Below are 270048 nucleotides of genomic sequence, written 5' to 3' on the forward strand. Positions count from 1 at the left end.
GACCTCGTGTTATCATGAATGAAAAGTTTTATTGAGTAATGCAATTGCTTCAGGAATAACACGTGCTGTGCAGTTAGACAATCAGAATAACGTATTACAGTGAAACATACATCTAATGTAATTATTGTTAAATATAACATAAAACGATAACACTCCATGACAGGACTACAGTACAAATAAATGCAAGAACATTACGGACAGAGAAATACACAAATAAACATAACAATAGGAGATTTTGATATGCTAATAGTTATAGGTACAAAGCTTATAATTTAATACACCATACGTGCGTTTCATCTACATAAGACTCACCAGCGACGCCAAGATCAAAATAGTTAAGAAAGCCAAACAAGTACAAAGTTGAAGAGCAATGATGACCCAAATTTAAAAAATTGCGCAAATACGGTTATGGTTATTTATACCGTGGATTAAAAAATCCTTAGTATTTTTTTTCTTAAAATGTCCTGTACTAAGTAATACCTTAGTCATTTTTTTCTTAAAATGTCCTGTACCAAGTCAGGAAAATGACCATTGTTATATTACAGTTCGTTTCTGTGTGTGTTACATTTTAATACTGTGTTTCTGTTGTGCCGTAGTTCCCTTATATATGATGAGTTTCCCTCAGTTTTAGTTTGTAACCCGGATTTGTTTTTTCTCAATCGATTCATAAATTTTGAACAGCAGTATACTACTGTTGCCTTTATCTTTCAATCAGTTTAATTGAGGTCTGGATCTGGCATGTCCGTAACTGCTAGTAGTCTGTTGTTATTTATGTATTATTGTCATTTTTGTCGAGCCTTCGACTTTAGTCGAAAAAGCGAGACTAAGCGATCCTACATTCCGTCGTCGTCGGCGGCGTCCACAAATATTCACTCTGTGGTTAAAGTTTTTTTGATAACTTTCTTAAACCATATTGGACAGAAGCTTGTTCATGATCATAAGATAGTATCCAGAAGTAAATTTTGTGAAAATAAAATTCCATTTTTTCCGTATTTTACTTATAAATGGACTTAGTTTTTCTGCGGGGAAACATTTCACACACTCTGTGGTTAAAGCTTTTAAAATTTAAATTACTTTCTTAAACTATCCTAGATTTCTACCAAACTTGGACAAAAGCTTATTTATGATCATAAGATATTATCCAGAAGTTAATTTTGTGAAAATAAAATTCCATTTTTTCCGTATTTTACCTATAAATGCACTTAGTTTTTCTGCGGGAAAACATTACATCACTCTGTGGTTGTAGGTTTTTAAAATTTTAATAACTTTCTTAAACTATCCATGGTTTGTACCAAACTTGGACAGAAGCTTGTTTATGATCATAAGATAGTATCCAGAAGTAAATTTTGTAAAATGACAAATCCATTTATTCCATATTTTACTTTAATTGGACTTTTTTCTGCCAGGAAACAACACATTCACTCTGTGATTAAATTTTAAAAAATTTCGATAACTTTCTTTTACTATTTTTTATTTGTACCAAACTAAGACAGAAGCTTGTTTGTGATCAAAAGCTAGTATCTAGAAGGAAATTTTGTTAATATTTTGTACCTGTTTATCTGTATTTTACTTATAGATGGACTTAGTTTTTCTTCCAGTTAACATTACATCCAGTCTGCTGTTAAAGTTTTTAAAACATTTATTAGATTCATAAACTATCCAGGATTTTTTACCAAACTTGGACAGAAGCTTCCGACAATCCAAACATGGTATCAAGCGGAATATTTTTATTGATTTTTTCCCTCATTTTTGTTGATCCTGCAATTTACAGCAAAAGTAGGCGAGACACTGGGTTCCGCGGAACCCTTACAAATTTTTTTATTTTCTATTGCTTCATATTCTGACATCGGACTCGGACTTCTCTTGAACTGAGTTTTACTGTGCGTATTGTTGTACGTTTGTTTTTTCAACATTGGCTAGAGGTATAGGGGAGGGTTGAGATCTCAAAAAACTAGTTTAACCCTACCGCGGGTCGGGTTGTTGTCGCTTTGACACATTCCCCATTTCCATTCTCAATTTTAAATGTAATTATTATACAATATTGCTACTTGTATATATGATAGACGAATTTGTTAACTGTCATGTTGTGGTAGTTTATAAAGTTACTGGTATTAAACTGCTAAATCCAGTTGACGTATTTCTCACACCCCAGCTCTATTGTTATACTGCTTAGTTTCTATTTCTGAAACAAGTGTAAATTGAATTGATCAATTGTTTCGAATAACAATGAATTTTGGCCCAGGGTGTGACGAGCGAGGTTTCTGAAAACCCCTGCTTCTACATCCAGTCAACATAGTCCATTGTTATTCATAACAATAGAAACTGTTTTTTTTTTAAATAGCATGAGCATAAGAAATTACTAATAGTTTTCACCACAAGTTGTTTCTAGATATAAAAAAAACCAACAACACTGTAGGAAATTTCAATAGCGAAAAAATTATTAAGTATCTACTTTGAATAAGAAAAAATCTTTTTAATTCTACTTTGCTTGCAGATAAAAATTTTGAACCCAGTCATATGTCTCTATTCTAAAGCATTACTCTTGTTAAAAAGGGGGAATTCAAACTCCCGGACCACCCCCACCCCCTAAGGAGTTATTGTCCTTAATAGTCAATTTTGAACAATTTTCATAAAATTTGTAAATTTTTACTAACATTTTCCACTGAAACTACTAGGCCAAGTTCATTATGTGATATAGATACAATGGATAAGCGTTGATTCTTGAAAAAGAAACCATGAGCCCGCAGGGCGAATGGTTTGTTTTTCATGAATCAACGCTTATCCATTGTATCTATCACTTAAACTATTGTGATAATATCTTTTGAAAAATAACGCCTATTCTTAATAAGAAGGTATTGTGAGTGAGTTGAAATAACCATGTAATCGTGTCAAACGATCTATTACAATAAATTAGATATCACAATTAAATGGTTAAAAAAATACAAATATATTATAACACAACACGTCTGCCCTGAAAGATCTTCATATCATCAGGCATCCGAATGTTATCTGTTTTTACAAAATAAGACATATTCGAACTTATTTCTATTTTAATTGATCTTAATGGAAATGGCGAATGTGTCAAAGGGACAACAACCCGACAAAAACATTATATATAGTGCATATAATAAGTATGTTTCCGAAATTTCTAGCAATAAGCCTAATTCAAGACATATCACGATTTTCTAGCATAGGAATTTGCGAATTAAAATTTGTAAAATTATATAGTAAAACAGATGAAATCATATAATATTAATTTATAAAACAAAAATGGACCAATATTATGCAATCCAGTTTTGTTTTGTTTGAAACATATGGAATAGCCAACCATTATCCGATAATAAACGACCAAAACGCTTTTTTTACACAAATTATCCACAATAACATTCAAAACAAGAACAAAAACTGGACATCTAGACTATAAGAACAACAAAGAGAATTCAGGGATTCGAACCTAAACAGACAAGTCCTTAGCTTTAACTCATTTATCGTAACTACGAAACCTCGTGGCTACCAACTCATACTATACGATTACCTATTGTGTATATATAAAGGTAGAAGCCATGTGTGTCCGTTGTACCGATGTATATCATATATTCATTTATATATATAAAATATACTTTTAAATCGTAACCGATTGGTAGCCCAGAGGTTTCGTCGATATGTTAATGTCAGTAACAAGTTACACAATGTATGGACGGGTTCGATTCCCGGTGAAGGCATATAGAAATTACAAAAATTAAAGGTAAGTTTTTAAAAATAATTCCATTAGTGAACAGAAATCAGGAAATTAGTCAATTCAAACTTAATGATATTAGGCACACAAAGGAAACAATAGAATGTAATCTGGTGAGTCCATTTCAGCGACGGATTTAGGAAGCGTTGATTCTAGAAAAAGAATCCACTGTAAAGGAATAGGCTGATATCACCACAATGGTTTAAAGATAGAGATAATTGTATGCAGCAAGAATGTTCAGTAAAGTAAGATGTACAAACACATCACTATCACCAAAACACATTTTTGTCATGAATCCATCTGCTTCCTTTGTTTAATAATCACATAGACCAAGGTGAGCGACACACTCAGGCTCTTTAGAGCCTCTAGTTTTAAGGGGCCAGCTGAAGGACGCCTACGGGTGTGGGAGTTTCTCGCTACATTGAAGACCCATTGGTGGCCTTCGGCTGTTGTCTGCTCTATGGTCGGGTTGTTGTCGCTTTGACAAATTCCCCATTTCCTTTCTCAATTTTATTGTTATAAATCATGTAAAAATTTATTCTTAATCCTGAATAATAGATATATTTTCACCAACATTATATACATATATGGAGTTATTTTCCTTCTGATCGATAGGTCATATTTTGAAGTAAAAACCCGAACGATACCATGTTTTAATGAAATTTTCTCCAAGGCATAAAATAATGACCTGTGTGAGGTCATTATTTTCCTTGATAAAGATGCAAACTATAATTTACTTCAAAGTTATATTCGTCTGATATTTTTTATTACCGATTTGGGATTTTGTTTTTTAATCAATCTATGATAGGTGTAAAAAAAAATCGTCATTGTCCGCATTTTAATTTTAGAAACAAATAATGTGAAGTTTTGTATATTTATCACTTCAATACAGAGACAATATCATTGTGTGAGATGAATTTTAATGTAACACTTTTTTTCAAAGCCCGATTTAACATATTCGTGTGTAAGATTTTGAAAATCTTACTCATTCACACTGAAAAGGAAATCATACTGTGACCTACATGTATTGATACATGTATCACGATTTGGTGCTCCCTTCGAGTCAGTTATTATTTTTATTTACATTTATGTATATCTTTTACTCTATAAAATGATAACTAAATCAATATTATTATATTCTTTGGAATAACAACCACGTACCTCAAAATGGGGTCGTAATAAAGGGGGAAAACAATAAACAAAAAATGTATTGCTATTCAAAAGAAAATCATTCTGAATATTTCATTCGATTCAATTAAAATTGGTTGAAAAAAATAATCACTTTTCCGCGATAGAAATATCATTTCAAATAGAAAAAAAACTTAACAACCCTTCCCCATTTTCAATAAACTAAGTTGGTACAATAAATTACTTACGAAGTGTCTTGTATTTTCATATTAACCGTTATCGGATGGTAATAATTCATACTTCATGCAGTTACAGTAAGATTTGTATTGTGTAAAAAGTAAAAACACAAAAATACTGAACTCCGAGGAAAATTCAAAAAGGAAAATCAAAAATGGATAATAACTCCTAATTTTAACGGTTTATATCTAGATTAACTAGTGAGTTTCATTTCCAATTCTAAATGAGCCGTTGGGCGCATTATTCACAATAAGGTAATCACAAGAGTGCACACGCTGAAATGTCTCGCTTTCTTTACTTATCATTGGTATTATGTTGTTAGAACATACTCACTCCTTTTCGTCCAATGAAAAGTCAGTTTTTCCCCCTCTACTTTTCATAGTACATGGTTTTCCATCCACTATTAAATGCTATACATGAATGACTTTTCATTGTCAGTTAATTATGAAAGTGAACTCTTAATAACTGCACTAAAGAAGTGTACAATCCACTGAGGCATTTTCCATGGGAAAAGAGCCTACTGGTTAAAGATGAAAGAGCAGGGATAAAAACAAAACATTTTGAATTTTGCAAATTTTTATGCATTTTCTAACGGTACACATATATAGAATAAACAAAAACAATTTGGGAAAGGATGTAGGTAAACTAATACTTATTTAATTTATATACCTGACATTTGAGGTATTTTTTTTTCTTTCAAGAAAACAATGCCAGTCTGCTGATATATAGAGCAAAGAATGTTTTTCGGAGAAACACAAAAACATGTTAATTTATCTTTTTTTTTTATTTTTATTCAACAACAAATTGCACTTTCTGCTGTAAACATTTATCAATAAAAAGTAAGCATTTAATGTTGAATGGTCTGAATTTAAATATTTATACAGAGAGTTTTATATTTATAAAAAAAAGTCAAATTTCAAAAAGGGGATGTATGTAACATTGTGTTGCTTTTTGAGATAAAACATTCTCAAGCTATATAAGTATTAAACTTTACCTTAAGCAGAAGAAAAACAATTTATCCAGTCGGTTCTCACAAACTATGTCCGAGCTTTTTCATTCCATTTATTGAAATTATGATTACCTATGTTTTACATTTAGTTCATTCATGTCATTATAAAAAGTGAACTCTTATTTAGGTTTGAATATTACAATGGGAAAGGATAATTTTGTAAGGTCACTCGAAAGTGTGAATATGTTCTAAATTGGTCAGACAATATTTGGTCATGTTTTATGAAGATTTAAGCCCTCGGCTTCGCCTTCGCCTTGGGCTTAAATCTTCATAAAACATGACCAAGCATTGTCTAACCTATAAATAGTCCTAAATATATTTAGCTTTATTACAACTGTCACATAAACTTAACATTAACCAAAAAAACTTAACATTGCCCAATAAACCATGAAAAAAATATCAAGGTGAGATGAGCCATGCCAGGTAGGCATGTGCACCGAATAATCCTTCCATACAACAAATACAGTTGATCTATTGCTTATAGTTTAAGAAAAACAGACCAAAACACAAAAACTTAACACTGAACAATGAACAATGAACCGTTAAAATGAGGGCAAGGTCTAATAAAACCTGCGCGACTGATATATAGATTATAAAATATTCCCATACACCAAATATAGTTGACCTATTGCATATAGTGTTAGAAAAAAGACCAAAACTCAAAATCTTAACATTGACCACTGAACCATGAAAATGAGGTCAAGGGGTTCGTGTTGTTTATTCTTTAGTTTTCTATGTTGTGTCATGTGTACTATTGTTTTTCTGTTTGTCTTATTCATTTTTAGCCATGGCTTTGTCAGTTTGTTTTAGATTTATGAGTTTGACTGTCCCTTTGGTATCTTTCGTCCCTCTTTTAGACGACACCTGTCAGTTGGACATGTACACCTTACAGTGCTTCCATACACAGAATATACTAGACCTAATGCTTATAGTATCTGAGATATGGACTTTACCACCAAAACTTAACCTTGTTCACTTAATCATGAAATGAGATCGAGGTCAAGCGAAAAAACTGTCTGACGGGGATGAGGACATTGCAAGGTACGCACATACCACATATAGTTATCAAATTATTTACATTACAAAAAATCTTAACTTTTTTTCAAGTAGTCACTGAACCAAGGAAATTGGACATGTGACTGACGGAAACTTCGTAAGATGAGGCATCCATATCAAGCTATGAAGCATCCAGGTCTTCCACCTTCTAAAAGATAAAGCTTTTTAGAAGTTAGCTAACGCCGCCGTAGCCGCCGCCGGATCACTATCCCTATGTCGAGCTTCCTCAACAAAAGTTGCAGGCTCGACAAAAACCAACAGGATATACTCATTTGTCATAATATATGTAATATAGCTAAATAAACAGTTACAGATATTAAACCTTCCAGTACAAATTTATATATCACTGTGTTCATTAACTTTTGTAAAGAAACACAGAAGCATCATGCTGTTAGTATTGTTGTCGCATGAAAATGCAGATGTTGTGTTATTCAAATTTGCTGTTACAAGATTTATAAAAGTTATTCTTAATTAAGGGATATATATCTCCCTCCGACAAAGCTTTCTTACTTGGGTTTGGATATACATTTTGACATTCGTGTTTTCTAAGCTCTTCATTTTTCAATACGTTTTTGGTTATCAAACAGTTTGGCATCACTGTAAAGACATAAGTTGTAGAAATGCACATCTGGTTCCGAAAATTTGGTACATAATATACTTTCTTCCTCAGGTTCGATACTTTTGGTGGTATGTTAATCTTTAAAAGTATCATCGGGCCCATTAGTCAGTAATTCGGTACTGGCATGAAAATCTGGATATTGCGTCATTGAAACTTGGTGTTTCAAATATTTTGGCATCGAGCGACATTAATTGTCGTATGTACAAATTGTTACCATCAATAGGATTATAACTATCACAACATAAACTTATTTCATATTTAGAATAACTATGAAAACGCTCTATCATGTATTTATCAAAAACACGTTAAAATTAACCTTCTAAATGATTTATCATAACAGAACTAACTTCATACTTTTTCTTCCGTACTGTTGGGATCAATGTCAGAAATGTTACAATTTGGATAGTACCAAATCCTAACATTCCACTTCAATCAAAATGCATAAACTATATGCCATTGGACGTTCATGAGGAATAATAAAATCTTAAAATTACCCATTATGTGCGTTCTACTTCTAAGCTTTACAATAGAGAAACTAATTTGGTTGGAATCTGCTCTTATAACCACTTATTGGTAAAAGATATAAAAAAAAATGATTCCGCATAGGAAATGATCTTTCCCAGTTTAGATTGTATATATTTATGTCTTTTATCTTTTAAATATCGTGTTGATGCGATATCTTAGGTAATCTCTCAAAATAGTTAATAAATTTTCTTTACCATCGATACCTTGAATTCATAGACAGGGTAAAGCGCATTTGTTGACCGATTCTAACATTTTGTTTTGTTTTGATTGGGATGCTATATGATTGACCATGTTGACAATTACTCCATCTTTCATTTCTTTTACTTTTTAAGAAAGCTTCATTTGACTAAATATGCCTCCCTTTCATTTATAGTGAACACTCCAGTTTTTTATATGGTACACCTATCTCCCAAACACTAATAGTTATCAAAGGTACCAGGATTATAATTTAGTACGCCAGACGCGCGTTTCGTCTGCATAAGACTCATCAGTGACGCTCATATCAAAATATTTATAAAGCCAAACAAGTACAAAGTTATAGAGTATTGAGAATCCAAAATTCCAAAAAGTTGTGCCGATTACGACTAAGGTAATCTATGCCTGGGATAAGAAAATCCTTATTTTTTTCCCCAACACTAAATAACAGTTATGATCCCTAGTAGGAGAAAGAAAAACAATTATTTGACTTTGACTACAAAGGTTAAAGTTACACACAAGTTATAATGATACTATACATTACGTCTTATATTATTGATGTACCTCCATAGCTTATATCATCAATAAAGAACAAAATATAAAACATAAATAGCCAAGATAGCTTTGTCTTGTAAAGAACAAGAACAAAAAATCATCAAAAATAGAATGTTATTATCCTCCTCAGTTGTATAAACACAAAGTTGTACTGCTGTTGACTTCTATTCTATGGATATATACCATATGTTAATCAATTACAAAGGAGGGGCGAAAGATAACAGATGGACAATCCAACTCATATATCGAAAATAAACTGACAACGTCATGGCTAAAAAATAAAAAGACAAATAGACAAATAATGGTACAAAAAACACAACATATAAAACTATAGACTAAGCAAAGGGAGATAACTCTCCAAAAATGAGGTTTTTTTTCAGTTTTTGGTTGATTTTCTTAAAATTCATGTAAAATATGAAACTTTGATGGAGGTATAAGTTCGTATTTGACTACTAGTATATTATACATAAAGGTTGGCTAAAAATGCACAAAACCGATGTGTTATGGGTATTTTTATTCCTCATATTTTTTCAATTAAGAAATTGCAAATTTGTGGCTTTATAACCATTTTGAAAAAATAATGTGAATAATTGGTATTGTTTATATCTGTAAATTATATTTGTTCAGGATCTACATTGTATAAAGAAACTTTCAACCACAAAAAGAAGAATATATATGCTTAATTAGTTTTATTCAATTTGAGATTCTTTACCTTCACATGCTGAACAATCTAATAAATGGTCAACTAATGAATTACGAAATATAGGCTGTACCTTGATACAAGATATGAAAACACCTTTAGAGTTGTTTGTTATACTCTAAAGACGGCTAAAATATCAAGAATCAATACATTCTGTTTAATAGATGCGGTAAGGTTATAATTTTGTATCAATTTTTATTGATATTTCTGCCTTTTTTGCAGAGTTATCTCTCATATCAATGCAAATCTCCATAGGAATTTTAAAATCATGATTTTTAGTTTTCCACAAGTAAGATTTTATGGGACTTTTTTCTGTGTATATTTGGGCTATAATGCTAAAGATTAAAACTTAAAAAACTTCTGTTGCAATTACTTCAAGGTATGGGGCAAATTTAAACTAGATTGACTGGACTATAAAGCTTACAATGGGGGAATAGACAAAACATTTATTGAAAGTTTTGTCAAATAGGAAGACCCTGTGTATTAACATGCCATTTGTAAAAATGCAAACCTAAACAAAGTTTGTCCATAGCTAGACATGCTTTTTAGATGCCAGATTATTTTATACATCTATATATTATAAATGTCAGATCATTATGGCATTGATTTGAAAATTAAAGTAGAATCTGCTTGCCCAATCTTAAAACTACAGTAGGTGGGGGCAAACAAATCAGTGTAAATGAACATAGTTTAAATGCAGTTGTTGGTTCATAGTTATGAGGTAATGGACAACAGACATGTGCTAGAGATGACCTCAATTAAACAACATACCAGTAGATTAAAATCACTGATGGCAATATGAAAAGACCATTAGGTCCACTTGGGCTTATAATCCTCAATAGGGATTTTGAAATTTTGCAGGTATGATTTTGACTTATGATCATGAGGCATCTGAACACAAGAAATAGATAATCAAGCATTTATAACCAGAAAGTTTTATACAATGAGTTATTGCCAATGCTGCATTAGGCAATACAATAAATCTAGCTAATAACCTTTTAAACCGATATGAAAAGAAATACAAGAATATACAGAACAGAAAACATTTATTTGATATAATTTTGACTTTAACAATTGTATATTAAATCTGGAACAAGGTCTATACAAATGTAAAACATAGAACATAAACCCACTTTTATATATTGACTAGGGCATGTAGGGTTTACAGTATTTTATATATACAGGATATATTGACTAGGGTTTACAGTATAAAATTTATGATATTGAAGTCTGAAACAAACAGACACAAAAAGTACCCTTCAGTATAAGGTTCATTACCAGTTTTTAATGAAAAGAACCAGTTTTACTTGTAGGTACTATAGTATTGTTGGGCTATTATATTGACGAATTATAAATACCGAATGTGTAATTAAGCCTTGTATCAACATCATTGGTGATCTGATGGATAAAATTTGTTGCAGAGTTGTTCCTAATTCAGACATACTTACTAGATAATGTATATGTGAATTTTCAAACCAGTCCTTTTATATTCAAGTTACAACCTACACATCTGTTTGAAATAAATTAGTTTCTATTATAAAGGAATATGTCAATGCAGACTTGTATAAATATCTGTCTCAATGTACTTTTTTAACACAACTTATTTATAAAAATATCTTCTAGCATATACAGTAAACCTGAAATAATTTACTTTTGTATACTAGCAATAGGACCTTTACATCTACATTTCAACTCTGATACAGACCAAATCTTGTTAAAACAGTTAACAGTAGTTACACAATAAAACATGAAATTTATTACAATAAAACATGAAATTTATTACAATAAAACATGAAAATCTCTTCCCGATTCCCCCTCCCCCCAAAAAACAAATGGAAATTAATCAATGCTGTTTAGATATCACATCTTCATGATAACATTTACAACATTAAGACATCAACACTTTGATAACATAAAACAACAATGGAGCGTTAAATTGAATGAAGCAATTTTATATCACAGGAGCTTCAATCTCAGGCTGGTCATTTTCAAAAATAAAACTTTGGTCAAATTTCAACTGTAACAATACAATACCAGCCATTCTGTAAAAATCAGACTAAACTGGCCACCTGCCAAAATAACCAAAACACTTAATGGTCAGATACTAGGAACTAGTTCGTGTTTTTATAAATGACCACATTTAGAATGTAAAACATCTTACTATCATTATTGTAGAAAAGGGGGCTGTTCAATCTTTGGCTATGTCAATTATCTTTTCAGTTAAGCCCTTAGAAGGGGCTGTTAAATTCTTGGTCTTTTCAATTACCTTTTCAGTTAAGGACTTAGAATAGTGTTGTTAAATTGTTTGCTTTTTCAATATTTTATTCTATTAAGGCCTTGGAAGGGAACCGTTATTTTTTTTACGTTTTCAATTATTTTTTCAGTTAAGGCATTAATGCTTGCAACTTCAGTTACAATACTTGACCCTACCATACCATCAATTAATCAATCAATCAGAATAAGCATTCGTAATTTTGAGGATATGGTCAGTTAAGAAATATGAGATATTTGCATTCTATATCTTGAACATACAATATATTTCAATCCTTTTGATTCATAAAGGTTTGAAAGTTTGTTTTTAATATGGAAATTAAGCCTTCTTTTAGGGATATTTTATGAAATTTGTGTAACTCACATTTATTATATATACAAAGGTACCTCTTAAAAGCTCTTTCATATTATGAATTGTTTCAAAGGCCTACAGCATTGTACAAGTAAAAAGAAATTAATGTGTTTTGATTTTTCTAAGATATCTTTGATCTGTTTTGTCAAGAAAGCATAATTTTATTGTTCAGTGTATTACCAATTACCATATCAAATGTTGTTTAAAGAATATAAAGTATCAAATAAGAATAAGAAATAATAGCATTTATCTTCTGCAGCATGAAGTTAATGGCATAAGAAAAATTGACTGGTTAAATACAATGAAATCAAAGTATTCAGTATATAAAAAAAACATAAAGTCATATTTATACCCTTTCATCAATAGTCATGCTACTGGAATAAATTCCTGCATAATTTGCCAAAAAAAATAATAATTCAGCATAGAGATAAATAATAAGATAAAAAATATCCAACAGATATATTATTCCAGCGAAAAAGGGCTGATGGCCATTTACATTTACATTTTGAGCTTTAGCTTTTTTCAACATAAAATACTGAAGTAATATCAAAACATATAAATACATCTTGTATTTTTTTTGACAAAGGAAAATTGAAATTATTCTAAAAACATTTGATTGCAAAATAATAATAAAGTCATTGTAAAAAAATTAACATGAAGAATAAATAAATTCTAGCGATGAAAATTCGAACTCTAAAAAGGTTTAAAATTGATAAAGTTATACTTTGAACTCTCATTTTATCAATTTTCTAAGTTTTTTTATTAGTATTCCAAAGAAAATAGAATGCAACTTTTCTAATTAATTACATTGTAGTAAAAGTATAAATTTAAAATATTATGTAAAATAAATACTGATCATAAAACAAGACCTCCTCTGTGGGTGGTTGACTGAATAAAGTGTAATTTAAATAAAAATTGAAATTGAATCACCACTCACATCTTTTACATAATTATAAATAAACTTACTTACATGACTAATACTTTGAGAAAAAAAATAGATTTGTAAAATCAAAGACTGCTGTAGTGACTAGTCAAGTATTTTTAAACTAATAAAAATTATCAAATAACATATTAAAAAAAATATGTATTTGTACTCAAATCTAAATCATGATTTTTCTGAAACTTTGACAAAAAATTATTTGTACCAAAATTAAAATGAATTATATAAACTTTGATTATAATAATAATTACTGACAATAGCTAACAAAGTACAAAAAGCCTTGTATATTCTGTTCCTGTTTAGTTACTCTTTCCAAAACAAGCCAAGAGGATCAAGAAGAGGTAGACTATATCAATATACAGCTGTAAGGCTCCATACACGTACTCCTCGGGAGATAGCTCATGTTTCTTACCACCTACCACCATCTGGGTGTCGTACACAAGGAACTGCAAAAATGACAAATTAAATAATAAGTAAAAGTGTGGTACATAGCTCTAGGGGGAAAGATGGTTTTTGATTTCCCGGGTTTTCAGTAAGATTTTTTACCCCAAAATTGCCCATCTTGTATATTATGAGTCAACAGTTTTCTCATGAGTAAAATATAAAAATTTCAAGTGGCCCACGTCTAGATTAAGGGGCCATTAGCTGCTGAGCCCCTGCTATTCACATCTCTGTGACAACATCAGTCCTTTATAATTAAAATCTTACCAGACTGAAAACCAGAGCAGCAAGGGCACCATAGACACAGTCCAATATCTGAAATTAATTAAAACATTTAAAAATATTACCCCTGGCGATTTTTTTTTTTCATTCAATCAAAACAAATTGAGATGCTTTTATAAAGAACCCTACATATATTATTCCAGACAAATGTTGTGCAAACTGGCCTTATTACAAAGAGATAATGAATGTATTGATTAAATCGAGAAAAAAAACAATACTTTTTTTTACACCACTGTGCTAGGTTAGAGAGAGGGTTGAGTGCTCACAAACATGTTTAACCCTGCCAAATTTTTTATGTGCCTGTAGTTCATGTAGTTCAGTGATTGTTTTGGTTCATGTCTGTCATATTTCTTCTGGTAAATTATTTTGTTGTAAATAAGACCATTATTTTTCTCAATTGAAACAGGTTTTCTTTCATTTTATAGACAAATATACTGTAAGCCTTTTTTCATTGATGAAGGTCACACAGTTAACTGTTATTGCTTACATACACTTCATTTGAACTTAGGTGGATAGTTGTCTCATTGGCAATCATACCACATTTCCTTACCAGATAAACAGAATATTGCTAATATGGCCTTTGAAGAGAGTGTTCAAAAGACTTTTCAAAGATTTGTAATATATCAAACATGAACAATAATAAAATAGACTTACCCTCAATGAAAAAACATCGGCTGGGAAAATAAAATAAAAGATCAAGCAGGACCATCCAAAAAAGAACAGTACCATCACCAAGGCAAACAATAGACCACTGCACAAAGTGAAGTCAATCTAAAAAACAAAATAAAATTAGCTACATATTACAAAACAACATTAAGAAGTGTATTCCTAATATGGCCAAATGTATGCTGTTATCTGCTTGTTGATGGGGAATCGTTTGTTTGACATATTCCCCATTTTCATTCTCAATTTTATTCATTGTTCACCAGGTAAAAAAATGTCATTTTGATATTTATTTCCAAATTTAACATAATTAGAATTATAATTTAGACATAAATTATGAATATTTCAATATACAGCTTTTAACAGAATACATGTAAAACAAATGCATATTAATCATTTATTTTTCCTTCAGTATGGACCACCATTTATTTCTTTTAAGAAAACCACCCAAAACTCCCTCCTCCCCATGAAAATCACATTCCCTCCACATAGTAGGTAGATCTTACTTTGTTTGTTTACCAATAATGCTGGTTACAATTTCATTCTATCCATTATTGCAATCAAGATAATATAAAAGAAATGCTCATACAAAAATCATAATGAAAGGGCAATAACTCCAATAAGAAATCCACTGACAAATAAGATAAGATAGGGAGAAAATTTATTGTACATCTTGACTTTCAGACACCCCCCCCATGTCAGAATCTTAATAGAAGCTTAATAGAAGTTCCATAATTGCCTAGTCTACAATTTTTGTATGGATTAAGGAGATAACAGTGTCAGACCCAGGGGATTGGAACCCTCCCCCTCTTTTTTTGACAAAATCAATGCCTTTGAATTGGGACATATAGTTGGAAACACCCCACCCCCTCTCCATTTGAAAATAGCTGGATCTGCCCTGGGATAAAGATCTGGTTTGGATGTTGTTGAGTATGTTGATTAAATCACCTTAATATTTCAGAAATGAAATAATGTGAAAGTGCCAAGGCGCTCACATTTTAGATTTGCAAAAGATTACACTTTGTTCTTCTATTTTACCACTTGTTCTGAACAACCTTAACCATATCTTACCTTAGTCTGGATGGCAAACAAAGATAACGACAGACAAACAAGGCAAGTAACTCCAGCTGCCACAAATACACTGGTTGTGTCATAAAAACTACAATAAATAATACAATTAATAACACACATGATGATAAGTAGTGGTACTTTTAATGGTCAGCAGTACAAATTAAAAGTATATACTGCTAAATTGACAAGTTTAATCATAAATCAGAAGTAGTAATTAATTACTAGCAAATACATTCCACATTTAAATTTACACCTCATAAATTTTACAATGCATATGATATGTACCCTTCTTTGACTTTTCAAAGCTTCTTGTACTGATCATATAAAAAAAAAATGTGTAATAATTGATTAATTCTTGCAAAGGAGATGCATTGATCATTGTTTTGATGGGGATGTGTATTTAATGCATCACTTTGCATAAAACATTAAAGGTACATGTATTTTTTAGATTTAAAAAAAACATCCTTGCAAACTTGAGGGATGTGTTCAGGCATTGTAACAGGTTTCAGGTTGAAATTTTTCATCTAAATATTGAACAATTTAAACTAGAGGCTCTAAAGAGCCTGTGTCGCTCACCTTGGTCTATGTGAATATTAAACAATGGACACAGATGGATTCATGACAAAATTGTGTTTTGGTGATGGTGATGTGTTTGTAGATCTTACTTTACTAAACATTCTTGCTGCTTACAATTATCTCTATCTATAACAGTACTTTCTGTGGAAAATGTTATTGAAAATCTTCAAATTTTAAGAAAATTGTTAAAAATTGACTATGAAGGGCAATAACTCCTTAGTGGGTCAATTGACTATTTTGGTCATACTGACTTATTTTTAGTTCTTACTTTGCTGTACATTATTGCCGTTTACAGGTTCTTACTTTGCTGTACATTATTGCTGTTTACAGTTTATCTCTATCTATAATAATATTCAAGATAATAACAAAAAAACAGCAAAATGTCCTCAAAATTGCCAATTCAGGGGCAGCAACCTAACAACCGATTATCCAATTCATCTGAAAATTCCAGGGTAGATAGATCATGACCTGATCAACAATTTTACTTCCTCTCAGATTTGCTCTAAATGCTTTGGTTTTTGAGTTATAAGCCAAAAACTGCATTTTACCCCCATGTTCTATTTTTAGCCATGGTGCCCATCTTGGTTTGTTGGCCGAGTTACCGGACACATTTTTTTAACTAGATACCCCAATATGATTATGGCTAAGTTTGGTTAAATTTGGCCCAGTAGTTTCAGAGGAGAAGATTTTTCTAAAAGATTACTAAGATTTACGAAAATGGTTAAAAATTGACTATAAAGGGCAATAACTCCTAAAGTGGTCAACTGACCATTTTGGTCATGTTGACTTATTTGTAGATCTTACTTTGCTGAACATTATTGCTGTTTACAGTTTATCTCTATCTATAATAATATTCAAGATAATAACCAAAAACAGCAAAATTTCTTTAAAATTACCATTTCAGGGGCAACCCAACAACGGAATGTCCGATTCATCTGAAAATTTCAGGGCAGATAGATCTTGACCTGATGAACAATTTTTTCCCCCATGTCAGATTTGCTCTAAATGCTTTGGTTTTTGAGTTATAAGCCAAAAACTGCATTTTACCCCTATGTTCTATTTTTAGCCATGGCGGCCATCTTGGTTGGTTGGGCGGGGCATCGGACACATTTTTTTAATTAGATACCCCAATGATGATTATGGCCAAGTTTGGTTAAATTTGGCCCCGTAGTTTCAGAGAAGAAGATTTTTCTAAAAGATTACTAAGATTTACGAAAAAATGGTTAAAAATTGACTATAAAGGGCAATAACTCCTAAAGTAGTCAACTGACCATTTTGGTCATGTTGACTTATTTGTAGATCTTACTTTGCTTAACATTATTGCTGTTTACAGTTTATCTCTATCTATAATAATATTCAAGATAATAACCAAAAACAGCCAAATTTCCTTAAAATTACCATTTCAGGGGCAGCAACCCAACAACGAAATATCCGATTCATCTGAAAATTTCAGGGCAGATAGATCTTGACCTGATGAACATTAATACCTCATGTCAGATTTGCTCTAAATGCTTTGGTTTTTGAGTTATAAGCCAAAAACTGAATTTTACCCCTATGTTCTATTTTTAGCCATGGCGGCCATCTAGGTTGGTTGGCCGGGTCACCGGACACATTTTTTAAACTAGATACCCCAATGATGATTGTGGCCAAGTTTGGTTAAATTTGGCCCAGTAGTTTCAGAGGAGAAGATTTTTGTAAAAGTTAACGCAGGACGACGAAGACGACGGACGACAACGGACGCCGGACGCCAATTGATGAGAAAAGCTCACTTGGCCTTTCGGCCAGGTGAGCTAAAAAATAAGCAACTACAAGGAATGTAAAACCTTAAATAATCAGACACATATTAGTAAAATTCAATATTTCAACTTAAGGGGCTACTGGGTATAAATCATTTTTTTTAAATATAGGATTTCACTATGTTTTTCTATGAATAAACCTTATCCTATACTTAATAGAACAATAAAATAAAAATATGGGGTCACCGTTCATTTAAGCTCACAATCTGCCTTCGAAAGAAGCATGCATTTTTGGGAAGTTACTTTTTTTCTGTTAAACTAATAGGATAAAAAATCGTTATATCGAAATGAAAAAAGAACTAAATTTCAGAAATCGCTTAAATTTTACAAGAGTTAAGTTTAAGTGTGGCTTATTTGAAAATAATAATGAAAATATAGGTCACCGATGAGTTAAAAAAGATATTTCAATTTCAATGCCAAAATATGACATATTTTCACTAAAGGGAGATAATTTGGACCTTTTTCAGTGATATAAACATTTTAAAAGTCATCTTGGGCCTACACAAATTGATTTTTTTGGTTGACTTGTGTACCATATCAAAAAGTAACAACTAATAATGTAATAAATAAAATTTGTAATGAAAAACAAAATGTTCAAATTTTTACTGTTTTTTTTTGTACCTGCGAGCCTCCTCAAGGTTGTACATAACACTATAGGGAGATAACGCTGAGTGCTTAAATATAGTTCTTTTAATATTCAAGGGAATTTTATGCTTCTCAACGATCAAAATAAGTGTTTGTCAGACTACTATATATCCATTGAAATATTCCAATGAAGTGTGAGGTTCAAATTTTTTGAAATGTTTGTTTTTTTGTCATAGTACCAAAGTAAATATTTTGTCAAAATTTTATGAAAATTAAACTACCCAAATCAGTTTTAGTCAAGGTGTTTGGTACCACTTTAACATTGACAACTGAAAATAGATATCAAATATTTGTGTGATTATAAGATGCCCTACCTGCTGATTGTTCCAACCATGTAAGAAAACGCCAGTGTCTGAAAAAAAACAAACTTTAAGAATGTCATTCCATAAAATAATACTGTGGATTTATTGTTTTTCAAAGATTATTAAGAGAAACCTAGTTTTGTGGTTTATTGTGGGTAAAATCAAACCGCAAAATTTAAATGTTCAGCAAAATACATATTTTCTATAGATTAAATTTAGATGTCTACTAAACTAAGAAATCTAGTATCCATAAATATGTTAATTCTAGTACATGTATCCACAAAATGTTAATTCTAGTACATGTATCCACAAAATCGTCAATTCTAGTACATGCATCCACAAAATGGTAATTCTAGTACATGTATCCACAAAATCTTTAATTCTAGTACATGTATCCACAAAATGTTAATTCTAGTACATGTATCCATAAAATCGTCAGTTCTAGTACATGTATCCATAAAATCATCAATTCAAGTACATGCATGATTGCATCCACAAAATGTTAATTCTAGTACATGTATCCACAAAATCTTTAATTCTAGTACATGTATCCACAAAATTGTCAATTCTAGTACATGCATCCACAAAATGTTAATTCTAGTACATGTATCCACAAAATCGTCAATTCTAGTACATGTATCCACAAAATCGTCAATTCTAGTACATGTATCCACAAAATCTTTAATTCTAGTACATGTATCCACAAAACCTTTAATTCTAGTACATGTATCCACAAAATCGTCAATTCTAGGACATGCATCCACAAAATGTTAATTCTAGTACATGTACATGTATCCACAAAATCTTTAATTCTAGTACATGTATCCACAAAATCGTCAATTCTAGTACATGTATCCACAAAATGTTAATTCTAGTACATGTATCCACCAAATCGTTAATTCTAGTACATGAATCCACAAAATCAATTCTAGTACATGTATCCACAAAATCGTCAATTCTAGTACATGTATCCACAAAATCATCAGTTCTAGTACATGTATCCACAAAATCGTCAATTCATGAAAAGTATACAGAACTATAATGTTATCAAAATTGATGATAAATTTATATTTCATCAAAAAAATTGTCTTTATAATAAAATCTTTTTTAGGAATTGGTGGTAGGTGGTTTCTATCCTATGTTAAGGAGTGAGAAACAAACTGTAATTTCAGAGATTTGTATGTCCATTTATTATATATAGTGATTGTCAAACATTGGATAAAAATATGAAATTTCTTATTTTGATTTCAGGAAATGTCAGTCTGCACCAAAAACTTTTTCAACTACTAGTCAGAAGACCAATATCCTGACATTTTTTTTATTGGTCCAAACAAAAATGCAAAAACTTACTAGTCCGAATGAAATTTTACTAGTCTGGGGCATCGGACTAGTGGCTAACCGTGCAGACTGAAATGTTGCACACAAATAAAGATTTCAAAATTTAAAATGCATTTTTTTTTTTTTTGTAAAACATATTGGCTATCATAACATATCTCCTTTTTTTTTTTTTAAATGTTTACAATAATTTATCACAACATTACAATTTCTAAAGAATAAGATTAATTATCTCGAAATAATTTTTAAAAGTTTTCTTGCATTTTCTTTTGTGGTCCAATAGAAGTGTACACATGACATCATCAACTAGTATAACACATCTGCAAAACTTTGAACATATGTTATAAATATAAATAATTTATACTTACAAAAACTGCCAAGCAAATAAAGTTTCCTGGATACTTTCGTCTGACTGATGGGATACATACTAGTACTATGTAAGTCACAAGGAATGTAGCACTGTAATTAATGATAAACCATTTTACCACTGTTTAGGAAGTAAATAAGCAAGAAATAATTTCATTCAAAGTACACAATAACAATGCAATGAAACATGAGCACTGATGAGCTCTTGAACAGATTAATATGTTATCTTTATGACCAAGAACTTGGACTTTTTTTAAATGAGTTTTACCGTGCGTATTGCTGTGTGTTTCTTTATTCTATATTGGCTAGATGTAAAGGAGAAGGGTTTTGATTATACATAACAGGTTTTACCCCTATCATATTTTTGCGTCTGTCCCAAGTCAGGAGACTCTTGCCTTTGTAAGTCTTGTATGTATTTTTAATTTTAGTTCATTTATATAGTATGATGTCCATGTTCACTGAACTAGAACACAATTTTATTAAGAGGCCAGCAGATGACCACCACTGGGTATTGGATTTTCTTGCTGCGTTAAAGACACGTTGGGACAGCTGTTATCTGCTCTTTGGTTGGTCTGTTGTTTCTATGAAATATTCCTTATTTTCATTCTCAATTTTAAATAATCAGGTCACCAACAATAATCCTCTGGTCCATGATGTTGTAGTCCCAGGTTGATACAGGTGTGATATTGAGAAAGCCCTATACTTTTATCTATATATGCAGGTGCGATAAAATATTATCTATATACTTACTATGATACCCAATAAAACCAAGATCCTGTTGTCTGTATAAAGGTTTGGATTGGTTTACTGAAAGGAAAAACAAATAATTATTGGTTGTTGTTAAACTTGAGAAAAATGTAAATATTCTGGACAGAAATGATCCACTTGTATTTTGTGTCGCCAGCTATTTGTGAAATTGGATTTTGTGTGATTTGTCTCCTTTTATTAGTACTTTGATTCAACTATTGTTTTAACTTGACAACATTCCAACAACAACTTTTTGTTTGACCCCAATTTGGCAAAATTCATAAATCATTGCAAACAATTTCTATTTTGCAAACCATGCATCATACTCGCATGTATATACAAATTCGGCAGTAGGCTCATTTGAAATATTTAAATAAAAACTACAGTGAAGGATAAAGGTAATCCAGGAACGCATTTACTTCCATGCCCAGGGTGTGTTCTTTTATTTTGTTTAATCATTTCCCCTTATTTTTCATTCTCTTACATGAGACAAAATTACATAAACTGTAGTTTTCAAAATTCTCAAGCTAAAAAGAAAAGAACCGGAGGGCATAGTATGACTTTGTTGTTCTTAATATTGAATGGCAGCACAGGGAATCACCTCTGTGGGGTTCAACTTAGGGGGTTTATTTATTTCCAAAATTTTTTTTTTACTTATTATATTTAAGAATTGAATGCTTCTTTTTGTAAATTTATTGGGGTGTAAAAGCATTGACCGAAGTACATTTTGTATGAAGCGCGGAAGCGCTTCATTCTAAAAATGTGCGCATGGGCAACGCTTTTACAACCCTATAAAGTTGCAAAAAGAAGCATTCAATACTTATAATTACATTTTTTTAGCTATGATCATGAAAATACGAATTTTATATATTTTTTTATTTAATTCACCTGTGCACTTTATTGTTGGACCACGTGTTATCATGAATGAAAAGTTGTATTGAGCAATGCAACTGCTTACGGAATAATACCTGATGTGCAGTTAGCCAATCAGAATAAAGTATTATAATGAAACATACATCTAATGTAATTATTTTTGTATGCATAACATGCAAAAGATTTGTTGTGTTTAGGTTAAACTTGTCAGTGTCAGGGAATAGGAATAAGAAAACTATTTGTTTTCATGCTGCACAACTTGAGTATGTCTATGAATTTTATATATTGATTAAATTTGTCTTCATAACTTTTATTGACAATTATTATTCACTAAAGCAATTGATTTATTTGACTACATATACAAGTATATATGCATATATACAATCTTAGTTTAATATTTTAGTACTATGGCAGTTACTATAGGGGCTCTTAATTGCAGGGGACTGTTGGAAGAAGTAAAACGCAGAGATATTTTTGATAGATGTAATAAAAAATATGATATAACTATTTTATGTGATACACATTGTACGAAAGAAAGAGAAAATAAATGGAGAAATGAATGGGGATATCAAGCCTATTTTTGCTATACTTCTAAATAATAAATTCAAAGTCATTGTTCATAAAGAATACAAACATAAAGAGGGAAACTATATTTAATTTTGGATATGACCATTCATGAGTATCGAATAACTTTAGCTGGTATATATGGCCCAAATAATGATAATCCTGGTTTTTCTCAGAACTCAAATATTCAAAATTCGTCAATCATTATGGCAAAGACTGGAATGTAGTTCAAGATTATGAAATTGATACACTTAATTATAAAACAAAAAATAATGTCAAAGCGCATACTAAACTGATAGAAATAAAGAATTCCTTAGACTTGGTGGATGTTTGGAGAGCAAATAACCCAGACAAGAAAAGATATACATGGAGAGGCCCAGAACATAAACAAAGAAAAAGAGGCTACAATGGAAAATTTATTGAAAACCAACTGAAAAGAGCAGACAACTTAAATAGAAAAGAGCTATTACAGAGAAAAAATAAAAAAAACATCAGAACGCATACCTCTTGTTGTAACCTTTACTGATTTACTACCTGATATTCATGACATTGTGAAAAAAAGAATTAATATTTTACATAACTGTAACTTGATGAAAGAAATATTTCCAGAACCACCACTGATAGCTTATCGAAGAGACAGAAACTTAGCAGACATAATTGTACATGGAAAACTAAATAAGATCACCAAAAAAAGTACCAACTACAGCAGCAACAAAACATGTAAAGAAGAATGTGAAGTTTGCGATATAGAAAGAAATGAAGAAAAAATTATACTCGGAGATAAAACATTCAACCTCAAAAAGAACATTCATGGATGTCAACTGGTAAACCTTATTTATGGACTTCACTGTGAAAAATGTAACAATTATGTCTATGTTGGAGAAACAGAAAGATCACTCAACGAAAGAATAAAAGAGCATCTTGCAGATATCAGACATGATAGAGATACAGCTGTGGTGGAACATTTTAACCAAGAGGATCATTGTAAAGAGGACATCACAGTTCAGGTTTTGCAACAAATTTATGATAAATCCGCAAATTACAGGAGATATATTGAGGCACAATGGATGCAAAAACTAAATACAATTAGACCATTTGGAGTTAATGTTAAAAAGGAATGACTTTAATTGATTAAAACTTATATAATTTAACTTTAATTCAAACAAAAGTATTGTGACGTCATGTTATTGTGACGTTAAAGTATTATGACGTCATGACGTTTCCAAGGACATTTATCTATAACATCTTTTCAATGATTGAAAAGAAAATACAAATGCAATGTCAGCCATGTAGTTGAGAGGAAAAATAAAGAAATGAAGAAGGCCAATGGCCGAAACGTCTTGAAAAATTGGTTTATTTATACAAATATAAACAAAGTCATTTAGACTATTTTTTTATATCCACTGATTTTGAATTCTTAGTAAATAAATCTGATATAGATATTAGCTATCGTTCTGACCATTCTCCTGTTTCTCTCAGTTTAAAATTTTATAACCAAGAAAGGGGAAGGGGTACTTGGAAATTCAATGATAGCTTACTACATGATACTTATTATGTGGCTGAGATTAAAAAGTGTATATCAGACACTGTTAACCTATCATATACAAATACTGGGGAAGAAACAGAATTATCTGTAAACCCCCATATATATATATATATAAAATGTACAATAAGAGGGAAAACTATCTCTTATACTTGATATCTAAAAAAAAAAAAATCAAAGGGAAGAATCTGAACTTAAACAACAATTAAACATTTCACAAAATAGATATGACCTACACCCAGATCAGGAACTAAAAACTGAAATTCAAAGCATAGAGGAGAGTTTAAAAACACTAAGAGAAAAAAAAATGGAATAATTGCAAGAGCAAAAGCAAAATGGGAAGCAGAAGGAGAAAAAGGTACAAACTACTTTTGTAATTTAGAAAAAAGATATTATAATGAAAAAAATATTCCTCAACGAAAATGGAGATGAAATCTTTGATCCATTCAAAATATTGGAAGAACAGAGAAAATTTTATCAAAATTTATACTCATCTAAGAATGCATTTTGTAAAACGGAACATGAAAATATGTTTTTCAATAAAAATAACTCTTTTCTCAATTGTTTATCGGAAGAACAAATGTTAGAAGCTGAGAGAAAATTATCAACTCAAGAATGTCTGAATGACTTAAAAAACATAAAAAATAATAAATCACCAGGGGTATACAGCAGAGTTTTATAAATTTTTCTGGAATGACCTTAAGTTCTATTTACTTAATTCCTTTAATTATAGCTTTGAAGAAGGCTCTTTATCAATTTCGCAAAGACGAGGCATTTTTACATGCATCCCAAAAGAAGGGAAATTTAAGTTTTATTTAAAAAACTGGCGACCTATCACCCTTTAAATGTTGATATGAAAATATGTTCCTCATCCTTCGCAAATAGAATTAAGCCTTTGCTCAAACATATTATTAGTGAAACACAGTTAGGATTTATAAAAGGTAGATACATTTGGAATGTACAAGACTTATTTTTGACTTAATAGAAAGAACTTAAGAAGAAAATATACCTGGACTTCTACTCCTTTTAGACTTTGAAAAAGCATTTGATACTCTTGAATGGACATCTATAAATAAAGCACTTGAATTCTTAGGTTTTGGTCCTGATTTCTGTAATTGGGTAAAATCTTTATATTTTAATATCGAAAGTTGTATCATAAATAATGGTCATTGCTCTAGTTTCTTTAATATAGAAAGAGGGGTCCGTCAAGGGGATCCTTTATCCCCTTATCTTTGTATATTGGCTTTGGAACTTATAAGTGCAGCAATGAAAAACAACCCAGTTATTAATGGTATTAAAATAGATAACTCTGAATATTTGATTAGTCAGTATGCAGATGACTCAACCTTAACTTTGGATGATGATGAAAAATCGGTAGAACTATCTCTATATATTTTAGAACCAGGTGCTCCGCAGGGCGCAGCTTTATACGACCGCAGAGGTCGAACCCTGAACATTTGGGGCAAGTATGGACAAAACATTCAAGCATGATACAGCTCTGAAGTTGGATTGTGATCAAATTTTTGACATTACATGGTTTTTTTTTACACAAAACAAATGCCAAAATTTTACAAATCAATTAAAGATTTCTTCTTCAAACTTTTTAAATCTAAAATTAAATAGTTGACACAGCATAGGTTTCTGACACAGAATGAATGTGGTCTAATGAACTTAAAAGGTTTTTTTTGCCTTTGAGCAATTCACTATGCTGTAGAATATTAATCCTCTCAAAAAAATGTTTGAAGAAATTTTCTTTTTATTTATGAAATCTGAAATGAGAAAACTTTAACCCCCCCCCTTTTTTTCACATCCCCATTTCCCTTTTTCAAAACTGATATCAATTCAAATTTCTAATGGAGATTGCAACAATAACTACTCATTTAAATACATCATAAAATATTAAGATGTAAAAAAACTGCTTGTTATCACTGAATGGTAAAGATTATTTAAATTTATCAGTTGGTAGTAAAAAGTGTATATACATTGTATATTGTATATAACAAAGATTTAAGTTGATTCTGGACAAAGAAAGATAACTCCAATTAAAAAAAATTCTTGCTATTGCACAATATTGTGCAATAGGATATTTCTTGCTTACTATTCTGGACAAAGAAAGATAACTCTAATTAATTTTGCTATTTCACAATATTTTGCAATTAGATATTTCTTGCCATTGCACAATACTGTGCAATTGAAAAGACTTGCTATTGCACAATACTTAATATAATAATTTTAGATCCTGATTTGGACCAACTTGAAAACTGGGCCCATAATCAAAAATCTAAGTACATGTTTAGATTCAGCATATCAAAGAGGCCCAAGAATTCAATTTTTGTTAAAATCAAACTTAGTTTAATTTTGGACCCTTTGGACTTTAATGTAGAATTTGAAATTTGAAAACAGGACCAAAAATGAAGAATCTACATACACAGTTAGATTTGGCATATCAAAGAACCCCAAGGATTCAATTTTTGATGAAATCAAACAAAGTTTAATTTTGGACCCTTTGGACCTTAATGTAGACCAATTTGAAAACTGGACCAAAAAACTTCAATAATCAAGAATCTAAGTACATTTTTAGATTCAACATATCAAAGAACCCAACCGATTCATTTTTTGTCAAAATCAAACTAAGTTTAATTTTGGACCCTTTGGACCTTAATGTAGACCAATTTGAAAACGGGACCAAAAGTTGAGAATCTACATATACAGTTAGATTCGGCATATCAAAGAACCCCAATTATTCAATTTTGATGAAATCAAACAAAGTTTAATTTTGGACCCTTTGGGCCCCTTTTTCCTAAACTATTGGGACCAAAACTCCCAAAATCAATACCAACCTTCCTTTTATGGTCATAAGCCTTGTGTTTAAATTTCATAGATTTGTATTTACTTATACTAACGTTATGGTGCGAAAACCAAGAAAAATGCTTATTTGGGTCCCTTTTTGGCCCCTAATTCCTAAACTGTTGGGTCCTAAACTCCCACAATCAATACCAACCTTCCTTTTGTGGTCATAAACATTGTGTTTAAATTTCATAGATTTCTATTTACTTAAACTAAAGTTATTGTGCAAAAACCAAGAAAAATGCTTATTTGGGCCCTTTATTGGCCCCTTATTCCTAAACTATTGAAACCAAAACTCCCAAAATCAATCCCAATCTTTCTTTTGTGGTCATAAACCTTGTGTCAAAATTTCATAGATTTCTATTAACTTAAACTAAAGTTATGGTGCGAAAACCAAGAAAATGCTTATTTGGGCCCTTTTTGGCCCCTAATTCCTAAAATGTTGGGACCAAAACTCCCAAAATCAATACCAACCTTCCTTTTATGGTCATAAACCTTGTGTTAAAATTTCATAGATTTCTATTCACTTTTACTAAAGTTAGAGTGCGAAAACTAAAAGTATTCGGACGACGACGACGACGACGACAACGCCGACGCCAACGTGATAGCAATATATGACGAAAATTTTTTCAAAATTTGCGGTCGTATAAAAATTCTCTGAGTGTTCTGGTTTACGAGCAAACTTAGAAAAAACTGAAGCAATTTGGATTGGGTCAAAAGGCATTCAAAGGAAATATTTCACCAAGGAGAAAAGATTAAACTGGAATCAGATAGGGAAATTTAAACTCTTAGGTATAAACTATGATCTTTTTGCTGTCAACAAGACTGCCTATAATTTCAAAGAGAAAATTGAAAAGATAAAGGCATTATTAAATTCTTGGATTTACCAAGATCTTACATACCTAGGAAAAATAACAGTCATAAAGTCTTTAGCATTGCATTTGCCAATTCTCATTCAGTCACTTAAAATATTGCCAAATCCCTCTTTTGAAAATTGAAAATATTTTTTTTAAGTTTCTATGGAATGGCAAACCAGATAAAATCAAAAGAAATGTACTAATTGGATCATATGATACTGGTGGACTAAAGATGCCTCATATTGAATCCTTCTGTTATTCACTAAAAATGACATGGATCTATAAATTATTAGACCCTTTCAATCTTTCTCCTTGGAAAATTCTTTTTAATGACAAGTATAGAAAATATGTTGCAGATAAAATATGGATGATGAATAAGGATAGTATTGAACAAATGTCAATATATTTTAATAGATTTTGGAAGGACATCCTTCTAAATTGGGCTAAACTGAGGAATGCTACCTATGACCATAATGATTTTATGGGCCAACCTATTTGGTTTAATACACTTTTAAAAATTGATAATAAAACTATTTTTTATGAAAAATGGTGTGAGGAAGGATTATTTTTTGTCAATGATTTACTGAATGAGAACAATGAATTTCTTTCTTTTAATCAATTTAAAGAAACATATGATATCGATACAAATTTTCTTCAATTCTTTGATATATATCATATGATCCCAAGTAGTTGGAAGGACCAGATCAAAAACTGTGAAAAGAAAATCAACATTACTTGCGATAATTTAGACTTTTTGAAAACATGCCCATATTTTTATAAATTATTTTTGTCTACTTATCATAAAAAACCCATAAAATCACAAAATAAATGGAAAGAAATTTTGCATATGGAAATAGCTCACTGGGATCTTTTCTATATGCATCCTTTCAAGTGTTCTTTGAGTAATAAAATGATCATTTTTTCAATACAAAATTCTGCAAAGAACTTTGAGCACAAATAATCTGCTATATAAGTGTAAACTTAAAGAAACACACCTATGCAGTTTTTGCAATGAGACAAAAGAAACAATAGAACATATTTTTTGGGAATGTTACATTGTCAAAAACTTTTGGCTTCAACTAGTTGATACACTATATTCAAATCGCAATTATGAGCTTCTGATATCAAAACAAAACATCCTCTTAGGATCAGATATTATAGATATCTCAGGAAATTTTTTCACTGTTCTCATGAAGTACTATATTTATTCTTGTAGATTGAACTCACTGGTACCTTGTGTTAAGATTGCACTGAAGAAATTGAAAAATGATTACATTATTGAAAAACTATCTTCCACTTTTCACAGTTCTCCTGCAATAGGTGAAAAAATAGAAAAAAATGGGAACCATTTCAACAACTAATTATATGATACAAGAAAGATAACTCATATTTGACTGAAAATAATTGTGTAACACAACTGGATGCACATCACAATTGGACAGTGGTTAGTGTGCATCCTTTAGGTATTAGATATATATATATATGTATGTAAGAATTAAATATGTGTTACTATGTTATGATAATATATAGGAGTTAAAATACTGGTTGGTTTTTTTTTATCTGATTTCCAGATATTGTTAGGAGAGAAAATAACAACAAAATATAAATGTATGTCACTATATATACATGTATATATATTTATATTATGAGTACATGTATAAATATAATATTGTATGAAATGAAGAAATACAAAATAAAGAATTATAAAAAAAATTATTGGAATAATATAAATGCATGTGAAATGATACCATTCATTTTACATCTTGTAAGTCGATATCTTGTTCTACAAAACATTTGCATCAAATTCATTACAAATTAAGTTAAGAAGATTTTTGCTTTTGTATAAACATTAGGTGTGATCGTATATGTCAAGTGTAAGACTGTCACTTGATATAGCTAGATATTGAATCATAATGTGGAAATTTTACATTATACATGTATAAGCTTGAAGTCATTTTGACAATACAAGCCAACGGTCACAATAAATCGTACAATTTTTTGTTGTAGAAGATGTATTAAATAGTTGTTAAGGCACTGTTGTGCAAAATGTCAAAAAATTATTTTGAGTGGTCACAGTAGCTACGACATGTCCATGATGGTTCATCAACAGAAAATAAAATGTAATTGTACTGTCGTGGGTTTGTCGTAAGTCGGTCGTGCGATAGTCTTACGACAATCACGTTGTTTTGGGCTATTTTTTCAGGTTTTCATGTCATGGGATATGTGTGTTACTGTTGTATCAATGTCATACGACTGTAGCACAACAGTTGTGGGTCACTCGCACGTTTGACTCCGAACTACTAATATATAAAGAAGGCCTGATTTATTGGGTTAGTGATGCAAGGGGCAACTCTCAGTAAAAGCTGTTGAAACATGCCAGGCTCTATCTGCATATCACTGGTAGATTCCCGCTTCAACTCTTGCATCAGTGTACTATACTGCCAAAACATCAGACGCCGTTGGATCCATGGCCTAACCCACCAACAGCAGGCGTTTCGCTGGTTCCTTTGCTGTTCACGGACTCAAATCAATGCAAACAGGACAATATTGTGCTCTTGTTGGAGTCTGACAAGGTGCCTATATAGCAGGGCCATGGGTAATCATTCTGGCGGAATAACCATACTCGTTAAACGGCAGAGTGTAAGTTTTCCCATTCATCCATTACTGAATTGTATTCTTCTAAATTAAATGAAAATATGTTGCACGACAAACATACCACTGTCGTTCGACAGACAATCAATGTTGGTATTCGTGAGACAATCGTGCGACTGTATCACGACGAATCACGAGTGTCTAGCGACAGTTGTGAGATTGTCTTTTGACCGTGGTGCGACAGTCATACGAATATTATTTTATTAAAATGATCTATGTTGGTACCCACAACAATGTGTTTATCGCACGAACTGTCATACGAAGATCACAGATGACCTGCGATTTGACAAAATTTCATGTCATGGAGCTGCATAGATGTGTCGTGGAGTCATTGTGACCAGGGCTACAATGTCTACAATTAAAATTGTAATACATTCACTGTTTGTGTTTTTATAGTAATAGCACTGTTGAAGATATCCATGATAATCATATCAACTGCCTCTGTTCCATACACTCTACTGGAAACATATTATAAAAAGTTTGTTTTAAAACTAAGAACCCTGTGACGGCCCTACATGCCAATGGCGTACAAGGGCAGTAAGTAAGTAAATACACCATAAAAGTTGAAAATTTCACAATGCTTTGATTTCAATGAATGCTATTGAATAAAATTACTTACACAAGAGAAAACAGACAAACAAAGCCAAAGGTCACTAGTAACTGAACCATCAGTATAAGGTACACCTACAATTTAAAAAAAAATGTTCATATTAAAAAACAAATGATTTTTTGTCGAGCCTTCGACTTTAGTCGAAAAAGCTAGACTAAGCGATCCTACATTCAGTCGTCGTCGGCGTCGTCGTCGTCGGCGTCGTCGTCGGCGGCGGCGGCGGCGTCCACAAATATTCACTCTGTGGTTAAAGTTTTTGAAATTTTAATAACTTTCTTAAACTATACTGAATTTCTACCAAACTTGGGCAGAAGCTTGTTTATGATCATAAGAAAGTATCCAGAAGTAAATTTTGTAAAAATAAAATTCCATTTTTTCCGTATTTTACTTATAAATGGACTTAGTTTTTCTGCGAGGAAACATTACATTCACTCTGTGGTTAAAGTTTTTAAAATTTTAATAACTTTCATAAACTATCCTTGATTTGTACCAAACTTGGACAGAAGCTTGTTTATGATCATAAGATAGTATCAAGAAGAAAATTTTGCAAAAATAAATTTCCACTTTTCCGTATTTTACTTATAAATGAACTTAGTTTTTCTGCGAGGAAACATTACATTCACTCTGTGGTTAAAGTTTTTAAAATTTTAATAACTTTCAAAGACTATCCTTGATTTGTACCAAACTTGGACAGAAGCTTGTTTATGATCATAAGATATTATTCAGAAGTAAATTTTGTGAAAAAAAAATTCACTTTTTCTGTATGTTACTTATAAATGGACTTAGTTTTTCTTCCAGTTAACATTACATACAGTCTGCAGTTAAAAGTTTATAAAACATTTATTAGATTCATAAACTATCCTGGATTTTTTACCAAACTTGGAAGCTTCTTTCAATCAAAAGACAGTACTGAGAGGGAAATTTTTATTGATGTTTTTCCTCATTTTTGTTGAGTCTGCGATTAACAGCAAAAGTAGGCGAGACACTGGGTTCCGCGGAACCCTTACAAATTTTTAACTGTATTGCCTTAAACACATGTACCACACTAGCGCATTGTACATGAACATTCTATATTTATTCTTTTTTTATGTATACATTTTGTTTGTACCTATTTTATTTTGTATAAATCTGGAAATCCCATCATAGAATTACAAATAATCATTCTTCTCCTGTAGGTTGAGACATGCATGGTTTTTTTTTATAGGAAGAATACAGATTCCATTCAATTTTGGTCTAGATCCAATAGATCTGTGTTGAGCTTTATTTAGCTGAGAAAAAAAATACAAATGAACAAACTCAGTCAAACGATATTGATGTTTTTGATACAATAAGTAAATCAAACACTAACTGTTGTGTTTTGTGTACTATTTATTGTTTTTCTTTTGCTTTTTTCTACATGGCGCTGTCACTTTTTTTACATATGAGTTTGAATGTTCCTATGGTATCATTCACTTCTATTTAACAGGTTTCAGTGCTATTACAAATTTATTTTGCTTAAAAACCTAATCTTTTAATGTACGCAACAATGTAACAATGGTTAGAAATACAAATTTGTCTATGTTTCTGAATTTCTTTACTTATAAATGAGTAGAGAGGTAGAGAGAAAAGCATCTAACCACTTACCTTTCTGATGAACGCATTTCTCACAGCCTTGTCACTGAAAGAACTACCAAACGGACTTTCTACAAAATTTGGCTCATAATTACTGTCAGCTGTTCGATCTGTAAAATAAGTAAGGTTAAAAGTATTGCATGCATTTCTGGTTGACAAATTTGCTAAAGACGCATGTACTTTTTATCAATCAAAGTGCTTGTGAGCACTGAAGGGCACAGATTGCTTTCATTCTATAACTTTTGGATTTTTTAAATAAAGCATTGAATTATAGACATTCTGCAGTGCAAGTTAAATTTTTCAGATGGAGTTGTCTTACTTTGTTCATGATTGTACATTTGTAGTTGAACCCATTTTCATAACAGATTCATTCACCATACATTTCTTATATCATTTTTAATATAAAAAAAAGTATGATTATTCAAATACTCATCATATTGTAACTTAAATATCAAAGTACAAAACATATCATCAATAAATTGCATGATTTTTACTAGATAGGATCTAAATAATAATCACCTTATTGCAACATTTTGTTTGAAGTATCAGAGGTACTGATCAACCTTTGAAGATACATGTATAGATAGACATCTAGTCAGTACCATAGGGTTTTGATTGCAGTTCATGCAATCTTAACCCAAAAACTAAGGTTCTATCAAGTTCATTTTCTAATCTTCCATACAAAATTAAATGTATATCAACATATCATACACAACCAGATGCTCCGCAGGGTGCAGCTTTATACAACCGCAGAGGTCAAAGCCCTGAACGGTTGGGGCAAGTATGGACACAACATTCAAGCTGGATTCAGCTCTGAATTTGGATTGTGATTAAATAGTTGACACAGCATAGGTTTCTGACACAGAATGAATGTGGTCTAATGAACTTAAAAATTTTTTTTTGCTTTTGAGCAATTCACAATGCTGTTGAATATTAATCCTCTCAACAAAAAAAATGTTTGCAGAAATTTTCTTTTTATTTCTGAAATCTGAAATGAGTAAAATTGAAACCCCCCCCCCCCCCAATTTTTTTTTTCACCTCCCCCTTTCCCTTATTCCAAAACTGATCTCAATTCAAATTTCTAATAGAGTTTGCAACAATAACTACTCATTTAAATACATTATAAAATATTAAAATATTAAATGTCATAAAGTGAATTAAGTCATCGACATGGTTAAAATTAAAATAAATTAATAGTAACTTCTAAAAATATAAAAGGGGAATGTGTCCAAAAGGACCCAGATGATGCCCCCGCTAGCATATAACATTATAAAGGGACATAACTTAAGAACTGTAAAAGTGAAGCTGTCAAAAATTGAACTTGAACTGAGTTTAGAGCATAATAATAACATTTCATTAAATTTAGTTGAGACAAACTTAAGTTAAGAGAACAGAAACGAAAAAATTCTTCATTTTTTCACTTGTAAAGGGCATAACCCTAGAATGGTAATCAAAGTGCTTGTAATCACTAAATGGTAAAGACTGTTTTATTTTATTAGTTGGTAGTAAAAGTGAAAATTGCATTGTATATTGTATATAGCATTGATTTAAGTTGATTCAACTACTATTCTAGACAAAGAAAGAAAACTCCAATTTTCAAAGAATATTTCATAAAACATTGGTTTTAGGTGATTCAACAATCATTCTGGACAACGAAAGATAACTCCAATTTATTGTCTTGAAACTACAAAGATGCTTGTTTTTGGCCCCTTTTTGCTAGACTGTTTGCCCCATAATCCTTAAAATGTATCCCAACTTTCTACTTATGGTATTAAACATTGTGGTACAATTTCAGAACAACTGAAATATTTATACACAACTTATTGTCCCGACACTTGATAAATACTTGTTTTTGGCCCTTTGGGCCCCTAATTCCTAAACCTCAGGGAACATAACCCCAAAAATCAATCTCATTCGTCCTTTTGTGGTTATAAACATTGTGTTAAAATTCTATTGATTTCTATTTACTTATACTAAAGTTATTATCCTGAAACCATCTGTCTTTGGACCACACTGACGCTGATGAAGAAGACAGCGCCACCAACGACATCATACCAATATACGACAGCAAAAATTTTGCGGTTGTATAAAAACTATACATTGTCATATATGTTGTACCCAAACTTTTGTAGTTTTTATGTTTGTTGTTCACAATTTGTAATTTTAAAACAAAATCTATTACATGTATACCAATTTTTGTGGATTTTGTAAGTAAAGATAAAACAATGAATATGATGTTCAAATGTACACACCTTTTCTTAAAGCAATTTTAGCAAATAAAATATCCAGGAAAATATAAGTTTTCCTCAATCCAAGAAAATTGGTATCCATGGAGATAAATGTATCCACATTGTTTCTTTATGTTGTATAAATAATACTTACTTTTAGGTACATGTACGTTGGTTGGAGGAGGATTATATGACTTCTGTGGAGGAGGGTCTACTGCTGAAGCGTATGTTGGAGGTGGTGCTGCTGGTGTACTGTACTGTGTATTGTAATTGGACCCCAATGGGTATGGTGTCTGATTTGGTTGCTGGTTATAGGCCATTATAAAATATATCTTCTATCTACAAATAAAAATAGTACAATGTAATTAGACCTTAATGTCTTCAATTGAACAAAAAAGTACTTTTCACCTATAAAAGACTTTAGAAAGAGTAAATTGCTTAAATTCACCGTCACAAAATAACATGGATTTGTTATACGAATGTAACTGTATCAACTAGGAAGTTCCAAAAATTTGTTAAGAGAAGACATGAGTGCCTTTGAATGATATATAGTCACATAGAAATATTTTTAATTATTTTTTAATTAAAGAAAGAAAGGCTGTTATAATTCAACATGTTCAAAATATCAACTTAGATTTGTTTGGTAAAACAATATGAATAGTAAACTGAACATTACTAGAATACAAACAAGACAAAGAAATGTTGATGCCTACATTAGAAAACTTTAATAATATAATATTATAAATAGACAAGATTAGGAACAAATTTTGGAAAACATTGTTAAACAAGATTTATTTTAATCTGCTACATGTAACCAAGTCCCTGCTCTTGCTGCCTCTTAAGCTTTTTGGATGTCAGGAAATAGGGCAGCTGAACAATTGTCTGTGGCGTCTCATTGTGTCTTTTGAGTGGGTCTTATCCCCCACCCCCCAAATAAAAAAATGAGGACCCCTTTTGACATCTTTGATGTATCTTCATATTATGCCACACCCTAATAACAGTATATAGGAGACCCATTATAGAAAAAAGATCACAAATAATCTTCATTGTATTAATTGAAAGAGATGTAGTTGCTTGAATCAAATATATGGATATATGTGTCTCTCTGACAGCAGGAGGCTGCTTATGAGTTATGTTGTAATTTGTAAAACGTAAACACAAATATATAATTGACCTTTGTTCATGCTGTACAATTTACTTAACAATCAGTATTTTTAAAATGTTTTATACGGACTATGGTCTTTTTCACAGCTGTGACTAGTCTCAGTTCACAGGTAACACCTCAGTCTGCCTCATAATAATTATTTGGACTACCAAAACGTCATGATTACATTTAATAACAGCAAAATGTCATATACAAATCATTCTCTAGATTTATAAAATCTTACGGTATAAGCAATTCTAAATTGTTTCTCCTGTCAATGTTTGTTGTGAGGCGCGGTTCCAAAAACCAGGAAGTCAAATATAGATTAGGGGATCACATGAAAGGGGAGCGGAATATTACGCAAGTGTCGTCTATTTTTGGAAATTCCTAAATAAGGGCTGCCTAAATTAAAGAGGTATTTTTCTGATCGTGAAACCAAAGTTTGTATACGGTAAGATTTCAATCAATAGTTTAGGGGAAGTGCATCGTCTGCTCATATGATGTCTCTGTAGAGCGAAACAGGACAGGAGTTTTGAGTTAAAAAAAAATGGCAGGCTGAGCAATTTGGCAAAATAAAGGTCTGATGACAATTTGCGTAAAAAAAAAGTCAGGAAAAACTTATTAAAAAAAATGCAGAACCGAATAGAATGGAAAAAAGGCAGGACAGAGATTACAACTAAACTTGAAAATGCAGTGCAAAATATTTGTCATCCTAGCCCTCCCCCTTAAAAACCAAATGATAACGCAAGCTCACTGAATTCCAGAGAGCCAACTTACTAGAGGTATAAACATCCAAAAGCCAAATACTAACCCAACTTACTATATAGAAGAACTAAATGAGACGGCATAAAAGAAGATATGGAAATTGTTTTATATTAAAATTAAAAAAGAAAACCTGAACAAAAAGACAGATATCAATATACTCATGTCCACAGCCAAGATGGCCACCAGCAGGTGACTTCTTTTAACAAAGGACCCTATGGACAATACAAACAGATGTCTTCTTTTAGTGAATCCTGAATGGACTGAAACCAAACATGGAATATATGTTCCTTATAAGGTGTTGACCAATTGTTGTTACTTTGAAGTCGATCAATCATTAAGATGGTCACTAGATAGGGACTTAGTTTAACAAAGAACTGTATGGAAAATAAATTTAAAATGTCTTCTTTGAGAGGACCACAAAAAAGAATGAAACAAGCATTTTCATATGTGAGTAATGCATGACAATACATAGTCTTCTACCGGTTGAAAAATCGTTTTATTGGAACAAAATTCTAACTTGATCTATAGCTTGTCATGGTGTTAACTATATAACAAATATCAAGTCAACATTTTCAAGCATGACTAATTATTACAGTGATTTTTCTAAGTGAAAGGACCATAACTCTGCACAAAATCATCAGACCGGTTATCAAATCAATATCTTCAACCATGTAGAAAAAAACGTGTGGAAAACTGATTTACCGGACAGACAGACAGACAGACAGATTGCGTCAGTAGGGGAATACATACACTTGTCTTCTATTAGAGAACCACTGAATGGAATAAAGCCACTCATGACATGATTGTTACTTATGAGGTGCTGACTTAGTGTTGTTACTTTGAAGTCGATCCATCATCCATGTTAGCCACTGGTTAGGGACTTTGTTTAACATATGGCACTATGGACAGTACATACAAATGTCTTCTATTAGAGAACCACTGAATGGAATAAAACTAAATACGACAAGAATGTTTATAATGAGGTGCTGACCAAGTGTTGTTACTATGAATACGATTCATCATCCAAAATGGCCACCGGTTAGGGACTTCGTTTGACATAGCGGACGTACTATGGACAATACATACAAATATCTTCTTTAGAGAACCACTGAATGGAATGAAACCAAACATGGCATGAATGTTCCTCATGAGTGTTGACCATGTGTTATTACTTTAAAACCGATCCATCATCCAAGATGGCCACAAGTAAGGGACTCAGTTTAACACTTCAGAATAAATCTCGAAGATAGAGATGGTCCAAAGGATAGCTGCTCGGTATGCCTGCAACAGGTATCATAACACTAGCAGTGTATCAAGCATGCGCAATACACTCAACTGGCCACAATTAACAAAACGCAGACTACGTGAACGCAAATCATCTAGTTGCTATACCATCTAGCACAATTATCATCCCATCAGACTCAAGAACAAGAAAACATCATTCTCACACCTTCAGACATATTTATACATCCAAAGACTAGTACAGATTTTCATTTTTCCCATACATGAAGCATTTGAATCTTTAACCAACTACAGTTGCAAATACACAGACAGTCTACTCTTCAGAGAGCAGCTTGCATATATATTCTGTTCTCTCCACTCTCATTTAAGTAGCTTCATCTCCTGTACATATTTTTAACCACTACACCTGTTCTCTGCATCGTTTTTGTATATAACTAAAATATTAACAAGTTTTGAATAAATAGGCCAAGAATGCACCAGTTATTAATCATCTTTAATCAGATGGAAAATAGGAAAACTTTAAGAAGAACAACAAAAAACCCTATTGATAATACATGCAAATGTCTTTTTTTAGAGAACCACTGAATGGAATGAAACCAAACATGGCATGAATGTTCCTTAGGAGATGCTGACCAAGTGTTGTTACTTTGAATATGATCCATCATCCAAGATGGCTACCAGTAGGGGACTCTGTTTGACATAGGACCCTATGGACAATTAATACAAATGTTTCTTTTAGAGAAATGCTGAATGGAATGAAACCAAACATGGCATGAATGTTCCTTATGAGGTGTTGACCAAATGTTGTGACTTTGAAGACGATTTCATTGAGCCGCAACTCCTCTAAAGTCGGAAATATTTGATATGAAATATAAACAGTGTTTTGTGCTTCCTAAATTTGTCTAACAATCTTTTTTCATAGAAAACGCTTATTTCAAAATAAGAAAACCATTAATAACTATCTGTGTCTTATACACTTTTGAGAATGCTCAGGTGAGGTACTGCTGCTAGCCTGGAATCCTGGCTCACTGCTCAGAGAAGTGAAAGATTGGGTTGAGATGTCAGGCTAACTACCTGCAAAATCCAAAATCTTAGGGTATTGAATATGTTTATTTTCCAACTGAGATGAATGTTGTCTTTTGCAATTATGTTCCTCATTTTCATCCCTTTAAAGAAAAAGAATTAAATGCATTTTCCATGTTCAAATTCTTACTGTGTCCACCTTATTACTGTGTTCACACACTTTTATGTTAACAAATAGCCCATTGTACTGAGATTTCACGTGCAACTTCTTGTATTATAATTTCTCCTGCTTTTGATTAAATAACGGGGCCAATATTAAACTAAATTTGGCCTCAATCATTAATAGGGTATCTGTTACCATTTAAATCTATTTTTACATGATTTCCAAAACCAAAGTAGACTCTTTGGAACCTTGTGATTGTAAACTTGGTAGTATATTGCAAATGTTGAATTAAAATGGCAATACTTAAACATGTAAACTATGCAAAACATTTAAATTCAATGAATAATGACTGAAGACAAGGTCCCAATAACCTGCATGTATGGAAATGCCATTGTTTATAAAACTGCATATCAATTACAATTGCCTTATCATAAACTAACCTAAACAGTCTTAACATGTTTACTGGCATACCAATGAACTATGCAAAGTTTTCATGAAAGTCCATGAACAATGATGAGGGGGTGTGACTATATTATCTCTTTGAAATTTTGACTTGCAAATGCTAAATACAACTGCTGACCAATTATTATTGACAAAACATTGCTGGCTATTAGCAAACTCAGCAAATATTTGAAGTTAATAGACTATGACTTAGGGGCAAGAGCCAAATAATCTACATGGAAATGAGTATACCAATGCTAATAATTCTGCATACCCAATTAGTCTTCATAATAGACTTCTGAAAATAAAGGCCTGGAGCTCAATTTACAGCCAAATTTTGTAGATTTTGTTCCCCTGATTTTTACAGGCCTTATAGAAATTTAACAAGCAAGGCGGCTGTGCCTGTGGTTAAGTGTGAAGACTGCCTAATCTTGTATTATTTTAATTTTAGTTTCTTGTGTACAATTTGGAAATTAGTATGGCGTTCATTATCACTGGACTAGTATATATTTGTTTAGGAGCCAGCTGAAGGACGCCTCCGGGTGCAGGAATTTCTCGCTACATTGAAGACCTGTTGGTGACCCTCTGCTGTTGTTTTTTATTTGGTCGGGTTGTTGTCTCTTTGACACATTCCCCATTTCCATTCTCAATTTTATGCCTAATATCATTGACCATATGGGTACAGATGCGCATTAGTTTTCCCATAGGCCGTAATGGTAACGTTTTCTTCTGTTGCTCAGTCCATATCGTTAACTTGGATATGTGTGATGGCTCGTTTCGAAGCTGAGACATTTTGACATATGTGGTTAAATTTTCGGGGTACGAAGTGAGATTACTTTTTCCGTAAATTGGTAAACCCCGAGTATCCTTTTGTGATGCGGCTCCTCATGGTAAATAATCCCATTTTTAACACAAAAAGTTCTTTGAAAATTTAATACTTTGAACACATTTAATAGCTCCATAGATTTTACACATTTATTCTGTGTTCCCCTACTTTCTAAATTAACTCAAATGGTTAAGCTCAGTCACTTGTTTATCATAGAAAAGTGTCAAATATCACTACACAGAGAATTTTTGTTTACACGTGACTTTTGAGTTCCTCATTTCAAGGCGCATTAGGGATCTTGTCCCATATAATACTGACCTAATCCCAAACTAGAAGAATTACATGTAAAGTTAGTAAAAGTTACAAAGCCAATATGTTATTCAATTATTTGATTGATTTCTTTATACACATAAAATGATATTGTTACTAAACATTGAAGAACAGCTTTATAAAGCATTAATGATTATGTGTATAAATCAACCCAATTCAGTACATTTAAATATTTTTTAGAATGGTGGGCACTGTTGGACATTTTTCCCAGTGACCGTTCCATTCCAACATTGTGAAAGTGTATCCTGTGATATATACAAATGCCAACCAGTTGCTTCGCAGGGCGCAGCATTATACGACCGCAGAGGTTGAACCCTGAACGGTTGGGGCAAGTATGGACACAACATTCAAGCTGGATTCAGCTCTAAATTTGGATTGTGATTAAATAGTTAACACACCATAGGTTTCTGACACAGAATGAATGTGGTCTAATGAACTAAAACAAAAAATTTTGCCTTTGAGCAATTCACTATGCTGTTGAATATTAATCCTTTCAAAAAAATGTTTGAAGAAATTTTCTTTTTATTTATGAAATCTGAAATGAAAAAAATTGACCCCCCAATTTTTTTTTCACATCCCCCTTTCCCTTATTTCAAAACTGATCTCAATTCAAATTTCTAATGAAGTTTGCAACAATAACTACTCATTTAAATACATCATAAAATATTACAAGAGTGCACACGCTGAAATGTCTCGCCTTCTATACTAATCATTGATATTATGTTGATAGTCCTAAGTAAAAAGCTAAGCTTTATAACAACTGTACCATAAACTTAACATTAACCAAGATAACTAAACAAAGACCAATGAACCTTGAAAATGAATTCAAGGTCAGATGAACCATGCCAGGCAGACATGTACAGCTAACAATGCTTCTATACAACATATATAGTTGACCTATTACTTATAGTTTAAGAAAAATAGACCAAAACACAAAAACTTAACACTGTGCAATGAACCGTGAAAATGAGGTCACGGTCAAATAAAACCTGCGCGACTGACATAAAGATCATTAAATATTTCCATACACCAAATATAGTTGACCTATGGCATATAGTATTAGATAAAAAGACCAAAACTCAAAAACTTAACTTTGACCACTGAACCATGAAAATGAGGTCAAGGTCACATGACATCTGCCCGCTAGACATGTACACCTTACAATCATTCCATACAACAAATATAGTAGACCTATTGCATATAGTATGAGAACAACAGACCAAAACACAAAAACTTAACTATAACCACTGAACCATGAAAATGAGGTCAAGGTCAGATGACACCTGCCAGTTGGACATGTACACCTTACAGTCCTTCCATACACCGAATATACTAGCCCTATTGCTTATAGTATCTGAGATATGGACTTGACCACCAAAACTTAACCTTGTTCACTGATCCATGAAATGAGGTCGAGGTCAAGTGAAAACTGTCTGACAGACATTAGGACCTTGCAAGGTACGCACATATCAAATATAGTTATCCTATTACTTATAATAAGAGAGAATTCAACATTACAAAATATTTGAACTTTTTTTTCAAGTGGTCACTGAACCATGAAAATGAGGTCAAGGACATTGGACATGTGACTGATGGAAACTTCGTAACATGAGGCATCTATATACAAAGTATGAAGCATCCAGGTCTTCCACCTTCTAAAATATAAAGCTTTTAAGAAGTTAGCTAACGCCGCCGCCGTAGCCACCGCCGGATCACTATCCCTATGTCGAGCTTTCTGCAACAAAAGTTGCAGGCTCGACAAAAATGTAAAAAAAGTGCTTGTTATTACTGAATGGTAAAGATTGTTTTAATCTATCAGTTGGTTGTAAAAGTGAATATACATTGTATATTGTATAAAACAAGAGTGCACACGCTGAAATGTCTCGCCTTCTATACTAATCATTGATATTATGTAGATAGTCCTAAGTATAAAGCTTTATTACAACTGTCTCATAAACTTAACATTAACCAAGATAACTAAACAAACACCAATGAACCATGAAAATGAGGTCAAGGTCAGATGAACCATGCCAGGCAGACATGTACAGCTAACAATGCTTCTATACAACATATATAGTTGACCTATTACCTATAGTTTAAGAAAAATAGACCAAAACACAAAATCTTAACACTGTGCAATGAACCTTAAAAATGAGGTCAGGGTCAAAAGAAACCTGCGCTACTGACATAAAGATCATAAAATATATTCATACACCAAATATAGTTGACCTATGGCATATAGTATTAGATAAAAAGACCAAAACTCAAAAACTTAACTTTGACCACTGAACCATGTAAATGAGGTCAAGGTCACATGACATCTGCCCGCTAGACATGTACACCTTACAATCATTCCATATAATAAATATAGTAGACCTATTGCATATAGTATGAATAAAACAGACCAAAACACAAAAATTTAACTATAACCACTGAACCATGAAAATGAGGTCAAGGTCACATGACATCTGCCCGCTAGACATGTACACCTTACAATCATTCCATACAACAAATATAGTAGACCTATTGCATATAGTATGAGAAAAACAGACCAAAACACAAACATTTAACTATAACCACTGAACCATGAAAATGAGGTCAAGGTCAGATGACACCTGCCAGTTGGACATGTACACCTTACAGTCCTTCCACACACCAAATATACTAGCCCTATTGCTTATAGTATCTGAGATATGGACTTGACCACCAAAACTTAACCTTGTTCACTGATCCATAAAATGAGGTCGAGGTCAAGTGAAAACTGTCTGACAGACATGAGTACCTTGCAAGGTACGCACATATCAAATATAGTTATCCTATTACTTATAATAACAGAGAATTCAACATTACAAAAAATTTGAACTTTTTTTTCAAGTGGTCACTGAACCATGAAAATGAGGTCAAGGACATTGGACATGTGACTGACGGAAACTTCGTAACATGAGGCATCTTTATACAAAGTATGAAGCATCCAGGTCTTCCACCTTCTAAAATATAAAGCTTTAAAGAAGTTAGCTAACACCGCCGCCGCCGCCGCCGGATCACTATCCCTATGTCGAGCTTTCTGCAACAAAAGTTGCAGGCTCGACAACAATGATTTAAGTTGATTCAACTACTATTCTGGACAAAGAAAGATAACTCCATGGAATTTCTTGCTATTGCACAATATTGTGCAATTAGATATTTCTTGCTATTGTGCAATACTGTGCAATTGAAGATTTCTTGCTATTGCACAATACTGTGCAATTGAAGATTTCTTGCTATTGCACAATACTGTGCAATTGAAGATTTCTTGCTATTGCTGAATACTGTGCAATTGAAAATTTCTTGCTATTGCACAATACTTAATATAATAATTTTGGATCCTGATTTGGACCAACTTGAAAACTGGGCCCATAATCAAAAATCTAAGTACATGTTTAGATTCAGCATATCAAAGAGGCCCAAGAATTCAATTTTTGTTAAAATCAAACTTAGTTTAATTTTGGACCCTTTGGACTTTAATGTAGACCAATTTTAAAACAGGACCAACAATTAAGAATCTACATACACAGTTAGATTTGGCATATCAAAGAACCCCAATTATTCAATTTTTGATGAAATCAAACAAAGTTTAATTTTGGACCCCCATTTGGACCAACTTGAAAACTGGGCCAATAATCAAAAATCTAAGTACATTTTTAGATTCAGCATATCAAAGAACCCCAAGGATTCAATTTTTGTTAAAATCAAACTAAGTTTAATTTTGGACCCTTTGGACCTTAATGTAGACCAATTTGAAAACGGGACCAAAAATTTAGAATCTACATACACAGTTAGATTCGGCATATCAAAGAACCCCAATTATTCAATTTTTGATGAAATCAAACAAAGTTTAATTTTGGACCCTTTGGGCCCTTTATTCCTAAACTGTTGGGACCAAAACTCCCAAAATCAATACCAACCTTCCTTTTATGGTCATAAACCTTGTGTTTAAATTTCATACATTTCTATTTACTTATACTAAAGTTATGGTGCGAAAACCAAGAAAAATGCTTATTTGGGTCCCTTTTTGGCCCCTAATTCCTAAACTGTTGGGACCTCAACTCCCAAAATCAATACCAACCTTCCTTTTGTGGTCATAAACATTGTGTTTAAATTTCATTGATTTCTATTTACTTAAACTAAAGTTATTGTGCGAAAACCAAGAATACTGCTTATTTAGGCCCTTTTTTGGCCCCTTATTCCTAAACTGTTGGAACCAAAACTCCCAAAATCACTCCCAACCTTTCTTTTGTGGTCATAAACTTTGTGTCAAAATTTCATAGATTTCTATTAACTTAAACTAAAGTTATAGTGCGAAAACCAAGAAAATGCTTATTTGGGCCCCTTTTGGCCCCTAATTCCTAAAATGTTGGGACCAAAACTCCCAAAATCAATCCCAACCTTCCTTTTGTGGTCATAAACCTTGTGTTAAAATTTCATAGATTTCTATTCAGTTTTACTAAAGTTAGAGTGCGAAAACTAAAAGTATTCGGACGACGACGACGACGCCAACGTGATAGCAATATACGACGAAAATTTTTTCAAATTTTGCGGTCGTATAAAAATTAATTAATGTATACTAGTACATCTTTTGTACTTTAGATTATGTCCATCAGATTGTCCTCATGAAATACTATAAAGTTATGTATGTGACATGTCTTTTATTCATTTTTTTTTCAACAATAAATTATATAACAACAGATACATAAACAAATTACACATCAGTTCATTTTTTCTTAGATTTTCCTTTACTTTTTGTCTTTTTTTCTGGCTCTGCATATTTTGCCTCTAGATCAGCAAAGAAACTGTTCATTTGTTTTGCTCGTGACTGCTGATTAGAATGAATGAGAGATTTTAATGCTTCGTCTTCCTCTCCAAGTCCTAACTTTTTAGCCTCTTCATCAGCTTCATCTGCCTCCTCATCAGCCTACAAAATGGTAAAATGTCTCTTTAAAATGATTTCTTGTTTCGTTGGTTAGAAGTTTTGCAGACCATAGAAAACCCTCACGAGTTGTCAAGGTCCTTAAATCAAAGAGCTGAAAGCTCTGAAAAACGCCACTGTCTCTAATATTGGGATATTTTTTATGCAAGTCTTGATTTTCACATACCCTAATTTATTTAGTTTAACATTGCAACATGTCTCGTAAGCATAAAATAGATATTCCTATATGTGTGTGTGTGAAGTGAAGATGACAACTACCTGTTTTTTTAGTACAAATGAATAGGTCAAGACTACCTGAATGATCTACAGTATCCATTGACTACTGGCTGTTTTTTTGTACAAATAAATACCGTAGAAAGGCTTGTTAAGTTCGCGCTGGTACTTATGTTAGTTTGAAATCCCCTTTTCCCCACAAAATTTTAGGTAAAAAAATTTTTTGTTTCTGTAAGAAAAGGTCTAACAGGTCAGGAATAACCACCAATTGTTGGATTATACCTCAATTAACGTATAATCCACCAATTGAGGTATATTGGTATGGACCAATTGACGTACATGTACAAAGTTTTTTTGTAATAAAATGATAGTAAGAGATAGGAGCATCATTTCGCAACTTACAACCTATTTTATGACCATTGTTGAGTCCTCCTAAAGTTTCAGTTTTGTCAAAGCCTGTTGCATCTCTTGAGAATGAATGTATACAATAATTCTTTTGTTGAAGCATCTGTACTATTGACCATAATTGACTTTTAATAATGAAAGTCAGGTATTAACAGAGAGCTCCATTCACCTGTGGAGTTGTACTCATAATCACACGAGTCGATGTCTGCAGACAGTATTGATGTCCATTGGCATTGACAGGTGATTAGTGGTTAATTTGCCAATCAGGAATTGACAAGATAACAATAGAATAAACTGCAAATACAATTATTGATTAAATGAAATATGTTAAGTCACTATATATATACTAAACTAGGAATGTTTGACATGTTTTCATACCATACTATGGTTTTAAGAAAACAATGCTCCATTTTGGTTGAATAATTTGATTTGAAAAACAAAGAATCTATACATCAATTGGTCTATACCATTATATGTCAATTGGTGGATTATACTTCAATTGAGGTATAATCCCCCAATTGGTGGTTATTCCTGACCTGTCTAATGAAACTCCAGTAATTTCAAATCCCATGCGATCGTTGGTTTGCGGTATTTTCTTGGGAAAACCTGTTTTCCATATCAAACATTTGTCAAACAGAAGCTAAAACTGCTTGTAAATGATTCTAGAACGCTTAATGATTGTTAAAATAAGCATGATAAGTTAAATTCACTTAAAAAAACAATTTTAAATTTTTTTAAAATTAACCGGTGAGAGTTGAAATCCGTACATGACAGATATCACTATAATACGACTTTGAAAGTAAAACAGTTCCATCCTTTTGAAAAACAGTCTTTAATAAACCTATCACATTAATGTTTGAAGGGTCTTAAGCTAATACAAACCATATTAGGCAGTATGAAACACCAAAACGGAATGAACAATAACCGATTACGTTTTGTAGTTTACAAATTCTAAGCTGGTTTACGGTTGTCTATTAACTATGTTTGTATCGTTTCAATCAAGCAGATACATGTACCAGTTTATTTCAACCAATGCATTGAAAAGAAACTGAGAATTTGTAATGAAAGGTTTAGTTTTTATATTTATCAGTATTAATTTGATATTGAATAGAAATAACTTATTAATATAGACGAGTTAAAATTATTAGTTTGAAAAACAATGAGATCTCCCTCTACAATATCAATAACAAAGATGGTGGAATGTAAACAAAACACTGTGCTGCGAAATTGAACTTGTTCTCTTATTTCTTGCTTATTGTAATCTATAGTCCGCACCCCCCTTTGGAAGGTCCAATTTTGGAAAATAAAACCGCGAACTATACAAGTCTTTCTATGGACAAGTCAAGATTTTTTGTTTGTAAATAAAATAAAGTATGTAAACTGGTTCGCGTCCGACTACAACACTTTGTTCGAATGTACATGTAGCATAATACAAGCAGATTCCAGTTAGTATGTCAAATAGTAAATATGAAACTGAGTGCAGTAGGCGGAAATATAATCGACTTCCGGTTCTGGTCAATGGTATCGGAAACATGCCACTGAAAGTGTCATTTTCCAAAAAACCTTTTTCATCATAATAGGTAAGTGTTCAATGCATTATTCAGCAGTTTTAATGTTATACATGATACATGTATTAAGTTTACTAAGAAGTACAATATGAAAGATTTGAAATGTAAATTGCCTCTAAATTTTATTGGTTTTAAGCTTTTAAAAAAATTGTCCCACCATGCTTTGCAACAGAACTATCAGAATGAAACTCCAGTAATTTCAAATCCCATGCGATCGTTTGTTTGCGGTATTTTCTTGGGAAAACCTGTTTTCCATATCAAACATTTGTCAAACAGAAGCTAAAACTGCTTGTAAATGATTCTAGAACGCTTAATGATTGTTAAAATAAGCATGATAAGTTAAATTCACTTAAAAAAACAATTTTAAATTTTTGAATATGTTTAAACAGCAAGAATTTAAAACATGTGTAAATTGCAAAAGAAAAAATTAACCGGTGAGAGTTGAAATCCGTACATGACAGATATCACTATAATACGACTTTGAAAGTAAAACAGTTCCATCCTTTTGAAAAACACTCTTTAATAAACCTATCACATTAATGTTTGAAGGGTCTTAAGCTAATACAAACCATATTAGGCAGTATGAAACACCAAAACGGAATGAACAATAACCGATTACGTTTTGTAGTTTACAAATTCTAAGCTGGTTTACGGTTGTCTATTAACTATGTTTGTATCGTTTCAATCAAGCAGATACATGTACCAGTTTATTTCAACCAATGCATTGAAAAGAAACTGAGAATTTGTAATGAAAGGTTTAGTTTTTATATTTATCAGTATTAATTTGATATTGAATAGAAATAACTTATTAATATAGACGAGTTAAAATTATTAGTTTGAAAAACAATGAGATCTCCCTCTACAATATCAATAACAAAGATGGTGGAATGTAAACAAAACACTGTGCTGCGAAATTGAACTTGTTCTCTTATTTCTTGCTTATTGTAATCTATAGTCCGCACCCCCCTTTGGAAGGTCCAATTTTGGAAAATAAAACCGCGAACTATACAAGTCTTTCTATGGACAAGTCAAGATTTTTTGTTTGTAAATAAAATAAAGTATGTAAACTGGTTCGCGTCCGACTACAACACTTTGTTCGAATGTACATGTAGCATAATACAAGCAGATTCCAGTTAGTATGTCAAATAGTAAATATGAAACTGAGTGCAGTAGGCGGAAATATAATCGGCTTCCGGTTCTGGTCAATGGTATCGGAAACATGCCACTGAAAGTGTCATTTTCCAAAAAACCTTTTTCATCATAATAGGTAAGTGTTCAATGCATTATTCAGCAGTTTTAATGTTATACATGATACATGTATTAAGTTTACTAAGAAGTACAATATGAAAGATTTGAAATGTAAATTGCCTCTAAATTTTATTGGTTTTAAGCTTTTAAAAAAATTGTCCCACCATGCTTTGCAACAGAACTATCAGAATGACTTGTCAGCCATTGACTTTGTTTGTTTACTTTAGTTGTGCCCTTCTTAAAAGGAATTGACAAAAAGTCATAGCATCACCATATTCTGAGAGAAAAAAATCATAATTTGTACAGGTCTGAATTAGGACTAGTCTAGAAAGGGGACTAGGCATATTTTGGCGTTAATATTGAGTCACTGATAAGGTCTTTGCGTCGGAACTAAACACATTTTTTCTAAAAACAGTTGTTGGCATGACACGGGTTATGTTCTTCTCATATATATGTTATGATGGTATGATACTAAACCCCTTACGGGAAGGATTGTGCCTGATGTTCATATGATGAAATCATAATCTTTCAGTCAGTTTAATTGAAGTCTGGAGCTGGCATGTCAGTTAACTCCTATTAGTCTGTTGTTATTTATGTATTATTGTCATTTTGTTTATTTTCTTTGGTTACATCTTCTGACATCAGACTCGGACTTCTCTTGAACTGAATTTTAATGTGCGTATTGTTATGCTTTTACTTTTCTACACTGGTTAGAGGTATAGGGGGAGGGTTGAGATCTCACAAACATGTTTAACCCCGCCGCATTTTTTGCGCCTGTCCCAAGTCAGGAGCCTCTGGCCTTTGTTAGTCTTGTATTATTTAAATTTTAGTTTCTTATGTACAATTTGGAAATTATCACTGAACTAGTATATATTTGTTTAGGGGCCAGCTGAAGGACACCTCCGGGTGCGGGAATTTCTCGCTACATTGAAGACCTGTTGGTGACCTTCTGCTGTTGTGTTTTTTTTATTTTGGTCGGGTTGTTGTCTCTTTGACACATTCCCCATTTCCATTCTCAATTTTATGAATAGACAAAGAAATGACAACATTAAACAAAGAACCAATAAAAAAAAATAAAAGACAGTTCGATAAAATAAAAAGTACTTTTAAATGAATTTCATAATTGTTTAAATAAAAGCTAATAAATATATAAGGGAAAATAACTATTGTGTGGAAATTTCCCTGTTTACAGTATATTTTTTATACATGTAGACATGTTTTGTCTTTGCCCATACCTTTCTTTTTCACTTTGTCTATTTTTGTCTTAGTTATGCCCGTACCTTTCGTTTCCTCTCAGCTATTTTTGTCTTAGTAATGCTTCTTGTAAAGCCTTTATACTCTGTAATTTCCTTTTTCTTGATTAAATCTTTGAGGATTTGTATAAACCTTGGTTCATCTTCTGCAGTACAACACATCACTCCATCCATAATCATGCCCATATCACCTTCATATTCACAGTATAAATCTTTTAAGTCAGATAACTCTTCATCAGAGCCTGAAATTTAATTATAAAAAATATAAATGTAGATAACACTAAATATATGTATGAGAAGCTACATGTACATGTACATCCAACTGTTATTGACATTACTATTTAACAGCTATAGCTAGCACTAAATTAAAGTAATATATGCAAATATATAATAAAAGAAAGAAAATTGTATGTTTGTTAAAATGTCATTCTATTTATAAACAGGTTCATGATCACAGGCAAACTGTAGAGAAAAAAGGCATTTTCAATGCTACAAATGTAATCTTGAGGTGTTGGGTTGCTGTTTCATTACCATATGCCAAACAGTTACAATAATCATACTTTACCTTTATATTTTTCTTCAAATTCTTTAATATCCTGTGGTGTTACTTGGTGAAACAGAATTCTCCAGTAATCATACCAATCCTTGTCTTGTGTCAAAACATCATCTTCATCATCAACTTCACCTAAATGTACAATTCCTTATTTGTAATAAAATTGAGAATAACAATTTTAACTTACAGACTATCTTGATATGGGGAATTTATATATACATGTACAAGTAATTAGACATAGTTGTTAACATTTTGTACCTCACCTGTTTCATCATATACTGCTCTTTTGTCTTTATCTGACAGAATACAGTATATCTTTCCAAGGACCTGGAATTTCTCTGTGGCTGTCTTCTTTCCATCTCCATGGACTCTGTCAGGATGTACTTTCAGAGACAGCTTGTGGTAGCCTCTTTTTACTACAATGAAAGCAACAGACATCAAAATATTGTGTTCATTCATGTAAAATAAAAGTAAAATGATGAACCAAGAAATGTTCAAAGCTGTAGAAATTACTAGTTTCTTGACATACATGCCACTACGTAAGTACCTTTGGAAACAAACATTATTTCTTGTTTATCTTGCATACATGTACATTGTGTAATGACAATCACGAAAAAGCTTGATGAACTTTAAAAGTACATGCGATCACCTTTATCCGGTAAATTACTTCATAAACATGATAAAGGCTTGCATTATTGACAAAATGTATGCTGAATTTAGTGTTAGAATGTAATACCAACTATGCAAGGGCTGTATAGCCAGTCAAGGTTGTTATAAACTTCCATTTGTTAGAATTTAATAATTTGCTTTAATTTATTAATAACTCATATACATCATGTACATGTAAGTTGTAACATGTACATGATGTATAATGAAAAATATATATTTTATCTAAATTGAATTTAATAAAATATAGAATTCAATATGATAAAATTGTTAGCAATTATTTTACATAATTAACAATTGTTTATAAGATAATTACAAGAGTATTTGGTTTATTTGTATAAGTATAGTAATTATTTTTAACTGGTTGTTAATTGATTTCACAACTATTCCTATAATCTGCTTGGCTTCATTTAATCTCACTTTGATCTTCAATACATTGTATCTAATTTTGCTTAAAATTCATTTTTCATTATCATGATTATAGACCTTAAAATATAAGCAACAATACAACTACAATACTGGCATATCAGTAATGTACCAGTATTGTTGTTTTTTTTATAAAAAAGTTACAATACTGGTACAAAATTTTTATACCAGTATTGTCCACAATACTGGTATACCAGTATTGCGATCACCAACTACAGGAGATCCGGTCTAAAGCCAGTATAGGCAAATAATAACATCTTCCAAAACTCAACCTGTTAGACTACCTTTATATTTCCTGGTCTTAAACAGTAATATTCCTTCTTTAAAAAAATTAAGGCATGTACATACCTGCCAACTTTCACGATTTAGGCGTGTACTACACGATTTTGACCCTTTGTCACGATTGCACGATCGTGTTCCTGAAAAACCCTCTAAAACACGATTTGGTGAAAATCTACACGAAAAATATTGTTGTTCCCGATTTTGAACTGTGTCCAATGGAGGAAATCGTGTTCAGCCAATCAAATTGTGTGTTTCTCATGATCAAATTAATCAGCCAATCAAAAACGTTTTCTCTCAAGATTGTTTTAACATGCTAGATATTGAACTTGTGTTGTATTCCTCTGTTTGTTGGTCAGAATTGTGAAAACCAGGGGTTTATCTGGGTATTTTGGGAAAAAGGACCCTGGCCAGTTTAGGGAATTTTTTAACGCGGTTTTCAATGAAATTGGGAAAAACAACCAATATACCAGATGTTAGTTTTAGTGTGATTAGTTCATAAAATTATTTTTTGTTGGTGAAAATAAAGTAAGGACTACACCTTCTTTGTTTTTTAAATATAACAACATGGCATTTCAGTTTATTTGAGTATCAAAATAATGAGTTCCAACTTCTTAAAGGATTGTTACATTTTTTTGATTTTGACATGAAAATTTGTGAAATAAAATATTTTAAGTTCTGTATAAAATATATCCTGTTTCTATTTTCTTTTTTATATATCTTTTAGTTTTCAATTTTAGTGTTGCTATGATAGCTGTCACATGTTTGGTTCTTTTCATTTTTTATTTACTGTATTTGATTGACAAACCCGGATTTATATACTTGTCCGTTTTCGGATTTGACCTGGTTTTAGTTTATTCCCACACTTCCTGTTTAGTTATTTATGGCAGCCATTGTTTGTCAATGTTGTTTTCATTCAATATGTTTCAACTTGGATTTACACATTACTTGTTGGCGATTTTTTTACATAAAGCTAGCGGTTGAATAAAATAAACATCTCTGTCATGAATAATAAAGATTAAAATGAATTTTGTGATCATTTGGGAATTTTGCTGCCAAAATTGGGAAAAATGTAGGGTTTTTGCCGTTGGGAATGGGTCCGAATACCGGACCCTGTGGAATGCTAGAAAAATCCATGAAAACATGAACATGGCAAATGATTTTTCAACTGCAAGGAGGTTCTTACACAGAATAAGAATAAAAGCATGGCTGATTGACAAACTTCAATGATGCAGTACTACCATGAATATAATAAATAGTAGTTTATTCACTAATTTATTGACATTACATGTACACTTGCTGTAACATAATTTTATTTATGTATTCAATCATTTAAATATAATGTACTATTCATTATTTTTCACATGGACCCCCCACCCCCACCCACATCAACATGAGGAATCCCTTAAATGAGGGACTACCCTTAGTCAAGGGGTCACTCTTGTAAAAAATAAAATAGAAAAATGTAGATTTATTAACTTAAAAATGGGAAATTCTGACATTATATTTGGAACAGCTTTTCTAAATGAAGAGTCCTATTATTTTGAATAATTAAGAAGATATAAGGCCAAGATCATATCAAAGTTCTTGGACATGTGTTGACCATATAATACCAGATAGATCATAAGATGTATAGTTCTTTGGGAAAAGTTTCTTCAAATAATATGAATGTGTGCTCATTTGTACTTAAAAAGTGGTTTTTAATGTCCAAACATTGAGGGGTGATCCCTATGTGTTGTTCCCAACCTGATAAAGGTCCTTCTTTGTGTATAATTTTAAATTGGAAAAGTCAACAACTATTTAGTATCCTTACACATGAAAATAATTCCTGGTCTTACAGCTACATGTTCATATTTTCTGCTGATATAATAACTAGAATCATGCAAATAAACTTAAGAAAAAGGGATGTAAGTCCATCTTACAAATCATGCAATTTATATGACACTTTTTCTAGACTACAAAACAGCACGCGCAAAATAGTTGTCGCAAAGAATTTTAACCTTTGAAATTGTTGTGGCGCGCTAAAACCCCCATGGGCATTTTCAAAAGTTGGCAGGTATGCATGTATATTTGTTAAGAAAAACCAGAAATAGTGTGGCCGAATTGACTACGCCTTTGGACTACGGCCTAAACCGAAGGTGGGGAGAGAGCAAAATGTGATTGATTAAGGTAGCACTCCACAGTTAGGTGTGTAGTTTCGCATTTTGGCCCCTGTGGATTTTTCAAATATGAGAGCTAGTGTGCAATAAAATTCATTTTTGGATAGCTGAGTATTAAAATAGCCTTTGTATTGGGTTTATATGAACATCAAGATTATGTAATGTATGTAATATAGGCTGTTTTCTGTATGACAGTCCGTATTTGCATGTCCCTACCATACATTGGTCCGGCAATTATTGTAATGTTTTTTTCCAACTTTTTATCGCACGAACTTTGTGATTGGATTTTACGAAAAAATGAGGCGAAAGACACCCATTTTTTATTTGATCATTAGAAAGATTTATGAAAAGAGTTTCTAAAAAGGTATCACTCAAAGGCATTGAAATTCTAGTTTGATCCAAATTTTGGGGGGATATGTGACATGTCCACCCCCCTTTTTGCAATATTTTATGGTAAATAAATGCAGAATGTTGCCATGGATACACATAAAAGGAATTAATTTTCACTCTTTTAACTTTTGAAAATCAAATCTATGGAATATACTGATTACATACATATGCACATGTACAACACAAACAGTTAGGTTAATGTATTAGAAATCCAGGAATAGGAGATGATAAAACATTTTGTGGCTCATTTTTAATTTTATTTTCTAACTGTGGAGTGCTACCTAAATAGGGAATCACTTTATCATGAACGGAGGGGCCCCTTCTTAGACAGTCATTGGGGCTCCGCTTATGAAAATTTCTGGATCCGCAACTGTATACGACTTGGCAAAACGTCTCGAAATCACAGAAATAATCAGAACTGGGCGAATTAAGAGATAACCTTACCTTCACTAGGAGATGCACTTTTGGGGAGTGAAAGAACTTTGTACAGATCTTTAGTTTTGAACAGTTTCTTGCAAGACTCTATTAGTCCTGGCATTGTCAACCTTATTCGCAAAACCTTTTGTTTATTATGACGAAATTTGGCGCGTCAATTTAACGAAGAAAATCGCATTAAAGGGAAATAATCGAAAGGAAGGAAAGTCTAAAACATGGAATGTGAAAATGCGTAAGTGTGAAAATGATATATTTTCTGTCATATATCGATAACAACTCAAACTGGAATTTTTTTAAATGAGATAAATTTTTTAAACACTGTCAAAACAACGATTAATTTTCAAATGCCGTTATCTTACCGAAACATTAGATAGGAAGCACAGTTCTATATTATATATATGTTTTATGTTTTGCTTTATATGCTTTAATTGTGCTTATTAATTGCTGTACTTGATAACATTATTTATTTTGCATGATGTGTTTTATGTATTGTGCTTGTCATATATTTATGTCGGATAAAAGCTCTACAGAGCTTATGTTGTATTGATATAAGATATAAGATATAAGATTTTATTGATATAAAAATCCAAAATCTGGATTGTCATCAACACATACACAAAGTGTCACAAAGAACAAACAAACAGTAATCATTACAATCAATTATATGTACATAAAATGGTAATATATATTTTCTTTCTTATCTATCTATTTGACTGAGGAGGTACAGTTTCACATCATAGTTATACAATTTATATACTAAATAACGTAGAATAGCTTAAGTTAGTGAACGTCTGAACTTGTACATCTCACTAATACCTTTTATGCAACTTTTACTGACATCATAATCGTTACTTCGAAAAATGAGGTGAAATTTTTCTATGTCTGAAAGATTATTGAAAGATGGTAAAATATCTGAAATATTCTGAAAAATTTAATTCTCAACTCATTGAGTTTGGTACATTTTATGGTGAAGTGTATTGTTATATAATGTATAACCGACTTTAAATAAATCGTTTATGCTTTTAGTTAGGTAGTGGCTATTTTGACGGAACCGGCAAAATTATGAAAATAGCAAATTAGCCGGTTCTGATTAAAATATCTAAAATCAAGCCGGCAAAATAGCCTATTTCTATAGAATTTTACTGGCACCAACAATATAGTGAAATCGTTGCAGGTGCTGGAAAATAGAAAATATATTATTTTGCTGGCATTAGGTAAGCGGAAGCAAAGTTAAAAACTATTTTGTTTAGCCATATGCAATTCAACAATAACAAAAAAGGGCTAAATTTGAACATTTTTGAATTTTGAAGCTATGTGATTGACTTTTTTTTTATATTGTAGATGGTATTTTAAATTTATGATGCAATGTGATTTTAACTAATCTGAAATTTTATTCTTATGCATAGTACATGTAGCACGAGACTGTCTGATTTTATAAATAATTCCAACTACACGTTTTGATATTCTATTGCAACAATTGATGCTCTATATTTTTGTTCTCACGATTTTTTTCCTAGTTATCAATTCTACATAATTATTTACACTTTGATTGATAAAGGTTTTTAAACGATCATATGTGCCTAAAATAATGTTACGGCTGTTTGTATTTTACTACTGGTATATCGGAAGTAAATATTAGTTTTTTTTTTATGTTGACAGTGCACAATTTCATAGTTTTTTTGTAAGTTAAATTTCACTCGTAATAAAGAATTAACAAATTCGCTATATTGCTAGTGCCGGTAATATAGCCATTTCTATTGATATATGCTATTTTGCCGGCTTGAATTCAGTCCCATATCTTAATACGGCAAAATAGCCACTGCCTAGTTTTAACTTGTATTGAGACGTCAACAGAATTGTTTACTTTGAATTGGGACTATTGTACTAATGTCAAAATTTTATGTCCAGGCTTTGAACTTTTAACGTTCATAAAAAGTAGATCTAATATGAAAGTAAGTTTCGATCATATGAGTATCAGATGTCAAAGATGTCTCTGTTGTCTGTATATAACATCTGAGACATATATACAATAGTCAATCGGAACAACTCGGCCTTTCGGTTGCACGAAGAAGTACTGCGTAGCGAGAATGGCCGTGTAGTTACGATTGATACAATAGTATTATATGTCTCTAATGGCATAATAAAATAGACATTCTCCTATTTAATATTTTAATAATGATCTTTCAATACATCTGTTCTTAGAATATTCCAAAAATTAACACTGAGAAATTACTGCCGTTTTTCTGATTAAAAATATTTCATACTCAAGACCGAAAAGAATGTAAAGTTCTGCATTCAACGCTGAAAAGGATCACTAAAGCCGTCAAACTTTAGAAGTAAACTCAGTAAGAACTAAATAGAACATATCCTGAAAACTGCAAAACCAACAGACACAAAATTATTTAAAAAAAAATCTTCCGTCCGTGTCACTGAAATATCATGATTGCAAATTTCGTTGCATTTAAAAAAAACAAGATAGCTAGAACCGTTTGATTCACATCATGAGTATTACGCAAAATTCCACGAACAAATTTTTAATTACTTTAATCAATTCCCCACCTCCCAGTACGCACATATGGTAAAGACACGTAATAATCGTACCCAATCCAACGCAAATCAACGACCTCTGATATTTTGTGGTTAGTAAATTAATTTGTTTACTAAAAACTTGAGGAATAAACATAAAAATTATAAAAAAATGATGAATTTTAAAACACCATCTTCATCTTATTTTTGTTTTGATTCATTTTTTTCCAATAGTAAAAAAACATCACCAGAAATTTCAGATAAGTTAATCATGTGGTTACTTATCTAATTTGTTTATCAATCAAATAAGGATAAACTACATACTAGTATAAGAAAAACGATTTTGATTATGGAATATTTATGAATACAATCTTCAGCTGATAGATACGTGTAAGTTACTATTTGAATTTTACTCACTTTTATGACTCCACCATAACTTTACCCTTGACCGTTCTTTTTACGTTCGTCCGTCCCATTTTTGTTTCCGCACTCTAACTAAAGATTTACTGATTCCAATCTTATAAAATTCATATAAAGTGATCAGAACAGAGTTCAAATTTGGCAAGTGAGTCACTAACCTTTTTACAGTTATGCCCCTTTTCAATATTGCAAAGCTTAAGCTTGGCATTCGTATCCTCAGACACTCTAATTTTATTTTTATCTAATACAGCATAGAAACAAGGTTTGGACCTTGCATTAATCACAGCTAAAGGAACTTTTGTCTATAGACAAACGTAAAATAAGACCTGTTTGATAAGACGCCAAATTTCCGTACAGTTTGGATATCATAACATCAATGTGGGTCTCTTAACTATTAACATTTCAAATGTAGAAAGAAAAAAAGCTTTTACCACAGTATGTTTTTAGATTTTGCATCATTACAAACTTCAGAATTTGTTTTTTAAATGACGATAATTATTACAAAACTTTTAAAAATGAAGGACCAAGATGTGATATGTATGGTTGCCAATTAGACAACCGTCCAATAGAGACAAAATGACGTGCATGTTCGGAAATGTATATAGGGGCGTGTATATAGGGCCATGTATATGGCCGTCAACAATGAGCAAACCCATACTGTAAAGAAAGCGTTTAAATACCTCGGTATGACATTTAATATTGAATAGTTTAAAGCAGAAAGGCAATGGTCATATTTCTGGTAGAAACAATAACATAAACAGTTGTGGCAGACAGCAACCAACATAACCAACAACAACTAAATAACTATCTCCTGAATTTGGAAATGAGACACATACAGAATAAGGCGGGGTTAAACATACCTGTTGGCGCTCGAATCTCACCTATTCTGGGACAGTTGTGTACCAGTACTACATAAAAACAAACTGTATGGGCAGGTAGCAAAGGATTTGGTTCTGAATTTTACCCAATCGATAGAAAGCACAACAACGTGTTTAGAAAAACAAAGGACTTTGTCATATCTATAATAGAAAAAAAAAACCAAAAAAAACAGATTATTTCAGATTTCATATTGAAAAATATATAAATAGAAGAGTATTTTTTTTAAGTCTTGATATAAATAGAATATGTTTGTGTCATATCTCTAAGTTAATAAAGACAATATGTAAAAAAAATCTGCGTGTATTATATCCTGTTGTGATAATGTAATATGCAATATTATTGTTAATCATTCCTTTCTATTATATTGACAAATATGATTTATAAAGCTTCCACATAAAATAACTAAGTAAAAAGAAGCCTATTTGCTGTAAAACTCCTGTGTTTTAAGGGGAAAGAAGTGTACTGACTGACTTTAGAAATGCAACATATATTGTTGCATAAAAATGTTGCATCTCCATACTTTCGAAACTGAGCAATGAAAATCTAAATCGGCAATAATTAAGAATATTGCAGACAGGAATACGTGTTTCCAGACTCATGTCTTACTGTACTAGCTAGACGGGATTTGTTAATGACAACATACGAACAAACTATAAAAATCAGTTAAAAAAGGCTTAACTCATCATATGGATACAAATAGAAATACATGTAACAAAACACAGAGTGAACTTGTACATCCTAACAACACAAACGACAATAAGCACAGTTCTGAGAGTACCCTCAGTTACTGACAGCTAGTTCAAATCAAATAACATTAAACAAAAATCATGCATCTAAGACTAAATAATCAATCAGTACACATCCAATGAATTTAATGTTAAGATAAAGTCAGTGAAAAACATGACCTTGTGTAGACTATTGCGAAAAGATATTGCAAAAAGAAGTCTTCTAACAATTAACCTTAACAGAATAAACTATCGAGGATCAGATAACTTTACTTGGTATATATACGGTATTGGTGTTTTATGGATAAGAATGTCCTTTTAGTCAATTTTAATAGATACTCAAAATGTTCCAAAATCAATCAACTTTCAAGTCTGTGCCATATTTCGTTATCTCAATTTGTTGAAATTTTGCTTTGCCAAAATTTATTTAAAGAAAGGAATTTAGTGGAAACTGAATTGCAACCTCTATATATATATGTGTGTGTGTTGGGGTTATAATTCTCGATTCTAACACATTTAAACTTTACTTTGTTTGACAGAGCGAATAATTTTTCTAACAGAAATTGGTGACCACACAGCTATGTGATAGATCGAAAGTAAGACCCAATCCTTTCTACCGTTTGAGAGTAGATTCAAGTATACTCCAGCCTCGTAAAGTAATCATTGCAGGCGATATGATGTGTGGTTCAGTGGCGGATTCAGAGGGGGCGTAGAGGGCGTACGCCCCCCCCCACCCCCACCCCCTTTGCTGGCACTTTTTTTTTTTTTTTTGTAAAATGATTAATAATCAGCCTAGACTTCGTGAATATTGCCGTGTATTTAATTTTTATGTAACAATTCTTCACTTATAACAACCACTGGGTTCCTGACTTAGAACTGGTGCAAAATGAATGCAGCAGTTTGAACTTTTTTATCTGGCATCAACCTTAACTCTAACATGAGACAGTGGTAAAATAAAAATATTTTTCGCTCGTATTCACTGTAATATATTATTGATTATGTTAAATTTATGTGATTCGCTACGGTGGAGTTGACAAGTACGTCGAAAAAAAAACGTCACTCAGTCATTTTGAAATTCAAATTACAGTAACACATTGCTTAGGCTAAGGATGACAATTAAACATGACGCTTTCAAAGCTACAAAGTATTGAGGAAGGACGTTAACTTCTTTTTCACGATTCCACCCAACAGAAAGTTATACCCTAATACACTCTAAAAAAAACGGGCGTAATTATTTTAATGGGGGGAGAGGGTTGCATGTGAATGCCATATCTGACCGGAAGGTCTGTTCAGTCGAACTGATATACTGTATATGTTTTTCAAGGCCCGACTGCAACCGGCCTGCTGAGTGTGGCCTATATGACTCCATGTGTCGACCGTTATTCACAACTTCATTTTCTTTTCGATTCATTCGTAGCCTTTGGTTGATTTGACCCCTCGCTTCCCTTGTTAGGTGAAACATTTCAACCAAACATTTCAATGGATAAACATTTCTTGTTTGTTTTTCTTCGTGTCGGTTATACTGTAAATTTCATTGAATAGCCGTATATCTTGTTCACAGCAAGAAATCTGCAAAGTAATGCTAACTAACAATACAACAAACGGGAATTTTCCGTGTCCATTTTTTACTGACAAATCCCACATCAAATATATTGAATAGTACATAGCTTTGGATCCATTCAATCATTTTATAATAGATGTAGAGAATACGGTACCAATAATGTCCATCCCCTACACTTTAACTAAAATGCATTTTACACTTATTTTATGTTTTTTTAGCCAAAAAAAAGGTCCAAAATATTTTTCCCCTCGCTCCGCTCGGCGAAATTTGTTACTTCGCCCCCCCTTTCCAAAATCCTGGATCCGCCCCTGTGGTTATTCATGATATATAATACGCTACATCGTTACAATTGTCTGGAAAATGTTGGCACACTGCTTTTTTTGTCCTTAAGAATTACCCAGAATTAGAGAAATAAACAAGAACAACTTACACAAACTATTTTGAATCGAATTTACAATGCTCATAATGCATCAGATGAGAATATAATCTTCTGAATTAAAAAAAGGAAAATATTTCCAACGGTGGTTATACTACTCAAATCTTGCTAACAAGCGAGACGAGTAGAAACATATTAACATTGTGGTACAAAGAGAAATAGCGACATCGTCAATGTCATTAAATTTACAACGAGACATGACGACTTAGTCAAAATCACATCTAGCAAATTTACACGACATGACGAACAAGTAACAATCATCGTTCGCAAAAAAAAACAATGGGACTTGACGCCTAAGTCATACTGATAACAGCACGCACGTCCACTACGAGACATGGCGACTAAGTCAGAACCACAGCGTTTGACAGAAATGAAATGTTACTAATTTTGAAATTCAGGACACATAAAAAATATTTTATCTTCTGTTAATGGAAATAAATTAACATATTATTCAAAATGCAGAAAAACAACCAAATAATCGTCACCACGAAACTAAGGTGCATAGAAAGAGTCCTCGATTTTGTATCTGTTTTTTTCCCCCAAAAAAAAATGAAATAACATGCCTCAAAATTAAAAGGAAATTAAAAGAGAAATTTTAAAAGACATTTTGGTCTAAAATCTGCTGATATAAAAGCATTCTGTCCTACACTCCACTGGTGGTAAGCGGATGGTCGTAACTTAAAGTTAAGTTACGACCATCCGAAGATGGGAGACAACTCTAGGGATAAATTTTTCTTTTCCGATTTTCGTGCAGTAAAAAAATGTTTCAGTAAAACCGCTTGTCTCATACATACTAATCGTCAGTACGTTGGTATTGAAACAAATTTTGATACATAAAAACATTCCAATTTTCGTAAAATGATCATTCAATAATTCGAGCATGATGGTCGTAACTAAAAAAACAAAATTGTTCAGGATGGTCGTAACTTAAAATTGTGATGGTCGTAACTCTTTATTAAATAGGACCTAATAAGACAAGTCAAGAGTTTTAAACGTGTCTTTTGTTATATGAATATATTATATGATATATTTGTGAAGTTGATTTCACTAAATGATAAAAACTAAAAGAGGTGAAGAGAGGGATACCTGTAAAGTGCGAAAGGAAAGAAAATTGGAACGAATCGAAAAAAAAACCAATACAAAATGAAATGACCAGTCACTGTTACTTAAAATATAATATATAAAATCAACCATGAGGCAACTAATTATAAGCTGTTAAGTTTAATAACAATATAAATTTCTCAAAAGTGGAGAATTCATTTTAACACACAGCTCTCGTTATGATCATTCTTAGTTACGAATTAAGAAAAGGCGCTTTTCACAAATTTGACATCACATGAAATAACAGTATCCTGATTTATTTTCTTTATATTTTGCATGTATTGAAAAGATAAACTTTTTAAAAACTAGTATGTACCTACTAGGTGGAATTAAAACTTAAGCTATTGAATATAGTTAGAGAGTATGGTAAGAGATCCCTTTAGAACTAAAGTTGGAGTAAAACAGGGAGACAATTTGAGTCCAAATTTGTTTAAAATTTTTATAAATGAAGTTCCTTATTGTGTTAAAAGTTCCCCTGATCCAGCTGTTGTTTATCCACGACCAGCCTATTCTTTACTATAAATATGCTGATGATCTTGCCATTTTTTCAACCCGCAAAAGGACTTCAAAGTAAACTTGATGGATTAAGATCGGTGTTTGAAAATTAATCCCAATAAAACCAAGGTGCTTGTATCTAACAAGACAGGCAGACATATCAAACATGATTTTTATTTTAATAACAGACTTATTGATTGTGCTCAACATTGTAAATATTAAGGAATAACATTTAGTGCATCTGGATTTTTTTCCTTCGCTCAGAGAGAATTGTATAATAAGGCGTTAAAAGCCTACCATAAGCTACGCAAGGACTTTCTGTCACTGAATCCAAGTTTAAAAAACAGCCTTCATGTTTTTGAGCATATAATAAAACCTATTCTCTTATATAGTACTAAAATTTGGGGATATTTCAACCCTTTCAAAAAAAAATCTATGACTACAAATGTAGATCAGGCCTATCCTAAGATTCTTTCAGAAAGACTACGCATTGAATTTTGTAAACAATTACTTGGTGTTACCAAAAGAGAAACACATTTTGCCAATCTTTCTTAACTTTGTAGATTCACTCTGTATTTTGTCATTGCAAAGTCTATGATCAGATACTGGCACAGGCTTGACAATTTGGGATCATCTTTCCACTACTAGAAGAGGCATATTTAGAGTCAAAATTACTACACGAGTTAAAAAAAATTCCTTCACAGTATGGATCTTTAAACTTCTTTATAAAGAATATTAAAGGGGTTAGCAATTTACATTGTTTACTATATGCTGATGATAATGTATTGTTTTTGAATTTCAGCAAAAGGACTTCAGCAAACAGTATTCATACATAGCTTGTAGCCAGGATACTATTTAAAAGATAGATCTTTATGCTTCAACTCAGCGTGCTGGTCTATTAAATCTGAGTACATTCATACAATATAAACATATAACATAAACATTATTTTCAACCTGCATATGTATGTGATAGTTGCCGCAGTACATTTAGTTCTACCTTGTAATATTATCTTAGCTACAAGGCTGGCTATAAACTACTAATATTTTATCTTACCCTTAAATTCAAAGCGTGTATCATTGTAAAATATATACCTGCATATATGTATGTAATATTTGCCGCAGTACATTTAGTTCTACCTTGTAATATTATCCTGGCTACAAGCCTGTCTACAAACTACTGGTATTTGATCTTACTCTTAAATTCAACGCTTGTAACATTGTAAAATATCTCAACCTTATTCATACTTTCTAGGTTAACACAATGTTCATTACGACACCATGGATTAAGTTTTTATTATGAACCAATACTTAGAATAATTATCAATGTTATACCGCAAGATCGTCATGCAATCGATAAAAAAATAAAGACAACACGATAAAAACACCAGGCATTTGTGGATTTTCATTAATCATAATTCACCAAAAGCCGAATATTTGAAAGCCAATGGTTTACAAGAACTGAAATAGCTGATTAAAAATTAAAGAAGATTGTTCAAAATTGTACGTTCAATAATTTCATCTGCCGACATGTTTGCAGGAAATAAAAAGTCGTAAATAAATAAAAATCTGAATGCAAATATTCAACAATTTTATGCCTTAACGTACAATAAAAATATATTAATACTCAACCCTAACATACTATTTGGCTTAATGCGAGTTGATTAGTTTTCTCTTTTTCTCCTAAATGATGGTCGTTTGGAACATATAAAAAATGTATGATTGATAATTCTTTAACTTAATTTCTGCATACCATTATCAGAGTAACAAATGAAATAATATTTTTTGTAGTAAACTTTATATAACAACTGAGTTTATTAACATGGTTATGCATGTGCACAGTACTTTTAAAATAGCTTGATAAAAGTTCGTCTAAATACTTGAGTTACGGTCATCTTTTAAAGTTACGACCATCTTGTATCGGTTACGACCATCATCCAAAATACTATACTTGACATTACGACCATCACAAGTTAAAGTTACGACCATCATGCTCGAATTTTTGAAGGACTATTTTACGAAAATTGGAATGATTTTATGTGTCAAATTTGGTTACAATAACAACACACTCACGATATGTGTTTATGAGACAAGCGGTTTGACTCAAATGAACCTTTTACTGCACGAAAATCGGAAAAGAAAAACTTATCCCTAGAGTTGTCTCCCATATTCAGATGGTTTTAGTTACGACCATCCGCTTACCACCAGTGACACTCTAGATATCGCTGTCTATATAAAAACGAAAACAACAACAACAAATAAAGTCAACAACTATATAAATACATTATTTGATATTTCTGTTCACTGCAATAAGATATTTCAGACTTTAAAAGGTTTGTTTTGGTATTTCTCATAAAAAAGTGAACTACATAGTAAACAAACAAATTATATAAACTGTATCATATAATTATATACATATCAAATGCATATGATATTCTGATGCTCAAGGCAAACATACATTATAAAGAAGGTTGTTGTTTTAGATCATCTTTTATTGATATTGAAAATTCATCAGTATTTTTTTTGTTTTTGGGGAGAGGGGCTGATATGGTATACATTAAATTTTCAAACATCAAAAGCCTACTCAATTAGGGTTCAATATAGGAGTAACTTCACAGTAAGCTGGTTACCGATTATAATCACTGATCATTACATCTGATACCATGTTTACATGTATATACGTTTAAGTTCAATCTAAATAGTACATTATTGTCACAACATTTAATTCCACATCTGTTTATATAGATATCTGTTTTCCATCACAAGTTGAGGTTATAACCTTTCTCTTTCTTTATTTGAATATTGCCATGTAGACTCCCAAGAACTCACGTTTGGTTTTAGGCTCAGTTTTCGTATTGTTTAATACGTCTTACGAGTGGAGATATTTATTGTATATAACCTTGTCATTATGTTAACATATATGACTAAATAAGGCAGATCAGTGTGTAATCAGCTACTGTTATCAGGTTTAGATAAAAATTCCTATGACAGTACTGGTCAATTTTATCAAAGGTTATACACATATCATGGTTGATAGGAACGGAGTATCTACAGGGCTGGATTGTCGTCAGGTACGTTTGTACGTTTAATGATATCGGGTATGATGTTTGTTAATTAGCATTTTTTTAAAATAAGAGGTAAGAGAATTATTTTTAGAGGTTTCTATTTTATATTGACATCAGTTTTTTATTCAGTTTAACTTTTCATTCATTGATTATTCAGCTAACAATGAAGTAAGGGAAGAATGAGCTTTCGCTCTAAATTTGCAACAGGTACTAATGTTTTATCTAAAGACTAGACATTATATTTAATGTTGGTCTTTCGGGATGGTCCTTTGATTTCGGTATTTTTGTTTACGAGCAAACGATAAACTAAAACCTCTGTCGTATTCTCTTCTTGTTGATGTTTTAAGTGTTTACCCTTTCGGTTTTGAATAGTATTATTTCAACTCGTTACATTTTGTTTTTTTTCCAAAGTAATGCAGTGATTTTCATACATGTATTCTATGTGGGGAAAAATCCCGCCAAAAAAAGGGTAGCACTATGTGTAACATAACAACAGGCACTAACTGTAGTTACTTCTGATAACACAACGGAAGCAAAGAATGCGCAAGAGATATTTTCAAACAGGAAACCAATCAGGAAAACAGAAAGGTAATTACACACAAATACATTTCCAATGTCTTATAGTTTTGATAGATATTACAAAGTCTAATTACAAAGACATATCAACTGTACTCTATACGTTTTAAATGGTTTTTTTTCTGGTTCAATTGTTCTTTATCTCAAAAGACGTTTGAATTTACCTTTTCACTTTGTGGGTGCGAGTGCTGCCTCGTAGCGTCATTAGCCTGCTCTTTTTCCAAATTTAAGGGCATACGATACAGTTTTGATCCCGTATTCACATTTTGATCAAAATTTCCATATAGACTATTTTTTACCTGATTAAATCAAATATGTAATAAAAAATATACCTTCATGTTCTACTTTTTGAGTAAAATGAGGTGGAAATTTTGTATACTTGCTCAAAATTCGGATTTGTGGCTGTATTTTCCTTTTTGAAAGAAAGACACAACTTTTTTGTTTTTAAAGATAAACACAAATTATTTTTTGTTAAATAATTTGTAATTTCTGTATTTTTATAAGTATCCTAAAACTTTACACATTTTTTATTCAGAAATAACTCATATTTATCAAATGTTCATGAATGTAGAAGAAAAATATCATTTCTTGTTGTATATTTATCAAAATTTTTAAAAAAAATGCACTATTTACGTTTTCATGAACATTGGCACACATTATCTTCTCACGTAATCAAACCAAATGGCATTTTAAAAAAGAGGGGTCCATGAACTCGTTTTCAAGTTAAATAACTTAACGTAAAGGTTGAATGATAAAAATCAGTCGAAAACTGAATCTTTTCTTGATAAGTCATGTAGTTTGACGTCGCTAATATTTACGTTAGCAACGTCATTATCTCCCCTGTAACTGTCGTATGCCCTTAACACGGGCCTACCATTTATCGTCCCCTTCCGAGGTCATCGTTTCTCAAGACCATACTCGCAAATGGTGTCAAGTGAGAGCCGAAAATTAAAGGTTTTGGTTTATTCCATTTCAATGTATTGAAGTAATTAGATAAAGGCAATCAGAAAATTTAGAAACACCGTTCATTGTCTCAGTAACCATTGTTAACAGTTATATGATGAACCAAACAGAGACATATAAATGTCTCTGGATTGAACCTATTGGGGTTTTTCAGTGAAAACATTTTTATTCATTACCCTTCTGGAGAAAAAAAAAGTTTTAAAAATTTGGATTCATACAATTAATATAAGTAAGACCAAGCTGCCCCCCAAAAAACATAAAGAACAAACACGATCATGAGTGTAAAAATAAGAAGATACGATGTAATTACCAACGAAACTATCCGCCAGAGTTTTGACCTGCCTGGTTCTATTGTCTATTGTTAGATAAAGACTGCAATAATTTCATGAATAATTTTGTAATTTGGGAAATTGGTTTGTGCCCAGCCTGACGTTTTACTTATAATGTAACTGACAAACATTTCGATAAGTAGATTGATTTTAAAGTCTTGTGAAACTTGATCCATGTAGAAGTTGTAATGGGTTTGACTAGGTTTTAGAAACTGCGTGCACTTTTTGATCGGTTCTCGATCTTAAGTGATAAGCCATTTGAATATTTCAGTTGCTTATTATGTAGCGCTGTCCCAGGTATTGGGAGGGTGGTGCACACACCGACAAAAACATTTAACACGCCTCATTCTCCAAGGTTATCATTATCAAAAAAGAGCTCGTTGAGCGTTCGAGTTTTTTCGACTTGACTATATATTTTTTTCTAGTATTTATATACCATCTTTAGTTGAAATGCCTAATAAAAGAATTTCAGTGTAAAACTATGTTTGTTGGAATGTAACTGTTTAAAGGTAAAATAACCCTCTTGTTTACTTTTTTACCTGTTACGAATAGATAATAGAGATTTCCGTTTAACAGAGAAGAATATTCATTTGAATATGTATTTTTCTGAATAAACTATTAGCTTTTTTTCTTTTTTTTAATTCATTAAGTTTAAATATATTTTATTGCAAAAATAGCTGAAGGGATTGAACACACCATCCCAATGAAAACACAAACTAATTAATAACAATGACGTCAACATTGTAGTAATGTATGTTCTACCAAAACAAAAGCAAGACACAAAGAATAAGAAAAAGGTTCAATAAAAAAGTTAAACCAAGTACAAACTTTGTTATCTTTCTATAAAATTTCAGTAAACATTTCATCTGATTACCTTATATCTATACATCAAGGAATGGTATATTTAGATATACAATTTCTTGGTATATAAGAATAGATAAGGCAAAATACATTTGTATTGACCTTTGGCAGGTATGATATTTCAAAGAAAAAAATGTTCGAAGATTAAACACTATTAACAAAATTAATTGTTCTCACTTTCACACATGCATGAAGATATTGTTTTCGAAATTTTCTACCATCAAGTTTTGCACATTAATTGAAATGATGTAATAAAACGGAAACACATCGACGCATAAATATAACGAAAAGACATGTACTGGGCAACTTATAGACCGGTTTTTATGGAAATTGTTTATTGTTTTTTTTTTCAAACTGTCATTTTCTGAAGGAATACTATAATTAGCATCATGTTAAGCACGATAGTTCCATCATAAGATGGAGAGAAAAAAACACTCTTTATTTACACAGTATTAATAGGAAACATAATTCCAATGTCATTTTGATGTGGGTATCATTGGGGTCTAAGCGTGAAGCGGGATTGCCGATTTTTTGTAAGCGTGACACGTGAAAGTCAAATTATTGTGTCGGGGAAAACGGGAAATGAAGTCTAGCGGGACCCGGGAAATGACTTAAAAATTTGAATTGCTTACGTACATAGTGTAAGCGGGATACGGGAATCGAACAAAACAGTAAGCGGGATCCGGGATCGGAACCCCAATGAGACCCCTTTGATCCCTCACAATACTAATTATATTTTTCTCCAACACTCTGCATTTCGCAAACATTAAATAAATTCCAAAGAGATATCATTGCCATTGCATATCACACTTTACACAGTTAGAACCTTGAAATCTTCACTTAATGTTGTCAGCTTTAAACTTCTCAAATCACCAAAAGAAAATGAATTCCAAAGAAAAGTCATTGACTTAGAACAGTAAAAACCTATAGATCTTTACTTATTTTTTAAAGCTCAAATAACCAAAAGAAATTCGTTTTATGTAAGGTACTGGTTTCAACTGGACTGATCACTGCAGAAAAAAAAAAGCATTTAAAGAATTATTCAATCCGGTTATTTGATTTGTTGTGAATTCAACAACGTACATCCCAGTACTGCTTTAATCCAGTATTCATTCATATCCTATGTAAACTGAGATTTATGATGCTGGTTAAATACTTTCAAGTGTTAAATTCTTCCCTTTTTAACCTTTGTTCATTGACAGATAACTCCAAAACAGTAACTGTGAATTATAAATGAGAAACTAGGTATCACTTGTATTGTATGAAACTGTATAACATGTAAAGTAAAGTATTTAGTTACCCGTGTGATACCTGCTACGATACCAGAAAAAACTAATCTGAAAGGAAAATTAGCATATTTATATTTTAAATATTTATTTTTTAACTTGTTTACTAACTATTATGTTTTATTAAGTTTAAAGGGGTATGAACATACTGGGGCGTCTTATAGTAAACCAATAGTCGATCGAGAAAGTTTAAATTGTTTCATCATAGATCAAGGACTGTATGTTAACATTTGAATCAAAAGCTTGAAGTTAAATAATTGGAATAATTTGGGAGCCTTATACTGATTGATTAATAAATAAATGTATGTATTTATTTATTTATAAGTTCATTTAATTTATTTATTTTTTTTTTTTTTTTATTCATTTATTCATCTATTCAATAATTTATTTATTCATTTATCTATCTCTCTATTTATTAATTGTTTATGTAATATTTCTATGTATGAGAGTATGCAAATATAAAATCATAAATAAAAAAAAAGAACAGACATTTTACTTTACCGTAGAACACATGCATACATTTTCCCTCAAATCACACCGAAAAGACCAAAGTACTGCGCTATACAAGATCCTTCCCAAATACTTGTAGGGTCTCAGATTATACAAAAGGGCGAGTACTTCCTGTCCTACTAATGACGTGCGCCACTTTGCCAAAGTTAATATCAGATAAGTTATAGTCAGTGCTAAGGGTTCACCATGTAAAAATTAATTATAAAGTTTAAAAAAAAATAACAACAATTTCCTGTAACTTTCTTTTGAACCTTTATATATTTATTATCTTTTCGACTAAAAGCTCCGAAAGCTAAATCGTCTGTGTGTATCAAGGGATGGGGACATTAAAAGTCAAAGCAATTCCTTAAAAACAGAAAATAGATAGATATAAATAGGCACCTGCACCAAGGCCAAAAAGAAAACCAACCAAAAGTAATGAAACATTACACAGTCAACTATATATTAAAAACTAGATAACTCTCATGTTGAAACATCGCATTTTTTCTGGCTAACACTTGCGCTTGACCATGCTTAAGGAATTAATTGGCCACTTGATTTCAATATGTCAAATTGCTGAACATTTGTTTAGTAGTTTGTTGTTTTCTAAGGTCAGCAATATAAACTGCATATAATCATCAACTGATATGTATTGTGGTAAACGCATTTGAAATAATTTACACATGTATGTGGCACTAATAATATAAAACAACTTTAACCGTCGTCCGTCTTTATGTAGACCAAAATTTTAACTGTTTTCATTTTTTTTTTATATCAGTTAATAAAAAATGAAAGAATATTTCATATTAACACATGTGTTTAATTAAAAAGTAAAATCTCAATAAAACTGAACTCCGAGGAAAATTCAAAACAAAAAGTCCTTAATCAAATGGCAAAATAAAAAGCTTAAACTCATCAAACGAATGGATAACAACTGTCATATTCCTGACTTGGTGCAGGCATTTTTTATGTTAAAAATGGTGGATTAATTAGATATAAGAAGATATGGTATGAGTGTCAATGAGAAAACTTTCCATCCAAGTCACAATTTATGAAAGTTAATCATTAAAGGTCAAAGTACGGTCTTCAACATGGAGCCTTTGCTCACACCGAACAGCAAGCTAAACCTCTCACTTGTATCACAACGATGTGTGAACTAAACAAACCTACATAATAGGCCAAAATGTCAAAAATAAGGGTACAGCAGTCCATATTGTGATATAATCTTAATCATTATAATAAAAATAACAAATACTTAGCAAAGAAGCACAAAAAGCCATATAGACAAAGCACATTAGCAAACATGAAAGATATAAATAAAAAAAAAAATATCATAGCCAAAATGATACGTAGACTTCACACGAGTCTAATCTTAGAAAATCGGAATAAATGGTTCAAATCTTACCTTGAGGGGTTATTTATTCTAGACGACCTACTTCACTTGAAATGACAATAATGTCAAGGTCTAATATCAGAATATTATTCTGTTTCTGGAATACATGTATTTGCATTAAAATGTTTACTGTAATCGGTGGTTAAAAATGAATATTATGCATAAAATAGAAATGACATTTATATATACATGTTTAAAATCAAATTTGAATTTGAAATAAACAGTTACACGCGGGTAACTCTATACATTGTAGTACAAACAGCATACATTATTTTTCGTTCCGTATTGTTCATTTTCATTTTTTGAAGGTCACATTCTTTGGCTCCTTCTTCTGCTGTGGATCTCACTTAACTGTCATATTCCTGACTTGTTACAGTCTATACACACTATTACTACGCTGAGCTTTTCCCGAGTTGGTTAAAAAAAACGACGTATCGTGTGTGGAAATGAAAATAATGCGGTATAAAATTTCGTGCGTCCGAAACGTTTTGCCTGATCTACCTTAAGATCACTCAAAGATAACTTTTAGCTTTATTAGTAAAGGGGAAAACAAATAACCAAATGCCTTTAAAAAATTCTATAAAAATTGTTATGCAAAATAATTTTACATTATTTACATCCTTTAACATTATATCAATAAAACAATTACATTTTCAAGTCCAATTCAAAACAGTTTTTCATTACATGTCAAAATAATCAAAGTAAGGCTTCATTTCATATTCTATAACTATCAGTTGCATTATGCAGCGACGTATATTTCATTTTTTTTTCTGATTTTGATAAAAGGTTTAATGTCTAAGGGATTTGGCAAATTAAACCTTTTTCTATTTAATATCTTATTATATTGAAACAATAGTTCACCGCCTCTTTTCTTTTTTTTTTTTTTTTTTTTTTTAATCTAATCAATCCCCTCAATAAAGGCGACAGTAGTTTACCGCTGTTCAAAAGTAATAAATCGACTGAGAGAAAACCAATACGGACTACAAACTAAAACCGAGAGAAATACATCAACTATAAGAGGAAAATAACGAAACAACAGAACACTAAGTGCAAAAAATGATTTAAAACTTATAAATTGACATCATTATGATAACACTTTGTTTACAAATCATTTCAGTACAGAAGTCCTAACTACTTTTTAAAATCTCAAAACTGGACAAACATCTCAATATTAAACCGATTAGGACTGCATTCGGTACATAGTTAAGTCATGAAAGTGTGCAACATGCATTGTATTTCTTAAATAAATTGTAGCACATGGTATTAGTTAACAAGCGTACATGTAGTTGTATCTCCTTCTTATGAGCATACCAAAATGGGGGAAAAAAAGAAAAAAAAGTAAACCATTCCTTCGGAGATTTGACTAGGTTCAATTACATGTTGACATCATTTTCATGGTAGTTTGATCAAAATGTACTGTGTGGTCCTTATTGTAAAAAAAAACATATTTAGTATACATTATTCAATTATAAATTACGTAACACCAATGATATGTTGTTCATTTAATATCACAGTGACGTAAAAGCTAATGTAAAAAATTTAGAATGAAATGTAATACACTCAACAACATACAAATACTGTAGAGTGTGGAGGTTAAAAGTATGATATGTTCGCTAATATAAACAAACACGTCTGTTCAGCCATAACTTTTAATAACAACTCAAAGAGTCCACGACGACGTCACTGAAGTCGCCAATAGTAATGTACAAATAAGGAACGTCGTTATCCCGCGATAATCTCGACATACCGGGGGCCGCAAAAAGTGCAAATAATCTTAAATTTCACATTAACTGTCCATATTTGAAAATAAATCAAATAAAAAAAGTCTCTATCTCGATGAATTAACTAAATTGAATTACGTTAAATAAAGTACTTGTTCACATAAATGAAAAATTTGAATTAACTTCGAAAGTCCTTTTTAAAATTGTTAAAGTTCTAATTTTCGTCATCATTTTCGTCTACATTGGTTATCCACTTTCGTATCCTCTCCCGGGCTTTGATGCTCGCCTTTCGTTTCGGTCTAGTACTTCTTTGGTAGTTTAGGATCTTGACTAAGTTTCTTTAAAACGTTTTCTGTTCTTCTTCTTGTAACTGTATATTTTGATGGTAGTTCGTCATGTTGCTGTTTCCATGGTAATTTTTCAAAGTATTTATTACCTCTGAGTTCAATTGAAGTGTCTTGGTATGTTTCCAAAAAAACCGTATCGTCTTCATCCGTTTCTTTCGGGTTAATACCAATCGATTCCAATCTCCAAAATGTTTCTATATCATGCTCCTCCGTTTTATGAGAAACAAGAATATTAAAAATGCTAGTACCCATCAACGAATTATAATTCTTGTCGCTTACTGGACTGGAAAGTACGAAACATAACTTTGACCTCACGGCAGTTGGACCATTTCCCCGTATGACTTCATCCTCGACTGAGTCCCAGTAGTAGTCAGATCCGATCAATAACGATATTTCGAAAGACTCTACCGGATGTTCTAACTTTAGTCCCCGTAAATAATTCAGTCCTCTTTTGATGTGGCGAATATTGTTCTGCAAAGGTATGGCAATCATTGGTACTATTAGAACGTGTATCGATATTTTCTGTCCTGCATCTGTTTCTACGAACACTGTTGATTTATCCAAGTGTCTTACGTTTTTGTTTCTATCTCCAACTGATGACAACTGTAGAATTTCAGTTCCCTCTGTATGTAAATTTAGTTTTCTTGCTAAATCTTCGGTCACAAATGATCTCTGTGCTCCCTCGTCAAAAATTATATGGGTATCTCTATATATGTTGTCTGACCATACAGGTGCTACTACAGTTTTTAAAAAAACATGTGTACGTACCTCGATTGACGATGAAGATAAAATTGAAGTGTCCTCTTCCTTCTGATTCGTGTCATTTACCAAATGTACAGATGTCTGATTGTCCATTGTTACCATGAAAATTCATATGCTGTTGGCTGTAATTTGTATTTTGCACGCTTTGTCTTTTCCTGTTATTATCGTGGATCTTATTGTTGAATTGGCGTACAGTACACAGACTTGTGTGGTGTCTTTTGTTGAAATTTCGGCATAAGTGTCTTGACTTACATTCATTTATACGATGTGTTCCAAGGCAGTTGAAACACAATTTCTCCCATTTTACAATGTTCATTCGTGATGCTGGATCAGATACGTTCGCACAATGCGCTGGTGCGTGTACATCGTGGCAAAATAAACAAGGTTTAGTGTCTATATTTGGCGTACATTTCTTGTATTTAGAGCTTGATTTTGACGGTGTTTTGTTGATTTAGTCCTAGTAAAGAAGGATGACGTACTTGGTATATTGTTGGAAGTTTCAGTGTCTTATCCCGCGTCAATTATATTTATTTCATTAAAAATACTTTTCCGGTGTTATATAACCATTCTTCCCCCGTGCCAGTTTTTCCCCCGGGGGAAAGACTGGCATGAGCCAATCTTTCCCCTTGGAAATTTTGTATCCTTGCCATTCTTCCCCCGCGGAAATTTGGCGATACGTATATATATAGTCACTTTTCCCCAATGCCAATCTTTCCGCCATAGTATAGATTTCACTTTATTTATACAAGTCTGAAAATTAAACCCAACAGAGTTATAATTATATTTTTACGCTGTCAAATATTTTTTGTCAATTTACATTAACACAAGTCTGTCTATACATGTTCATCATTCTGTCTATGTGTCAACTAGTTTGTTTTTATTTCCACAAATCTTTTATAATAGTCTGCCTACATTCGCAACAGTCTGAATATGTTTCACAAGTCTGTCTTTGGTCCACTAGTCCGTCTACATATTCACCAGTCCGTCTTTGTGTCTACTATTCTGTCTACATGTTTACCAGTCGGTCTCCGTGTTCAATAGTCTATCTACATGTTTACCAGTCAGTTTACGTATCCATTAATCTGCCTACTATACCAGAGAGTGTATGTGCCCACCAGCCTGTCTATACATGTCTACCAGTCGGTCTATATGTCGATTATATTATATTGTGTCAATGTGTCCATCGTCTGTCTACATATTCATCAGTCCGTCTGTAAATGCATTTTGTTGTGTTATTTTGTCTGATATTCCAAATCTTCATTATGCTGACATTTACATGCATTCTTTTGACCGGAAAACTTACTATAGGTGTATACTCCTTACTAATACCCCTATGCTTTGAAATGCAAAAAAAGTGTTCGTTGTGATTTATCATAAGCCAAGAAACATTTTTAATATGTATTGCCACAACAAGTTACTTTGCAGTCACAAGTTTAGTTTTTCTGACAGCAGGCTAGTATGACAAGTAAAACTTAAAAATAAGATAGTCTTATCTATCTCGGGTTGAAAAAACATACTAAATATACATGGTTTTGCAGTTAATGTCTGTCTCTGCATGCTTTTTTTATATGAAATGTAGCAATGTCTCATACAAAACAAATCGTAAGTAGTCATTTCGTTATTAAACAACAACCAGTCTTGGAGAACATGATTGTTATTAGTTGTAATTGGTTTTGAAATAGCTTTCAGTAACCGAGTGTACTCTTATTCTGGTGCTAAGTGATTATTGTGCACCATACCAACATTTTTAGTGAAGCCAATTGCAACTGATCTTTAACATTTTTTTTTATGGTGCGCGCTGTCCAAGGCTGGATTAATTTGGGTGGGGGTGATTGTTTAAAGCCGCCACCTTCTGCATGTGCCATTCCGAAGCCAGGATCATGAAGTACAATTATGTTTTGGTTAGTATTGGTTAATTATTAATTTAATACCAAACAGACAACAATAAAATATAAAAATGTATATATATAACACATGTATATTAATACAATGAAGGTTTCGTACCGCTAAAATAATTTAAAAAAAATGTTAGTATTTTCTTTTTAGATAAAAATTTGGAACTGACGTCGGCAACGTTATAATTCAAGGGGGAAACATTAGCTTCTCGTGCTATTAAGGGGGGAAATTGGCTTGATCCTGGTTTTCCCCCCATAACATTGAGGGGGAAAAGTAGGATCATGCCAATTCTTCTGGGGGGAATAAGTAGATCGATCCAGTTTTTCCCCCCGGAAAAATTGGCATGGGGGAAGAATAGCTATAGGACACCGGAGGTCTCGTAATAACCAGTTTTCTGTTCCATGTTCACGGGTAAGGTTTTTTTTTTTAATTTCTCCCGGTAATTTATTCAAAATAATTGGTACAAGTAATGTTCCATACGAATCTTGTGACTTGCCTAAAGATTCCAGCCCTCTGACGTAAGTTTCCATTTGATCATAGAATTGTCTCAAACTGACAAGATGGTTTCGTGATGATGGAATTCTTATAATGCTTGTATGTATGCTTGCGTGATTTTGTGTGTTTGTCCGAATATTTCCTTCAATGAAATAATGGCGTCTGCGTAGTTTGCGTTAGTAAGTTCAAAACCTGCTATGGTGCGTTATGCTTCATTCTGTAATTGTGCTTTGAGGTAATTAAATTTCTGGACATCAGTCAATGAAGGGTTCAAATGTATGGCGCATTCATACGAATCCCAGAAAGTTTGCCAGTCTAATATATTCCCTGTGAATATCAGAAGTGCGAGTTTTCGTAAGTAGTGATTCTGACTGCTTGTGGATATATACGAATTTATATTAGTACTCACTGTGTTACTAGCTTGAGAGAACGGATTTTGGGACGACTGCGTGCATGAGTTTTCTGTGAGGTTTGCTGAGACGAACGGTTGAGGGTTAACATTAAATATTTGCGATGAAGTTTCACTCTGACGTGTCTGTGATGTGGTATGAGTATCTTGAACAAAATTTCTGATGTGTCTGATTTTGGTTTCTAACCTAATACAATACTCATCTGAGTCTAGAATTTCACTTTCAATATCTTCTTATTCCGCTATGTTGAGTATCTGCTCGTTCAAGTTGTTCAGTATCTTTTGCTTCTAAAGAAGGTTTTCAAATGTTGCGGTCAATTCTTCTGGATCGAAATCTGTATCTTGCTTCGCTGCATCTATCTTCCGTATAAGTTTTGTGACAGTACTTCTGCTCCCGGATCGTATCGATTTGAGCTTTTTTAGATCCATTGGTCACGGTACCATAAATGTGGAGGTTAAAAGTATGATATTTTTGCTAATATAAACAAACACGTCTGTTCAGACATAACTTTTAATAACAACTCAAAAAGTCCACGACGACGTTATTGGAGTCGCCAACGTCGCCAATGGTAACGTACAAATAAGGAATGTCGTTATCCCGTGATAATCTCGACAAGAGTTCCAATTTTCAAACCTTTAATTGAATCTGTAATATTTAATGGTGGGATTATAAGACAGTTTATGCGAAATTAAAAATGTGATGCCTTTCCGGTGTTTTGTGCTTTTATGATATAAAGAGTTACTCAATTTGTGATGAAACCAACGACAGAGAAGCACTACAATGTCTCAATGCTCCTCAAATTCGTACTTTATTTGGCCTTTTTTATTCGAGCGTCACTGATGAGTCTTTTGTAGACGAAACGTGCGTCTGGCGTAAATACAAAATGTAATCCTAGTACCTATGATGAGTTTATTTAGATAAAGACAAGTGCATAATAATCATAGAACAGTACGCAAATTGTTAGCAAAAGAATCCAAGTAAGACATGGAATCAAATGAGCAGTAACATGCTTCTGAAAATGTCTTTTGTAGTGCATTTCGATGTAAAATATTGGCTGTATAGTTTACACTAGTAAGAAAGTTTTCCTCCTGCTTTTAGACAATAATTTGTCCAATGGAAGCGGATAAGTGTAAAGGTTTTCGGAAGACAAAAATGGATTTGAATAACTATTATTGTTTACTTAATTTTTTTTTTACATTAGTAGGTTTTCAATCGAATTAAAAATGACTTTTTTATTCCAGGTGCATAATAATTATAACAGCTAAAACAGACATGTAACAAAGAAAACAATGTCGGTTGCTTTTTCGTTGTTGTTTTGTGTGACTGTAGTGGCATCACAAACACTGACAGGTAATTATAACAGTTTCTGTATACAGATCAATATCTAGAGTTCTATAAATTACCAGAAAGTATTCATTTTAAGTTATGATTTCAGTGGCTTAATAATTATCTTTTACCCCTATTATCATCGTTTTTCCCCTTTGAATAGCGTTCATTATTAGAGTTAGGATTAAATGTTAAATAGATGCCTTTTGTGATTCTTAGTTAAATATTTGTTTGTTTTTGTGCTAATTGAGATTATGACACAGTGATGACTGCTCTACCCATATTTTGACAATTTTACTCATTTTGTCTGTTTTGTTCACGAATCGTTGTAAATATAATGGAACTTGATGCGACTTTCATACAAGTGAGAGGTTTAGCGCTATAAAACGAGGTTCAATCTACCATTTTCTACATTCAAAAATACCTGTACCAAGTCAGGAATACGACAGTTGTTGTCCATTCGTTTGATGTGGTTTATAATTTGATTTTGCCATTTGATTAGGGACTTTCAGTTTTGAATTTTATTCGGAGTTCAGTATTTTTGTGATTTTACTTTTTGTTTTATACATACATTCTGAAGAGACAAAGGCATGGATCACAATGATCACAAGGATGTTATAAACTCAATCGATTTGAGGACAATCATTTTCTCAGGAGGTTATGCTTTTAAATATCAGACAAATGTAGGATCTTTTCAGTTTTGTATACTTCATATTTTTAGCTAAACCCAATATGGATTTTATGTTTCCAATTGTTATTAATTTACGAATGGGTAGAATATTTAAGTCAATTTTTAAAGATACTATAAGGAATTTGTTAACCTTTTTTTGATAAAAAGGTTTTTAATTTATTTGCTTTATTTCTTCCGATCCATTGTTTTAAGCATAAAGAAAAAAAGTAGAACAAAATACTGAACTCCAATTCATATTCGAAAAGGAACATTGCCAATAAAACTAACACAATCAATCACTTTCAATCAACAGAACAAGTAAAATTCCATGTTTTGAATCTATTTGTTTTAATTCTTCCAATCCATTCTTATCAGAATGGAAAAAAGGTTTAACAAAAACCAAACAAAACAAACACCCTCAAATGCAAATTCAAAAAGGGGAAGTTCATAAAAACTGATAAAATCAAACGCTATCAATCAACAAAAGCTAAACAAAGCAAATGCCATATTCTATATAATTCTTAAATTGCCATAAAATCGTCATTTATAATTGTTGGACACCAAAGGCTACTTTGGTCATCTCTTTTCGAAGTTAAAACAGTCGCTATATTCTTCCTGTTTTACTTACATATACATATGATTTGTATAGATATCTGAATTACGAATGCATGTAGCAGACCAGGATCTACATACTCTTCCAAAAACACACCACCATCCATTTCCCCTATTGTATTAAACCAGTTTCATAATCAGACTTGTACATTCTTAAATCTTCTCCCCTGAGACAAACACCTTTTTATTTGGATGTAATGCTGTAGAATTTATCTGTGTTGGAGCTTCATATTCTTTTATTTTATCAAATCTATAAAAATCAAAAATATATTTCATATTTTTTTTGGTTACATCTTCTGATATCACACTCGGACTTCTCTTGAACTGAATTTTAATGTGCGTATTGTTATGCGTTTACTTTTCTAAATTGGCTAGAGGTATAGGGGGAGGGTTGAGATCTCACAAACATGTTTATCCTCGCCGCATTTTTGCGCCTGTCCCAAGTCAGGAGCCTCTGGCCTTTGTTAGTCTTGTATTATTTTAATTTTAGTTTCTTGTGTACAATTTGGAAATTAGTATGGCGTTCATTATCACTGAACTAGTATATATTTGTTTAGGGGCCAGTTGAAGGACGCCTCCGGGTGCGGGAATTTCTCGCTACATTGAAGAACTGTTGGTGACCTTCTGCTGTTGTTTTTTTCTATAGTCGGGTTGTTGTCTCTTTGGCACATTCCCCATTTTCATTCTCAATTTTATTTTTTACAGAGCTTGTCTTTAGTGCCGTGTGGAGGCAGTAGAGTGCCTCCCTGTGCTTCAGGTTTATGCTCTTATAATATACTAGATTATGGAGTGTGTGTCCGAGCGAGAACTGCTCTAGTTCATTACTTTAGGAATATTTATCAAAAAGTAGTATTTCAATATTCAGCCCCATTCTACTATTTAGTCAGCCATCAGTCTTACCCTGATATACCCTATCTTTTTCGGGTAATTAATACTGATAGCGTTTGACATTTTTAGCCGAACAGATTTATCTATTTTACATAACTTAAATTATTGTATGCTGGTTCATATTCTGGACGTCAGTCTTTGCTCCTTTATAATATAATTCACTAACAAAAAACAATTATGAAGCTTAGAAATGGAAAAATATTAAATACTAAACTTGTTCAAAGGGTATCTACACGTCTCAATCTTCAAAATCGGTTATCTAAAAATACTACCATCGCTAACATTTTTAACAATAAAAATCGTGGTTACCCTTTTATCGATAAGTGTCATGCCAAAAAATGACATGTCCCCGTCTTTCCACCAACAATACGGTTAGGTCCACGTTTAATGGTCGCACATTTTCTTTGAATTTTGAAACTGATATAACTTGAAAAACAAACAGTATTATTTATTTACTCACATGAAACAAACCGGGACGTGGTATTCAGTACGTAGGAGAAACTGGACGATATTTATCTAAACGCACTCAAGAACATCTGTATCGTTTTAAAAGACCCAATAAATTCAAAAGTATCATTTACCAACACCTTAAGAAGCACAACCATCCTTTTAAATATTTAGCAGTTCAACCTTTAGAAGTAGTAAATAAGCAGCCTGGTGAATCTCATTCAAAGTTTGTACGATCACGGAAAATAATTGAATTAAATTGGATTAAAAAATTACAGACAGTCTACCCTCTCGGTCTTAATGATAATATCATGGGAATTGGTAATATATCTAGAACCGATTCCGTTAACATTTTGGATATAGTTTCTAAAACTGTTTGTAAAAACCGTTCTCACGGTCGTAGGACAAATCGCAATCAAAAAAAATTTCGGACCAATCATACCAATATTTCGGATCTAATTTCTATTTCAAAAAACAACGGCAGACATTATCTGTTAACAAAACTCTGTTCATTACCGGTTAATAAGTTAAATAAACTTTTGGAGGATTGCAACACAATTTCATATAGCAGTCCTAAGTACGAAATTGTTCCAATTATTATGGCATATTGTTATTCTAAACTATTTCCCAAAATTGATCGCCCTGAAGATCATAAAAAACATTTTATTAAAATAAAGTATGTCAGTAAAGGGTTTGATTTTGTAAATATTGCCGGTATATTTGACGACCATTCTGTTAAAGAACAAATTCCTGGATATTTTGACAATACTGAGCTACCTCTTATTTGTTATATTTACAAGAAATCTACCCGGAAATTCGTGTTTAATTATAGTCAACTGTGTAAAGATGTTAATATCAGTGAAAATACACCTACTTCATGTAATTGTAGTACCTCCGAATATATTTATGGTCCCATTTCCCATGTTATAACAGGAGATCTTAACATCGTTCAAGACCGAGAGTTAAAAACGTTCCTCAGTAAAGGACCTAAATATCGTCCCCCGTCAATTATTAATTGGAATGAGTGTCGTAATATCATCCACGACTCACTCCATACTTACTGTATGAAATGGATAAAACGGAAAAAAGCTGACAAAAAAATCTTTGGACTCTTTTTTTAATTCAGTAATGAAGATAGTTGATATACGTATTCAACATTTTAAAGAACATTTTACTATTAACAATAACCACAAAAAACCTATTTCTCGTATCAAACATAAACTAAAAGAACTAGCCAAGAAATTTGTTTTTGTCCCGGCCGATAAAGCTGCTAATAATATTATTATTGTTTGACGTAAATTTTACATTGAGGTTCTGAAAAAAGAAATAACCAATTCACCAACATTCCAACTGACTCCATTTTCAGAAAACGACATCTGTAACAAACATAAACTTTTAGCTACCGCTTTACAAGCAGAGTCAAATACAATGAAAGTCCCAACTATGTACTGGCTTCCGAAGCTACACAAAACACCTTACAACTATAGATTTATTTCGTCTTCAAGCCATTGTTCCACTACTAAATTGTCTATTCTTCTGACCAGCACACTTGGTACAATTAAAAACCTGATAATAAGTTGTTCAAATAAGCCCTTCGAAAATAGTGGAATTAATTACTTTTGGAGTGTCAAGAACTCGTTGAAAGTACTTGATAAATTGCATGCTTATATTGGTGATTTTAAATCTGTTCAAAGTTTTGATTTTTCTACCCTGTATACCACATTGCCTCACATTCTCATTAAGAAAAAATTCACACACCTAATTAAATGGGCATTTAAAAAGTCAGAATGTGAATATATATGTTCAAACTCTTTTAGGTCATTTTTTAGTAGCAATAAACAAAACTATGTCAATTGGACATGCTTTGATACTATATATGCCTTTGAATTTTTACTAGATAACATTTTTGTTCGCTTTGGGGATTCCGTATATCGTCAGATTATCGGAATTCCAATGGGGACTAACTGTGCACCACTTATTGCGGACCTGTTTTTGTATTGCTATGAGTTACAATTTATGACAAAAATAAGCAAAGACCCATCGAAACAACATCTGATAAACAAATTTAATAATACTTTTAGATATCTGGATGATATTTTGGCTTTCAATAATGACGACTTCAGTATGTATATTAAAGAAATTTATCCTGTTGAACTTACTTTAAATAAAGCTAATACTAACAATGACCACTGCCCTTTCCTCGATCTTGATATCTATATCACTAACGGAAAGCTGAATACTAAAATTTATGATAAAAGAAATGATTTTTCATTTCCTATCGTTAATTATCCATTTTTAGATGGTGACGTTCCCTTGTCACCATCTTACGGTGTTTATATATCTCAACTTGTACGATTCGCTCGTGTATGTAACAATGTTTTAGATTTTAACGAGAGAAATTTATGTATTACTGAAAAAATTATTACACCAGGGTTTTCGATATCACAAACTAGTCAAAACATTTACTAAATTGTATCATCGGTATAAGGACATCATTCGTAAATATAGCTCAACATGCAGACTTCTTATACGTTCAGGTATTTCACATCTAATTTTTTATGGAAAGATTCTTTATAAAGCACAAAGGTGTCAGTATTCACCTCAAAAACTAACAAAACCTTTGAATAGACTTATTAAGAAGGGATATAGTTACGATACAGTAGTCAGGTCATTAAAGATTGCATATTTTGGCGTTAATATTGATTCACTTATAGGATCTTTGCATCGAAATTAAACACATTCATTCAAAAACCAGTTGTTGGCATGATACGGGTTATGTTCTTCTCATATATGTTATGATGGTATGATACTAAACCCCTAACGAGAAGGACTGTGCCTGATGTTCATATGATGAAATCATAATCTTTCAGTCAGTTTAATTGAAGTCTGGAGCTGGCATATCAGTTAACTGCTAGTAGTCTGTTGTTATTTAGGTATTATTGTCATTTTGTTTATTTTCTTTGGTTACATCTTCTGACATCAGACTCGGACTTCTCTTGAACTGAATTTTAATGTGCGTATTGTTATGCGTTTACTTTTCTACATTGGCTAGAGGTATAGGGGGAGGGTTGAGATCTCACAAACATGTTTAACCCCGCCGCATTTTTGCGCCTGTCCCAAGTCAGGAGCCTCTGGCCTTTGTTAGTCTTGTATTATTTTAATTTTAGTTTCTTGTGTACAATTTGAAAATTAGTATGGCGTTCATTATCACTGAACTAGTATATATTTGTTTAGGGGCCAGTTGAAGGACGCCTCCGGGTGCGGGAATTTCTCGCTACATTGAAGACCTGTTGGTGACCTTCTGCTGTTGTTTTTTTCTATGGTCGGGTTGTTGTCTCTTTGGCACATTCCCTATTTCCATTCTCAATTTTATTCAATATGACAAAAGTTCTAATCATAATTATAACCTTAGTTGTTTATATTTAGAAACTCTTCATTAATACTGTTTTAATCTGCTATCAAATATAGAGAGTGTTTTGATTAATTCATTGTTTATTTCAGAATGTCCACTAGAATGGATTCTTTTCAACAACAATTGTTATCTATTCAAATTCTATCCACAACTGTCTTACGAAGTTGCCGACAAGACATGCTTGGTAAGTAAAGCGAACAATTAATCACCAATGTACATTATCGACTTAACAATATAGGGAACGAACATCCAGTTAACTAATGGTTGCATTATAGGAATGAAATACCACAATTCTAAACAATCCTGACAATTTTCGAATTTTTACATAACATTAATCGTCACAATATGTATTTACCACTATCATGATCTGCCTACGCTCCCTTAGCACACGATATTACTCTAACAGGGTACGCGTTTTATTCGCATTAATCTACCTAGCTATTTAAATCAATACTTAGTCTAACTGTCATAATCGAGAAAAGAACAGTTCACACGACATTTCTGGTATCTAATATGGCGAACACTAGTAGCTAATGAGTTTATACACAAATATCGTCTGCAAATTCATGATTTCGACCTTATGATTCACGAAGTGTCCATTTCAGTTGTTCTTCCTCTTAACTCTGTTGTAAAGAGTTTTCTGTTAGAAGCATTTTCATGTAAATGAAATACGCGTAGTATGAATGTGCACGTACGTAACGTTATGAAGGAGATATCTAAACGTCTAACGATGGAGCCAAGAGTATGTTATTGGTCAGAAATAGAAAGTTGAAATCACCGAGTTGTAACACAGGCACTTGCATCATAATTGATTTCCGTATGTATACCTTAATATAACAATCTATACAGCTATAATCCGTCTTAAATAGTAGATAAGCATAACGTGTTCGGGCTTTTTTTGTGCTTCCGTCCGTCTATCCAGTAGTTGGTTGTTGTTGTTTTGTTTTTGTGTTTATTGTAGGTAAAAGGTTTGGTTTACGGAAGTTTGTTGTTACATTAATAGGAAACTTTGTATACTAGTTGCTTGTTATGTGTTGTTTTGTATTACTTTGTTACTATATTATTACTATGTTCCATTCCAGGCTAAAGGTGCCGGGTTAGTAAGTGTAAACAACGACGACGAAAACAATTTTGTAACATCAAATATAAATCAGTATAATATTCAGGTGTAAGTAAATAGATAATAAATATGATTGTTTTCGATCTTCAAATCTCGAAGATCTATTAAAAGGAGAGAGATATCCGATGACGGGTTAAACGTTTCCTGGCGTTGTTTGCATCACCCATTATACTAATTTCAACTCAATCAACATGCCACGATCAGGAAAATGGCAAAATCTGATAAATTGCCAATCAGACGAATTTGGTATGTAAGATCTAAAACCACGAAAAACATGTTACACTATAATATCAGGCATGTGCAACCTGTGAAGCAGGGCCTTTGATACCTTTTGTTTGGACAACTCTCAATTGAACAATCGTGTTGCATGGATGACTTAAGTACTTTTATAATCACATGTAATTGTTTGTCGTATAAAAGAGGGACGAAAGATACCATAGGGACAGTCAAACTCATAAATCGAAAATAAACTGACAACGCCATGACTAAAAATGAAAAGGACAATCAGACAAACAATAGTACACATGACACAACATAGAAAACTAAAGAATAAACAACACGAACCCTGAGGGGTGATCTCGGGTGCTCCGGAAGGGATAGCAGATCCTGCTCCACATGTGACACCCGTCGTGTTGTTTATGAGATAACAAATCCGGTAAATAGTCTAATTTGGTATGTCACATTCATGAAAGGGAAGGGGATTGTAGTTACGACTTCAGAAACATATCCGATATCATTTGGGAAACCATAACGGTCAACCAACTCGTGATGGCGTCCGTAAAATTTATGATTTAAAGTATAAAAGTATAAAAGTATAAAAAATCTGATAGTAAATTTAGTAAAAATATTTTACTATTGAAAAACATTGACTAAAATTTAAAAGGAAACAATGCTGTTAGCGTATTCATCAAGGTACATGGATATGGTTCTACATTATATGTCTTTATACATATCAGTTTCTTCAGAATAACAAAATTCGAGACATTATGAGTAAATACTTAATTTAAGAGAAATTATTTTAGACGATCAGTATGGTATACAAGCGGATCTTATTTTGATAAGAAGTTAATATGGGAAGGCGATGGAACAGCAGGGAATGACGACGATAGATATTGGATCAGCCTAGACAACAAACTGTCTACATACCAGGGTATGCGGATTGCATACAAATACTTTCTCTTAGGTTGGTTCTTCATCTTTTATGTAAAATATCAGTTCTTGCCTTTAACATACAAACTCATAAACTCGTTACTGCCTTAAAAATGTTTTCTTCATTCCGTCATTCAACCTCATTAAAATTAGTTTGCTGCACTTGCTTAATATGTTTTTACAATTATTGACACAAAACCTCCCGAGGAGCAGGTATGTAAAGTTCCTATTTTATAAGATTGATCCCTTCTTCTTGCCTTAATTGATAACCCGTAGAAGTGACAAAACACGTTGACATTAAATTTAAATCATGTTTATATTTTCTACCCTAGGCGAAAATACCGAACTCCGAGGAAATTTTAAAACGGAAAGTCCTTAATCTAATGGCAAAATCAAAAGCACGAAAACATCATACGAATGGATAATAACTTTCATATTCCTGACTTGCTTATGTAGAAAATGGTGGATTTAATCTGACCTTAAAACTAGACAAACCCCTCACATGTAGATCAGTCGCATACAAGTACATTATATTGACATCAATGTGTAAACAAAATAGACAAAATGTCAAAAATAGTGGAACAGAAGTCAGGTTATTATCTTAATTACTGTAAAAACAAACACAAATGTCAACAACAATAAATAAGAAAGCATATTGACAAGACACATATACAATAAGAATGTTCTTTAAATATCATATCATTCAAATAAGGAAAGGGTTGATAAACTTTTACAGGAAAATTTTATTATACAAATAGGTCTAAATAGTTTGTCATATATAAAAGAAATATGACAGCAATTTGTCATAAACATTTTGAGTTAGACATTTATGTACCTTTTATTTTAACAATCCGACTTATAAAAATTGAAAGAAGACTTGTTGTAATCAGAGAAAACCATTTTCTATTCAAATAAATTTCCTTTTTCAGGATCAACTTCTTCATACAAATGGTCTAGAGTGACCGAAGATACACTGGCTAGTTATATATGTGAAATACCTCTCGTCGAAGTCTCACGAATCATTGAAACTGGACGAGATTTTAGTAAGATACCTATGAAATATTTAATAATTGAAATGTTTTATTGATTGTATATATTTTATTTTGTTGGTGCTTTATGTCTAGAGAAATCGCATGTTAAAGGATAACAGATGAAATCAGCATTTTTTTGGTTTATTGTAAGATCATAAAATATAAATATATTTAAAAAAAACCCTGATATTTAATATATTGACTAAGAAGAAAATACCTGTCTTTGAAAATAGAAAAAGATAAACAAATGTAAGTGCACTTGTCGAAGTCCTTGAATTTCTTAACTGAATTCGGAGGGTTTTGGTAATTGTCATAAATCATATTCTGATATTGATCATCAAAAATTAGTAAATTTTAATGGCATCTAATCATTTAGAATGTGTGAATACTTTAAATTTAGTATAAACGCTTAAATAGTATGCTGGAGTAGAAATGTAGAAAAATGCACTATGTATCAATTGGATTCTGACGAACCTATTACACAATACCTTATAAAACATTAACGGTACCAATTTTACTGCACCATATGCACATTTCGACTATACATGTTTCTCCAGAAATGTACGAGGCTAATATTGGAAAACAAACAGAACTTATAGCCAAATCTTGACAATAGTAACAGATTATAATATACGAATATTAATTATTGACAATTATTTTGTATCCTAGTCTTCTTTTTACAAGGAAATAACCAAAACTAGTTATGTTATGATTATACGTTTATAAGTTAGTTATTCACCATAATGTGTTCATAACTTCTTGACGTCGCCTTTTACTTTCTTATTTGACCAATAGACATGCTTAGTGCAGAAAATTATAGATCAATTAACATTTTTAAATGTGGTTTTGGCGATGACGGCTTGATTAAATGAATAAATAATTTTATACATTTATTTTGTTCGATGAAAATTGTTATTTTAAAATTATGCTATTCCACCTATAAGTAAACCGGTTCTTACATTGTAAATGATTTTGTTGTATTTTTAGCGTATGGTTCATCGATATCAGACAATGAAAATGCACCAAAGGGTCCTGCAATGAAGATACAACCACAAAACCTAGTAGTCACATCACATTCTATCGAGCCAAACTTAGAATGTGCAGCTGTAGGAGTCCCACAGCCTCATTACACGTGGTACCGATTAGAAAACACAGCTAAAACAGTTATTACAGCATCGAGAAATTATGTTATAACCAATGGCAAATTGACTTTCTTAAATGTTTCATCAGAAGTTGCCTATAGTGGCAATTACCATTGTAAAGCCGAAAACCAGTTTGGATCAATTTTGAGTAATGTTGCTAGGATAACACATGGATGTAAGTTTTACAAAATATAAAAAATAGCATATCGTATTCTATTAAATATTGCATGGATAGAGCTATCAGCAATAAACCGCAAATGATTCAATGCACCTGATTAAATCGAGTTTACCTTTTTTGGAGGAATCTGTTAGATTTATTTCAATGTTTGTTTGAACTTTTAAATCAGCTCTCCTTGTATGTCTGTGATCTATGTTTACAAAGTTTTGGCTACTGGATCCTAATTTATTTACATGTTTACCAATGTCTACTTGGATTGGTGGCTCAATTCTGTCAATGAAATGGACAGCGTTAACGGTTAAGTTAGCTATGCAACCAGGATCAACCTTGCATGCTCTTCAATATATGCCTGTAAAGTCAGGAATCTTACAGGTGTTTACCATTTGTTCCATTAGTTGATAAAATGGAGCTCTTGATTTTGTCTGGATTTAAGGATTTCCACCTTTTTAATTTACTTTGGTATTTTTGTTTATTTTTTTGTTTATTTGTTCCCCCCGCTAAATTCATGTTCCTACTCCGTCAGGCAAAATTGACCTTAGCTAAATTTAGAAACATTCGTTAGCTCTTACTTTTTTACCTTAGCTGAATTTAGATACATTCTTTAGCTCTTACTTTTTCTACGTTTATACATCATTGCCTTTCCATGCTTTATATTTGGCGTTCGAAGCTAAATCTACACTCGTACGAAATTTTTAAGTATCATTTTGATTTGAAAGAATATTTATATATTATATGTAAGAAAACGTCCCTTCTGTGTATTTTCTACAGCGAGGTTACCAATAACATCCAGCAAGAAACAAACAAGATAAAATAAATATTATTCGCTGTAAAATTTCAACATTGTATATAAAAATATAACTTCTCTGAGACAGGTGGTAGATTTAAGACGTCACTACGAGCTCAACATACTATCGGTACGCCAAAACAAATGGAATGCATAAATTTCAAGCTATTAACTATGAATGATATGACGGGGCGGGTTATTTCACCCAGGGATAAAACCAATTATAAGTGTGTCTGATTGGTATTTAAGGTAAGTCATGTGGTTGATATCGAATTCGAGATGTCTGTTATATGAACATATGAATGAAATTTGGTTAAGTCATGAAACCTTCTGTAACACAAATTGCCGTTATCAGTGATGATTTAAACTTTATAACTAATGATAAACCATTTGTTTTCAGTTTTAAACGAGTTTTCAAACGTGGTACCCGGAAGATTTAATGTATCTTTATACAAAGGGACATATCTGAACTGTAACCATCCTACGTATAAACCAGGTACGTATATCCAGTTGAAATTGAATACTAGAAATGTTACTCTTTTTATATAGAAGGTTTCAAATGTATAGATTGGCATATTTGAATTGTTTATATCCGTTCCTATTGCTATTAATAGTTTATAATAGGACTTAGTTACATCAGTTTAAAATACTAGTAATCGAATTTTTTATACTTATTTATAACAACGTATAGAAAGGAGTGTCGTGATGTTATGATTCTTTAAATTAAAGAGAAATAACATGCTACTACAGTTGTTAAATATAATCGAAGTACTCTTTATGTGTTTAACTAATTTTACCCCATTTTTTCATATGCATTACCCTATGCATGACATATCCAAGTACAATAAAAGTCTGGCTTACAATTTAGTCGAAAACATTTGACTTGAACATAATGTTATTTGTGGTCTTAAAAAGTAAAATCACAAAAATACTGAACTTAGAGGAAATCAATTCGGAAAGTCCATAATCACATGGCAAAATCAAATAACAAAACGCATCAAAAACGAATGGACAAGAACTGTGTGAAATGTGTGAAGTGTTTGAGCGGACCTTTAAAATATTCGAGACAGTATCAAATCAGACACTTACTTTAAGATGTATAACAATCTAAAAGTTTATCAGGTAGTGCCGATCAGCTAGTAGAAAACTGGAAGTGCAATTTGATTATACCTTTTGGTTTTCAAGAGCCGAAATGACTTCAAGTCAACTCTACAACGCCAATGCTTATGTGTTTGTTTGAATATGACAGTTGTTATCCATTCGGTTGATTTGTTTGAGCTTAATTTGCCACTTGAAAAGGGACTTTCTGTTTTGAATTTTCCTCGATGTTCGCTATTTTTGTGATTTTACTTTCTTAATGCATAGTAGTTTAAGTTAAAAGTAATGCAACAGGTCTGATCAGTATGAATGCGTTATGACTCCATCTGAAATATCAGCATAACATTTGACAAAATGAAGTATTGAAAAAAAATGATATTCAATATTCGGACAACGAAGTTTCCCACTATTATTGAAACTGGTTGCTTTTAAATAAAAGCAACAGTAGTATACCGCTGTTCAAAAGTCATAAACGGGTTGCAAACTAAAACCGGGAGAAACACATCAACTATATGAGAAAATCAAGAAAACAACAGAAAAACTGAACTGCGTCAAAAACATACGCGAACATACTGCGATAACATTGCTATTAAACAATTTGGAACACACAGATGTCTTCTGGTATGTGGATGTGCAATTCTAAAATAGCTTTATAACTATAGTGTCAAATTACTTCCTTGTACCCCAAGAACTGGGGTTGAACTATTCATTTTATTGTTTTTACATTGAACTTATCTGCTTTAATTTACAGCGGCTAATTACCAGTGGCAGAAAGGTGACGAATTTCTACAGACATCACTTAATCAGTATTACTTCTTATCAAGTGATGGCAATTTATATTTCTCTGAAGTTCAGGCTCAGGATAGTGGTAACTACCACTGCCTGGTTACATTAACGTCACTTCCGGATGAAAAGATGTGGACTTCACAGCCACCTAGTGTTACTAGTAAAGGAATATACCTAGAGGTCACTGGTCAAAGTATGTGTGTTAAATAAATTTTAAACTGTTTCTTTACAATCGTGATTTAAAAACAAAATTCGGTAGTATTTTTTACCTACGGACTCATTTTGTCTATTATTTGCATTTCTAATTTCAAAGTTGAACTTGTCAAGACGTAAACATCTTGGACAGAAAGAAGAATTTGCTCTATTAACAATAAGGTTTATGGATAAATAAAGACATTTGTAAATGTCTGCTGATATAATCTTCAAACTAATGGGAGTAGTTTACAATCACTAATTTTTTTCTTGGATTTATACTGGTTCAATATTTGAAACAGTATCTTTTTTTCAAAGAACTTTTTTGCTTTTAGCGATCAAAAAAATGTTTTTGTTATCAAGGTTCGCTTTTCATTTTTGGGACTTTTTGTCAGATTTTCGTAATCCTCTATTTTTTTTCCATTTCAATGCCTTAAATAATTTTGCCTTTACTCCCATTTTTCTTTTTATAAATCTTTAACATGTATTATTATAAGCTATCTGTAAAATTAAAAACGTTAAAATGTTATTTTTGAATGATTAATACAAGTATCTCAAAAACAAGCACACGGAATTATATTTATTTTCGCTCTTTTGTTTCCTATCAATTTATACTAGTGCTATGAAAAGATTATTATTTTTGAGTAGCTATCTTCCTTAACAGCACTTAAAGTCTGAGTTCGTTTATTATGTTTTAGCTGCCGCTGACTTTCCCCCTGAGATACAGGATAGTTTCCCTAGAGTTTATCCAGTAACACCAATGAGAGGATTCGAGATACGACTAGAATGTTTGGCTTATGGCAGGTAAAAAAATCACAAAAGTACTCCAAAGAAATTTCGAAAACAAACCAAATGGCAAAATCAAAAGCTCAAACACATCAAACGAATGGATAACAACTGTTATTTTGGTATAGAAATGTTCTTATGAAGAAAATTTTGGATGGAACCTGGTTTTATAGATAGCTAAACCTCTCACTTGTATGACATCATAAATACATCAAGATCTCGAACAAAACAGACAAAATTCAATTCAATAAAATAATTTGATTCATTTGTGAAATAATAATATTTACTGTACATACACATGTATCCACGTTTATGTGTCTTGAATACAACCGGTATTATCAGATCTTACTATAACTCGTTGTTTTCATTGTAAAAGTCTTATATTTTATCAATTGACAATATTGATTCGGTAAATTCACAAAATATTTTTCTTATTCTTTTTCAGAATGCCTCTTGAATATTCCTGGTCCAGAGATAGGAAGCCCATTCCAGGTAAAGCTAGATATGAAGACTTAAATCGTATCCTTGTGATAGAGAACGCGCAGTTTGAAGATGAAGGAACTTATATCTGTAGCGTCAGCTCCACCAAGGGATTGGACGAAAAAAAATTCACCTTTGCCCTTTCAGGTAACGATTTAACTATAACATCCTGATTTATATTTACAAACAATTTAAAGCAACATTATCGATGTTCAAATCTTGTTAATCTGTTTCAAGTATGTACAAAAAATACAATAGAAACTGAGGGTATGGTATTGTATGGTATGAACTTCCACGGAGTAAACACAACTGTAAAGTTAAGAAACAGTCTGTTTTTCTTTATTGGTTTTTCACTGTACGACATGATAATGAAGAAGTTTAAAACTCAATGTGTCGACATGATAATGAAGAAGTTAAAAACTCAATGTGTCGACATGATAATGAACAATTATGAACACTTCTGACATGTAATGGTGGCGTTTACATGATAATCTAGAAATTTATAAATCTTTCCATGGACGCTTTAAGAGTCTCACCGCTACGTCTTCATGTATGCACTCCCCAAACTGTGTATCCATTATAATAGTGAGATACTCCCAGATTTTCTGCTTCTACATGATCACGCCAAGTTAGTACTTTAGGATGAATACATTTGCGGATTTGTTTCTGTTCACAGATTGACGCTCGAAGGAATATTTTAACCTTCGAATTTAATTCGAAAGATAATATGGTACAAATGATATAGGAAACATAGATGAATCATCGAATCTTTTTTATTAAAAATGATAACAATTATATTTATTTCTAGCCAAACCTTATTTTATTCATGCATTGCAAGATATGCATGTAGACATCAACAGCCAAATTACATGGAGATGTGAAGTGGTAGCCAGGCCAAGAGCCACTTACACCTGGTACAAAGATTCTAAAGTAATTACATCGGTACCAGGAAAATTTGAAATAAACTCCAATGTTCTTAAATTAACAAACATTCAGCTAGGAGATAGTGGAATGTACCAATGTGGAGCATCAAATGTATATGGTACAGTGTTTGGAGGGGCTCAGTTAAGAGTCCTCTGTAAGTATACGTACCAGTGTGAATCATCAAATGTATATGGAAGTTTTTTGTGGGGCTCAGTTAGGGATCCTCTGTAGTAATATAAAAAAATCAAAAACAACACTTTATAAATCGAATGCATCCAAAACGCCTTTTTCTGCTTTATCTTTACCAGAAACGTTAAAGTTGCAATCACACTGGCAGATATTCAAGATTGCACAACTTTTTGGAATTTTGGATCCTCAATGCTCTTCAACTTTGTATTTGTTTGGCTTTTTAACTATTTTGATCTGAGCGTCACTGATGAGTCTTATGTAGACGAAACGCGCGTCTGGCGTATAAAATTATAATCCTGGTACTTTTGATAACTATTGCACGTGAAAAGAATTTTCATGGTAGGTTAATTTTATGATTCATGGTGTATTTTGATACTGAAAAGAAAATGCTCATGATCATTTGGTAGTAATGACCGATCTTTGTTAATTTCTATAAAATTTTGATCTGACACTTGTCTAAACACGTTATGATTGAATGCTTGCCAAGTTTTATAGAACCTTGTACATTGGGTTTATTCCTCATATATTCGTTTGTTTTGTCTTTTTTGTGATATCTTATTGAATGATTTCAATTTAATGTACTATCGAAAACCACCACTGTTTATTGTGTTCATATTTCTCAGTCTTTATTTTTAAGTGAAGTGTATTTTATTTGCTCGTTGCTTTCTGTTTATGCCATACATTTGTTGGTTTCTCTTTACATTGAGAGTTTTGGTCATCCGTTTGGTATCAACTGCCTCTATTTTCATTTCGTATTAACACATGTTAAGTTTAGTTCTATCAGTTTTCTCTTTTAGTTTAAGGTAGATCATAAGTAAATGTTTTTTTAGACAGAATTTTCTTATAATTTTGCAAAATGAAAATTTTTCTATGCTTTTTTCAAAAATATAATAAAAAGTATGGGTCACCGTGCTATTTTTCAAGGTATGAGTCGTTGAAAATGGCCTAAATTTGGTTAGTTTGTTCATGAAAAAACACATAACAGTGCATAAAAAAAATTCTATGCGATAGAATTTTGAAATGAATTGTGAGAAGATAGGTTTTATAATATGTTTTAAGAAAATAAAAAGAAAACATGGTGTCACCGAACTTGTTTTCTTGCCACAAGTCAAAATAAAAAAAACTCCCTATTAGCCCTGTATAAATTTTGTGCTAAAAGAGTTATCTCCCCTTAAATCGTTCATTTGAAAAAAATGATTTTATAACACCAAAAAGGTTGATATTCGTTAAAATATTTTGAATAATACAATAAATTAGCAACTTTTCTTTATATAATAAAAAGTCTAACCATTAGATTGCAAATCTGTTTCCAAATTTTCTGATTTGGGCAAATAACTAGACCGATTTTGTACTGTGATTGTACAATCCAAGATGGCGGTATACCATGAATCTACCTTAAAACTGTGCAAGAAGTATAGTTACTGATACTTTGTTACTCAAGTGTAACAAAACTGTATGTGAAATTTTAATTGGAATGATTTCTTTGCATTTGATACAACAAACAAAGCTTCTAGATATAAAAAAAGCAAACTGTCAGCATACAAATCTACCATCTTGACTTTTCTATAACGTGTTAACGTACTATTTGATATAGTGTAGAGTATGATACAGAAGCTGAATGATAGTGTCAAGATATCACAAAAGTGATAATATAATTCTAAAAAATTAAACAGAACTTTTAAAACAAAACATCATATTCTTTATTTCAAAGTGATTTTTCGACGCATTTATGTAAGATGTTATTGGTTAATTTTTACATCACAGCGATTTCGCCTGTGATGCATTGAAATAAGAAATCTGAAGGAAACATTTTGTGTACATTATATAATCACTTAATTTAAATACTTAATCACAAATACAATGAAAGAAGTACATTTGTTTTTATTGCATGTTCGAATCAATGCTGCTTTCCGTACTTCATTCATAAACTATACTATATATAATGTGTTAACCTATCGAAATCTATCTTTTCAGCATTTACACCTTCATTTGCCAAAAGTCCCTTACAGATAAAGATGCTTGCCGCTTTGAATGGAAACATAACAATACCATGCAATCCACAGGCAGCTCCTGCACCTCAAATAACATGGTTAAAAGATGGCATTGAATTGAGCGTTCCATTATATAGCACCGTGGACTCAAACATTGGAGCACATCGATTACTGAATGGACATTTGATTATCACAAAAGTTACTTTAGGAGACGCAGGAGTTTACACTTGCAGAGCAACTAATGACCTAGGAGAAGCTGACTCATCTACAGAGTTGACCGTTGCTAGTAAGTTTGATTTGCCTAATCCATGATCATGAGGGTTTATCAGAATATCAGATTAACCCATTTATTTTCAATTTGTTAATGTGCTTCTATACGATGGCTCCTTCACTTAACGCATTTTAATGATAACGGAATTATTAGCTAGAACTGCCCATTTTATTTTTGATATCTATATTGACCTTGGACACGAAAACTTTTTTTATACATTAGATGTGGTGTTTAAGCCATGTCATACTTTGAATTCACATGTAAAAAAGTATTGCAACACCTTTATTTTTTAAAACTTGAAAAATCAGCCTCTTATTTTGGATGGAATATGATAAAATAATTGTAAAATAATATTGAAACATAGTTAATGATAATGATAGTTACCTTAGCCGTATTTGGCACCACTTTTTTTGGAATTTTGGATACTCAATGCTCTTCAACTTTGTACTTGATTGGCTTTATAAATATTTTGATATGAGCGTCACTGATGAGTCTTATGTAGACGAAACGCGCGTCTGGCGTACTAAATTATATTAACTTTTTACACCACTGGGTTGATGCCAATGCTGGTGGACTTTCGTCCCCGAGGGTATCACCAGCCCAGTAGTCAACACTTCGGTGTTGACATGAATATTAATAATGTGGTCATTTTATTAAATTTCCTGTTTACAAAACTTTTCGAAAAACTAAGGATTTTCTTATCCCAGGTATAGATTACCTTAGCCGTATTTGGCATCACTTTTTGGAATTTTGGATACTTAATGCTTTTCAACTTTGTACTTGTTTGGCTTTATAAATATTTTGATATGAACGTCACTGATGAGTCTTATGTAGACGAAACGCGCGTATGGCGTACTAAATTATACCTTTGATAACTATAATGATAACATTGGCATTAAGATGAAGAAAAATGTAGAAAAACAAGTTTTTATCTAACCACAATTCTGATAACAAAATGAAGTGTTTTTTGTACAAAAAAAATGCATCTTACAACTTTTACTGTAGTCGAACTTAAAATGTCAGACATTTCAAAATTAATCTTAAGATGATTGTTTACATAATGGTTGATCGTTATTCGCCAAAGAATTAGTATTTTGTGCGCAGCCTCCATTAAAACGGATAACCGCCTATTAACGTCTTCTGATTCCTGCCATAAGTCGATTAATTTGTTGCTTAGGTAGCAGCAACCGTTCCTGATGAAGAACATTGTTTATTTCATGACTTGTTTGAACTGGGGTGTCATTTTGCGCAGTTTACACTCAATAGTGTCCCATATATGCTCGATATGGTTCAAATCCGGGCTACGATCGAGCCAAGGAAGATAAACCGAATTCCATTGGAACAGTGGATCTCCCTCCACGATGCTAATTTCCCACTCTTGCGAGCTCTGCACTACATTGGATAGGGGCAACAGTGTGTTTGTTCGTAAGCAAAGTTCCCCAAAATAGTCTTATTGCACGATAACCAGTAGCGATAAGTCGATCTCGAACAGTTCTTGTTTAAAGGCTCCTGTATGGCAACCACTCTCTTTTTAGGATTGTATTGTTTGCAAAGGGTTTCCTTCTGACCAACCTTCATTATACCCCCGCTTTAAAAAAGGGGGGTATACTGTTTTACCTCTGTCTGTCTGTCAGTCCGTCCGTCAGTCCGTCCATCAGTCCGTCCGTCCATCAGTCCGTCAGTCAGTCCGTCCCATGAAACTTTCGTCACATTTTTCTCAGGAACTACACATCCACCCTTTCTGTAATTTGGTATCAACATTTATATATGTCAGCCATACCGTGTGATGCGTTTTCAGATTCATCACTTGACAACTTCCTGTTTACCGAACACTTGTCTGATTTTACACATGATAGCCAAGTTGAAAATTTTCGTCACATTTTTCTCAGGAACTACAATATAAGGATTTCTGAAATTTGGTTTCAGGATTTATATAAGTCAGCTATACCGTGTGATGCGTTTTCAGATTCATCACTCGACAACTGCAGTAGCTCGCAGTTTCACTTGTTATGCTTGATTTTCCCTAGCAGATGTTATAGGGGGTCTTCTTGATCTCGAAAGGTCTTTAAAATCTTTTGTTACCTAATTTTTATTCTCAAAACGACTTATAGTTGAATGATGACCAACAATACGTGCAATTGTCACAGCGACATACCTGCTTCTCTCATGTTGATAATCTGCCATCTTGCTGCAGTTAAAGAGTTGTGGATGGCCAATTACAAGGTGTCAATAACATAACTTTATAAACTTGGTAAATAAAGTGTTGAAAACAATGAGGATATAAAAAACATCTGTTTTACTGTTTACGGGTACAGTAGCTGCATGTGCAGATTAGAACTTATCGAGTCGATATTTATTGATTAAACTCAGAGATTTAAATAATGTTTAACTAGTTCTATTTCAACAAATTATATCACAAAAAAATAAAGAGTGTTTTTTTTTAATTTGAATTTCAATTTGGTGTTGCAATACTTTTTTCCATGTGTATATTATTTATGTAAAGAAAATGATTTAATGACTATAAATGCTGACTAAAGTAAATATAGAACAACAGAAACATATTGATCTTCGTAAATAGATTAATATGTGTTTCGTCTATTTTTAGATGAAATAACACTGCCTGTAGTACCTGCAGATGAAACATTTGTGACCTGGAATGGAACGGCATTTATACGTTGCGAAGCCTCATATGATTATGACAAATATGATCTGATATATGTGTGGAAATTTAACGGAATGATGATAGATGTCGAAAATGATCCATACTTCGTAAAAGTTTGTATTTATTTCAAATTGAACATAATTATTTTAATAAAACACATTTTTATATTTAATGTCTTTCTAGTACTATTATTTGATATTTACTAAGCTTCTGTATAATGTGAGTTATATTTGTTTATATAGCAAGAAAATCATCACTCCACAGATCAAATAACTGTGAACGTAAAAGAAAATTAAAATATATACATAGTGTACCGAATTAAACATACATGACTGCCATGGTTAGTGAAGTGAATTACAAGAGAGGCGAAAGATACCAGAGGGAGATTAGTAACTGCCCTATCCTAGATTAACATAATGTATTCAGTTGAATATGATACAATCTATACATAAATTTATTGATTGATAGTTTGTTTCGAATGTTTGCTTCTTTTATTTGTTGAAATTAGCTTGCAACTAGTGTTAAGTAAGTGCGAGTACACTCGTTTTTTTGTGCGTATATCGTTTTTATTATTTGTTTATATTGCTTTGTATCGATCGGATGAGTAAAGACCTGTTAAAAAGAAAAATCACAAAAAAAATGAACTCCGAAGAAACTTCAAAAAAGAAAAGTTCCTAATCAAATGGCAAAATCAAAAGCACAAACACATCACAGGAATGGATAATAACTGTTATATTCTTGACTTGGTACAGGCATTTTCTTTTTTTCAAACGATTTTTAAATTGATTTTCTTATGTTGTGCTGTTACGCCAATGTCCCTCATCAGGGGAGGGTAGGCCTCCAGCCGACATGTTCAATACCAAAACATTCTGTATTTGCCTATCCCAAGTTAGGATTTCGGGGTTGGTTCGTGTTTTGGGGTTCGTGTTGTTTGTTCTTAAGTTTTCTATGTTGTGACATGTATACTATTGTTTGTCTGTTTGTCTTTTTCATTTTAGCAATGGCGTTGTCAGTTTATTTTCGATTTATGAGTTTGACTGTCCCTCTGGTATCTTTCGTCCCTCTTATAGGAGCAAGTCGTTTATTGTTATATCATATTTTGTTATTTTGTACATAAATCAAGCTGTTGGTTTTCACGTTTGAATTGTTTTACGTTATATTATGTGTGGGCATTTTATTGCTTGGTATGCGGTATGTGATATGATCAACGTTTTAGAAATTACGGTGACATATAGCTTATTTGCTAACATCTAAGTAATTTCCACACTTGTGGAAGAGGGACGAAAGATACCAAAGGTACAGTCAAACTCATAAATCTAAAACAAACTGACAACGCCATTGCTAAAATGAAAAAGACAAACAGACAAACAATTTGAAATTATACAACATCTCGTTATTGTATAATAACTGTAAATGCAAGTGGTAAATTATGTTTCTCTCAAAACACAGAATTAACAACTTACTGAATGTAGTACATTACCAAAATAAATAAAGGCAACAGTAGTAGAGTGCTGTTCAAATGTCATAAATCGATTGAGAGAAAACAAATCCGGGTTACAAACTAAAATCGAGGGAAACACATCAACTATAAGATGAAAACAAAGTAACAACTGGAACACTGAATTATACATTCACATGACTTTTTATAGAATCTTAAACATTTAGCTCAAATTATATTTTAATTGGTGACAAGACATGGACAGACAGATAGAAAAAAATAGACTTTATTACAGCTTTACAAAGGAGAAGGTCCAGCACGACCACATTTGACACTAAAATATAGCAGTTTTACAACTTGTTAAAATGTAGACTTTTAGTTACATATTGGAAAGTAGAATGGTTTTGCTACCTAAATATGGGTTGTTTTTGACAATAAAAGCACATATATCGGGTACTAGCATCATTAAGTCATACTAGATTACTGAAGTCTTCACAATTTAAGCATTTCAGTTAAATTTAAGACAGCTTCCGTCTTAAATGAAAGAGGCCACATTTGTGTTCATGCTTAATATTGAAATTTAAGATGCATTGATGATAATATATAACATATATAAAGGTTGAAGATGAACACGGATGCGTCCACTTTCATTTTTGACAAAACCCATCTCAAAAGTGACATGTTTTGGCATATTTGATAGATTTTTCATATTTAAGCTAGAATCGGAGCGTTTTTTATGAGTAAATCAGTTAACATCTTTCACATAAACTAATTGTATCAACTGAAATAGACACTTAAGTGTTTAACAAGTGTCAAAAATCTTTCGTCAGATGAACCTGAAATTTGAGGCCAAAATCGGTCCTTACCGAACCTACTCATTTTGGTCAGACTTGCAATAAACATCCATTGACCATAAACACAAATAAAAAAATAAGGGATCTGTGCGCTTTGAGCTTTGCACATCTTTTATTCCCGTTATCAAAACATCAGTAAACATATGTCTAAATTCTGTATTTTTCTATGCCAAATTAAGGGTGTCGTTTAGAATAAGCAACACAACTTTCTCCTTACATTGTTTTAGTAAGATATGATCTATATTTAAAGAGACAAAGAACACTTTTTTGTTTCAGGAAAATGGAGTTAACATGCATGGCTTACGGATACTTTTTTTGTTTTAGGAAAATGGAGTTAACATGCATGGTTTAAGGATATGTTTTTTTGTTTTAGGGAAATGGAGTTAATATGTATGGTTTAAGGATACGTTTTTTGTTTTAGGAAAATGGAGTCAACATGCATGGTTTAAGGATACGTTTTGCACAGTTTAAACACGATGGATACTATGAATGTGTGGCAACAACCACTGTGGCATCAGTCAGCGCCATTGGTAAACTAACTGTCAATGGTATGCGTTCTATTTTCTTTAAATTATAAACTTTGAATTAAATTTCACATATTTTATTTTTCAATTGAATTACAAGAAAGGGAAGCAAGAATTTGAACTTCACTTTTTTTCTAATTTTAAAAAAGAACGATTAAAAACATTCGTGTATTTTATTCCTATTTCTGCACAGATCGTAATACAACGAACTGTTTAAATCACATAATCACATTGCATAGATGATCGGAATAGAATTGAATGTTAGAGATGAAAAGACATTACCATAGCCAATCAAAGACTAGGTAAGAAACAAAAGAACGTTAACAACTTTGTTTAACTAATTTCAGGTCCACCAGGAGAACCTGCTGGGGTTTATGCTATCAAAGGAACCGCTACCCCATACTCGATATCGTTAACATGGACGAAACCAGCAGAAAGGGGGAGCGCTATAACTAATTACACTATTGAGGCTATGACTACATTTAATCCTATATGGAGAAAGGTTGGAGGTTCGTATCAAAATAATTATCAACAGTTTCTATGGAGAAAGGTTGGAGGTTCGTATCAAAATAATTATCAACAGTTTCTATGGAGAAAGGTTGGAGGTTCGTATCAAAATAATTATCAACAGTTTCTATGGAGAAAGGTTGGAGGTACGTATCAAAATAATTATCAACAGTTTCTATGGAAAAAAGATTGGAGGTTCGTATCAAAATAATTATCAACAGTTTATATGGAGAAAGATTGGAGGTTCGTATCAAAACAATTATCAACAGTTTCTATGGAGAAAGGTTGGAGGTTCGTATCAAAATAATTATCAACAGTTTCTATGGAGAAAGGTTGGAGGTACGTATCAAAATAAGTATCAACAGTTTCAGTTTGTTTGAACTTTGATGGATTGTTGTCTCGTCGGCAGTCAAACCACATCTTTATATATTTTTATACTAAGATATGTTGTCAAATTTAAACATCACAAAGTTCAAGACAGATAATGGTTAAATTGGTTTGTTCACTTATAAAGAAACTAGTAATGCTTTGAAATTCTACGTTTAAATAAAGTGGTTTGAACAGTACGCCAACTATGTTTTACTCTTGAATAATGGTTGCAAAAATCTTTTAATTTCAAAAAGGTTTCTGATTTATCTGTGTTATGCATGATACATATGGTATTTTGATTATTTCCCTTTTATGTATTGAAATGTTTGTTTTATAGAAGTAAGTGATTTTGATGCAAGAAATGCCCCAACAGATGATAGCACGGATACTAAAAAGAGAACATATAGAGTAAATGGTCTGTTACCTTATAACAACTATACTTTCCGTATTTTTGCTTCAAATGCTTTTTCTGTACCGGGATACCCAAGTATACCTTCCAGTAAGTATTGTTTTTATCATTTATTTCGCTTCATTAAGAAAACAATTGAGGTTGCACTTTGTAAATACATCTGTTTCATAAACCACGCCTCTTTTAAGGGAGATTATCTACTTGTTCCCAGCTATGATATCTTATTTCATCTCATAGAGACATATCTTGGGAATATAACGAGTAGAAATAAAGATAAATAACGACCGCCTGGAATTCTGAGGAAGACTCATATTAAAGGGAAGGGTAGTACAGAATGTTAGTACAAGATTAAACTCTTATAAGTTTGTTACATATAAATGTGGAAAATATGCCGCACAGGCTTACATTTTGACCTTTGAAGAAAAAAGTGAATATAAGCCTTCTACTCTAAGATATATATGTTTACGAAACCTCATAGAATCTCTTGACTTGAGGTTATATTGAAATTGGCTTACTACGCTCAAATCATTTGAAGGGAGGAATAAGAAAATTTAAGATATATGATGTATATAGAAGGGAATAAACCCAAAAAGATACTACAGACTAACAGTGATGAGTTTAATGTGTATAAGCTTTTCGGATCTGTCAAGCATGTCACACTTAACAATTAAATGCGATATATGCATGTGCCTCTATTTTATATCCATTATTCTCACAGAATCTTACACTATACCGGGTGCCAAACCTGCATATCCAGTCCAGTACGTCGGAGGTGGTAATGGAACATTTGGTACTTTACAAATGTCGTGGCAAGTAAGTTAGACAACTCAGTAGTAATATTTGTAGTTACCAACTGTTCCCTCTTATTTCAAAAAGTAAGAAAAAAAATCTAATTCAACATCAATTAGTACAAGCCTCAGAGTATTTACTGTCGAAATTAACGCATGGAACAACAGCTTTAAAAACATAGGACGAACATTTGCAAACAAAATCTTCAAAGTTCATTGTTTGATTGTATGACAAGAGATAAAGAGAGAAACAATTAAATATCACAAGTCGAATCAAAACAGACAGCACCAAGGAATTAAATTACACGACATGCTACAAACACTATACAGGTGCAACAAGAACTCCAAAAACAAACGGGGTGATCTCAATTGGTCTGGAAGAGTATGAGTTGATTTTCAATTATCAAATATAAGATGCTTTAAACTTTAGTTTATGTGGTGCTTTATTAATTTAATAGGAACGCAAATCAAATGGTTTAGTTCAATACGTGAAGAATTTAGGTTTAAAGAAATACACTCTCAAGATTTAAGGATAAATCCAAATTATATGTTTTGTCATTTCAACATATTTGTGACCCTATATCTGTATATTTAGAAATATTTGGTAAATGTTTCGGGAAGCTAATTAACTGTTATATTTTACTCTTGTGTCAAGTATTCCATGATATATTTTAGCCCTTATCCTTAGAGTATGAAGGAGGTCCAGCAATAGAATACCATGTGTATTGGAGGAGTAAGCAAAACAACAATTCACCTTATCAATTTGTAAGTTTGAACTAAAAGATTTCATCATAATTATTATCATCATTTACAAGGCATTTGGCTTAATCCTGTTATAATGAATGAAATATGTTAGAATTCTTTAATGAGACAATTACCTAATGATACAACAAGTCAAATATAAGTGAAAGATATCAAATAATCTATGTCGAATGAGTAATGTAACACAAAAATATGTTAAGCCCAGCAAAATAAAACATAAGCAATAGAAAGTGTGACATCAGATACCTTAACAAATTAAGATAAAACAGGTTTAATACAAGTAATTCAAAATGATGACTGCCAAATGCAAAACTAGCTGTATTAAGATATTAAAAAAACACATTTTGGGAAATTCCAATAGCGAAAAAAAAATACTAAGCATGTATTTAGAATTAAAAAATAATCATTTAAATAATCCTTTGCATGAAGGTATAGTTTTTAATCCGAGTCATAAGACTTTATTCTATGGCATTGCTATAAAACAAAAAACAGTGATTCCAACTCCGGGACTCCCCCCCCCCCTGGATTGCCCCGAAAAAATGAAGTTCCTACATATTCAATCAGTTATTTTGTGTGTTGAGTGTGTCTGGTCGTCGGGTTACTAATACAGACACACCTATCCCTCAGTATGTCTTAAAATGAACGTTTGTTTATTCTAGAGAACAACGGAAAGGGGGGGGGGGGGCTTTTTTATATACAAAACCGTAAGATATAAAATACATTTATGATTACTTTCACTAAATTGATATAGGTAAGGACTTTAGGTTATAATATTGCCTTAATCTTTAGCCTCTTCTACCAAATCCAACGATTGACTCAAAATGTCGTCCGTGTTATACCAATCCAAATTGACAAATGCATACAAGGAGCATGATGTGTTTTGGTAAAACTAATGCACGAATCGACAAACCTTTACCTGCTGATCCATATTAGCACATGGATTTAACGGGAATATGCACAACAGCAACTTGATGTTTGTAAAATCTACTCACTTGTCAAAGTTTGAACGAAGATAGCTTAAGTAATGTTATTAGTGGGGTTTCGTGTAAAAGAAATCTTATAAATCATGGTTTGATATTGCCAAATAATATGCTATCCGTTCTTTATCATTTAATAATCAATGTTAACAAATATAGGGTTTAGCATCGGGTGTAAGTTAATTATACACCTCGGGCAGTCGGGGTTTCTGATCCAGACACACCTATCCATCGGTGTATAGCTATTACAAATTTATCCACAAATTCAACAACCAGCCTTTTTCAAATAGAATAACCCAAATCACTTTACTATCACCTACTTTTATATCTATAGGTAACAATCCCTGGACGTAAGAAGAAGTTCGTGAGGACATTGACTTCTAATGATTATTACAAACAGTATGAAATTATTGTCGGTGTAAAAAATAGATACGGAATCGGTCCTAATAGTACCATGACAGTGATTTACTCTGCTGAAATGAGTAAGTATACATGTAGAAGGAGTAAAACTCTAGCGACCTCGTTATGGTTAATGAGTAATATTTGAGGTATGTCTTAATTTGCAGTCCATATCAGTTTCTGCGGAAAATACAACTAACATCCATGGAACTGTATAAACATATAAAAGATAATGTCCTGATTAGTATATTATATAAAATGTCTGAACATAAAAGTGTAAATGATGGGTCTACGTCGTAGAATTCGTTTCAGTTCAAAATATCAGTCGTAGAAACTAAAATTGATATCTAATTCTACCTAACTCACGAGCCTTAGACCCTGTTCACACTAGCATTTTTTTTTATCGATCTAATTTGAATCGATCTAAATAAAACCAGTTAGCGTTCACATTATCTTTATTCATAACGATCTCTATCGGTCTAATATGAACCACTGCGTTCACACTACAATTAAAAACGCAATCGATCTAACCTTTTTGCCCGTAAAACTGTAAACGCTGTGTATAAATAGAACTGATTTATCAAATTCATTTGCTGATACACTGATACACACACTTGGAAAAAAAAATTGGATAAAGTTATTGTTTCTCTTGAATCACAATTTAAAATTTTGATACTGGTGTTATTGCAGTTTTCTTTAATTTTGAAAAAAATAACTGTAGCAACGAAGTTACAACACGACTCCGGAAATACTGCGGTTGCTACAAAGAAAAAAAAATCAACATAAGAAAAGAAGACACAGATTTCGCAAATCTATGCTATGGCGAAGACAACATGTTTACAGTTTGTTTTAAAGGTCTTTTAACAGAGAAATATGGATTAAACAACGAACCTCTGAGATAGTTTTGCCGCTATACATGCGCATACGTTATTTTCGATTCAATCGTACTAGTTTAAACCGATCTCTGCGTTCACATCTAAAGTAAGATCGGTTTACTTTAGATCGATTCAAACTAAACTACCTCTTTTGGTGTTTTAGTTTAGACCGATTGAAGATCGATTCAATGCGTTCACATTAGCCCTTAAACCGATCTAAAGTGAACCGGTCTAGTTTAAACCGATAAAAATGTCCTAGTGTGAACGGGGTCTAAGTCTCAAATTAACATATGGACTAGATAACTAGAAGAAAATCAAAACATAACTTTGCGTTTTTGCTAAGGATTTCTAAAACCATTGAATTTCAAACAGAAAAAATATAACCGACCTAATCGACTTAATTAATACGAATCTGAACTGAATTTTCTAAGGCGGTACTAAACACTTCGACTAAAAATCAATTCGGCTCATTTAATTTTCATGAAACAAAAATATCAAAATTTCAAAATACTAATTTTGATCATGTTGATAATTGATGAATAATAACTAAAACAATCTTTCTACGTACAATCAATTATGATTTGATGTGCTTACCTAAATGCAGAAGATCGTTCACTTTTTTTCTGGCCTCGGTTACATAGTGAAATTGGCTACATTTCCAATAGTGCGTCGGTTGGTGTAAAATATGAGACATGGTCAAAATTATATGTCAATAGAAAGTCTATGTCTATAGGTAATTAGACCATGTGCTGATCTGTAACTCTTGTGCTTTGGGTGTCATTATTTTGTTTTCATTGATAATCATGGCACTAAATTTATTGTGTATCATCTTTTGCTTTATTCTTTAATTTATTAATATTAATTATTGTAAATATAAAAAAGAAGATGTGGTATGATTGCCAATAAGACAACTCTCCACAAGAGACCAAAATGACACAGAAATTAACATCTTGTTTAATGCTAGAACATATTTTAATAAATTTTATAGATTTTTGTTTAATTTTATTTTCAGTTCCCCCACATCCGCCAAAAGGCGTGGGTGGGAGTGGTGTGAACGGCACAGCTTTGTTGGTCTACTGGAATCCAATGCCAAATACCAGAGAAGTCATCGGGGGTACAATACAAGGATTTGAGGTAAACACAACTTTAAGTTTAACTTTCATAGTTTGAAAAAGAATCTGACGGAACTACTTTGATTTGTTTAATGTGTAACGCACATGATAAAGACAACAAAACGTAACATTTAGTTTGAGAGGAAAATCGGAATTTATTGGAAACACTATTATTATATGATGTGTATTATCATTCCAGTTACTTATGTGATATTGTAAGACAAAGGACTCTTTTGGATGCCTGTTATATTCAGTTGAAATCAAAAGTCAAATTAGTGTGCAGCTACAATAGACATTGCTTTCTAAAGATGTAGCAGTAATGCAATCAATGGTTTTAAATGTTTAACTTACTAGCAAAAATGCTCGTCATTATACTGTAGTTAAAATATTTTAGAACATTTTAAAATTGACTAAGAGGAGACATTGGGTATAAATCAATTCAATCATCATCAATCAGGCTCTCTCCCTGAAACTTTAATACGTTAACCTAACGTTGTATTTACAAATGAAAACAAACATGGTAGTTGTTATTAAACAGTTTGTGTCTATGTATTTTTCACTGGCGTTTGCTTTTGTTGCTTTCAGCGTTTCTGATGTTACGTTGTTTTCCTCTTATAATTGTTTGTGTCCCAAGGTTTAAGTTTGTAACCCGGATTTCGTGTTTTTATATCGATTTATTACTTTTGAACAGTTACCTTTAACCACAAACACTGATCCATGAAGCTCGAATATATATAAGAATATCAAATCCATAATACGAGAAGGATTGACCCACAATTATTAGTACATGTAAAGTTTCTTCAGTAATGCCCTCATAACGAATCAGATAAGTTATATTTAAAAATTTAATTTGCCCGTAGTCCAAATAACAAGTAACGGATTTTATATACTGTTTTGTAAAAAGGGGTGCTTGGTTGTATGAGGTGAATAGATACGTAGTCACGTCCAACATGATCATGTTGGAGCCTACCTGACGTTTCAGAATCTAAAGGACTATTTGTAATCTCATTAGTACACCAAAATGAAAATAACGTTACGTCATTAAATGGATTTCCATTGTTAAAACGTTTTAAACCAATCACGACGTTTTGGTATACGATGCATTATAAAACGGCGAATTACATCGTATGTACTCACTGTAAACTTTTAAATACATTTGTTCGTTTTTCTAGATAAATGTGGTTGACTTGAATGATCCAAACAGAAAATCAGTGACAGCCTATATTTATGGTATTGCAAATTCTGGTTATGTTATTGGATTAGAACCAAATGCTGATTTCTGGGTAACTGTCCAGGTGTTCAACACTGCAGGAGAAAGTTTTCCTAGTGAGAGAACAAGAATGAGTACAAATGCCGAACGTATGTATTTCTTTAAAAAGATAATATAAATAATGATTGCATGGTTTTTAGTCACATTAAAATATTCAACCAATACAGCTTATATTTTTTTTATGTTTGATGTAATGGCTTGATAAATAATGGACTAGTTTGTCGAAAATTATATTGCAAAATTGTCCAGTTCCTTAAAGCCCCAAGTTACTTTTTACTTTCTGTGAAGCAACAGTTGAATGCATGCACATACATATTGCTTTTGTATAATGGTATATATTGAACATGTCAAATGCCAGTTTGACTTTGCAAATACACAACAACTTTTTATTTAGAAAACTGTCCTATAATTTGATATTTAAATGACTTGCATTGCATTGCTGACATTTCATGGAGTGCACTATGTAAGAATTAAAGAACCTTTAATAAGAATTTATCTTGATATTCGAATTTCCGTTAATTTGTTCATATTTTTTAACACTGCTATATAAACAGGAGGTTAGGCTAGCCAAAAAAACAAACAGGTTAAATCCGCCATTTTTCTTTAAATGTCCTGAACCAAGTCAGGAATATGGCAGTTGTAATCAAATATTTGGCGTTTGTTTTTGTTGCACTTCAGTGTTTATGTTTTTCCGTTGTTAACCTCTAATAGTTGATGTGTTTCCCTCGATTCCAGTTTGTGGATTTGTTTTCTTTTTATTTGTCTTTCTTTCTTACATAAGCTTAAAACAATGTCTTGTACTTATTTTTAAAAAACCGCATGTATTAAAATAATTATTAATTGAATACACAGCTCCAAGGCATTATCCTGAGTATGTAACAGTCCGGTCGCATGGTCCTGATAGTGTACATGTGAAATGGCGAGGTGTATTAACTGGGATCAATGAAGAAGTGCTGTCAGGATATAAGGTAAAGACTACTGATATTTTATAGTTGGTGAAAACATTCAATTAGGAGAAAAATAATGTATACTTATTTATTAAATGTGTTGTATAGTCATAAGCTTATGTGAGTTTTTTCATCATATCTAGTTTTCAGATTTTATCAGTCATGAATATCAGTTCAATCAGAATATGGATGTACATTGCTTCCCGTGTGATAACAGCTACATGTACATTGCTATCCTTGTAAATCTGCACAAGTTTTGAGACACTTGTGAAATAATCTTTTGATTTTTATCCGTTCTAATTGTTAATTACTTAATATATTTATCAAAGGTGCCAGGATTATAATTTAGTTCGCCAGACGCGCGTTTCGTCTACATAAGACTCGTCAGTGACGCTGATATCAAAATTATTTTAAAGCCAAACTAGCACAAAGTTGAAGAGCATTGAGTATCCAACATTCTAAAAAGTTGTGCCAAATACGGTTAAGGTAATCTATGCCTGGGATAAGAAAATCCTTAGTTTTTCGAAAAAATGCTAAGTGTCAGATTTCTACGAATAAATCAGAAATGTATGTTTGATACAATTGTGAACTTAATCATATATTTTAGAAGTATACAATGTATACATATATATTATATTCCTCAAAACACATGTTACTCGTTTGGAGATTACAATCGGCGGCACGATTACTTTCTTTTTTGGGAATACCAAATTTGTGTGTTTGTATCAATTCATGATTTTGTTGTTAAAGTTTGATGTTTTAAATTGCACTTCGTCTCAAATTGCCTTTATATCCTCTTGTCTTTTGATAAGACGTGGTGATCCTTTGAAGGAAAATGCATACTTTTTTAAAGTTGGAAATAAAATTTTCCTCTGGAGGAACTTGGTCCTGATTCGTTTTCAATTTCGATGGTTAATTTTTAAACTCTTGTTGTTAATTTCTACCTGTATTTGTTATAATTTAACTATACTGGTATATAAACATGATTTATATATAAAACAGTTTGCACAGCAGTGCCTCTTTGAAAGTTTTTTTTTTAATTTATAGAGAGCACTTTTTATTTTAGTTACGATGGTATCCAGCGAACGAGGATATAAAACAGTCTTTAAAAAACGATGTAATAATAACCAACAGAAAGACTGAAGGTATCATAACAGGCATTGACAAACGTGTGATATACAAGTTACGTGTGCTGGGATACAGTAATGGAGGTGATGGGAAAATGTCTCCGGTCACATATTTCACTTTAGGTTTGTATTTCGTTTTCATTTTTATCGCAGACGAACCTGATAAAGGTTACTCAGTTAACAAAGTGCGGGTTTGTTTTGTTTCGATACGATGGATATACCTTTCACTGTTGATATTATATTACTAACACATCTATGATCAATATAAAAGAGGGGCGAAAGATACCAGAGGAACAGTCAAGCTCATAAATCGAAAATAAACTGACAACGCCATGGCTAAAAATGAAAAAAACAAACAGACGATTAATAGTATAAAAGAAACGACATAGAAAACTAAAGAATGAGCAACACGAACCCCACCAAAAACTGGGGGGTGATCTTAGGTGCTCCGGAAAGGTAAGGATATCCTGCTCCACATGTGGCACCCATAAGTTTTCTCCAATGGTCTTCTTTATTTTAATACCTATGAAATCTGGGATTATCCACAGTGGGTATCGCGTTGTTCATTCTTCGGTTTTATGTGTACAAAAAGATTGTTTTTCGTTGTTTACCTTATGACGACTGTGTTATAAAAACATGAAGATGTGGTATGATTTCCAATGAGACAACTCTCCTCAAAGGACCAAAATGACACAGAAATTAACAACTGTAGGTGACAGTACGGCCTTCAACACTGAGCAAAGCCCAAACCGCATAGTCAGCTATAAAAGGCCCCCAAAATGAATAACCATGTAAAACAATTCAAACGAGAAAATTAACGGCCTAATTCATGTGCTTCTGTTTTTCAGGAACTTATTTTTTTTTCATTTTGTCAGTGTTTTAATGAAATATATTACAATATATATTCTGCTCATTGAAATTTGTCATTTGTTTAATTTTTAGGAGGACAGGGAGTACCAGTTACTGATCCAGCCATGACAGATATTGTTGCAGGCTGTCAGGGACTAACATTTTCACTAACTTCGTTTTTAATGGGACTTGTTATTTCATACTTGTTGATTTAGTACTTAAAGTTGATATTATATTTTTCAACTGAAAAAAATAATGGGAAAACATGAAGTAGTGCTATCCCATGCTCTTTGTCTGTTTACAACATATGAATGATACTGATTGACTTAAGGTAGATAACGTTCATTATAAAGACAATGAAAAAAGTATTGTTATGAAGTATTTATCGTTTCAGAATCTAATGCATTCTGGGTAATATTTACAAATGGATACACCAAAACGTTGTGATTGGTTTATAGCGTCATAAACAATGAAAATTCAACAAATGACGTGACGTTATTTTCATTTTGGGGTACGAACAATGCAATTACACATGATTCCTTAGATTCTGAAAAGGCTATTATCACATAGTTGTTTATTTGGCAGCAAATTTTCCCAATGTATGTGTATTTAAAATATGAATATAGCATGCTTCATCTTCTCAGGTAAATAATGGTTCAGATATTGAAACAGGTTTTTTTAAAATTATTTTTACCTTTTATTTGATGGCCTTTTTTTTTAGATGTAGGGTAAATTAGTTAACCAGATAGTGACATTAATCATTGTCAAAATCCCCAATAAGATTTTATTGAAAAACATATTGATATTGAGTAAAATGCTACGTTTTAGCTTTGAAAATAGTAAGTAGAATAGGGTGAAGTTGAACTTTAGTCATAATATGCAGTCTTTCACAAATGAGGAAATCCATTGCATTGTTTCTAGAAAACCATTCCATTAAACAGAATTGTACATAAGTATACGTAAAAGACAGCAATTTGTTTTTGAAATAGTATGCCACTGCTGGTGGACGTTTCGTCCCCGATGGTATCACCAGCCCAGTAGTCAGCACTTCGGTGTTGACATGAATATCAATAATGTGATCATTTTTATAAATTTCCTGATACAAAACTTTGAATTTTTCGAAAAACTAAGGATTTTCTTGTCCCAGGAATAGATTACCTTAGAATACCTTACCTTAACTTTTTGGAATTTTGGATCCTCTATGCTCTTCAACTTTGTATTGTTTGGCTTTATAGCTATTTTGATATGAGCGTCACTGATGAGTCTTATGTAGACGAAACGCGCGTCTGGTGTACTAAATTATAATCCTGGTACTTTTGATAACTAATTATAGTTATGTATATTTACATATTGCTTATTTGTTACTATGTTATGTGTTTTTTTCAAGGTCCCAGCTTTACATGTTTTGTTCATTCGTTATTGATCTAATTTATATATAACTGAAAAGAGTACATTTGCATAATTTTAAATGTCAAAATGAGTATATCGTTTTGTTATAATTAACAATATTTGTATTGATTACAAACAGTTTAAAAAAAAGAAACCTACATACTCTAGGATAACGTTAACAGGAAATACAAACCTTACAGTTTATCATTTAACAAACAATATTTGAATATTTGATACCTCTTCAGTAAATATCAAAGTTTAATTGTATTTGTACAAAAATAATTAGATGTAATATACATAAGAAAACAAACCAGGAGGTATTCATATAAGATAGGAATAAACACCATTATTATTCTACAAAATATAAGTTTGACATAGTAGTTTCTCTGTATATCGGCAATTTAGTTAATCTCTATGTCTACATACTACTCCCTATATTGATGGGCTTGTGTAGTGCCATTGATGAGTCTTATGTAGACAAAATGCACGTCTGGCGTACCAAGTTAAAAATTACTGGATACTTAATGATATTTGAATTCATGTATATGTTTTTGTGGTAAGACATCAGTAAATTATGTTAGATCACGCATAACCATTTAGAATATCATCATCATAAAAATAATTGTACATTCTAATTTTCATAAAATAATTGTACATTCTAATTTTCATATAATGAAATCCCTGTAATGATCTTTATACAATGTTTATATATTTTTTACAAATAAAATTCTATAACTTTTTTTTCTTTTATTGCTATTACACTTCTTCTTTGATATTGCCTTCCAGCATTTCTAGACGAATAAGCCTAATTAAACTTGCATCTGATGCATAATACCATAAGCCTGATATATTTGATAAGTTAAAATTAAAAAGGAATATATTAGCATAGTGAGCAGTAAAATTATTTTCTAGTATTTCATACGTTTTATTTCTTCATTTTTGAAATAAGGTAATATCAAGACGACACCATATTTTACATCGAACTAACTTCATTATAAAATAGAGAACGGACATGGGGAATGTGTCAAAGAGACAACAACCCGACCAAAGTTTTAAATCAACCAAAGGCCATCTATTGGTCTCAACACAACGAGAAAATCCAGAACCCGGAAGCTGGTCCCTAAACAAATTTGTGTACTAGTTCAGTGAAAATGAACGTCATACTAAACTCCTTTAAATAAAAGAGAACTAAAATTAAAAAAAAAAACATACAAGACTAGGAAACGCCGTAGCTCCGGACTTGGGCCAGACGCAAAATTGTAGCGGCGTTAACAACGTTTAGTTAGATCTGAACCCTCTCATTTACTTTAAGCAAATGCAGAGTAAACAAAGACACAGCAATACGCACAGTGAAACTCAGTGTAAAAGAATCATGTCTATGGAAGGGGTCTTTCACAAGACATTTTTGTTAATTTTAGTTTTCTAGGATTTCAATGTCAAGCTTAATTTGTTCCTGTATCATATAATGTAAGTATATTGTATGATAGATTTGGTTTTGAAGGTTGTGGCGATGCTACTAGTCCATATACCGCGAAAAAATGTTGACTGATATATCACGCAGCCAGGTATCATCCCCACGGAAATCAGCTTCACATTATTAAATTAACACGTTTCAAAATTTCTTTACTAAAGATTTCGTTGGAAGTGTTAAGTAGTTTTCGATGTTTGTTGTCATTAATATACACTAAACACCAAACTTAATTGATGCTGGTTTATATGTGTTTTTTCTTATCAACTGGATTCCTTGATTAGTTTCTCTCTAATCTTCACCACTCGGACTGGTACATTTGATAACGCAAATATGGGTTTCATAATCTTCACCAGCTTGGTACCTTTGATAATGCAAATATGGGTTTTATAATCTTCAACGTCCTGGTAACTTTGATTACTTCTCATAAACTTCACAAGACTGATTATTTGACTAGTATGGATAATCTTCATCGGGTTAACTCATTAACAAAGTGGAAAACCAAAATTTAATTTTCGAAAGCAGAAAAACCCTTTATATATATGCATCATCCTGGTTTTCATGCTCTTCCTACCGAGTTGGTTCTACTCTTTGCGTTTAATAATCAAGAATGCTCTATTACTCCATATACTGCCGAAATTACCAAAAAGAAATTTAGTTTAATCAAATTTAATATAAAGAGCAATATGGTTCTTTCCTCAATTTAGATAATTCAGTTTCAAACAGAAATTTCTATGCCATAAATTAACGATAAGTTTTTGTTCTGTATTGTCAGTTGCACTTTTTGGACGGTGATAATCTTTGATTCCATGATACAGTGTTTATAGTTTCCATTTATATAAGCCGTTGTCTATAATGGCGTTATATATTTTGATGAATGTAGTCTATGCATCAATGGTAACAGAGGCGAAAGATATTAACGTACATTCAAAATCGCAAGTTGAAAATAAACTGACAACCACATTGCAAAAATGAAAAGCTTTTTATTACAAATTACTGCAAACCTTTGAAGTTTGGCTGTATCTTGTTCAAATAGGACATGGTATCATTATTTTGATAAAACAAAATCTCAATTCTAGATATGTTCCATATAATCTTTTAGATCTTTGAATACACTTATTCTCAAAGGTTTTCAATTTAACACTGCAATAACATCTTAGAATATTATTCATACCAGGACTAACATTGATTTGGTATAAATTAATTAGAACATAAATGAATATTAAATCATACTCAGTTATGAACAGTTACAGACTTCAATCCCATTGATGAACATTGCAAAAGGTCGTGTTGTTCCTCAGTTGGTTTTTACAACTTTACACTAATAGATACACATGTGTACTAATTGAATTTAGTTTTCAACTTCGTACTTTATTTAGACTTTTAAACTTTTTTGGATTCGAGCGTAACTGATGAGTCTTTTGTAGACAAAATGCACGTCTGGCGTAAATACAAAATTTAATTATTTATTTACTAATTGTAATTGGCTTTATGATCTATATAACTGTTATGCATTTGTTATAAAGCAGTGTAATGCTCTTCAACCTTGTACTTGTTTGGCTTTATAACTTTTATCTGAGCATCACTGATGAGTTCTATGTAGACGAAATGCACGTCTGGCGTATTAAATTATAATCCTGTACCTGTTATAACTATTAAAACCACTGGGTCGATGCCACTGCTGGTGGATGTTTCATCCCCGAGGGTATCACCACCCCAGTAGTCAGAACTTCGGTGTTGTAATGAATATCAATTATATGGTCATTTTCATACATTTCCTGGTTTCAAAAACTTTGTATTTTCTTATCTTATTTGGCACAACTTTTTTGGAATTTTGGATCCTTAATACTCTTCCGCCTTGTACTTTTTGGCTTTATAACTTTTTTGATCTGAGAGTCACTGATGAGTTTTATGTAGACAAACACGCGTCTGGCGTATTAAATTATAATCCTGGTACCTTTGATAACTATTAGATCTAGAATGTCTATCCATATTACTAATACATACAAAAATGTGACTCTTTAACAAAAAATCAAACTTTTATCAAAGGGAATATCTTTATACTTTAGATTTTTATTTTTCATGGATATTTTTTGGTGGATTGAGGAAAACTTTCATTGATATTTGATTTCCTGGTTTTACCAATCTCTGCAAACAAAGCCTAAGAACTAAAATTTATGATTTGTTGAACATTAGAAATTGTGGTTCACTTATACCCACAAAAATCACGAAAAATGATATCTAACGATTTTTTAATCAATCTACAGTGAAACTTATAAACTCTTTATATATTCTCCTTACACACATTGCCTTTCTTAACTGTGCTTGGTCAATAACTGGTTACTTGTCTATCACAAAAACAGATTTAAGGAATTTTGTTTTCAACATTTAATAAACACATGTATTGCTTTGGTGGATAAAAAGGAGAGAAAAGATACCAAAGGGACAGTCAAACACATAAACTTACAATGTCATGGCTAAACTACTTGATTTTTATAAAATCATTTTACAAAAACAGCATGATATTTTTTATTTCATCAACAACAAATCAATCTCATTTAAAGATCACAGCTTGGAAAAAGGGTAACAGAATATTTAACAGCAAGTTTGTCTGAAGCATCAGCAAAGGTATCCCAGCAAATATAATTATCAACTAATGTTGTCCAAAACCATTTAATAAAATGAATGTTCTATAATGATTTGCTGACTAATGAAAGCATTTTACAATATTCTAAATAGCATTGTTTCATATTAAAAATTAAGTAGATTTGACTCTAGACATCAGTGTTGTTGATGAATCTCAACCCATGCATTACGGTACTGGTATGGATTCACATTCACAATCCTCAATAATGTCAACCTACAATAGATAAAACAAGTATGATAATACTGCATGCTCATAAATAATCTCACCTACAGTGTAAAAACTCATCTGACTAAAAATCTTGTTTACTCTGAGCTCACAACTACTGCTTAATCTGATTTTCACTATTGCATTATCAAACTGATCTTACCCTATTTTGTAAAATTATCTCGCCTCTACCTTGTTAAAACTAATGGAGCTCCTAACATGCAAACAAATATATTCTGTATCCATCCCCTATCATGAAAACTCTGATTAAACCAATATTGATAAAAACAATAAATAGATAATTAGAACATGCAATCTCATCAATTTGATTCTTGGACTTAATGTTTAGAATTTTCCTCGGAGTTCGGTATTTTTGTTATTTTACCTTTTTTTTAAATGAAGTTCAGCAATATATCAAACTGACCTGTATACAAACTGATTTGGGAATAAAAATGGAATGAAGTATTATTTATGGATAAGTTTACTTTTGATAACAATGGCACTGGTAGCTAAACAGTGAATGTCAACTCATTCTGGAAACAACCACAACAAAACCATGATATAGATCTACGAAAAAATAAAAGTTTTATCTTTCCTTTAAATTGTTTTTGCTTTCATATTAACCCAGACTAACCTTCTTCATTCCTGTTGTCTGGTCTTTACATACCAACTCCACATCTACCTGTTTTGTGATTGGCTTACAACATAAATTAGCATATGGGCCACACCCACCGTCACATTTCCCCAGATTAACCTTTCTCTCAGATAAACAACCTTCATCATTTCTTATTGTTTCTAATCTTGGCATCTTGGTACAATTGAGTGGTTGTGCTGCAAAAAACAATTAAGAAAGGTGAACAATTACATACCTGTGCCTATATCCCTTACCAGGTAAAAAATATCAAGTTTGCTAGTTTATGTGCAAATATTGTTGTTAGACAGATCCTAAATCTTCATTTTCGTAATTTTTGTGTTTAACTTTGCTCCTATACATTTTTAAAACAGCAAACACTGCAAAAGCACTTAAATTTAAAATTTCAGGGGCAGTAAAGCTATTAAAATGGCAGTAAAATTTCTACTATTACAGTACTCCACATGTTTTTTATTCAGACTTACTTCCACAGGTACCAGCATACAATTCCTCATACGGTTCCCCTTCGTCACATGCTTGTTTGGAAAGCTCACAAGGATTTTTATATGTTTTGGCATACTGAGATCCTATCTTTCCACAGACAGGGTCCTCGCCATGATCTGTACAGTCAGGGCACACACAGAATCCTTCTCCGGTCTCACTCTCAACACAAACTTGACTTGTATTACAGGTAATACCCTCGCAGGAACCTTAAAAAAAACACATAATAGGGTCAAATCTTACTTGTACTACAGTTAATACCCTCGCAGGAACCTTAAAAATAACACATAATAGGGTCAATTCTTACTTGTACTACAGTTAATACCCTCACAGGAACCTTGAAAATAACACATAATAGGGTCAATTCTTACTTGTACTACAGTTAATACCCTCGCAGGAACCTTGAAAATAACACATAATAGGGTCAATTCTTACTTGTACTACAGTTAATACCGTTGTAGGAACCTTAAAAATAATATATAAGGTGTCAACCCTGACTTGTATTACAGGTTATATCTTTGCAGGAACCTTAAATATAACTTATTTTGAGTGTCAAACCGGACTTGTATTACAGTCAATACCCTCACAGGGACCTTACATATAATATATTAGGTGTAAAAATTTGATTTGTATTATATGAAATACCCTATTTGGAATCTTAAAAATAACATATAAGATTTAAACCAGATAGATGTTACAAAAACACAAGAACTGTAACAAAAGCACCTTTAACCCTGCATGCAATTGATAGAGGTAATACAACAGTTATAACTAAACACATTAAAATCATTTATTTCAGAACAAAAACAGGAAATAACTACACGGCAGATTTTAAAATTGCTTAATAATATCAAGTTTCAAACTAAATATTATGGTAAATCAATTGTTTTTATAGAACCCAAGAAAATCTTTGTCGAAACTTTTCTTTTGGACAGACGAACACAAAGACAGAGTAGCGTTACTAAACCTCATCCGCTTTTGGCAATGCAGGAAAAAATATTAACTCAGGATCTTTAAAAAACATTTGAGGTATCAACATAAACTAGACACCAGAACAAATGATCAACAATTACTTCTTGTATATAGATATAAGAAGATGTGGTATAAGTGCCAATAAGACAACTCTCCATCCAAGTCACAATTTGTAAAAGTAAACCATTATTTGTCAAAGTACACAGTAGTTTTAACTTACTTCCCACACAAGGTGGTTTATAACAATCTGATGCTTGGTTCAGTGGATACTTCTCTGTGAGGAAATCATCAAACTCTGCCATAGCTTGTCTATCTCTGGTCATTGTACCATTACCACAGGTTACACTGCATGGTGACCATTCTGACCACTCTGTCACTACCTCAACTATACAAACAATAGGAATTAATCATAAATTTTGTGTTAAAAACTATACTTAGGCCATGATTTTTTAATTTGTTGGTTTACGGATCAGGCGACCCGATCTGCCGATTTGTAAAGTAAAAATAATAAAATTGACTTTTCATGCTTTTTTATTCCCGCCAACCCTAGCAAAAATATTATCTCTAAAAAATAATTAAAATATCCTTTTCTTATGAAATTAAAAGCATTAAACACTTATGGAATGGATAACTCTTTCTGTTGTGAAAACTAATACTTTCAATTTATGTATCTAAAAATAGATAAATCAATCATAACTGACCTTGAAATGTTGTTTGCCCAAATAATTTTGCAGAACGAAACCTGTGTTTAAAACCCATTACACATTAAGTTCGTTTCCCATATTTGTCATCATTCCGTAAGATAGAAAACTAGAGGCTCTAAAGAGCCTGTGTCGCTCACCTTGGTCAATGTGAATATTAAACAATGGACACAGATGGATTCATGACAAAATTGTGTTTTGGTGATGGTGATGTGTTTGTAGATCTTACTTTACTAAACATTCTTGCTGCTTACAATTATCTCTATCTATAACAGTACTTTCTGTGGAAAATGTTATTGAAAATCTTCAAATTTTAAGAAAATTGTTAAAAATTGACTATGAAGGGCAATAACTCCTTAGGGGGTCAATTGACTATTTTGGTCATAGTGACTTATTTTAAGTTCTTACTTTGCTGTACATTATTGCTGTTTACAGTTTATCTCTATCTATAATAATATTCAAGATAACAAAAAAAAACAGCAAAATTTCCTCAAAATTACCAATTCAGGGGCAGCAACCTAACAACCGATTATCCAATTCATCTGAAAATTCCAGGGCAGATAGATCGTGACCTGATCAACAATTTTACTTCTTGTCAGATTTGCTCTTAATGCTTTGGTTTTTGAGTTATAAGCCAAAAACTGCATTTTACCCCTATGTTTTATTTTTAGCCATGGCGGCCATCTTGGTTGGTTGGCCGGGTCACCGGACACATTTTTTAAACTAGATACGCCAATGATGATTATGGCCAAGTTTGGTTAAATTTGGCCCAGTAGTTTCAGAGAAGAAGATTTTTTTTAAAGATTACTAAGATTTACGAAAAATTGTTAAAAATTGACTATAAAGGGCAATAACTCCTAAAGTGGTCAACTGACCATTTTGGTCATGTTGACTTATTTGTAGATCTTACTTTTCTGAACATTATTGCTGTTTACAGTTTATCTCTATCTATAATAATATTCAAGATAATAACCAAAAACAGCAAAACTTCCTTAAAATTATCAATTCAGGGGCAGCAACCCAACAACGGGTTGTTCGATTCATCTGAAAATTTCAGGGCAGATAGATCTTGACCTGGTGAACAATTTTACTACAGATCAGATTTGCTCTAAATGCTCTGGTTTTTGAGTTATAAGCCAAAAACTGCATTTTACCCCTATGTTCTATTTTTAGCCATGGCGGCCATCTTGGTTGGTTGGACGGGTCACGCCACACATTTTTTAAACTAGATACCCCAATGATGATTGTGGCCAAGTTTGGATTAATTTGTCCCAGTAGTTTCAGAGGAGAAGATTTTTGTAAAAGATAACTAAGATTTACGAAAAATGGTTAAAAATGGACTAAAAAGGGCAATAACTCCTAAAGGGGTCAACTGACCATTTCGGTCCCGTTGACTTATTTGTAGATCTTACTTTGCTGAACATTATTGCTGTTAACAGTTTATCTCTATCTATAATAATATTCAAGATAATAACCAAAAACAGCAAAATTTCCTTAAAATATCAATTCAGGGGCAGCAACCCAACAACGGGTTGTCCGATTCATCTGAAAATTTCAGGGCAGATAGATCTTGACCTGATAAACAATTTTACCCTGTCAGATTTGCTCTAAATGCTTTGGTTTTTGAGTTATAACCCAAAAACTGCATTTTACCCCTATGTTCTATTTTTAGCCATGGCGGCCATCTTGGTTGGTTGGACGGGTCACGCCACACATTTTTTAAACTAGATACCCCAATGATGATTGTGGCCAAGTTTGGATTAATTTGTCCCAGTAGTTTCAGAGGAGAAGATTTTTGTAAAAGATAACTAAGATTTACGAAAAATGGTTAAAAATGGACTAAAAAGGGCAATAACTCCTAAAGGGGTCAACTGACCATTTCGGTCCCGTTGACTTATTTGTAGATCTTACTTTGCTGAACATTATTGCTGTTAACAGTTTATCTCTATCTATAATAATATTCAAGATAATAACCAAAAACAGCAAAATTTCCTTAAAATATCAATTCAGGGGCAGCAACCCAACAACGGGTTGTCCGATTCATCTGAAAATTTCAGGGCAGATAGATCTTGACCTGATAAACAATTTTACCCTGTCAGATTTGCTCTAAATGCTTTGGTTTTTGAGTTATAACCCAAAAACTGCATTTTACCCCTATGTTCTATTTTTAGCCATGGCGGCCATCTTGGTTGGTTGGCCGGGTCACGCCACACATCATCACATGATGATTGTGGCCAAGTTTGGATTAATTTGTCCCAGTAGTTTCAGAGGAGAAGATTTTTGTAAAAGATAACTAAGATTTACGAAAAATGGTTAAAAATGGACTAAAAAGGGCAATAACTCCTAAAGGGGTCAACTGACCATTTCGGTCCCTTCAGGCCAGGTGAGCTAAAAATGGAGTATGAACTTGTCCAATCGTGGGACATGTTAAGTTGAAGAACTTAATTAAAACAAATCCTTTTGAATTTTCTTCAGACTTGTGTTATTGATAATAAAAAAAATTTGTCTATTTGGATATAAAAAACGGGAATTCATGACTACTGATGAGCCTGAAATCCTTGTTTTTCAAATGGACGAGTCTATTACGTTTTTGACATGTGTGTTGAAACTTATTTTAGTAAGACGTTTTTTTCATTTTTTATCTTTATCAGTTATTGTGTTTGAAGATCATTAACCACCAAGTTTCCTTAAATTTATTAAGGGCTACGTTTGTGAAATGATGATATAATTTCGTCTTTCTCCATGGACACAAACCCCCTTTTTTCACAGAAAATTATTAGACGATGTCATGCGATGTTTATAGCTGCTGAGCAATAATATTTCATCGAACTTATATTTAAGAAATGATGATCAAATAGCAAACCAAACGAAAGGTGAAATATATTTTTTTTGCATATTTTTCTGTCTTGAGAGATTTCTTTTTATTAATTTTCTGACCGATCGACCTAACTTTTTCATGGGGAAAATCCATAAAACAACAAATTAAAAAAACCCTGGCCTTAGACATTTTGCCTTTGAAGACAGCTGTGTCCAATCAAATAATCCAATTTTTGTTTAAAGGATTGCGTTTTCATATATACTGCAAAATGAAGATTTTGAGAGAATAAGTGCTGCCTTATGTCAAACTATGTTTTTCACCAAAATTTTTAAGAGTGATTCAAGATATAAACTGTATAGCTGTTATAAAAAAGCAGACAAAAAGCCTAACTTTTACCCAAGAAACATAGATAACTGCTGGAGGGCATAATTACTAGCATAATAATTGACAAAGAGAGGCAACAGATACCAAAGAGACATTCAAACTCATACATCAAAAATAATCTGACCAGGCCATGGTAAATAAAGATAAAGACAAACGACAGTATACACAACACAACATAGAAAACTAAGACCACTCACGTCCTCCCTTCTCTTCACATGGTGCTATGGTGTTCTCTATAATGGTATCCTCTCGGTCCAATGCACACTGTATTTTCTTAAAAGAACATATGTTGGTATATATATCCAATGTGCTACTGCAAACTTTAACTGAAAATAAGAAAACTTTAATTAGCATATATGCCTGTTTAAAAAAGTTGTTCTAGTAGAGTCTCTGCTGATCCTTGTTTTAAATGGCTTCCTATGTTGTTCTTTAGAGACAAAATTGTCTGCTGTTCATTGGTCATGGATTTGTCTATCCTTGTCCTCGAAATCTTAATGCATGCATTTCACACTTTTTTTTTAACATTTAATCCTGATTTATGTTCATTTACAAAAACCAATGCTGTATGATTTTGTACAGATCATACCCAGAGGCGGACTTAGGGGGGGGGGGGGGGGGGCAGGGGCCCGCCCCCACCCCCCTTATAGGGAAAAAATTTGGTTGCTTATATAGGCAATCACTGAAGCGTGACTGGAGTGGGCCCCCTCTTAGGCAGTCAGTAGGCCCCCACTTAGGTAAATTTCTGGATCTGCCAGTGATACCATCTTATTTGTGCCAATTCATGAACTTGGGAAATTTTCTGTAACTAATTTTAGAATGGAATTAACCACATAGAGCACTTAAGACAACCAATTACTGGTTGGCTATGATTATTGCAGGTTTCCCAAGTGGAGTCAACCAATCAGTACATTGTAAATTTAAAAGCCCCTCTTCTAGAATGATCAGTGTTGGTCTAAACTTTCCAATTGATTTCAAACAGATACATTTTTAAATAGTTTTTAATAAAAGTTGCTAAGTGATTCTTTCACATGATTCAGCTTAGTCACGGGAGGTAATTATGTATTATTTTCATTAAAGTATTCCTACCTTCTGACACCACCTCTTCTGGTGAACATGGTGGACAAGTACATTCAGGTTTTCCTGTTTCCTCACTGATATTACATGTCTGCATACCTGGACAGCTGTTCTCCCCAGGACAGGAGTCTACATAATTATAACAGAAGAATTACATATTGCAAATTGTCATAAGCTAAATATGGACAATGTCTTAAGGAGTAAGAGATTCCTGCACTTAGAATGAAGGCTAAATAATTAATGAACTTAAAACTTGTGAATGCACATAAAAATATAAGTAGTTTTATCAAATTATAAGTCTGCCCATGAATAAATGGTCATTTTTTTGGTGTTGATTTGATCCATAAGGGAATGAAACAATACAGTGTTTAAAAATTGGGAAAGTTTTGTATAACATATTTTAACTATCATGAGACATAAGATCAATTGTCGCTTTTTTGATGATTTATTATATTAATGCCACAAAACTAGAACAAAGAACAGAATAAATGAAAGGTGGGGGCTTATTTTGACACACTGTGAAATTGCCCATATATTTCATGCAAATTGATGAAAGCGACCTTGAATGAAAAGAAATTTGCTATCAAGTGATCATTTTAAAGTAACCTGATGATTAATAAATCCTGTATCATATACCAAATTTGAAAATTAACTCTTTTTTTGTTCAGTATTCTTAACAATAATCTTGCATCAGAACTTAACATACCTAGACATGGCCCTCTGTAGTTTAGACCAATCTTTTTCCCCTTTTCACATCTGGCTACAATCAAATCTCCCTCTGAGCTGTAAGTCACACCATCTGTGCCACATACCTGCACACAAAATACATTTGTAAATTAGGTTGTACTCAAATGTCAAAGCTTTTATTCTGGCAATGACAAAATAAAGATATACATTTGTATTTTGTAAATCTGAAAGCATTTTAGTACAAATAGGTCAAGACCATATATTCTACTGTCACAATTCCAGTTTATAACATACATTTGCTACTCTAAAATCTAATATTAATGTCTCTAAGTATTAAATGCGTTAAAGTTATATATTTTCCAATACAACAGCTTAATTGTGCCTACTATTTGATTGCATAAAAGCTAATACTGCTATGAATTTTACCCCTCACAATGCTTGGTCAAATCAAAACCACTATTATAAACATCAATAAACAATTTGAAATAAAATTCAAAATTTAAGATTCTAAAAGTGCTCAAAGAAAGTCAATTTCAATTCTTAATTAACACTCAGACATAAAATATGCAGCAGGGGTCAAAATTAGCACTAATACGGTGGTCAGAGACCAGTAGAATTTGCTTCCGACCAGTGGATTTTTTCAGATAGTGGTCGGGCGGAACAGTAGAAATTTGTCCATAAAAATCACTGATTGCAGACATATTTACGCTGGGGGGAGGGGGGTTCTAATTATTACAATTGTCTAACATGTGTAAAAGAAAGCATGAAAATAAAAGTACACATCTATCATTTATATTAGTGATTGTCAAATGATTTTTTTTTTTGCAGGACCAGTAGATTTGGAGCGACCAGTAGATTTTTCAGTCCACTGGTCCGGCTGACCAGTACACAAAAATACTTAAATTCGACCCCTGTATGCATCACATAGTTAAATTACACATTATATATTACTTACTTCTCCAGGAATATTACATTTAGCTCCATAACAAACACAACATTTGCCATCTGGTGAACCAGCTGAAAAAAATCACGAACAGTGTTAAGGGCTGTATGATTGATTGACGAGTGTTTGCTTTATTTTATTTTTGCTTCTAAACACTAAACTAGCAGTTGTAAGATGCAAGTTACATCTTTAATGTCTTTCGGATGCTTTAGAACATATAGATGTTTATTTGTATTTTTTCTCAAAGTTCAATGTTGTAACTATATATGTTGCTGTAGAACCAATCTCAGCAGTGATAATTGGCAGATACCTACCACCATGCGATTACACCCTTTATGTAAGACGTACCTGAGCAAGGTTCACATGCGTAGCTACCAGGTTTGTTCATACATTTGGTTCCATCTCCGCAGGTAGCAGTTCCAATTTTACATTCATTTATGTCTGAAAACAAATTTTATTTATGAGTTCAAAATAATTGTGGTTAATATTTGTATCTGACGCTATCAAATAAACATAGGCAATATTTACTTTATATTATTCCAGATTTCTAATCTTATTTTCATGCAATATCTTACAGCATGTTTACAAATGTTCTCTTAGAAAAAGATTTTATAAGATATGTTTTTTTTTATAAAAGATATTCATTCATTACTATGAATTCTATAACCATGTTTAGTATTAAGGTTTATAAGTTTTTAAATTAACAAATTTTTAATTTTTTATAATTAAATTGTTTGATTTATATCATCGCTTTCTATTCATGCATACAGATAACATATCAATGATTATCTATTTCATATAATAACATATATTAGTACTGATTGATTAAATTACTGAGTATTGTTTTCAATATTCAAAGAATATCTCAAATAATCTATTTTAGATATATATATTTGATATATTCGTACCTTTACATCTTTCGTTATCTTTCTGGTATCCCTCAATACATTGACATGTAAAACTACCAACTGTATTCTTACATCTGGAATGTGGGGGACATTCATCCGTTTTTGTTGCACACTCATCTATATCTGAAAAAAACATACAAAACGTTTTTAAAACTTTTGTAAAATGCAAATTTTCTTTCACTTATTAATAGCATATTTTCAAGAATCTTTTAAAAACAATGTGTTTAGGATTTTGTAATATTAAGATACGATTTGAGACATAATATGTAAACTGGAAGTCTTCAGTCCATAACCTTTGCTGAAAAGTTAGCAATCAATGCAGTTATAGAGTTAAGTTTATCAATAGTCAGGTGGTTAAAGTGAACATTTATCGTTAGCCTGGTGAAAATATGATTGATCTTTTTTTCAAATTTAGTCTGATTTTTTCTTGATCCATGAAATAAATCCAAACTGGTACCTACCTTGACAATTGTTACATTCTCCCTGGAATCCCATCTGACATTCACATATATAGGAGTCTCCCTTTACTGGTACCTACCTTGACAATTATTATATTCTCCCTGGAATCCCATCTGACATTCACAGATGTATGACTCTCCCTTTACTGGTACCTACCTTGACAATTGTTACATTCTCCCTGGAATCCCATCTGACATTCACAGATGTATGACTCTCCCTTTACTTGTGCCTACCTTGACAATTGTTATATTCTCCCTGGAATCCCATTTGACATTCACAGATGTATGACTCTCCCTTTACTGGTACCTACCTTGACAATTGTTACATTCTCCCTGGAATCCCATCTGACATTCACAGATGTATGACTCTCCCTTTACTGGTACCTACCTTGACAATTGTTACATTCTCCCTGGAATCCCATTTGACATTCACAGATGTATGACTCTCCCTTTACTGGTACCTACCTTGACAATTGTTACATTCTCCCTGGAATCCCATCTGACATTCACAGATGTATGACTCTCCCTTTACTGGTACCTACCTTGACAATTGTTACATTCTCCCTGAAATCCCATTTGACATTCACAGATGTATGACTCTCCCTTTACTGGTACCTACCTTGACAATTGTTACATTCTCCCTGGAATCCCATTTGACATTCACAGATGTATGACTCTCCCTTTACTGGTACCTACCTTGACAATTGTTACATTCTCCCTGGAATCACATCTGACATTCACAGATGTATGACTCTCCCTTTACTTGTGCCTACCTTGACAATTGTTACATTCTCCCTGGAATCCCATCTGACATTCACAGATGTATGACTCTCCCTTTACTTGTGCCTACCTTGACAATTGTTACATTCTCCATGGAATCCCATCTGACATTCACAGATGTATGACTCTCCCTTTACTTGTGCCTACCTTGACAATTGTTACATTCTCCCTGGAATCCCATCTGACATTCACAGATGTATGACTCTCCCTTTACTGGTACCTACCTTGACAATTGTTACATTCTCCCTGGAATCCCATTTGACATTCACAGATGTATGACTCTCCCTTTACTGGTACCTACCTTGACAATTGTTACATTCTCCCTGGAATCCCATCTGACATTCACAGATGTATGACTCTCCCTTTACAACACAATTCTCATTAGGATTACATGGATTGGTTCCACATGGATTAACTAGAAAACAAAACAATTAAGTATTATCTCTATTGATCTTTTATTTTCCTTTTTGAAAATTTCACATTTGAGCTGTGTCGGATAAAAAGACCTTATGCAGTGCACTTACGTGTACATGTATAAGATTTTGATTGGCTTTGGAACATTCAAATAAGATATACATGTAAAAGATGAATTTTAGTCTGTTTTGTAGTGTTCTTATATCAACCCAATTTCTAAACAGTTACAGATTTTGCATAAAGATTTTTCAACCAGAAATAAATTAACAGTTTATACGTCAAGATGCATGTATATCAGCAAGAGTGGTATAAAAATGTCCAAAGCTGGAACTCAACATTTGATTGGCTAAATGTTTTTGTCTAGTTATTTACATTCACACTTTTCTCCGTCTCCCATGAATCCTTGTTTACAATAACATCCATAAACTCCAGTGTCTTTATCCAAACCACATGTGGCATTCTCACTGCAGGTCAGAGGTCGTGAGGTGAATGACCTGTCAGACTGGCATGTAGACATTGTTGTACATTCTTGATCAGTGTATGACTCTCCAACCTATATAAAACATCATAATTATAAGGCTCATTTGTCATAAATTAGAAAAATTATATTATCAAACTATTAGTTATCAATTTATTTCAGCACATGCCTTTATTATTATTACACAACAGAGGAATGAAATATAAATTAAAATTATTACTAAGAACTTGTGTCATAGGACACTATGGTTAGCAAACAAATTTATATTTCCATGTTAATTAGCCCCAAAATCTAGATCAAAATCCTACTTTGGCATATAATCTTAAAAAATCACATCATAATGAACATTGCAAGATTTGTTCGGATAGAAGAATGGATGAATGAAGAATAGACAGAAGAATATATAGTATAAAAGATCTGTTATTGACAAGCATTTACAATAACTTACAGAATAGTAGAAACCATTATACAGGCATCCACACTGTTCATACTCCACACACTTATTACCATCCAAGAACATGTTCTCTTTACAATAACAGTCGGCTGTACATTTCTCATATGATTCAGTCTCTATCGTGGTTGTATTCTCGCATGTTCTCATCCTATCTTCACTGCCACATGTTAAATATTCCATATTTACTGGACAACTTGGTGCTTAAAAAACAATGGAGAGAAAAATAAATCATAGTGATACATATGTTAGGTATAAATGATTTCTCTTCCACAATTCCGGCTAGAAAATTTTGATAAAAAAGGTTGCGGTGAACGTTTACTTGTGTGTACAGCAAAGTCCTTGTAATAAATTTTGTAAAAATCAAAATCTAACCAAATATAGAAGGCTTAAAAAACTTAAAATCATCAGTGGAGCTAGCAAAAATCAGTTGGAAAGTCAAATCAATTAAAAAGTTGAAAAAATATTCCAAAACCATAAATGCCAAGAAGGGGTTACCAAAACTGCCTTAGACAATCTAATAATGGGTAAAAAAATCCTTAGTGTTTCTAAAGATTTGAAAATTATTTGACAGTAAGAAGACTATTTAGGCAATTTTGGAAAATGTTTTACAAATACTGTGGATTCATTATTATTCGTTGAATACCAATTTTCGTGGGTTTCGTGGGTGGAGGTGAACCACAAATTCAAATGTTCAACGAATACCATATTTTCAATAGGCTTTGTATACAAAAATTTGCAAAACCTCTAATTCCAATATCCATGAAAATGCAAGTTTCAGCAATCCACAAACATTGATACCCACGAAAATAAATGCATCCACAATAGATCCTACAAATAACACTTTAATTGATATCATTCATATGTAACTATAACTAAATCAAATCTCACAAAAATAATTATACATATAAAAATAATTAGACAAACTTACAACACATTTCCTGTGTTCTCCAATCAGAAATGACAGTGTCATAATTATCTTGACATTCCTTGACAATGTTTTCAGCAATTGCACACATGACTAGCTCTCTGTTCTCTGTTACCTTACATTCATCAAAGATACAAGTAGCATAGAAACTTTCAAAAACACCATCAATATCCATCTTCTCAAGGCATGTCTGTAAAGATTAGAGGGCAAAAATAGAAGGTTAATATAGAATTAATTTTGGATTCAAAAATATCAGTTACATACCAATTTTCATAGAATTACATGTATTCTTTTTTTTTATATAAATTTTGAACATCATTTTCTATTTGTCATATTTTAGCATCCCATTATTCTCATTTTTTTCATTTTTTTCTTATTTTTGTTGATTCTTTTTTTTTTATAACATTAGACCATTATTCCCTATTATGTAAACCACCTACAAACTGTCAATAATTCTTAAACCTGTCTGCTATAATAAATATATGAGAATAAACTCACATGCAATTATTTTATGAACTGGCCAGTATGTGGTTCAATTTGTCAGTTCTATCTAATATTTTTTCACAGTTCTGCATGTATTGATCTTACATGTCAAAGACTGCCACAGTGGCTTTTAACTTAATGGTAAATTAAACCATTAAACCTTATTTCAGTTGAGGTTTATCTCACAATGAATTTTCCAACAAAAGAAATGGTTTGTCTATCTTAATATCAATTGGCAGTTTGTGACAACTTGCAACCTTGTAACAGATTTATTTCTCACTACAATTTTCTATGCAGAACAAAATTTTGTCGCAAAGGCTTTTGCTTTTACATTTTTTAACTTTATTACTAAATAGTACAACCTTATCACCCTAGACTTTTTTCTCACCTTGAATTTTCCATTCATATCAAACACTTTGTCGCAGTAGAATTTAGATAATGTCATATCCATGCCTGTACAAGGTTCTTTGGATGGTGGAGGTTCGTTACAGTCAAATGAACATTGTGGGTTTGCGTCTTTATAACTAACATCAACATAGGAATTACCAAATTTGTTAGGATTGTTTGTCTACAAGTACAAAGTAACTGATAAATGTAATGAACTGCTTTTAGATTATGAAAGGTTTCAGCTATCCCTTTGAGCTCAGAAACATGATTTTGTGATTTGTTTTTTTCCAATGCAATAAATCTTTCCTAGTAATGTTTTACTACATAGAACAGAAATCTATTTTATTACATTATCAATTATTTCATTATGATTTGATATTAAAATGTGAACTTATTTTTCTGCTCTTGGTCAATTCAATTTGAATTTTACTCAGAACATTTGAAAAAATACTGCTTAGGTCCCAGAGCTTGTTTCAGGTGACTTAACCCTTAAAAAAATTATACCTTTGTTTGACAAGAAATAGAATTGACAATTGTACTTATACTTTTTTGTTTGTAAATAACCTACTATTGTTCCTTGACCAGCACAAGCCGGACCAAGTGTCCAATCATCTCCAGGGTTACTGTTATAATTACCACACAGACCACACATCTTATCTTGATAATTTGGTGGAACTTTTACTTCTACTTTTTCAAATCCATCCCAGTTGACGTTGACACCAATTGTAGTTCTTACTTCCTGTTAAAAATATAGGTTTCATTGTCATTGTCTGCATTGAAATGTACATATGTGAAGCAGTGACTTCATCGTCATTTAATAAGAAAACATTTCAGAAATAATTTTTTTTTAAATAATAAAGGAGTGAACCTAGTACAGACAATAATATATTCAACAATAACATCTACTATAAATGAGCACTTAAAATAATTTTTTGATATACACATTGTTAGGTTTACGTCCCTTTAACCAGTGAGCTTTTGTTTTTTTATTGATTATGTCTTTGTTTGCATGCTAATTTTTAAACACATGGCATTTGTTGCTCTGTTTAGGCCTTATTTGATTTTGTGCTATAACAATACCAGAAGAACATTACTAAAGAAACTTGTATCATGTATATTACCATTAACCCTTCCCCAGATATCTCAAGTTGTTATTTACCAATAATATGATTGATCCAAGAAAATTGATATAAATGATGTCACTCAACAAATGGTTCTTACTGAGACATACTAACATAAGCATTGGAACATTGGTAATTTACAGGAAAATACACAAAACTGAATGTCACTATAATGGTTCTTGTGAGTAATTGGATTAGTATGTATAAAACAATAATGAAAATATAAATAATATATAATTACAATCCATTTTCCTCTTCTCTGTGCTAACATTTTATCTGTTTTGACAGGTATAGATCTTTTTAGTCCATCAACCTTCAGCTCATGATCCTGGCCTAACTCAACAACCTAAAAAAACAATTAAATACAAAGTAAGGAAAAACTTTTAGAGAAGTGTTGTTTATCCTGTTTAATAACTCTACAACCTGTAAAAACATTAAATACTAATTAAAGACAAATGTTTAGAGAAACAAAATATCATTTTTACTCTGACAGTCTTAGATATATTACCCTTAGTTGTCTAGAGCTCATGGTACCACTTCTGTTGTGGGAATTTTGTAAATTTTTTTTTTACAGTCACATGGGCTGCAATACATCTTCGATTTGTCTTAGTCAACATTGTCTCTTAATTTTTTTATCGGAATCGACTAGTTTCAGCCTATAAGGTGATCTCTAAGTTTGTATCTGCTTGGTAAGCATTTTTTAGGTTGACAATTTTTAATAAATTCATTAATCTTTTTTTTCTTAACAAATACTTAAGAAGACTCATTTCAAAATTTAAACATTTTCTGAATGTAAAAATATGGTCCAAAAGAATACTAATTGCTATACTTACATGACCTGGGAATGTGAATATGACCTTTTCTACCCATGTTGCATCTGTAATACCAACTATGTTTTTGTTCCAATGTTTCGTTAGTACTTTAAAGGTCTGATCGGTTCCATTACACCCGTCCTGACTCATCACGTACTGACAGTCTCCTTGGTAATGGAGGAACTTAGAATCGTATGATATGCAATGTGGGTCACCAAAACATGTACAAAGACCAACAGCTGACAGAAAAAATATAAATATCAATAGCTAACATTAAAGGCTCTAACCTGAATCTAATATAATTTTCAACCTAGAATACAACTCATGACTAAAATGTATCTTTTATTGATCTTGTATTACTGATAATTTATCTAGATTTGTTATTTGCCCACAAATGAAAATGGGTAGAAAAGAAAAAAAAAGATACAAAGAAGGAATGACAATTTTCAAAAAATATGTCAAGGTTTCAGGAGCAGTTTTTAATACATAAGTATGACCGAACGATGACCAGACTAACAGAGAGACAGATTCCCCCATCACTATAGATCTCCTGTTTTGAGAAATTTTCAAATAAAATTGTTTTGAATGCTTTATTCTTATTCTATACAAAATGTTTGTAATATTTGTTTGAAGAAAGAACAAATGGTTTCGCTTTCCTAAACTACTGAATAACATGTAAAAATTTATCTCTAATAAAAATTGTTTTTTTTAAAAACAAAAATCTGTTGTTAACTTACGTATACATTCAACTCCATCTCCTCTATACCCTCTCTTGCAGCGACAACTGTATGACCCCTGTAGATTGGTACACACAGCATTCTCACTACAATTATTTTTCTTTGGATCAGCACATTCATCTATATCCTTACAAACAGCTTTACATTGTTGATAGCCTATAAATGAATTTAAATTGTCTTGTACAATTTTGAGTTAAGTATAACGTTCATTATCACTGAACTAGTATATATATTTTTTTAGGGACCAGATGAAGGATGCCTCCAGGTGCGGGAATTTCTCGCTGCAATAAAGATCTGTTAGTGACCTTCTGCTGTTGTCTTTTCTATGTCAGGTTGTTATCTCTTTGGCACATTCCCCATTTCCATTCTCAATTTTATTTTCAACTCATTGACAAACATATAGTTATATACTACTATATTTATTACTACTATTTATTGATATTCTGAAAATTCAAAAGATAAATTTCAGTTTATTTAACACTGCTTTGTATTTGGTTTTTTTTTTTGCTTTTTAAACATTATAAAATTGACATTGCAACAGTGTGTATGGTGAATTATAAACCTTTTTTGTCATTTTAAATACATTTGTCATGTTGATGCTTCGGTAAATCAGAATGCAAATTTTTGCAATAAAATGGTTAAATATAGTAAAACAAAATGGCTACAGCTATAATATTGCAATATATTTCTTGAATAGGCCAACTAAAATTAATTAGTAGATTTTCATCCAACTTTTGAAAAAAAATGGGGCGGGTGGGAGGATTTTATTTTTTATTTTTTATTTCATATGAAACTATTTTGTAAGGTTTTATAAATATATAAACGTTATAAAATGGCTTATTTTGCTCATTATTAAAGGCCATAATATAACCTTGGCTATAGTTCTTAATTTCCATGTTACTTGGTCTCTTTTGAATAGTGTCTGATTGGCAATCAGTCCACATCTTCTTTATTTATACATGTATTATATTTTATTCCAGACATATGCTGCTGCACATAAAATTCAACTTTCAATCTCTTCAGAATTAACTGACCAAAAGACATCTCAAAGTCACAAAAATAGTCTTCAATATCAGATGATCCATCTCATGTTACAAGATTCAAATCTCATTTCTCTGACAAATATCCAGTGGGAAAATTATCCAACATTTGACCATATCAAAGTGAATGACAATAAAAGCTAAATTCAAATAAAACTATCTGTTTTATTAAACAAAACAACTAGAGGCTCTAAAGAGCCTGTGTCGCTCACCTTGGTCTATGTGCATATTAAACAAAGGACACAAATGGATTCATGACAAAATTGTATTTTGGTGATGGTGATGTGTTTGAAGTTCTTACTTTACTGAACGATTTTGCTTCTTGCAATTATATCTATAATGAACTTTGCCCATTAGTGACAGAGAACTATATTTGGTAAAAATTTACATAAATTTACCAAATTAATGAAAATTGTTAAAAATTGACTATAAAGGGCAATAACTCCTTAAGGGGTCAATTGACCATTTTGGTCATGTTGACTTATTTGTAGATCTTACTTTGCTGAACATTATTGCTGTTTACAGTTTATCGCTATCTATAATAGTATTCAAGATAACCAAAAACGGCAAAATTTCTTTAAAAATTACCAATTGGAGGGCAGCAACCCAACAACCAGTTGTCCAATTCATCAGAAAAATTCAGGGCAGATAGATATTGACTTGATTAACAATTAAACTTCTTGTCAGATTTGCTCTAGATGCTTTGGTTTCATAGTTATAAGCCAAAAACTGCATTTTACCCCTATGTTCTATTTTTAGCCGTGGCGGCCATCTTGGTTGAATGGCCAGGTCATCGGACACATTTTTCAAACTAGATACCCCAAAGATGATTGTGGCCTAGTAGTTTCAGTGGAGATTTTGTAAAAGATTACTTAGATTTATGAAAAATGGTTAAAGATTGACTATAAAGGGCAATAACTCCTAAAGGGGTCAACTGACCATTTTGGTCATGTTGATTTATTTGTAGATCTTCCTTTGCTGAACATTATTGCTATTTACAATTCATCTCTATCTATAATAATATTCAAGATAATAACCAAAAACAGCAAAATTTCCTCAAAATTACCAATTCAGGGGCAGCAACCCAACCGATTGACCGATTCATCTGAAAATTTCAGGGCAGATAGATCTTGACCTGATAAACATTTTTATCCCATGTCAGATTTCCTCAAAATGCTTTGGTTTTTGAGTTATAAGCCAAAAACTGCATTTTACCCCTATGTTCTATTTTTAGCGGTGGCGGCCATCTTGGTTGGTTGACCAGGTCACGCCACACATTTTTTATTTTTTCAATATATTGCAATTCAATGTCACTTCGGGCCAGGTGAGCTAAAAATGACATTGAATTGCAATATATTGAAAATTATTGATACTTATATTACATGAATATATTAAAACAAAGAGTTCAAACATTTTTGTAACAATATTGTATCATTTATAAAAAAATTTGGTTATTTAGGATTAAATTTGTTCCTAGTACGCCTTTCAACAAGTTTTTTACCATTATCTTTACAACCAGTGCATAAAGGATAATATTTTTTGGCCTCATCTTCATCACCTGCCTCAGCAGGTTCAAGCTCATCAGTTCCACAAAAGAAACAAATATCTTCAAAACCAGCAGAATAATACGTTAATTCAATAGTACAGTTACATGTTATGTTTTTTCTTAAAAACACAGTTTTCAAAACATGGGTTTCTTCTTCAAGATCTAATTCATCAAATGAAAAACCACATGTGTACTGAATATCAGTTAAACAATTTGATAGTTGTGTCCTTCTGACACCCCTTACTACCTTTTTGGAGTAAAGAACTCTAGGTTTATCACAATCGGAACATAGAACAACCATTTCAACATTTTTAGCGTACTGAGAAGATGGAGAAAATGGTAATCCATGTTCAGATGATGGTTTACCAACGAGTGATGGTCTATACTTCTCTGAAGTTGGCTTTCCATATAACTGATCAAATGATTTATATTTGTCACAATTAAGTGGCTCTGGGTCTGGAAGATGATAAAGTCTTTCAAACATTTCATTACTTAAACGAGGTTTTTTGCAAACATGACATGATGTTTTACCACATTTTTTTACACTAAAAATGTACTGAGCAATTTTACAATGATCATTCAAAAAACTGACAAACAATTTTCTTTTTTTAATATCCTGCTGAGTACTATCTGTAACTTTAATATCCTGGTCTATTTTCAATATTTCTCGTCTGAGATCAAATATTTCACCCTCTGTTGCTGGATTAAATACCTTTAAGTTTTTATCTTTCCATTTGAGCCTAGTTATTACATTTGACAATAAAATACGAACAGGTTCAACCGAGTCTAAAACCTCTTCCTCAATAGTAGGATATTTTTCTGCTAGTTTTCTAATTTCACCTAATGAATTTGCAGAATCTAATTGTTTTTCATAGTGCTCTGTTTTTTCACGCATCAGTCCTAATGACTGGAAACCCAGGTTCAAGATGGACATTATTCTTTCAGCTGGATTTTTCCAGCTATTTTGTGGAGGGGTTCTAGCAACACAAATCATATCAAGATCAAATATAAGAAACAGGCAAATCAAAGACATTTGAACTGAAACATATGTCAATCTATGGTCGGGACCCCCATCGCTGTAAATAATTTTAAGTACCGGTCTTTGTAAGAATCATGCAGGTTCCTGTTGATGGGCGATTCATGACCCCTCTTCAAATGTCTTTATATTTTGTTTATGATGAAGGTATGGTATGAAAATAAGTTTTCTGTATTAATTTTTTCTTTTCAACTTTGGTTGCCATGGAAACCATCCTTACAAAATTTTGCCTAAATACGTCCATAAGTAGCCTTTGAAAATTGAAATATAATGGATTTTAAAGAACCATAGAAATAAAGTCAATCAATACAAACAATATGTATATTTACAGTATTGACAAACACAACCCCAAACTATACAAAAACGTTAAAATTTTGAATTTACTGAATGGTTTGTTTCCATAGCAACCATTTAAAAATGTGTTAAAATTCGAAAATGAGAAATTTCAAAAACTTTAAAATTTTAAATCTGTTTATCTCCCAAGACCAACAATACCATGACATGTCATTGACAAATTTTGAAAGACCACATTCTATATATTCAGAAAATAAAAAGAAAGTTGTGTGTTTTTTTTTCTTTAAAAAAATAATTTTAGTCAAAAATTGTCAATTTTCACCAAAATTCAGATTACCAAACAGATGAATACTGAAACATTTTGAACTTAAAAAGCTAAAACATTCCATTTATGTGTGCATTCCTGACACAAATTTGGTAATTATAAATGAGAAAATATGATTGATAGAGATATTTTTGTAGAGAAGGACATTTTTTTCTTTCTGGGCATGGTGCCCCCCCCTTTTTTTTCAAAATTCAAAAAATTATTAATAAATTTAAAAGATGGAATTCAATTGTGAACATTTTGAGCATTAAAAAATGAAATTTCTTCAAAGGGTAAGGGCAATAATAGAACCCCCTACACCAATTTTATATATTAGATTTTTTTTTAGAAATGGGGAATGTGTCAAAGAGAGAACAACCCAAACAGAAATTTAAAATCTTTAGATTCTATTTCATGGTCTTTAAAATTGACTCTAAAGAACCTGAATCGATCACCTGTAATTTTTGGTTAAATCTTGCATCAATGATTATTTGTCCCTTCAATATATATCAATGAGTGGCTTAACAATTCCATTTAAATGTTCTTTGTATCTGTCGTTTTTTCTTCAAAAGCAAAAAAATGAATTTTACCCCTATGTTCCATTTTAGCCATAGTGGCTAAGTTTCTTGAAGTACAAGGAAATAAAAAACTAAATTTATACAAGATTATAACTCCCAAGTTGGGCTGAAATTGATTAAGCATATTCAATATCAAAAGAAGATTTTTTTTAAAGGAAGCAAACTAGATGAACAAATTGTGAAACATTTCTTTAAAGGGGTATAACTCCATACGGATTCAATTGACAATTCTGGTCATATAAACTTATTTGTAGATCCTACTTTGCTGAAAGTTGTGCTGTTTACAGTTTATCTTTGTCATTAATAATATTCAAGATAATAACCAAAACTGCAAAATTTCTGTACAATTAATAATTAAGTGGCAGCAACCCAACAATGGGTTGTTAGATTCATCTGAAAATTTGCTCTTAAAAGGCTTTAGTATTTGAGATATGAGCTACACACTGCATTTTACCCCTATGTTCTTATTTTACCCATGGCGGCCATGTTTTTTTTACAAAATAGAAAATAGAACACAAACTTAATTCTAGATATCCTAAGGATCATTCAGTTTATAAGTTTTACTGGAATTGGTTAAGTAGTTTCAGTGGAAATGTTTCAAATATTTTACACTGGACAGACGACAACGGAAGCAAAGTGATGGCAAAATTCACAGTTCCTTTGAAACGGTGACCTAAAAAAACTACGTCCGTTCTATCAGAAATAAACTGAAAATAAAAAATAAAAAATTTGTACCATCGAGAGCGCTAACAAGGTAACTTTCCATAAATTTTAATATTTTTAAGGGTCATAACTCTTTTAAAAAAGTCAATTTTCCATGATTATAGAACTCATCCGAGATATTGTTGATATTAATCTAGTGTATAAGTTTTATTAAAAATCTGGCAAGAATTATACCTGTGGGAGCGTTAAAGGGGCTATTTTCCATAAATTTATTATTTTCAAGGGTTATAAATGTTTTTATTAAAGTCGATTGACCACCAATATCTAACTTGTTCGAGATATTGCTTATAATAACCTAAAGTATTAGTTTCTTAAAAATCTGACATAATTTGTACATGTGCGAGCGCTGCAAGGACAGCCAGATGGACACAAGGACGAATGGCAATCAAAATTTTAAGCAGACCATGTTTAAACGAAAAAAATTAAGTTCTAATTTCGATTTTTATTAATTGAAAATTTTTTTGGTCGCATATTGGTATCACGTTGGCGTCGTCGTCGTCCGAAGACATTTGGTTTTCGCACTCTAACTTTAGTAAAAGTAAATTGAAATCTATGAAATTTAAACACATGGTTTATGATCATTTTTTTTTTTAATAAATATTCAGTTTATTGCACTATTGGTTGTTAACAAATACCCTAAAAGGTACAACTATCCCAGATAGGTTTATCCCTGTGTGTGAATTATCCAATGAACCAGGGGATTCACAAGATAAACTTATTATAAGTTTCAAAAGTGGTTAATAAATTATTACAATCTATATAGTTTACATAAAAGAAAGGTTGACATTGATTCTTGGTGTTTTGGTCCCAACAGTTTAGGAATTAGGGGCAAAAAAGGGCACAAATAATAAAATTGAGAATGGAAATGGGGAATGTGTCAAAGAGACAACAACCCGACCAAATAAAAAACAACAGCAGAGGGTCACCGACAGGTCTTCAATGTAGCGAGAAATTCCCGCACCCGGAGGCGTCCTTCAGCTGGCCCCTAAACAAATATATACTAGTCCAGTGATAATGAACGCCATACTAATTTCCAAATTGTACACAAGAAACTAAAATTTAAATAATACAAGACTAACAAAGGCCAGAGGCTCCTGACTTGGGACAGGCGCAAAAATGCGGCGGGGTTAAACATGTTTGTGAGATCTCAACCCTCCCCCTATACCTTTAACCAATGTAGTAAAGTAAACGCATAACAATACGCACATTAAAATTCAGTTCAAGAGAAATCCGAGTCTGATGTCAGAAGATAAAACCAAAGAAAATAAACAAAATGACAATAATACATAAATAACAACAGACTACTAGCAGTTAACTGACATGCCAGCTCCAGACTTCAATTAAACTGACTGAAAGATTATGATTTCATCATATGAACATCAGGCACAATCCTTCCAAATAAGCATTTTTCTTGGTTTTCGCACAATAACTTTAGTATAAGTAAAAAGAAATCTATAAAATTTTAACATAAGGTCTCTATGACCACAACAGAAAGGTTGGGATTGATTTTGGGAGTTTTAGTCCCAACAGTTTAGGAATTAGGGGCCAAAAACAGGTCCCAAATAAGCATTTTTCTTGGTTTTTGCATAATAACTTAAGCATAAGTTATTAGAAATCTATGAAATTTTAACACAAGGTTTATAACCACAAAAGAAAGGTTTGGATTGATTTTGGGAGTTTTGGTCCCAACGAATTAGGGGCCAAAAGGGTCCAAAATTAAACTTTGTTTGATTTCATCAAAAAATTAATTATTGGGGTTCTTTGATATGCCAAATCTAACCGTGTATTCAGATTCTTAATTTTTGGTCCTGTTTTCAAATTGGTCTACATTAAGATCAAAAGGGTCCAAAATTAAACTTAGCTTGATTTTAACAAAAAAAGAATTCTTGGGGTTCTTTGATATGCTGAATCTAAACATGGTCATAGATTTTTGATTATGGGCCCAGTTTTCAAGTTGGTCCAAATCGGGGTCCAAAATTATTATGTTAAGTATTGTGCAATACCTCTGCGGTCGTATAAAGCTGCGCCCTGCGGAGCATCTGGTTTATTTATAAAAATACTATTTTTGATATAACAAAAATAAAAAAATAAAATATTTTTTTTGTCTTAAATCAGTGGTTTTGATAAGATAATAACACTCTGTAAAGATTAGACAAATGGGACAGTTTTAATCTTGGTACAGTGTTTCCAATTTCATTATCTATGGAAAATACATTGCCTTGCATCGTTTCTTTTGTGGACTAGTATACTATTGCACAGTCAGATTATGTACACATAATGGCTGTTACTATTTACCTCCCATGTAAATCGACATGTATCGAAACCTTTATGCAAAAACTTATTTGTCACTTTGTCGATTTAACTGTGCTAAAATTGAAATTGAAGAAGAACTACAGAACCTTTCTTTTTATTCTAATATATAATAATCTAACTTATCTAAAAGATTTGAAATAAATGCGGAATGTGTCCATTGGACACAGATGATGCTCCCGCTTCCATATCATAAAAGTCATAAACGGACATGACTGAAGACACTTACCAATTGTGTACTAACTTTTATGGTGATAAGAATTGTGTAAAAGTTTCGTAACATTTGGTTGAGGCAAACTAAAGAAAGAAATACAAAACAAAAAATTCAGCAACTTTTTCCCTCTATAAAGAGGCATTGCATAGAACAGTGAAAGTTACACCACCAAAATTCAAAGTTGATCTGCATTTGGTGGTTTTAAGCATTGTGTATAATTTTAATAACATCTGGTAAAGACAAACTAAAGTTAGAGAACAGAAACGGAAATTCAGCAATATTTCTATTTGTAAAGGGGCATAACTCTTGGACGGTTTAAGTGACACCACCAAACTTAGTCTTGTTTTATGGTAATAAGCAATGTGATTAGGTTTCATAATTCATTTGGTTGAGGCAAACTAAAGATAGAGAACAGAAACCAACGTTGGGACATACTGACGGACGGACAAGGGTTAACCTTAATGCCCCCTCCGCCACTGCAGGGGCATACAAATATGTAAATATAACAATTGATTAAATTAGGCAAAATTCAAGAATGGCCATTGCACATGGTGTCATAAAGGTTTGAGAATCAAAACAGTATACAATAGTTCGGACCAGCAAATTTTCCTCAGGGCCACAAGGATAATATTTTTGAGAACCATAAAAAAACGCGATTATTCTGGGTATACAAATAATACTTCAGTTAGGTTTTAAAAAAAATAATAGACAAGCTGTCCTTTTCCACCATATACAATAGAAACATTGACAAATTCTTGCACAATTAATGTAGATCGTTGGTATATATTTCCTCAGATAGAACATGTAAAATTTGTATGCCCCCACTGTAGCAAAGGGGGCATTAAGTTGTACCCTTGTCTGTAAGTACGTCCGTTCCAGAGCTATACCCTTATACAAATGGAAAAAAAATACTGACTTTTTTGTTTCCGTTCTCTAACTTAAGTTTGCCACAACCAAATGTTTTGAAACTTATACACAATGCTTATTTCCATAAAATTCAGAACAGTTAGAATGTTATTGGTGTAACAGGTACTGTCAATAAGTTATGCCCCTTTAAAAATGGAAAAATTGCTGAATTTTCCGTTTCCGTTCTCTTTTTTTCGTCTGTCTGACATAGTTCATCTTACCCTGACCTCATTTTCTTAGAACATTGATAATGTTAAGTTAATATGATACTTGTATTAAAATCTTTACATAACACTTACAGAGTTTCAAAAGTAATTCAATTATAAATAAAACCAACCAGACATTTCAGGGTGAGTCTTCTTGTTTAGCAGATCTTAGTCTAGGGTTAAAGTTTTTAAAGCATCAATCTGTTTCAAAAACCAACAATGAGTTGCATTAAATTGTTACTGTAACTTATTTATAGCCATTTTGAAAGAGAAAGTATCCTGAGCTATTTTTATGTTCATTAAGATTTGTTTTATAGATAATCATGTTATGCTCATTGTTGAAGGATATACGGGGATCTGTGGTTGTTTATTTCTATGTCTTTGCTCTCTCTGGTTGAGAGTTAATTGTCTCATTGACAATTACAACACATCCTCTTATCTTTATACATAGACTTACTAGTAATTAAGTTTTGGATTCAACTTTATTCTTTTTCACTGACAGCATCAGTCTTAGACATGACAACGGGTTATGCGTATTACCATTTTTTTTTTAAACTTCTGAGAAATCTTACATATAAGATTGAAGGGAGGGGGTACATATGCTGCCCTCAACTTTAGAAGTTGTGTTATGCTTAAATTCTTAAAATACTTAGTTCACAAGTAAACACAATGAGATACCACATTTCTTTCAACAAATTTTATAATTTTGAAAAAAAAAAAAAAAAAAATCGAAAAAAAAAGGGGGTGCACCATACCCAGAGTGATGATTTTTCATTTTGTACAAGTATATCTTCATTTATCATATATTCTCCTTTAAAATTAACAAATGTGTGTCAGAATTGCACATATAAATGGAATGTTTTAGCTTTTTAAGTTCAAAATTTTTGATTATTCATCTGATTGTTAATCTGAATTTTGGTGAAAATTGACAATTTTTGACTAAATTTTTTTTTTAAAGAAAAAAAAACACACGACTTTCTTTTTATTTTCTGAATATATAGAATGTGGTCTTTCAAAATTTGTCAATGACATGTCATGGTATTGTTGGTCTTGGGAGATAAACAGATTTAAAATTTTAAAGTTTTTGAAATTTTTCATTTTCGAATTTTAACACATTTTTAAATGGTTGCTATGGAAACAAACTATTTAGTAAATTCACAATTTTAACGTTTTTATATAGTTTGGGGTTTTGTTTGTCAATACTATAAATATACATATCCTTTGTATTGATTAACTTTATTTCTATGGGACTTTAAATTCCCTTATTTTATAATTTCAAAAAGGGTCTTTTTTCACATATTCAGGCAAAATGTTGATTTGATGGTTACCATGGCAACGGGCATAATACAGGGAAAATAAAGACAGAATTTTGACCATCTACCAAAGTTCTTATGATATAAGGCAAAAAAAATTACTTCTGTGACATGCCATGAATCACCTTCTGCATGATTTTTACAAATTTTAGACATTTCAGTTGCATGTCGCCATGGGGAAGAAGATTGAAATGCTGTTTCTTTTACACCAACAAAAACTTGCCCACCATAAAATGTTTGTTCAATTTCATCTGGAATCTCTGAAAATAAATTTACACTTGGAGTTATTGAAAATTTTGTGAAGTCGTGATCAGCAACCTCAAATTTCTTTCCCATGGCAACAATGACTTGCTTCCCCCTTTCCACAGTTGCAACTGGATATCCAGGCTCCCCAACTTTTAATTTGTGCTTATCATCCATACACACAAAATTACAAAATGGTTTATACATTATTGCAAACTCTTTTTTGTACCTAAAAATAGCAGAAGCATAATGCATATCTACATGAGTCTTTCTAAATTGGCGACTTTGAATCATAAATTTTACTTTCAACTTGCCTGTATATCTATGAGAAGATTGAAAATTGGCATGACGTGGCCAAAATTGCCAATGCAACCATTGCTGTGAAGGGACTAAAATGTTTGGAGCTAATTTAGCTTTAACCTGTTCATAAAGATCTCTAACTGAAAACGCATCTGCCAAATGAGTTATAACATCACCCCCTTTATCAATTTTGTCATGCCGTCTGTCATCTACAGCTAGTTCAAGCTTCTCATTTATATAGTTTTGGCATTCTGAAAGAAATTCATTATACTTTTCGGGTTGACCCCGGTTATTAAGTCTTAAGTCACAAATAAGTTCAGAGTCTTCATTGTCTAAAATTTCACTAATGCGCCTGTCAACCTCTGTCTGTGATGCCGTAAGTGATGCAGACTGGTCCCCAGTCAGACGTCTATAAGCCTCTCTTAGAAACGCAGATTTATTGGAAATTGTGCAACCAAACAAAGAAAGAAATTCACGTCGCATTGCCCGACTGTGATACACCGGGAGTGATTTACTCAAATTGCATGCTATTTGCATGTTCTTAGTAAGTAAATCACTCTCAGATACCATTGGAACTTTCCACAGAAACATCAAGTGTTCTTTTGATCCTGTGTATGTAAATTGACAGCATTTTACAGGTACTATTAGGCCTTTGAAATAGTCATATCTTCTGTTTGGTTCACCTGGACTGTAGTCATTGACCACAATAGGAGCAAAAAAGTCACTATGTATAATAGCAGTATGTAATAAATTGTATCTTGCTTGCTTTGTAGGATTGATATTAGAGACAGGTGCTAAATATTCCCACCTCTCCTTGTCCCCTTGGAAAACTTTTTTCGAAGCACTGCATTCTGTTCTGTACTGCTGCGAAACTAAAAAATCAGCATACTTTTTCAAATTTTGTCCAAATTCTAAAAGAATAGTTTTTATTGGCAACCACTTCTCTCGTTTTAAAAAGCCATTTTCCGTAAGAAGTAAAAGTGCAGTTGAATGACTGCGTAAAATGTTTTCTTGAAGACTAGTTGAATCAATTTTCTTTCTCTTTCTTAATTCAGATTTATAGTACCCATTAAAATGAGTCAGTGCTTCGGGAATATCACATGCTCGGCTAGCTAATGTATGGTGGTTACCGTCCACATACCACAAAATGTCTGTTAACGTATTAACCAAATTCACCCCAAGACTGTCTTTGTTAGTTGACAAAAAGCCCACATTTTGTGCCCTTAGCCACTCAATTATATCATTAAATAATTTGTTCTTTTGGTCAAGTTCATGTTTTATGTTAGGCAGATGATTAGCTTTATTTGCCCCCTGCATTAATATAGTAAAAGCATCAGCTTTAGCATTTTTTTCACAGTTTTCATTTACATCTTTATTAACTCTGTATTCTATGTAGGGGCCAAGGCAAGGAACCGCGTCGCACAACTTTGTGCTAGGATCGATTTCCGTATTCAATTCACTTTTTTTATGTTCCAATATGTGCCGTTATTCTAGAGTTTTGAATTTCGTTCACAGGCGATTTATTGTCCAGATTTCCAGACGCGAACTCGTTATACAAATCAAAAATGGTTTTTTCATCACTGAAATTCGTAGCATACCACGCTTTCTTTTCGTTTACACCGCATTTTACTCTAAGAATCACGAAAACCATGTTGAATATTGTTACCGGAAGTTAACAAAACGAAGTTTTCGACACGGATATCGGTAACGGAAATGAACAAAATCCGGAAATCGTAAATTTTGAAAAATAAAAAAAATCGGGGCGGTACGATTTTTGAGGGGCGGGCAGGGATGAAAATCTATCAATTAATTTTAATTGGCCATATAAGGAATAAATTATTTTTTTATAGCAAATTCCAAGATATGGTCAGTTCTATCTAAAAAGAATATTTGGTCAATTCTATCAAAAAATTTCAAAAAATATAAAAACAAGAATGTGTCCAAAGTACACGGATGCCCCACTCGCACTATCATTTTCCATGTTCAATGGACCATTAAAATGGGTAAAAAATATAATGAGGCATTCAAATTAGAAAGATCATATCATAGGGAACATTTGTACTAAGTTTCAAGTTGATTGGACTTCAACTTCATCAAAAACTACCTTGACCAGTTCAACTTCATCAAAAACTACCTTGACCAAAAACTTTAACCTGAAACTCGCACTTTCATTTTCTATGTTCAGTGGACTGTGAAATTGGGGTCAAAAGTTTAATTTGTCTTTAAAATTAGAAAGATCATATCATAAGGAACATATGTACTAAGTTTCAAGTTGATTGGACTTCAGCTTCATCAAAAACTACCTTGACCAAAAACTTTAACCTGAAGCGGGACAGATGGACAAACGAACAGACGGACAGACGGACGGATGGACGAACGAACGGACAGACGAACGGATGCACAGACCAGAAAACATAATGCCCCTCTACTATCGTAGGTGGGGCATAAAAATAGGATGATTAGTCACAGTGCTGCCATAGCAGGAAACAATATGCCTAAGTATGACCTCCACACCTTTGATTCACCTGTGACTTACCTCCACATTCCTCAGGTAACTCCTGTGTATATCCAGGTTTACATTTACATTTGAAGGATCCAGGTATGTTCTCACATTCTGCTGAGTGTGGACACCAACCCAGAGCACATTCATTATCATCTAATGGAAATAAAATAAAGCATTTAATAGAAATAACAATCTGAAACTAATTTTCATATTCCTCATAAGGTACAAGAACTTAATGAATGTGTAATTCATGTTGACTTTTTTTCTCTTAAGCCCTGTAAAATATACACTTGAACTCTCAAAGGCTAACTCAGTCATTTGAATGTATTTGATGCATATCTATAAACAATGTACTGTAACAATTTCTGCTATTAAAGCCGAGAGAAATCCATATAATAGTTACTGCCAATAAATAGCCTATACGCCAGATGTTTCTTTTTGCATAAACAGCTAGTGGCTCTCTTGACAGCAGAGGAAGGTTTTTATATAATGCAAAAGTCCATAGAGTAGGCAGTGTTCTTGTCTTGAAAGCCCTATTTACCTTTACATTGATTTTGTCTTTGTTGATACCTGTTGCTTGTTATTTTAACACAAAAAGTCTCAATACTCACCATAACAGTTTCTCCCATTTGCGTATACACCAGATACTTTCTTCCCTTGATAGCCAGGTTTACAATTACATTCAAAGGTTCCATCTTTGTTGGTACATGTTGCATGTTCATGACAATCATTAAATCCTGTATCACATTCATTTAAGTCTGTGAAAAAATATAAGAGGGTGGTAAAGGGAGGGTGCTTGCACGAAAAAAACGTGAAATAAGACATAATTTCATGTTAAACGTGAAATTTTTGTAATGAACGTTGCACGAAAAATAAATACTTTTATTTGAACCTTTTGTGACTGAGTCACTGTCTTCTTGTAAATATTAACTCTTTGTTTTACTTGATATTCCCGATTTAGTATACACATATGCATTTATGAAATAATTGGTTTACGGCTTTTAAAAAAGTATTTCTTGACGATCCCTGCCAAGTGTTTGAATTTTATTTGAAAAATACCGAGCATGCAAAATAAGACTGAAATTCAAGATGCACGTAAAATTAAATAAGCAGAACACGTTGAACGAGGCACCCGTCTTGCACGACTGAACGTCAAATAAAAAAGTAAAAACACGTTGAACGTGAAATAAAAAACAGTGATCACGTTGCATGAAAATAACCCTTTACCACCCTCATATAATAATTAAAATTTAGTTCATTTTTTGATTTGATGTTTTTGAAGCATTGTCTATTTACATAGGGAAATAAGTTACCTGGTATATGACTTTAATAGGTTTTTTTTAAGATATTTGGTATAAATACCAGAAACAGACAAAATTCTTAGAATTTAAATAAAAGAAGAATGAATATTCCATTAACCTAAAAAGCCTAAAAACAAAGCTGCTGGGTGTATCATTGTCTAAACTTGGTTATCAATCAAGCTTTAAGTAAGGAATCAGTTAACATCAATCTCACCATAAATAACTTACCAAACTCCACTTGACTGCAGAAAAGCTTGCCAAGAGTAATCTTGCCCGTAGCATTAACTCTGCCACTATCTAGGAAAGTCATACTAACTACAGGTAAGTTATTGGTAAATACACCAGCATCACTTCTCCATTGTAACTCGCCAGCATCACAGCTACATTTTCTAATGAAAAAACAACAACAACTAGGTCAAAACTAACTATAATTTCTCAAATATCCAACATGGAAAAAATTTACTTTTTCTCAAATAACCAGGGCAAAGTTTACTATTTTTTAATAGCCATGGAAAAGTTAACTAAATAAAAAAAAATTGAGAATGGAAATGGGGAATGTGTCGAAGAGACAACAACCCGACCATATATTAACAGACAACAGCGCAGGGTTTCCCCTGGATCAATTATTTTTTTCGCCACCTCTTTCGCCAAATCAATATAATTTTCGCAACTTTATTATTAATTTTTCGCCAAGTAACACAAATGTATTTTTCTTTTAAAAATTTCCTTTTTATCATACCCCCTCCCCCTAAATAAGAAGTGGATTTTACAACAAAACAAAACATTTCATCACTTGAAATTGATCCATCGTGTAAGGTGTAGTCATTACATTGACCCTATCATTAGGGTTACTCTCATGCCAACCTTTTGAATAGATTTCTTCATAACGACAGTTTTCTTTTCTATACCATCGTAAATAAGTAAAACTATATATTTGAAACACGTGTGTCACTGAAACGACTTTAAAGTACCCTCTCAAATCAATTATCTATATGAAAGTCAAATGATAAAGTTTTAAATCAGAGACCTTTCTTGCTTTTGATCATTTTTCGTCATAACAACGGTATTCTTTTCTGGACTATCATTATAAGAAGGAGAGGAAGCGTAAAAATTTTGCTTCCAACACGTGCGTCGCGAAGTGGTTAATAAATCTCTTTTGTGACATGTGATAGAAGCCATTTCACCATATCATTTTGTCATATCAGACAATCAACACCTTTATTGATTAGTCCTTTGATGTCTATAGCTATAAATGCAATCAGCTGATTATTGATTTTCTGTCAAAATCTTAACGAGTTCAAGGTGAATTCCGAGTATTGTCTGATCGGTAAAGTCAGAGAAACCCGAAAAAAGTAAATAAACAAGATGGCTGAAAATAAATCGATATATATATTTCTTTCACCAAATTCTTTCGCCAATGACGAATTTTAATCGCCACAATTATTATTTTTTCGCAAATTGCGAAAATGGCGACCGCCAGCGGAAACCCTGCAACAGCGGAAGGTCACTTGGAGGCGTCCTTCAGCTGGCCCCTAAACAAATATATATACTAGTTCAGTGATAATGGACGTCATACTATTAAATACTATATCACTGTTTCATGTATTTTCATAGGTTAACAAAGTTTTATCTACTTGTGAAGGAATTCTAACATTTTATCATGTAAGGGTTAATAAATATACCTGTTTAAATCCCAGTAACCAAAACAGAAAACAGAGAAAAACAAATATCTAATAATGTTCTTACTTTATAAGTATATATGTAAGTATTGAATCCTAACTATACCAATAGATACTGGTTGTAATTTGATATTTCAGGGATCTCCATGGCCTGTTTAACGATGGCGCCCCGCCATCGTTCAAATGTCTTGCGCCATCGTCAAATGACTTGCGCCATCGTTAAATTGTTTTGCGCCATCTTTAAATTGTCTTCCGCCATCGTTCAAAACTTCATCGTTTTTTGTAGCCCGACGCCATTTTTTTATCAATTATAATCAAATGCATGTAATTGCACAATCCTTAGGCTTTTTATGTTATAATCCAATACAGTTCTACACCTGAGGGATATCCGGATTAAGATTGCTAATCACTTGTACCTGAGCTTGTATACAGGTAGATCAACAAACCAGACAGGAGAATACTATCTGAGGATAGACGATCCATTTGCCGAATTAATAATCAACTAAGTTTCAGCAAATGATTATGATAATTAAGATTAAATAAATAAATTAATAATCCAGTTACAAAGAAAACAGTTTTACAAGTCGAACACGTGCTTTATTTTGACTTACACAATCAGCATCCCCCTTTTCTTAAGAAGTACAAAATAAGACGCAAAACAGTAAATATTATTTCATCGCAAATAACTCGAGTACTGCTGTAACGATAATTTAGAATTACTTTAAAAGTTTAAAAGTAAAAACTTAAATATTTCCTGTAAAGAAATATCGTATCGTAATTCCGAATTCATTTCGTATATTACAATCAAATTGATACATCCGCGTTTCTGGTTTCTATTCAGACTCGAATTTGCCAGATAAAGTCATTAAAAACCTTTTCATTTGTCAACGTTTGCTTTACAAATCTCTTTAACCTTTTACATAACCCGTACGAATCGTTTTGTTGTTGCTGCAAATCAGTCATACCGGTAATGAGTTCTGAATTTGACAGTGTCCATGAAAAATAAGCTCCACATCATATGATTTTTAACCCCCATAACAATTACCAAAAATACAAGAAATCTACATGGGGACCTTCATGACAGCTTTTGGTCATTCTCGACTAAGGGGGGACCATGAAGACTTGGCATTTGAATGGTTAAAAACGGCAATAAATTAAAATATTGATACTTCTAATTCTATAATGAAAATTCAAATAAATATAATTAAAATAAGCAATTAAGCAATGAATTAGCATGTTCACCATTCCTTGTATGGAGGGATAAAATACTTCCGATCGCGCTACACTGTACAGCGTAGACACGGTTTGTAATGGTGAAAGTTCCTCCATCGTTCAATTTTCATCCATGGAGATCCCTGTATTTTGAAGAAAGCATGTCAAGTTATCCCTATAACAGGGACATATTCTAAATCTATATTACCTCGTTTCTAAGACACTTCTTGTTTGGTCTCCTCCACACAGTTTGTCTATCCCTCCACTACAGGAGCACCCACTACTTCCAGTTCCTAGGTAGTATTTACTTTGACCACCAGTGCCAGTCCAGTAAAATTTCCCATATCCAATAAACTTCAATTAAAAACTGGTACATAAAAACAGATCTTTGAATATACGGTAGGTCAAAATTTCATGTGTTAGGCATATTTGATTGGCTGTTTGCTGTATTGTAACAAGTCAATGATAACTATTGACTTACATGTGTATTATAACAGTCATAGTTGATTGGCTGATAGTAATATTGTGACATGCCAATGTTGTCCACTGACTTACATGTGTATTATAACAGTCATAGTTGATTGGCTGATAGTAATATTGTGACATGCCAATGTTGTCCACTGACTTACATGTGTATTATAACAGTCATAGTTGATTGGCTGATAGCAGTATTGTGACATGCCAATGTTGTCCACTGACTTACATGTGTATTATAACAGTCATAGTTGATTGGCTGATAGCAGTATTGTGAGACTTTAGTAGAGATATTGAGTTATGTTTGTACTATAACACCCATATTTGATTGGCTGGTAGAAATACTGTGACACATCAAGGTAAACTATTGACTAACATGTGTATTATAAACAGTCATATTTGATTGGCTGATAGTAATTTTGTGAAACATCAGTAGAGAGACTTTTGACTTACATGTGTATTATAACAGTCATATTTGATTGGTTGATAGCAGTATTGTGACACATCAGTAAGACCATCCACTTGTTGACTGGATGCATTATTATAGGTAACAGTTTCTGTGACTGTTCCCTCAGTTACTGTTGGGTCCTCATGGTCATGGCCTACAACTGTTACTCCTATAAACAAATATCAGAAGATGTAAATCTTAATTTAGTAATTCAACATGCATTTTATAGAAACTCTATTTCAAGCTTAGGGTATTAAAGATTGGAACATTTTCATGGGTAGTACATTTGGCTTGTTTAGCGATTAGAAAAAAAAATCATTAAAAAATACCCCTTTGATTAATTTAAGAGATACCTGTATAATTTGAAAACAATTTTAGTATTAAGCTGAATTTTGTCACCAAATGACCTCAGATCTGCTCTGAATAACCTTCCGACTTCAAAGCAAAAATCCCTTTTTAATTATGCTGCCAAAGTTTACAGGAAATTGTGTGATTTTATGTAATGGCTGAAAATTTTGCATACAATGTAAATACATCTATTGTATTTCAAGCTTTGCCTTCATGAAAGACAGGTTATATTGTTGCAGATTGAGTAGTTAGATAAATCATAACATACCATGTCCTGGAACTATCTCCATATCACAATAAACAATGTAAGGTTTTGTATCGGTACTTGGGTAGATCATAAACTCTCCACTTTTTTGGAAACCATTCTTGTAAACCTCCTCACAATCTTTAGGTAAGTCTAAAACAAAAATACAGTTCTAAAAAATATTATGTTGATAAACAGTGGCTGGCTGTGTCATAAATATTCATTACCATAGGCGGATCCAGGGGGGCCCTGGAGGGCCCGGGCCCCCCCTTTAGTGGGAAAAATTTGGTTGATTATATAGGGAATCATTGAAGCATGACTGGATCGGGGCCTCCCTTAGGTCAGTCAGCGGGCCCCCCCTTAGGAAAAGTTCTGGATCCGCCACTGATCACATTACATTACATGAACAAATAGGATACCATAGATTATTGTCTTTAGCTGAAATGGAAGAAATGTGGAAGTGTCTAGACAGATATTTGGAAAATATTTTTTTGTTTAACTAAACTGTATTATCTGGACCATTAACAAATATTTTAGTCAGAAAATACATCTATAAACTTACCAAAAGGTGTAGGACCACATCGTACATCACCAACAGTTGCAGTGGCTGTTGCCCCAGGGGTAGATTGACCACCAAGGTTTAACTTTATTATAGGCATAACATTTGTATCTGTTACTATTCCATAGTCATATGCAACCATTGGTCCTGAAATATAAAGAAATAAGCATAACATTTGTATCTGTTAGTATTCCATAGTTGTATGCAACCATTGGTCCTGAAATATAAAGAAATAGGCATAACATTTGTATCTGTTAATATTCCATAGTTGTATGAGACAATTGGTTCTAAAATGTAAAGAAATAGGTACCATCTAACTAGATTTTGACAATCCTTGATTAGAACAGCATTTAATACATGCTACATGGTTACTTCATTGTCATTTCAACTTTTGAAGATAAACATATCATTTGCCATCATACCAAATCTCCTTATATTAATAATTGATGCATAATAAATATTATACATCAACAGTCAAAATAATAAAATCCAAAAACAAAATTCAAAACGAAAAGTTCCAAATCAAATGGCAAAATCAAAACTCATACACATCAAACTTAAAAATCTTTCACTGTAAAGTCATATGGCTATGTCAATATCATATGACTATGTCAATATCATATGACTATGTCAATATCATATGACTATGTCAACATCTAATGACTATGTCAATATCTAATGACAAATGATAATATATAATGACATATGTCATACCTACATATACTCTTATCTACAATCAACATAACAAATATTGCACATCTGAGATACATGATGAATCATTAGATTTGTATGTCTTCTGCAGCAGACTTTCCTGTATGTTTGAAATAGGATTTATTTGAATATTTGTCTCACTTATTGTTCTTCAATGTTTATTCAAATTAAAAGCTATTACCTTTACCAAATTTTGTATGTTAATTCATTATACCTTTAGCATCACAATGACAATTGGTTCCAGGTGGACAGGTTCCAGTCAGAACACATGCACATCCAGTCACATCAGACTGGAAACCAGTACCAAAACTTGACGACTGGACTCCTCCATAAGTTGTGTAGAACCCATCAGCTGGAGAGTTATTATTAATGAGAGCAGTCTCTTTACATTCATATTGTATTCCCTGTTGATAAATACATACACATTGCAATCAATATAAGATGAAGTAACATCAGTATATACAGAGATTAACAAAGGAACCAACTTAAAATTTTACAAATCAACTTGATCTGTAACGGTTATTATACATCATTGACTTTCAAATATTTAGCTTTGAGTGTTCCTGATTAAGGTGAATTCATCAAACCGCTTGGGAGGAACAAATTCATAAAGTGTTGTTTATCATTTTTTTGGAAGATTTTTACAAGAATCCCAAATCCTAATCTTAAATTTTACATTAAATCTTTTATAATGGAAAACAAGAAAGAAAAGGCACTTTTTTACTTACTAATAAATTTGTTCATGTTTTGTGAAACTCTACAAGAGATATTGTAACCCTGCGCAAATTGTCATACTGTTGGCATTCATGTTTCATGTTGGTTCGAACAGAGCCAATAAATAAATCTATATTTAAACGTTGCTGGACTAATCAGTTTAAATAATTATAACCAATTAGCTGTATTTTGACAAGTTTTAGTATGGTTATTCTCAATGTAATTACCTGTGAGCAGAATCCTGATTGCTTGGTCAGAACATTTATTTGCTCAGGTGTGACATCTGGATATACAATATCTGTGACCTGTGACCCTGGTCCTGTTTGTCCTTCAACCTTAATGCTGTCAGGCTGTCCTGGTATCTAAATAATAAAGACAATTGTATGATGAAGCCTAACATAATGTCAACGTTTTAAGACAGGTATAACAGAAATTTAGCATTATTTATGATCCATGATATTGGGGTGTAGGTAAGATAAGCCATGCCAGACAGATATATGTTCACCTAACAATTAATCATTTCATACAATAATAAACAGCTGCGCCACAAGTGCATGATACACCCATCGTCTTGTGCGTGAAGTTTTAGGCAAGAATCATAAATAGTTTCAGAAAAAAACTCAATCACTCTAAAATAAAGTTTTGAATCTTCATCAAAAAGTATACAGATCTTTAAATTAATATAAATAAGAAGTGTGTAAAGTTTTAAACAATAATTATAAACTGTTTTTGAGATATAGCGCTACATGTGAAACCCCACCACCTCTTTTTTTTTAAAAAAACCTCAATAACTCTAAAAGACAATCATGTACATTTTACAATCATTAATTTATAAATTAAACTGAGATGACTTACTAATAACTTCTAAAAACTAACCTAATCACAAACAAGAATGTGTCCCAAGTACACGGTTGACCCGCACTATTATTTTCTATGTTCAATGAACCGTGAAAATGGGATAAAAAATCTAATTTAGCATTAAAATTAGAAAGATCATATCATAGGGAATATGTTGTTAGATTTGAAATGTAATTCCAAATTGTTGGGTTTCTTTTATTTATTATTACTGAATCTATTTATTTTATTTCATTTATCATACTTTTAATTACTATTTTTGAGTATTTGCGCGTATGTAATGTTGCGCTCATAAACATTGTAATATTTCCCGTTTTTTAAGTTTTATGATGTTTCGCTTTTGACGTACATTATGTTGTCTAGTTTTTATTCATTGCAAGTTAATAATTATTCAGAGAAATATCAGTATTTTATAGAGAGATCATAATCGGTAAGAGATATTAATGTACCCTTTTAAGAACAATATTTATTTAAAGAAGAAATATTAAGAATTGTAAAAGTATTTATAAATTAATATTTATTTTAATTTACTTTTTAATTTAACAAGTTATTTATTAAGAGTGAAAGGAAGTGAATCGTATTGTTTGTTTAGTATTATGTTTTTAGTGTTTTAATTTCAATTTATTTTTACTTACGATGTATTTAATGTGTATTTGTATTTTTATTGTAGAGAATCGGTTGTTACGATACTAACAGTATACGAAGCCAAACTTATATGTTTTGATGAATAAAGATACTTGTGTAGATTAAACCGCATACTCGACTTACTGCCTTATTTGATGTGATCCGTTACACATGTTTACTAAGTTTTAAGTTGATTGGACTTCAACTTCATCAAAAACTGACTCAAAAACTGACTCAACCAGAAACTTTAACCTGAAGTGGGACAGAGGGACGAACGAACGGACTGACAAACGAACTGACAAATGAATGGACGAACAGACCAGAAAACATAATGCTCATAAATTGGGCATAAAAAATGGGGCACAAAAAAGGTCAAAAAGGTAGAGTGAACCCTGTCTGCCAGATATATATACCTTGCAATATGATTCAATATAACAAATTTAGTTGAAAAAAAAATTAATGTGTTGAAAAATTCAAGTCACTGAACCGTGAAATAAGATTTGGACACTACATAAATTAGACAGAAATATCAGATCATAAATTCTAAACTGAGATGACTTACTAATAACTTCTAAAAACAAACCTAATCACAAAAAAGTAAACTTAAATTTAAAGTTAAATACATATATATATATATAAAGTGATAAATACTCACAATTGTAATACCGATACTAGGGTCTGTTTTAAAATCACATGTGACCTCAAAGAATTCCACACCACCTGCACCATCTGGGTCTACAGCATATTTATTTCCTCTGTATTTGGCAGAGTTTGTAATGGCTTTGTTTACTTTAATATCATGGCAGTCTTTGTACAAATCTGAAAATAAAATCCAATATTCAATTTAATTGATTAAGTAGATGAATGGATATAAATACATTGCATGTTGTCAAATTCATCTACTATCAGGTTGAGACAATTAAGGATGTTTGCTCCTCTACTTTTTGAATTTTTGCCAGATTTTCGGAATCCTCTGGTTTTATCCATGTATTAACATTAAAAAAATTTGCCCACTAACCCCTACTTTTCTTTTCATATTTTTATTACATATTATTTGAAAAGCCATATTTCAAAATCTTATGAAATCCTTGTTATTTTTTCATAGTTTTTTAAACAAAAAAGGTACCAATGTTAAGTGAAAGAAAAATCTAGAGAGAATTATTTCCCGCCAAATTTTCAACGGCTTATATCTCGTAAACAAGCACACGGACCCTCCATTTTTTTCTGCTTTTTTATTTTCTTTATTTATATACTTTTAATTTATAACAGTCTTTTAAAAAGCTTGTTATTTTTAAACAGAGTAGCGAACATCCTTAAGCTGTACTTTGGTCTTTCTATGTTGGTGGATTGCTGCCTCATTTATGCCCCTCCTATTACAATAAGATACAACATTTCATTGTAATAAGAAATGAATGAAATCTCAAATTACAATGATACTAAATTGACATGAGGATTAGTTGCTAAACCTACCATAACATTTGAGTTACAATGAGATACTAAATTGACCCCAGGATTGGTCACTTCACCTACCATAACATTTGAGTTACAATGATAATAAATTCACCCCAGGATTGGTCACTTCACCTACCATAACATTTGAGTGGTCCAACATGAACTTTCCTGTCTGCTGTGGATGTATCTAATATAACTGATATAACTGGTAAACTACTCTGAACTTTTACAAATCCACCATGAATCTGTCCATCTGAACAAGAACAGGCACCTTCTTTACACTGAATGGTTCCTATTAAAATAAATAATCTTATTACTGGTCTTCCTAAACATTTTTCTTTTACCTAATTAGAATCGGTCAGTTGCACTTTGAATTATCTATTTTTTAAATCTGTAAATTAGTAACTTTTTTCTAATTTGAAATGCATCTAGTTTTAAGTATAACAGCTGTTTTGTTCTAATCTTTATTGTTATATTTTCATTTATATAGGAATGAAATGCTGATAATGAATATACAAAAAAAACTGTTTTTCATGTATTCAATCCCATGTAATAATGGCCCTTTTAAAGAATTACTAAGCTATTACTCTCAATACAGTTGATTTTATATAACACAACAGTTAATTCAGTCCTCAAAATCTAAAACCATGGGTAAGAATATTTAAAGATTGATTGATTGATTGATTTTAACTTCACTTTCAAATGTTTACATTACACAGCACTTACTACACTTACAATTTCTATCTTTCAACTGTTGAAATATTCATCAGATTTTTGTAAAACTATGAATTTAGACAAAAAATTTGATAAATTTGACTTTTTAGTATTTTAAAATAGTTAAGCTTCTTGGTAAAGCACAGTACCCCATAACCTGTTTTTTTTTATGTATGTCAGATAATATCTCATGAGAGCTTACAGTGAGTGTATTTTTTATAGCCCTGCAGACATGTAACCAAGAATGTTGTTCTCTAAAGGTTTTCTGAATAAAAATAAAATTTAAGACAAAAACAACAGACTTTTTTAATATAAAAGGAATAAAAGAACAGTATTTATGAAAATGAACTACATTTACCATCTTCAGTTACAACCCACTCATCATAGGATCCCCGTTCTGTTGGAGGCTGAGCGCCATTACATAAAACATAAACTTCCTGTTCACAAAACACAGCCTCGCTAACTACAACTTTCATGTACTCCAGAATATAAACAAAGTAGTCCACTACAATCATTCCACCTTCCTCAGGCACTGGATTAGTCTCTTTTTTAGGATATATGGTCTGTTAAAAGTAAGGGCATTAAAAGCTAGGAATTTTAAATACCAAATGTTATCTCACTGTATAGGTTTAATTCAAATCATTTTGTCAACAGGGTGACACTACATATAAACAATATACTATGAACATTTTTTTTCTAGTGGTAGTCAAGCTGTCTATCCCTAAATTCATCCCAGACAGTCTCTACAATGGACTTACTTTAAGTATTACTTATTGTAAACTTGATCACGTACTGAACATGTATGAAATATTTGCCACTGGATGTTAAGCAACACACAATTAATCAACCATATGTACATTTAAGGAATGACTGTAATATTTTTTCTGTCTATGAAGCAATAACATAAAAAATGTGGTGCATACTGAATAACGCGCGTAGCGGATTATTTAACAGTGTGCATCACATTTTTTATGTTATTTCGAATAGACAGAAAAAATATTACAGTCATTTCTTATAATTTAATTCTAAATTCCATTTTAAACCGTAGAAAACCATGAAAAAATGTTGATGACGTCACGGTCACATGACTAAATTATGTCTATGGGGTCATAACAAAATAACGTCAGCCAATCAGAAGACGTGTTACATCCAAAATTAAATTATTTCATTATAATATGAACCTATGATAGTTGAAAAAAAAGTGTTTCAACTTTTCAAGTTGCGGCCTTCAGAAAAATTAAGGAACAGAAAGTAAATGCCTATGAAATGAGGTTTAAAATACAGAATCAACCTTTGAAAGACCTATGAAACTATATTCATTAAATTTTTCTTTAAAATAAATCAGTTATTTCGTTTTTTCCCATACTTTTAACATACCACAATTCCTGCTGGTGGATGAGCCAGTATTTCACAGAAAATAGGGAAAGGGGGATTTCCCTTGTCATATCCATCTGGATCAATATAAACTGTATCTGATGGCTGTGGAGAATTAGTTGATTCACGTCTTGCTTGACAAGAACCAAACACACCTACAATTTAAGAAGGAAAAAAAGCGCTAACACAAATATAACATTTTGCATAATTCATTTTTTTAAACACATATGAAAAATAGTATTAATTTAATAATAATTATATATAATCATCGATTCTTATTCAACCTGTAGAAAACAGAAGCACGTTCATTTGTTAGTATCATTTATTTCCAAATTATAGACTATAGTAATAATAAGACTGTTTTTGCCTTAAGATTTTGTAAATGCGATTAGAAATTTGTTATAGCATAAGAATTATTTTCTTTTTCACTAGTCATATTCTCACAAAACAGGTCTCTTACATGTCATGTGTGTTTTCATAATAAAATACAATCACTACAATTAGCAACAAATAAAAGCAATCAACTAAGGGGAGACAACCGAATATTTAATTTGGAGGTGATGTCAATTTATTGAGAAAGACATGTAGAATTTCTAAAATATATTTTGCAAATTTGAAAATTTATGGAAAGATATATTTCACTTCAGAATGATAACAAACAAGAATGTGTCCTCAGTACACGAATGCCCCACTCGCACTATCATTTTCTATGTCCAGTGGACCGTGAAATTGGGGTAAAATCTCTAATTTGGCATTAAAATTAGAAAGATCATATCATAGGGAACATGTGTACCAAGTTTGAAGTCAATTGGACTTCAACTTCATCAAAAACTACCTCGACCAAAAACTTTAACCTGAAGCGGGACAGACAGACGAACGGACGAACGAACGAACGAACGGACGAACGAACGAACAGACGGACGGACGAACGAACATACGCACAGACCAGAAAACATAATGCCCCTCTACTATCGTAGGTGGGGCATAAAAACAAAGGACCTCTCTGTCTCATCTCTAAAAAGAATAATAAACTGAAAGGATAAAGGTTTATTTTGACACCTCACAATTAGGTCAACTTTGACTTACACTTTTCCCCACCGTTCACATATTTTATTATGCACTCTCTGGTTTTTGTGAATAATTTTAAACCATGTCTGTTTTCGATGAATTTGGGTGTTTTATGATAAACTATGTTGAACTTGGAATTGATTAAGATTTGTTGAAATTTTTTTTTTTTTTTTACACTCAGGGCAGTTTTAAATAGCACATTACCAAAGACTTTGTGGTGAACTTAAAATGTCTTACTTGGTAAAACTTGTGATTAACTAACCTATATTATAATCACTACATTTAAGAGACGAGACTTCATATGAAGCAGATCTTGATGGTTGTTGAGGATTTACAGGATCTATGGTCATACAAACTTCACAAACAGGAAGACGAGATTTATCTCGAATCATTCCCCCATCTGATCGCTGTTGTCCATCTTGAATTGCACAGTTACATTCATTTACTTCTCCGTTAAGACTAGCACAAGTTCCTGTTACACCACATGCACACATGTCTTCTCCGTTTGATCCAGCAAAACCTAAGGGAATTAGTATTTCAATATGTACAATGAAGAATTATCAAGAAAATTAGTATTCAATAAATAGTCATGGAAATTAATACCAAAATGCTATAAATTTCAATTAAACCACCCCCACCCTGTTTTCCCACCAAAAACTAAAAAGTGCCATTTATAAAGTGTCTGTTATCATCTTATAATTCTTTTGAACAAAGGAGGAAACAGATCTCTTCATAAGCAGGATTTGGAAAGTAAATAATACTTATCTAAAAGAAAACAAAAAACAGAAAGAACTCTCTGTCTAAAATACTTAGTGACCTATGAACCTCTTCTATCTTTTCGCAGTATACTTTACATGAAAAGGTCCTTGAAGATTCTTCCTACAATTTTGTGTATTTATCTTAATTGAAACCAAATCTGCTAAGTCTAAAAAATTAATATTTTGTTTCCAACAAAATCCACAATAATTAGTACCCAACAAATATTAATGAATCTAGTGCATATATATGTAGCAAAATAGAGAAGTTTTGCATTTTTGTTGTCAAAGAATAATTAACTTCAAGAAAGTAGTGATTTGTGATTTCAAAATAATTTATCCTAATTTTAGGCAAAACTGATTGGTTGTTGTTTGCTTAATATCTAGCGGCAAAATGTTTCATGTACTACAAAAAAATATAACTTTAAAAAATTATATGTATAAAAACATTCGTAAATAACCTGGTTGTTTGTTTCCATCACATGTGTCATAGTGGACACGGTCTGTAACAGGGGCATTGACACAGTTATACACAAGTTCCTGAACACATGTCTTGGAGTTATCAATCAGAGCCTACAATATACAATACAAAAGGTGAACATGTGTCATAATGGACACAGTCTGTAACTGGCGCATTGACACAGTTATAGACAAGTTCCTGAACATACGTCTTGGAGTTATCAATCAGAGCCTACAATATACAATACAAAAGGTGAACATAATGGACACAGTCTGTAACTGGCGCATTGACACAGTTATAGACAAGTTCCTGAACATACGTCTTGGAGTTATCAATCAGAGCCTACAATATACAATACAAAAGGTGAACATGTGTCATAATGGACACAGTCTGTAACTGGCGCATTGACACAGTTATAGACAAGTTCCTGAACATACGTCTTGGAGTTGTCATTAAGCGCCTACAATATACAATACAAAAGGTGAACATGTGTCATAATGGACACAGTCTGTAACTGGCGCATTGACACAGTTATAGACAAGTTCCTGAACATACGTCTTGGAGTTGTCAATAAGCGCCTACAATATACAATACAAAAGGTGAACATGTGTCATAATGGACACAGTCTGTAACTGGCGCATTGACACAGTTATAGACAAGTTCCTGAACATACGTCTTGGAGTTGTCAATAAGCGCCTACAATATACAATACAAAAGGTGAACATGTGTCATAATGGACACAGTCTGTAACTGGCGCATTGACACAGTTATACACAAGTTCCTGAACACATGTCTTGGAGTTATCAATCAGAGCCTACAATATACAATACATATGGTGAACATGTGTCATAATGGACACAGTCTGTAACTGGCGCATTGACACAGTTATAGACAAGTTCCTGAACATACGTCTTGGAGTTGTCATTAAGCGCCTACAATATACAATACAAAAGGTGAACATGTGTCATAATGGACACAGTCTGTAACTGGCACATTGACACAGTTATAGACAAGTTCCTGAACATACGTCTTGGAGTTGTCAATAAGCGCCTACAATATACAATACAAAAGGTGAACATGTGTCATAATGGACACAGTCTGTAACTGGCGCATTGACACAGTTATAGACAAGTTCCTGAACATACGTCTTGGAGTTGTCAATAAGCGCCTACAATATACAATACAAAAGGTGAACATGTGTCATAATGGACACAGTCTGTAACTGGCGCATTGACACAGTTATACACAAGTTCCTGAACACATGTCTTGGAGTTATCAATCAGAGCCTACAATATACAATACATATGGTGAACATGTGTCATAATGGACACAGTCTGTAACTGGCGCATTGACACAGTTATACACAAGTTCCTGAACACATGTCTTGGAGTTATCAATCAGAGCCTACAATATACAATACATATGGTGAACATGTGTCATAATGGACACAGTCTGTAACTGGCGCATTGACACAGTTATAGACAAGTTCCTGAACATACGTCTTGGAGTTGTCAATAAGCGCCTACAATATACAATACAAAAGGTGAACATGTGTCATAATGGACACAGTCTGTAACTGGCGCATTGACACAGTCATAGACAAGTTCCTGAACATACGTCTTGGAGTTGTCAATAAGCATCTACAATATACAATACAAATGTCACCAGCCAGTATCTTTCACCTCCAGAATAAGCCACATTCTTCTCAATACACCTTATCGCTAATCCCAGCTGACCCGGCCGCTTGAACTTTTGACGCATACAACAATCACTTTTCCATTGTGGCGTCAGATATTTTGTCAAATTATATCAAAATTATAGAAAACTTCATTGGCTCTAACTCAAAATATAGACAATTTTCAGGGGATCTTAAAATTTTTTAACAGCTTCCGAAATACTTATTTTTAACCTTTTTCAGCTGGACCAAAAAATCACTACTTTACTTTAAAATTCACGAATAAAAAATTTTCAGTGTAATTTTATCCCCCTACTTGCTATTTGAGACATAAAACATGTAGAAATAAATTTGGAACGGGTATAAAAAGATTAGCTAGTAACACACTGTCCACATTAGGGACTATATTCATGGACAACGAAAAATCAAGGGACGATAACTGTGTACTCAGACCAACTGGATGAGTTGAACTGATTTATTCATACTTAATTAACTGGTTAACAGTTATCCAATGGATACAAGTTTCAAGCCACTTCCTCCTGGTTTATATAACTTACCTGTACTTGTTCCTTAGTTATTCCATTGCCATAGTTTATATCAAAACATTTAGTAATTGGGTCTGTGCCATCAGGAGATTCAGTGCCATTGGTATTAGTGCCTTAACATAAAAAAAGATATGGCATGATACACAGGTGAAATAAAACTTTAAATTAACATGATCACATACCGGATAACTTGATCCAATTCCCACGTTGGATCCAGATTTTACCTACCCACTGTATGCTTTTTTCATGTTATAGCTCCTGGGGATATGGATCCCTCTGTGGATTTGAAAAGGAATATTAAGTGTGGATCATATGGCATCAATAAAACAGATTTTTAAATGATAAAGTAATAGCAAGCTGATTGTAAATCAGGTTGTATGGCCTCAAATTCTAAAGTTTTGAGGCCCAATGAATATTAATTTGTGCATATCAACTGAGGACAAAGTCTGAGGTAGATCAACTCCCTTTAGCCAATATATCATTGTAAGGACCTCATACAAAGGCTGCAATAGTAATTTTATTATTTTTTATATATTAAGTCTTTTAATAACTTGATACTATTACCTCACAAAGGATTAAAGTTTCTATTTTTAGATATTTGAACAAAAAAACAACTGCAATATCACTTTTCTATCTGCCATTTTTAGTGTTCCTTTGAAAATAAAGTTGAACATGTGACTCTTTCTGAACGATAATAATATAAGCCTGTCCTATTCCTTATATAGTGGAAAAAAGTAAGATATAATATTAATAAATAATCAATCAACAGCAATTTTAAAAATATTGAGCAACATTTTATTACTTTGAGTGTTTCAATTTTTGCTTGAAACATTTCAAACTGTCCTTTGCTGAATCGTAGGTTTAAATATGTATTTCAAATATTTTTTTCAAATGAGTTTTTTTATGTTCATTGCATATGATTACAACAATACTTGTGAATAGTTAATACAAACCTGGTAAGATTGGAATCTCTGTTTTAGGGAATTGACATGTGACCTTGAAAGATTCCACACCACCAGCGCCATCTGGGTTGATTGTGTATTCACCATTCCTAACCATGGCCTCATTTTCAAACCGATGAAAGTACATATAGGCAAACAGATCACTGCATGTAGGGAAAGTGTCTGTAATGATAAGTAAAAAGAAGGTTTATTTAGAAATGCAGATCACAGGATGTGTCAACGTATATTTGTTCCACCTAACAGATGTTCCACTAGACTGTGAACATGGGGTAAAAACTCTTTTTTCGGCATTAAAATAAGAAAGATCATTTCAGGTCAAGGTAGTTTATTTAGGAAAAAGAATAAGAATATTTACAAATCACAGTATGTAGGGTAGGTGTCTGGTATTTGTAAGTAAAATATATATCTGGTACAAAACATTGTTTGTTTTTTTATACACTAGATGTGTTAAAATTATAATAACAGGTTTTATCAGAGGGTAGAATTACTGTGCAAACAGACGAAGAGAACTTTTTCTTTCCTTTTTCTTTATGATATCAAAAACTTATATGGTCTAGGTGAATATTCTTAAACTTACTATGTGGGTTTTGCCCATTGTTGAAAGCCAAACATTGACTTATAGTTAAATACTTTTACTTCATTTGATTTCATGTGGAGAGTTGATTCATTGGCAATCGGCAATGTGGTACAGTGAAACTTCTCAAAACCGGCCGCCCGTCGGACCACGGGATTCGGCCGGTTTTCAGGGGTGGCCGGTTTGTTGAATTTGAAATATACAAGAGTTACTTCCCTTCAATATAAGAGTTACTTCCCTTCAATATGTGTGCATTTGTTTTTGTTACCATGTATTGTACCTCAATCATAAAGTTTGTTTTGTTGTGTAATTTAGCTTTGTATTCTAAATTGATTATGAAATAAATATTAAAACATCATTTGTATCTTTATTATTTTTTATTTTGCAGGAATAACAAATAAAATGCAACTGTATAACAAAACAGTTTAAATATCGATATATTATGTTATTGACTTGTTTCACTTTTACTAATCATCGGTACCATACGATAATTATGCATTCCTAAACTAACAATACACAAACAATATAACTGCCCTTTTTATAATAATAAAAACATATCTACAATATATTTACATTTTGATTTGAAAGATAATTTGCCTAACAATTTTTTTTTTAAATAAATAAATAAAGTAGTCAAGCTAAAACATTTAATCAAAATTAACAATCATCCTTGATTAGCGTGGGTGAAGATCAAAATCTCTCAACCGATAATTTAATCGGGTATTGATTTGACATTGACAGGTAAACACTACTCAGTGGCCATGCAGGTGTCTAATTGACCGGATTAACTTGTTTGTTTATACAACAGTATTATATATGGACTAATGATCACAAATGAGAAGGCCGGTTTTATGAGGTGATATTTTATTGATTTTGATTACACAAATACACAAATTACGGCCGGTATCCGGTTTAAAGGGGTGGCCGGTTTTATAAGGTTACCTGACCGTTTATTTACATACATGCCGGCCGGGACTTGAGGTTTTGACCGGTATGAAGGGAGAACCGGTATTAAGAGGGACCGGTTTAGAGAAGTTTCACTGTATACATTTTGTTTTTATATAAATGTTAACATCCTATTATGATATGTATATATAATGCCACAAAACCATATCCAATAATATTCACTAAAGATTAACTGATTGTTGTTCTTACCATAACATTTCAATGGTCCTACATTGATCGATGGTCCAAAACCTTTCACCTCAGCAGCAGGAAGGTCATCTTTCAAAATCAGGTTACCCACATCTTCTCTATAAATGTAAATAATTACGAGAAACTTTTTTTTAAAATAAGTTTAATCTGAAAAAGAAAATCTCTCATCAAATAAATATAAGTAAAAACGCCCAGTTTATTTGAGGAAATATTGAATCACTTGTATTTCTTAATAGACAATTTTGATGATGAATAAAAATCAATAAAAAAGTAAAGTTTATCTGATCTAATTTATTGGCTATTAACGTACTTCACATGTTAACTGTTTGATAGACTCATTAAAAGCCTTCATTACACTGGAAGATATATTTTTTTCATAACATTATAGAAAATGGCAACTGTGCCTTTTGAATTTATGCAATTTTGGCTGATCACCAGTTAAGAATGTCATCATGAGAAATGTGGGCTTGCAATTCAAAATCTTTCACAATTCTACAATTTTTAGTGCAGTTACACAATGTAAAGTGAACAGAATCTGTATATTTTTATGAAAAGGTTGTTTGTTACCTTTTCTGTGCATCATTTTTATCACAATTACAGAGTGATCCAGCACCACCATCACATGATCCTGTCAGAGCACAAGCACATCCATCTTTGGTACCATTACCATTGAAGTAAGAATGGGCGTCTCCTTCTATATCATACCACTCAATGTTAGGAGCACCACCTACAATTAGCACAAGTATGATATTTATTATCACAAAAAATGTTGAAATCTGTTTCTCTGTTTCTCTATAAATGATTTTTAAATGATATAAAGACTCTTTTTCTAATGATCTGCAAAAACATATTCATTTTATCTGACTTTAATAGGCATAGTTGCCTTTTTATGATTTAAAAAAAATAGAAATTCAGAGGAAAGCAAGTAAATTTGATGTCATTATTGGGTTTTGACCAATGAATAACTGATTTCAACAAATCAAAACAAAAGTAATCAATAAGTCATGAAAGTGATAAATCAAGTAAGAAAAAGAGAACACCATTTATCGAAAAATTGCCATTTACAAAACTTATTTTATCTATACTGAACTGACCTTCAAATATTGGTGAAGTTGTGCATTCAAATGACATGGCCTGTGTACAAAACACTGATCTCTTGCGTAGTTTTTGAAATTGTAGTGCAGATACATAGTAATAATTCAGTACCAATGACCCTTCCAAGGTTTCCTGTGATTAAAGTAAGGTAATACTAATAATAGAATCTATATTGTAAAAAGAAAAGGAGTATTAATTTATTCATATTCTTTTTTATAACCAGTAGAACTTGTAATTAAAAAGCTTCTAACATTTATAGATTAATATACAATTTACTTACATAATTTTCGTTTTCATGATGTATAATTGTAACGCCATGTGGAGGTTCCTTTACCATTACACACTGAGCAGGGAAAGGTGCAACATTTTCTGGAATGGAAATTACATATTTATAACACCATTAAACAAACATTATACAATGTACTTGGTATTAGGATTTTTGAAATGTAAATGTACATAAATGTTTTACTTCGATTATCAATCATCTTTCAAAGTCATACAGATTTTTCTCTAATAGGCATATGTCACAATAGAGCTCCAATTAAACAGTATACCAGAGTCAAGTAACAGAGGTCTATGTGGATCTAGACTATCAATTAAATACATGTAAGTTATAATACATCCCTGTGATACAAGCTGCAGTAACTTTATATTATACCTGTATCTACAGAGTCAAAAGCTAGAGATCAATCTGGATCTATCATGTAGGTAAAATAAATACATTTGAGCATGGTCCCATCCTTATCAATTACACAGTATAGTATACCTATATCCACAGAGTCAATACTAAATAGGTGGAGGTCGATCTGAATCTATCTAGTAGGTATACGTCACATTACCCAATCAACTTCTATGGATTCATTACCATTTATGTGATATACTAATTTTTGTTGATCGCATGGGTAAAGGTGAACTACGAATTTAAATGGTCAACAAGTACAAATCTTGTAGTGCAGACTTTTTCAAAAATAAAAAATTAAATATCTACGAAAATAATATTTTTGCTACCGGTAAATACTAAACACATGAAAATTGGGACCCTTGAAAATTAAATGAATCCACAGTATATTGTATATTATACCAGAGTCATTAGGTAGAGGTCCATTGGAATATATCTAGTAGGTATAAGACACACTACTTAACCACAGTATATTACACTAGTATCTATAGAGTCAATAGGTAGAGATCTATCTAGATATATCTGGTAAGCATAAGTCACATTACCTAAGCAACTATATACTATATTCTAACATGACGTCCTTCAAACGCTTTAAGTACACACCCGTGGTAAAATATGAATATATTGCAATGACGTTAGAATGTAAGCATTTTACGGGAAAATACACGCTTGTGGATCCGAAAATCATCACAAGGAAACATGCACAAATGATGCTAAAATGTGGCAAAAGCCCTATATTGTACATCATATAAGACATATAAATAAATTATCATTCAAATTCATCCAAAACTGTCTAAATACATTATTTTAAATAGTTTAAGCATGTCACTAATGCAGTTTGCTCCGTTCTTTTACGCTAGTTTATTAGTGCGTTTATTTATGGGAACGGCAAATATTTGCCTACACCTAGAGCGCTTCGATCCAAAAGAATTGCCGTATGTGTCCTATCAGAATCGAAATAATTCATGGGGGCTTGAATATATCTAGATTTTACCACGGGTTGTCCCTTTATGCCGATATTTTACCCCTCGCTATCGCTCAGGGGTAAAATATTTGTCATAAAGGGCCAACCCGTGGTAAAATCACGATATATTCAAGCCCCCATGAATTATTTCTTAATTATACCTGTATCTACAGCATCGATTGCTGAGGGACCATCTGGGTCTATCCAGTAGGTATACGATACATCAGAACCTTTTTGTAGAAGAACTTCACAGTTTGCTTCAAAACCTGTAAATAATTCAAACATTTTAATGATAGTAGATTCATTCATAATCAGCAAATCTCAAAATAACTTTAAAGTTTATCAAGAAGGACAACATTAATTATAATACTGCAGAATTTATTTATAAATCTGTCAGAGTGTGTTATAACCTAAATGAGCCAAAACTCCATCTGAAAATAAACATTACTGATACTTTGACTGTTGAATACTTTTTAAATATTCAATCTTAAAAGGTAATGTTGTAAAGAGATTTAATTCTTTCCTCTGTCAGACATAAAGATCTGCCAACCTATAGGAAGACACAAATAATTTATTCATCAAATATGAAGCTGTTCACCATCTGTTGTTTAATGTTACTTTACTCTTTACTATATACTTTAAACTTCATCTTTGAAGATAGTTTGCACTTTTAATCATGCAATTTTAGAAAGCTAATTTTACAGTGAAGCACATGATTTGTTTGAAAATAAAGGAGACTCATTCTAGCTTATATTATTGATTGTTTATTGTCTTTATTAGCGACTTCCAGCTCTCTTGGCTATATCATAGAATTGAATTATGTGCTTACCAAACTCTCGTCTACTACACATCAATGGTCCTAGAGTTACAGTGGAATTTTTTCCTGGGTCTACTGATGTTACAGAACCCACAGGCAGATCTCCTTTGTTTGTCACTGGACCAAAGTCTTGTCGTTGAACTCCATCTACTGTGTCACAATTACATTGTTTGGTTTTATCAAAACATGTTCCTGTCAACCCACATGCACATCTTCCTGGCAGACCTCCAGGATAGTAATCTTTCACGTTACCATCTATATCTACAATCTGTGTGTTACCATTGGCCATGATTGGTGAGTCCTACAAAAATAGCAGGTGCTTGAAATCGTAATTTTCAGCAAGAACTGTTTTAATGCAGTCGTTACATTCTTGACAATTTGCAAAGATTAGCTTATAAAAAATGTAGGTTATTGGGGTTAAATTTTCCTAACACTACAGGGCGATAACTCTGTAAAAATCAGCTGAATATTTGAATTACACTAAATTGTTTAGGAAATAGTAAGCTTTTCAATTATCAAAAAGTGTTTGTCAAACTGCTATATATTCAATGAAATCTTTCAGATAAAGCGTGTGGTTCAAGTTTTTTGAAATTTTTATATTTTTGTCAAAGTGTCAAAATGTTAGGAAATTTAAACAAGCCAAAATTATTTTTAGTCATAGTTTTTGGTACCACATTAATATACATGATGTGCAGTAAAAATAAAACTAAGTTAAACATTAAGAATTACCAGACAATCATAAGTGACATCTTGTCTACAGAATGCTGATTTTTCAATAATTTTACTGATGTCTCCATTGTTCCCAGCATATTCAATAGGTGTATTAGGTGGAGTGGGACCTGGCCTGTGGCAAATAAGATAACTCAATTATTAACTTGTCTTAAATTATTATTTTTATTCTAAACAGTCTACACATAAAGTTCTTTAAATTTTTGCTCAATAAACAAAGTAAGATAGATATAGGAAGATGTGGTGTGAGTGCCAATGAGACAACTCTCCATCCAAATAACAATTTATAAAGGTAAACCATTATAGGTCAATGTACAGCCTTCAACATGGAGCCTTGGCTCACACCGAAAAGATGACTATTTTTAAGTAATAAATAACATTGATTTATTATTGTACATTGTAAACTTATTTTCATGTTTTTCATAGGTATTGATCATACACGAATTCAAATGTTCAATAAAGTTGAAATTTCTTATGGATTGTATGCCAACTATGAAATCAAGTATCAACTAAATATCTGTAACAAAGATCTATCATTGCTATTTAAGTTAACAGGAAGTTCATGACTGATGAATTTTAAAATGCATGACATTGCAAAAAAGCAAATTCAGGAAAAGGTGAAGGTCCAGTAAGGACTTATTTTGGCCTTAAACTTGATGTACATCTGCTGTTCAAATTTTGACATTTTTTAAACAATTTATTTGTTGTTCTCTAGAAAAATTGATTAAACATTTCATGCATTTTAAATAACACTTTAAAAATCAAACTTTTTTAACATTCCTTACTGATCGTGGACTATAACTGTGATGCCAACATGTGGATAGGATTCCATGTCACACTGGACCAAGATGGGGTTTGCTGGGCCATCAGGCCCATCAACATCTATAATCAGAGGTCCATCTTTCTTGATATTCCCACTAAACTTTGCTTCATAACAATCAATTGGAAATCCTTTAAAAAAAAGGGCATTATTATATTGTAATGTAATTTTACAAACAGGCTGAACCTTTTCAGTTGACACATAAAAGAGTACAATAACAAAAATCCTTGCAGTAAATAAATACAATAAAAGAACAAAATTTATTTGTTTAAGTGCCGAACAGACGTCATGCAGTGGACAATAAAATCAATTCTTGTAAATATGTAATTATATCAGGGGGTATTTAAACAATAAACATTTTTGTCTCCGCAGGCGTTTTACAAAAAGCCACAGCAAGATATATTATAAAATTATTTAAAAATAGCATATTGGAAAATGAGTGCTTGCATGATCAGAAAGAGACATTGCCATAGCATTTTACTTTTTAGGCAAAACTAGACATATTTCGAACAAAAATTTGAATTACCAAATGGTTTAGGTCCACATGTAACTGGTCCGAGGATGATGTCTATCTTCTCAGAGCCTGTCAATCCACCAATGTGGACTTTTCTAATAGGAAGCTGATCTTTCTCAATGATTTTTCCATCATCAATTTGTCCATATACTGTCCCATCGCACACACAGTTAGATTCAGGATTAGGGCAAGCACCAATCTGTCCACATACACACTATAAAATAACAAACAATTATAAATTAACTTAGATGTGGCATTAATATCATTGAAGTAGCTATCAAAGAACTATTTGTTGATTTTTTAAAACAAGAACATTTCAAAAGCAAATGTCAAGGCAGTAAGCTATTGATTGCTGTGCAGTACTGCAAATTTTGGATGCACACTGAAATGAATCTTTATCTGTAATTTTGAACATAATTCTGCCAATCAAGGAACACCTCCACATTTTATCACTTGTAATTCTTCTACCACTACTAACATTGTTCACAACATATCCTTGCAGTATATTGGTAATTTAAAGAAAACAAAGATAATTGAGTGTTGGAGTAAAGTTTGGAAAAGGACAGAAGAATTGAAAAATATATGGTTTCTAATTCAATCACAGATTATCTATTTACAATAGCTTTTAAGTGATTTTCTAATACAAATATCATATTAATACTCCAAATTGACAACAACACTTCAAATGGTCTGCAATTGTATTTGATATGGTATACATGTTTCGCCTGCAAGGCAGGTTTCATCAGGACAATTTTTATACAGAAATTAGTTACTGAAGTACTCAAAGTGGTACATTGAATTTGACGTCGTCATGGTGAGAGAAACACAATGAAAAGTGAAAGTAGCAATACAGAGTTGTAAATAGATAAGATAAATATAGAAAAATAAAGTTTGTTCACAATGTAACTTGAGTTGGTTTTACTTTTATGATACATGGCATTGTTCTAAAGGCTTGGTATCTAAATGGACAAGCGTCCCATGGTCCCTACCACTTTGCGAGGCTTCTTTTCCAACCTGGCCATTGTTGGATGTTACAATGGGAAAATTTTGGTCGCCGCTAATGGATAATAAAATGAGTCAAAAGGTGTTCTCTTGTATGTTATTTGGTTATTCTATATAATTTTTTAATCGTCTACTGTAGCTGGTCTGGTGTGGTAAATTTAGAGTTCATTTAATTATGATCAGCACCTGTGTGGTGTATGGCACGTTAATTTCTTTTGCTATCACTTATAGATATACATGTAAGGTGGTATTGGAAATCTTGGTCATCTTGGTTCAGTTGTTGTTTTTGTCGCATTTATGGCATATTCCTTGGTCCAATATCATATTAATACATGAAATGTATTTCAAATACAAAACTCTACTATACCTTTCCAGTTGTTTTAGCTCCTCCCCATGTGTAGTGTGAGTTGTTTTTTCTGTCGACCCAGTAATCATCACCATCTAACATCTTAGCCAAATAACGACACTTAGCACTGTAATAATATAACAAAAACATTGAATTGAAATATTAGGACAATCAAAAATTTTTAACTACAATATATTTTTTAAAGAATTTATTGGTGTATAAACTGGACCAAGTCACTCACATACATGTTTGTGAGTGACTTGGTCCAGTATATATGCCAATTGATAAATTCCTTAAAAAATATGTTTAATCCTTATAATTATCTAAGTTGGCGCTAAGGAATTTAAATTTCCCAATAGTAACCATGGTAACTTCTATCACATGTAAATTGTATATTTGTGTCATTGAATTGGCCTTGAATTTAAACCCTAATATTCAAATCATATAAGAATTATTGCTTTTTAAATACAATTTACTATTGGTAATAATATTTTTAAAGAACTCATTCATGGGATCATGGTACAATCATAACTTGAACAAACCTCATCAACTGAAAACAGAAACCGGAGTTATCTGCCACTGCCTCTATCTCAGATATTTGTTGTTCATACTCTACACTGTACTCAGGTTTGTTTCTGCTCACCTGGACCATCTCAGTTTTAGGATTCATGATGGTTACACCCATGTCAGGCATAAAATCACAATATACCTGTTGATTAGAAGAAAAAAAATACATTCTTTAAGTTTTAACCATTATTAAAGAACTTTAGTGAGCACACTCACATACCCCATGTCCACACATTGTCATTGGAGAAATTAAATAAGTGTAAGATAAAAAAAATTGTATAAGAAAAAATATTTTCCTGTCAATATGCACATCTACATAGTATGTCCTTATTATCTTCAAAATTTCATGAAATTCTGTTGTGTGGTTACACAGGAGTTGAGATGACAAACTGTTGCAAAAGTACATTGAAGCAAATAAGTTCACAGGGGCGTAACTCCTAGGAAAAAAATGAATCGTAATATCCTGTTGTTATGCACATCTACGTAGTATGTCTTTATTATCTACAAAGTTTCATGAAATTCTGTTGTGTGGTTTCAGAGGAGTTGAGATGACAAACTGTTGAAGTATAGTACCTTAAAGCAAATAAGTTCAAAGGGGTGTAACTCCTAGATAAAAAATTGAATCTTAATTTCCTGTCGATATGCACATCTACTTAGCACAATGTAGTATGTCCTTATTATCTTAAAAGGTTTCATGAAATTCGGTTGTGTAGTTTCAGACGAGTTGCGATGACAAACTGTTGTAGTAGTACATTAAAGTAAATAAGTTCAAAGGGTTGTAACTTCTAGAAAAAAAATTAATCGTAATTTCCTGTCGATATGCACATCTACATAGTATGTCCTTATTATCTAAAATGGTTTCATGAAAATCTGTTGTGTGGTTTCAGACGAGTTGAGATGACAAACTGTTGCAGTAGTACATTAAAGTAAATAAGTTCAAAGGGTTGTAACTCCTAGAAAAAAAAATAATCGTAATTTCCTGTAGATATGCACATCTACATAGTATGTCCTTATTATCTAAAATGGTTTCATGAAAATCTGTTGTGTGGTTTCAGACGAGTTGAGCTGACAAACTGTTGCAGTAGTACATTAAAGTAAATAAGTTCAAAGGGGTGTAACTCCTAGAAAAACAAGAGGCTCTCAAGAGCCTGAATCGCTCACCTTAATTCTTTTGGTTAAATCTCTCATCAATGATTATTTTGGCTTTTCAATTTATTTAAATGTTTTTTGGATCGTCCTATTTTCTTCAAAAGCCAAAAAAAATAATCATTTTCTCCTATGTTCTATTTTAGCCATAGGAGCTATGTTTCTTGACATACAAGGAAATAAAATAAAAAATTTATACTAGATACTCTGAAACTCATTTAGCCTAAGTTTGGCTGAAATTGATACAGCAGTTTCAAAGGAGAAGATTTTTTAAAGTAAGTCAACATGATGAACAAATTGTGAAAAAAGTCTTTAAAGGGCAATAACTCCTTAAAAGGTCAATTGACAATTTTGGTCAATTTGACTTAATTGAAGATCTTGCTTTGCTTAACATTATTGCTGTTTACAATTTATTTCTATCTATAATTATATTCAAGATAATAAACAAAAACAGCAAAATTTCCTTAAAATTATCAATTCAGGGGCAGCAACCCAACAACAGGTTGTCTGATTCATCTGAAAATTTCAGGGCAGATAGATCTTAACCTGATAAACAATATTATCCCATGTCAGATTTGCTCTAAATGCTTTGGTTTTTGAGTTATAAGCCAAAAACTGCATTTGACCCCTATGTTCTATTTTTAGCAATGGCGACCATGTTTGTTGATAGATCACAACTTCGGATAAAATTTACAAACTAGATACCCTAAGGAACATTCAGTTAAAGTTTGGAAGTATTTGGCCCAGTAGTTTCAGAGGAGAAGATTTTTGTAAAAGATTACTAAGATTTACGAAAAATGGTTAAAAATTGACTATAAAGGGCAATAACTCCTAAAGGGGTCAACTGACCATTTCCGTCATGTTGACTTATTTGTAAATCTTACTTTGCTGAACATTATTCCTGTTTACAGTTTATCTCTATCTATAATAATATTCAAGATAATAACCAAAAACAGTAAAATTTCCTTAAAATTACCAATTCAGGGGCAGCAACCCAACAACAGGTTGTCTGATTCATCTGAAAATTTCAGGGCAGATAGATCTTGACCTGATAAAAAATTTTACCCCATGTCAGATTTGCTCTAAATGCTTTGGTTTTTGAGTTATAAGCCAAAAACTACATTTGACCCCTATGTTCTATTTTTAGCAATGGCGCCCATGTTTGTTGATAGATCATAACTTCGGATACAATTTACAAACTAGATACCCTAAGGAACATTCAATTAAAGTTTGGAAGTATTTGGCCCAGTAGTTTCAGAGGAGAAGATTTTTATAAAAGATTACTAAGATTTACGAAAAATGGTTAAAAATTGACTATAAAGGGCAATAACTCCTAAAGGGGTCAAGTGACCATTTCCGTCATGTTGACTTATTTGTAAATCTTACTTTGCTGAACATTATTGCTGTTTACAGTTTATCTCTATCTATAATAATATTCAAGATAATAACCAAAAACAGCAAAATTTCCTTAAAATTACCAATTCAGGGGCAGCAACCCAACAAGGGGTTGTCTGATTCATCTGAAAATTTCAGGGCAGATAGATCTGGACCTGATAAACATTATTACCCCATGTCAGATTTGCTCTAAATGCTTTGGTTTTTGAGTTATAAGCCAAAAACTGCATTTGACCCCTATGTTCTATTTTTAGCAATGGCGACCATGTTTGTTGATAGATCAAAACTTCGGATATAATTTATAAATTAGATACCCTAAGGAACATTCAGTTAAAGTTTGAAAGTATTTGGCCCAGTAGTTTCAGAGGAGAAGATTCTTGAAATAGTTTACGACGACAGACGACGACAGACGACAGACGACGGACGACCACGGACGCCAAGTGATGGCATAAGCTCACTTGTCCCTTCGGGACAGGTGAGCTAAAAACTAATTGTAATTTCCTGTCGATATGCACATCTACATAGTATGTCCTTATTATCTAAAATGGTTTCATGAAAATCTGTTGTGTGGTTTCAGACGAGTTGAGATGACAAACTGTTGCAGTAGTACATTAAAGTAAATAAGTTCAAAGGGGTGTAACTCCTAGAAAAAAAATTAATCGTAATTTCCTGTCGATATGCACATCTACATAGTATGTCCTTATTATCTAAAATGGTTTCATGAAAATCTGTTGTGTGGTTTCAGACAAGTTGAGATGACAAACTGTCGTAGTAGTACATTAAAGAAAATAAGTTCAAAGAGGTGTAACTCCTACAAAAAAAAATTGAATCGTAATTTCCTGTTGATATGCACATCTACATAATATGTCCTTTTTATCTAAAAAGGTTATGTGAAATTCTGTTTCGTGGTTTGAGAAGAGTTGCGATGACAAGAAACAGTACTGATGGACAGATCAAGAACATTATACCCTCCGCAACTTCATTGCATGGGGTATAATAATGGTCTATATGAAAATTTTTCTAAGTTCATACAATAGTGACATCTGTATAAGCTGTAAAATTTGAGTCCAGATGCATGGTAATAGGTTTTAGTAATAATAATAAACTGTTATCACAGAGATATGTCTCGCTGTTTTTGTAATTTCAATAATGCAAATGTTGAATTAACAAATCTACATGGAAATGAGATATGCCAATGCTTATACAACTGCATACCAATTATCATTAACTTACCACTAATGGTTCCCCATAAACTGACCTAATCACAAACTAATACATGAAAACTAATAAAAAATTACAAAGTCAATAGACCATAACTGAGGGTGCTGGCCAAATAATCTCCATGGTAATGAGATAAGCCAATGCTAATACAACTAATCACAAACTAATACATTGTTGACACCGCTGCCGACGACGCCAGAAACAGCATACTTATGTCTCGCTTTTTGACTCTGTCAAGCAGGATAAAAATTCTCAAATATAGCTTAAGGAAATAATTTGTAATTTAGAGGTTGTAGTTGGTTGCTGTGTGTTTTTATTTGTTTGTTGTTTTATTTTAAATCAGGCCTTTTGTTTTCATGAATTTCTTGTTAGTTTTACATTTTATAACGTCCCAGCATTTGGTATCTGGTAAATGTGTGTTTCATTGTTGTTTTTATTAGCGTATATCAGACAATGACAGAATATTCCTGCAACATAACCATGTGATCAGAGGTAAAATAGAGGCCCACTTACCTCCACTTGAGGTAAAGCATCTGGTCCATCAGGATCAATAATATAAAGTCCATCAGCTGATTTGGGTTTCGTTTTAAAAATTTCATCACATGTCCTAGGCATTGCTGAAAGTTAAAAGAACTCTTGTGAAATGCACAACTATGTTAATTGTATTACCATTTTAAATTAGAAATATTATAAAGCTACATTAGTAAATTATTCACATGCTTTATTTCTTTTTAAGACATTAAAATAAAAATATTCCTGCCAGGTTTGATTTAAAGATACCTCTACTTTAGAAACTAAATGTAGCTTCATTCAATTAATAGATGAATGGGAAATATCCAGCAGCAAATATAACATCTATATACATGTACAAATGAAAAAAATATAGATAATTGAATATGATTATGTACCATGATTTACACTAAACACACACTTTGAGCCAGATTTTAGACACATTAACTCTGGTAGTCAAAGTTGATCAAAGACTATTTTAGCTGTCATGTTAAGGCTTTTATACTGTTATAATTTCCTATGTTTTTATATATTTTGGCTTTCCAAAGGAAAAAATCTTTAGGAATAACCCCAAAATTATTTCTGATATGTTTTCGGAGTAAGTAATTTTATATCTTCATACAAAAATTATCATGATTATAGGATAAAATCTGTATTACAAAAACAAGAATGTGTCCATAGTACACGGATGCCCCACTCCCACTATCATTTTCTATGTTCAGTGGACCGTGAAATTGGGGTCAAAACTTTAATTTGGAATTAAAATTAGAAAGATCATATCATAGGAAACATGTTTACTAAGTTTCAAGTTGATGTAACTTTAACTTCATCAAAAACTAACTTGACCAAAAACTTTAACCTGAACTTTGCACTATCATTTTCTATGTTCAGTGGATTATGAAATTGGGGTCAAAACTAGAATTTGGCATTAAAATTAGAAAGATCATATCATGGGAAACATGTGTATTAAGTTTCAAGTTGATTGGACTTCAGCTTCATCAAAAACTACCTTGACCAAAAACTTTAACCGGACGGACGAACGGAGGCACAGACCAGAAAACATAATGCCCCTCTACTATCGTAGGTGGGGCATAAAAATCTTTTTAGAACAAATCTCACCAACCCAGAACTTATTTCACCAGGTAAGGAACAAATATCACAAACCCAGAACTTATTTCACCAGGTAAGGAACAAATATCACAAATCCAGAACTTATTTCACTAGATAAGGAACAAATTTCACCAACTTGGAACTTATTTCACCAGGTAAAGTGTGGAACTTATTTTTTAGAGATGGAGCAAATTATATAGAAATCATCTGTGAAAGAAGTTCTGTGAGAACATATTTCCTGTGATATAAGTTTCACTGGAACTTTTTTCACAGGAACAAATTTTGGCTCACAATTACACTGTAACCCATAGAGAACCTTCTCCTTATGGTAAATAATTATTGCAAGATAAGGAATGCATAATTTAAAAAATTGAAATGTGCTATTAATTATCCATGTTTTTGGTTTTAGTTTGAACTAGAAAAGAATATTTACATGAAAAGATAGACTCAAAAAACAACATCTGTTGTAAAATTGTTATCAGCAGTAATCTAATCAATAACCATTTGATTGGTTTAATGCCAACATCACACATTCTGATTGGCTGAATATGGGAATTAGTAGTCATTACCATTGTTACCATTGGGTCATTCCGTCCTTACAGTTTTTATGATTCAGAATAGTTAATCAAAGAAATATGCTTATCAGTGTATTCTCTGAACAAACCAAATCTATCATTCATAAAACTCAATTTATTTTTCATTGTCGTTTTTCTAAATAACTATTTATGCATAAAATATATATTGTCATTTCTCAACACAGTGGAGAAATTCATGCAGAAATGTAATTATGTTATATAAAGAATACCTGCACAATCTTTCCCGTTGCCGGTGTATCCATTTTTACATTCACATTCATAGCTGCCATCTGTGTTAGCGCAGTCAGCATCGACAGAACATGGATATGGCGGCACGGCACATTCATTTATGTCTGATAAAGTATAAAACTACTTATATAATATATAAAAGTTATAATGACAAAAATAACAAATTGACATCTGAAGAGGAACATTCAGTCTTCAGTCTACAGTTGTTCTCATGGACTGGTTTACATTGGGTCAGTCATTAACAGTTAACCAGTTTGTTTTAAAACGTTTCAACCTATCATGATTAATCTCTGTAAAATACAACTATATGTTGAGTGATGACACTTAAATAAACAAATGAAATTTCTACAAACAATTAATATAATTGTAAGTTTGTTTGACATGTATGGTAACACCTACCAGTACAGTTGAATCTGCCATCCCCTTCATACCCATTCCTACAGATGCAGGCCTCATTTTGGCATCTTCCATCTGCATGGCAATCAGCGTTTATAGAGCAGAAAACTAAAGAAAAACAAAAATAAGAACTAAAGATGGAATAGATTATCCTTTAGTTAAAAATAAGGGGATGTGGTATGTTGCCAATAAGACAATTATCCACCAGTGACCAAAGGACTTGAATGTCAACAACTTCAGGTCACCCTACAGCCTGGATCTACCCCTCATTGCCAATGAGACATATACTGACCATTGGCATGGACTTAATATGAAATACATCCTGATTTGTTGTTTTTTTTTCATTTAAACTAATTTTTTTTATGTCCCAAAAATCCAAGGAAATATATATGTGTCGATTTAAAGTCAAATACATATATTTTTGTTGACATTTATTACATAAATATGAACTGATTATTTGTCTCAATACATTTTAATTTTTAATACATATTTAAGTTACAAACGTTTTGGTTGAAATTCTAAATAAGAAGCCATTTGCATTATGTATAGTAAACTAGTTATGATTATGATTTTTGATACTTTTAAATGGTGGAAATAAGACACTTTACAGAACTATGCCAGCAATCCAAAGATACATTGGAAGGCAGGAAGTAAGACAGACTTTTTACACTGACACTGTATTATAAGAAAATCCTTGTATTGCTGTTATCATCTGAGGGAACTCCATTTATAAATGACTGATTTAAAAACAGTGTGGCATTATGGGTACGTAACTGTTTTTAAAGATCTAGTTAAATCTCACTTACTTATGAATAAACCTTGAATTTTTAAATTAGCCCATCTACCCTAGAAAAGATGTAAAAAAAATATTTTTTAAACACAATTTTAAACTTATAAACAAAATTTTGAAGGTTTATCATGTTTATCCTGCATTGTCAAGAAGATAGATATTGACGGTAATGCCAATACATACATGAACATGAGTATCCATCTCCTCTGTAGTTATTTTTACACTGACACGTAAAGTTGCCGATGGTATTAGTACAGTAGGCATTCTCATCACACATACAGGTTTCACCGCTGCATTCACATTCATTTATGTCTGAAAGTATAGAAAAAAATAGTACAGTGTTTGTCCTTATCATTTTTTAAAAGTTTAATCATATGAAGATACAAAGACAAATTTTATACAGATAAAAAAGTTTTATGAAAGGTAAGTAATTTTTACATCTTTTTCATTTTTTTGGACCAGCTCTTTTACTTTTATTTTAAGGTTAATATAATGACCAGATGAGTTCCCAAAAAGTCAGGAAAAAAGTGTTTTTTAAGGAAAAAATAAAAGAACCAGGTAAAAGTAATCTCCCCTGCATCTCAATATATCTTCCCGGGCACAGAAATTTTAAGTTTGGTTTTAAAATGCTTGTCTTGTTATATTTTGATATGGATGTAAAAATATAAGGGATTGTATCAGAGTTCATTTATTCTCCCAAAAACAGAGACTAAACAAATGCTGATCTTTTGTTGGTTGAAAGACAAATTATATGATTAAGTTAACTGCTTTCAAATCATATAAAAGCATATCTTGGTATATATGCATATTCAACTAAGGACACTCTCCAACATTGTAGAAAAGAATAGAATTAATGACAAAAATCTCTCTGTCTTTTTTTAAATCTTATATTGCTAATCATTGAATAGATATAAGAAGATGTGGTACAATGTATGAGAGCCAATGATACAACTCTCCATCCAAGTCACAATTTGTAAAAGTAGACCATTATATGTAAAAGTACGGTCTTCAACATGGAGCTTTGGCCTACAAAACAGTCTGTTTAGTTTCTCTCTATCTTATAATAACTATATTATAGCTTTTGCTCCTAACTAAGTAGTCATGATAGAGGATAAACAATAAACTCATCATAGGTAAAAAAAAAAAAAAAAAAGAACAGCATTGAAATTTTGTATTTGCACCAGACACACGTTTCGTCTACAAAAGACTCATCAGTGACGCTTGAATAAACAAAAGTTAAAAAGGCCAAATAGAGTACAAATTTGAAAAGCATATCTATTAGGCAAAATGCAAAAAATCGTCATTAAAGGGGCAATAACTCCAATAAGAAGTTGTTGGACAATTTCTGCCATTTCTCTTAATTTTAGATCTTGTTTGTCCAACTATTTTTCTATTATTTAGTTTCTTTATATCTATTATACATGTTATAAGTTTTAAGATATAATACAAAAGCCCTTTTGGACCAGGTGAGCTAAAAATTATTTGACAGTTAATCTTTCAAAAATGAATAAAGCCAAACAAGTACAAAGTTGAAGAGGATTGAGGACCCAAAATTCCAAAAAGTTGTGCCAAATAAGGCTTAAGTAGTAATCTATGCCTGGGATAAGAAAATCCTTAGTAAATGACATCTTCCATTTAAAAGTGTACCAGGGTCCATTAAATATCTAAATGGGCTGTAATCAACTAATTACAATTCAAAAAACCTTCCCAGTATGTTGGGGGATTGGTTTGTGCAATAAAAAATAACTTTAAAAAGAATATGAGTTATTATTTGCCATTTATTAGATAAAATTATGTTGCATTCACAACAAATTTGACGGACTTGCGCTACCGTAATTTATGAGGTCGTATTTGAGGTCTACAACTGTATGTAACCTATTGGAATTACGACTATTCACGGTTGTAGTATATTTCTTCACATGTCAACCAATCAATAACGGTGCTTTTTAATCACTGGATGATCATACATATGTCAGTTTTTTTTTATTTGAAAATCAATCATTTCAAAACAACCGTTCTGTCAGCAATTTTGACGTTAGCAATTTTTCTCAAACACATGTGATAAGTTGGTTATTTATAAATAACTATTTCTGCTGATTCATGTTATAAGAATAAATGACCACAGAGATTAAATAAGCATCAGTTGAACCACATATTTTTGTTGCAGTATATTAATCAAAGTAAATAATTTTGAGATCCGTCTTTTCTGTCAAAGTTAAGGTCTGACGTTAGCAATGTTCAACGTTCTGTGTCATTCAGTGTGATAATAAACCTTTAGCCACTTGGAGCGCTTCTAAATTATGTCACACAACAAAAAGCATGGCCACTTATAACAACATCAACCTGTAGGTAAACAGCAATCTTTTTGTTTTTTCATCCGTCTGTCAATATTTTTTTTACGTTAGCAAATAATGACGATTGAAACATGTTATTGAAAATGTCATTTCTAACAGTTCCTATAACCAATAATTTTACACACACCATCCTGTACCTATTTTTAAGAAATAAACACCAGTAAATGCGCAAAAATTGACTCGAAAGCACATGGATAATAATTTGTGATTGGGATTGTCAAATTTTGACAGATCCTTATTTTGTCAGTCAAAAAATGACATTAGCAAAATACAAAACTCTCTTGTAATAAAATCTCTATGTATGATGCATTGTTATATAGCTTATCTATAGAAGTAAATAACAACTAAATTCAACTTTAAGCAAAACTATCAGAGTTGTATGGTATAGATGTTTATTTATGTTTGTTGCTTAAGTCATAAATTCCCTCAAATTGTCTGTCAAAAAATGACATTAGAAACCTTTTTTTTTAATTTGTTTACGTCTGTTATCCAAACATACGGGCATTTTCAAAACGAGTGATCTCCCTTTCCTAGTTACGCCGATATCCGATATCAAGGCGGTGAAGCTTTTGATGTATAGATAATAGGGCAGATGCTCATTTTTAATAAAGAATTTGTCGTGAATGCACCTGTGTCTTATATTGTTATTTTAATTGAAACATGCCCAAGTCATGTTGTGCAGTTGGCTGTAAAAATCACAACTTGATGCTGAAAAGATTATCCCTCTTTAGATTTCCTAGAAATGCAGAAAGACAAATTAAGTGGTTAACTGCACTTAAAAGAGACAAACCAGACGGTACACCGTGGGTTCCAACAAAACACTCAGTAATATGTAGCGAGCATTTCATCACAGGTAATACATTTGTATTTCACTTCATATATAAATTAATTAATTCATCTGTTTTAAAAACACACAAATACACGATCTTCCAATGCATGTATTATACCAACTCACAAAACACACCTTCAAATTTTGTTTTTTCAACACTTACCATCTTGTTATTTTTTAATTCCTAAAGACAAGTTTTTAAAATCCTTTTTTTAATATTTTTCATTAACTTAAGTAAAGTCTGTTTGCAATAACTTGATAAATGATATAAAATAAAACATTGTGTAGTCAAATGGATATTAGAAATTATTTCAATGAATCCCAAGCCATGTGTGATTGTATATCTTGTTTGAATAGCCGCTGTCGTATTCGTGTTGAAATTAATTGCGATATTATAAATAAGGTTTACTCCTGGTTTGCCCACTTTTAATTCTACCAATTATCTATTAGTTAAGAAAACAAAAAAGACAAAAGGTTTAATGAGCATGCAATTGTATAGTCTGTTCCAACTTAGGTATATAGTTTGTAAGTGTTTTCTAGATATTCAGGTTGGTTTTTTTTTTGTATAAAAAAATAATTAAAAAAATCAAATATTTTTTATCAGTAATTTAATATCAATTCAATCAATTAATTCAACATACATATACAGCAAATAACTGAAAATGATATTCAGTTATAAAAGTGTCTTTATGTTCATTAGTTTCTGAATGATTTTCATGATAGAAATATATTTATACACTGAGTTCTCTTTTATTGCAAACTTTAATTAATAAATTAATTAATTTTATAAATGCATTGCATAAGGAAATCAATTAAGCACAAAAAAGTAATAAGGGCACTGTATGTAAAATGATGAGAAATACAATCTTTTATATATACATCAAAAGTAACAAAACATTTAATATATTTACAAAGTCACAATTAACAATAATTCACTTCATTGTTCAGTTCAAATGGAGAAGATGGGATGTTGCGTCAGAGTAATCTACCACGTTGATGGGTCCTTGTTGGTATCTGTATATGAGTCTGATGTCTATTACTCTGTATGGTCGTCTTTAAGGTGGGCGTGTTCCTCCTGCTGCATACTGGACAATGTAAAATTCTGTTAGTGCCTTTGTCTTCTTCAGTAGCTCAATGATCTCGTAGATGTTTGGGTGGGCGTGTTTGAGTCGCTGCTTATGTTTGTTGTGCCATCCTTCCAGGTGATTTGTGCATGGTGCGGGGTCCTTCTGTGTAATAGTGGTTCCATAGAAAGCGGTAGTTTTCAACCCAAAACTCTGTCACGTAATCTGTAAATGAACTTGTAGCGGGTATGTTTTCAGTTTCTCTAATGTCTTCTAAAGTGTTTAGCCAAACATCGTCAACAAGGTGAGGTGGAACAATAGGTACCAGTAGTACTGCGGCTCGTCGTATCAGTTAAGTAATGTCTTCATTTTCTTTATAATAGGACTGTAGTCCATATTTCTGTGCCTTTCGCCATATACACTCGGTAAAGTGGAAGAAGCAGCCTTTCACAGTTACCCCTGAACATACTGTCTGTGTTGCGTTGTTGATTGCTGTCTTGTAGTCAATAGATAGTGTTTCTGGTTGAAGTTGTAACTGGTGATGTTGACAATGGCTACTGAACAGTTGCATTTATATTCTAGTTGTTAAATTTAATCGGATAATTTTATATTTTACTAAATTTTGAAACGTGTATTGTATTGAAATTTAAAAAAAAAATAAGTTGAATAAATTAAAAGATATTCAAATGAGATTTATTCTATTAAATCTTTAGTTTCATTATTTTACTTTTCACCTTTTTTTCAGAATGTACCAATAATTAAAAATATTTGTTGATAAATAGAAATATTTATTCATTTTAGTACACATTTTTTCCTATTCTTTTTTTTTTAATAAAAAACATTATCCTGCCAAATATATATAAAATATAGAAATGTTTTGCACATTTTCCTTGATTTAATCATGTTAATAGCAGAATATAATATTTAAATAAAAGGTAAAAAATATGACTATGATTCAGAAATAAACTATAATTGTTAAAACAACAATTCCCTCTATGTTTACATATACATGTAATTAAAAGTGGGCAAACCAGGATGACACCATAAATAAAAACATCAAAGATGACAGGTAGATGTGGTCATCTGGTAAAAGATAAAATCTAGAATCAAGCTGTTTTTATAAGGTGCAAACAAGTTGATTAGTCTAATAACATATGACCTGTTTATCTTGAATGAAAACTAATTAACAGGGTGTCTTTTTCCTGTCCATATTTACATTTTTACAGACATTTATGTCAAGAACGCCTCTAGTAAGTAAATTGGCTTTGCGTGATCAATTCTTTGTGACATTAGTTAAATTAAAGTTAGATATGCCGTTTGAGTATATTGCAGATCAATGTGGAATTCCTTCTTCTACTCTTCATGACATGTTCTGGAGGTGGATTGACTTAATGAGTGCAAAGCTTGACTTTCTGATACACTGGCCTGATCGTGAAACTATGAAATGTACCTTACCAAGTGTTTTCAAGGTCAAATACCCTCGACTAACATGTATAATAGACTGCTTTGAAATATTTATAGATCGACCAAAAAAATTAAACGCCAGAGCAAAATGTTACTCAAACTATAAAAAGCATAGTACTGTTAAAGTTTTAATTGGCTGTAGCCCTTTAGGTTCAATAACATTTTTATCTGAAGTATGGGGATGTAGAGTGTCAGACACCGAAATTGTGAGATCTTCTGGGTTTATAAGTTCAATATATCACCACCCAGGTGATCAAATTCTTGCAGATAGAGGCTTCACTCTACAAGACGACTTTGCCAGTGTTTGCTCTGCAGAACTTATAATTCCGGCTTTTACAAAAGGGAAATCACAGTTATCTGCAGAGGAGGTTGAAACATCGCGTAAAATGAACAGCATAAGAATTCATATTGAGAGAGTAATCGGTTTGATGAAAAACAGGTACAAAATTCTACAAGGCACTATACCAATTAATATGCTTAAATCAACCACCGATGAGGCATCCACCAAGAAGCAAGCTCGAAAAAAAAAAACAAACAAAAAATCAGATTTTTGTAAAACATTGTAAAAGGGGAAGGCTAAAAGAATTTATTCTGTTCCATAGTACCTAATCATATAAGGAGCTTTGTACATTATTTTCAGTATAACTGGCAAAAATTTTAAAACACATGTTTAAAACATTGAATACGTAATCTAGTATTATTCCTAATAATTTATAGGGGTATCCTGTAACATTCTTAAAAGTTATGCACTTTTTATTTTAATCTATATCTTCAGCTTCATGTCATTTTAAAAACTTGACACATATCATAATTATAACTTCGTGTATTAATTAAAGTTTACATGGACACTAGACGTATATCAGAGACATGTATACTAAAGAGATTAGCGACTTGTAAATCTCGCTGACTTCACGCGTGTAAACTCGTACCCAGCATCCTCTAATCATATGATAACGAGATTAGCGGTAGTCTAGACAATCGATAATAATCACTCGGAACACCCTGTTGTTTTTCTTTGTATTAAGGACCAGGACAAAGACTTTCAGTATTAAAATCTTGTATTGTAAACAAATTCGCAGGTGAATAATAATGACGCTGTTCACATGTAGCATCAATCGGTCTGTTAATTAGGGGGTCCCATGATTAGGAGTATGTGGGAAATTATTATCTTTGCAGGAAATAACTGTGTAATGTCGAGAAAAAAAATTAAAAAAAATTATAAAACTTTATAATTAACTTTCATCTCAATATTTATATCTATATTAAAATTGATGCTTGGTGGCTGTTGTGATATTCACGATGTCCAAGACAGATTTTTTATCATGGGACGACAATTTAGATTTAGATATATTGTTTGGGGAATACACAGACACTGACCCAATTGTAGATAGTGACGACGACTTTGTTCTAGCGACAGGTGTGCACCCCCCCCCCCCAAAAAAAAAGGTCAAGGAAATTGACAAGAGTTTAAGTGCAGATGTTACTGCTACTGATGGTTACAAATGTCTTGACTGTGACAAGATTCTGAAATCTATCTCTGGGTTCCGTGGGCACACATCAAGACAACATGGAAAACAATTGAAAGGTAATTTAGGCGAAAATGTTATTTTTTTCTCCATCCTTTTAACAAGGACGCATTTGTTAAAAAAAAAAAAAAAATATGCAAAAGTACATGTCCTTTAAAAGTATTTAAGGTCCTGTCCATGCATGCTATGTTAATTTTGTAATACTTCCCTAAGAAAAACTTTAAGAATCATCAATTCCGCCAAGATTGAATAATTATTATGAAAACAAAATGTCAAAGTGGCTTGGTACTTAATTAAATGGCTTCGTGGTGCATATATGAACAACTTGACAAGATATGTTGGGCTACTTTACACTGTGATAAAAAGTTTCAAGTTTTAACACCACTCAGGGGTTCACACTACCTTGTGTATGATGTTAATAATTAATCTAGAAAGACTTCATCAATTTGTTAACAACAGGTGACATTTCTGCATGTCCAAGTGGTTTAATTACATGAGTTACTAACTTATTAAGAGGAAGAATCATACAGCTACTGATAACCTAACATGTTTGATCTTTACTTCATGTACCTTACAGGATGTTTACTTATTAATAGGTGTCAAATTATAAACAGTTTTATTACCATGATCAAGATTTTTAATTAGCAACATTAAAACCTGAATCAATGGAGTTTAACAACAAGAACATTAGCATGTGTTTAGTAATTTAATTATCATTGCTTTAATTTTCAAGTAAAAGAACATTATGACTCTGAAGCCATTTTGAGACCATTCAAGTAGTTTTGTTACCCAATGATCATTTTATTCAGGATTATCCTAGTCCAACTATAATACAAGAAACCGTTTTATAAACCTTATATGTCATTGTTTAAACAAGCACAACCTCGAAATATTGCTTCGTTTTATTTATTTTTGTTCCAAAAGTCGGGAGCCTTATCGAGTACTGAATCTAAAATTTGGGCTTCTTGAATCGGGATATAAATTCGCCTATAATTTTATTAGCTATTACTAAAGAAAGCTTAAAATTACAAATAAACTACGCCTCTACATAAATTTAAGTTATTCTTAACTGAATTGTGTTGATATAGATTGTATTTTATTATAATTTGGTTGTTTTCTGTACGTTAAAGCTGTTTGTAAATAATCAATAGGCAAATTTTCTACTCTCGAGAAATCTCGTGCACAAGCGTGAAGTTGACCGCTGGTTATAGCCGTAACGATAAGTTGCCAATCTCTGTATTTATATGTCTCTGCGTATATTAAGGGCATACGATACAGTTACAGGGGAGGTAATGACGTTGCTAACGTAAAATGTTATTTTCGCGACGTCAAACTATGACATATCGGGAAAAGATGCATTTTTCGACTGATTTTTATCATTCAAACTGATTTAATTTGAAAACGAGTGCATGGACCCCTATTTTCTAAAACGGCAATTTGTTTCATTTTGCAAGGAGATTATGTGACCCAAATTTTATAAAACTGTAAATAGAGGATTTTTTTTTAATTTTGATAAACATGCAGCAAAAAATGACGTTTGTTCCTCTTATCATGAACATTTGATAAATATGAGTTATTTCTGAATAAAAATTGCATAATTTTTAATGATACTTATAAAATACAGAAATTACCGATTATTGAACAAAAAACCATTTGTGTTTATCTTTTAAAATAAAAAAGTTATGTCTTTCTTTCGAAAAAGAAAATACGGACACAAATCTGAATTTTGAGCAAATATACAAACTTTCGACCTCATTTTACTCAAAAAGTAGCACATGAAGGTATATTTTTTATTACATATTTGATTTAATCAGGTAAAAAATAGCCTATATGCAAATTTTCATCCACTTGTAAATACAGGTTCAAAACTGTATCGTATGCCCTTAAAGCTATCTTTTCACACCTGACCTGGGAGGAAATCACCCACTGTGCAATGTTTATTGCCAAATATTGTCATCTCATCTTTATTTTTAACAATTTCTAACATTAATTCAAAGTCTGCGTCCTTTACATTTAAAAAAAAAAAAACAAACAAAATTCAAACTTTAAAGAACAGAATTAGAACCAAATTAACTTTAATTGCTACACAATTAATCTATATTACATATGTATCAATCTTTGTTTAGTTCTAAATAATATCGCCGTGATTATATTTTTTTCCCTATTTTTTTTTTTTCATATTTTGTTAGTTATTTGAAGGATGTATCTAATATGTCTCTGCTTACTTTAAATACACAGAGACATATGTATGTCTGCTTTTCATACTAATAATATTTCACTGCATAAATCGATACACGCTTATTCTTCAAAACCGGAAAAAAATAATTAAAGTTATCTAGGTGTGCTAAGCTTTATAACTTTTAATTCTAAATACCTGGCGACTCAATTAAATATGAATACACATCTCCAAACTGAAGATCTAGCCAACATGATGGGTTATTTTTCCAAACACCTGCAGGGAACTTGTATGGACATTCATCACTGTTAATTAACACTAATTTGGTACTATAACGACCTTGTGCCACACTGTCTAGCTTATCAAAATAAGTGTATGCCATCTAATTATTGTTTACACCTTAATTAATAAATGTAAAGTGCTATCTCATTTAACTTACCCTCGGGTATTACCACTGATCATTAGCGATGATTGGGGTATCTAGGGAAAAGCGTCACCTACAGTGATGCCCGGATGCTGTAACTAACGGCTGCTACGTCACGCCGGATAACAGAATAACAGATTATTATTAGGGGAATACATTTTCTTTTTGCATATTTTGATTGTGTACTTTATTTTCTACTAATTTGACAAAGAAGCTTACAGAAAAGAGTTAACAGAAAAAATATTTTCAAGATAGTTGTTGGTGCACTTTTAAATGGAAGATGTCACTAATAATTTGTACTTTGTATATATATATATGGGACTGTGCAATATTTATCAGGCAGGTCAGACCGGTGCAAACCATGGTAGGAAAAACACATTTTTCATCCACTTTAGACATAGAGTTTCTACTTTTTTTTTTAATTTGAACTATTTTTCAATCAAAACAAAATAAAGCAAACGTGATTAAGTGTGAATGGACAAGGATTTATGTTAACCCCTCCCCGAGACTTATTGGAAAGCATAACCTATACATTTCTTCACCCTTTTGCAGTCTCATGTTAATTATGTTGTAAGATCCGGTAGTACCTGTACTTATTCACTTATTTTCTATGTCTGTCCGCAAAGTGACGAAAGGAAAAGGGAAAGTAACGTTAAAACCATGTATAAATCAAATCAAATCAAATCGAGTGTCTTTTTAGGGCGGAGCTTTACAATAAAGTTTAATGAATTTGTAAAAGTGTTTTACTATTTTTAACTGACACTCTAAAGTAAATTTCGTTTCCTATTTGTTATATTAACACGAATATGGTTAAAAAGGCTTCAGTCGCGTAATCATCAATCAATATGTTTTGAATTTTTAAATAAAATTGGCTGTGTTAATGTTGGATAAATTAATTTGGTCATATTTGCCTAAGTAACGTTTTTATTTGTTTGGACGAAAGGCGCTAGCGGAATTGGTACCCCTTTTTCTATTTTATTTTGTCGGTTTTTTTTGGGGGTTTTTTTTTTGTGTGTATTTTTTGTCTTAATAAACAAGTGTGGGCACAGACCTGTGTGAATATACAAACAATCAGTGTAAGGGTGTTTTACAGTGTTATCAGGCATGTTGATATTATTTTTTTTTGTTTTTATAAGGCGTAATGTTAACTGTTCATAGGTTCAACCATATGTTCTCACTAAATAATATGTAAAAAAAAATTTTTAAAAAAAAAATCACAATTTATAAATTCCGTGAGTCCAATGCGCTTTTCTGTGTTAACCTTCATCAGGAACGTCCGAAGTCAAATACTTGAAAGCCAAGGACGTTTCTATAAGTACTGAAACACACGAAGAGCGACTTAAGAAAACGAGATTGACATTTCAGCAATATAAGAGACATATATATATGTTGTGTACAAGATGTAAGTTTGTACAAATTATAATTTGTACAGGGTTTTTGTACAAGTTATAAGTTTTTTTACACCTACCTTCTTGCAACAGGTGATACAGGTTTAACTTATAAAATGTACCAGTGTAATGTTTTAAATTTAAAAAAATATACGTCAACCTAACATTTAGTGCTATTCTCCTTGCCTTCAAACTGGAAATGAGGATAACTGAATGGTTTAAATTCTAATTTTATTTTTTTCCTTATACCATATTAATATCTATATAAAATCTTTTTGAGGTCTTATAATGTTTTTGTATCAATGCTCAGTATTAGACTGTATAATAAAGTTGTGAAAAATTGACTGAAATATGCGGAGCAAAGGACTGTGTGCTTGCATCATCCATTTTTGTTCAGCAGGTCATAAAACACTGATAACTTGTACAAAAATTCTGTACAAATTATAATTTGTACAACATTACAACTTGTACACAACATATATATATATATGTGACATTTTCACTTATTTTCGCCAATTCGATGTGTTGTTACTCCTTTCCATTTTAAAATACTACAATAACAGTAGTTTATAGAATTTTAAAATGATCAATTATTATTTTTTGGAAAGCGGACAAGTGCACAGACAAACCGATAGACGGATGGAAGGCGAGATGGATAGAACGTATATAAATTGACATAAAGGATATTGGTTACTTACCTTCACATACATCATAGCCATCCCCTTTAAATCCATGTCTACACACACAGAAGTTATCCTCACATTCACCATTGGTATGACACTCATCGTTTATGACACATGGGTGTCGACCTAAAGTAAAGCAAAATATATTGATACATGTTGAGCACACTTGAAATTATATATTCTAAAAAAAACGAATATTGAGACTACTAAAAATTTAATCAGTTGCTGACTACATGGAGCTACATGGTTTTAGCTCAGATTGATTGATTAATTTTTTCATTCATTAAAATATATTCACATTTCAATAAATGACCGATGAATCAATACCGATAATTATAATTATAATGCAGCATTGTTTGATTGGACACCGCGGAGTCACAAATTTGAAAACAATAATTCAGATCAGACGTGATGCGACAGATTTGAAGATGAATAATTTTACAGTATAGAATAGGGAAATGTGGTATGACTGTCAAAAAGACAACTACCCATGCACCAGGCACGAAATGATGCAAAAGTTAGCAATATAGTGCTAGTACAATTTCTTTCAGTTGCATTATAATGTTATTTGAAAATTAGCAGTGGGCAATTTTTATTAATTGATTGAAAATATCCGTTTTGCGAGGCTCCAACTGTGTCCATTTGATACCCGCAAATCTTTAGATACACCCTGTCATGTATATTTGTCTTTTGATCTTTAATAGATGTTTTGCATTTCAACAGCATGCATACTAATCCTCAGAGAGTTTTTGCTAGGGCTCTTTAACCTACAGTTAACATGGCAAACATTATACATGAAGCATTTGATTGTATGTCTCATTCCTATATTTACCACACTTTGCTGCGAAATGCATGTCCCATTCCGGTACAACACTAGGCTGTGAAATGTATGTATCCCATTATTTGATCGCACTTGACTGAGTATTGTATGTCCCTTTCCTATACTGCAATTGACTGCTTATTGTATTTTCCATTTCGATACCGCACTTGACTGCGTGTTGTAAGTTCCATTTCTATACCACACTGTGCTGCGAATTTATGTATCCCGCAGTCAAATTGACACCCAACTTAGCTAAGGTTGTACTGTCGAAATAAGTCAAAGGATGACCAGCCGTACTTCAGTTAATCCTGGTAGTGAACATTTCTTTGCAACACATGTAAATATGACCAATATATAAATCAATCAAGCGACTTGTATAATTGCTCATGCATATATATATATAGCTTTTTCGTATTGCTAGCCAAGTATTGCCATTGAATTTGCCAATTGTAATTTTCGCAATACATTTTGGACTATCGAGTAAGTGTTGTTAAAAAAGAATGATAAAATATTAGCGGTATCAAATGTTAATGAATAAATAAGTTGAGCTCACCATCTGTACAACCAGTTCCATTCTGAAATCCGTCTCCAAAGTAACCTGTATGACAAACACAGTCGAAGCTGTTTCCTTCGTCCTTCTCTACACAGTCTGCTTTCTCGTCACATGTTCCCTCTTCATGGAAGGAGCATATTCCAGTAGAAGCTGAACCTGTATAAAGATTGAGATAATAATTTAGTGTTGTATATATACATATAATTTCAAACAGAAAATATAGAAATCAACATTCAAAAAATATAAAATAAATATTAAGTATAAATAAGAAAATAAATATACAGATGGCGCATTTGTACTGTAACAATTGACCTTTTGGTAGACTTATGGACAACACTGAGTATTGCAATGATGTTAAATATTTTGTTTGTTGTTATTTTTCAGTCCAACTGAATTAACCGACACACCTCGTTTCTCAAACACATCTAACACTTTTCTTGACGATTAAAGAGTAAACAAAATGAATTGAGTGTAAATAATTAATGTTTTATTTATCATTGAAAAATGAAATAATGAATAATTCATGGACACAACGGGAAAAGCATAGATAGATTGATTGGTTGGTTTTCATTAACACCACTTTCATCACTATTATGTTACTTCATGCCGGTTAGTTTTGTTCGGTTGGTATGAAAGCCGAAGGGCCCTGAGCGAACCACCAGTTAAAACACTGTAGGAAAACTGACAATCCTAGTCAGTTAAGGTTTGAGTCGCAAGCACTGGTGAAAATAGAAAAACCAGTACAATAAACTTTCCTCAAATACTTAATACCGTACAAAGCTTATCAAAATAGTATTGTGTTATATTATACTGACATCACATGTTATTGATTCTTATCTTAGATTTAGAATATTAGAATAGAAAAGCCAAAATAAAAATGAGTTTTAATGTAAAACAGCGAGTACCTGCATTTCGTAGACATCAAACGGATTTGAGCTTATAGATACATTAATTTACAAAATATATACATAAAATCAATTAGACACCCGACAACGAAACAAGCCAAAATATCGTTTTAAATATAAAAGCAGGCATAAGAGGAAAAGGGTGGAAATTCAACCATGACCCCCCCCCCCCCCCCCCCCAAAAAAAAAAAGGAAAACAGACAAAATTTGGACAACAATATAAATTGCACAGTTAAACCTGTAAACAAAAAAAAATGGATCCTAACCTCAAGGATAGTATTCAACAAATTTAAGTATCTCCGCCTATTCATATTATTTAATATTTGCAGGTACAATGCCTGAGCAAACGTTTTCACAAACAATGTAAGCAAACCAATCTCACTCTAAAATCATTAGGAAATTACAGGCCTTATATCTCTAAATCAAACGTTTTCAAGCTTTTTGTATGTTCCAGAATGAAATACAATTTAACAGAAATAATATTTTCAAGTGAAATGGAAAACTGAAAATCGCACTTTATGATCTGCCTTACTAAATTCTTTTTTGTTTTTTTTATCTTACACATTCTAAACAGATTTACAACATTCTAACATAGACAAACTGCTGTTACCTAACAAGTGTATTGTCTTTTTTAGAAAAGAATTATGTAACAAATATGCACACATTGTTACGTTTAAATTGTTTCGGATTACATCATATTATTTCATATTTGGAATTTGATGAGGCACATATGTGACAATGACAGTAACGATTTCTATTATAACTTTATATCATCTTTATTTTATTGGTTGTCTGAAGTGTTAAATGGCAATACAATATTGAATTAAATTGAATAAGTACATTTGTCTTTAATACTTTACACAACCAAATCACAAGGATTCGAAAGTAAAGGATGTGAACATAAGGTCCTCCACCTTATTACCCCCTTTATTTTAATCCCAGTTATATAGCTCCTCATTCCGCTTTCATTCTGATGATACCCTACTGAGATGTCTTCCTTATAGTTGAGGGCCCTCATGGGGTTTTTGATTATGTGATTACTTGGCCGTTTTTTTAATGATTATTTGATTATTAAGCCAAATATTTCATGATTATTTGATTACCTAGGACTGTATTTTTAGTTTATGATTATTTGATTACTAAAGATAAGCAAATATTTAATGATTATGTGATTATATTGGCAAAAAAATGGTGATTATGTGATTACTAGGAACCCCCCCCCCCCCATGAGGGGCCTCATAGTTTGAGTAAGAGCTTGCAAGGTTAATCGAATACTATATAATTAATGTTGAAAATTTCAAAAGAATTTCTCAAATAATATTTAAGATTCATTTTCAAGCCAAATTGTTTATCTCAAATATAGAAGAAATATACTGGTAAACATAATATTATATATATTTATTCAATCTGTTACTCGATCAAATGATTTTTCTAATGGAACGTATCCTTGAACTTTTTCAAGCATGAAATTTCCCATGCAACATTCCAGTACAGTGCACTTCAGATGTGAAATTCAATAAAAACTAGGAAGCTTTTTACATAAGATTGCATCGGATATATGTTGACAGTGAACTCTACGTCATTCGAAGTAAAACAAAACAAAAATGGAACTGGGATCTTTTCTTTGGACTATTAGACTGTTTATTAATTATTGAAAATTGCGCCCACTCCTCTAAATATAGCAAAAAATAACATTGTCATGTTAAGATTCCATCAGATAAAGTTGTCAATAATTTGTCAAAATAAGTTTTAAAAAAATAGTTTATCATTGAAATCTGAATAGGGTTAAACGTATCCATGACATATGTGACACTCCATACACGTCAATAAAGTCATTACTATATTGAATAGCCCTTTTTTTATGATATATGATATATGTTCTTTTAGTGAGCAACAATTCAAATAAACATGATATTATCTGAAGTTCTTTTAAACCTTTTGAACTAAAACAATATCAAAAGCAAATTCATGTTGGAGATAAATTGAAGCAAAATAAAAAGTCACTTAGATACTACAACAGTATTTCTAGCATTTATGTTAACTTAAACAGTATTCATGAGAACATTTGGGGCTCCGAAGTTAGTTCAAAACTTAAAGTAGCAACCAGTGTATATGAAGACAACAATACAGAAATATCTGTCCAAAGTCAGATATATGACAGTTCATTCGTTTGATGTGCTTGGCCTTTGATTTTGCCATTTCATTAGGTTCTTTCCGTTTTAAATTTTCCTCGGATTTTGGTATTTTTGTTATTTTACTTTTCTATACAAGAAATATTGTAAAATAATGGTCAAGTCCAAGTATTCCCGTTAAAAACAAATTTCTCTGTATATAACCACTTTCTTTCAAGGCAGTTAAAATTACTCATCAGTAAAATTTCAAAGTATCCAAACTCATTCAACAGTCAAAAGGTATACACTGAGTACATCTCATTACATTATGATATGTGTGTAACCGTAGCCCCCAAATTGGACACTCTCTGCTGGTGGGAAACACGATCACTGTGAAAAGAGTGGTCAACACTAATACCAGTCATCTTTAAAATGCTTAAATGCATCGGCAGTTCTGAGCCGGACACGACATTGCAAAGACCCACGGACAGACAAATAAAGTGATTTCTATCCAAACCCGAACTATTTCTCGGAAATAAATTCATGGCAATGCTAATTGTGCTACAAAAATGTATGGTAACTTTCCTGTCTATCGTTTTTGCTAATGTGCTTTGTCTATATACCGTTTAGGTTTTCTTTTTTTTGACATATTTGTTTCTCTAAAAGAGAGACGAAAAGAAGATTGAATATGACAAAAGAAAAAAAGAAAGGGTATTATAAAGAGAGACGAAAGATACCAAAGGGATTTTCAAACTTACAAGTCGACTGACAACGCCATGACAAGAGCGAAAAACGATCAAATGACAAACAACACACATGAATATACAAAACACAACATAGAAACATAAAAACTGAGCAACACTCACCCCAACAACACTGGGGTGATCGCATCAGATCCGAAACGGTATGTAAATTCTACTCAATTAATTAATAATGTATGTAATACCTTTAGCAAAATAGCAGGTTCTTATAATTATAATGTCTAAGGAGGCAGTTTCGGATGTTAAAAAAAAGTTTTACAAATAGTATTAAGTTCATCTATGAAAAACGGAACACACGTCATTTACATATGGAACAGGATTGGCTTATCAATCCGGAGCATTTGAGTTCACCCCCAGTATTTTTGGTCGGATTCGTGTTTGTAAGTGTTTAGTTTTCTATGTTGTGTTTTTATACAGTTGTGATCTTTTTCTTTTTTTGGAATGGCTTTGTTATTCTATTTTTTATTAACGAGTATGAATGTCTATTTGCAACACAAACTCCGTCAAAAACTGGGGGACATCTAAGGTTCTCCGAAACAGTAGATAAGCGGATCCTGCTCCACTAGTGGCACCTGGGATATTGAAACTATAAATCCGGTCTAATTCTGTAGGTCTCGTATTCGAAAAAGGAGGACGAGATTGTGGTCACAACATTTGGAAATATCTGTATATCCTATAACGGTCAACCAACTCGTGATGACGTCCGTACAAATTTCGCTGAGATTATTACAACTTCACCACTTAGAACTCAGGGTATAATAATTTCCTTGTGAGAAACAATCCCTTATCAATAGAATCATGATAAAAAATGCCAGTTGTGTAATATCGTATTACTTGGGAGATATATATGCCATATGCACGCTGTGCTAGAATTTTTTTATATAGAAATGGAAAGTTAACAATTTGAAAGCTGAAATCAACTTTTTTTTTTCAATTTCTAGATGTCAGTCAAGATATGAGACAGACGTAACTGAATTTGTTGTTTCCGTTGTTTCAAGTTTGATGGAGTAGATGCTTTCAATATAGTCTCCAAACGTAACACATGTGCTTTTTCGACGTCTGTAGTTCGACCCTCTGTGTGTTTATTGTCTATTCTATGCTTGGTTTATTCATATTAATTTTTTCTGACATACAATGATACCTTTGCTAAATGTTATTTCCAGAAAGGGTTCCAATTATCATCAACTTAACAATGGTAATAAAAGTGATTACTTACGCGAAGACGATATTAGGCCGAGTAATATAAGGAAAATATGGACTACTTGTTGTTGTGACGTCATTTTGTTGCTGCCATACAAGTAAGTCTGCAAAAGAAATAAATGAAATGAAGATCTCATCGAAATAAAATACTCTACGACTGAATTCACTCCCTGCAAATAAAGACAACAGTAGTATACCGCTGTTCAAACATTGTACTAAAAGTTTGATAATAATCCTAGTTACGTTAGACGTTCAACTGTGCGAACACAATGCACATAATAACTGACTGCTTTTCGTTACAGGTACATCGATTGAAATCATCAATTCAGTGATTAAAGCATGGTATAAGTGGTTTATTTTTCAAATTTCAAGTCACATTTAGCCTCGTTCTGGTGTATCAATGTCAATTTGACTTCAGTACCAGATATGTCATGTTCATGGCTTTGAAACTTTTAATCGATGAATACGTACATTACAAAACATTCTTACCGAGAAGAGAGACTGATCATGCAATTGTGTACACCTGCATGTGGTTTTAATATCATTTTTCTCTGCGTATAAGAACATATGCGAAACATGACGGGCTAATAAATATTTTGATGTCCAATAAATGTATAAACGGAGAATTTACGAAAAGTATGTAATCTAATCAACACTAAAGCACTGACTACTGAGATGATGACAACCTCGGTGACGTATCCGACAACCAACCATAGGTAATAAATGAAAATAACAAAAATACAGAACTTCAAAGAAATTTAAAACGGTGAGTCTTTTAACTAATGGCAGAATCAAAAGCTCAAACACATCAAACGAATGGAAAACCTGTCATATTCCTTACATCAAACAGGCATTTCCTTATGTAGAAAATGATGGATTGGCCCTGGTTTTATAGCTAGCTGAACCTTTTGCAAGTATGCGATTCAAATTAGTGATTGAAAATGAAAAAAAAACAAAACAAAAGCTTTATAGATTGAGGGTTTAAAAAAGCCTAATCATAGATACCAGATTTAAAGTGTTGTACCATAAACGTGCATCATGACTTCAAAAGTAGTTTCAGGGATGCTCGAAAATGAAAGATTGAAACGGTTGTTATCTTATAGTTCGTTTTTATGTTTGTTGCATGTCGTTTTTATTTTTTTTTTTGTTGTTGCATTTCAGTGTTTCTGTTGTTTTCCTCTTATAAATGATGCGTTTCCCTCGGTTTCAGTTTGTTACCCGGATTTTTTCTAATTCGATTTATGACTTTTGAACAGTGGTATACTACTGTTGCCCTTATTTATATAAAGAACGAAATTGAAGAGCATTAACGACCCAGAATTCTGAAAGTTTTTGACAAATACTGCCAATAAAACCTATTCCATGGGTTGAAAATTATGTGCGTTTTAAACTTAACAATCGTCTTAAAATTTGAATTTTTTAATGTAGTTATTGTCAATAGCTGTATTTTCCAATGGATATCAGCTAATCTGATTGAAGCAATGCTGAAAAAATATTTTTCGGAATATGAAATTTATCATAAATACGATGTAATATAGAAAGCATGCAAAATGAAAAAGCAAAACAAAAATGCAAGCTATCAATCATCAAATAAGTACACAAGTTAAGGTAATAAACCAAACTGAAGGAAATATATGAAACCAAAAAAGAGGCCGTTTGCGTTAACATTTTAACAGAGTATTCCTGATATGCAAGGATCAGCTACAATGCGAATCTATAGTACCTCCAAATGCCACAATCTGTAAAATTACTGATTAGACAAATATTAGGGTATCTGACGATCTAAGACTCCGAACACATAATTTGTGCATATATTAACTGATTTATAGACGCTCGGATGCCCGGTTGCATTTAAAAATTCGACCAACACCATAAATGACAATAAACTAATAGAATTATAACAATTTAATTAAATTCTTTCATTTTTATTCTGTTTGGTTATACTGTATCAATTTATTTTTAAAATTTGTTTTGATTTATGCTTTTACGTTGTGTATAGTTATTATATTAAATTATAGATCAATACCTTAATATTGCTTAGAAAATGGATAACTTTACATAAAACTTTTACCTATATTTGTAGACAAAACGTTGTAAAAAACATACTTTTAATACATCTTGACCTTGAAATTTATTTTTCTCTCAAAACTACGGATAAATCTTTTGAAAAGTTACTTGCTATTTTGTTAAATAACAAAAAAAAAAGGAACTTACTTGAAAACATATTAGCAATTTGTAAACTTTTTTATGAATAAAATCCACCAACCATAATATCAGACGGATTTTATACAGGGCTTTTCTATTCGAAATATTGTTTCCAATGTTTTTAACCGATTAATGTTGACAGATGTAGGACATTTATCTAGCTTTAAAATACTTTCGATTGACGTTTTTTTCACTATTTCTCAAAACGTAATTGCGTACATTAATCGATTGACTTGTTGATCTTTCGACCTTCCAGATGTCCCATCGCTGTCTATGCCTTGATATATATATAAACTACAAGGTATAATCAGATGTGTTTTCTACAGTGTAATGCTGGTTGTTTTTACTCTGTGAACGCTACATACTGAGTAGTTCACGTTGCTATTTCATAGGTTGCGTTTTTGTCTGGTATTTTGTAAATTGTCAGTCTGTTCGTTTCTTTATTGTACCTATATGTGTTTTGCGATGATTTTTGTTGGTGGTGGCTGTCAAATGAATGTTTGCCTAATAAACGATTTAAAAAATTTATAAACATGAAATAATCCTTGTAGCGTTCACAGTATAAAACAACTCGCATATAACATATAAAACGTAGACCCTATTCAGACTAGTGTTGAACTCAAATCCTTCGGACAATGACACCACCATATGTCTCGTATAACAGTCTGTTAATGGATCAGGTCAAGCGAAGGATAAAGCAGCGGACTGGAAGATATCTTTTTAATGAAAGTAAAATATCACAGCATTCAGTAACAGCCAACAGTAGTTTACTGGTGTTAATATCTTGAAAATCAATTAAGAATACAAACCAAGAAAACAAAAAGAGCAACTCATACATCAAGCACCATACGAATTCATTCTCAATGATAATGTCACAACCACGAATATGACACATCGGTAAAACTACATGTTTTCTATAAAGATCTATGACCGCGAAACCATTTATTTGTATAAGTCGAGACACTGACATCGAATCGTCAACCCAATTGATTCAAGACGGCGGTTGTAGTATAGATTTCCGTCGTTCAGTGGGATAATTTATTTTGCTAGGTGCACAGCTCTGTTAATGGAATATGTTTACTATGAACATGTACATTGGATACGTTTCAATTTGAATACGTAATTTCTATGCAATTGGCAAGATGGTATGTTATTGTTGAAAATTAGCCCTGTACTAAGTACTCCTTTCCGCAAAGATAGAGAAAATTTCTGGATAAGGGAGTTAGGGACTGCAATGCCATATGGTTGCAATGACAATATTAAAGGAGTAGGAAATTTGTCAAGTCCTGCCTGCAGTGATGTTAATGTAATGAGTTTATTTAATACTACCCTACGACAACAACGTAGTCATGGGCAAAAACATTACCATCGGCCTAATGTAAAAAAAGTCTTCCAAATCTAGATCACCCTCTGGGAGCTTTGATTACCTTCTTTCACATCTTCATCATCCACTAGGGTTATATTACATAAGAACTATTCTCTTTTCACTGCCAGTTAATTTTCTAAAACGTTTGAGAGATTATGCACTTGACAAAGGAGGCACCAATACATTTTCTGCATTATACGGACTAGTCAGTATTATTTGTGGTGTAGCTCTTTTCCGTCTTTTCAAACCAGTAAGATCGGAACCTTTACATGAGGAAAAGAGGAAATTCCTTCCTGTTGATTTTGCCAATAGAGGAATTGATGCAATCAATATCGGCAACGTTCTACATCACAAGGAGGTAACATCTAAAATTCCTATTTATTTTCAAAATCAATCTGTTCCTATTGTATCCTACAGTTACACCAAAATCATTGCACCTAAAATATTTAACTATAAACATGCATTGCAGGACCGTGACTTAGAACAATACTTAAAAAACCCTCCGACATGTGACTGTTCCCACTCGCCTTATAATTACAGCCCCTCTGGTCATGTTATAACTGGAGATCTAAACATAATTCAACATGAAAATCTCCGAAAGGTGATTTCTCATGGTCCTAAGTTTAGAGAACCCCAACACATCAATTGGAACCATAACTTCAAAATAATTATGCATTCCATTGAGGACTACGCCAGAGCATGGGCTAAGCGAGAAGATGTTGAACTGGACACTTTGTCAGAATGGGTTGAAACTATCGTCTCTGATAAAACGTCGCATTCACAAGTTGAAAAAATGTGTGAACGATCGACCAAAGTCCGTTTTCAGAGACAAAGAGGACATGAAATGTCTATCATCTCTTAATGATAAGTATGTTGTTGTTCCTGCGGACAAAGCTTCAAATAATATTGTCTTTGTATGTAAATCGTATTACTACGAATGTCTTGTAAAAGAATTGGGTATAAAAGAGCACTGAGGTAGTCCCACATACAAAGACATATCATTTGACAAGAATGAGATTTTAGCAAATCATAAGTCCTTCATGGCTTCAAAAACATTACATTGAACACCAACCTTGTTTGTATTGGATACCAAAGCTTCATAAAATTCCGTACAAACAACGGTATATTGCTGGCTCATCTTCATGTTCCACTAAAGAATTGTCCATTAGATTGACTAAAATTCTATCCGCAGTGAAAGAGGGTCTTCAAAAATACTGTGAAACTGTTTACTCGCGTAGTGGTATTAACCATATGTGGATTCTTAAAAATTCTAAAGAACTTCTAGACAATTTTAAATCTCGGTCTTTTTCTGAAATTAGTTCTATCAAAACTTTTGATTTTTCAACCCTGTATACCACTATTCCCCATGTGAAATTGAAAAATCGCCTAAAAGAAATAATCCACAAATGCCTTTCAACATAAAAATGGTAGCATACGCTACAAATTTATTACTTTGGGATTTCATAAGGCATATTTCGTTAATAGTGACAAACAGAAAGGTAAAACATGCTACACAAAAGAACAAGTGGTCAGTATGCTGGAGTTTCTTATCGACAACATATTTGTTGAGTTTGGAGGTAGACTTTTTCAACAAATTGTCGGCATTCCTATGGGAACGAACTGCGCGCCTCTCTTTGCTGACCTCTTCTTATTTTCATATGAATCGGAGTTCCTTCAGACACTTGTCAAAAACACGAAGATCAAAGAAGCCAGGTTATTTAATTTCACTTTCAGATATATTGATATTGTTCTTTCCATTAACAATCCGAACATTTCTGATTGGGTTCCATTAATATATCCACCAGAACTAGAAATTAAAGAGACAATAGACACGACTTCCTCCGCCTCATTTTTAGACTTATACCTCGAATTTGACGTACACAGTCATCTTAGTACCAGAATCTATGACAAACGAGACGATTTTGATTTTGAAATTATCAATTTCCCCAACCTTAGTAGCAATATACCAACTTCACCTGCATATAGAATATACATTTCCCAACTTATTCGGTATTCAAGAGCTTGCAGCTCCTACTCAGACTTTGTAAAACGTCACCAATGTCTGAGCAGAAAGTTGATGAATCAGGGGTATGTCAAAGAACGTCTCGTCCTTTTTCTAAAAAAGTTCATCGGAAGGTACCCAGAACTTGTTGATAAATATTCCGTATCAACTTCACAAATAATACACGATGGTCTTGAATTATAGATTTTGCGTACTGACTTTGTTTATCATCTTAATAACGTGTTATATTATTCTTTTATTTGTCTTTACAAATGTATTAATATTACTTTTACTGTTAAGTCTGTTTTTTGAGATATCCTTTTTGACGTAACTCTGTGCTTATGTATCGCATCATACTTTGAACGACAAAATTATTTTATGATGTGACTCTGTACCTATATATCTTGTCATACTTTGAATGACAAAATTATTTTATTTATTAATAGTACTTTTACTGTTAACCCACTTTTTTGTGATATACATTTGACGTGACTCTGTACTTATGTATCCCGTCATACTTTGAACCACACTATTATTTTATTTATTATTGCTTTATACTGTTTAGTCAGTTTTTGTTATATCTATTTTGCGTGACTGTATTTATTCATCCTGTCATACTTTGAACGACAAAATTAATTCATGTCTACCTGTGCGAATTTCAAACGCGCAATTTTACACCAGTACTCAAAACCCTCCTTCCTTGATGGTGCATTTTACATAGACAAATAAAATCGTATATTAATATAATCAAAATGAGGATGCTAATTTGATGTATGCCTTTTTTTGCTTCTTCGTTGCATTTGTTGTTTTTATAGTTATTAAGATGATAACACAATGCTGTATCCCTAATTTGACATTTTTAACTATTGTGTCTGTTTGTTTTGTTCACGCAACGGTGACAATATAATGTAATTTGATGGGACTGTCATACAAGTGAGAGGTTTAGCTAGCTATAAAACCAGGTTCAATCCACCATTTTCTACATTTGAAAATGCCTGTACCAAGTCAGGAATATGACAGTTCTTGTCCATTCGTTTTTGATGAGTTTTGTTATTTGATTTTGCCATGTGATTATGGACTTTCCGAATTGATTTTTCTCTGAGTTCAGTATTTTTGTGATTTTACTTTTTTTGGACAGTTACAATAGAAAATCTCAAATCGCCACGTCTGTTGTAGATTCTTGTGTGAATTCACCCATATCTTTCAATATTAAGAAAAAGACCCCGATATGAAGCGGTCTGCTTCTGTGGTATTGTTACAAGTATTTTAAGTTCCTTGTGATATACTAGATATAAACACCATCTGAAAAAGTAAATTATTGACCACATTATCAACATATATCAGAAAAAGCTTTATATTTTTTTTTTTTTTTGTATTTTAAAGGTTTTGTGTGAGTTGTGATTTATATACGTACAAAAAAGACATGTCGGACAGTAAATGCACCTCATATCCCTTTTAATACTGACTTTTTGTTGAAAAATCAATCCGTCAAACTTACCAAATAATGTTTTTCAACAGCTTCATGCGTTTTATGATAAAAAAAATTATTGTCTCTAGTGTTGTTGGGAAATGTTTTATTAAGACGATTTTGTTTGAACTTAAAACATATAAAACCCATATTTGTACCAAAGTGTTTTTTAAATGATAAGACTTTATCAATCAGTATGTTTAGTAGGGTGAAATACTACTCAATTTTAAGTAATCTGCCATGAGAAATAGAAGGGAAGATCACAGACAAATTTAAATTTTAGATATTTTGCAAACTTGTAATATTCGTGATTGGAGATTATGGAGTATAATTACACCTTATGTAAGAATCCTGGGTTTTGATTGGTTGATAGCCAGTGTATTTTTCACCAATTTACTGTTCTCAAATGAATATCGTTCATTAATTTTTAACGCCGACAGGGTATATGCAAAAAGGATATACCTTTTTTTATCCCCTCTGCCGTGCTATTTGCCCAAAATAAAACTCTATCCGACTGGACGCTTGTAACGTCACGATCATGAATGCGTTTTTGAACATTGACATTCGGTGTAATTAAACAGATATAGCATGTTTTTAAAGGGTATTTGCGAAAAAAAAACAGTCTTGGGAATGAATTTCCCTCGCCTTACGGCTGGCGAAATTTAACATTCTCTCGGCTGGTATTTTTCGCAAATAGCCCTCCTCAACATGATATATCTGTTCAATATTTCTACTACAAATATCGATTAGTTCATATGTTACTGTTTTAGAATCGTTTTTAGTCGAACATCTAGACGAGCCAAAAGATTTTCAAACCTTTGAATATAAACAAAACATTGTTAAATCAGTTGGAACTGCGACATGTATGGAATGAAGACAGTTCAGAAATGGTAAATTTTGATCATTTAAACAAAATAAATGTTTAAAAATGTTATTCTCTTTACAATATCAGTTTTAAGTTCAACATGGACCCTTAAAATTGTCTTTTGGATAAAACAAAATTTAATCTCCTTTTGGTTAAAAACGTCCTTCTTTTCAAAAATTAACCAGCATAAATTTTATTTTCAAACGCGAACATAAAGCTTTATTACTAAACCATGACTAAAATAGATGTAAATACATTTTAATGTTAGCCGCTAGAAGTGCATGAATTTCCATGCGGCAAGATGCGGATTGCACATTAATAAAGCTGTGTGTACGGTAATCATAAGCAGGTAACTGCAAAATGAGAGCATTTTTATTCAAATTTGGTCCCAATTTAAAATCTATTTATTTTTGTTCACGAAATTTCACGAATTCTTTTGAAACATTTTTTAAAAAGTACATATTCTTCTTATACGAAAGCATATTGACCGCAATATCAGTCATTCAGGTTTTTATTATATGTACGTAATTTGTCCTTCTTCATTTATAATAAAATAATGGGTTCATTATAATCGAAGTAATGCAATGAACAACAGCTTGGTTAGGCATTCGTGCTAATACAGATTTTTTTCCAGAATTCTTAGAAAAACACGTCAATGCCATCTAAAGATAACAAACTGGTTTTCTTCCTTCACCTGACAGAAGAATTGCCACATTCCATACTGTAGAATAATTGTTTTGATATTTCGCCAAAAGATAGAAGAAACATGATTTTAATTTTTATTAACAGTTTATTCACGTCAACAATAAAAGAATAAAACCCAAACAAATGACGGATGATCTTATTATAAATTGGTAAATCTAAAATCGTGCTCGATCACTGTTTTGATTTCATTTGAAAAAAAATTTTGAAAACAGAATAAGAATTTTAGTTTTACGCATATCTATTCTGAAACAATTTAGAGAGACAACACTTTCTAAATTTAGCAGCCACGGACGTATAAATGCTTGCATACATGAGGACTTTATGACCGAATGGGGAAAAGACATTAGCTGAATTAAGCTGATGTTATGTTTATCTGGGGGAATTTGAACATAATTTTTTAAATTGTTTAAACTAAATAACTATTAACTAAAGAAAAATATATTTAAATATCAAAATTATGAACCAAGAAGAACAATCCATTTTTACGTTCTGATTTATGGAAAATTAGACAAGGCAATGGATGTGGTACATTGAACTACCAATAAAACCAGGGTAACCCACACTGTCTTCTAAAACTTGTGTTAATTTAGAAATATTATTATTGATCCCATTCTTTCCTTTGTTTGATGTTTTCAATTGTTTGGTTTTGTCAGGTTCCATTGATTTACCCCTTTTTAAATCGGTCGTGTTTTTTTAATATATAAATTCTGTTTTGTGATAATGAATTTGTATGTGAAATGCTCACTTGGAAACAAATATCTGTCTTGTAAATTCAAAAACAAATGCATGCATTTATCATTACGTCGTATTAATGCATGCCAAAATCGGTACTGAACATATTATAAATGCGAGTTTTTTGTTTTTGCAAACCTGATAATGTAGTATTTTCGTATCAATGAGAAATCGAGATAATTTCTGAATTTACCGTATAAAAACGTTCATTTGCTATAAGTGGTTATCTTCATTCTACAATATCCGTTTATGTTTTCCTAGATTTATCTATTTATTTGCCATTATGTAATATATAATAAGATAAACATATTAAGTGTTCGTTTTAAAGACGAATAGGGCAAAATAATAATAGAGCAACGTGTCAGTTATATAATGATGATATTGAAATGAGCAACAGCTTTATGCCATATTCTAATTATCTAATCTTTTTATTGTTGATCTAGTCAATTGAATTGTATATTGACTCATGAAGTATCCATCAATGCTTTAAAATGATATTTTTATTGTAACACATACAATAAGTAGATATATTTGCACTATAACAACAATTACGGACTGCATGACTTAACAATTTCGATTATTAATGGTACCACAAAATTTGACATAAATGAGAATGCAATTTTTAAAAACATATTCATACTGGAACATAGAATTGAGAATGGCAATGGGGAATGTGTCAAAGAGACAACAACCCGAAGGACACCAATGGGTCTTCAATGCAGAGAGAAACTCCAGCATCCGGAGTTGTGCTATAGTTGGCTCCTAAACAAAAATGTATACTCGTTCAGTGATAATGGACGTCATACTATACTCCGAAATACACACAAGAAACTAAAATTAAAAATTATACAAGACTAACAAAGTCCTGAATCTCCTGACATGGGACAGGCGCAATATTGCGGCGGGGTTAAACATGTTAAACATGTTTTTGAGATCTCAACCCTCCCCTATACATCTAGGCAATGTATAAAACATACACATAACAATACGCACAGTAAATCTCAGTTCAAAAGAAGTTCGAGTCTGATGTCAGAATAGGTAACAAAAGAAACTAAACAAAATGACAATGTTACATAGATTAACAAAGTACTACTAGTAATAACATTAACGGTACCAATTTTCCTGCACCAGATGCGCATTTCGACAACACATGTCTCTTCAGTGATGCTCGTGGCCACAATATTTGAAATCCAAAGCTTATATGAAAGATGAAGAGCTATAATCCAAAAGGTCCAAAAAGTATAGCCAAATCCGTGAGAGGAATCCGAGCTTTGCATGAGGGAGATACATTCCTTAATTTATAATAATTTCTAACATTTGATAAAAGCTACTGCCACACCAACTCCAGACCCCAATTAAACTGATTGAAAGATTATGTCTTCATCATATGAATATCAAGCACAATCCTTCCCGTAAGGGGTTAAGTATTATACCCATATAAAATATATGAGAAGAACATAACCAGTACCATGCCAACAACTGGTTTAAGAATAAATGTGTTTATTTCCGCTGCATAGACAATAAAAGTGAATTAATATTAAAGTCAAAATATGCAGTCTTAATGACCTGACAAAAGTATCGTAACTATAATATAAGTCCAAAAACGGAAAATATATTCTGATAATTTCTACAAGAAGAACAGTATTTGTATTCCGACGCAATAAATGGTATATAATATTTGTTCCAACAGGAACAGATATAATAGCGTTGTGCACATCAAAAAGATAAACCCCAAAATACCAAAGTCCCAGAAAATTGAAAACGGAAACTCCGTAATTAATGGGAAAATCAAAAGCTTAAAGTTTCCAGACGGACTTCTGTGCGGAGGAACAATTATACGTTGACATCGAAAATGGTAACCTCAACTACCAACCAAACCAGACAAAACTTTAATAACAAACCAACCGACTTTAAGATAAATTTAAAACAAAAATTGATATCTATTAAAACTGACAACACCAAACGTAAACTGTATCAACTATTGGAACGACCGGAAACAAAATCGATCATACTAGTTTTAATTATATTCCAAAACCACTGCTAGTTTATTGATCAATATCAATTTCTAAAAAAAATTATCAGATTTTCAATTTAATCGTGATAAAAAAGCCAGTGCATATATCCTATGCACTCTCTCGTATACATTTACTTATAATAGGTCAATATCTAACTCAAGGTGTGTGACGCTAATATCGAATATGTTATCAGGTATCTCTACATCGAATAATTATTGTAGGACAAAAATAGTGTCACGTGTTCATATTCATCTTTGAAACATTAAACAAAATAAAAGAGGAGCGAAAGATACCAGAGGGACAGTCATGCTCATAGATCGGAAACATTAAACAAAATAAAAGAGGGGCGAAAGATACCAGAGGGACAGTCATGATCATAGATCGGAAACATTAAACAAAATAAAAGAGGGGCGAAAGATACCAGAAGGACAGTCATGCTCATAGATCGGAAACATTAAACAAAATAAAAGAGGGGCGAAAGATACCAGAGGGACAGTCATGCTCATAGATCGGAAACATTAAACAAAATAAAAGAGGGGCGAAAGATACCAGAGGGACAGTCATGATCATAGATCGGAAACATTAAACAAAATAAAAGAGGGGCGAAAGATACCAGAAGGACAGTCATGCTCATAGATCGGAAACATTAAACAAAATAAAAGAGGGGCGAAAGATACCAGAGGGACAGTCATGCTCATAGATCGGAAACATTGAACAAAATAAAAGAGGGGCGAAAGATACCAGAGGGACAGTCATGCTCATAGATCGAAAACAAACAGACAACATCAAGGCTAAAAAAGGCAAAAAGGCAAGGAACGGTACACCAAACACAACATAGAAAACATAGAAAACTAAAGACTGACCAATAGGAACCAAATGAGAAACGGGGGGCATCTAGAATCTAAAAATAGAAAATAACACTTTATAATTTTCTGTGCCGTGAGTATTTTCGGTATTAATCTTCAGCAAGAACACTAAAAAGAAAGCATAAATAGGCAATACAGGCATATAGGGTTTGTTAAGTAGATAGTGATATGTTCAAAAAGAGGAAACAAACGCACGACTGAATGGAAACCAACTGTTATATTTAATACAATTCACATTTCAAAAGTCCCACCCGAAGGTAATTATTTGTAAAACAAAAACAACATTGCGGTATTTCTTAGCTTTTCAGTTCATTAAATAACAAAAATTTGTAGTTTTTATGTCGTTGTCCTTCAATAAGGTCATATAAAAAGTAAAATCACAAAAATACTGAACTTAGAGGAAGATCAAATGGGAAAGTCCATATTCACATGGCAAAATCAAATAACAAAACGCATCAAAAACGAATGGACAAAAACTGTCATATTCCTGACTTGGTACAGGCATTTTCATTTTTGCATAAATACTTGAATACAACAAAATACACAGAAAATTAGATAAAGTACCAAATAAAATGTATGCACACTTCTTGATATATTCATATAATCAAAGTGTAATTTATTTTTCTAGAATTAGAATTCAGATTTTTACACCATATTAAAACGTCATCATATTTCTATTTCAAGATATTGATAGGCAGTTTATCTGTTCTGATAGATTAAAAAGACATTCATTAAAGTTGTAATTTATGTCAAAATAAAGTACGTGATATACGTCAGATAAGTATGTGATGGTAATTTGTCAATATTGACCATCAGTGTTTCTGATGTTAGTATCGAGTTTAAGACACCAGATGTTGGCGTTATTAACAAACTGATTGAATGTATTGAAATTGATCTTAAATGCTTCTGTACTTAACTAAATTGAATTTTGTCCCAAGTTAGCTATTTATGAACGGGCATATCTGTTTAATCAATTCGGTTGATGTGTGGGACTATAAGAGTACAGATGATCAAATAAACTGATGACCATCCTACCACTAAAAAACAGATCATTTCGATTTTCAATATTCCTGAACCGTTTTAAACTACTTTGCATAGAGTTCAATCTTTTTCGTGCAGTACGTCATGTTTACATCTTTTAAAAAAAATAAGTGCATGAGAACGCATGATGACTGCTTAAAACGGGACATGTCGTGTATAATGAATGTGGACAGACTATCTATTTAAATCCTCTTACATACCAGACAGACAGTCAGACATACATTCACTGTTTTGTTGAAAACATGAAAAAGATCATTGGATATTTGATTTGGTAAATAATGCTAGAATAAGTAAAACCATAGATCATTTCCTAACACTCCAGTTATATTCGCGTTAAAAACCCACAACGGTTTACGATAAATATTTTGAGAGATTCATATTATCCTCTGTTGAATTTTGACGCTTGTGTTATAAAAATTCTTTTTGTGTGAAGAACCACTTTGATTCTATCTGAAAATACACTGAAAATGATATAATCGAAATGCTGGACTTTTTAATCGACAATATATTTGTTACGTTGGCACGATTGATATTTCAACATATAGTCCAATGTGTACTGATTGAGCACCCTTTCTGACCAACATGAAAAATTCTTTATTTTAATTTCAGATATATTCAGGATGTCCTATCACTGATTAACCTATATTTCAGTCAGGACTTTCATATCATATATGCTAGTGAACTTGAAATTAGGTTGCTTCTAATAGAAGGACTACTTCACACCTTGTACTTTTCCTCAATATTGACGACTTCGCACTCAAATCTATGACAAACAGGATTATTTCAACTTTCCAATTATCAATGTTTCATTCAACAGCAGTAACATAGCCTCTGCTACGTCGTATGGTGTGTATATATCAAAATTGATACGGTGTGATTGTGTATGTTAACACTATTCGAACTTCATACACAGGTGTGTACTTCTTACACAGAAACTGCTCCAACATGGTTATTTGGAGGTAGATTAAAATTGACTCTCCGTAAATTTTAGGGACACCATCATCAATTGGTTGATGTATAAGATGTTTCTGTATGTAAAATAACAGTATATTTTTGGTACATTTTACATATGACTGATTTGTCAGTATAGTCGAGTTAATTTCCATTTTACACGGATATAGTATTATGTTAGTCTAAATAATTATGACGTCGTCACATATTTTCTTTAAAATAGTCTTTCAATAACGTCATATTTATGATAATTGTTCTTGACTAGTATTGTGGAAATAATTGTATGAACTGTCGTGAATTAAAGATTTCCGTTATTATTCTGCTGTCGACATGCTGTAACGACTTTTATGTTATTTATGTATGCGTTTCTCTTTGCTCAGTGTTTTTGCGTTAGGTTGTTCTGTATTCCTGACACATACTGTTGTCATTTTAGCGATATATTTTAACATTGTCATTTAAGCGAGAGTTTGGCTAGCCATAAAATAAATTTAATCCAGCATTTTTCTTAAAATGCCATGTGCCAAGTCAGGAATATGGCAGTTTGTATCAAATATATTTCGTTTCTATGTTTCCATTTGTTCACATACAAGAGTAGTTACTTTTTGGTACGTACCATTTAATGCTTTATTCGGTGACCTATAGCTGTTAATTAATGTGTATTAGACTCTTGTGGATAGTTATCTTATTGGCAATCATACCACATTTTTTTTTATATTTTTGGAAGGTTACTAAACTTTCAAGGTATCAAACTAAATTTTTCCAGCAATTAGATTATACAGATAGCTTGTAGTCTAAGAAAACATCACTTTCTAGCTTTGATCAACTTCAAAGTACTTTCACAATATACCATAAATATATATGTAACTATTGCATTCAGTCAGTTCATCCAATAAAAAAAACCAATTTCGCTCATATTAAGTTTGCCAATTAATTCCAAATCATAAGCATTGCACGTACTATTATTATATATGATATAAAAATACAAAAAAAAAACCGTACGCCAATGTACATTAAAAAAGGGCAATAAAACCTAACAGAATCAAATGCTCAATTCTTTCAACCAACGTAACTAATAGCTAACAAATGTCATATTCCTTACATGAGATATATATGTTTCTTTTTTAGTGAAATCACGGACAAAAATTCATCGAAATTATCATTGGATATAATTTTATTAATACCTTGAAGTAATGACAGTTTGTATTTTGTTTGATGTTTTTAACATGCTTTTTATCAGCGTTGTGGTAGCTTAATCTAACTTGTGCAAAACAGTTCTAGCAGATATATATGTATCGGAGATCGACAAACGTAATTTTAGTTTATATTTATTTATCTTTTTATTTAAGGAGGGTCGAGGGTACAAAAAAAACCAGCAAAAATTGAAACATTTTTTTTGTTCATTTCAAATATTATTTTTTTACATTTTTATTTGTTACTTTATGATATAGTACAAAAATGAACCAAAAAAACAAAAAGATTCGTTTTTGCCCCAGATGACGTTTAAGATGTTTACTTCATTGAAAAAGCTCCAAATGATCTGCCTTTGATGCAAAAATGCAATTTTTTGGCATTAAATTTGAAATATCTTTTTTAACTCTTCGGTGACCTATATTTTGTATTATAATTTTCAAATAAGCTGTTCATAAACTTAACAATTATAAAATTTAAGCGATTTCTGTAATTTAGTTTTTTTTATTATTTCGATATTACCTCTATTTCTCCTATAAGTTCAACAGAAAAAAGTACCTTAACAAAAATGCATGCTTCTTTCGAAGGCAGATTGTGAACTTAAATGGACGGTGACCCCATTTTAAAAATTTATTTTTCTATAAGTATATAATAAAAGAAAAAAAATAGCTAAATCTTATATTTAGAAAACAAATGGATTTAGACCCACGAGCCCCCTTTGAAGGGCACTCTTTTTTAAATACTATGAACTTTTTATCTTCGATGAGATTTTGTTATCTTAATTCAGAATATTATTTTCAATGTGTACATTAAAAAGTAAAAGCACAACAATAAATAGTCTTTAGATAACATTAAAAAAAATCGGAATATTTTTTATTCTTAAGTGCACTAACTTCTATATATATTCAATCTAAGAATTCAACTGTAAAGAAGGCGAAATACATCTTAAATGTCAATTTCCCTTATTTATCCTTCGCCTCTCCTCTTCCCTGAAATCCATATATAAACGGGAATGTGAAAAGATGTATTGCATATTATTAATTGGAATAGGTTCTATCTTGATTTGGCAAAACTTTTAGGAATTTTGGTCCTCAATACTCTTCACCTTCGTACTTTATTTGGCCTTTTTAACTTTTTTGGATTCGAGCGTCACTGATGAGTCTTTTGTCGACGAAACGCGCGTCTGGCGTATGTACACAATTTAGTCCTGGTATCTATGATGAGTTTATTTACAACCAATGGGTCGATGCCACTGCTGGTGGAGATTTATTTCCCCGAGGGTATCATCAGCCCAGTAGTCAGCACTTTTGTGCTGACATGAATTATCATTGATATGGTTATAAAATAAATAAATGTCAACAAGTACAGATGTGCACCAGAGGACATGTCTAACTGACTATACTAACATTGTGTTATTTTCTAAGAAAAATTACAATTTGCAATCCTTAACTCTAACCGAGTAGAAATTTCTATTGTGAGCATTAACAATGCAAATCAAAAGATAATTATTATTTTTCCATAATGTTGTATGTAAGTAAAGGCAACAGTAAAATACCGGTGTTCAAAAGTCATAAATCGATTAAGGGAAAAAAATCCTGTTTACCAACTAAACCTGAGGGGAACACATTAAGCTTAGGAGGAAAACAACGAAACAACAGACACACTGAACTGCAACAAAATCAAACTGCAACAAACGTATGCAACAGATTTATAAAATCAAACAACTGTCATTTTAATGAATATTGCCATCGTGCAGCACTAACCTCTGCAACAATAAGCTAAATTAAACAGGAGAATGGATATTTTTCTCGAAATAATGTGTTTACCTTGCTTATAATAGGTGATATTTCTGCCAGACATTTCGACTATTAGCTTAAGAGTTGCACAATGTTTAGATTTACTTTCTTGTGTGTTAAGCCTTTAACGTGATGTATCTTAAATTTAATTTCCCGATAAATGCAATGAGATATATCCATGTGTAACGAAAGGGCCCAAACTTTTCGCACCTGAAAAAGTTAAAAATCTGAAAGTGAAAACAATTCATAACCTATAAGAAAATGCATTTAACTTATTACCTGTCCTGTCTAATGATTATCCTTAATACTAACCCCGTTACAGTAATCTCCTGGGGGTATCGACAAACTTAATAAAATATATTATTAATTTTCGTTATATACATTAAAGTATACAATGAACGACAGCTGTGTTGTCATCAATCTGCTTAGAGATGCTTTAAAATTATCTACTTAGATGATACGCATGTTTTTCATGAAAAAGGGAGGAGTTCATTTGATCTGTCTACTTTCATCAACATATACATAAAATTACTTGTATATCTATATGACCACTATATCAAAATTTAACCAGGAGAACTTGTTCTATACTGTCTATATGTGTGTGTCTCGTCACCAAAGCCTGACTATAATCAATATCAAGTTACTTGACTGTGTAAATCATCTTCTGAAGAAATACATATTTGATTTTGAATGCAAATTTTTAATTGCATTTTCTACTGAATAAGGTAGCAGTAGTATACTCTTTTTCAATAGTCATAATTCGATTAAGGAAAAAAATCCTAGTTACAAATTTAAATCAAGAGTAACATACTAACTACAGTGGAAAACAACGGAACAACAAAATCAAGCGCCAAAATATATTTACACAGACTGTATATAACAACAACCATATTCCTGACATTACACTTGAAAACTTTCAGAAAGGGCAATACTGACTTTCACCTGTAATTTCCTCTAATCTAAGATAACCCAGTAGTCAGTACTTCGGTGTTGACATGAATATCAATTATATGGTAATTTTTGTAAATTTCCAGTTTTCAAAACTTTGAATTTTACGAAAAACTAAGGATTTTCTTACCCCAGGAGAAGATTACCTTAGCCGTATTTGGCACAACATTTTGGAATTTTGGGTTCTCAATGCTCTTTAACTTTGTATTTGTTTGGCTTTTTAACTGTGTTGATCTAAGCGTCACTGATGAGTCTTATGTAGGCGAAACGCGCGTTTGGCGTATTAAATTATAATCCTGGTACCTTTGATAACTATTTACACCATTGGGTCGATGCCACTGCCGGTGGGCATTTCATCCTCATGGGTATCACCAGCCCAGTTATCAGCACTTCTGTGTTGACATGATTATCAATTATATGGTCATTTTTATAAATTTCGTGTTTACTAAACTTTGAGTTTTTCGAAAAACTAAGGACTTTCTAACCCCAGGAGTAGATTACCTTAGCCGTATTTGGCACAACTTTTTGGGATTATGGCCTGAATGCTCTTCAACTTTGTATTTGTTTAGCTTTTTAACTTGGGATCTGAGCGTCACTGATGAGTCTTATGTAGACGAAACGTGCGTCTGGCGTATTAAAATATAATCCTGGTACCTGTGATAACTAAGAAAATCGACGGGTGCCCTATGTGGAGCAGGATCTGCTTTCGCTTCCGAAGCACCAGAGATAACCCTCCGTATTTGGTGTGCTTCGTGTGGCTCAGTCTTTAGTTTTTTATATTGTGTTTCGTGAACTGTTGTTCCTTTGTTTGTCTGTCGGTATTTTTCTTATTTGCTATGGTGTTGTTAGTTAAGATTCGACTTTAGGTATCATTGACCTATCTTTTACGATAAAGTTTCTATGAACGAAAATGGGTAGTTGTACAGATAAAATTCAAAACTCCATCTTTTAAGACTCGAAAATAGAAATTAAAAAAATTAATCAGATCATGATTGAAGAAAATTCGCATGGTAAAAAGAAAGCACCACACGAATTATGCTACAATAGGCTGAATTAAGTCTAAAGACATATATCTTAACTTGGAATTATACGTTATCTTACCAGTTTTACAACATTTGAAAAGCACGTGAATAAGATAAATATACAGCAAGATTTTCTAAATGTTTTTATACAAATCCGTTTTGTTTATCTTCTGAAACCAAAAAAAAAATATATTTTCATTCATAAGATACATTTATCATAGAAATTAACACCATATCATGTACCCACAAAATGTTGTGTTTTTGGAAAATATAGTTCGACCTGCATGTAAAAAGATGTAAAACATAACTATCCTATCAAATTTTATAAAATGTGTATGTCAAACGGTGAATAAATAAATTCTGAACTTTTTCTAAGGAATGATATACAGTCTAAAATAACAAAGATATGGGCTCAGAAGATATAACACACTGACACGGACTATGAGTCCATATCCCGATTTGAAGATCCCGAATAAAATATAATCATCTTGAGGCTAAACGCAAAGTCTCTTATGAAATGACAAATTAAAAAACTCAAACACATCAAACGAATGGATTACAACTGTCATATTTCTGACTTGGAACAGGCGTTTTCTCATCTCGAAACGGTGGTTTAAGCCTGATTTTATAGCTGGCCGAACTTGTCACTTTATGTATGAATAAAACAAACAGAATTATAGGTAAAAAAGAGTCAAAAATTGGGGAACAGCAGTCAACATTGTGTTATAATCTTAATCACTATCAAAACAAACAAATATGTAACAAAGAAAAATGTAAAAAGTAATGTTCACATGAAACTTGATTTCTGATGAACTTGTATTATATGAATATATATCTACTGGTTGGAAATTTAGAGTTGTGTCAGTTCACAGCGCAAATTACTATTTTTATTTTGAATATCTTTATGCGCCGTGTTTGGAAATTTAAGAATTGTACCAACGTCTGTGATGTTCGCTTAAATTGTATAAATTTTCAAGATTTTGATAGTGTCTCAATTTGAATATATTGACATGATTCATTTGACATCGTGCTTTTACCGAAGAAGTGTATCATGTGTATCTGTAATCGAAATATCTAATATTTGTTCATTTTATAGTTATTTTGATGGCGATGTTGTACCCTTTTTGACTTGTTATACTTGTGTACTAAATCAAATTACATGATCCATCGCCCTGTAAGATTAATCGTTGACTATTTATTCAGTCATTTAATATATCTACTTGTTATTATACATATATCCATTTCTTTATTTCTATACTCATTTTTTTCAATTATCAGATTGATATTTCATGCTTATTGTCACATAAATGGCAAATTACATAAGATGTTTGTTGAAGTTTTGCAAAATACACAAAAGATGGGTCTCCGTGGGTAACTATACAGCACATAGATCGTTAGGTTTCGTTATCGTTTAAAATAGATTGAAAAACAAATGAAAAACTGGTGTCTAAGTAACAGTTCATGCACTTACTATTGGACGTGTTTGATAAATGTTTACAGTTGACAATTGAAAGTTGATAACAGAGAGTGAAACATTCAAAAAGGGGTCATCTCAAAAGTTTGATTTTAATCAATAAATAACTTTGAACATAATTGACTCTTTAAACATTACTTAAATAACTTCAAACAATCAATGTAAGAGAAGGCTTTTCAGATTTCTCAAAAATAGAAAATATCACGTTATAAATTTTATCTGTCTCAAGCGCTTTTCTGGATCTCCCATCACAAGATTATTAAAAATTTGGTTAGTTGTTTGGTACGTTTGTTGCATAACATCAAGTGACAAACTCTTAATAAAAATGGTTTATTGATTGATTGTAATTTCGCATACTTATTTCACATTTATTAATAGATCGATTGGCATGGTTTGTTTGCTTAATGGAACGGGCATACTTCTAATTAATTAGTTCATTTATTATGTAACTTCAGTATTAATCCATGCATTTTTTGTTTTTTTTTTTAAATCATAACAAAAGAATAGGCAACGCACATCAGCAAATATGAAAGACAAATATACGAGAATATTATAAACAATAATAACAGGATGTACAAGAACCAGAAGTATCTTAATCACAATAAAAACAAACAAATATTTTTAAAACACAGAGGCAACAAAAAGCCATATATCAAATTTAACAACCTCCTTCATTGCTTTCTTTTTTTTGAATTTTATTTATGTATCTTATATCCACCAATAACGACGGAAAGATTTTAAGCACTGGGACGTAATGGCCAGATTAACATTGACTCTAACCATGCGTCTGACGAATTTTTATGTATCATTAGTATTCAGCTATATATTTTTAGTTTTTTGTTCTGTATCATTAAGATTTATATGTTTCTTTAGTGTTTTATCATTTTTCTAACAGATTTTGTCATCCATTCTCAAAAAAAAATCCCTGTATCTTTAAGATTTTGGTATGTGTCGTTATGATTTGTCATGTATCGTTTTTGATTTTATCAAGTAACTTAGATATTTTGGTATGTATTATTAAGATTTTGTCATGTTTATCTGAATTATTATTTCCAAGGTGAACTCATCAACATAAATTTATCTTTTTTGAATGAAAAGTACTATAAAATAGTACATTCATAACAATAATATTTGTGTTTTGTAAACACAATCGAGATTACTCCATAAAATACAAACAGTCTTTTTGTTGGAAAAGTAGAAAATGACGTCAAAGTGGAACATATTTTTACTTGGAATTAAAATATTTATTTTATTGCTAAATGCCAAATGTCAGAGCTTTGTTAACAAATAAAGTACAACCAATTCAATTTATTAACCATAAAATTAAACAATGTGAGGGCGCCTTTAATATTACTATAAAAAGGATGTAATGTTAAAATTATAGTAACATATGTTCTTTCAAGTTGATTGACGTTTTCGTTAATAGATAACTTAAGTGTATTTTTCTATGATAATGGGCGGTCATAAACTATATCTACAGACACTGTTGAATAGAGTTATTTATATATTTTTGAATGACTTCACGCTGCCATACCCAGTACTATATAGCATAAGGAATAAATTCTGAGTTCTTTTGTTATAATTTCGTTTTTTCATTAAAAGGAAGTGGAAATGTACTAGAATGATTTTTATATTAGGAATGATTGTATTTTTGTAATGAATATTCTGGTTCATTAAAAAAACACAATCATTCCTAATATTCATATATCTAACCTATATTTCTTCTTATCAGAGGCTCAAATAAAGGCAACAGTAGTATAATGCTGTTCAATAGTCATACGTCGATAACAAAAGGACCAAAGGGATATTTAAGCTCATATGTCAAAATCAAACTGGCAATACCAATACAAAATAAACAAAAAAATAAACAAAAAGGCAGACAACAGTACACAAAAAAAAATCAAAAAGAAACTACATATCAAACAAAAGACTAAGCAATAAAACAAAAAAAAGAAAACTGTAAACTGAGCAACAAAACAAAATATAGAAAACAGAAAAAACTGAGCAACAAAATTCAAAGAAAACGAAAGACTGAGCAATAACATACAACATAGAAAATTGAAGACCGAGCAACTCAACAAAAGATAGAAATCTAAAGACTGAACAACGAAACAAAACACAGACAACTAAAGACTGAGCAATAAAAGAAAAAAATCATTCTTAAATTATTTGTTTATTAATGTAGAGATTAATTGACTTTCGTATTATTGGTTTTAACTTTCCTGAAAGAACAAAATGCAGGAAAGCGCGTCTAACGCATACAATTTTGTGTTGCTTTTGTTTTTTTTAACAAACATAAACGATTACGGGATATCAGGACTTCGAACTATATGTTTTCGTTAAACTGGTCTAACACGTTTCGTTATATAAATTTGAGTTTGTTGACAATCCTGCATTTATCTTCTTCTGGTAAGGATTCAATAGAGACTACAGTGGTGATCTGAATTTCAAATCTAGTAAATATGTTAAGAATAAACAAGTAAAGATAAAAAAAAATCTGACTACTTTACATGGACACTAAACAGAGCTAGAACTAATGCATAGAAATATTCAGCGACTTCTGTTGTTTTCCATTAGTCTGATATGTGTGAGCTTTTGATTTTGCCATTTGATAAGGGACTTTCGATTTTGAATTTTCCTTGGAGTTCGGTAGTTTTGTTATTTAACTTTCTGTGCAAATCTGGATTAGGTCAAAATGTACAAAATGGAAAAGGGTACAGCAGGTCAAATTACAGGTCACTTGATTATTCTGAGTTCGGAAGATGTAACACCATATACCTGTCGCTTGTGAGTCGAAACAAAGACACATCTTATCTTTTTATTTATTCTATTATAAGGTTGACCTTAAATCTAATGTAGTGTAATTCTTCTCTCTGAGTCCCTACAGGAGCTGTTTTTTGTGTAAGGAGTATAACTTTGTTACTGAAGCCGTAAGTGTCAATAAGTACTATGTACGACATCAGCTCAACAATAGATATATGCCAATCATAACTTACTAAACCAACTGCTTTCAATCAACGAATATACAACAAAATAAATAGCATTCAGGAAACTGATCCAATCAAAATTTTCTACCAAACGAGCACTCATATAAAGCAAAAGAAAGTATAATGCAAAATAAATAGTGCAAATATATTTTTATTTAAAGAATTTATTCACGCATCATTGTCAAAATTCTGGAAATTGATGCGCTTGGTGTACAAGTGAGATGTTTGGCGCTATAAAACAGGTTCAATCCACCGTTTCCTACATTTGAAAAATACTATACCAAGTCAGGAATATGACAGTTGTCCATTCGTTTGATGTGTTTTATCATTTGATTTTGCCATTTGATTAGGAACTTTCCGTTTTGAATTTTCCTCAGATTTCAGTATTTTTGTGATTTGACTTTTTATACATACTGGAACTTATATGTGTCGATGCAATATGGAGTCGGTCTCTATACAGTTGCACATGCTTACGTGACACTACTATAATCGTTAGTTGTGGTGCACCTAAAATGATAGACATAGATGTTGTAATAGACTATAAAGTACAAAATTAACATTTCCCTATATATTGTCCCTGATTTTTTATTCCTCCTAATTAACCAGGGTCGTTGCATAATATTAAAGTACTGAATATTGATAATATCAAATAAAACAAGGTTGATTTCAACTTACATCGATCAAACATTTTTATAGCTATAAACATGAATTGAATTTACAAACCCCAGACATCGTGATTACATAGCGGTAATTCTAAACAACAATAAGACTGTGTCTAGACAAACTATTGAAAAGTATAGGTTCAGTATATAACACGAAATTGACAAAATCTAATAAATAATAAGAAAATAAAAATGATTTAATTTCTGCCTATCAACTGAAGTGTTTTGCCTTCAATAAATAACCAAACTAAACTTAAAAGAAGATGTGAGGAGTGTGTCAAAGACACAGCAACATAAAGACAAAAATAAATAAAAGATCATTTGAACGTTCTGTATCTGTATGCAGTGGCGTATCCGGGGGGGGGGGGGGGGGGGTTCCGGGGGTTGGAACCCCCTTCTTTTGGCCGATTAATGCATTTGAATGGGAGCATATAGTTGGAACCCCCCCTTTACTCTGTGTTGAGAACTCCCCCCCCCCCTTTTTAAAATGGCTGGATCTGCCACTGCTATGGGTAGGTCGTAGTTACTAATACTGGCTTTCACATATAACCTAAACAGTAGGTAGATCGCTTTGTAGTAATTCAAGCTTGAAATCGTCCAAAAGGCTTTTTTTCCTTTAAAATCGATTTAGATATTTCATATTTCTTATGTAAGGATATTTTAGGGTATTAAAGCATGTAAAGATGGATAGAAAATACTATGGTATAAAGAAAAGAACAGCAACAATTAACAAATTACCAATTACACAAGCACATTAATCATGATGGAAGTGTTTAACTACCTTAACTGGCTTTAAAGCCCTCGCAAGGTCCGCTAGATGCCTGAAGGCGTTTGATGGGCATTTTAATATTTTCATGTGTGACGATGGAAAGTTGGAAAGGACGGCCGCCATTTTGGTTTAAGTAAGCTCTGTTTGGCATGTTGACTATTTTAGTTTACTACCTTTACAACGGCTGCTTTCGGTGCCGAGTTGGTCAGCTTATCAGCCCGCTAACCATGATGATGAAGTACTGGTCGATGAGTCTCGGACATAGTTATGACGATGACAGAAATCTTTATCAGGACCAAGTTCATAAGACAGGGAAATGGTGGTCCATTATCCAACGCCCAAGATACATTCCCTTGGACGTCAGTCGTAATAATATGTCCCCCATAATGGATATTACAGCCCATATACTGATGCGGTTATTACGCAAAAGTTTATAAACTTACTGTACAGCTTTGGGTTGGTTTCTGTCATCGAAAGTAGTGTGTCGTTGATCCATTTATCAGTAACCAACATTGAAGATAGCGGGTAAAGTGGAGCTGACCCAGAACATCCTTTCAAGTGAAATGATAGAGATGTGACCTAATCGATTGAAACTTATTTACTGAGCAAAGCTACCTAAATAAGGAAAACATCCAGGTAAGAAGTTCCTGTTTAACTATGGAAGTGCTAGTAGGATTTGGGGTTTTCGATTATTATTTTTTTCATGTTTTGTATGCAACTGTTTGTTATTTTTCTATCGTTTCCGTTTTTTTTTGTCAATGCATTGTATGGTCAGTTTGTTTTAACTCTTGTGTTTGAATACTCCTTTGTTGTCATTTGCCTCTCTTTTAACTGTCGCCGTACACCTTGTTTATAATTCAAATAATATCTGATTGATCTCATTTGTGAAATAAAACAATGGTAACATTTTTTGAGAAAGCATCAAAGCAGCACAAATTACTAGAACTATACATGTCGGAGTTACGGTTTTAAACGTTTTTCAACTATTTTTGAGTTGACGTTTCTTCTATTTTTGTTTTGCTTTTATGTCTTATGAAAACGAATTCAAATTATACTCGTACTAAAATAATTGCATGGCATCTTTGTTAATTTTTATCAACCAGAAGAAGTCATAGTAACAAAATTTATATACCAAATGCGTGTCAATCGTATTTTGAAAACGGATTGAAACAAACGGAGTCTAAAAAAGTTTAAACATTGAATTGTTTATTTACTTTGGCTACAATGTTAATCAATTAAAAAGATAATTGGGAGGATTGCATGTTTTATCGATTTGATATTTACAACAGCCTGTGTTCCTCTTTGATTTACTGATTTATACATAAGATAGGACAGCTGATTAAATATTGGATTACAATTTAAAACTAATTAAAGGGTTTTTTTTTGCGTCACTTATCAATGCATGCACCCACATAACACACACTTGTATGTATATGTAAACGTAAAAAATCTGTAAATTTACTTTGAGTTATTGAAGGAAATGTACTACAGTACTTAATGAAATAGATAACAAGTATAAGTGTTCTCAACATAATTCAATGATTTCCTACGTTGTGTAATTATTCTTATAAACTGTCATACTTTAAATATTTGTTTTCTTTCAAAAGACGTGGACTATCTTGTTAAATTTTCACGACGAAGATTTTTGAAAATATTTTTTAAAAATCTATAGATCTTAGTCGGATGTTGAATTATCTCAAACCCGTATTTTACAAGTTGGCCTCTTTTCTATTTATACTCTTGATCTTTTGAAGTTCTTCTTGAAACGCTTGCCCTCTGCAATGAAACTACAGGAATGCAATTCTAACCAGTTATTGTGATAAAACTATTGATACATTTTTAAACTGTGTGTATATGTATAGTCTGTGTATTCTGTGTATGTATACTGCTAAATTTGCACATGACAAAGAAAATAAAAATACAGGCGTGAAATGGTAATTGTAGGTCAAATATGTAAAACTAAAATCAAAATAAATATGAAATCATATTCAAACCTCAGGTTACATTTCTTCACAAGAGTATCCAGTTAAAAAAAATGAAAAAAAGAATATGTGGTATATAAGGCTATTGGTACTTTACGGAACGGAACGGAACGGAACGGAACGGAACGGAATTTCATTTAAGGTATCCAAAGGGGGCATTTATCAAAATTTCGAAAAATCTTTAAAACAAAACAAACTTTAAAATTTCTGTGTTTTACGGTTTTCCATATACAAATAACACAAATGTATACTTAATCTCATCTTCACAGGTGAAATGTGTAATAATGTATAACATCGGGAAATATTCTGTAGATGAATATGTCGGATTGTCCTGATAAATTATCATGAAATTAACGCATTTGCAAGTCATGCATTATGATATCTAGACTGACCTCACGTCGTCCTTGATTAGAGACAGTGATCAAAATGAATCTGATTTAAACTTTTTAATTTATTTTTCCGTTCCGTTCCGTTCCGCAAAGTACCAATTGCTCTGAGGAATTGGTATTTAACGAAAAAAACGGAAACAGACATCTTTAATGTAATTAAAGCAGTATGATAAAAAAAAATTGTCTGACACCTCTTTTTGCATGAGTGGTATGTGTTTTAGATAGCATTTTCGACTTGATCAATAATAAAAAATTTAACACAAAGGCAGGTTACACAAAAAGTCTTTCTCCTTCCATCGGTAATTATATTTTAAAAAAGAGGCCTTCAACAGCCCGTTCCGACGATGATTAGAGACAGTGATCAAGTTGAATCTGATTTAAACTTTTTAATTTATTTTTCCGTTCCGTTCCGTTCCGCAAAGTACCAATTGCTCTGAGGAATTGGTATTTAACGGAAAAAACGGAAACAGACATCTTTAATGTAATTAAAGCAGTATGATAAAAAAAAAATTGTCTGACACCTCTTTTTGCACGAGTGGTATGTGTTTTAGATAGCATTTTCGACTTGATCAATAATAAAAAATTTAACACAAAGGCAGGTTACACAAAAAGTCTTTCTCCTTCCATCGGTAATTATATTTTAAAAAAGAGGCCTTCAACAGCCCGTTCCGACGATGATTAGAGACAGTGATCAAGTTGAATCTGATTTAAACTTTTTAATTTATTTTTCCGTTCCGTTCCGTTCCGCAAAGTACCAATTGCTCTGAGGAATTGGTATTTAACGAAAAAAACGGAAACAGACATCTTTAATGTAATTAAAGCAGTATGATAAAAAAAAATTGTCTGACACCTCTTTTTGCATGAGTGGTATGTGTTTTAGATAGCATTTTCGACTTGATCAATAATAAAAAATTTAACACAAAGGCAGGTTACACAAAAAGTCTTTCTCTTTCCATCGGTAATTATATTTTAAAAAAGAGGCCTTCAACAGCCCGTTCCGACGATGATTAGAGACAGTGATCAAGTTGAATCTGATGTAAACTTTTTAATTTATTTTTCCGTTCCGTTCCGTTCCGCAAAGTACCAATTGCTCTGAGGAATTGGTATTTAACGGAAAAAACGGAAACAGACATCTTTAATGTAATTAAAGCAGTATGATAAAAAAAAAAAATTGTCTGACACCTCTTTTTGCATGAGTGGTATGTGTTTTAGATAGCATTTTCGACTTGATCAATAATAAAAAATTTAAGGCAGGTTACACAAAAAGTCTTTCTCCTTCCATCGGTAATTATATTTTAAAAAAGAGGCCTTCAACAGCCCGTTCCGACGATGATTAGAGACAGTGATCAAGTTGAATCTGATGTAAACTTTTTAATTTATTTTTCCGTTCCGTTCCGTTCCGCAAAGTACCAATTGCTCTGAGGAATTGGTATTTAACGGAAAAAACGGAAACAGACATCTTTAATGTAATTAAAGCAGTATGATAAAAAAAAATTGTCTGACACCTCTTTATGCATGAGTGGTATGTGTTTTAGATAGCATTTTCGACTTGATCAATAATAAAAAATTTAAGGCAGGTTACACAAAAAGTCTTTCTCCTTCCATCGGTAATTATATTTTAAAAAAGGTGCCTTCAACAGCCCGTTCCGACGATGATTAGAGACAGTGATCCAGTTGAATCTGATGTAAACTTTTTAATTTATTTTTCCGTTCCGTTCCGTTCCGCAAAGTACCAATTGCTCTGAGGAATTGGTATTTAACGGAAAAAACGGAAACAGACATCTTTAATGTAATTAAAGCAGTATGATAAAAAAAAATTGTCTGACACCTCTTTTTGCATGAGTGGTATGTGTTTTAGATAGCATTTTCGACTTGATCAATAATAAAAAATTTAAGGCAGGTTACACAAAAAGTCTTTCTCCTTCCATCGGTAATTATATTTTAAAAAAGGGGCCTTCAACAGCCCGTTCCGACGATGATTAGAGACAGTGATCAAGTTGAATCTGATGTAAACTTTTTAATTTATTTTTCCGTTCCGTTCCGTTCCGCAAAGTACCAATTGCTCTGAGGAATTGGTATTTAACGGAAAAAACGGAAACAGACATCTTTAATGTAATTAAAGCAGTATGATAAAAAAAAAATGTCTGACACCTCTTTTTGCATGAGTGGTATGTGTTTTAGATAGCATTTTCGACTTGATCAATAATAAAAAATTTAAGGCAGGTTACACAAAAAGTCTTTCTCCTTCCATCGGTAATTATATTTTAAAAAAGGGGCCTTCAACAGCCCGTTCCGACGATGATTAGAGACAGTGATCCAGTTGAATCTGATGTAAACTTTTTAATTTATTTTTCCGTTCCGTTCCGTTCCGCAAAGTACCAATTGCTCTGAGGAATTGGTATTTAACGGAAAAAACGGAAACAGACATCTTTAATGTAATTAAAGCAGTATGATAAAAAAAAATTGTCTGACACCTCTTTTTGCATGAGTGGTATGTGTTTTAGATAGCATTTTCGACTTGATCAATAATAAAAAATTTAACACAAAGGCAGGTTACACAAAAAGTCTTTCTCTTTCCATCGGTAATTATATTTTAAAAAAGAGGCCTTCAACAGCCCGTTCCGACGATGATTAGAGACAGTGATCAAGTTGAATCTGATGTAAACTTTTTAATTTATTTTTCCGTTCCGTTCCGTTCCGCAAAGTACCAATTGCTCTGAGGAATTGGTATTTAACGGAAAAAACGGAAACAGACATCTTTAATGTAATTAAAGCAGTATGATAAAAAAAAAAAATTGTCTGACACCTCTTTTTGCATGAGTGGTATGTGTTTTAGATAGCATTTTCGACTTGATCAATAATAAAAAATTTAAGGCAGGTTACACAAAAAGTCTTTCTCCTTCCATCGGTAATTATATTTTAAAAAAGAGGCCTTCAACAGCCCGTTCCGACGATGATTAGAGACAGTGATCAAGTTGAATCTGATGTAAACTTTTTAATTTATTTTTCCGTTCCGTTCCGTTCCGCAAAGTACCAATTGCTCTGAGGAATTGGTATTTAACGGAAAAAACGGAAACAGACATCTTTAATGTAATTAAAGCAGTATGATAAAAAAAAATTGTCTGACACCTCTTTATGCATGAGTGGTATGTGTTTTAGATAGCATTTTCGACTTGATCAATAATAAAAAATTTAAGGCAGGTTACACAAAAAGTCTTTCTCCTTCCATCGGTAATTATATTTTAAAAAAGGTGCCTTCAACAGCCCGTTTCGACGATGATTAGAGACAGTGATCCAGTTGAATCTGATGTAAACTTTTTAATTTATTTTTCCGTTCCGTTCCGTTCCGCAAAGTACCAATTGCTCTGAGGAATTGGTATTTAACGGAAAAAACGGAAACAGACATCTTTAATGTAATTAAAGCAGTATGATAAAAAAAAATTGTCTGACACCTCTTTTTGCATGAGTGGTATGTGTTTTAGATAGCATTTTCGACTTGATCAATAATAAAAAATTTAAGGCAGGTTACACAAAAAGTCTTTCTCCTTCCATTGGTAATTATATTTTAAAAAAGGGGCCTTCAACAGCCCGTTCCGACGATGATTAGAGATAGTGATCCAGTTGAATCTGATGTAAACTTTTTAATTTATTTTTCCGTTCCGTTCCGTTCCGCAAAGTACCAATTGCTCTGAGGAATTGGTATTTAACGGAAAAAACGGAAACAGACATCTTTAATGTAATTAAAGCAGTATGATAAAAAAAATTGTCTGACACCTCTTTTTGCATGAGTGGTATGTGTTTTAGATAGCATTTTCGACTTGACCAATAATAAAAAATTTAACACAAAGGCAGGTTACACAAAAAGTCTTTCTCCTTCCATCGGTAATTATATTTTAAAAAAGGGGCCTTCAACAGCCCGTTCCGACGATGATTAGAGACAGTGATCAAGTTGAATCTGATTTAAACTTTTTAATTTATTTTTCCGTTCCGTTCCGTTCCGCAAAGTACCAATTGTTCTGAGGAATTGGTATTTAACGGAAAAAACGGAAACAGACATCTTTAATGTAATTAAAGCAGTATGATAAAAAAAAATTGTCTGACACCTCTTTTTGCATGAGTGGTATGTGTTTTAGATAGCATTTTCGACTTGATCAATAATAAAAAATTTAACACAAAGGCAGGTTACACAAAAAGTCTTTCTCCTTCCATCGGTAATTATATTTTAAAAACGAGGCCGTCAACAGCCCGTTCCGACGATGATTAGAGACAGTGATCAAGTTGAATCTGATTTAAACTTTTTAATTTATTTTTCCGTTCCGTTCCGTTCCGCAAAGTACCAATTGCTCTGAAGAATTGGTATTTAACGGAAAAAACGGAAACAGACATCTTTAATGTAATTAAAGCAGTATGATAAAAACAAGTCAGACCCTTCTTTTTTGAATGAGTGGTAAGTGTTTTAGATAGCATTTCGACTTGATCAATATTTAAATAAACAGCTGCGCCATGAGCGCATGATACGCCCGTCGTCTTGTGAAAAAACATAAATCTTTTTTGAATAGCACAGGGTTGTACAGGATGTCATGCTTAGTATATCCTGACTCATTCCTTATTCCCGCTCAATAGGAAGATTGTACAAGATGTATTTGGAAACCCGACGCAACATTAGCCTGTTAAGTTTTAAGCAATAGAGATACAGCGCAACATGTGAAAAAAACCCTCTTTTTTTACAATAAACTCAATAACTCGAAAATATAAAAATGAATCATCACCAAAAAGTATACAGATCTTTAGATTAATATAACAAAAAAGTGTGTAAAGTTTTAAGCAATAATCATAAATCGTTTTTGAGATATGGTGCGACATGTAAACCCCCCCTTTTTTTTTTTTACAAAATACTCAATAACTCAAAAATATAATTTTGAATCATCACCAAAAAGTATACAGATATTAAGATTAATATAACTAAGAAGTATTTAAAGTTTTAAGCCATAATCAAGAATCGTTTTTGAGATACGGTGCGACATGTGAAAAAAACACACCCCTGTTTTAGTTACAAAGTGCCGTAACTCAAAAAGTTGTAATCTTATTTTCACAAAAAAGTATACAGATCATTTTACCATCATAAGAAACAACTATGTTAAGTTTCATGAAATTTGGATAAGTCGTTCTCAAGTTACGGTGCGACATGTTTACACCGGACAGACGGACAGACGGACGGACGGACACTGGACATTTGTATACCATAATACGTCCCGTCAAAATTGACGGACGTATAAAAAATAACACAAAGACAGGTTAGACAAAAGGTCTTTCTACTTCCATTGGTAATTATAAATTAAAAAAGGGGCCTTCCGAAGATGATTAGAAACAGTGATCAAGTTGAATCTGATTTCCGTTCCGTTCCGCAAAATACCAATTGCTATCATTTTCTGTAAAATGGTCCACTTACACGTTTTCAATTTCCGGATGTACTCACTCATATTCGCGCTATGACAAAAGGGTTCAATCGTCCCAAGATACATAGTTTCGTCCCTGGATTTGTTCGCAACCTTTGTTAACAATATTGATAATTGTTGAATGGAAGATTTCTTAAAAAATCCGGGAGCTCATCAGGTAACGCCTGCCTAATATCAATTACAAGATAGGCTGTGTCAATGTGCCATTTAGAGCCGTAGGCTGTGTCAATGTGCCATCTAGCACACATGTTGGGTCAAGTAGAATATATGGATTGTAGTTCAATTGGAAGAATAGAGTAGTAAATCAGTTAATGTGTACATAAGTCGGTTATGTTGACAGGTCGACAGATTGCAAATTTGACAGATTGACAAGTCGAAAGGATTACAGGTTGACAGGTCGACAATTTGAAAACTCCATTGGTTTAATTTTACAGAATGTTTTTTTTTCCCAACTGCCAGCTGATTGATATTAAGTTGACGTTAATTTCACCTCCAAAAGTCGCCATATGAACAATTCAACATTATGATATACAAAAACTGTTTAAACAGTTGCCATCTAGTGTCGAAGTCTGCGCCAACGTGCCATCTAGCGCCGTAGGCTGTGTCAAAGATTGATCTAGCACTGTAGGCCGAGTCAATGAGTGACCTCGTGTGCCGTATGGTTAGGGTATGGGTAAGGTTAAGGGTTAGGGTGATTTGAAGAGTTAGGGACAGTGTTAGGGTTCGGGTATAATGCTATTTTTCTTCCTTTTAAATTGTCAACCATAGTAGTACATTTTGTAGTTTCAATTGCTAAAAAAGTAAGTAAATACTGTGAAAAATATATTTTTCCTGATTCAAAGTAAGTCGTTATACGCTATATTTGATAACACTTTTACCTATTCGAATTTACAACCAGATACGAATGATATTTAAAAAGTTATCCCTTAATATGTGCTATGACTAGTATTTTTGTCATACTTGTACCTGCATGGTGTGGTTTTCATTTCTACTATTATAATAGTAGGGGGCTATGGTTTTTTTTGGAAAAAAAAGTTTGTTTCCAGGTTTTGGTGAAAAAAATAATTTGTTTTGGTCCCTGAGAAAAAAAATTGTTTGTTTCATCCTCAGCTGCCACTACATATATGTAATGCTAAAATTGAAAGAAAAAAATTGTTTTCGGTTTGTCGCTAAAAAAATAGATTGTTCTTCGCCGAAGGCGAAAAAAAAAGTTTGCACAGAAAAAAAAACCCATAGCCCCCCCCCCGAAAATCAAATGGTTGCTGCCTAAGAAATTAACAAAATGTCTTGCAAAGAAAACTGTATATTTTTGATGAGGTGTCCTTATATAGTGTATTGTGTGTACAATATTTGGGTTTCGATGGATTGTTGGATTGTTGGCGTCCATGGGGATGTTTTAGCACTAAAAGTTTTGGAACGTTTTGGCGTTATAAAATGGACACGTTTCGGCGGACGTTCTTCATCGGACACGTTTCGGCGAGATAAAAATTGGACACTTTTGTGCGAAGGACAACATTGGACACGATACGGCGAAATGGACTCGTTTTGGCGAATCGGACACGTTTGGGGGGATGGACACGTTTGAGAGAGTAACATATATATATATATATATATATATATATATATATATATATATATATATATATATATATATACACAAGACTCAATATGAAAAGAATTTATTGTCATTGTTACAAGTGTGGACACAGATCTGTATGGATAGTATATTAGAATAATCAGTGAAATGGCATTTGACAGTGTTAACCCCTATCTGTTATTTCTTATTTTTCCTCAAAAGGAATGGTTAAACTTCAGTCAAAAGTAACAGAAATACCAGATTCAGTACAATAAAAAATCAAAATGTGTGTGCACTGTTAGAGGGTAGTGATGTAAGAGAACAACAATGGCTAATTAAATATGTGCTAGCTTAGGCAAATATGAAAATGAATATTCCAGCTCCATATTTTAGCACCAAATAGGCAACAAACATGTAGATGTTAATTCTTGCAGTTGTATTTGAAATTTCAATGGCTAACTACCTTTATTATGCCTCATGAGGCCTAGGCATGCCCTTAATTGTTATTGTACCTTCATTAAATACCCAATCAATTATACAAAAAAATACATACCAGCATGTTTCAGCTAACCCTAATTTGTAGTGCATACCCAGTGATTCCAGAATTTCTAATTGGGGGTGGGGGGGGGGGGGCATTGGCTGCGTAAGAGGTAGCCAGATCTAGTCATGCTTCCGTGATACCCTAAATAATCAATACATTTGTCTTAGATTCCCTTCAGCTCTATTAAAGTCAGACTGGTTCCCTATAGCTAGTAGTTATTAGCTAAAAATGTTTGTATATTAATAAAATAATATTACCCACAACTTACCCTATTTTTCAGCATACCAGCGGAAATACATGTATTATTTCTTTTTGTCTTTTGAAATTTGCTATAAGTTGTGCTAGGGGCAGTCTTAAACATGTACATGTAGCTACATGTATTAAAGGTATATTTTAGGTTGTTTTAAAGCATAATAGTTTATTGTGACTTTTAAATTAATTTAAAGAAAAGCAATAAAAACATGGGTTCTACGTTTTTTTTTTCTTTAAATGTTTTAAGTTGGTTCAAGGACATATATAGAGGGAGGATAACATCTTAACAATCCTTGATGTATTAAAAAAATATGTAGAGAATCATTGGAGAAACCACACTGTACACCTTAAACCTTTAAAACTTGTTGATGGATTTTAATGGAATAAATATTTTCTTAAACTTAAATGATCCCCACATTTGTATTTCAAATATACATTTGTATAATTTTGGGAAATTTCAGTCACTCAACAAATACTTGTTATCCTATATGTATATATATATATATAAGTAAAAGGGTTATGGAGCGAAAAAGGTCCTTGACATGAGATATGTTTACCAAAAAAATAATTACCAATGGAAGAAGTAAGACTTTTTGTGTAACCTGCCTTTGTGTTAAATTTTTTATTATTGATCAAGTCGAAAATGCTATCTAAAACACATACCACTCATGCAAAAAGAGGTGTCAGACAATTTTTTTTTTATCATACTGCTTTAATTACAGTAAAGATGTCTGTTTCCGTTTTTTCCGTTAAATACCAATTCCTCAGAGCAATTGGTACTTTGCGGAACGGAACGGAACGGAAAAATAAATTAAAAAGTTTAAATCAGATTCAACTTGATCACTGTCTCTAATCATCGTCGGAACGGGCTGTTGCAGGCCTCTTTTTTAAAATATAATTACCGATGGAAGGAGAAAGACTTTTTGTGTAACCTGCCTTTGTGTTAAATTTTTTATTATTGATCAAGTCGAAAATGCTATCTAAAACACATACCACTCATGCAAAAAGAGGTGTCAGACAATTTTTTTTTATCATACTGCTTTAATTACATTAAAGATGTCTGTTTCCGTTTTTTCCGTTAAATACCAATTCCTCAGAGCAATTGGTACTTTGCGGAACGGAACGGAACGGAAAAATAAATTAAAAAGTTTACATCAGATTCAACTTGATCACTGTCTCTAATCATCGTCGGAACGGGCTGTTGAAGGCCCCTTTTTTAAAATATAATTACCGATGGAAGGAGAAAGACTTTTTTTGTAACCTGCCTTTGTGTTAAATTTTTTATTATTGATCAAGTCGAAAATGCTATCTAAAACACATACCACTCATGCAAAAAGAGGTGTCAGACAATTTTTTTTATCATACTGCTTTAATTACATTAAAGATGTCTGTTTCCGTTTTTTTCGTTAAATACCAATTCCTCAGAGCAATTGGTACTTTGCGGAACGGAACGGAACGGAAAAATAAATTAAAAAGTTTAAATCAGATTCATTTTGATCACTGTCTCTAATCAAGGACGACGTGAGGTCAGTCTAGATATCATAATGCATGACTTGCAAATGCGTTATTTTCATGATAATTTATCAGGACAATCCGACATATTCATCTACAGAATATTTCCCGATGTTATACATTATTACACATTTCACCTGTGAAGATGAGATTAAGTATACATTTGTGTTATTTGTATATGGAAAACCGTAAAACACAGAAATTTTAAAGTTTGTTTTGTTTTAAAGATTTTTCGAAATTTTGATAAATGCCCCCTTTGGATACCTTAAATGAAATTCCGTTCCGTTCCGTTCCGTTCCGTAAAGTACCAATAGCCGTATATAATTGCCAGTGAGATAACTCACCACCAAAGACGAAAGGACAGAGAATTTTGCAACATCATTTATCGATGTAACTAACATAATTTTGAAAGGCTTGGAATGAGTATTTCTGTAATATCATAGGACAAATGGTGGTTTTATCAAACTTCTTCCTTTCGCGCAACAACGTTCGAAAAGATAATATACATTGATGTTAGCGTCTCTAAAAGAATAAAGGCAATGATTAAACAATAACAGTATTAATATACGTTTTATATATAACTAATATAGTACAAAGGTGTAGATTAAAAACTCCAGGCCCTTTTGTTTTCCACGTAATTGATATTGCCAATAATTAAGAAGTTCCGGGTCGAGTCCGATAACGATACCAATAGTATATTCACTCGTTACCTATTACCTTCTCTGTACGTTCCGCATCTGACAGGCGCACCAACAAACGGTGTATTCAGGATTAATTACCGTATGACCATGGTCATACGGTCTGATTAGTCAGAGGCTAAACGTCAGGTTCGGGTAAATCTGTTAACGATATTTCTGTTATTTCATTGGTTATAAATACTGCTTCGCGGATGTTTCCGGAATGATTTTTTGGGAAATGAAGGTCTTTTTAACGTCTGATTGGCTATTAATGAGTGGCATGCATTATATGTTCAACGCGTCCGTAAGTGGGGTCGGATTGAAATCATGATACTAGGTTATGGCCCAAGACCACAATTAATGACCCTTCTTTTCGTTGTTCACGAATATAGTTCACTTTAGTTATAGTGTATTTCTTCTTTATTTTTTTTCTTTCCCTTTCTCATTCATTTCTTAGCTTTTCTGGGGTGGAAATGAAAGAAGAGAGCTGAAATAAACTTTTGGATGTTTTATTTTAACTGATTTCAATAAGGAAAGAGTGATTAGGCCAGGTGCAAAAAGGTTATATTTACACTTTTCGGAACATCTCTTGACTTGCCTATAGGGGTAGGGATGTGTATTGGCCAAATTTGTATGATGTAAAGATGCAATTTTTCTGAAAATTGCATATATCTTTGGACTTGTACTGTACATTACACACACAAAAAATTAGACAAAAACAACAATTAAATTTTTTTAAATGCGACAAAACGTTATAAAGAAATGATAGAGAAATTAATTGTGGTCTCGGGCCTAAGAGGTGCATTTCAGCAAATTTTGAAATTATACTTTGACAACTTCTCTGAATGATCTATTGGTATTTATTTGTCAAACTATATGAGAAGAAATGATTTCCACTTTTATTTGATAGAAATTTGTAAAAAAAGTCACTTTTCAGCTGATATGCCCAAAAAGTAGCTTTTTCACTTTTTTCAATAATTTTGCAAAAGCAGCATCCTTATTTTTTCTCTGACATTTTTTTTCTGATATCTATTTGTGTTTGTGGTATTTATTTCATGTGTTTTACTCATTTGTGAACTCTGAACATAAAAAAAAGTGGATAAAAGCATAAAAAGAATACAAAATGGACTGTTTTAATAGTCTAGGTCTAGCGGTCCGTACGAAGCAAGTGAAATATGAAGTTCTATGCACTTAAAAATTGTATTTCTTTAAACAGACTGCACTGAATCTATATCAAAAGCACTTATTACTGGTTGTTTAAACTTGTCTGTTTCACAGAATACCTTTATTTTCTTCTGTTGGATGGCTGGTGGTTAAAATATTGGCATTTCAACACTGAAATTTCAAGCAGGTTTTAAACAGAAAATTGAAAAAACTTTGCATCAGACCATACTGTCTACATATATAGTTGAAAGCAACAGTCTTGTTACATCCAGGCTTCATATTTGATCATATCTCAGCAAGGATTTGGGCAAAAAGAAGCATATTTACATCTCCAATATCATTTATATGCAATTAAATATGGAAATATAGAGAACAGCCTAAATTGACAACTTGTTGTTTTAAGCTTGACATTGCTTAAGACCATGTAAAACTCATGTGTTATGCTATTTGAAACTTATATTTACATGAAAAGAACATTTATGATATGTTAAATGTTTTGTTTTAACTTAAAAACTTCAGAAAATTGTTGTAAGTGGAAAATATTACATTTCATATAAGGCCTCGCCTCATTTGAAAACCTCTATTTTTTGGCATAGGCACATATAAAATTAACTTTTGTCAATTTTTTATAAGTCTCATACATTAAGTATGCTATCATTTACTTTGAATAGATAATATCTTATACATTGAGACATAAAAAAGTGCAATTTGGTGTTTTGGGGGGATTTTTGAAGCCAAAATTTGAAAGTTGAAATTTTTCTATTTCAACGTCACAATTTAGCAACCAAAGTTGAGATATAAAAAATGCCACATTTTCTATAATATATATCACATGGCTTTGAAACTTTGTAAACTGACTCATAATACACTAAGCTTAAATCATGCCAAGTTTTATTGGAATTGGTCAAGTTTTTGGCCCCTAATAGGCCCAAGACCACAATTAATGACCCTTCTTTTCGTTGTTCACGAATATAGTTCACTTTAGTTATAGTGTATTTCTTCTTTATTTTTTTTCTTTCCCTTTCTCATTCATTTCTTAGCTTTTCTGGGGTGGAAATGAAAGAAGAGAGCTGAAATAAACTTTTGGATGTTTTATTTTAACTGATTTCAATAAGGAAAGAGTGATTAGGCCAGGTGCAAAAAGGTTATATTTACACTTTTCGGAACATCTCTTGACTTGCCTATAGGGGTAGGGATGTGTATTGGCCAAATTTGTATGATGTAAAGATGCAATTTTTCTGAAAATTGCATATATCTTTGGACTTGTACTGTACATTACACACACAAAAAATTAGACAAAAACAACAATTAAATTTTTTTAAATGCGACAAAACGTTATAAAGAAATGATAGAGAAATTAATTGTGGTCTCGGGCCTAAGAGGTGCATTTCAGCAAATTTTGAAATTATACTTTGACAACTTCTCTGAATGATCTATTGGTATTTATTTGTCAAACTATATGAGAAGAAATGATTTCCACTTTTATTTGATAGAAATTTGTAAAAAAAGTCACTTTTCAGCTGATATGCCCAAAAAGTAGCTTTTTCACTTTTTTCAATAATTTTGCAAAAGCAGCATCCTTATTTTTTCTCTGACATTTTTTTTCTGATATCTATTTGTGTTTGTGGTATTTATTTCATGTGTTTTACTCATTTGTGAACTCTGAACATAAAAAAAAGTGGATAAAAGCATAAAAAGAATACAAAATGGACTGTTTTAATAGTCTAGGTCTAGCGGTCCGTACGAAGCAAGTGAAATATGAAGTTCTATGCACTTAAAAATTGTATTTCTTTAAACAGACTGCACTGAATCTATATCAAAAGCACTTATTACTGGTTGTTTAAACTTGTCTGTTTCACAGAATACCTTTATTTTCTTCTGTTGGATGGCTGGTGGTTAAAATATTGGCATTTCAACACTGAAATTTCAAGCAGGTTTTAAACAGAAAATTGAAAAAACTTTGCATCAGACCATACTGTCTACATATATAGTTGAAAGCAACAGTCTTGTTACATCCAGGCTTCATATTTGATCATATCTCAGCAAGGATTTGGGCAAAAAGAAGCATATTTACATCTCCAATATCATTTATATGCAATTAAATATGGAAATATAGAGAACAGCCTAAATTGACAACTTGTTGTTTTAAGCTTGACATTGCTTAAGACCATGTAAAACTCATGTGTTATGCTATTTGAAACTTATATTTACATGAAAAGAACATTTATGATATGTTAAATGTTTTGTTTTAACTTAAAAACTTCAGAAAATTGTTGTAAGTGGAAAATATTACATTTCATATAAGGCCTCGCCTCATTTGAAAACCTCTATTTTTTGGCATAGGCACATATAAAATTAACTTTTGTCAATTTTTTATAAGTCTCATACATTAAGTATGCTATCATTTACTTTGAATAGATAATATCTTATACATTGAGACATAAAAAAGTGCAATTTGGTGTTTTGGGGGGATTTTTGAAGCCAAAATTTGAAAGTTGAAATTTTTCTATTTCAACGTCACAATTTAGCAACCAAAGTTGAGATATAAAAAATGCCACATTTTCTATAATATATATCACATGGCTTTGAAACTTTGTAAACTGACTCATAATACACTAAGCTTAAATCATGCCAAGTTTTATTGGAATTGGTCAAGTTTTTGGCCCCTAATAGGCCCAAGACCACAATTAATGACCCTTCTTTTCGTTGTTCACGAATATAGTTCACTTTAGTTATAGTGTATTTCTTCTTTATTTTTTTTCTTTCCCTTTCTCATTCATTTCTTAGCTTTTCTGGGGTGGAAATGAAAGAAGAGAGCTGAAATAAACTTTTGGATGTTTTATTTTAACTGATTTCAATAAGGAAAGAGTGATTAGGCCAGGTGCAAAAAGGTTATATTTACACTTTTCGGAACATCTCTTGACTTGCCTATAGGGGTAGGGATGTGTATTGGCCAAATTTGTATGATGTAAAGATGCAATTTTTCTGAAAATTGCATATATCTTTGGACTTGTACTGTACATTACACACACAAAAAATTAGACAAAAACAACAATTAAATTTTTTTAAATGCGACAAAACGTTATAAAGAAATGATAGAGAAATTAATTGTGGTCTCGGGCCTAAGAGGTGCATTTCAGCAAATTTTGAAATTATACTTTGACAACTTCTCTGAATGATCTATTGGTATTTATTTGTCAAACTATATGAGAAGAAATGATTTCCACTTTTATTTGATAGAAATTTGTAAAAAAAGTCACTTTTCAGCTGATATGCCCAAAAAGTAGCTTTTTCACTTTTTTCAATAATTTTGCAAAAGCAGCATCCTTATTTTTTCTCTGACATTTTTTTTCTGATATCTATTTGTGTTTGTGGTATTTATTTCATGTGTTTTACTCATTTGTGAACTCTGAACATAAAAAAAAGTGGATAAAAGCATAAAAAGAATACAAAATGGACTGTTTTAATAGTCTAGGTCTAGCGGTCCGTACGAAGCAAGTGAAATATGAAGTTCTATGCACTTAAAAATTGTATTTCTTTAAACAGACTGCACTGAATCTATATCAAAAGCACTTATTACTGGTTGTTTAAACTTGTCTGTTTCACAGAATACCTTTATTTTCTTCTGTTGGATGGCTGGTGGTTAAAATATTGGCATTTCAACACTGAAATTTCAAGCAGGTTTTAAACAGAAAATTGAAAAAACTTTGCATCAGACCATACTGTCTACATATATAGTTGAAAGCAACAGTCTTGTTACATCCAGGCTTCATATTTGATCATATCTCAGCAAGGATTTGGGCAAAAAGAAGCATATTTACATCTCCAATATCATTTATATGCAATTAAATATGGAAATATAGAGAACAGCCTAAATTGACAACTTGTTGTTTTAAGCTTGACATTGCTTAAGACCATGTAAAACTCATGTGTTATGCTATTTGAAACTTATATTTACATGAAAAGAACATTTATGATATGTTAAATGTTTTGTTTTAACTTAAAAACTTCAGAAAATTGTTGTAAGTGGAAAATATTACATTTCATATAAGGCCTCGCCTCATTTGAAAACCTCTATTTTTTGGCATAGGCACATATAAAATTAACTTTTGTCAATTTTTTATAAGTCTCATACATTAAGTATGCTATCATTTACTTTGAATAGATAATATCTTATACATTGAGACATAAAAAAGTGCAATTTGGTGTTTTGGGGGGATTTTTGAAGCCAAAATTTGAAAGTTGAAATTTTTCTATTTCAACGTCACAATTTAGCAACCAAAGTTGAGATATAAAAAATGCCACATTTTCTATAATATATATCACATGGCTTTGAAACTTTGTAAACTGACTCATAATACACTAAGCTTAAATCATGCCAAGTTTTATTGGAATTGGTCAAGTTTTTGGCCCCTAATAGGCCCAAGACCACAATTAATGACCCTTCTTTTCGTTGTTCACGAATATAGTTCACTTTAGTTATAGTGTATTTCTTCTTTATTTTTTTTCTTTCCCTTTCTCATTCATTTCTTAGCTTTTCTGGGGTGGAAATGAAAGAAGAGAGCTGAAATAAACTTTTGGATGTTTTATTTTAACTGATTTCAATAAGGAAAGAGTGATTAGGCCAGGTGCAAAAAGGTTATATTTACACTTTTCGGAACATCTCTTGACTTGCCTATAGGGGTAGGGATGTGTATTGGCCAAATTTGTATGATGTAAAGATGCAATTTTTCTGAAAATTGCATATATCTTTGGACTTGTACTGTACATTACACACACAAAAAATTAGACAAAAACAACAATTAAATTTTTTTAAATGCGACAAAACGTTATAAAGAAATGATAGAGAAATTAATTGTGGTCTCGGGCCTAAGAGGTGCATTTCAGCAAATTTTGAAATTATACTTTGACAACTTCTCTGAATGATCTATTGGTATTTATTTGTCAAACTATATGAGAAGAAATGATTTCCACTTTTATTTGATAGAAATTTGTAAAAAAAGTCACTTTTCAGCTGATATGCCCAAAAAGTAGCTTTTTCACTTTTTTCAATAATTTTGCAAAAGCAGCATCCTTATTTTTTCTCTGACATTTTTTTTCTGATATCTATTTGTGTTTGTGGTATTTATTTCATGTGTTTTACTCATTTGTGAACTCTGAACATAAAAAAAAGTGGATAAAAGCATAAAAAGAATACAAAATGGACTGTTTTAATAGTCTAGGTCTAGCGGTCCGTACGAAGCAAGTGAAATATGAAGTTCTATGCACTTAAAAATTGTATTTCTTTAAACAGACTGCACTGAATCTATATCAAAAGCACTTATTACTGGTTGTTTAAACTTGTCTGTTTCACAGAATACCTTTATTTTCTTCTGTTGGATGGCTGGTGGTTAAAATATTGGCATTTCAACACTGAAATTTCAAGCAGGTTTTAAACAGAAAATTGAAAAAACTTTGCATCAGACCATACTGTCTACATATATAGTTGAAAGCAACAGTCTTGTTACATCCAGGCTTCATATTTGATCATATCTCAGCAAGGATTTGGGCAAAAAGAAGCATATTTACATCTCCAATATCATTTATATGCAATTAAATATGGAAATATAGAGAACAGCCTAAATTGACAACTTGTTGTTTTAAGCTTGACATTGCTTAAGACCATGTAAAACTCATGTGTTATGCTATTTGAAACTTATATTTACATGAAAAGAACATTTATGATATGTTAAATGTTTTGTTTTAACTTAAAAACTTCAGAAAATTGTTGTAAGTGGAAAATATTACATTTCATATAAGGCCTCGCCTCATTTGAAAACCTCTATTTTTTGGCATAGGCACATATAAAATTAACTTTTGTCAATTTTTTATAAGTCTCATACATTAAGTATGCTATCATTTACTTTGAATAGATAATATCTTATACATTGAGACATAAAAAAGTGCAATTTGGTGTTTTGGGGGGATTTTTGAAGCCAAAATTTGAAAGTTGAAATTTTTCTATTTCAACGTCACAATTTAGCAACCAAAGTTGAGATATAAAAAATGCCACATTTTCTATAATATATATCACATGGCTTTGAAACTTTGTAAACTGACTCATAATACACTAAGCTTAAATCATGCCAAGTTTTATTGGAATTGGTCAAGTTTTTGGCCCCTAATAGGCCCAAGACCACAATTAATGACCCTTCTTTTCGTTGTTCACGAATATAGTTCACTTTAGTTATAGTGTATTTCTTCTTTATTTTTTTTCTTTCCCTTTCTCATTCATTTCTTAGCTTTTCTGGGGTGGAAATGAAAGAAGAGAGCTGAAATAAACTTTTGGATGTTTTATTTTAACTGATTTCAATAAGGAAAGAGTGATTAGGCCAGGTGCAAAAAGGTTATATTTACACTTTTCGGAACATCTCTTGACTTGCCTATAGGGGTAGGGATGTGTATTGGCCAAATTTGTATGATGTAAAGATGCAATTTTTCTGAAAATTGCATATATCTTTGGACTTGTACTGTACATTACACACACAAAAAATTAGACAAAAACAACAATTAAATTTTTTTAAATGCGACAAAACGTTATAAAGAAATGATAGAGAAATTAATTGTGGTCTCGGGCCTAAGAGGTGCATTTCAGCAAATTTTGAAATTATACTTTGACAACTTCTCTGAATGATCTATTGGTATTTATTTGTCAAACTATATGAGAAGAAATGATTTCCACTTTTATTTGATAGAAATTTGTAAAAAAAGTCACTTTTCAGCTGATATGCCCAAAAAGTAGCTTTTTCACTTTTTTCAATAATTTTGCAAAAGCAGCATCCTTATTTTTTCTCTGACATTTTTTTTCTGATATCTATTTGTGTTTGTGGTATTTATTTCATGTGTTTTACTCATTTGTGAACTCTGAACATAAAAAAAAGTGGATAAAAGCATAAAAAGAATACAAAATGGACTGTTTTAATAGTCTAGGTCTAGCGGTCCGTACGAAGCAAGTGAAATATGAAGTTCTATGCACTTAAAAATTGTATTTCTTTAAACAGACTGCACTGAATCTATATCAAAAGCACTTATTACTGGTTGTTTAAACTTGTCTGTTTCACAGAATACCTTTATTTTCTTCTGTTGGATGGCTGGTGGTTAAAATATTGGCATTTCAACACTGAAATTTCAAGCAGGTTTTAAACAGAAAATTGAAAAAACTTTGCATCAGACCATACTGTCTACATATATAGTTGAAAGCAACAGTCTTGTTACATCCAGGCTTCATATTTGATCATATCTCAGCAAGGATTTGGGCAAAAAGAAGCATATTTACATCTCCAATATCATTTATATGCAATTAAATATGGAAATATAGAGAACAGCCTAAATTGACAACTTGTTGTTTTAAGCTTGACATTGCTTAAGACCATGTAAAACTCATGTGTTATGCTATTTGAAACTTATATTTACATGAAAAGAACATTTATGATATGTTAAATGTTTTGTTTTAACTTAAAAACTTCAGAAAATTGTTGTAAGTGGAAAATATTACATTTCATATAAGGCCTCGCCTCATTTGAAAACCTCTATTTTTTGGCATAGGCACATATAAAATTAACTTTTGTCAATTTTTTATAAGTCTCATACATTAAGTATGCTATCATTTACTTTGAATAGATAATATCTTATACATTGAGACATAAAAAAGTGCAATTTGGTGTTTTGGGGGGATTTTTGAAGCCAAAATTTGAAAGTTGAAATTTTTCTATTTCAACGTCACAATTTAGCAACCAAAGTTGAGATATAAAAAATGCCACATTTTCTATAATATATATCACATGGCTTTGAAACTTTGTAAACTGACTCATAATACACTAAGCTTAAATCATGCCAAGTTTTATTGGAATTGGTCAAGTTTTTGGCCCCTAATAGGCCCAAGACCACAATTAATGACCCTTCTTTTCGTTGTTCACGAATATAGTTCACTTTAGTTATAGTGTATTTCTTCTTTATTTTTTTTCTTTCCCTTTCTCATTCATTTCTTAGCTTTTCTGGGGTGGAAATGAAAGAAGAGAGCTGAAATAAACTTTTGGATGTTTTATTTTAACTGATTTCAATAAGGAAAGAGTGATTAGGCCAGGTGCAAAAAGGTTATATTTACACTTTTCGGAACATCTCTTGACTTGCCTATAGGGGTAGGGATGTGTATTGGCCAAATTTGTATGATGTAAAGATGCAATTTTTCTGAAAATTGCATATATCTTTGGACTTGTACTGTACATTACACACACAAAAAATTAGACAAAAACAACAATTAAATTTTTTTAAATGCGACAAAACGTTATAAAGAAATGATAGAGAAATTAATTGTGGTCTCGGGCCTAAGAGGTGCATTTCAGCAAATTTTGAAATTATACTTTGACAACTTCTCTGAATGATCTATTGGTATTTATTTGTCAAACTATATGAGAAGAAATGATTTCCACTTTTATTTGATAGAAATTTGTAAAAAAAGTCACTTTTCAGCTGATATGCCCAAAAAGTAGCTTTTTCACTTTTTTCAATAATTTTGCAAAAGCAGCATCCTTATTTTTTCTCTGACATTTTTTTTCTGATATCTATTTGTGTTTGTGGTATTTATTTCATGTGTTTTACTCATTTGTGAACTCTGAACATAAAAAAAAGTGGATAAAAGCATAAAAAGAATACAAAATGGACTGTTTTAATAGTCTAGGTCTAGCGGTCCGTACGAAGCAAGTGAAATATGAAGTTCTATGCACTTAAAAATTGTATTTCTTTAAACAGACTGCACTGAATCTATATCAAAAGCACTTATTACTGGTTGTTTAAACTTGTCTGTTTCACAGAATACCTTTATTTTCTTCTGTTGGATGGCTGGTGGTTAAAATATTGGCATTTCAACACTGAAATTTCAAGCAGGTTTTAAACAGAAAATTGAAAAAACTTTGCATCAGACCATACTGTCTACATATATAGTTGAAAGCAACAGTCTTGTTACATCCAGGCTTCATATTTGATCATATCTCAGCAAGGATTTGGGCAAAAAGAAGCATATTTACATCTCCAATATCATTTATATGCAATTAAATATGGAAATATAGAGAACAGCCTAAATTGACAACTTGTTGTTTTAAGCTTGACATTGCTTAAGACCATGTAAAACTCATGTGTTATGCTATTTGAAACTTATATTTACATGAAAAGAACATTTATGATATGTTAAATGTTTTGTTTTAACTTAAAAACTTCAGAAAATTGTTGTAAGTGGAAAATATTACATTTCATATAAGGCCTCGCCTCATTTGAAAACCTCTATTTTTTGGCATAGGCACATATAAAATTAACTTTTGTCAATTTTTTATAAGTCTCATACATTAAGTATGCTATCATTTACTTTGAATAGATAATATCTTATACATTGAGACATAAAAAAGTGCAATTTGGTGTTTTGGGGGGATTTTTGAAGCCAAAATTTGAAAGTTGAAATTTTTCTATTTCAACGTCACAATTTAGCAACCAAAGTTGAGATATAAAAAATGCCACATTTTCTATAATATATATCACATGGCTTTGAAACTTTGTAAACTGACTCATAATACACTAAGCTTAAATCATGCCAAGTTTTATTGGAATTGGTCAAGTTTTTGGCCCCTAAGAGGTGCATTTCAGCAAATTTTGAAATTATACTTTGACAACTTCTCTGAATGATCTATTGGTATTTATTTGTCAAACTATATGAGAAGAAATGATTTCCACTTTTATTTGATAGAAATTTGTAAAAAAAGTCACTTTTCAGCTGATATGCCCAAAAAGTAGCTTTTTCACTTTTTTCAATAATTTTGCAAAAGCAGCATCCTTATTTTTTCTCTGACATTTTTTTTCTGATATCTATTTGTGTTTGTGGTATTTATTTCATGTGTTTTACTCATTTGTGAACTCTGAACATAAAAAAAAGTGGATAAAAGCATAAAAAGAATACAAAATGGACTGTTTTAATAGTCTAGGTCTAGCGGTCCGTACGAAGCAAGTGAAATATGAAGTTCTATGCACTTAAAAATTGTATTTCTTTAAACAGACTGCACTGAATCTATATCAAAAGCACTTATTACTGGTTGTTTAAACTTGTCTGTTTCACAGAATACCTTTATTTTCTTCTGTTGGATGGCTGGTGGTTAAAATATTGGCATTTCAACACTGAAATTTCAAGCAGGTTTTAAACAGAAAATTGAAAAAACTTTGCATCAGACCATACTGTCTACATATATAGTTGAAAGCAACAGTCTTGTTACATCCAGGCTTCATATTTGATCATATCTCAGCAAGGATTTGGGCAAAAAGAAGCATATTTACATCTCCAATATCATTTATATGCAATTAAATATGGAAATATAGAGAACAGCCTAAATTGACAACTTGTTGTTTTAAGCTTGACATTGCTTAAGACCATGTAAAACTCATGTGTTATGCTATTTGAAACTTATATTTACATGAAAAGAACATTTATGATATGTTAAATGTTTTGTTTTAACTTAAAAACTTCAGAAAATTGTTGTAAGTGGAAAATATTACATTTCATATAAGGCCTCGCCTCATTTGAAAACCTCTATTTTTTGGCATAGGCACATATAAAATTAACTTTTGTCAATTTTTTATAAGTCTCATACATTAAGTATGCTATCATTTACTTTGAATAGATAATATCTTATACATTGAGACATAAAAAAGTGCAATTTGGTGTTTTGGGGGGATTTTTGAAGCCAAAATTTGAAAGTTGAAATTTTTCTATTTCAACGTCACAATTTAGCAACCAAAGTTGAGATATAAAAAATGCCACATTTTCTATAATATATATCACATGGCTTTGAAACTTTGTAAACTGACTCATAATACACTAAGCTTAAATCATGCCAAGTTTTATTGGAATTGGTCAAGTTTTTGGCCCCTAATAGGCCCAAGACCACAATTAATGACCCTTCTTTTCGTTGTTCACGAATATAGTTCACTTTAGTTATAGTGTATTTCTTCTTTATTTTTTTTCTTTCCCTTTCTCATTCATTTCTTAGCTTTTCTGGGGTGGAAATGAAAGAAGAGAGCTGAAATAAACTTTTGGATGTTTTATTTTAACTGATTTCAATAAGGAAAGAGTGATTAGGCCAGGTGCAAAAAGGTTATATTTACACTTTTCGGAACATCTCTTGACTTGCCTATAGGGGTAGGGATGTGTATTGGCCAAATTTGTATGATGTAAAGATGCAATTTTTCTGAAAATTGCATATATCTTTGGACTTGTACTGTACATTACACACACAAAAAATTAGACAAAAACAACAATTAAATTTTTTTAAATGCGACAAAACGTTATAAAGAAATGATAGAGAAATTAATTGTGGTCTCGGGCCTAAGAGGTGCATTTCAGCAAATTTTGAAATTATACTTTGACAACTTCTCTGAATGATCTATTGGTATTTATTTGTCAAACTATATGAGAAGAAATGATTTCCACTTTTATTTGATAGAAATTTGTAAAAAAAGTCACTTTTCAGCTGATATGCCCAAAAAGTAGCTTTTTCACTTTTTTCAATAATTTTGCAAAAGCAGCATCCTTATTTTTTCTCTGACATTTTTTTTCTGATATCTATTTGTGTTTGTGGTATTTATTTCATGTGTTTTACTCATTTGTGAACTCTGAACATAAAAAAAAGTGGATAAAAGCATAAAAAGAATACAAAATGGACTGTTTTAATAGTCTAGGTCTAGCGGTCCGTACGAAGCAAGTGAAATATGAAGTTCTATGCACTTAAAAATTGTATTTCTTTAAACAGACTGCACTGAATCTATATCAAAAGCACTTATTACTGGTTGTTTAAACTTGTCTGTTTCACAGAATACCTTTATTTTCTTCTGTTGGATGGCTGGTGGTTAAAATATTGGCATTTCAACACTGAAATTTCAAGCAGGTTTTAAACAGAAAATTGAAAAAACTTTGCATCAGACCATACTGTCTACATATATAGTTGAAAGCAACAGTCTTGTTACATCCAGGCTTCATATTTGATCATATCTCAGCAAGGATTTGGGCAAAAAGAAGCATATTTACATCTCCAATATCATTTATATGCAATTAAATATGGAAATATAGAGAACAGCCTAAATTGACAACTTGTTGTTTTAAGCTTGACATTGCTTAAGACCATGTAAAACTCATGTGTTATGCTATTTGAAACTTATATTTACATGAAAAGAACATTTATGATATGTTAAATGTTTTGTTTTAACTTAAAAACTTCAGAAAATTGTTGTAAGTGGAAAATATTACATTTCATATAAGGCCTCGCCTCATTTGAAAACCTCTATTTTTTGGCATAGGCACATATAAAATTAACTTTTGTCAATTTTTTATAAGTCTCATACATTAAGTATGCTATCATTTACTTTGAATAGATAATATCTTATACATTGAGACATAAAAAAGTGCAATTTGGTGTTTTGGGGGGATTTTTGAAGCCAAAATTTGAAAGTTGAAATTTTTCTATTTCAACGTCACAATTTAGCAACCAAAGTTGAGATATAAAAAATGCCACATTTTCTATAATATATATCACATGGCTTTGAAACTTTGTAAACTGACTCATAATACACTAAGCTTAAATCATGCCAAGTTTTATTGGAATTGGTCAAGTTTTTGGCCCCTAATTAATAGGCCCAAGACCACAATTAATGACCCTTCTTTTCGTTGTTCACGAATATAGTTCACTTTAGTTATAGTGTATTTCTTCTTTATTTTTTTTCTTTCCCTTTCTCATTCATTTCTTAGCTTTTCTGGGGTGGAAATGAAAGAAGAGAGCTGAAATAAACTTTTGGATGTTTTATTTTAACTGATTTCAATAAGGAAAGAGTGATTAGGCCAGGTGCAAAAAGGTTATATTTACACTTTTCGGAACATCTCTTGACTTGCCTATAGGGGTAGGGATGTGTATTGGCCAAATTTGTATGATGTAAAGATGCAATTTTTCTGAAAATTGCATATATCTTTGGACTTGTACTGTACATTACACACACAAAAAATTAGACAAAAACAACAATTAAATTTTTTTAAATGCGACAAAACGTTATAAAGAAATGATAGAGAAATTAATTGTGGTCTCGGGCCTAAGAGGTGCATTTCAGCAAATTTTGAAATTATACTTTGACAACTTCTCTGAATGATCTATTGGTATTTATTTGTCAAACTATATGAGAAGAAATGATTTCCACTTTTATTTGATAGAAATTTGTAAAAAAAGTCACTTTTCAGCTGATATGCCCAAAAAGTAGCTTTTTCACTTTTTTCAATAATTTTGCAAAAGCAGCATCCTTATTTTTTCTCTGACATTTTTTTTCTGATATCTATTTGTGTTTGTGGTATTTATTTCATGTGTTTTACTCATTTGTGAACTCTGAACATAAAAAAAAGTGGATAAAAGCATAAAAAGAATACAAAATGGACTGTTTTAATAGTCTAGGTCTAGCGGTCCGTACGAAGCAAGTGAAATATGAAGTTCTATGCACTTAAAAATTGTATTTCTTTAAACAGACTGCACTGAATCTATATCAAAAGCACTTATTACTGGTTGTTTAAACTTGTCTGTTTCACAGAATACCTTTATTTTCTTCTGTTGGATGGCTGGTGGTTAAAATATTGGCATTTCAACACTGAAATTTCAAGCAGGTTTTAAACAGAAAATTGAAAAAACTTTGCATCAGACCATACTGTCTACATATATAGTTGAAAGCAACAGTCTTGTTACATCCAGGCTTCATATTTGATCATATCTCAGCAAGGATTTGGGCAAAAAGAAGCATATTTACATCTCCAATATCATTTATATGCAATTAAATATGGAAATATAGAGAACAGCCTAAATTGACAACTTGTTGTTTTAAGCTTGACATTGCTTAAGACCATGTAAAACTCATGTGTTATGCTATTTGAAACTTATATTTACATGAAAAGAACATTTATGATATGTTAAATGTTTTGTTTTAACTTAAAAACTTCAGAAAATTGTTGTAAGTGGAAAATATTACATTTCATATAAGGCCTCGCCTCATTTGAAAACCTCTATTTTTTGGCATAGGCACATATAAAATTAACTTTTGTCAATTTTTTATAAGTCTCATACATTAAGTATGCTATCATTTACTTTGAATAGATAATATCTTATACATTGAGACATAAAAAAGTGCAATTTGGTGTTTTGGGGGGATTTTTGAAGCCAAAATTTGAAAGTTGAAATTTTTCTATTTCAACGTCACAATTTAGCAACCAAAGTTGAGATATAAAAAATGCCACATTTTCTATAATATATATCACATGGCTTTGAAACTTTGTAAACTGACTCATAATACACTAAGCTTAAATCATGCCAAGTTTTATTGGAATTGGTCAAGTTTTTGGCCCCTAATAGGCCCAAGACCACAATTAATGACCCTTCTTTTCGTTGTTCACGAATATAGTTCACTTTAGTTATAGTGTATTTCTTCTTTATTTTTTTTCTTTCCCTTTCTCATTCATTTCTTAGCTTTTCTGGGGTGGAAATGAAAGAAGAGAGCTGAAATAAACTTTTGGATGTTTTATTTTAACTGATTTCAATAAGGAAAGAGTGATTAGGCCAGGTGCAAAAAGGTTATATTTACACTTTTCGGAACATCTCTTGACTTGCCTATAGGGGTAGGGATGTGTATTGGCCAAATTTGTATGATGTAAAGATGCAATTTTTCTGAAAATTGCATATATCTTTGGACTTGTACTGTACATTACACACACAAAAAATTAGACAAAAACAACAATTAAATTTTTTTAAATGCGACAAAACGTTATAAAGAAATGATAGAGAAATTAATTGTGGTCTCGGGCCTTATATGTACATATTATGATAAAGTGTTCATTTGCTATAGTGATTAGTTATGATGATAACTCACGACAAACTGTCAATTTGGTGCAGATTATATAATCTTGTGACAATGTGGTGATTTAATCTTGTAATTATGTTGCTATTTTGTTAAGAAACTGTACATTTATGTATTATTGCTATTCTCTAAAAATAGAACAGTAATGCGTATAATTTACACTTTAAACTGCGTATTAAAACGGTTAAATGATTGAGATCGACGAGCATTGAGATACTTTTGTGTTAGATTTCTTCGTAAGCTTAGATTTTAAATAGTAAATACATAAAACGTATGCTCTATGTATAAAAATAATAACGATTTATTTTTCATTGCTTGGACATATTGATTAGAAAATATTAGAATCATGGAATTTACCGAAGATGTAATTTCGTTTCCAGCATTCATCGCTTCATTGATTTCTGGTGTAAATAAACAAACCCGACGATACTTATTAGAAGAATACAAAAATTACAAGGTGAGCAATATGGTTTCTTATGTGCAAAGAAGCCTACACCAAGCACCACTGTATTGTTATTTGCAAGGGTTTCAGTGCACTATATGATACTATAGTGTCAGCTGTTGCAAATTATATAATTTATCTTTAGCTCTATATTTTGACAATGACCCCCAATGCAATCATTTATACGATCCTTCGAACCCCCCAAAAAAACTTGCAATACAGTGAACTCCCAAATAGATGTTTGCATGTGGGGTAGATAGTTTAATGATCTTTGATGTACTCGTACCTGATAATTTATTCTTTGTAGCTGTCAGGAGACTGATTTAGAAGGGGGCCAGGGGGCATGCAATCCTTTTTGGGGAAATTTGGTGGGCCTGCACTCATAAAAATTTCTGGATCCGCCACTGGTTGTTGGACCATAATAGTCCCAGTATGAACACAGTGGTGATCAGCAGTCATTATAAAAAAAGATGTGGTATGATTGCCCATGAGACAACTGTCTACAAGAGACCAAAATGACACAGACATGAACAACTATCTATAGGTCAATGATGATCAAAATCTATACAACATAGTCAGCTATAAAGGCCCTGATATGACATGTAAAACAATTCAAACCAGAAAACCAACGGCCTTATTTATATAAAAAAATTAACGAAAACAAATATGTAACACATAAACAAACAACAACCACTGAGTTATAGGCTCCTGACTTGGGACAGACACATACATAAATAATGTGGCGTGGTAAACATGTTAGCGGGATTCTGATCCCCCCCCAAACCTTGGACAGTGGTACATGTATAACAGTACAACATAAGAACGAACTATAAAAATCAGTCAAAAAAGTCTTAACTCATCAGAGATCATCAGATTGCCCATTGATATATCAAAAGCACCGAAAATTTTATTTGATATGTCTGATTTCAATTTATTCACATCATCAGGTCTTACACTTAGTATATTTTTTCGTAACAAACATTACTATTTGGTTGATTATCTAGGGAATCACTGAAGCATGACTGGAGAAGTCGCCCCCTTCCCCCTTATTGTCCCACCTGACCTAAGAATCTGTCCGTTCTTAAACCATTAACGTCATACATGTACAACAATTACTTTTCCATTGTGGCATCATATATTTTGTATTAAAACATCAAAATTTTACATGGAATATTTGTGATGTACATGTACAGTTTGTAATGGTGGACATATTCATATTGTAGCAATAAGGTGTATTCAAAGCAAAATAATTAATATTAAATCAACTCAATGGATAGAAGCATACTGTTTAGTCAATTTTTTTTTCACACAGCATCTGCATAGAGTGATGAGATATAAATCAGGAGATCAATCACTGGTTTTGGAGGCAAGAATTTTCATATTTTACTTATTTGGGTAGATACATGTAACACAACATTTATCTCGTCATAATACCTGTACGCTCAGTGTTCTTCATGAAAACTATCACACTGATTTTAAATCATTATAGGAAAGCAAAGTGTATAAGCAAACATTTCAGGAGGCTGACTGCAATAGTCTGTATATTATCTGAAAAAGCTTATTTCTTGTCAACTTTCTTATTATTTCAAACATTTTAATAGATGTCTCCCAAATTTGGTGTCTTTCTATAAGCTTTTTTCAAAGTCATTTCATTTATTTTTCAACCCGGCCCAGAAATATGTGGTTACCTTTAATATAGCTGATTTAGGGAAAGGCGACCTGGGTGAAACAAAGGCTATATTTATTGTCATTGCAAACATTTTACCTGTTCAACACCAAATGCTGTCAAGTTTGGGGTCTCTGGCCATGCCATGACTTTTTTTTAATAATAATAATTCATGTTACATGTACTTGTACATCTCCTTTGAATTTGTTTGCTTATTTGTTCTATGGTCTCTTTATGCATATCTATCTATATACCCCATTTTCATGGTCCTACAAAAATGTTTAAAATGTATACATTTTACTTTTTTCTAGCTTCTCTCATGTGATAGCTGTACCTTTTTGGTCACTATTTATGTGTTGCGTTTAAATAGGAATTGTAACACTTTACAGTGACTGAACAGGTAAAAGAAATACTTCTCAAGGAACAGAAAAAAGAAAACTACTTGGAACAGCACCAGACTACATGTATGTATGAATAGAAACTAAGATCGGAATAGCATGGAGGATATTATATGTCCTTGTGTGTACCTGCACATGACAATTGCAAACTGCCCCATTTTTTCTATCACAACCAATCAACTGATCATGCTGAAACTGACATTACCAGAGAGTACACATCAAATGAAAAATCACAAATAACTGATACATACATGACATATTATCAGATATTATAGAAATAATTATCTTTTAAATTTATTACAAAAAAAATGTGTGCTCAATCTTGTAGATAGATATAACTGGATCTCATATACATGTATGTAAGTACCAAAGACAACTGTCTATCCAAGTCACAATTTATAAAAGTAAATTATTAAAGGTTGGAGTTTAGTCTTCAACCCAAAGCAGCACTTTTATATATTCAATCAATCATGACAATGGCATTTGGGGTTAAACATGTTCTTGTAGGTAAATAATATTGCCTCAGAATTTTTTCATGAGAGTGTTATAGTCTATAGAGTATTACTTCCTGTTCGGTGGAATAGTTAAATAGAAGTCAATACGTTCTAGCTCAATCCTATGTCGCTTTGAAGGTGTCATGATTGTCATCCTCAGACTTAGCAATGTGTTACTGTAATTTGAATTTCAAAACAACTGAGTGACGTTTTTCGAAGCACTGGTCAACTCTACCATAGCGAATCACATTACTTTGACAATCAGTAAATTCCAGCCAAAAATATCTTTATAAGTAAAGAATTGTCACATAAATATAAAAAAATAGAGTACACAGGAAATCGCAAAGTTCACATAGTCTAGTATGATTAATCATTTAAAAAAAAAAAAATGAGCAAAAGGGGGGGGGGAATGGGGTGTACGCCTTATACATCCCCCTCTGGATCCGCCACTTCCTTCTGTTGTTGTCCATTTTGTCAAGTAGTAATCCTCAAAAGTACTTGTAGGTTATATGCTATTTTTATCAAGTTGATTATAGACACAAAATACATTTTATTATAATATCATTCCCCATTTCCATTCTCAACTTTATAAAATCTCCTTCCATTATAACACGGGTAGACCAATAATACACCAAAAATGACAAATTAGTAGAAAAAAGCGCATGTTTTCATATTTCTTGAAGTGTAATATTCCAATAAAAATAAACTACTCACAAACCACTGATCTCAATATAATCAGCTAAAATACGGCAAGCTTTTTAGAAAAGCTATTACTTGTATGCTATATATACACGGGTCATAATCACAGGGTACACTACTAAATTGTCAAATTGTTACCTATTGTAGTATTTTAATTAGTAAGACTTTCTAAGATAACAATACGAATACTAAAAATCTGGACTAAAAATTAGGCGTATAGGTACAGTTTTCAATTTGTTATCGGGCATGACGTAAAATAGCGAATCAAAGAATTCAACTTTATTTATAACTAATATAGGACAATGCTGTTGATTAAAAAATACTCCATTCCAAGACCTTTTGTTTTCCAAATAATTAATATTACCAATAATTGATAAGTTCCAGTTCCACGGGTTCAAACAAAAAAATTTGAAAGCAGAGAAAACTGTGTATCTTATAATCGGCATGACTTTATCAGATGACAATACTAATACTAAAATAAGGCTTGCGCATACGGTTATATACTTTAATTCAGTCACGGATCCGCGATATCACGGGTGTGTTCTAGTATAGTATATATGTTGACCAATTTATGATATCCTTGTTGTAAAAGATTTTGAATTGATGAGGATAAACTATCAACATTACATACTGTTGAGAAGAGATGGAAATCACAACAGGAACGTTCAAAAGTCAAATGTCGAAGATAAAACTGCTGGTGGAGGTTTTCTCCTCGATTTTATCACCAGATCAGTGGTCAGCTCCTATTTGTTGACATGGTGTATCATTGGTCAGGCAAAAATTATTAATTAACATTTCACGAAGAAAACTTTTGCTACCACCTGGAATAGATATACTTTGCTGTATCTTACAAAAGCCTTTTGAAGTTTTAGATCCTGAATATTCGTCAGCTTCATACTTTTTTCGAGTGTCATAGAAGAGTCTTTTGTAGACGAATCTCTCATCTGGTGTACAAAATTATTAGTATGTATAATATTTGGGCCTGGTGTGTTGATATTGACACAAAATGCCGACATAAACTAGTATATATGACAATATTACCATTTCAAATAGTGTTTACACAGCTTAATTGGTAGTCTGTATGTCCAAATTATTTTGACTTTATTTACATGGCTGTTACCCAACAAGAATTTTAGTTTAAAAGATAAATTCAGAACATATTAAATTTCAAGGTCACCACCATGAAATGGTTAATTATTACGATTTGTCTATTTTTCATCATACATTTTTTCGCAGTATTCTATTTTATATACCTGAATAGTAGTCTGACTTGCAAATTTGCCGATAAGTTCGTTTTTCCAATCTGTTACATTTGATTTGAGTTCACTTGGCACCTGCATGGAATATGACGTTTACTCTATCGACTTAAGAAAAAGTAAACTAACGACAATACCGAACTTCCAGAAAAATTCAAAGCGGAAAGTTCGATGGGTCGATGCCACTACTGGTGGAGATTTATTTCCCCGAGGGTATCACCAGCCCAGTAGTCAGCACTTCTGTGTTGACTTGAGTTATCATTAATATGTTCATAATTATAAATTAACTGTTAACGAAACTTTGAATCTTTGAAAACCTAAGGCTTTTCTTCCTTCAGGAATAGATTACCTTAGCTGTATTTGGCAAAACTTTTAGAAATTTTTGCTCAGTGCTTTCAACTTCGTACTTTATTCCGTCTTTTATAACATTTTTGATTCGAGCGTCACTGATGAGTCTTTTGTAGACGAAACGCGCGTCTGGCGTAAATATTAAATTTTAAATTTTATTCCTGGTATCTATGATGAGTTTATTTCCTCATCAAATGGCAAAATCAAAAGTTCAAACACATCAAACGGATGGGTATCAACTGTCATATTACTGACTTGGTACAAGCATTTTTTTATGTAGAAAACGCTGGGTTAACCCTGGTTTGATACCTAGCTAAAAATCTCACTTGTATGGCAGTCTAAACTCATCCGCTTAACGTTCATATGATTCTCTTGTATATGTTGTTTTTAACCTTGTTTTGTATATTTTTCATGAATTTTCATCGGTAAACTACTGTTGTCTCTTTCTATGAGGAAGACATATTTGCTTATGCCTAATTAAATGTGAATGTATTCAATCTACTTAGAAATACATGTCTTTGGTGTTATATGAAATAAGATAGGATGGTGATAATTCAGTATAAATGAAAGACAAGACCAAATATTTGCCATTCAGATTAATTTATCGGTCTTAACCAAATTTTTATGTTAAATTGCGTTCTCGTGCTTAAAACATTTTGGAGAATACCCATATTCAATTGTCCAGTGTCCGTTTCCGCGTTGACTAAACAGTAAAATTACAAAGATACTGAACTCCAAGGAACATTCAAAACAGAAAGTCCCTATTCAAATGGCAAAATCAAATAATATAACACATCATACGAATGGACAACAACTGTCATATTCCTGACTTGGTACAGGCATTTTTAAATGTAGAAAATGGTGGATTGAACCTGGTTTTATAACACTAAACCTCTCACTTGTATGACAATCGCATCAAATTCCATTATATTTACAACGATGCGTGAACAAAACAGACATAATAGGTATAATTGTCAAAAAAAAGGGTACAGGAGTCATCACTGTGTGACAATCTCAATCAGAACAAAAACAACCAAATATTTAACACAGAAACACAAAAAAAGCATATATAAGATTTAACAACCACGTTCGTTGCTTACTTATTTTTGTATTTTAAATCACCCATAAAGGATTGAAATATTTGAAGTCCTGACAAAACTTTTACAATATTAAGGGGCAGATGCTGATTTTGTATTTGCACTATTTCAGGTTGTAAAAATACATTAAAAAAAATGTGTTTCACATTTTTGAAGTTGAGAAAACTTTAAGAAAATTTATTAATGCTTGTGATTTTTTTCCTTTTTAATTGCTATCTATCAGTTTTTACAGACGATTTTGACATATGTCGTTACTGGGTCCTTTGATGTAGTTCATGGATCAAGGGGACGTTTTCGTGTTTGCTGATAACTCAATTTAATTTACGATCGGGATGTTTATGATGTTGAAATGATAAATGCTATGAAGTCTTTCATTGTAATGTCTTGATGGTTTACATTATAATATTCACGTTATACATGTTCTAACGATTGTCTCTATAATTGCAATTTACGTTAGCTGTTCGGCTAAACGTGTTTATAAATTTACTGTCTTGATAATTGTAATGGTTGTATTCCCGTTACACATGCTGAAATGTTCTGTTTTAATTCGTGCAATGCTAAAATTGAGAACGGAAATGGGCAATGTGTCAAAGGGACAACAACCCGACCAAAGAACAGATAACATCCGGAGGCGTGTTTTAGCTGGCCCCAAAACAAAAATGTATACTAGTTCAGTGATAATGGACGTCAGACTAAACTCCGAAATATATAAAAGAAACTAAAATTAAAAATCATACAAGACCAATATTCCTTTTGTACGTGTTGAAATGTACCGTCTTGGTCATGTTGTGCTAGCATTCTCGTTTTACATATACTCTTTTGATATCATTTACGTTAGCACTCTCTTTGTACATGTTCAAAGGCACTGTCTTTCATGCCAGCATTCCGATTGTTCAAGTCAAATGCATTATCTTTCTTATAGTATTTTTTTATTCTATCAATTTTACATGTTTAAAAAAAATTTAAACTTGCATGACATTATTATTGAATAACATAGATAATTTTCAGTGAACAATAAAAAATGACTCATCCGATTTTTTCCTTGTAAATTGCATATTAATATACATTTAAACATTAACAATTCTTTTATTAGTAATAATGTAACAACATTTACTGAACACATGTTACAACATTATTATTAAATAAATCATTAAGTTCACACCATTTTACCTGTGAAGGCATATTTACTATGTAATATTTATCTGAACTTCAGTAAGTTGTGGATGGAAACACTTTTCAGCTTCCATGAAACGAATTCTATTCATTCATTTTCTACTAATTATAAAACGGCATTAAATAAGCACAATATAGTTCAGGATAGATAACAATGCGCAAAGATCAAGTAATTAAAGGTAACAGTCATGAACAAATGTGCACATCTCCTACACCGATAAGAGGACAAATCAAGTTAACAAATCAAAAACAAACAAAAAATACCATCACTGGGCCAAAATGTCACATTCGGTAAAATTACAGTAAATGTGTTAATAAGCAATAGAATAGAAAATAGTACTAAACTATATGCTCATATAGTAATAAGTATAAAAGAAACTTAGCAAACTTAGCATTATCACAAAATTTTAAAATATTAATGTGCTGAATACACATTACTGATGATGACAGATAAAAGCTGCAGCCACCAAAACAATTTTGGAATATTGCAAGTGACAGCTTGAACAATATAACACATGTGACTTAAATGCATAAAAAATTATTATGTGGAATATCTTTCAAGGACGAAAAGCAATATTTGTCGGATGACAAAAAAGTCAAATTAACATATGCTGCTATTTTTCAAGTGATATGTTCACCGAACTGTATACAGGTTTAACCTTGCTGTGATCATCAATATTTACCGTACAAACTGAAAACAAATATTTTCTAATCTGGCAAAACAAAACCACTGGCAGATTATTTGAAATGAAGATAGATTATCCGTTTATAAACGCTTGTAACTATTTTGATTTGAGCAGCACTGATGAGTTTTATGTGGACGAAACGCGCGTCTGGCGTATTAAATTATAATCCTGGTACCTTTGATCCCTAATTTACACCTCTGGGTCGATGCCACTGCTTGTGGACGTTTCGTCCCCGAGGGTATCATCAGCTCAGTAGTCAGCACTTCGGTGTTGACATGAATATCGATTATCTGGTCTTTTTTTATAAATTTCCTGTTACAAAATTTTGAATTTTTCGAAAAACTAAGGATTTTCGTATCCCAGAAACAAATTATCTTGGCCGTATTTGTCACGACTTTTGGGAATTTGGGTCACCAATGCGCTTTAACTTTGTACTTGTTTGGCTTTACAACTATTTTGATTTCAGCGTCAATGATGAGTCTTATGTAGCCGAAACGTGCGTCTGGCGTATTAAATTATAATCCTGGTACCTTTGATAACTATTGTTAAACCTATATTAAAAAGTTGGAGGAAACTAACTTAAGGATTATAAGGATACCCAATCAAAAACATTAATTATCATGAAGGCACAATTCCTAGGACATTATCAGGATACCCAATCAAAAGTATTAATTATCATGAAGGCACAATTCCTAGGAATCATTAATTATCATGAAGGCACAATTCCTAGGAAACATTTATTATCATGAAAGCACAATTCATATGAATCACAGTTGAGAAAAGGATACTTGCATCAAATGTTGTTTTCATCTTTCGCTATGTATTTTACGTGTGTGGACCCATTCGTGAATTATATGGATTCGAGTATTATTCGTGTATTTTCGTGGCTCTGTCTACATACATCCAGTCGTTGTATTACTATGATATGGTCATTTTTTGTATTTTTATCTTTCAATTTTGCTTATGTGCTTTGTCTATATAGTGTCTAACTGTCTTTATACCATGTTGTTTTTCTTTGTTTGCACAGTTGTTTGTTTAATAGTGAATTGTACCTAATATAATTTGTACTTGTTTCGTTTGTTTGTTTTGCTCACGCATTGTTGCTAATATAATGGAAACTAGCTATAGAACCAGTTTCAATATAAGGAAATGAACCATTTTCATTTTAAGGAAATGCCCGTACCAAGTCAGTTAACAGGTGTGTTCCATCCGTTCGTTGTTCGTGATTTATTATTGAATAAGGGCCTTTCCATTTTGAATTTTCCTTGTAGTTCAGTTTTTTTATGAGTTATTTTTTACAGGATTCAGAGATTATATAATTAACTTCTCATATGTATTAACCTCGTTATAAAGGTTCTCTTGTTTCAGTAAGGTCCTCGACTACTTCGTTCTTATATATCATTATGTCTCAAATATTCGGCTTTGGGCGTTCCTGTAATGGTAAATCCAGTAAAACGCTTCGGACGCATTTAATTCATAACGTGTTGTTTTCATTTTTGAAATTTTACTCAAAACATGATTTAATGTATAACATTTATGTTCCAACTTACTTTGTAAGATTAAATCGTATATAAACGCTAGTATACACCTTAAGATGATAGTATTATATATATATATATATATATATATATATATATATTGTATTCTATAAGGTATAATTACCTCGCGCTATTTAGGTTCTTGACTTTTCTCATAAGATATCTACCTATATTCGTGATAAAGGTTAATGTCACATCTGGAAAATATCATAGAGCTAGGAGGAAAAGTTAGTAGTCTAGTATATTGGTGGAGGATTTCTTTATATTTACTAGAAACTGATCAAGATGCAATAATAAGGAATATTGATATCTATCCTTAAAATTCGCTAAATAAGGATCCTGATGCATTTATCGAATTAGAACAAGATGTTTTGAAATGTGTCTGTAAAGTATATACTTTTGACTTTTTTGATTGGTGATTTGAGTTTCAGAAAAAGTTGATAATTTATTGTCAAAATTATATTGCTGATTTTGTTATTATAGTTATGTCTTCCTTATCCTTCCAGATTTCCTTGATAGAGGAGTGATGTGTACAAGGAAGCTATTGAACCAGGAGTTCTAGGACGCCATCACTAGCTGGTTGGACCGTTGTGGAATATCTGTTTCACAGATGACGACTGATATGCTCCAACAGTTGTTACCACAATAATGTCTACTATTCCTAGAATACCACCAGGTCTATACTTTCATGAGCATCAAGACGGAAGCCACATATGAAGCAGGGTCTGTTTACCAATCAGGTGCACTTGAGATTATCCCAAGCTTTTGATAGGGTTCGTGTGAGTCTCAAGTTTTATATGTTGTGGTTTGTATTCTGTTGATTGTCTTTTCGTCGCATGCATTGACAGTTTGTTTTCAAACAGTTTGAAAAGAATTACAAACGTCGATACAAGTATCTTGTCTTGGAGGAATAAATCTTACTTTGTAAAGATTTACTCTGATTCAAACAAAAAATCTCTGAAACTGATATTATCAAGATGCTTGATTTCTTGATTGACAACATATTTGTTACGTTTTAGAGACGTGTTTTTCAACAGACTGTCGGAATTCCAATGGGAATCAATTGTGCCCCTGTTCTTGCCGACTTGTTTCTTTATTATTATGAGGCTGACTTCATATGGGAACTTCTTAGGAAGAAAGGTAAAAAATTAGCAATAGCCTTTTAACTTTACCTTCCACTATATAGATGATGTTCTCTCACTAAATAATACAAAATGTGGTGACTATGTTGAACGAATTTATCCCATCGAACCAGAGATAAAGGATACTACAGATACAGTTAAGTCTGCCTCATATCTTGACTTACATCTAGAAACTGACAATGAGGGTCGGTTGAAAACATAACTTTACGACAAAAGAGATGATTTCAGCTTCCCAATGGTGAACTTTCCATATCTATGTAGCAACATTCCATCAGCCCCTGCATACGGAGTATATATCTCCAAATTGATACGATATTCGCGGGCTTGTATTTCCTATCATGATTTCCTTGATAGAGGATTGCTCCTCACAAGAACGCTATTGGACCAAGAGTTCCAAATGGTGAAGTTGATAAAAGAGGGACGAAAGATACCAAAGGGACAGTCAAACTCATAAATCTAAAACAAACTGACAACGCCATGGCTAAAACTGAAAAAGACAAACAAACAACAGCACACACGACACAACATAGAAAACTAAAGAATAAACAACACGAACCCAACCAAAAAACTAGGGGTGATCTCAGGTGCTCCGGAAGGGTAAGCAGATCCTGCTCCACATGCGGCAACCGTCGTGTTGCTTATGTGATAACAAATCCGGTAAATAGTCTAATTCGGTAGGTCATATTCATGAAAGGGAAGGGGGTTGTAGGTACGACGTAAGGAACATATCCAATATCATTTGTGAAACGGTTATTCCCTAACGGTCAACCAACTCGTGATGGCGTCCGTAAAATTTACGAAGGGGTGATTTCAACTTCACCATTTGGAACTCTTGGTTTAATAGCTTCCTTGTGAGCAGCAACCCTCTATCAAGAAAATCGTGATAGAAAATGCAAGCACGGGAATATCGTATCAATTGGGAGATATATACCCCGTATGCAGGTGCTGCTGGAATGTTGCTACTTAGAAATGGAAAGTTCACAATTGGGAAGCTGAAATCATCTCTTTTGTCGTAAAGTTTTGTTTTCAACCGACCCTCATTGTCAATTTCTTGATGTAAGTCAAGATATGATAACATTCCTTTGTAAATTTTACGGACGCCATCACGAGTTGATTGACATATATGGAATAATGATATATGTTCCCTATGTCGTAACTACAATACCCTTCCCTTTTCACGAATTTAACCTACCGAATTAGATTACTTAACGGATTTGTAATAACATAAGCAACACGACGGGTGCCATACTGTAAACCAACTTATTTTCGCAGATACTTTATTTCGCGTTTTACCCTTTCTAGACCACTTCGCGGGTATTTAATTTCGCGATTTTCTGATTTACTTGATGAAGTTTAATAAGGAATAATGGAAGTTTTACATATTTGCGACGATTTAAATTCGCGTTTTTTTTTTGTACTCGCGAAAGTCGCAAAAAGAAGTTGGTTTACAGTATGTGGAGCAGGATCTGCTTACCTTTCCGAAGCACCTAAGATCACCCCCAGTTTTTGGAGGGGTTTGTGTTGTTTAGTCTTTAGTTTTCTATGTTGTGTCTTCTGTAGTTTTATTTGTCTGTTTGTCTTTAGTGTTCTATGTTGTGTCTTCTGTACTATTATTTGTCTGTTTGTCTTTATTTTTAGTCATGGCGTTGTCTGTTTATTTTCGATCTAGGAGGTTGACTTTCCCTCTGGTATTTAGCGTCCCTCTTTTTGAATGTCTCTATGGTATCTTTCGCCTCTCTTTATCAAGCCATGCTGACTTTTATGATATTTTCTAATGCTAGATGTTGTTTGGGCACAAAGCACAAACTTGTATTGTAGTATGTTGTTTAAAATGTATAATAATTCTTCATGTCAAATGCACATGCCGCCAGTCTAGCGCATTAGACTATTTTATTTGTACATATGATTTGCTTTGTTTTAATATAAACACTTATGTTGCAGATTTTTCAAAGCTGTGCTCGGATGTTCACATTCCTTTAATATTGACATTATATTATTAAGGTCTCTGGTAAATGGGCACATCGTTAGAACAGTATAGATAGGGTAAACCGAATGAAAGGGCTACACAAATTTGATGTATGTAACGAACTTAGAATCAGTAGAAAGTTAATGTTATCTTAAGGAAAAATTAATAGTGGTTGAAAAAATTAACACCATATTATGGAATGCTGAAGAAAATATTAAAGGTGCAAAACAGCAAATTGAGCCCTTTTGGGTGAATAATTGTAAATATATCCCTCAGCTTTCGTATGTTATTTATGAAAATGCATTAAATATATGTATAATTATCTCTATACCTTTGTTGGTGTGTGAGCATAAAGATGTATATTTTGGAAAGGCAGTTAAGAAGGTTCCTTTACAAACAGAATGTATTCAGTCTTTTTGTTTAAAACTCAATGGAAAGAAAACAATACTTCAAACTGAAGATCAATAAACAGTAATGGATATGTGTAGACTATATCATATGCGCAACAACAAACGGACATTCTTAGCATTGGGCCTATTCATATTTCATTATAGGAATATACAAAACGCTATGCAGCTCATTTTGTTAAAACTAAATCATAGTGTGCTAAAGTCACCAAAAGCTAAGCGATTAAAAATGTATATTCTTAACCCATGTCATTTAAAATGCAAAATACAGACTTTCTGTTTTCTCTTTC

At 32.1% G+C, this 270048-nt stretch overlaps 5 protein-coding genes across 7 annotated transcripts; 2 read left to right on the forward strand and 3 right to left on the reverse strand.

Moving 5' to 3' along the window:
- Positions 1–10789: 10789 nt before the first annotated feature.
- On the reverse strand, positions 10790–36875 carry LOC143063362 (protein lifeguard 2-like). Of its 2 annotated transcripts, none has more exons than XM_076235474.1 (11): positions 36721–36875; positions 35487–35671; positions 33117–33214; positions 31503–31567; positions 21551–21607; positions 20803–20893; positions 19112–19149; positions 15781–15868; positions 14701–14817; positions 14032–14079; positions 10790–13769 (listed from the first exon to the last, which is right to left on the reverse strand). In XM_076235474.1, the coding sequence occupies exons 2-11, from the start codon at positions 35650–35652 to the stop codon at positions 13623–13625; spliced, it is 915 nt and encodes a 304-aa protein (XP_076091589.1). In that variant the 5' UTR covers positions 35653–35671; positions 36721–36875; the 3' UTR covers positions 10790–13622. The 2 variants fall into 2 exon arrangements, with proteins under 2 accessions (XP_076091589.1, XP_076091591.1); XM_076235476.1 differs by lacking the exon at positions 36721–36875 and adding an exon at positions 36507–36633.
- Positions 36876–45931: 9056 nt separating this feature from the next.
- Positions 45932–56008, reverse strand: LOC143063363 (dnaJ homolog subfamily C member 9-like). The gene is made up of 5 exons (XM_076235477.1): positions 55837–56008; positions 51736–51888; positions 51485–51604; positions 50947–51161; positions 45932–46217 (listed from the first exon to the last, which is right to left on the reverse strand). The coding sequence occupies exons 1-5, from the start codon at positions 55928–55930 to the stop codon at positions 46017–46019; spliced, it is 783 nt and encodes a 260-aa protein (XP_076091592.1). The 5' UTR covers positions 55931–56008; the 3' UTR covers positions 45932–46016.
- An 11542-nt stretch (positions 56009–67550) lies between these two features.
- On the forward strand, positions 67551–116034 carry LOC143063364 (contactin-like). Of its 2 annotated transcripts, none has more exons than XM_076235479.1 (25): positions 67551–67620; positions 79802–79910; positions 86005–86099; positions 86998–87083; positions 88058–88218; positions 89114–89227; positions 90203–90532; positions 91720–91815; positions 93169–93396; positions 94094–94199; positions 94627–94808; positions 95470–95739; positions 97749–98051; positions 100642–100811; positions 103412–103538; positions 103862–104023; positions 104728–104889; positions 105518–105612; positions 106263–106352; positions 107661–107808; positions 109613–109734; positions 110885–111071; positions 111835–111950; positions 112996–113179; positions 113999–116034. In XM_076235479.1, the coding sequence occupies exons 2-25, from the start codon at positions 79850–79852 to the stop codon at positions 114118–114120; spliced, it is 3717 nt and encodes a 1238-aa protein (XP_076091594.1). In that variant the 5' UTR covers positions 67551–67620; positions 79802–79849; the 3' UTR covers positions 114121–116034. The 2 variants fall into 2 exon arrangements, with proteins under 2 accessions (XP_076091594.1, XP_076091593.1); XM_076235478.1 differs by lacking the exon at positions 67551–67620 and adding an exon at positions 71230–71349.
- Positions 116035–119421: 3387 nt separating this feature from the next.
- LOC143063365 (uncharacterized) lies at positions 119422–220490 on the reverse strand. The gene is made up of 55 exons (XM_076235480.1): positions 220363–220490; positions 202900–202987; positions 197907–198062; positions 196549–196659; positions 184809–184937; positions 183839–183943; positions 183421–183543; positions 181509–181612; positions 177209–177375; positions 176688–176793; positions 175331–175532; positions 174770–174935; positions 173985–174099; positions 173268–173556; positions 172600–172704; positions 171076–171164; positions 170795–170927; positions 170268–170427; positions 169701–169798; positions 167963–168133; positions 167022–167122; positions 164791–164902; positions 163837–164094; positions 162510–162661; positions 161491–161695; positions 160555–160710; positions 159622–159785; positions 157715–157849; positions 156988–157177; positions 156066–156209; positions 155528–155656; positions 154917–155080; positions 154198–154343; positions 151327–151487; positions 150409–150555; positions 149831–149950; positions 136282–136437; positions 135566–135783; positions 134974–135078; positions 134180–134350; positions 133613–133792; positions 132745–132931; positions 131811–132016; positions 131257–131437; positions 130772–130885; positions 129233–129355; positions 128673–128765; positions 128337–128398; positions 127401–127506; positions 126707–126823; positions 125818–125946; positions 121938–122102; positions 120730–120954; positions 120248–120444; positions 119422–119622 (listed from the first exon to the last, which is right to left on the reverse strand). The coding sequence occupies exons 2-55, from the start codon at positions 202961–202963 to the stop codon at positions 119575–119577; spliced, it is 7860 nt and encodes a 2619-aa protein (XP_076091595.1). The 5' UTR covers positions 202964–202987; positions 220363–220490; the 3' UTR covers positions 119422–119574.
- On the forward strand, positions 187506–190902 carry LOC143061933 (uncharacterized). The gene is made up of 2 exons (XM_076233796.1): positions 187506–187843; positions 190063–190902. The coding sequence occupies exons 1-2, from the start codon at positions 187640–187642 to the stop codon at positions 190900–190902; spliced, it is 1044 nt and encodes a 347-aa protein (XP_076089911.1). The 5' UTR covers positions 187506–187639.
- Positions 220491–270048: the final 49558 nt, after the last annotated feature.

Source organism: Mytilus galloprovincialis, chromosome 2 (assembly GCF_965363235.1).
Source record: "Mytilus galloprovincialis chromosome 2, xbMytGall1.hap1.1, whole genome shotgun sequence".
In the NCBI taxonomy this organism is placed as follows: domain Eukaryota; kingdom Metazoa; phylum Mollusca; class Bivalvia; order Mytilida; family Mytilidae; genus Mytilus; species Mytilus galloprovincialis.

Coding starts and splice junctions, on each gene's coding strand:
- LOC143061933 (XM_076233796.1), top strand. CDS start 187,640: ATGCCCAAGTCATGTTGTGCAGTTGGCTGTAAAAATCACAACTTGATG. Junction 187,844..190,062: donor TCATCACAGGTAATACATTT/GTATTTCACTTC, acceptor ACTAATTAACAG/GGTGTCTTTTTCCTGTCCAT.
- LOC143063362 (XM_076235474.1), bottom strand. CDS start 35,652: ATGGCCTATAACCAGCAACCAAATCAGACACCATACCCATTGGGGTCC. Junction 33,215..35,486: donor CAACGTACATGTACCTAAAA/GTAAGTATTATT, acceptor CTTATTTTACAG/ATCGAACAGCTGACAGTAAT. Junction 13,770..14,031: donor CTGCTCTGGTTTTCAGTCTG/GTAAGATTTTAA, acceptor TCATTTTTGCAG/TTCCTTGTGTACGACACCCA.
- LOC143063363 (XM_076235477.1), bottom strand. CDS start 55,930: ATGCCAGGACTAATAGAGTCTTGCAAGAAACTGTTCAAAACTAAAGAT. Junction 51,889..55,836: donor AAGTGCATCTCCTAGTGAAG/GTAAGGTTATCT, acceptor CTTTCATTGTAG/TAAAAAGAGGCTACCACAAG. Junction 51,605..51,735: donor AGCAGTATATGATGAAACAG/GTGAGGTACAAA, acceptor TTGTACATTTAG/GTGAAGTTGATGATGAAGAT.
- LOC143063365 (XM_076235480.1), bottom strand. CDS start 202,963: ATGACGTCACAACAACAAGTAGTCCATATTTTCCTTATATTACTCGGC. Junction 176,794..177,208: donor TTCTGTTTTCAGTTGATGAG/GTTTGTTCAAGT, acceptor ATATTATTACAG/TGCTAAGTGTCGTTATTTGG. Junction 125,947..126,706: donor AGAAGAGGTGGTGTCAGAAG/GTAGGAATACTT, acceptor TCTTATTTTCAG/TTAAAGTTTGCAGTAGCACA.
- LOC143063364 (XM_076235479.1), top strand. CDS start 79,850: ATGTCGGTTGCTTTTTCGTTGTTGTTTTGTGTGACTGTAGTGGCATCA. Junction 95,740..97,748: donor GGCTCAGTTAAGAGTCCTCT/GTAAGTATACGT, acceptor CTATCTTTTCAG/CATTTACACCTTCATTTGCC. Junction 109,735..110,884: donor GTACAATACAAGGATTTGAG/GTAAACACAACT, acceptor TCGTTTTTCTAG/ATAAATGTGGTTGACTTGAA.